The following is a 277,270-nucleotide window of genomic DNA, read 5'->3' on the forward strand; positions in this document are numbered from 1 at the left end:
AATTATTTACATCATTGGTGATGTGGTTTTGTCGATGAAGACCCCATAATTATGATCTTCGAAACTTTCTAAATGTAAATATTGTACGGTTGGTAACAAGATAGTTAAGCAGACCAATATAAAATATGAAATGAGAGTAGATAATACCATCGAACTGATCTGGTGAAGTATTGGTAGACATCGGAACTCTGACCGTGTTAGGACTAATGAAGTGCATTTTAATAGTGGTAAGTAAATACTTTTTGGTTTTATACTTTTCTCAATAGAACATTTGCAAGGTAATATTTTTTATGAAACTAAGGGATGAGATGAGCAGTACGTTCAGCTGATGGTGATTGATACGCCCTGCCCATTACAATGCAGCGCCACTCAAGATTATTGAAAATCCTGACCAGCACTACAACTGCACTCGTTATCTTGAGACATAAGTCTCATTTGTCCAGTAATTTCACTAGCTACGGCGCCCTTCAGACCGAAACACAGTAATGCTTAGACATTACTGCTTCACGGCAGAAATAGGCGCCGTTTTGGCACCCATAATCTAGCCGGCATCCGGTGCAAAGGAGCTATTACCAGTGGGAACTGGTAATTTATTCAAAATAAATAAATGCTTGTAACTATATCTACAATTCTATGATTATATTATATTAAAGATAGTAGATAGATCTGAGAGATATACTTTTTAATGTAAAATAATTGTAATAGTTCTGAAGTGTTAATTTTTTTATTCAATATAAATTGTCATTTTTGTGTACGAAAGCGCAATAAATGTATATTGTATTTACTTTTATACAGATAAATAAAGCAATTCGTGCGAAATTATTCCGTAACTATTGCAAAATATTCAAAAATGCACAACGTTAATGTTCAAGTTTTCCCTTCTGCCGGCACTCCCAAACATTAGTACCAGCACTCATCCCTCAAATCGGTTCAAAACAGTACAATAACACTTCTATTTTCCAGTAAATATTTGCACAACAATCCGTTATTGAGAGTATTCGGATACTGAAAATTATTCAGTTTGTCACTAATAAAATCTCGAATTGGTTAGCTTTACCCTGAAATTGTTGAACTCTGTTTCTGACCTGACAGACGATTTATTACTATCCCAATCTAGAACCAAAGTTTAAGTTCTAAATTGTTGTAGTTCCAAGTTGTACACTTGTGTTTAATTGATTAATTGGGAAAAGCAGTTAAAATTACTTGAGACAATTGCCAAGCAATAATTACTTTTCTAATTTGCAAGGCCTGTGAAGTGGTTTCTATAGTGAATGAGCACCCGCGGCTTTGTCGGCTTAGATTTTGGCAAGAGAAGCAAACAGGCAAGAGGCTCAATTATAGGGACATTGGTTCGAAGCTAGAAGTTCTTTGCTAAATGCGTAATTGTAGAATGACAGATGTAAACATGAATCGAATGGAAATTCGTATTTGGATGTAATAATTATCCTTACGGCCGATGACAATATACTATTTACAGATAGAGATAAATTACTATATTCTACTGTCAGTAATTAGCTTTCAATAATTTGAAGCTGTCCCAATACACCCTATAAGTCATTCTTATCGCCCTATATTGGGACGCGTGAATTGCAATTTCTATACAAACTTATATCGCTGGTAAGCTATACGTCGTCTCATTGACAGACAGCGTGCACGGATAAGGTGAGTTACCGTTGCTAAGTTTATTGGGACAGAAAAGTCAACGATACATAAGATTTTTATCTCAATTAAGAGATAGACTGAATAGCGCTTAGCGATAGAGTTACTGTGATTTTCGAAGTAATTTAAATGAAAGAAATACTAAATATAATATTGGTTAAGCCATTTCCGAGAATAGAGTGCAGACATACCGACAAAAATTCTAAAAATTATGTATTGAATAATTGTAATCATTGAGTAATTTATTATCATACAAACACTGACCCGGCAAACGTTCTGCCATCTACGTGTCATATGTTATGAAATTTCCATTGACTGAATTATTTGTATAGTGAATATATTCGTTTTTTTTTTAAGAAATTAAGGGATGAGGCGAGGTGGACGTTGAGCTGATGATAATTGATACGACCTGCCCATTAGAATGCAGTGCCGGTATGGATTCTTAAAAAATCCAAAAATTCTGAGCGGCACTACAGTTGCGCTCGTCACCTTGAAACATAAGATGTTAAGTCTCATTTGCCAAGTAATTTCCCTAATTACGGCGCCCCTCTGATCGACAGACAGTAATGCTTACACATTACTGCTTCATCGAAGAAATAGGCGCCACTGTGGTACCCATAATCTAGCCGGCATCCTGCAAAGGAGGCCACTGGGAAAAATGACAAAATTCGAAAGCTTTGTTTGATTTGCAAAAACAAAATGTACTAGACAATATGACTGGAAAAACTTACGTAAATAAAATTTCATTTCATTAGTACCGCTAAATCTTTTAAGATCTATCAATAAAAGGGCATTATAGTGACATAAATTATGACAAATGATTATATTATGAATAAAATAACTAGATATTCTTTCCGAATATAATAAACCTTCTTATTCAGAAAAAATGTCGTAAAATTTTATTTCTATCAGCAAATACTATCATTCATTGATATTATTTTTTGTTGATTGATGATCTACGGACAGCTGGGATCTAACTTCAACATAATTATGCTTCATAAATCAAATGTAATTACCATAGACACATTTATAACTGATATTGAAGAGATATATGTTGGTGTATATGTGATAGGCATATTGTCAAAGCTTTGATATTATAATTTCAGTAGTGATGTTATAATTTACCGGTAGACTGTCAATCGACTTCATTTCTTACAATTTAACGGCCTGGTTTTAGTGACATTGTAATGTCACGGGTACACTATAGTGATAATGTAAGTATGTATTTAATTATGTAGATTACTAGCTGACCCAGCAAACGTTGTATTGCCGATATTAAAATCGCGATACAAAAGTAGCTGTTGATCGTGATGGGTGAAAATTTGAAGTTGTTTGTATTTTTTAATGCTGACTCATAATCAAACTTAAAAAAGAATGTCAAAAAAATAATAAAATAAAATTGGCGTGGACCACCCTTAACATTTAGGGCGATGAAAAATAGGTCCGATTCTCAGACCTTCTTAATATACACTAAAAATTTCATGAGAATTGGTCAAGCCGTTTCGAAGGAGTTTAACTACAAACACCGCGACATGAGAATTTTATATATTAGATTATTTAGACATATATTTTATTGATTCATTTTAGTGACTATGAGAAAAATTACAATTACCTTTAATTCAAAAGTTACGTCACTAAGCTAACATTTTATAGTATTGCTCGTTCTATTGAATATGCGGTATATCATCATCAGCTGGAAGACGTCTACTCCTAAACAAAGGCCTCCCCCAAAGATTTCTTCGACGATCGGTCCTGCGATGCCCTCGTATTCCGGCGATCTTGACCAGAGCATCGGTCCATCTTCATCATACGTGGTCGCCATTCGAGGACTTTACTGCCCCACCGGCCATATGTCTGTCGAGCTATGTGCCCTGCCCACTTCTTTTTTTTTAATTTTATTTTAAATTAAATAAGTACACTTTTAACTTATTGATATATCTTGCCAAACTTTAACAGTTTGTTTGCAAGTTAATGCGCTTAAAAAACATTTAATTATATGTACATACTTAACTACTACTTACTTTAAACTAAACTATTAGGACTTACAACTAAACATTATTAGAATTATTAATATAAGACAAAAGAAAAGATTTACCAAATAAATATACTAAATTAGTATATAGCATTGTTTAATAACATTGAACAACATTCAGTGAGAGTTATCCAATGCTATTCAACAGCGCATTTTTCATCTTAAATTTAACTTTTGAATATCGCCACAATTTAGAACACTGCCGCTTCAATTTCGCAATCATTTGGACTATGTCGGTAGCTTTGGTTACTCTTAACTCCTACGGGTCTTCTCATTTCTGATTCGATCTCGCAGAGAAACACCGAGCATATAACCCTCTCCATTTCTCTCTGAGCGACCATGAGCTTTCTCATCAGGCATGATGATATTTTTAATATCATTTGCATTGAATGTGCGGGATTTTATGTCTGGAACCCACAAGAACTATAGAATTTTAGACTTATAGCGAAAATATCTCTTAGTTTAGTTGATGGATTATTGAAGGAATGGCGAACAGACTTTAAAACGGTTAGAAAATTGACTCACATAGCTACGGTGCGACTAGTTTACATTACTTATTTCCATAGTATTATGCCTTATGGTATATTGTTATGGGGCAACGCTGCCGCTATTAATACAATATTTGTGCTGCAGAAGAGGGCTATTTGCGCTATTTATAACCTAGATCCTAAAGAATCATTGAGAGCAAAATTCAAAGAAATTAACATCTTGACTGTTGCTTCTCAATATATTCTTGATAATGTTATGTATGTTCATAGGAAGTCGAGTTAAAAAGTGTTTTGTGGGGCGATGTATATGCTTCTACAACAAGATCCCAGAAAATGTTGAAAAAAAAAAAAGTATTACGATATTTAAAAGAATTGTTCAAAAACGTCTGTGTGGTAAAGGTTACTGTAACATAAATGAATTTCTCAATGATACCACAGATTAGGAATGGAGTGACCGTCCTTAATTAAATAATAACCTTAATTGTACAATATTAGTTTGTCAACATTTTTTCGATGAAAAATAAAAGCCCGCTGAGTTTGTTGCGCCCGTTCTTCTCAGGTCTGAAGCCATTCATTTTAGAATGGGTGGTAATTTTTGACTTTCAATAAGTGATCTCACATCCTATTTTGATTAAAAATATTTGAATTTGAATTTGATTCTTAGAATGACAATAATAAGGGGTTGTAGCTAACGTTCAATCAATTAATTGTAAGCTTATGCTCCTCGCCTAAAATAACTCAGTTATTGATAAGGATGTTTGGGTATCAAGTGATCCGGAAAGCGTGGAATGTTATAATAATATTATATCGTATTATCATAAATCATAATAATTACGTTATGATAGTATTAATTTGATATTCGCAATGGAACCAGTGATGATTGGATGGGCTAGAGACCATTCACATATAAATCGTAAATGTAAATTTTTTTGTAGATACTTTTTTTTTATATAAGAGGGGGCAAACGGGCAAGAGGCTCACGGGATGGGGAGAGGTGAGGCAACCGCCCATGGACATCCGATACATCAGGTGTGTAAAGAGATGCGCTGCCGGCCTTTAAGGGAGTATGCATTTTTCTTGAAGGTCCCTAAGTCGTATCTGTTCGGAAAAACCTCAGCCGGTAATTGATTCCACAAAGTAGCTGTATTTTACCAGTGGGAGGCTCCTTTGCACAGGATGCCGGCTAGATTATGGATACCACAACGGCGCCTATTTCTGTCGTGAAGCAGTATGTGTAAACATTACTGTATTTCGGTCTGAAGGGCGCTGTAGCTAGTGAAATTACTGGGCAAATGAGACTTATCAATTACCTTCAGCTGAACGTCTTGCTCGTCTCGGCCTTTATTGTCATAAAAAATATTTCCGACTATTTTTAATCAAAATTATTTATTATCTAAGGCTTGTTGTGTCATTATTTGGATACACATACCAAAATAGCCAGGCCGCGATTTGAATTTTGAATATTTTGGAATAGTAAGGGAAAAAATTTTCTCGATTTATCAGTATAAAAGTACTATCATTTATGTGGTTTACACAAAAATGACAGTTTATATTACATAAAAAAATTAACACTTCATAATTACTACTTATTACAATTATTTTACATTTAAAAAAAATTATCTCTCAGAAAAATCAACTTTCATCTATAATTTAACGACTGTCTTACGAATTTTCGATCAGGTCACGTGTCCTGACGCGAGTTGAACATTTTATACCCGTTCCAAAAAAAGTGCTCAAGGCCGCTAAAGAAGTTTTCACTTCAAAAAAAGCTTATTCGATTCTGTATACGCGACAATAATTGTCAACCCACTAAGTACGTCTTTGTGGTGTGCATTCAGATACACATTAAGTAGGGAATGATAATAATATGATGTCATGTTGCTTAGTTCATTTGTATGCCTGGTGTGGGACCTGACTAAGATAAACAGTACTAGCCTGAGTTTGACAACTGAAAGCCACAACACATGGGCTTTTCCCACACCCACATGACGTCATCAGTATTAATATTAGGGGTTTAAGTATTACAGTTGCTGTTTTAATAGGTTACGTTAGAATAGAAAAAGGTGATCTTTTGGAGGTCTTTATTTACATTAGAAAATAGAAATTAATTACTGGGGGCTAGGTGGGTGGTTAATTTCTTCAAACCCTGTTTAATCTAGGCAAGCATTGCAACTCGCGCTGAGTTAAATAAGGCATAAAAAACAGGAAACCACTTAACGCACTTTTGTCAGCTATGCGGCATAAAAATTCCCATTCATCGTAGTTTTTTAGGAATGTAATCGACAAGCAAAATCGCTTCACAATACCAAAAAACAGTGGCCATGAGCTTGGATACCAATTTTTCGACTTTTTTAACAACCGTGGCGGTTTTTCCATTCCATCCGGATCATATTGTGGGATCCATGTTTTATTAACATTGACAATACGAGTAAAAATATTATCAGAATTATCGCCACAGATGTCCAAAAAATCCTGCGAAGTTGCGCTCGACGCTATTTATGCAGTGGCGTTAGCATTTTTGGCATCTAGTGCGTGCACACCTTCTGCATGTGCAAATGATTTTACGTAATTCCGCCGATGCGTTCCATATAGCTTCAGCTTTCTGCCACAACTTAGTTGAGTGAATAATTTAGTTATTTATTAATATATAGTTTAGTTGAATTAACTGACCCACTACCAAGCGAATCGGCTGGTCGAAGCAGCCCACCCCGCACATTATCATCCGTTGCACTTATCCCACCCCGCACATTATCCTCCGATGCACTTTCCCACCCCGCGCGATATCCTCCGTTGCACTTATTCAACCCCGCGCGTTATCCACCGTTGCACTAATCCCACCCCGCACATTATCCTCCGATGCACTTTCCCACCCCGCGCGTTAACCTCCGTTGCACTTATTCCACCCCGCGCGTTATCCACCGTTGCACTTATTCCACCCCGCGCGTTATCCACCGTTGCACTTATCCCACCCCGCACATTATCCTCCGATGCCAATTCCTGAGCTGTAACACCAATATTTATCTATTGGTCTTAAGATAACAAAATTCACTAAATAATAATAGAGGAATAATGAATTCCATCATAAGGTACTAACTGATTTAATCGATATGAAAATGAATTTAGACTTTCATTATAAGAGCAATGATAAATCATAAAAAACAAATAATTATTTTTTGATAATCCAAGTTTAATATGATTGTCATCACTTGATTTGATAAGAATCGATTAAAGTTGTTTAATATATTGTATTATTATAACATTGGGCGAAACTTTGCGGGGCGAAACAGGAACAAATCATAATTGTTTATAATAAGTAATTAAGAGCAATTAATGACTTTTAACCAAGTTTCGTTCTAAATTGATTCTCGTATGTCATATTTTAAATAAATCACTAAATAACATAAGTGAGTTTTGTAATTGTTCATTATTTCACTACTTTAGCTTTTTTTAAAGTTTACGAAGTGATCCAATGATTATAATAGAACCAATCGTCCCAAAATTGTAATTTTCAACTTTATGCATACGTAATAACTTCCAAATTAGCTTATTTATTCGCGCAGTTATTAACTGCACTTAGTGATTTCTTGCAGTTAGTGAGTTCTTGCAGTAAACCGACGATTTGATCATAGTGCTTACAACAAATACGTTCCCACATTCCCTTTGCGGTAGAGCTCTGGGCACCCCGAAACAACCAACTTAGACAATCTATTTTGTATTGCTTATTAAGAAGAAAATTTACCTAGTCTTGCCATAAATACTGCAACAAAGAAAAAATAATCTATTGCAAATAACATTTATAACTTTATAGTGTGTTTAATATAAAACAATTTAAAATATAAAAAGCTTATTCGAAGTGGTCTCAAACCATCCCAAACCAAACCATCACTGAAGTAGGATAGTGCCCACATTGCACTCTGTCGACTAATTGGTAAGCTTTCTTAGAGCTTTGAGCATAAATACGGTCGTTTTGTTCGTTAAAATGTTGCTCAATTGTAAAAAAAAATCTCGCCCGTAAACAAAATTTTTCTGTGACCTCCCTTTGCGTACCGCATCAGTAGTTATTTCTATTTTACCATCCTATTCTTTTTTAAATTATCAGTTAAGATATTACTAGTACATACTTATTTGCAATCACAGCGATTTGGTTCTCTTTATCACACCACTCCATTTTATTATCGCAAAATATTGAAAAATTATTAGCGCCAAAATGCGTCATATAAAAATGACAGATTGAAAACTCAAATGTGTAATTTTATTTATTTTTAATTGTAACAGTATCAATGGCCAGACTATTATTTTTATTATTTGAAGAGGGTGGCTATTTCCTAGTCCTAAAGATTCCTAGTAACATCGCGCCCAAAATTGAACTATTGTGTTCGCCACTCATACTAAAGCTCGTCGTCAAGCTCTGCCGCCTTTACGAACCGCAGTATCTCCTTGACACGAGTGTTCCAAACACCATCTGGTAGCACGAAGTAGTCGCCAAAGATTGTGTTACGCTTATGCATTAGTGGGCAGCAGTCGCAGAGTAGATGAATAGGCGTTTCATCATCCTGAAGGCAGAATCTGCAAGTTTTGTCGTTTTTGATGCCGACCACACTGAGGTGCTGGATTAGGCGACAGTGCCCGGTTAGCATCCTAGTGAGTATGCATAGATTTTTCCTGTTCAAAGATAGGGCTTCATTCGCATAACTACTGTTGAATGCCCTTATCAGACTTTAGAGTGGTTTACATTGGTTACTCAGGGTGTGTCGGATGGCGCTCTTAGATATTCCACAAATGGGTTCCGGACCATATTGGACTGCTTTAGCCCCAGCTCTTGCGAGCTCATCGGCCATTTCATTGCCTATGATTCCAGCATGCCCTGGGACCCATCTGAGAATCACTCTGTTATTACAATATATTCCCAGACTAAGTATATTGTAATAAATTGTGGCAATCGCAGAAATTATGGTAGTCAGTTGTAGCCACTTATGGCGAGAAACTCAAAAGTAACGAACCTTGATAAATGTATATCTTTTTATATCAAAGTTATGTTATCTTTTATCATTAGTGAATTAGGATACAACAAGTAAAATTGATTTGCGACAAAATCCTTTCACATGCAAACTCGTGCACAAGAGCTTCCTGAAATCTTTTTTCCGCCATTCGATCAAATAAAGTATCCCAAGTGACGCATCGCGGGTAGATTTATATTCCCGCAGGATGTTTCAGATTTCCAACATAAATCTTATCCCGGTTTGTAACACGAGTTAAAACCTTGTTATCGTGATGTTTTTAATCTTTTCCGTTCCCTTAAATCTGAAGCCAGTGAATAGAAACATGGAAAAGAAAGGGAGAAAACAATGAGGACTCCTGCCAAATAATATAAATATTATGTAATTAGATCATTCTTGGTTCTTCCATAAAATAAAGAAGAGTAGTTCTTCATCGAAATAATTTAACAACTATATACTAGTAACGAGATTCTGAGTACATTGGTGGAGGATTTGAACTGTTCCATTTTCAGGCACTGGTACTCAGTGCACCGGGAGGCGAACAAAAATAGACCTGATACGACAGGTACCAAACAGGTACGACCAATTTGCATTAAGAGTGACGACAAAATGTTAATTATGATAAGCTTATTACCATCGACAAATTTTATTATTGGTTTTTATTTTTATTAAATTTTTAAGTTAAATACATTGTATTGGGTATATACCTTTTAATAAAGACTATTATTATTATTATACGTAAGACGTATCTATATAATACTTACTCTCTGCTGATAGTACGAAAAAATATTGACATAAAGTGGGGCGCCTGGCGGACAGCCTACCGAAATCGGCTGTTTTCAATAAACTATCTATCCTTAGTTTAACTTACTAGACGTAGACAAATCTATCCTTTTACGCTTACTTACATTTCAATAACCTATCACCATAACTATAATATGACATAATTATGTAACATGACATTAATATGGATAGATAAGATCTTGTCATTAAACTAGAGATACGTTATTGAAAACGGCCGTTTGCGATTCACTCGATTGTATGAAACGTGCAGACATTGATAAATTGACAGATGATGGCTATAATCTTGTAAAAAACGGAGATTATGATAATGAAAGCAGAAATTACCTACGTTTTAAGCAACAGTTCGCTTTCTAACTTAGCCGGATTATAATTCGTGGCGCGATCGCTATACTGTAATTACTACTATTTCAAACTTATGTCAAATGATTGCACATTTCCTACTAAAATAAATTTCAATTTTTACTTAGTCAGTTCCGCCTCTTATTACGTAGTATTTACATCCTCTTTGCTGGCGGATGCGGACCTTGGCGAAACTATTTTGTGCCTTATTTTATGCATTATGGTTGACAAAATATTGTATATTTAAATAAGATAATTTTTAAGTAAGTATATAATGTAATCTTAATATAAGTGTTTGCGTGTTTTGAAAAATTAATTAAGAATATATATCTTTCGGGATTTCAAAACTATTTTCCTAACAACATAATTATTTTTTGTACGAAGCTAATAGAAAAGTTATTTCGAGTATTTTGTCCATTTTGGTGCTGTTTGAACTATAATTGCGAAATTAATTTAACCTCTTAAATTAACGCATTGATTGCTTGAAAAATTTTTATGGAAAAGAAGGGGAACCGAGTGTACGGGTCACCTAGTGTTAAGTGATCACCGCCGCCCACATTCTCTTGCAACACCAGGGGAATCACAGGAGCGTTGCCGGCTTTTAAGCAAGGTGTACGCGCTTTTTAATATTCCGATATTTTTTATTATTATTACTTCAGGAACTATTGTTGTTTAATCGACGCTATATTTGGGCTCGATTTGGGCGTTACATTCGACCGAAAACTAACTTTTGATGACCACTCTGTGTTGGCAAAGGAATCATTTCGATGATTGGGATTTATACGAAATTGTGATGATACACGAAGTGAGCTTGCTCAGAAATTGCTTTACAACGCTCTGGTGCGCAGTAAAATGGAATCCACCGATTGCGTCTAGAAGCCCCATGAAGCATGCTACTCATTACTCCTAGAGAAATTGATAAAAACCTTTGTATTATCGAGTGCGTAGGAAAACATATTATGATATTAAAAATGAAAATAAGTTATGGCAAAATATTGCCAGATATACCCGAGGTTTGAGGAAGAGATGGTCTGCCGCTTGGGGCGCCCGCGTATCTTCTAGAAACTCCTGGAGCTAAAGGTTTGCTTTGTGTCCTCTCGGCGTTTGGTGGATGAAATAATGAATTGCGATAACATCGAGTACTTTGATGGGATGCGATTAGCCCGTTGACCACTGATTATTAATGCTTGCTAATTTTGCCGGTGCTCGGTAACAATTGGTTATTAACCGACGCGAGAGTCAATTGGCATAAGATTAGCCAATCAGATACCAATGCGTCTGTTGTCTATAGGTACCTCTCTATTTCTATAGGAACTATCTGCACTATAGTTTGTCATTACAAAAATTACAAAAACAGAGTATATAATTGCGGCGCAACCAACCTTCTTCATGTAGTTAAATGAAAGACGCTACAATTATTATTTTTTTCTTTATCCCATAGCTTTTCTTCTCGGTTGTCTGAGATACAATTACTATTTCCTGGAAGTAAGATGGACTCTAGATCAGTTACTCACAGCCTATAAAAAAATTCTCAGACGTATCGATTTTTTTTTATGGAATAGGAGGACAAACGAGCGTACGGGTCACCTGTTGTTAAGTGATCACCGCCGCCCACAATCTCTTGCAACACCAGAGGAATCACAGGAGCGGTGCCGGCCTTTAAGGAAGGTGTACGCGCTTTTTTTGAAGGTACCCATGTCCTATCGTCCCTGAAACACCGCACAAGGAAGCTCATTCCACAGCTTTGTAGTACGTGGAAGAAAGCTCCTTGAAAACCGCACTGTGGAGGACCGCCACACATCCAGATGGTGAGGATGATATCCTAACTTGTGGCGTGTCGTGCGAAGGTGGAATTCGCCGGCAGGAATCAGGATAAACAGCTCTTCGGAACACTCTCCGAGATAAATGCGGTAGAATACACACAATGAAGCGACGTCTCTACGCAACGCCAAGTGATCCAGCCGTTCACAGAGCACTCGGTCACAGCGGTCAAATGGATCGAGCTGATACTGGGGTGCGCCAGACCAGAGATGACAGCAATAATCCATGTGTGGCCGGACCTGCGCTTTGTAGAGCGCTAGTATGTGGGCCGGCTTGAAGTACTGCCGTGCTCTATTAATGACGCCCAGTTTCTTTGAAGCCAATTTGGCTTTGCCTTCCAGATGACCACGAAATTGGCTATTGCTCGAGATTTCGAGACCCAGTTTTCCAATACTAGGCGAGGCTTTGAGGGAAGTGTTGTCGAAGAGCGGTGATACGGCAAATGGGGTTTTTTTTGTGGTAAACGTGCCAACTTGAGTCTTCTGGGGGTTATTGGACAAGGTTCAATTTTCCCCATTCCGCGACCTTCTCAAGAGAGGACTCAATAGAAGACACAAGTTTCTCCCGGCACTGGTCGACGATTTCCCGAGAGAGATTTACATGGCCCGTGTATATGGCATCACCAGTGCTGTCGTCTGCATAGCAATGGATGTTGGAGATGTCCAACATATCTTTGATATGCAGAAGAAACAGCGTGGGAGACAGCACACAGCCTTGGGGCACTCCAGCATTCACGGGCTTCGGGTTCAAGCAATATCCGTCGACAACGACCTGTATGCTACGCCCAGTGAGGAAGCTGGAGGTCCACTTGCACAAGCTCTCGGGAAGCCCAAATGATGGAAGTTTGGAGAGGAGCGCCTTGTGCCATACACGATCAAAGGCCTTCGCTATATCCAGGCTAACTGCCAGGTCTTCCCCCTTGCTTTCAATAGCCGCAGCCCATCTATGTGTCAGGTATGCCAGAAGATCACCTGCCGACCGACCATGGCGAAACCCGTATTGTCGGTCGTTGATCAACTGGTGACCCTCTAGGTATACCAAGAGCTGACGGCTAATTATGCTCTCCATGATTTTGGAGAGCAGGGAGGTAATAGCAATAGGCCTGAAGTTTGCCGAATCCGAACTGTCTCCTTTTTTTTGGATCGGATGGACAAGGGCAGACTTCCATGAGTCAGGGACTACGCCTTTAGAATAAGAGTGCCGGAATAAACGCGTTAGCACCGGCGTCAACTCAGGGGCACACGTTCTAATCACGAATGCCATCCGGCCCGCTCGACTTCCTGACGTCCAACGAAAACAGAGCTCGCCTAACAGTTTTCTGTCTGAACAGTACTTCAGGCATAGAGCTCTGACACCGCGGGATGGTCGGCGGTGTTTTTCCGTTGTCGTCAAGAGTCGAGTTGGAGGCGAAAAGAGTGCACAAGAGATCGGCTTTCTCTTTTGCCGTATGGGCCAGGGTGTCATTCCTCATGTGCAACGGCGGCATGGACGGCTGGCTGAAGTTACCAAGAGCAGCTTTCGACAACGACCAGAACTTGCGTGTTCCGGTCGGGTAACTGGAAAGCTGCTCGCCGATTTTGACGACGTGTTTTGACTTTGCACGGGCGATTTGCCGCTTAAAAAATCTGGAGGCACGGTTGTTTTTCCTCTTAAAAACTGTGCAGTCCGGATCCTTTTTGCCCAGCGCCGCAACCCAAGTTCGATACGCCTGTTTTTTGCAGTCAGATGCTGCTTTAACAGACGCTTCGAACCAGGGCTGTGATCTACCACCGATGGGTACTACAGAGTTTGGTATAAAAATATCCATACCCTGTTCGTTGACAAAGACCTGATAACCATCGGGATGTGTAGTCAGCAGAAGATCCAATAAGGACGGGAGCCGCGTTGGCGACTCAACCAATTGGGGCAGACCATACGCTAATGCAAAATTATGCACAGATCGCCCTGCGTAGTCTGTGGTACGTGATCCAAGCCATTCGGCATTGTGCCCGTTGAAATCACCCAAGACTACGATTTCAGCGGAGGGGATCTGTGCAAGTACGTCGTCAATTGCCGCTTGAACGCAGCCCATGAGATGATCGGTTTCTGCGTTACCACTATGGGACCTGTAGACACACGCATAGATGCGGACGCGGTCCTCTAAATCGACGCGGAGTGGACAGGTCCCTACCCTCAAAATTGCCGAGGCAAAAAATTGTGCTCAATTTTGTACCCGGGGTACGTTAAATATGACGTATCGCTAGGTCGAGATATCTGCGCCTCAGTAAGGAAACACAAGGCCGGCTGCGCCGTCTCAAGGTGGTGGTGGACGGCGTTTAAATTGGAGTAAATTCCCCTGATATTGCAAAAGTCCACGTTGAGTGTGGAGCGGGGTGCCGTGGTGATACTGCCTCGTTTGTCCTTGGTCATGCGCGGTTCTGTGCCCTCCCCAGAATACGAAGGGCAGCCCGAGCTAGAGTGCCCGGGGAGGGATTCTCCAACTCTGGTAGAGCCGGTACCCTCGTGGGGTAAAATCTTTTTTAGTACCGCTGTCATATTCGTGTAGAGGGGGGGGGGGGAATGGCCACCGGTCTTCGACACTAACCTATGCGAAACATAGCGGCACTAAGCCGCTACTTCACGCCGGTATTCTGTGCGAGTGTGGTAATTAACCCGGACGAGTCTGGCCCGATTGTGCTGACGTCAAAAGACGGCAGCGTGACTCTCCCACTTTTAAAAAGCCCTTAGTCGCCTCTTACGACACCCATGGGCCTGGGACTCCCCTATTCTTTTTACGCCCCGGGAAAAGTACAGGGCATACAGCAAATTCGATGCATCTGATCTCCACAACGATCTGTTACGGTTATCATAAATCATAAACTTTTTGTTGTCCCTTTGTCTCGTACTGTTGCGCGAAGTAAGTCGCTATGTTAAATGCATTATTTGTTATCAATCTTCTTTTAATGTATTTTTTTGGGTTTCTGTGAAATAATGTTGTATATTAGTTTAATTTATATGTACCTAGTCTTGCCATAAATAGGTACTATTATATGGTATTAAATTAAGATAAGTGCCATTTTATTACTTTTTCACGTAAAAGCAGTAACATAGCGTACAATTATGGCATTAATGGTACTTCTATTCATAAGTTAAAGATCTGGGCATTGTTTTTGATGCTAAGTTAACTTTCGTTCCCCATACAGATAGAGTATGTTACCTCTCGGGCATCTAAAATGTTAGGATTTTTAATTAGAAACATAAAAGTATTTCGTAATAACAAATAAAAAAATTCACTTAACAACTCATTGGTACGGGGCATATTGGAATATGGATCGGTAGTTTGGAGACCTCACTATGCGACACACATATTAAGAATAGAGCCAATTCAAAAAAGATTTATTTGGCATTCAATTTATTCGAACGGACTTTCAAGAAAAAGTCTGTCTACCTATTCTAATAGACTCGTATTTTTCAAAATGATTTCCTTAGAAGACAGGCGAACTCTAATCGATCTTATCTTTATATTAACTTTTAAATGACAAGATTGACTGTCCTCAACTTCTCAATAAAATTAATTTTCGTATAGTATTAGTAGGTATCCCCGGAAGCAAATTGTTCCGCTAGTTCCACCGGTTCGAAGATGTATGTTGGGAGCGAACTCTCCTATTCCTAGGCTGTGCAAGATGGTAAACAGTAGTGATTACATCGATATTAATTTCACGACTTCTGTCCATACAATATGTAAATTATTTGTATGTAAGTTTCGTGAGTAAAATTTAGTCATAATAATTATATTTCTTAGTCTTATATAATGATAGTTAATTAACAAATAATTTAACCATTATTACTTGTTAGCATATAAGTTTTTTTTCTCTTAAATTAATATTAACTTTGTGAAAATTATTAAAGCATGTGGTAGATACCTGAAATTGTTTGTTACATTAAGTACATTATAATATGTAGTCTGTATTATAAATATTTAATGCATCAATGTAAACAAATGTTGGTATTTCTAGATAAATAAATAAATACTGAAACAAAGAAAAAGAATTTCTATCGCAAATAACATTAATTTATTTTACAGTGTGTTAGTTATAATATAAAACAATTTAAAATATAAAAAGACAGACAAAAGACATTGAGGCCCGTTATCAATAGAAGGACGCACTCTTTCCATTGGAAAATTCTTCCGAAGTAGTTCGAAACGTTCGTTTCCAACCAAGACTGCGTAGACCGAGCTTTATGACCGGGCGCCGAGTCTTGCTGCAAAGACCATTATTGGTTGAGAACATGGGGCTTCATTACCTCCTCAAAAATGGTATTTTAATACACTTGTGCTGATGTTTTTATACCTTTTTCACAAAAGTATGGCTCAGTCACTCCTTCATAGCTAATACCCCACTAAACCATCACTGAAGTCGGACAGTGCCCACGACGCACTCTGTTGACTAATTGGGAAGCTTCCTTAGAGCTTAGAGCAGTTACAAAAATGTTCTCATCCGTATACAATTTTTATCTGTGACCTCGCTTTGCGGTCCAGTTTTCGGGCGTTCACTCCATTCCCAATCTGTGGCATCATTAAGAACGTCATTTATATTTTATATGTTATAGTAACTTTTAGCACACGTTTTTTAACAATTCTTTTGAATATTTTTATAGGTACTTTTGTTTTGAACATTTTCTGGGATCTTGTTTTAAAAGCATATAGCCGAGTACTATGCATTATAAGGTTATGTCTGTTCCTGGTGTTAACATAATGGTTACAAATTCATTTATTGGGAAGCAACAGTCAGTTCATTTCTCTAAATTTTTCTCTCAATGATTCTTTAGTACCTAGGTTATAAATAGCGCGAATAGCCCTGTTCTGCAGCACAAATATTGCATTAATATTGATAGCGTTGCCCCATAGCAATATACCATACCAACTAAAAAAGCACCGTATATTATTCTCTTAAACCTTTTCCTATATTACTAAACTTGGAAGGGCTGTGCCAGTGCCTGATTAGGAAAAGTTGTAAACTTTCACGTTTTTTAACGACTTCAAAAAAGGAGTTTCTCAATTCGACGGTATTTTTTTATGAACTTAGGGCTGGGTGAACCCATTTTGATGATCTTTTTTATTTGAAAGCTGGTGCTTCAAAAATAATAATGATTGTAACTATAAATAAATAAATAAATAATGTAGCCTTTTATTCAGATCTCATAGTACAATGATTTTTTAAACTTATGTAAAGGACTATCATTAAAATCTCAAACTTAATAAAATAAAATAAATTAAAGATATGAATAAATTTAAACTAGTATTGCTTGGTTATCTTTCCTAGATCTGTTTGCCAGTCGGCAAAGGCCTCCTCCAACCTTTTCCATTCCTTTCTTTCTTGAGCCACTCTGTTCCATGTGACTCCGGCCACTTGTCTTAAGTCATCGTCCCACCTTTTCTGTGGTCGGCCTCTTTTCCTTTTGCCTTAGATTATTATGCCTATTATATTGTATAAAGTTACACAATATTTTTTTTACTTTTTAGAGTATTTATCTTGATTTTATCTATCGTGTTTTGGATTTTTTTTAAGTCCGTTGTTTTTTTGTTAAAATTTGGAATACTTAAATACCTTTTTCGCGGGGCCTGTACCAATTGCGACGTGGTTAATCCGGTCCTCGTGTACAGGTCACCTGATGGTATGTAATCATGCAACACCAGATTAATCACAAGAGCGTTGCCGACCTTATTTTATTTATTTATTTATTTATTTTTAATTGTAGATATACTTAGTCTGGTCATAAATACTGTTACAATTAAAGATAAAATATTACATTTGAATTTGGAATCTGTCATATTTAAATGAGTGATGTTCATTGAGTTTCTCATTTTCGCGCCAATACATTGTACAATTTTTTGCGATATTAAAATGGAGTGGGGTGATAAAGAGAATCAAATCGCTGAGATTGCAATACACAAAGTAGGTATGGAGCCAAATGCAATTTTTAAAACTCTCAATACTTTTGGTATTAGTAAAATGTTTGTGTTCCAGGCTATTAATAGGTACAATGAGACCTCCTCTGTTTGTGACATTCTTTTTGGAATGGGTTTAAATAAGTGATGTCACATTCTATTTTGAATAAAACTATTTAAATTTAAGTACATACTTTAGAAATTGTATGACCATAATATAGTCAGCGAGATATTTTTTTATATTACTACCCACCTATTTCATTATCTTGTTTATTAAGTTTATATTGTTTTATATCTAAATAATGTAGAAAGACGTACTCGTAATTAGTCTAAGTAAAATAATTGTCCTTAAGTGATTACATTCATCCATTGTATTCGATTTTAAGCTCATGGTAAATAAAGACCTTCATAAACTAACAATTTGAATTTGAATTTGAAAAACATGGTATAGTCAGTCAGTCCACCGGTAAACGTGGAAGCGCTGTCTGAGAATATATGTCAGTAACCGACTATGGGGTGTTATATGATGGACCTTCCAAATCCACAGCTTTTATTACGACTTGTGGAACGAGATACAGCTTCATAATATTGGGCTGTAATAAATTTTTGTTACACTGCCATATGGCGGAGTTAATGGAATTTCGTCATGCTGTGACTTTTATTATTATACTCTCCCTTAAGCTGGGTTTTCGCCAGTGGCAGTATAAGACAGTCATCAAAGGAATATTCTCAGATTCTAGTATAAATAATTATTATGAAGATTTGTGCTGCGAGGTAACATAGGTTATTAGATGAAGTATGAAATTATAATACAGAAAACAGATATAGTTTTATTGAGACATTTTTAAATTGCTACAATTAATGTCATCCCAAAAAAATTACCCGATGTTGGCGCAACTAGAACACCTCCATGGCCGGTTCTCGCGTCAAGCCTATGTGGCGATCCCCGCTCCGGTACTAGTAGTACCTAGCAGACTGCACCGTACAATCCCGAGATTTTATAATTAATAGAAATAGTATATTATATTACTTACATTTTAGTAGTAGAAGTTAATAATAAATTCAGTTCGAGTACTATCCTGAAGTTTTAATATCAAGAGAGCATAGTTGGGGAGTACACCGAACACCCGGCTTTTATTGTTCAACTCCAGCAAATTTAATAATAAACATGGAATAACAACATTAATTTATTTCGTTACTGCCAATAGTTTCATGCCCTATGCATTTACCTCTAAAATACTCCATATGTCGGACGGATAAGTCAAGAAATAAAAATATTTAAGAAAGTATTTGCCCTAATGTAAATCAACAGGATCTACATCATCCTCTTGATTTGTCAGTAAACTTCATTCAATTTGTTGCCCGGTATGATATTTTACATAATATGGGTTTGCAGGTAGATAGTATCTACCAGAAATCCTTTGGAAAATCTAAATTGTATACCATACCTACTGATATTAAAATTAATTTTCTTTTTTATTATAACAACTTCATTTAGAGTACATATTTTCAGTAAATGCATCATTTATATGCTTATCGTCCCTCACTTAAGAGGACCCAAAGATCGCCAAAATCAAATTTATAGACATTTGTATTCAGGCGCAGCAATGTCCCATTTACGTGTTGACTTAGAGAATATACGATTATTTAAAAATGCATTAAACTTAAGCCTGCATAATATATTTGATTTTTACATCGCTACATGTTATAGAACAAAGGCCTCCGCCGCGTCTGTCTCTACGCGATAAACTCAAAACTAAACCGATTTTCATGCTGTTTTCACCATTGGAAAGCATGGTTCTTGAGAAAGGTTTAAAGATATAATTTGATAAGTTTTTGTGTACATACAAAGCCTTCTGGAAGCTTCAACGAAAACGCTGTCTAATCCCTTTGAGTGATAGCAAAACCGAGAAAAATAATGTATGGAGGAATTATATATCTTATACAGGTCTATAGAAAAGTCTGCGGGGGTACTACTACTATATCCATGTTAATACTTCAATAAATTGGGTATTATAAAGCGGTAATGTAAAAGCCGCCTTCATTCAACGTATTCCGGCGATCCATTGGGGGGGGCCTACCAACTATGTGCCCTACCCACTGCCACTTCAGATTCGCAATCATTTGGTCTATGTCAGTGACTTTGGTTCTCCTACGGATCTCCTCATTTCTGATTCGACCTCGTAGAGAAACTCCGAGTTTAGCTCTCTCCATTGCCCTCTGAGCGACCAGGAGCTTTCTCATATGGTCCAAAGTTAGGGACCATGTCTGCGTACCGTAAGTCATCACCGGCAACACACACTGGTTGAAAACATACGTCTTCAGACACTGTGGTATTTGATTGCTAAGAGCATACTACATAAGGCTGGAATGCTTCTCTAGTACTCTGGTGTTTTGGAATGTCCATGGGCGGTTGCTTCATCACATCCTCTCTTGCCCGTTTGCCAATTTAAAAAAAATTCCATTCGCAAATTAAAATATCATCCTTACCAACTAGATGTGTAGCTTCCTTCACAATATTAAGACGCATCTTCAACGTACAACCAATCTGTGGAATATGCTTGCTTGCGAGGTATTCCCAGCTCAATATGACATGGGTAACATTCAAATAAAAGGCATAAAAGGCATTTATTTTCTCAAAATTGATTCCTTTAGAATTCTTTTTGATGTAATTTCTAATATACTAAATACTTCTACCGCTTCGGATAGAAATAGCGCTCTGAGAGAGAAGATGCGGCGCAAGAAACTCTCCCCGCATTCTTTCTTTGTGCTCTTTGTAATAAAAATATACAATATTGTACAATCTAGTCCCAGGCTATCCGATCACTTAGATATTCAGCTGTGGAGTAGAAGGAGTTACGACGGAGACATTTTTATTAAAACATTTAAATTTATTTATAGATAATGCCTGAACAGTGGCTGGGACTTTATTATAAAAGTGTAGGTATACATTTACCCTTAAAGCTATTATGTATCTTATGAAGCCTACTAGAATTAGATACAAGCAATCCCATATTTCTAGTGTTATAATAATTAACACCCTCTAAAACAGCCAATCAAAAACCACAAAATTTCGACTTTCAGTATCTAAACGAGTTTTAGCCGTAAATGCGTCCAGATTTTCAAAGCGAATTGCCACTAGAATCTGTAAGCACATTAACTCGTGGAAAATGAATATCAAAAGTGACATCTAGGCTTAAAGTTATGTTTCTATCCAGTTTAGACCCTGCGATACGTGTAACCGGATGCATGACGTCACAGATAATTGCATACTCGAGGTGGTTTATTAGCTTATGGCTTAACGCCGATAGTATCTGTTCATCTCATGAATGTGAGCTTATAATGGACATTATTTGGCATGGATATCATCATTCCGATAGTTTTTCCGGTAGTATATTAGGCATGAAAGGCATTTATTTTCTCAAAATTGATTCCTTTAGAATTCTTTTTGATGTCATTTCTAATAACTTCTAGATACTACTACCGCTTCGGAAACAAATAGCGCTCTGAGAGAGAAGAAGCGGCGCAAGAAACTCTCCCAGCATTCTTTTTTTGCGCTCTTTTCAATAAAAATATACAATATTGTACAATCATTTCTATCGCCATAAAATAATCACAATCTAGTCTCAGGCTGTCCGATCATTTAGATATTCAGCAGTGGAGTAATATGATTTACGACATAGCCATTTTTTTATAAATATTACATAATATTCTATAAATTGTGTCAAACTGTTATTGGGTTATAAAAGTATCTATATTTACATGAAAAAAACCTTTTAAGGCTTAGAAAGAGTAGAGCCTCCTGGCACAATACAAACAACACAACACAAAAAACATTATTTTTAAGCTTAAAAGAAGGTTTTTTGCTTTTATTATTGTCTACCTGCTTAGCTGAAAATATTGTGCTTATAACTTAGATTAAGGATTGGCCTCCGCTGCGCTTCAACTAGATACCGCACTACCTAAAAAAATTGCTATTCTATTACGGCAAATGCTTGTGTGCGTGGTATCTTGACACTCAATGGCATCTTTAGTATTTTGTAACATACGCTTCCTGTTATTTTACATTGAAATTAATAAAATAAAATATTATTGATGATATGTGATCCCAGTGTCTTTCTTATTTCTTACAGTATTATTTTAACAGAGTTTAACTACGCAACCCGGTATTTTAATTTCAATTATTAGCAAAGTTTAACAGAACATGTGGCACGACAATTATTCGAGACTGGCTTGAGTACATCCACAGCGGAGACCAATCCTTACTCTTAGATTATACATTACTGTTTTAATGTCACAATAACAGATCTTTTGTAAATAGAAATGCTCAAATGTTACTGGTTAGGTATTTAAAAAAAATATATCTGTCCGTTTTTTTCAGGCCAGTCTCTGAAACGGCTATATCGAATCTTATGGGACTTTCTCTGGCAGGTACCTCATCCTACCAGTAAAAACAAATTTATTCAATTCTCAAAACCTCTCACTTCTAGGATTAATCCTATGTATATTTAAATATACAAATTCAAGGTGTACCAAAATTATTGATAATGAAATATAATAATTATCATGAATATTCAGACGTTGGGCTTCGAGCGCTGGGGCGTATCCCGAGAGTTGTGGGTTCAAATCCTGGATCGTCTATAAATTTTGGTATAAATTAATTTTTGAAGTCAAAACTTATTTAGCATCGTTGTGATTTGAAAGTCGACGAAACGAAAAAGCGAGACGAAAAAGAAACAAACACATAAAAATTCATAAGATTTAACGTGGGAAAAATTGTGATATTCGCATTATACATTGTTTTGGTACCAGGCGATCATAGTTAAAGAAGTTGTCTTATGTATGACGCGAGTAAACCTTAATATATACCCACGACCTATTACCACACAGACACCAGGAAAACAAAAATAATATAGTAGCGGTGATAGTGCGCTCCAACCAGATACCGCATGTCTTTCATAGCGGCTGAAATCGTGTGCCATCCTAGCAACATGTACCAGGACTTCATACTCGTATGCAGTTTAGAGGGTCGTGCACAATGCACATCATAAAATTATTACAGAAGTGCTGACGCGGCAAACGTTGCTCTGCAATAATATAAATTAAGTAAGTACCCGCACCCACACATTGTATAAATACATATGTAATGAAATGTCATTGACTGAATTATTTGTATTGTGTATATATAGGTATTAAAAGTTTTGACTTGAAAACTTCCTTAGTCTCGATGTGTGAAATATAATTTTAAATTTTTCGTTCATTATCTTAATGCCAATATTTTATAAAATAAAAAAAAAATTAAAGGCTTCACTTCTGCCACGTGTGAATTGCATTGCACACATGTTTTTTTTTATTACTAATTTACCTATTATAAGCTGAATGGGAGTTCAGCAGCAAAACAACAACAATTGAATAGTCAATTGCTACCTTAACTTATGCATTTGATTGAATATTACAATGGTTGATGCGTACGTGCCTTTACTAAGGCCTTTATGTCACTGTCATACACATTCGCTCACGTCTGCTGCATTGTTGAACTAATTGTTCATATCACATACAGCTTTAGCCTTGTTACTACAAATGCTACTAATTATGTAACATACTGTATGTTCAAACTCAGAATAGGATATGAAATCACTTAATTAAATCAATCAATCACGAAAAGAAGGGTCGCATGAAACTCAATGGCCTTCTTAATTTTTTGAAGGGGAAACGTGCTAAGCGCCGTTGAGCACTTTGCTTGGGATGGGTATAAAATGTTAAACTCGCGTCAGGACACGTGGTCTGATTGAAAATTCGTGAGATAGTCGTTGAAATTATGGATGAATGTTGATTTTTTTGAGATATGAACTTTTTAATGTAAAATAATTGTAATAATTGTGATGTATTAAATTTTTTATGTAATATAAAATGTCATTTTTGTGTACGGTAGCGCAATAAATGAATATTGTATTTAACTTTTTTAGAAGTGGGAGAGTCACGCTGCCGTCTTATGACGTCAGCACAATCGGGCCAGACTCGTCCGGGTTAATTACCACACTCGCACAGAATACCGGCGTGAAGTAGCGGCCTAGTGCCGCTATGTTTCGCATAGGTTAGTGTCGAGGACCGGAGGCCATTCTTCCCCCCCCCCCCCCAAACAAAATATGAGAGAGAGAGAGAGAAAGCAGAGCCGGAAAATCCCTCCCCGAGCACTCTCGCTCAGCACTGGGCACAGAACCGCGCATGACCGAGGACAAACGAGGCAGTAACATCACGACACCCCGCTCCACACTCAACGTGGACTTTTGCAATATCAGGGGAATTCACTCCAATTTAAACGCCGTCAACCACCACCTTGAGACGGCGCAGCCGGCCTTGTGTTTCCTTACGGAGACGCAGATATCTCGACCTAGCGATACGTCATATTTAACGTACCCCGGGTACAAAATTGAGCACAACTTTTTGCCTCATGCTGGGGTATGTGTGTACGTTAGGGAGGATATCTGCTGTCGCGGTCTCGGCAATTTTGAGGGTAGGGACCTGTCTACTCTCTGGCTCCGCGTAGATTTAGACGACCGCGTACGTATCTATGCGTGTGTCTACAGGTCCCATAGTGGTAACGCAGAAACCGATCATCTCATGGGCTGCGTTCAGGCGGCAATTGACGACGTGCTTGCACAGACCCCCTCCGCTGAAATCGTAGTCTTGGGTGATTTCAACGGGCACAATGCCGAATGGCTTGGATCACGTACCACAGACTACGCAGGGCGATCCGTGCATAATTTTGCATTGGCGTATGGTCTGTCCCAATTGGTTGAGTCGCCATCGCGGCTCCCGGATGTGGATAGCCACGTGCCGTCCTTATTAGACCTTCTGCTGACTACACATCCCGATGGTTACCAGGTCTTTGTCGACGCCCCTCTCGGAACGTCCAACCATTGCCTGGTCAAGAGTGTAGTGCCTATCCGACGCCAACGTCGCAGACCACCAGCGACCCGCCGCGTTTGGCACTACAAGTCAGCAGATTGGGATCGTGATGACACCTCCAACATGCATTGCTATGCAGATGACAGCACTGGTGATGCCGTATACACGGGCCATGCAGGTCTCTCTCGGGAAATCGTCGACCAGTGCCGGGAGAAACTTGTGTCTTCTATCGAGTCCTCTCTCGAGAAGGTCACGGAATGGAGTAAATGAACCTTGTCCAATTTAACCCCCAGAAGACTCAAGTTTGCGCGTTTACCACTAAAAAAAAACCATTTGTCGTATCACCGCTCTTCGAGAACACTTCTTTTAAAGCCGCGCCTAGTAACGGAATACTGGGTCTCGAAATCTCGAGCGATTGCCAATTCCGTGGCCATCTGGAGAGCAAAGCCAAACTGACTTCGAAGAAGCTGGGCGTCATCAATAGAGCACGGCAATACTTCAAGCCGGCCCACATTCTAGCGCTCTACAAAGCGCAGGTCCGGCCACACATGGAGTATTGCTGTCATCTCTGGTCTGGTGCTCCCCAGTATCCGCTCTATCCATTTGACCACGTGCACCGTAGAGCAGCTCGAACTGTCGGGGACTCAGTGCTCTGTGAACGGCTGGATCACTTGGCGTTGCGTAGAGACGTCGCTTCATTGTGTGTCTTCTACCGCATTTATCACGGGGAGTGTTCCGAAGAGCTGTTTAACCTGATTCCTGCCGCCGAATTTCACCTTCGCACGACACGCCACAAGTTAGGATATCATCCCCACCACAGTGCGGATGTGTGGCGGTCCTCCACAGTGCGGTTTTCAAGAAGCTTTCTCCCTCGTACTACAAAGCTGTGGAATGAGCTTCCTTGTGCGGTGTTTCCGGGACGATACGACATGGGTACCTTCAAAAAAAGCGCGTACACCTTCCTTAAAGGCTGGCAACGCTCTTGTGATTCCTCTGGTGTTGCAAGAGAATGTTGGCGGCGGTGATCACTTAACACCAGGTGACCCGTACGCTCGTTTGTCAAAAAAAAAACTACATAAATGCCAGTACCTTAATACTGATAAATAAAGCAGTTAGACGGAATTATTCCCTAATCGTTCCAAAATATTAAAAAATGCACAAAGTTAATGTTCAAGTTCTCACTTCTGCCGGCAATCCCGGAGTGAAACCCGTTTTTTTTTTAAATTTTGTTATAAGTAATCGTATTTATTATTTAAAAGCCTGAGCGCGGTCACTCCATTCCCAATCTGCGGTATCATTAAGAAAGTAAATTTTCTAAGTACTTTCTACCACATAAACGTATCTTAACAAATCTTTTGTATTTCTTAATACACCTGTTTTGAATTTTTTGGTATCATGTTGTAAAAGCATATACGAGTACATCACCCCACAAAAGATATACATAGGTATTGAAATACGCTGATAACAAGATGGCGGTTTGCAATAACGTAATAATAATTTTATATTTGTATTAGAACTGGTCACTCGCCCAAAACTTAACAGCATAGCAATGATATTATAGTATACTTTTAAATATCATTGCAGCATAAGAAGTAAATAATTTAACCCCTTGTTAATTTTAAGAGCAAAGTACTGCAATCTAACATATGCTACGGTGTTTCCCATTTTTACATAATTTCAATTTACAAAGTTTAATGCTTTGTTAAACTGTTTTACATCAGCTTGCTCTATTTGTTCTTGGGTCAAATTAAGGTCCTTTCCTGGTAACAGATTGGTCTGATATTCGGTATGCGCGTTTAGTTCTGAAAACAATACAATTGAATATTTTCAGTATCATGGTAAATCCAATATGGCCGCCAACAGATAAATATGAATATTAAATTATAGGATTTGTCTAGGAGAGTATATTGATGTAATAAACAAACTTAATAGAGTGACAAACATTAAGAAAAAAACTGAGAAATATTCATTTTAAAGTATTGAAAATAAAATACTTGATTGTAGCGATATTAAATCTAAGTCCGTTGAAGCTATAAGCTTTAGTAAATTTGAATATTACATCGAGTGTGTATACAAATGTTTTCAATTAATCGTAAAAAATTATTAGAAACCAAACAGAAGACTTACTTACTCGATTTAGCCGAGTAGTAGGCATTATAAGCTTATATCTGTTCCTGGTGTTAACATTATGGTTATGACAGTTTCTAGCAAATTCACTTATGTGCCTACGAACATACATAACATTATTAAGAATATATTCAGAGGCACCTTTTTTTTTTTGAGAGGAGGAAATACTGTTACGTATTTACGCCCCGGAACGGGGCGTAATATGTCGGACTCGAGTGTCCGCGTAAGCGGACGCCCCATACCGACTAAAACCTCCTCTGTGCTGTTAGCAGCCCTGGCTTTCACAGCGAAGTAGGACGTGGGCCGTGGAGGCCGCAAAGACTACGCAACAACAGTCGCGGGGCGTCTCCTAAGGAGACTCGAACCTCAGACCGGCTGTGTGCTTGTGGGAAGTTTTCAGAGGCACCATTCAAGATGTTAATTTCTCTAAATTTTTCTCTCAATGATTCTTTAGGACCTAGGTTTAAAATAGCCCTCTTCTGCAGCACAAATATTGTATTAATATCGTTAGCATTACCCCATAGCGATATATGTGAGGCCATAGTGAATGGCCTCCGGTCCTCGACACTAAGCTATGCGAAACATAGCGGCACTAGGCCGCTACTTCACGCCGGTATTCTGTGCGAGTGTGGTAATTAACCCGGACGAGTCTGGCCCGATTGTGCTGACGTCAAAAGACGATAGCGTGACTCTCCCACTTTCAACAAGCCCGTAGTCGCCTCTTACGACACCCTAGGGCCTGGGACTACCCTATTCTTTTTACGCCCCGGGGAAGCACAGTCTCTCTTAGTCCAGTTCTTTCATTGGGTAAAGCGCCCGTAAAACTGAAACATATGGTTGCACATTACTGCTTCACATCGGAAAAGGGCGCCGCTGACCTTACCGGACCAGCCTAGCTAGAATAGAATTGGGAATTACTATTATAGCAACTATAAAAATTATTATTTTGAATAAATATTTATTTACAAAGTCATAGGCTTTAATTAAGCGCTTTTGTATCGTCAATATTAATATTTCTTTTAAATTACTGAATTTAACATAATATTATGTTCGTAAATAGTTGAGCTCGTAAGTTGAACATATAAGAAACTCAGCGGCCACTCTTTTCAATCAAATAGAGTGTTTTTTAATGGCTGTAATATACATAGAATATTAGTTTGTAAGGCGCTGCATCCAATATATGAATCGTGTTTAAATAATATCAAATATTTCATAAATAGGTACCTCTATTGAGGATGAATACTGTACATTCATTATATTTTATTCTTTTCTAATCCACTACTTTTATCTATCATTTATGCAGCCATGATCACTAATATCACTTTATTCAGTATTTAGAGAGAATCTATACTCTAAAGTCTAAGGCTTAGATTAAGGATTAATATTTGCTTCAACTAGATACTGCACTGGCAACAATAGCTTTTTTATTACAGCAACTATTAGATACTTGTGTGCGTGGCATCGTGGTATCATTTCCTCACAACACAACCCACACCACTCACGTTATTTGAACCTTCTTACAAACTGTTGCATAATATACTATTTTGGAATTGAATGTCATGTCACGTAGTAGTTCCACGAACGAGAGAGAGAGAAGACTAATAAGCTAATAATGTAATATCTTAATTTTAATATATATAAATTACGTGGCACGTTGTTTGTCCGCGATGGACTCCTAAACTAATGAACGGATTTTAATGGGGATTACTTAATGGAGTGTAGTTTAGTCCAACTTAAGAGATAGAATAGTTTTTATTTCGATTTGGGACCCATAATTATTTTTATTTCTATTATTTTTTTTTGTATATACATATTTTCTATGAGAAAATTTATTGACGCACGGTTTTACAGTTTTGTGAAACAATTTTGTTATAACAACAGGGAGTATATTTTACGAAATAATTCTTAATGTTATGAAATACTATTGACGAATTCATACAAAACCAGTATTTTATTTATTATGAACAGAACAATGTCTGTCGGGTCACCTAGTTTATTAATGTTTCAAATTTATAATATTCCACTCAGTGGACAATTTCAAACTTTGGATGATATTAATAAATGATACTCAGACGGACAAACTTAAATGGAAGTTAATAATAATAATGACAGCAAACATTTTCAATGATAAAGTATTTATTATGATATATACATAATAAAATCTATTCTACAAAGTTGAATCGAAAAGTATCTAGTGATTAATTTCGTAATCCCTACTAATATTATATATGTGATTGTAAGTTTGTTTGTTACACTTTTACGCCGTAGCTACTAAACCGATTTTGATGAAATTTGGTACAACGATAGACTAGAGCTTGGTGTCCTTTTACATAGGCAAATTTTATCCCGGCAAAATCCATGGCTCCTGCGGGATTTGTGAAAAACTGAAATTCACGTCGATGAGCTATAACTATACCAATAGTAGGTTTAGTTTGCAATAGCAATATTCCTTGAAATAAGATTCATATAATATGTTGGGAACGGGAGTGATAATGGGAACCGGAACTGGAATAGGACATGAGATAATCTTCAATTCCAAACTTGAATATTATTTTTTTTAAAACCATTTATCTACACGGACGAAGTCGGGGGCATCAGCTAGTTATACCTATATTTTTTTTTTAATTAGGGACGAGGTAAGCAGGACGTTCAGCTGATAGTATTTGATACGCCCTGCACATTACAATGCAGTGCCGCTCAGAATTTTTGAAAGAACCAAAATTCTGAGCGGCACTACAACTTCGCTCGTTACATTGAGACATAAAATGTTAAGTCTCATTCGCCCAGTAATTTCACTAGCTACGGCGCCCTTCAGACCGAAACAAAGTAATGCTTAGACATTCCTGCTTCACGGCAGAAATAGGCGCCGTTGTGGTACTCATAACTAGCCTGCATCCTGTGGAAAAAGCCACTGGTAATATTTATTATATTATTATTATTTGGCAAAACTTCTCTTAAAAGCCTATTATTATTGCAGATTTAACAAAATATCAGGAAAATGAAATGAGGAAAATCATTTCACAGGCTCTTATAGTCTTATAGAACGACATAAATCATAATTCGTGTCAAAAAACGTAACGAAACACCGCATTCAGCAAACCATAAAATTACGTTTCACAGATAAAGAGTTCTTCTACATGAAATTGTGAAATACCATTATTGTTGTAAAATAATTGCTTTTTATCGACAAGATACGCGCCGAATCCAGATAAGTATCAACAAGATGTTTCTGTGTAATTCTAAAGTGCTGAACGTTTCAGTCGCATTTCAACCGCCGATCTGAACGGACGTATGTCGCTCGCTTATTTTCCGCAACGAAACTTCTCCGTTTAATCGTAATTTTGTAAGCGTGACGTGTGTTTTTATTGGTTATTGTGTATTTTCAAAATAGGTGGATCGGATAGGTTGGTTTTGAGTCAGAACTATAATGTGTCAAATGTGCCAGTTTGTAACGGCATTCAATTGAACTGGACATTATGCCACCATATAAAGAGGATATTAACCATCCTAATGCCTTTTTATGATGATATGGTAAGTAAATATTTTTAATAAGATTTAATCTTGTAGTTTTTACTTAACACTTAAAAGGCATAAAAAAACATTTATTTTCTAAAAATTTATTCCTTTAGAATTATTTTTGATGTCATTTCTAATATACTAGATACTACTACCGCTTCGGAAACAAATGGCGTTCTAAGAGAGAAGAAGCGACTCAAGAAACTCTCCCAGCATTCTTTTTTTTGCGCTCTTTTTAACAAAAATATACAACAGTGTACAGTCATTTTTATCGCTATAAAACAATCTAATCTAGTCCCAGGCTGTCCGATCACTTAGATATTCAGCTGTGGAGTAGAAGAACTTAAAACAGAGCCTTTTTTTAATAAAACATTTAAACTTATTTAGTTATAGACTAGCTGACCCAGTAAACGTGGTTTGGCCATATAAATTATTTTTAGAGTTAAACCGTTACTTGGACATTGCAACATTACTTTATTTTTCCAAAATAAACACACGTAAATTACATCAGCTACCTGCCAATAAAAGTCCCGTCAAAATCGGTCCAGCCATTTCAGAGATTACCCAGAACAAACAGACAGAACAGACAGACAAAAATTGTAAAAAATGTTATTTTGGTGTATGTACCGTATATATATTCAGATACATGTAGTAATAAACGGTTATTTCAATATTACAAACAGACACTCCAATTTTATTTATATGTATAGATGATGCCTGAATAGTGACTGGGACTTTTTTATAAAAGTGTATTACGTAAGTGTACATTTACTTACCCTTAAAGCTATTATGTATCTTATGAAGCCTACTAGAATTAGTTACAAGCAATCCTTTATTTCTAGTGTTATAATAATGAAAATCGCTATTAAGAGCATAAATATGACGATTTTCGTGAACGTATATTAATTTTTTATAACGTTTAAAAAATTACTAATGTTACCTTCACCCATATATAATTTGTGTTAGGAAATTTTCACCAAGACGATTATTACACAATAAATTCAAAATCCTAGTCTTATAGGCATAGGACAATGCCTTTTATGCGCATTTTAATCAGGAGTACCTAATTTTACTGCTGTTTTGAAACTTTAAAAAGTCGTACACAAAAAAAAAAAACAATCATATCATGCACGTAGACAAAAATTTCCATAAAAAATGTTCATAAAATGAACACTACTGTGCCAAACTATGTAAAATTTTTATAGAACCAAATGGCATCTATTCTGCTTCGAACTACGTAAATCGGATCATAAATCTCAGCATAATCGGTATAAAAAAAATCCGATCGAATTGAGAACCTCCTCCTTTTTGAAGTCGGTTAAAAATAATAATACTTACGTAAGTAATTAAGTTAAATAAAAAGTAAGGCTTAATAAAAATCAAGACGAGAGATTTTTTTTAAATATGACCAGTAATTTCTATAGCGATGTAAAAGTAATATTTTAACTGTTATTTTAAAAATAATACTTAAGCTTTGTTTGAGCATATTTATCTTACAACTCAAATTATATTGAAACTTTTAATATCCGATAATAGGCGATAAATAGATCATCTCTTTTTATTACACGCTTTTTATTAGCTTCAACTGTATGCATGTTTGTTTGTAACTGACTCATTTGGGCGCGATTTTGACCCACTTTAAACAGCCAGATTTTGTTCAAACTTCATAGATTTATCGAGGACCGATGATAATACATTAATTTGATTATTCATCATTATTAAATTTATTATTATTATTAAATTAAATTATTCCATTTTTCATTTCGCAAAATAAGAAATGTTGTTAATTAATATAATTTTCATCTATCGTCTATAAGGCAGGAATTGATGTTAATTTTAAATTTCAACCATTATCTTCAATTGACTTATCTAATATTTAACAATTTTCGAATACAAAAAGAATTTTTAATTCAACAATGCTTAAGAATAATACTTAAAAAAAAAAACACATAAATAAACCAAATTAAAAGCGGGTTTTTAGTTTTATTTTATTTATCCGTCACCTACTCCGATAAAAAACAGACTAGACCCGCTGGCCACGTGTTTATGCGTTTTCGATTTTCGAATTCATAATATAAAATCGATAAAATTTAATCTTTACCCACCTTAAGGCCTTGCCAGATACTTTAATGAATAATCATTGATGACAAAACAAACTAAGACAACCACTCGATGTTATTTTCTTTTGTGCATTTTTGGAAACAAACATAATATTAACCGGACGTTTATTTAGGTTTAAACTGAAAATTCGAAAAATCGAGGTCGATTTATAACTTTTAGTTACGTTACGCGATTCTAGAAATTAAAAAGTACAACAATAATTCGACGTATTATTACATCATACACTATCTAATATATAAAATTCTCATGTCGCGGTGTTTGTAGTCAAGCCGTTTCTCCTTTGAAACGGCTTGACCGATTCTCACGAAATTTTGAGTGCATATTGGGTAGGTCTGAGAATCCGACAACATCTATTTTTTATCCCCCTAAATGTTAAGCGTCCACGCCATTTTTTTTTTTTAATTTTTTTTACATTAAAAATATATACAAATTCAAGTAACTTTTGTATCGCGATTTTAATATTGGCAATACAACGTTTTCTGGGTCAGCTAGTAATATATATTTTTTTAAGAACTGCTAGATATATTAATTTGGAGAAAAACGGTTATAACTAGAGTGAATTTTCGCCATTCAACGTTGGTATTCAATGTCAATTCAGGCCTTAATGTCATTTTCCTACAAGTAGGTCGAAATTTTCTTGAACATACAGATCCTAAGTAACTGTTATTATTTTATTACGCAATAACAGTCCACTAATTGTCATACAATACTTTTCGTGCAAATATAAACCTAACTGTTTTTATGATTTTAAAAGGATTATCAGTAAAGTGGGTCATTAATCAGTCTTGTTGATGGGACGTTTTTTGACACTTTATGAGGAAGGCAACGCTCTTGTGATTCCTCTGGTGTTACAAGAGATAGGCTGCGGTGATCACTTAAAATCGGATTATACTCATCTTCCGTAAAAAAGCAGAAAAAAAAGTGAAAACTTCATTATAGCGAGGTTGGTATCATGAAATTTTCACTTCATTTTTTTTTTTTCAATAAAAGGTAGCCTGTCCTTCCTTGTCCTGTATGTCCTTTTCAAAGCTCTATTTTATCTTTTATTAAATTTCATCGAAATCGGTTGAATAGTTCAGGCGTGTAAGCATAACAAACAAATTTATGTTCACATTTATAATATTAGAAGGTATTTGTTTTGTATGTACATATTTTCTATGAGAGAATCGATTGACACACGGTTTGACTGCTGTGAAACAATCATTTAATAATAACAACAGGGAGCTTATTTTACGAAATAATTCTTGATGTTATGAAATATTATTGAAAGATTCATAAAAACAGTATTTTATTTATTATGTACAGAACAACGTCTGTCGGGTCACCTAGTAATAATATAATATAAAACTGCTTCATATTATATTACTGCATATAACAATATAATATAAAATTGGCCGGTGGTCATCTTTTTGGATTCCTCCATCCACTCAGGATCCAGATCCACTCCAAGTTATTCCGTAGCCAAGATTTTCTTCTTCATCCAGCCTCTATTCCTAAACGTTGCCTATCGTGATTAAATGAAGCAGCTTCTTCAAATGTTGTAAGACGTCCACTGCTAGGCAAAGGCCTCCCCCAAAGATTTGGCCTCATCCAACGTATTCCAGCAATCTTGATCGTCGGTTCATCTTGTGGGGGGCCTACCAACTGCTTGCTACGTCTTCCGGTACGTGGTCACCATTCGAGGAATTTACTGCCCCACCGGCCATCTGTCCATCGAGCTCAGGCTAGCAAACACTCTCTGAAAATAGCAATTCACCTGATTGTATGACACGCGCAGTCATTGATAGATTGACAGATGACGGCTATAATCCACATCATTTTATGCAACTGTTCGCTTTCAAACTAAGCTGGAACTTCCTGGCCAATCGCGATACTGTAATTACTACTATTTCAAACGTATATTAAATCACTGCACGTTTCATACTAAACTAACTTTCAGTTTTTACTTAGGCAGTCCCGTCTCTTATTACGTATTATTTACATCCTCTTTGATCGAGCTATGTGCCCAAATGATTGCGAAACTGAAGTGGTAGTGGCGCAGTGGGGTACATATATGGGTAATATACACAATTTGAATATTTCTTAATATATTAAGAATATTAAGAATATCTGAAGAAAGTTATAACTGTCTTCAGTCACTATAAAATCGATTTGTTTGTTAGAGAAGTGTTAGAAATCTGAAGCTTGTATCCAGGAAAATTCAGTTTGAATATTTAAAATAGTTTCCCATAAAATTGTTTGTTTCAAAGTTTTCTGCATATGAGATGAACCATCGTTTATCGGATGCTTTCAAGGAAGCGATAAAATTTATAATATTGCTTTGATAAATTAGCTGTTTTGAATGAATTATTATCATATATATACAATCATATTATCAGTGGGATTCTTATTTGCACAGGATGCCGGCTAGATTATGGGGTACCACAACGACGCCTTTGCTTTTCTTTCCTACATTTTTGAAAACAAAAATTGTCATTTATTGTAATATTAACCGAACTTTTATGCTTCAACTGAATGTGGTCAATTTATCATTCTTTAATAATTACAACATGTCATTAATTGATAAAATAAAAACTACATAAACAATGCAACGTATTTTATCATAAACTTTTATACGTCATTTTTAAAGGACTGTTAATAGTATTTGGTAGAAAACCTGATTAACCCCCTTATCCATAAACGTCCGCTAACTTTAAACAACCGCTAAGGACTGTTTTTTCTCATTCTGACTTAGGTCAATAGAAGACAGAGTGAGAATTAGCAATGCTTTAAGTTAGCAGACTATTATGAATAAGGGGGTAAATGATTGTGGAATTTAAATGGGCTGTTTATGGCAGGATAAGATGGCGTGAACAAAAGGATTGAATAAAAAGACAAGCGCACTAACAAAGTAAAATGCATCATCATCATGCCTTTTCCATGCAAACTAAAAGTTTGGTATTATATAGGTATATAGGTATCTTAACTTAGATAATTTATGCGTCTAGATACACTGTGACAGCTGTGAAAAAAATTGCGGTGAACTATTAACCTCTATTTTCAGCAACGCACGCACATTGAAACGGAGTGACATACGTATCGCGAGTGTAAGACGTAGCTTGTTACGCACACTAACAGCAGTTGCTCTTTCATTCTAGACGTAGAAAATTATCTAACAAATTTACCAGTGCGAGGCTGCTTCGCACAGGATGCCGGCTAGATTATTGGTACCACAACGGCGCCTATTTCTGCAGTGAAGCAGTAATATGAAAGCATTACTGTTTTGGTTTGAAGGGCGCAGTAGATAGTGAAATTACTGGGAAAAATGAGACTTAATAACTTATGTCTCAAGTTGCCGAACGCAACTGTAATGCCGCTCAGAAATTTTGAGTTTTTCAAGATTCCTCAGCGGCACTGCATTGTAATGGGCAGGGCGTATTGGCATAAAAAATCTAAGGTATTGTATCCAATAGCAAGATTTACAAGTTTTATAAATACTTGTATCGTATGAAATATTAAATCTTCGTTCTGTAAACCAGCTCTCGTAAACAGTTCAAGTGCTATCAAATGAACACACCTGTTTTCTATTAAGTGTTCCACTTATTTTTCCCCATTTTCATGGCCGGAGCAATAAATAATTTCTATAGAAATTCATGTTCTAAATTATAAGGAATTTTCGGGTTGTTTGTTGTAGTTGCTACTAAGAGCTTTATTCTCCACTGAATAATATTTAGTTTGTCAATTAATTGAGAACTTGTAATATTAATTGAGAATGGGCGCGTGATGAAATATAATGTTTACTGTAAACACCTCTCGTCGTAAAATTATAACTGGACACTCTTGGAAAATAATGACAATGTAATTATAATAATAGTAATTGTTGGTATAAAAATACCTAAGGCTGGATTTAGTGTTCGACCGATGGTGAGCGCTGTCGTCGGTCGAGCTTAGCGCGTACAGTTACACGCCGACCGACGGCAAACTTGATTGCGCATGTACAATTGAAGAAATAAATAGGAGTTAAAAAAAAGTGTGTGTGTCAGCTCCGACTCACGAATGGAGTTTACTCCTCAAGAATGATTGTCTTTGAACAGGTACTAAACAAAATCAAGTCCAATGGAGTCGGTTACAAACAGACATACAGCAGAAGCTAATCAAAGCGTATTAATTAAAAAAGATCGACATCATATGTTAGTGAAAATAAACGCATTAATGAAAATTCTTGAAGAATATAAATATTTTAATGTTATTTACATTTTTTACGACTATTCGGGGAAATATTATTACTCAATGGGACTTTACTCAAACGAGTTACCCAGTACAAATATCTAGGTCATTATGTTACGGAGGAGCTAAGGGACCAGGTGGACATAGAACGAGATTGAAGAGCCTAAGCCGTAAGGCGTAATATGTTGGCCCGAGGTTCACGTAGCAAGGAAGCAAAAATTACGCTGTTTAAAGCCTACTGTCAAACCTTCTACTACGACACGCTAAGGGTGCAGTATAACAACAGTTTCAGGATGCTGCTGGGCTTGCCGCGGTTTTGTTTGGCATCAGGCATGTTTGCTGAAACACGAATGGACGATTTCTATGCCATCATAAGGAAAAGGACGTCATCCGTCCTGGCAGGGCTGCGTTCGAGCTCAAACATTATCCTGAATATGATAGCGGGAAAACTGAATTCGCCGATACTGCAACGATTCGTTCAAGTTCTTGTCCGATAAAAACATGCTGTCTCAGATTGTTATCAAAGTTATCCTATGTTTTAATTATGTTTTAAGAATAAATTATATTGAATTATATATTAAGTATAAATTATATTATATTATGCAAATCGTAGAAATTGTAATATACTAACATAGTTTTATAAGCCTGTTACTAACAAAATACGGGCCTCTGTTGCCCCAATAAAGAAATTTATTATTATTATTATTATGTATCAAATATTTTATATTTAAGTAGATCTTACATGATAATCAAATCATTAATTATCATAACTGAAACCACAAAAATAGTTAATGGAAAATAAATCATAATAACTTAAAAAAAATATATAGATATTACAAAAATAAAATAAAAGGTTAGGTTAAAAATTGCCTATTAGGCGTGAAATGCGCTCATCAAAATCAAACATTTAATTATGTGCATAGCTTATATAAATTTTCATACAAATTCAATGTTTAATAAATACAAAGCACACATGTTTATATATACAATACATGTCATATAAAAGTATGAATTGTAACTTACTTAGTACCCACGTGCTTATCAGATTTTCCGACACTATTATTTGCACCACTTTCTTCCATAATTTATAGAATTTTCACATAACTTTATGAAAGTATAATAATAAATCAATTTCAATAATATAATAAAGCTTCAAAATACAAGAAAGTGAAAGGTGCGCGAGAAATGATGCGCATCAAAACAAACATACATACAGGTGAAGCTTATAAAGAGCGTATAAAAAATTAATTCATTTATAACCACTTTCATATGTGCGTACTACTTACGCAAACGATCACTAAATAAAAGATGGAGAAGATATAAAGTTCCCCCAATTATTATAGAGCGCCTAATTGAAATAGAATTTTGTTCAATATATTTGAAATTGCGAAAACATGAATTTTTGTTTACGATTTTTGACCGAACGGTCGCTTTCTCATTCGGCGTTGCACTGAACGCTCTTATTTATTGCAATAGCGCGTCGGCAGACCGTCGTACGTCGGACCGAAGAGCTCGACCGACCATTTACGTCATCGCAACGTAGCTGTACGCGCGTAGCAATTCTTCAGCGCTAGACTGTACGCGTTCATATGTGTTTATTTTTATAGCTACGCTTGACCGACGTCAGCGCGCACTAAATGCAGCCTTAAGTAAAATTCTAGACAGCGTTTGTAAGTGATCAGAATTTGCATGGCGTAGACGTGTTACTTGACATTTGCTAGCCAACTTTGACGAAGTGCATGGAGTTAGCTTGGGCGATATACCGTTAAACCGTTAACTGGACACACGGTTGTGTACGTGTTGGTTGTCGTACGTCCTGACCAAAACTTATGCTCATATTGGGAATCAAAACAGGGATCGCTAGCTTCGTAATCTATATTATTATACTGTAGCCCAAGAGGATATCAGATTGTTACATGAGTGTTAACAATTTGAGCTAAATGTCGAAGTGTAACTATCGTGTAAAAAAGAATGAATTGTGAATCCTCAATTATTAGCTGCTGGCCGACCTTCCACATATTTTTTTATTTTTATTTATTAGGTTTAATTACAATCACTTACAATAATACACACAAATAGAAAAAGTTGAATTAAAAACCAGGAACTAAATGTAGTGATTACTTACAATTAAACACAGCATGAACAGAAATAATTAATTTTAGGTATTATATAGAATAAGTAACTTATTAAATTAAACATTCTTTTTAAATTAATGGATGAGTAGGTTACATAGTTATACGCAGTTACATTAATTTTCCAATTATAACATTATTAAAGATTACCATTGATGCTGCAAATGGTCTTGCGGAATTTGGCTAAGGTATCAGCAAATATGTCAATATCAGCTACGCTATAAGTATTTAAAATTTTACATAATCGTGGGACTGATGAATTGGTACCTAGGATCGTTCGATGAAGTGGAGGACAAAGTGGAGTAATAGGCTTACATGTAATTCTTACTGGTACTCTAAGACTAAATTATTTAGCAATTCGGGGCAGTCGATAAAGGCGTTCAATAGTTTATGAGCAAACAGTAGATCCAGAAATTCTCTACGTTCATCCAAAGTAGTCATTTTAAAGATGGCCAGCCTTTCTTTGTAAGAAGAAATTTTCTTGCCTTCTCGGCACTAATTCCATAGAAATCGCTTCTGAATACGTTCCAGTCTAAGGATAGGCGTAGCATAGTGACGACACCAGACAACTGAACCATATTCCAAGATACTCCTAACCAGACTGAAATAAAGGAGCTTTTTTATTTTTAAGCTTTTAAAATTTTTTGTACACATATATATTACATTATCTTTAACAGACAGTAATTAGGCATAGACATAAGATACAAATTATTGATTAAATAATACAGGGTGGGCCAAAAGTCCGTTTATAATTGGAGTGATGATTAAAAAAAAACTAATTACAGTAGATAAAAATTGTTTATTGTTTTCGATAGTAAACAAAAGGGGAATTTATATCTTAAAAATCACTTCATCCATATGCAATCCTTCATTATTCTGGCATTGCTGCAATCTAGAGCGGAAATTTAACATAATATTTAACATAGTTTAATAACAGCTTTACATGTTTCTGTTGAGATGTTTTGGATTTCTGTGCGAATACGATCCTTTAATTCGTCAAGAGTTACTGGGTTGGTTGGCTGGAATGCCGGGGTTTTTTATCGCCATGACATAGTGTCACTTCAATAACGACAATTTTGTCTATTAACATGCCCATTTAGGTGGAAGTGTGCCTCGTTGAGAAAAAAATTTTTGTAAAACTGGTGAATCCCTCTACCATTTTTATCATCGCAAACTGCAACCTAGTGGCATGGTCCTGAGGCCTTAACTCCTGCACCATTTGGATTTTATAGGAATGTAGACTTAAATCTTTCTTGAGAATGCGGTTTAATACATCATTATCTTGGCACGTTAAGGACAGCAGACCGCTTTCGAGTTGAAAGTCCAGGTTGGTCACGAACAGACGATTTTACTCGCTCCACGTTTTCGGGGTCCCTGGACGTTCTAGGCCGGCCAGATCGAGGTAAATCCATTGTTGAACCCGACTTCTCAAACTTGAGCACCCATTTTTTAATAAACACTATAGAGCACGATGGAGCTTGATTTTTGTGTCGTATCTTGTAATGATTGCAAAACTTTCGTTGAGCTAAGGTCGCAGAATCGTTGTTTCGATAGTACTCGCGTACACAAAACGCACGTTGACTACTGCTGAACGACGCCATGGTACTAAATTCCCATTGGCCGCTCTTGCAATGCGTAACTCCTCCACTCCCCTCCGCCGCCGTTGCTAGACGCGGCAACCGATTCAAATATTAACGGACTTTTGGACCACTATGTAGATATTGATTAATAATGTTAGGTTATATTTTACTTTTACGATTTGCTTTTTTCTTTTGTAGCGTTCTACAGTTATTTATAAGTTTCCATAATGTACGCCACTTCTTTAAGTGGGTCCCAAAATACATGCATTCTCGCCATCCTCCTTACCCAAATAATTATAAAAGAAAAAATTACTGTTTCTGTTTCGAATAAAAGTCACTACACTCCAGTACGTTGTTTATTCAAAGGACGCCTCCATATCACCGATATAGAAGCGTCCGTAATGGACATTGCTATCAGTTCTTTGACCGTTGGAGTGCGAGCTATTCACCCTGCTGACCGTCCATTCACTCAAAACAAACACAGTGCTAAATGCACAACTGTTTGCGAGTGTACTTAGTTGATTGTAGTAGCAATAATTAAAAAGACTTACGTTAAGAGTTTTTTTATTGAAAATAGTCTTTCTTCCTGTTGAATATCTGATTTTACAGTAAAATATTAACGTGTATATTTAGAAAAAATATTTTTAGGATTTTTTTTCTCTTTTTTATGGAAAAGTAGGATAAACGAGTGTTAGGGTCACCCTGTGTTAAGTGATCACCGCCACACACATTATCTTGCAACACCAGAGGAATCATAGGAGCGTTGCCGGCCTTTAAGGAAGGTGTACGCGCTTATTTTGAAGGTACCCATGTCGTATCATCCCGGAAACACCGCACAAGGAAGCTTATTCCACAGCTATGTAGTACATGGAAGAAAGCTCCTTAAAAACCGCACTATGGAGGATCGCCACACATCCAGATGGCGGAGATGATATCCTATCCATGTGGCGTGTCGTGCGAAGGTGGAATTCGGCCGCAAGAATCAGGTGAAACTGCTCTTCAGAACACTCCACGTGATAAATGCGGTATAAGACACAATAAAGCGACGTGTCTACGCAACTTTCACAGAGAACTGGGTCCCAAAAATACAAGCTGCACGCGGTCAAATGGATCGAGCTGATACTGGGGTGCGCCAGACCAGAGATGACAGCAATACTCCATGTGTGGCCGGACCTGTGCATTGTAGGCCGGCTTGAAGTATTGCCGTTTTATTTATTACTAGTGACGACTCGTTCGTCCCTCGCGTATCTCCTCCTATTTTTGTTACGTTCTAGTGAGTAAATCTCATTTTCAATGTAACTCTATCCATGTGAAATGATTTGACATAAATATCTTTTGATCCCGACCATCTAGTAACCCATGCTCGCTTGATTTAAAACTCTTCCCATCGTCACCTATTGTGGTTACTGATGAATACAATTTGTAAGACTTCTTTGTGATTTATATATATTCTTCTTCTTCGTCGGATTACTCTTGTTAGAGCAGTCGTGGTCACGTCGAACGACGAACGATTCAACGCCAGTTATCCGTGGGTGTTGCTTCTCTGGCACATGTGTTGAGGGGAGTGTTGATTAGGGCTTTGCTCTAGTCTGTCCAGCGCATAGGGGAGCGTCATCTTGACCTACTGCCGTTGACGCCGTCTATATATGTATGATTCCAAATATTGTATAGAGAGAATTCTAGTTTTGTTCTTTTTCAAGTTTGTAATGTTTGATATGATCATGCACTGAAGCGAGAATCTTTATATAAATACGGGGCCTGCATCATCAGGGTTTCTATAGCCAATGTGTAAATGCATGATAGCAGCATAGTTATGAACGTTTTTTTATATAAGAGGAGGCAAACGGGCAAGAGGCTCATGGCATGGAGAGTGGTGAGACAACCGCCCATGGACATCCGTAACAACTGTTGTCAAGAAAAACGTTGTCGGCGTTCTTGAAGGTTCCTAAGTCGTATCTGTTCGGGAAAACAGCAGCCGTTAATTGATTCCATTAAGTTGCCGTGCGAGGGAAGATTTTTTATGCAAATCGCGCGATTGTGGTAAACCAGACGTCAACGTGATGCGGGTGGTATTAAGCATTTTGACGTAATATCCGGTGGTAGAATTAAGCCACTGGCACAAATATTCGCTATGAAGAAGTGGTCTATAGAATAGCAGTAGTAATAGTGGAAAAACTGGACACTGCTTTTTAAAGACACAATGTCCACCAATCTGCAGATAAATTTTAATTATGATATCGAAATAAGTATTTCAATACTTACTGTTGTTACGCAAATATCCAAGAATAAACATCAGTTGGACAGACTTGTTTCTTGTACTCGTAGCAACATATCCAGCTAGCTATGAATGCTGTGCATAATATGATCTCAAATATAAAACTTCTTGATTTATAAAATGTTTTTTCCACCTGACTCATACCAATGCATTGACTATATATACACTACATTCACATACTATATTATTTAGGAAAATAGGTCTTATAAAAATCCCCAGTAGTCAGTATTGATTATAATATAGTATAGATAAAATTTATAGATAGAGTTTCATGCGCCGCTTCTTCTCTCTCGGAGCGCCATTTGTTTCCGAAGCGGTAGTAGTATCTAGTATATAAGGAATGACAACAAAAATAATTCTAATGGAATCAATTTTGTGATATTAAATGCCTTTTTGAAGAGAAGATAGATTCGAAGATGCGAAGCCCATTTCAGGACTCACACTAAGTATGCGTGAATCAACGCAAGTAGGAAAGATGCTGTACTTAGTCGGGCCCGTCCACTCCATCTCGTTAGTTTTAATTTATAAGATACATAATAGCTTTATGGGTAACTGTATTCACTTTTTTAATAAAGTCCCAGCCACGGTTCAGGCATTATCTATAAATAAGTTTGAATATTTTATTAAATAATGGGTCTGTCGTAAATCCTACTACTCCACAGATGAATATCTAAGTGATCGGTCAACCTGGGACAACTAGATTATGATTATTTTATAGTAATAAGAATAATAATAATATATATTTATTTATCCAAACCAAAGTGAAACAGTTCAATATCCTATATTTTATTTAAAAAAAGCGCAAAAAAGAATGCTGGGAGAGTTTCTTGCGCCGCTTCTTCTATCTCAGAGCGCCATTTGTTTCCGAAGCGTTTAGTGTTTAAAATGACATTAAAAAGAATTCTAAAGGAATCAATTAAAAAAAAATGCCTTTTTACTCATTTCAAATCACCACTCGCCCTATTTCATGGCATTTACCTTAAGAAGATACATAATTTTCGACAGGAAATTTATTAAAGTATATATTCAATGCACTCTCCTTAACCAAAACACATTCTTATTCAAACCACAAGAAAACTACAGGAAACAGCGAATCAGAGCAATCGATACTCACTCGAGTTCTACCAATCAAATTTATTCTCTATATCACAGATTATAGAGTTTATGATCGCATACACCTTTTGTATAATTGTATCTCAATGAACACGATAAAATGGTAATAAGAAGTGTAGTTCGATAAAATCTAAGATACACCGGAGATATTGTATGCAATATAAGATACGATAAGTCTCTTACACAATTTAGCAAATGTTAAACTGAGTTTTAAGAACAATAACGCTATAAATTAGGATATCATTTGATTTATTATAACAATATGATCAATTATTCTTCCTGATGGAATGACCCTGGTGGTTTGGGCACGGGGAAGGGCGTTGGTGTGGGACGCGACTTGCGTCGACACTCCGGCTCCTTCTCGTGTCCAAGTTACGTCAGTTGGTGATAGGGCTGCTGCTTTGACTGCCGAAGACAGTAAGCGTCTCAAATATGTCGGTCTTAGTGCGTCATATAATTTTGTGCCATTTGATCGAGACGCTTGGCTCGTGGGGCCCAGAGGCGCGGATAATGTACAAAGTACTATCTCCGCGCCTAAATAGGGTCCTTACTGGAAACCCAAGTCAACAGATCAGCCTTGCTATCCAACGCGGTAATGCTGCCAGTATTCTTGGTACGCTTCCACATAATGATAGTTTTAATTTAATGTATACATAGATAATGTATATATATGTATACATATATAATATACATAGCATTTAAATATAGTTTTAATGTAAATTAGTTAATATGAACGATTAGGATATCATCACTATGTAATCATAGTATTGTAAATATAGTTATAAGATTTGTTTTGTTTAAATAATTTTTAATTAGGATATCATCTTCATCTGGATGTGTGGCGTTCCTCCACAGTGCGGTTTGCAAGGAGCTTTCTTCCACTTACTACGAGGCTGTGGAACAAACTTCCTTGTGCGTTGTTTCCGGGACGATACGACCTGGGTACCTTCAAAAATAGCGTGTACACTTTTATAAAGGGAAGAATGTGGGCGGCGGCGATCACCTGTTACGGTGGTGACCCGTGCGCTCGTTGTGCCTCGTTTCCAAAAAAAATAACAATATGATTATTTTCTTATATTTTACAAAGTCAATTGACGTAATAGTAGTAGAAACGAGCATGCACACAGATTTACTGATAGTAAGTGATCACCGTTGTCACACCAACAAAGTGTCGAATAAACGCATAATATGAATTGGAAAAATCAACCACCAAACGAAAACTTGTAACAAAATAAATAATAAAAAACATTAAAATTATCATAATGAAGGAGGTTAATTTTATACTTAATTAAATCAAGGAATCAAAATAACTTATTTTCTTAGATTAAGGGTCGGTCTCCGCTGCGCTCCAACAAGATACCGCACTACCTAAGAACAATACCTTTTTTATTACGGTAACTATTAGATGCTTGAGTGCGTGGCAACTTGACACACAATGGCATGTTTTAAATTTTGTAACATACGCTTCGAGTTATTTTACAATGAAATTAATAAAATACTTACTGATGATATGTGATCCCATTGTCTTTCTTTCTTGTAGCATTATTTTTACAAAGTTTTACTACACAACCCGGCATTTTAGTTTCAATTATAAGCAATGTTTAAGAGAACATGTTGCACGTCAACGTCATGCTTTGTTCGAGAGTCGAGACTGGAGTACGACCACTTTGTCGCTGCATAAAGTGCTTACCGCACTTTGGGACTACTCGTGCGGTATCTAGCTGGAGCGTAGCGGTGACTAATCCATAATCTAAGCTTCTTTTATTTATGTCAAGGAAATGACACTTATGAATGGTAAAAGTTATAAGTATGGACCTTTTTTACACCACGATCCTAAAAATGTACGAAACAAATGTATTACGAAATTCAAAAGAATTGTTTAAAACATTTGTGTGGTAAAAGTTACTATAACCTAAATGACTTTATTAATGATACCACAAATTGGGAATGGAGCGACCACTCTCAGGCTATTAAGTAATAAGTTTAATTGTACAATATTACTTTGTAAACATATTTTTTCGATGAAAAAAAAGAAGCCCGTTGAGTTTGTTGCGCCCATTCTTCTCTGGTTTGAGGCATTAGTTTCGGGAATGAGTGGTTGTTTTTGACTTTCAATAAGTGATGTCACATCCTATTTTGAATAAAGATATTTGAATTTGAATTTTACAGACAGTTGAGTTCTTTTAATACGTAATAGGACTCGTTATGCTAATTCAAAAAGGGACAGAGTCTGGTAAATTTGTAACTCATTTTCAAACTAACGAAAAAGCCGACAACTTTGTGACACATTGTACTTGTTTGGACATTTTGAATGTTATTGCTTCTATTTGCATGTTTTAGAAGAGACTAATACATTTTCAATATAGCTTGATTAAAGTGACTGCTAAGACTGGAATATACTACGTGGAGTGTCCTATTAACTGTTACTGTGCTAATGAGCGGTAGAAACCGCCAATTTTATCTGTTTTCAACACACTTGCTCGTAAAGTGAGCCTTATTACATCGTTCTTAGGGCCATAAACCGAACTATATACACACATGCAAAATAATATTACACACTAGTGCATAAAAGAATTATCCCTACAAAGTTAAATCAGCTACTAACTGCAAATTATATGAAAGTAAATAGACCATTTTCAATTCAACCGGGTAATACATTTTTATTTGTAACGACAAAGAGGTTTTATGACGCTGGAAATACATTTACATTTTTGGAATAAATAAATGTGTCCCTAATAAAACATTTATAATTATCAATAATTTGAACGATGTAATATTGTATCGATATTTTAAAAAAAAGCCGGTTCTGTTTATTGCGCCCGTTCGTCTCAGGTCTAAGGCATACTTTTTTGCATGGGTGTTAGTTTTTGGCGTTCCTTTTTTGAATGAAAATATTTGAATTTGAATTCTTACACAATGTCTTGAATAAAGCTGCATAATCAGTTTTTGTTACTAGATATTAAAAATAATAATATTTTGGATATAGTTATTCAAAGAAAACAAATCTTATAACTATTGTTACATTACTATGACTACATAAAATTAAAACTACCATTACGTGGAAGTGTACCAAGAATACTGGCAGCATTTCCGCGTTGGATAGCTAGGCTGATTCGTAAACCAAAATCCAGTATCCTTATTGAGGCGCGAAGACAGTACTTTGCACATTCTCCGCGCCTCTGGGCTCCACGGGCCAAGAGTCTCGACACCAAACAGCACAAAGATGTAAGAATCACTGAGACCGACATATTTGCGATGCTTGCTGTTTTCGGCAGTCGAAACAGCAGCCCCAGCACCAACTGACGTAACTTGGACATAAGAAGGAGGCAGAGAGTCGACGCAAGTCGCATCCCACACCAGGGGGTCTAATCTCTTTGTCCGAATAGAAACTTCGTAAACGAACGAAATTTAAACGAAGCTTCGGTAGTGACCCTACTCTATTTTGTTTTAGGACACATCGACGAAGTTCGGAACAATAGACAATATTCGTGAACGAATGGTGAACGATTGAAATGAACATTATTTTAATCCAACTAATTTAAAGAGTTCGCGTCGGATTCTTCTACGTTCTTAATGTTCTTCAAGTAGAGCAGCCTCGATTAATAGCATTCTTGAAACATACAATCACAAGAAAATACACACAAATGAAAATCAGAATTTAACATCTTTGGCTTCGTCAAATTGACGTTAAAATTCCGAACAAACAGCTGTCATCTTCATATTTTCGTTCGCAACGTAAATGAATTAGAGTAGGTTTAGAAATTCGAAATGTCAAACAATGACGTTGGGGACGCAACTTCGAAACGAATGGAACCGTAGTAGGAAGGCTCCTTTGCACAGGATGCCGGCTAGATTATGGGTACCACATCGGCGCCTATTTCTGCCGTGAAGCAGTAATGTGTAAGCATTACTGTGTTTCGGTCTGAAGTCCGCCGTAGCTAGTGAAATTACTGGGCAAATGAGACTTAACATCTTGTCTCAAGGTGACGAGCGCAGTTGTAGTGCCACTCAGAATTTTTGGGGGTTTCAAGAATCCTGAGCGGCACTGCATTGTAATGGGCAGGGCGTATCAATTATCATCAGCTGAACGTCCTGCTCGTCTTGTCCCTTATTTTCATAAAAAAAAAAGGAAACATCCGAAACTTCAATCGAAACTTCGTTTTTCGTTGAATTAGAGTAGACCTACGGCGCCCTTCCCTGTGCCCAAGCCACCAGCGTCATATAGGATATAGCTGTTATACAAAATATAAATTGCAATGAGACACAAACTTATCCGGGATATATAACATTTATTACGGCCTAACGAATAACTTTTATTATTCGTAGTTACTACCCTAGTGGTAATGTAAGACAAAAAGCACGTCTGTTTAATATCTTGCATTATGAGCGTAAAAGCGATGTTATAATACATATTACGGGAAAACGTTATTTAATATGTGTAAATAAGATATTATTATTATTAAATTGACCGAAATAGGCTGTGGTGGTGGAAATATTGGACTTCGCGGCATTCGAGGGGTATTTTTTTAGAAAGGAAACCATCTTTAGTTTTCAATCTTTTTTAAGATATATACAAATTAAATTTATAACCAAAATTATTAATAATGCTTGATTAGAACCCTCTAGCTAATCTCTCGGGTACCGTCCGAGCGCTCTTCCCAATTCACGTCACTCGAACGGTTGGCTCAGTTGGTAAAAGCGCTCGGACGGACCCCGAAAATTCGCGGGCTTGTCCCAGTTATAAATTAAATTTGTATAACTAGTCCCACAACAATTTGCTTTTTATAGATTTCAAAAATCTTTATAAATATTTGAGTTATTTGCAAAAAACCAAATCCCCTTTTTATTTAAATTATTTACGACTTGCAAATTTTTCGAGCGAATCTTTATCAAAATTTCATCGAGGCGGTTATCCAAATCGAATTGTTTTATGATTAATATTTTTCCATTAATTCTAAAAAATTAACAATAATGCTATTATTTCACTACTACGACAACTAATAGATATTATGTACTTTGATAAAAACACCAGCCTAGCGAAACTCTCTAAGAAAAAAGCGATTGTATGAAACGGTTAATCATTGATAGATGACAGAAGCCGAACTCCACTAAGTTTAAAGCAACTGTTCGCTTTCAAACTTAGCCGGATTATACTTTGTCGCCATATTGTAATTACTATTTCAAACTGATGTGAATATACTGTTTCATACTAAACTAAATTTCAATTTTTACTCAGGCAGTCCTGGCTTTTTATTAGATGTATCAGAAATTAACAAGGAGATCTGCTTATAATTATCGACTTATTCCATACATCATGATGTATATATACAACGTATGACCACGTTCTAGATAAAACAGATCTGTATGCGGGAAAACTTTGTAATTTACGACAGTAGTTACATGAAGTTTGACGTAACTTTTTAGAAGTTCCGTGCAAAAACATGGTGTTTTTATGACAACTTCATTGTCGCCTCTTCCGAGCAAAGTGAAAAATAATTGTTTTTTTTTTTTTAATGAAATTAAAGGACGAGACTAGTAGGACATTCAGCTGATAGTAATTTATACGGCCTACCCATTACAATGCAGTGCCGCTCAGGATTCTTGAAAAACCCAAAAAATTACAACACGGTACTACAATTGCACTAGTCACTTTGACACATAATAAGTCTCATTTGCCCAGTAATTTCACTAGCTACTAATGCAGTAATGTTTTCACATTACTGCTTCACGGCAGAAATAGGCGTCGTTGTGGTACCCATAATCTAGCCAGCTTCCTGTGCAAAGGAGCCTCCCACTGTTTACTTAGTTTATGGTTATAGAATTATAAATTTAATCTTGCCAAATGCAAAAAATGTTAATATCTATGACGATTGTAAAGAAGAATGTTATGAAAACACAAATTCACATTCGCCGAGCGCTCGCGCCCAAGGCGATTGCCAAACCTGAAAAGAGCCACGTTTCGTTCCGGGAAACTGAACACGCGGCGTGATTTTGGGGCTCAGGCAGCGTTCTGTCAATGTGTATTATTTAACGTGTAGCAAAAGATTGCATATAATTAGGTTGATTTGAGTGAATGTATCAAAAAGATATTGAAACAAGTTATAAGACCATGTAAAATAAACCATCTTATAAACAAAATAAGTGTCACAACTTGGTGAGGGAATAGTGTGCCGTACGGCACTTTCGATTTTGGTGTATCTGAAAAACATCTCGAACTATACTAAGCTTTTGTAAATATTTATTAAATACTCTGTAATAAAAGAATTCAATATAATTTTATCTCTACAATATTTAAGAAACAAATCAATTTTGATAAACTCAAAAAAAATTTACTACCGTCCAGTGTTTCATCTCTTTTTTGTTTATATTATTTATTGTAACATAATTATTTTAAAAAAATTGGAAAACTAAATTGGCAGTGGGCAGGGCACATAGTTCGACGGACAGATGGTCGTAGGGGCAGTAAAATTCTCGAATGGTGACCACTTACCAGAAGACGTAGTGGCGGTAGGTCCCCGTCAAGATGGACCGACGATCTGGCCAAGATCACCGGAATAGATGGATGAGGGCAGCGCAGGACTGATCGTCATTGGGATCTTTAGGGGAGGCCTTTGCAAAGCAGTGGCAGTCTTCCGGCTGAAATGATGATGAATTTAGATAAAGTTGTACAACGTTAGCCCAATGTGTATTGATAGCAATGGCAACCATCAATACTTGACTAATATACAGCTACAGCATTTACATGTTTCGGTCATGGTTCATATAACCCTTCGGTATTCAAAGTCAAAATAAAAACACATTCTTAAGGCGAAGGGTAAGCCAAAAACAGGCAAACAAGGTGTTTTTAGACAAGTTTTGTGGTGAAAATTAACAAATTATTTAAACGTTTAAGTGTTCGTTTAGGGAAGTACTACCACCAAAATACACTAGAAATCGAAATAATAATTAATCCCAGGAGTGTCTCCTTAAAAACATAACAAGTTCAATTTTATGTTCATGACGTTTTTAAGTCTTTTAAAATATTTTCACTGTGTTCATTTAATTTATAGCATAAGTTGTGAGTTGTGACGTATTATTAAGTGTTATTAGCATTAGTTGCTAACCTTTGTGGTTTTTTTAGATGCTAATTTGACCTAGTTTTATATCGGTATATGTAATATGATATATAAATTAAAAAATATATATATATATATTTGTTTTGATATAACTACAAGGCAACCTCACTTCACTCACTTCTACGATCAAATAAAATTTGAAAACAAAATTTTACCTTTCCACGATGAAGCCACAACCTGAGTGTTGAACAAAGCACACAAGATTTTAAGACGATACGTCACTCGAACGGTTAGCTCAGTTGGCAGAGCACCGGCATGGAACTCGAGAGGTCGTGGGTTCGAGTTCCGCATCGTTCATAAAATTTTGTTTTCAAATTTTATTTGTGAATTACAATCATTATTAAATATAAAAGGCGCTGATGTTCAGCTTGTGCTGTAACTGTTTGGGTACGATTTCGGAAAATACAACTCAGGATGCAGTCAGAGTCATTCAAATAAGTAATACCAAGTTCAAGAATCTTTTAAGGGATCATTTGATAGTGTATTCATAACTAACTTTGTGTCATTCCACCAGCGTCGCTGTACTATTAAGACCAGTGCAGAATTTTTATTGGCTCATTATGTCTCATAACTTCAACTGTGACCGAGCCAAGAGCGTTGGTATGTAATTAATTTCGAACTTTGTTATAATTTAATTACTTACTTGAGGAAAGACAGTTTATTAATACTTGTATAATTAAGTATATAATGATAGAATTTTTGAGCTAAGTGACTCATTATACTCGAGGCTGTGGATTGCAGCCCGAGCCGCAGGCGAGGGCGTAAATCAGCCGAGTGAGCAAGTTGCTCACGAGTTTCATACGCACTATTTCAACACATTTGCGAGAAACAATAAAAAAAAGACATGTTTTGACAGACATAAATCGTGCAATATTTTTTTTATACGCAAAATGTAAGGTGATTTATGACATACAGCCTCCTTCAAAATCGTAATTTTAGTGATAAAACGTTTTAAATATTTAATAAATTATGGTGGATTATTTATAATTTTGTTAATAGTTAATAAATGTTTTTTCGTCTTAATTAGGGACAAATTCGTTTATTCAATAAATGTAAATGGATTTTCAGAGGTATAAAACCTCTTTGTTGTTACAAAAAAACTGTGTTACCCGGTTAAATTGAAAATGCTCTGTTTACTGTCATATAATTTGCAGTTGGGTACTAACTTACCTTTGTAGGGATCATTTTATTAAGCACTAGTGTGTAATATTATTTGTACGTGTATGTAACGTTTTGGTTTATAGCCCTACGAACGATGTTATAAGGCTCACTTTACAAGCATGTTGAAAAATTAATATCTTTACTAGTGGAAGGCTTCTTAGGACAGGATGCCAGCTAGGTAGGTACCACAGTCACGCCTTTTCTTACCGTAAAACAGTAATTTGCAAGCCGTATTGTGTTGAGGGTTAGAAGGGCGCCATATCTAGTAAAATTAATATTGTAATGAGACTCAAACTCTATATCTTATGTTTCAAAGTGACGAGTTTGTCGAGTGATAGACAAATTTACTTATTGAAGTGAAAACTTATCGAGCACTTTTCTTGAAAAGGGTTTAAACGTTAAACTTGTGTCATGAGACGTGACCCTGATCGAGAATTCGTTGAAATTGTGGAAAATAAACTTTCGGAGAAAAGTTATAAGATTCAAAAAAGATTCTCAAACTCTTACTTCAGTTGATATATTATTAATATCAGCATTGACTATAAACATTCAGAGACGGACCTCTGTACCATTTCTCTGTATTTAGCAGCTTATTGAAGTGAAAACTTCTCTAGAGGCATTGAGCACTTATCTTGGCATGCGTTAAAATGTTATACTCGCGTCAGGACACGTGTCCTGATCGAAAATTCGTAAGACAGTCATTGAAATTATGGATGAAAGTTGATTTTTCTGAGAGATAAACTTTCTAATGTAAAATAATTGTAATAGTTCTGAAGTGTTAATTTTTTTTATCTAATATAAATTGCCATTTTTGTCTAAGATAGCGCAATAAATGAATATTGTATTTACTCACATAAATGCTAGTACTTTTGTTATGATAAATAAAGCAATTCGTGCGAAATTATGAATAATGCACAACGATAATGTTCAAGTTTTCACATCTGCTGGCACTCCCGGAGTGCAACCCGCTATTTTTACTTTTTAACTTATGTGCCGAAGTTTAATCTTCTGAATATCTTTGTTGCATCCCTTTGCGTAAACTGAATTGAAAATATTTGTAAAATGATGATGAAGCCATATAGATTTAAAAGAGTGGCAATGAGTTATTTGCCACTTCTTGTCTTTAAGGCTCAATTTTCCAACTTTGACATTCACAAGTGGGTTTATATGACCTACAAAATTATCTTCTTGAATTTGAGTTATTGCGATTGATACTATCAATTTTTTTCTAGAGTGAACGTATCATGCGAAGTTTTAGTGCCTACAAAATATTGATAGAAAAATTGTCTTTCTGCGTTACTCATCATTGTAATATACAAATTATTTAACTTTTTATAAATTACGAGCAGGACGTTCAGCTGATGATAATTGATACGCCCTGCCATTACAATGCAGTGCCGCTCAGGATTATTGAAAAACCCAAAAGTTCTGAGCGGCACTACAATTGCGCTCGTCACCTCGAGACATAAGATGTTAAGTCTCATTTGAAATTTCACTAGCTACGGCGCCCTTTAGACCGAAACACAATAATGTTTACACATTACTACTTCACGGCAGAAAAAGGCACCGTTGTGGTCCTGTGCAATGAAGCCTCCCACTGGCTTACACCTTTTCAAAATGTAAAGATAATCTGTACTACCTTCTGAATCTAAAAAAGACATTCTATTTTCTGCTCTCGTTATCTTCCTAGTACTGTCCGCTATAAAAGCAAATTAGATTGAAATGCAAAGCATTAACTGCAACAAACTGCACTCATTATACGAAACCAGAATTGTGTAGTTGTTTCTGTTGCCAAATAGAGACAGTTTAACAGGCTAAAATATATTTTTAATGTTATGTATTTAGATTAAGGATTCGTCTCCGGTACAACTAGATACCGCACTATCTAAGAACAATAGCTTTTTTATTACGACAACTATTAGATGCTTGTGTGCGTGACATCTTGACACTCAATGACATCTTTCAAATTTTGTTACATACGCTTCTTGTTATTTTAGATTGAAATTAATAAAATACAAAATATGTACTGATGATATGTGATTGCAGTGTCTTTCTTATTTCTTGTAGTATTATTTTCACAAAGTTTTACCACGCAACGTTTAACAGAGCATGTGGCACGTTAACGTCACACATTGTTCGACTGTCTTGATTACGCCCACTTGGGCCCACTGGCCAATCCTTAATCGAAGGTCAATAGCATTTCCTCATAAAATATATGAAATTTCATAATGCTAAATGCTTTGAAAGCAAATAAAATTTAACAATCTTGCAGTTTCAATGTCTGATAACGATCGGACTTACTGCGTATGCAGCAGATATGTCTGCTCGATAAGTTATCTATTTGAGGGCCCCAATGAAGTTAATCATCTAATGTTATTCCTAAAAAAACAGGCGTTTCCACTTTATCTAGTCTCCCGTTATTATGTTTGTAATATATGAACACTTCACTTGAGTAAATTTAATGCACTTAAATTTTTTTTCATTAAACAATAGATGGATTGTTTTAAACTTTTATACTACTCTTGTTAGAGTTTTTTTTAAATAATTTATTTAGCAAACAATACGGTTTCGGTATTACAACCTCTATATTCCTGTGGTTAGTGACCCTGCCTTCTGAGCTAGGGTCCCGGGTTCGAATCCCGGTAGGTGCAATCATTTATATGATGAATGTGGATGTTTGTTTCTGAGTTATGGATGTTTATTTGTATTTATGTATGTTTAATTAAGTATATTGTGTTAAATATATCGTTGTCTTGCACCCATAGTACAGGCTATGCCTAGTTTGGGGCAAGATAATTTGTGTAAGAGTGTGTCAGTATAAATATGTATATATTTATTATATATTATATATTATTTTATATTAGATTGGACGTAAAAAAGGACAACATATTTTGGAGTTACATTCAGTTGAATAAAGTGACTTTGTATAGTATGTATATTGTAGTAATGATATACAAGGAATATCTCATTAATGTCCAAAGTCAATTTAAATAATAAAAAATCAAGCACATCTCACCTATAACTACATAGTTACAAACCTATCTTCGATGACACCGACAGTAATCGTAACTAGAATTAGATTAATTAAATTAAATTTTTATACTTTTTAGTGCATATTATATCTATTGTTTTGGAATAGTGTTTTTGAAGTCGGTTGTTTTTTTGTTAAAATATTTTTGATTTTTTGATTTTTAGTGAACTTGAAGTACACTAACTAACAATTTATCTAAATATGTGTAGATATACCAAATTTTTCAATGCAGCAATGAACGTAAGCGCTTCCGTTACTTTGTCATGGATTCCGTAATCAGAACCTCCTTCCAAACCAAACTCTCACCATACTATCTTTGAAGTATCCTTTCCAATAAAAATCATCGAAATCGGTTGGCGCGATATTGAGTTATTCGTTAATTTATCATCCACTTTGCTATACGTATGTACAGCAAATTTAATACTTTAACGGTTTTCTCATGGATGCCACTGTCAGATCTGGACTAAATTACAATGGGACCACACGGGAAGCACCAGCTTTCAAATAAAAAAAGTTATGTAATTTCATGTAATTTCACTAGCTACGGCACCCTTCAGACCGAAACAAAGTAATGCTTAGACATTCCTGCTTCACGGCAGAAATAGGCGCCGTTGTGGTACTCATAACTAGCCTGCATCCTGTGGAAAAAGCCACTGGTAATATTTATTATATTATTATTATTTGGTAAAACTACTCTTAAAAGCCTATTATTATTGCAGATTTAACAAAATATCAGGAAAATGAAATGAGGAAAATCATTTCACAGGCTCTTATAGTCTTATAGAACGACATAAATCATAATTCGTGTCAAAAAGCGACGTAACACCGCAATGAGTAAACCATAAAATTACGTTTCACAGATAAAGAGTTCTTCTACATGAAATTGTGAAATACCATTATTGTTGTAAAATAATTGCTTTTTATCGACAAGATACGCGCCGAATCCAGATAAGTATCAACAAGATGTTTCTGTGTAATTCTAAAGTGCTGAACGTTTCAGTCGCATTTCAACCGCCGATCTGAACGGACGTATGTCTCTCGCTTATTTTCCGCAACGAAACTTCTCCGTTTAATCGTAATTTTGTAAGCGTGACGTGTGTTTTTATTGGTTATTGTGTATTTTCAAAATAGGTGGATCGGATAGGTTGGTTTTGAGTCAGAACTATAATGTGTCAAATGTGCCAGTTTGTAACGGCATTCAATTGAACTGGACATTATGCCACCATATAAAGAGGATATTAACCATCCTAATGCCTTTTTATGATGATATGGTAAGTAAATGTGTTTAATAAGATTTAATCTTGTAGTTTTTACTTAACACTTAAAAGGCATAAAAAAACATTTATTTTCTCAAAATTTATTCCTTTATAATTATTTTTGATGTCATTTCTAATATACTAGATACTACTACCGCTTCGGAAACAAATGGCGTTCTAAGAGAGAAGAAGCGACTCAAGAAACTCTCCCAGCATTCTTTTTTTTTGCGCTCTTTTTAACAAAAATATACAATAGTGTACAGTCATTTTTATCGCTATAAAACTATCTAATCTAGTCCCAGGCTGTCCGATCACTTAGATATTCAGCTATGGAGTAGTAGGATTTAAGACAGAGCCTTTTTTAAATAAAACATTTAAACTTATTTCGTTATAGACTAGCTGACCCAGTAAACGTTGTTTTGCCATATAAATTATTATTTTTGAGTTAAACCGTTGCTTTGACATTGCAACATTACTTTATTTTTCCAAAATAAACCTACGTAAATTACATCAGCTACCTGCCAATAAAAGTCCCGTCAAAATCAGTCCAGCCATTTCAGAGATTAGCCGGAACAAACAGATTAACAGACAGCCAAAAATTTTAAAAAAGGTTATTTTGGTAAACAGCCGCTAAGGAGTCTTTTTTCTCATTCTGACTTAGGTCAATAGAAGAAGACAGAGTGAGAATTAGCAATGCCTTAAGTTAGCAGACTATTATGAATAAGGGGGGGGTAGTAATATACGGTTATTTCACTATTACAAACAGACACTCCAATTTTATTTGTATGTATAGATAATGCCTGAATAATGGCTGGGACTTTATTATAAAATTGTATACATTCACCCTTAAAGCTATCATGTATCTTATGAAGCCTAATAGAATTTGTTACAAGCAATCCTTTATTTCTAGTCATATAATAATGAAAATCACTATTAAGAGCAAAAATATGACGATTTTCGTGAACGTATATTACTAATTTTTTTATAACGTTTAAAAATTTCCTAATGTTACCTTCACCTATATTTAATTTGTGTTAGGAAATTTTCACCCCGACAATTTTAACACAATACATTCAAAACCCTAGTCTTATAGGCATAGGACAATGCCTTTTATGCGCGTTTTAGTCATAAGTACCTAATTTTACTGCTGTTTTGAAACTTTAAAAAGTCGTACATAAAAAACAATCATATCATGCACGTAGACAAAAATTTTCATAAAAAATGTTCATAAAATGAAAACTACTATGCCAAACTATGTAAGAATTTTATGGAACGAAATGGCATCTATTCCACATCGAACTAAAGAAAAATTACGTAAATCGGATCATAAATCTCAGCGTAATCGGTGTACTTACATAAAAAAAACCGATCGAATTGGTAACCTCCTCCTTTTTGAAGTCGGGTAAAAATAATAATACTTAGTCAAGTACTTTAATTAAAAAAAAAGTTATGCTTGATAAAAATCAAGAGAGATTTTTTTAAATATGAACAGTAATTTCTATAGCGATGTAAAAGTAATATTTTAACTGTTATTTTAAAAATAATACTTAAGCTGTGTTTGAGCATATTTTTCAAATTATATTGAAACTTTTAATATCAGATAATAGGCGATAGATCATCTCTTTTTATTACACGTTTTTTATTAGCATAACTGTGTGTATGTTTGTTTGTAACTGATTTTGACACACTTTAAACGGCCAGATTTTGTTCAAACTTCATAGATTTATCGAGGACCGATGACAATACATTAATTTGATTATTCTTCATTATTAAATTAATTATTATTATTAAATTAAATTATTCCATTTTTATTTATATACATTTCATAAGAAATGTTTTTAACTAATATAATTTTCATCTATCGTCTATAAGGCAGGAATTGATGTTAATTTTAAATTTCAAGCAGTATCTTTAATTGATTTATCTAATATTTAGCAATTTTCGAATTCAAATTCAAATTCAAATATTTTTATTCAAAATAGGATTTATAATCACTTATTGAACGTCAAAATCTACCACCCATTCAAAAGAGACTGCCTCAGACCTGAGAAGAATGGGCGCAAGAAACTCAGCGGGCTTTTTTTTTACCATGAATACCAAAAAGAATTTTTAATTCAACAATGCTTAAGAATAATACTTAAAAAAAACACGATTTTATAAATAAACCAAATTAAAAGCGGGTTTTAAGTTTTATTTTATTTATCTGTCACCTACTCCAATAAAAAACAGACTATACTCGCTGGCCACGTGTTTATGCGTTTTCGATTTTCAAATTCATAATGTACAATCGACAAAATTTAATCGTTACCCACCTTAAGGCCTTAATACATGCCAGATACTCATTAATTAATAATCATTGATGACAAAACAAACTAAGACAACCACTCGATGTTGTTTTCTTTTCTGCCTTTTTGGAAACAAAAATAATTATACAAATGATTTAAGTTTTCTTTAGTGTTAATTCCGCCAATATTTGTTTTTAAATAATTCGACACGTGTTTCGCCTTTACACGAGGCATCCTCAGTACGTGCTGTCTCGCCAAAATCTGGCACGAGTTCGTGCCAGTATAATTATGGATTTCGGCAAAGTAACGCCTACCTCAATAATTTTTTTTTAAACAAAAATAAAATAAACCGGACATTTATTTAGGTTTAAACTGAAAATTTCGAAGTCGATAAATTTTAGTTACGTCACACGATTCTAGAAATTAAAAAGTACAACAATAATTCGACGTACTATTACATCATACACTATCTAATATATAAAATTCTCATGTCGCGGTGTTTGTAGTTAAACTCCTTCGAAACGGCTTGACCGATTCTCACGAAATTTTGAGTGCATATTGGGTAAGTCTGAGAATCCGAAAACATCTATTTTTTATCCCCCTAAATGTTAAGCGTGGTCCACGCCAATTTGTTTTTTTTAATTTTTTTGACATATTTTTTTTTAAATTTGTTTGATTATGAGTCAGCATTATAAATACACATTCAAATTACTTTTGTATCGCGATTTTCATATCGGCAATACAACGTTTTCTGGGTGAGCTAGTAATACTTATATTTTATAAGAACTGCTAAATATATTAATTTGGAGAAAAACGGTTATAACTAGAGTGAGTTTTCGGTATTGAACGTTGGTATTCAAAGTCTATTCAGGCCATAATGTCATTTTCCTACAAGTAGGTCGAAATTCTCTTGAACATACAGATACTAAGTTACTGTTATCATTTTATTAGGCAATAACAGCCCACTAATTGTCATACAATATTTTTCGTGCAAATATAAACCTAACTGTTTTTATGATTTTAAAAGGATTATCAGTGAAGTGGGTCATTAATCAGTTTTGTTGATGGGACGTTTTTTTTACGCTTTATGGCAACGCTCTTGTTGGCTGCGGTGATCACTTAAAATCGGATTAGGGTTGGACTTAATATCCCTCAGCACGAATTTGGATGTAAAAAATAATTGTAGTTGATAGAGCTTTAGTCCACAATTATAATGATACCACTCTTATTACAAGGTAAATCAAACGTTTTCAAGAAAATCACAAAAAAAAATCTTACCTAAAACAGGTAAATCACGTAAATAAACGTGAAAATGAGCGCTGCCATCACGGCGGGAGGCTAAAAACTGTCATAAAATGATTTTGGTTTCTTAGTAAAATATAAGTACAGGCAAAGGGTTCAAGCTCATACAGCCATAAATTGTATGAAAAACAGTGAAATGAAACGTAAAAAAAGTCTGTGCTGTTTATTTACGTGATTTATCTGTTTTAGGTTAGAATTTTTTTCGTTATTTTCTTGAAAACGGTGCATTACCTTGTAATAAGAGTGGTATCATTGTAATCGTGGACTAAAGCTCTATCAACTACAATATTTTTTTACATCCAAATTCGTGCTAAGAGATACTAAGTTTTAACCTCGGGTTATCCTCATCTTCCATAAAAAAGCAGGAAATAAGTGAAAACTTCATTATAGCGAGGTTGGTATCATGAAGTTTTCACTTAATTTTTTTTTTTTCAATAAAGGTAACCTGTCCTTCCTTATCCTGTATGTCCTTTTCAAAGCTGTATTTTATATTTGTATTAAATTTCATCGAAATCAGTTGAATAGTTCAGGCGTGTAAGCATAACAAACAAATTTATGTTCCCATTTATAATATTAGAAGGTATTTATTTTGTACGAGTATGTACATATTTTCTATGAGAGAATCGATTGACGCACGGTTTGATTGCTGTGAAACAATCATTTAATAATAACAACAGGGAGCTTATTTTACGAAATAATTCTTGATGATATGAAATATTATTGAAAAATTCATAAAAACAGTATTATTTTACTATGATTAAGCAAAGGCCTCCCCCAAAGATCTCCTCGACGATCGGTCCTGCCCCATCCAACGTATTCCGGCAATGTTGATCGTCGGTCCATCTTGTGGGGGGCCTACCAACTGCTACGTTTTCCGGTACGTGGTCACCACTCGAGGAATTTACTGCCCCACCGGCCATCTGTCCATCGAGCTCAGGCTAGCAAACACTCTCTGAAAATAGTTCACCTCTCAATTCACCTGATTGTATGACACGCGCAGTCATTGATAGATTGACAGATGACGGCTATAATCCACATCATTTTAAGCAACTGTTCGCTTTCAAACTAAGCTGGAACTTCCTGGCCAATCGCGATACTGTAATTACTACTATTTCAAACGTATATTAAATCACTGCACGTTTCATACTAAACTAACTTTCAATTTTTACTTAGGCAGTCCCGTCTCTTATTACGTATTATTTACATCCTCTTTGATCGAGCTATGTGCCCAAATGATTGCGAAGCTGAAGTGGCAGTGGCGCAGTGGGTCACTATAAAATCGATTTGTTTGTTAAAGCAGTGTTAGAAATCTGATGCTTGTATCCAGGAAAATTCAGTTTGAATATTTAAAATAGTTTGCCATAAAATTGTTTGTTTCGAAGTTTCCTGCATATGAGATGAACCATCGTTTATCGGATGCTTTCAAGGAAGCGATAAAATTTATAATATTGCTTTGATAAATTAGCTGTTTTGAATGAATTATTACCATATATATACAATCATATATATATTACCATTGGGAGGCTTCTTTGCACAGGATGCCGGCTAGATTATGGGTACCACAACGACGCCTATTTCTGCCGTAAAGCAGTAATATGATTACTGTTTTGGTTTGAAGGGCGCAGTAGATAGTGAAATTACTGGGAAAAATGAGACTTAATAACTTATGTCTCAAGTTGACGAGCGCAACTGTAATGCCGCTCAGAAATTTTGAGTTTTTCAAGATTCCTCAGCGGCACTGCATTGTAATGGGCAGGGCGTATTGGCATAAAAAATCTAAGGTATTGTATCCAATAGCAAGATTTACAAGTTTTATAAATACTTGTATCGTATGAAATATTAAATCTTCGTTCTGTAAACCAGCTCTCGTAAACAGTTCAAGTGCTATCAAATGAACACACCTGTTTTCTATTAAGTGTTCCACTTATTTTTCCCCATTTTCATGGCCGGAGCAATAAATAATTTCTATAGAAATTCCTGTTCTAAATTATAAGGAATTTTCGGGTTGTTTGTTGTAGTTGCTACTAAGAGCTTTATTCTCCACTGAATAATATTTAGTTTGTCAATTAATTGAGAACTTGTAATATTAATTGAGAATGGGCGCGTGATGAAATATAATGTTTACTGTAAACACCTCTCGTCGTAAAATTATAACTGGACACTCTTGGAAAATAATGACAATGTAATTATAATAATAGTAATTGTTGGTATAAAAATACCTAAGGCTGGATTTAGTGTTCGACCGATGGTGAGCGCTGTCGTCGGTCGAGCTTAGCGCGTACAGTTACACGCCGACCGACGGCAAACTTGATTGCGCATGTACAATTGCAGAAATAAATAGGAGTTAAAAAAAAGTGTGTGTGTCAGCTCCGACTCACGAATGGAGTTTACTCCTCAAGAATGATTGTCTTTGAACAGGTACTAAACAAAATCAAGTCCAATGGAGTCGGTTACAAACAGACATACAGCAGAAGCTAATCAAAGCGTATTAATTAAAAAAGATCGATATCATATGTTAGTGAAAATAAACGCATTAATGAAAATTCTTGAAGAATATAAATATTTTAACGTTATTTATATTTTTTACGACTATTCGGGGAAATATTATTACTCAATGGGACTTTACTCAAACGAGTGACCCAGCACAAATATCTAGGTCATTATGTTACGGAGGAGCTAAGGGACCAGGTGGACATAGAACGAGAACGAAGAGCCTTAGCCGTAAGGTGTAATATGTTGGCCCGAGGTTCACGTAGCAAGGAAGCAAAAAATACGCTGTTTAAAGCCTACTGTCAAATCTTCTATTACGACATGCTATGGGTGCAGTATAACAACAGTTTCAGGATGCTGCTGGGCTTGCCGCGGTTTTGTTCGGCATCAGGCATGTTTGCTGAAACACGCTCGTGTGATTCCTCTGGTGTTGCAAGATAATGTGTGTGGCGGTGATCACTTAATACAGGCTGACCCTAACACTCGTTTATCCTCCTTTTCTATAAAAAAGAGAAAATAAATCCTAAAAATATTTTTTCAAAATATACACGTTAATATTTTACTGTAAAATCAGATATTAAATAGGAAGAAAGACAAATTTCATTGAAAAACTCTAACGTAAGTCTTTTTAATTATGGTCACTACAATCAACTAAGTATACTCGCAAACAGTTGTGCATTTATCACTGTGTTTGTTTTGAGTGAATGGACGGTCAGCAGGGTGAATAGCTCGCACTCCAACGGTCAAAGAACTGATACCAATGTCCATTACGGACGCTTCTATATCGGTGATATGGACGCGTCCTTTGAGTAAACAACGTACTGGAGTATGTAGTGACTTTTATTCGAAACAGAAACAGTAACAATTTTTTTTATTTTTTTTTATAATTATTTGGGAAAGAAGGATGGCGAGAATGCATGTATTTTGGGACCCACTGAAAGAAGTGGCGTACATCATGGAAACTTATAAATAACTGTATAACGCAACAAAACTAAGAAAAAGCAAATCGTAAAAGTAAAATATAACCTAAAATTATTAATCAATATTCAATTCTATTATTCAATCAATAATTTGTATCTTATGTCTATGCCTAATTATTGTCTGCTAAAAGATAATGTAATATATATGTGTACAAAAATTTTTAAAAGCTTAAAAATAAAAAAGCTCCTTTATTTCAGTCTGGTTAGAAGTATCTTGGAGTGTGGTTCTGTTGTTTGGCGTCCTCACTAAGCTACGCATATCCTAAGACTAGAACCTATTCAGAAGCGATTTCTGTGGCATGTGGTATTTAGTGCCGAAAAGCCAAGAAATTTTTTTCTTACAAAGAAAGGCTGGCCATCTTTAAAATGACTACTTTGGATGAACGTAGAGAACTTCTGGATCTTCTGGAACGGCTTTATCGACTGCCCCAAATTACTAAATAAATTTAGTCTAAGAGTACCAGTAAGAATTCCACGTAAGCCTTTTACTCCACTTTGTCCTCCACTTCGTCGAACGATCCTAGGTACCAATTCCCCAGTCCCACAATTATGTAAAATTTTAAATTCTTATATCGTAGCTGATATTGGCATATTTGCTGATACCTTAGCCAAATTCCGCAAGACCATTTGCAGCATCATTGGTAATCTTTAATAATGTTATAATTGGAAAATTAATGGAACTGCGTATAACTATGTAACCTACTCATCCATTAATTTAAAAAGAATGTTTAATTTAATAAGTTACTTATTCTCACTACTTATCTTGCAACACCAGAGGAATCATACGAGCGTTTCCGGCCTTTAAGGAAGGTAAGGTATACGCGCTTATTTTGAAGGTACCCACGTCGTATCACCCCGGAAACACCGCACAAGGAAGCTTTTCCCACAGCAATGTAGTACGTGGAAGAAAACTCCTTAAAAACCGCACTATGGAGGACCACCACACATCCAGATGGTGTAGATGATATCCTAATTTGTGGCGTGTCGTGCGAAGGTGGAATTCAGCGGCAGGAGTCAGGTGAAACAGCTCTTCGGAGCACTCCCCGTGATAAATGCGGTAGAAGACACAATGAAGCGCAACTTTCACAGAGAACTGGGTCCCAAAAATACAAGCTGCACGCGGTCAAATGGATCGAGCTGATACTGGGGTGCGCCAGACCAGAGATGACAGCAATACTCCATGTATAGCCGGACCTGTGCTTTGTAGAGCGCTAGAATGTGGGCCGGCTTGAAGTATTACCGTTTTATTTATTACTAGTGACGACTTGTTCGGCCCTCGCGAATCTCCTCCTATTTTTGTTACGTTGCGAAATGATTTGACCTAAATATCTTTTGATCCCGACCATCTAGTAACCCAAGCTCGCTTGATTTAAAACTCTCCCCATCGTCACCTATTGTGGTTACTGATGAATACAATTTCTAAGCCTTCTTTGTGATTTATATATATTCTTCTTCTTCGTCGGATTACTCTTGTTAGAGCAGTCGTGGTCACGTCGAACGACGAACGATTCAACGCCAGTTATCCGTGGGTGTTGCTTCTCTGGCACATGTGTTGAGGGGAGTGTTGATTAGGGCTTTTCTCTAGTCTGTCCAGCGCATAGGAGAGCGTCATCTTGACCTACTGCCGTTGACGCCGTCTATATATGTATGATTCCAAATATTGTATAGAGAGAAATCTAGTTTTGTTCTTTTTCAAGTTTGTAATGTTTGATGTGATCATGCACTGAAGCGAGAATCTTTATATAAGTACGGGGCCTGCATCATCAGGGTTTCTATAGCCAATGTGTAAATGCATGATAGCAGCATAGTTAAGAACGTTTTTTTTATATAAGTGGAGGCAAACGGGCAAGAGGCTCATGGCATGGAGAGTGGTGAGACAACCGCCCATGGACATCCGTAACAACTGTTGTCAAGAGAAACGTTGCCGGCGTTCTTGAAGGTTCCTAAGTCGTATCTGTTCGGGAAAACAGCAGCCGGTAATTGATTCCATTAAGTGGCCGTGCGAGGGAAGATTTTTCATGCAAATCGCGCGATTGTGGAAAACCAGACGTCAACGTGATGCGGGTGGTATTAAGCATTTTGACGTAATATCCGGTGGTAGAATTAAGCCACTGGCACAAATATTCGCTATGAAGAAGTGGTCTATAGAATAGCAGTAGCAATAGTGGAAAAACTGGACACTGCTTTTTAAAGACACAATGTCCACCAATCTGCAGATAAATTTTAATTATGATATCGAAATAAGTATTTCAATACTTACTGTTGTTACGCAAATATCCAAGAATAAACATTATTTGGACAGACTGACACGGTTCAGGCATTATCTATAAATAAGTTTGAATATTTTATTAAATAATGGGTCTGTCGTAAATCCTACTACTCCACAGATGAATATCTAAGTGATCGGTCAACCTGGGATAACTAGATTATGATTATTTTATAGTAATAAGAATAATAATATATATATTTATTTATCCAAACCAAAGTGAAACAGTTCAATATCCTATATTTTATTTAAAAAAAGCGCAAAAAAGAATGCTGGGAGAGTTTCTTGCGCCGCTTCTTCTCTCTCAGAGCGCCATTTGTTTCCGAAGCGTTTAGTGTTTAAAATGACATTAAAAAGAATTCTAAAGGAATCAATTAAAAAAAAAATGCCTTTTTACTCATTTACTTGAACCGACCGGTAATTTTACATACTTTAGGAATTTATTTAAAATCACCACTCGCCCTATTTCATGGCATTTACCTTAAGAAGATACATAATTTTCGACAGGAAATTTATTAAAGTATATATTCAATGCACTCTCCTTAACCAAAACACATTCTTATTCAAACCACAAGAAAACTACAGGAAACAGCGAATCAGAGCAATCGATACTCACTCGAGTTCTACCAATCAAATTTATTCTCTATATCACAGATTATAAAGTTTATGATCGCATACACCTTTTGTATAATTGTATCTCAATGAACACGATAAAATGGTAATAAGAAGTGTAGTTCGATAAAATCTAAGATACACCGGAGATATTGTATGCAATATAAGATACGATAAGTCTCTTACACAATTTAGCAAATGTTAAACTGAGTTTTAAGAACAATAACGCTATAAATTAGGATATCATTTGATTTATTATAACAATATGATCAATTATTCTTCCTGATGGAATGACCCTGGTGGTTTGGGCACGGGGAAGGGCGTTGGTGTGGGACGCGACTTGCGTCGACACTCCGGCTCCTTCTCGTGTCCAAGTTACGTCAGTTGGTGATAGGGCTGCTGCTTTGACTGCCGAAGACAGTAAGCGTCTCAAATATGTCGGTCTTCGTGCGTCATATAATTTTGTGCCATTTGATCGAGACGCTTGGCCCGTGGGGCCCAGAGGCGCGGAAAATGTACAAAGTACTATCTCCGCGCCTAAATAGGGTCCTTACTGGAAACCCAAGTCAACAGATCAGCCTTGCTATCCAACGCGGTAATGCTGCCAGTATTCTTGGTACGCTTCCACGTAATGATAGTTTTAATTTAATGTATAAATAGTATTTAAATATAGTTTTAATGTAAATTAGTTAATATGATCGATTAGGATATCATCACTATGATTACATAGTATTGTAAATATAGTTATAAGATTTGATTTGTTTAAATAATTTTTAATTAGGATATCATCTTCATCTGGATGTGTGGCGTTCCTCCACAGTGCGGTTTGCAAGGAGCTTTCTTCCACTTATTACGAGGCTGTGGAACAAACTTCCTTGTGCGTTGTTTCCGGGACGATACGACCTGGGTACCTTCAAAAATAGCGTGTACACTTTTATAAAGGGAAGAATGTGGGCGGCGGCGATCACCTGTTACGGTGGTGACCCGTGCGCTCGTTGCCTCGTTTCCAAAAAAAATAACAATATGATTATTTTCTTATATTTTACAAAGTCAATTGACGTAATAGTAGTAGAAACGAGCATGCACACAGATTTACTGATAGTAAGTGATCACCGTTGTCACACCAACAAAGTGTCGAATAAACGCATAATATGAATTGGAAAAATCAACCACCAAACGAAAACTTGTAACAAAATAAATAATAAATAACATTAAAATTATCATAATGAAGGAGGTTAATTTTATACTTAATTAAATCAAGGAATCAAAATAACTTATTTTCTTAGATTAAGGGTCGGTCTCCGCTGCGCTCCAACAAGATACCGCACTACCTAAGAACAATACCTTTTTTATTACGGTAACTATTAGATGCTTGAGTGCGTGGCAACTTGACACACAATGGCATGTTTTAAATTTTGTAACATACGCTTCGAGTTATTTTACAATGAAATTAATAAAATACTTACTGATGATATGTGATCCCATTGTCTTTCTTTCTTGTAGCATTATTTTTACAAAGTTTTACTACACAACCCGGCATTTTAGTTTCAATTATAAGCAATGTTTAAGAGAACATGTTGCACGTCAACGTCATGCTTTGTTCGAGAGTCGAGACTGGAGTACGACCACTTTGTCGCTGCATAAAGTGCTTACCGCACTTTGGGACTACTCGTGCGGTATCTAGCTGGAGCGTAGCGGTGACTAATCCATAATCTAAGCTTCTTTTATTTATGTCAAGGAAATGACACTTATGAATGGTAAAAGTTATAAGTATGGACCTTTTTTACACCACGATCCTAAAAATGTACGAAACAAATGTATTACGAAATTCAAAAGAATTGTTTAAAACATTTGTGTGGTAAAAGTTACTATAACCTAAATGACTTTATTAATGATACCACAGATTGGGAATGGAGCGACCACTCTCAGGCTATTAAGTAATAAGTTTAATTGTACAATATTACTTTGTAAACATATTTTTTCGATGAAAAAAAAGAAGCCCGTTGAGTTTGTTGCGCCCATTCTTCTCTGGTTTGAGGCATTAGTTTCGGGAATGAGTGGTTGTTTTTGACTTTCAATAAGTGATGTCACATCCTATTTTGAATAAAGATATTTGAATTTGAATTTTACAGACAGTTGAGTTCTTTTAATACGTAATAGGACTCGTTATGCTAATTCAAAAAGGGACAGAGTCTGGTAAATTTGTAACTCATTTTCAAACTAACGAAAAAGCCGACAACTTTGTGACACATTGTACTTGTTTGGACATTTTGAATGTTATTGCTTCTATTTGCATGTTTTAGAAGAGACTAATACATTTTCAATATAGCTTGATTAAAGTGACTGCTAAGACTGGAATATACTACGTGGAGTGTCCTATTAACTGTTACTGTGCTAATGAGCGGTAGAAACCGCCAATTTTATCTGTTTTCAACACACTTGCTCGTAAAGTGAGCCTTATTACATCGTTCTTAGGGCCATAAACCGAACTATATACACACATGCAAAATAATATTACACACTAGTGCATAAAAGAATTATCCCTACAAAGTTAAATCAGCTACTAACTGCAAATTATATGAAAGTAAATAGACCATTTTCAATTCAACCGGGTAATACATTTTTATTTGTAACGACAAAGAGGTTTTATGACGCTGGAAATACATTTACATTTTTGGAATAAATAAATGTGTCCCTAATAAAACATTTATAATTATCAATAATTTGAACGATGTAATATTGTATCGATATTTTAAAAAAAAGCCGGTTCTGTTTATTGCGCCCGTTCGTCTCAGGTCTAAGGCATACTTTTTTGCATGGGTGTTAGTTTTTGGCGTTCCTTTTTTGAATGAAAATATTTGAATTTGAATTCTTACGCAATGTCTTGAATAAAGCTGCATAATCAGTTTTTGTTACTAGATATTAAAAATAATAATATTTTGGATATAGTTATTCAAAGAAAACAAATCTTATAACTATTGTTACATTACTATGACTACATAAAATTAAAACTACCATTACGTGGAAGTGTACCAAGAATACTGGCAGCATTTCCGCGTTGGATAGCTAGGCTGATTCGTAAACCAAAATCCAGTATCCTTATTGAGGCGCGAAGACAGTACTTTGCACATTCTCCGCGCCTCTGGGCTCCACGGGCCAAGAGTCTCGACACCAAACGGCACAAAGATGTAAGAATCACTGAGACCGACATATGTGCGATGCTTGCTGTCTTCGGCAGTCGAAACAGTAGCCCCATCACCAACTGACGTAACTTGGACATAAGAAGGAGGCAGAGAGTCGACGCAAGTCGCATCCCACACCAGGGGGTCTAATCTCTTTGTCCGAATAGAAACTTCGTAAACGAACGAAATTTAAACGAAGCTTCGGTAGTGACCCTACTCTATTTTGTTTTAGGACACATCGACGAAGTTCGGAACAATAGACAATATTCGTGAACGAATGGTGAACGATTGAAATGAACATTATTTTAATCCAACTAATTTAAAAAGTTCGCGTCGGATTCTTCTACGTTCTTAATGTTCTTCAAGTAGAGCAGCCTCGATTAATAGCATTCTTGAAACATACAATCACAAGAAAATACACACAAATGAAAATTAAAATTTAACATCTTTGGCTTCGTCAAATTGACGTTAAAATTCCGAACAAACAGCTGTCATCTTCATATTTTCGTTCGGAACGTAAATGAATTAGAGAAGGTTTAGAAATTCGAAATGTCAAACAATGACGTTCGGGACGCAACTTCGAAACGAATAGAACCGTAGTAGGAAGGCTCCTTTGCACAGGATGCCGGCTAGATTATGGGTACCACAACGGCGCCTATTTCTGCCGTGAAGCAGTAATGTGTAAGCATTACTGTGTTTCGGTCTGAAGTCCGCCGTAGCTAGTGAAATTACTGGGCAAATGAGACTTAACATCTTGTCTCAAGGTGACGAGCGCAGTTGTAGTGCCGCTCAGAATTTTTGGGGGTTTCAAGAATCCTGAGCGGCACTGCATTGTAATGGGCAGGGCGTATCAATTATCATCAGCTGAACGTCCTGCTCGTCTTGTCCCTTATTTTCATAAAAAAAAAAGGAAACATCCGAAACTTCAATCGAAACTTCGTTTTTCGTTGAATTAGAGTAGACCTACGGCGCCCTTCCCTGTGCCCAAGCCACCAGCGTCATATAGGATATACCTGTTATACAAAATATAAATTGCAATGAGACACAAACTTATCCGGGATATATAACATTTATTACGGCCTAACGAATAACTTTTATTATTCGTAGTTACTACCCTAGTGGTAATGTAAGACAAAAAGCACGTCTGTTTAATATCTTGCATTATGAGCGTAAAAGCGATGTTATAATACATATTACGGGAAAACGTTATTTAATATGTGTAAATAAGATATTATTATTATTAAATTGACCGAAATAGGCTGTGGTGGTGGAAATATTGGACTTCGAGGCATTCGAGGGGTATTTTTTTAGAAAGGAAACCATCTTTAGTTTTCAATCTTTTTTAAGATATATACAAATTAAATTTATAACCAAAATTATTAATAATGCTTGATTAGAACCCTCTAGCTAATCTCTCGGGTACCGTCCGAGCGCTCTTCCCAATTCACGTCACTCGAACGGTTGGCTCAGTTGGTAACAGCGCTCGGACGGACCCCGAAAATTCGCGGGCTTTTCCCAGTTATAAATTAAATTTGTATAACTAGTCCCACAACAATTTGCTTTTTATAGATTTCAAAAATCTTTATAAATATTTGAGTTATTTGCAAAAAACCAAATCCCCTTTTTATTTAAATTATTTACGACTTGCAAATTTTTCGAGCGAATCTTTATCAAAATTTCATCGAGGCGGTTATCCAAATCGAATTGTTTTATGATTAATATTTTTCCATTAATTCTAAAAAATGAACAATAATGCTATTATTTCACTACTACGACAACTAATAGATATTATGTACTTTGATAAAAACACCAGCCTAGCGAAACTCTCTGAGAAAAAAGCGATTGTATGAAACGGTTAATCATTGATAGATGACAGAAGCCGAACTCCACTAAGTTTAAAGCAACTGTTCGCTTTCAAACTTAGCCGGATTATACTTTGTCGCCATATTGTAATTACTATTTCAAACTGATGTGAATATACTGTTTCATACTAAACTAAATTTCAATTTTTACTCAGGCAGTCCTGGCTTTTTATTAGATATATCAGAAATTAACAAGGAGATCTGCTTATAATTATCGACTTATTCCATACATCATGATGTATATATACAACGTATGACCACGTTCTAGATAAAACAGATCTGTATGCGGGAAAACTTTGTAATTTACGACAGTAGTTACATGAAGTTTGACGTAACTTTTTAGAAGTTCCGTGCAAAAACATGGTGTTTTTATGACAACTTCATTGTCGCCTCTTCCGAGCAAAGTGAAAAATAATTGTTTTTTTTTTTTTAATGAAATTAAAGGACGAGACTAGTAGGACATTCAGCTGATAGTAATTTATACGGCCTACCCATTACAATGCAGTGCCGCTCAGGATTCTTGAAAAACCCAAAAAATTACAACACGGTACTACAATTGCACTAGTCACTTTGACACATAATAAGTCTCATTTGCCCAGTAATTTCACTAGCTACTAATGCAGTAATGTTTTCACATTACTGCTTCACGGCAGAAATAGGCGTCGTTGTGGTAGCCATAATCTAGCCAGCTTCCTGTGCAAAGGAGCCTCCCACTGGTTACTTAGTTTATGGTTATAGAATTATAAATTTAATCTTGCCAAATGCAAAAAATGTTAATATCTATGACGATTGTAAAGAAGAATGTTATGAAAACACAAATTCGCATTCGCCGAGCGCTCGCGCCCAAGGCGATTGCCGAACCTGAAAAGAGCCACCTTTTCGTTCCGGGAAACTGAACACGCGGCGTGATTTTGGCGCTCAGGCAGCGTTCTATCAATGTGTATTATTTAACGTGTAGCAAAAGATTGCATATAATTAGGTTGATTTGAGTGAATGTATCAGAAAGCTATTGAAACAAGTTATAAGACCATGTAAAATAAACCATCTTATAAACAAAATAAGGGTCACAACTTGGTGAGGGAATAGTGTGCCGTACGGCACATTCGATTTTGGTGTATCTGAAAAACATCTCGTACTATACTAAGCTTTTGTAAATATTTATTAAATACTCTGTAATAAAATAATTCAATATAATTTTATCTCTACAATATTTAAGAAACAAATGAATTTTGATAAACTCAAAAAAAATTTACTACCGTCCAGTGTTTCATCTCTTTTTTGTTTATATTATTTATTGTAACATAATTATTTTAAAAAAATTGGAAAACTAAATTGGCAGTGGGCAGGGCACATAGTTCGACGGACAGATGGTCGTAGGGGCAGTAAAATTCTCGAATGGTGACCACTTACCAGAAGACGTAGTGGCGGTAGGTCCCCGTCAAGATGGACCGACGATCTGGCCAAGATCACCGGAATAGATGGATGAGGGCAGCGCAGGACTGATCGTAATTGGGATCTTTAGGGGAGGCCTTTGCAAAGCAGTGGCAGTCTTCCGGCTGAAATGATGATGAATTTAGATAAAGTTGTACAACGTTAGCCCAATGTGTATTGATAGCAATGGCAACCATCAATACTTGACTAATATACAGCTACAGCATTTACATGTTTCGGTCATGGTTCATATAACCCTTCGGTATTCAAAGTCAAAATAAAAACACATTCTTAAGGCGAAGGGTAAGCCAAAAACAGGCAAACAAGGTGTTTTTAGACAAGTTTTGTGGTGAAAATATAGCATTTGGAGCTATAAACATTACTTAATCCTGTTACATCCCCTTAAGTCTTATATGTAGGTTGGCAATGCTTGCTGTGGGTTATAGTTACCAATCCAGAGCTGTTTTAAACTACCATATTTCCTCGAAACAATAAGTTATAATTTATTAATTAAATAAAATGCAGGTGGGCGTGGAAATAAAATACATACAACGCAAAGGAAAACAAAGCAGTTATTTAAAGCAGATGTTGAATGAAAACATAATAAAATTTACGATTCTATCAAATGAAGACATACTGATAGTGAGCAATAAAGTTTATTTTAGTTACCGACTGACATTTGCGAGGTAACTGTTATATAGACCTTATTGTTGGCCAAAAAATTTAGTACCGATTTTAGGCCGAAAAATAACAAATTGCTTAGATTTGAAAGAGCGACATCTTACGTCAATTTCCTTATTTGCAAATATTGGGGTTGAGCAGGTTATCAACTGTAAAGTAGATCCTGTAGATGAAGCCACAAGCTGAGAGTTGATCAAGACATACAAGATTTATCAACGATGAGTCACTCAAACGGTTGGCTCAGAGGAAAGATCGCTCGCACGGAACGCTAGAGGTCGCGGGTTTGAATCCCGCATCGTTAGTAAAATTTGTTTTCAAATTTAATTTGTGTAATTAATCCCGGAAGCGAAGGTTATTATCACGTTAAAAAAATTAACAAATTATTTAAACGTTTAAGTGTTCGTTTAGGGAAGTACTACCACCAAAATACACTAGAAATCGAAATAATAATTAATCCCAGTAGTGTCTCCTTAAAAACATAACAAGTTCAATTTTATGTTCATGACGTTTTTAAGTCTTTTAAAATATTTTCATTGTGTTCATTTAATTTATAGCATAAGTTGTGAGTTGTGACGTATTATTAAGTGTTATTAGCATTAGTTGCTAACCTTTGTGGTTTTTTTAGATGCTAATTTGACCTAGTTTTATATCGGTATATGTAATATGATATATAAATTAAAAAATATATATATATTTGTTTTGATATAACTACAAGGCAACCTCACTTCACTCACTTCTACGATCAAATAAAATTTGAAAACAAAATTTTACCTTTCCACGATGAAGCCACAACCTGAGTGTTGAACAAAGCACACAAGATTTTAAGACGATACGTCACTCGAACGGTTAGCTCAGTTGGCAGAGCACCGGCATGGAACTCGAGAGGTCGTGGGTTCGAGTTCCGCATCGTTCATAAAATTTTGTTTTCAAATTTTATTTGTGAATTACAATCATTATTAAATATAAAAGGCGCTGATGTTCAGCTTGTGCTGTAACTGTTTGGGTACGATTTCGGAAAATACAACTCAGGATGCAGTCAGAGTCATTCAAATAAGTAATACCAAGTTCAAGAATCTTTTAAGGGATCATTTGATAGTGTATTCATAACTAACTTTGTGTCACCACCAGCGTCGCTGTACTATTAAGACCAGTGCAGAATTTTTATTGGCTCATTATGTCTCATAACTTCAACTGTGACCGAGCCAAGAGCGTTGGTATGTAATTAATTTCGAACTTTGTTATAATTTAATTACTTACTTGAGGAAAGACAGTTTATTAATACTTGTATAATTAAGTATATAATGATAGAATTTTTGAGCTAAGTGACTCATTATACTCGAGGCTGTGGATTGCAGCACGAGCCGCAGGCGAGGGCGTAAATCAGCCGAGTGAGCAAGTTGCTCACGAGTTTCATACGCACTATTTCAACACATTTGCGAGAAACAATAAAAAAAAGACATGTTTTGACAGACATAAATCGTGCAATATTTTTTTATACGCAAAATGTAAGGTGATTTATGACATACAGCCTCCTTCAAAATCGTAATTTTAGTGATAAAACGTTTTAAATATTTAATAAATTATGGTGGATTATTTATAATTTTGTTAATAGTTAATAAATGTTTTTTCGTCTTAATTAGGGACAAATTCGTTTATTCAATAAATGTAAATGGATTTTCAGAGGTATAAAACCTCTTTGTTGTTACAAAAAAACTGTGTTACCCGGTTAAATTGAAAATGCTCTGTTTACTGTCATATAATTTGCAGTTGGGTACTAACTTACCTTTGTAGGGATCATTTTATTAAGCACTAGTGTGTAATATTATTTGTACGTGTATGTAACGTTTTGGTTTATAGCCCTACGAACGATGTTATAAGGCTCACTTTACAAGCATGTTGAAAAATTAATATCTTTACTAGTGGAAGGCTTCTTAGGACAGGATGCCAGCTAGGTAGGTACCACAGTCACGCCTTTTCTTACCGTAAAACAGTAATTTGCAAGCCGTATTGTGTTGAGGGTTAGAAGGGCGCCATATCTAGTAAAATTAATATTGTAATGAGACTCAAACTCTATATCTTATGTTTCAAAGTGACGAGTTTGTCGAGTGAGAGACAAATTTACTTATTGAAGTGAAAACTTATCGAGCACTTTTCTTGAAAAGGGTTTAAACGTTAAACTTGTGTCATGAGACGTGACCCTGATCGAGAATTCGTTGAAATTGTGGAAAATAAACTTTCGGAGAAAAGTTATAAGATTCAAAAAAGATTCTCAAACTCTTACTTCAGTTGATATATTATTAATATCAGCATTGACTATAAACATTCAGAGACGGACCTCTGTACCATTTCTCTGTATTTAGCAGCTTATTGAAGTGAAAACTTCTCTAGAGGCATTGAGCACTTATCTTGGCATGCGTTAAAATGTTATACTCGCGTCAGGACACGTGTCCTGATCGAAAATTCGTAAGACAGTCATTGAAATTATGGATGAAAGTTGATTTTTCTGAGAGATAAACTTTCTAATGTAAAATAATTGTAATAGTTCTGAAGTGTTAATTTTTTTTATCTAATATTAATTGCCATTTTTGTCTAAGATAGCGCAATAAATGAATATTGTATTTACTCACATAAATGCTAGTACTTTTGTTATGATAAATAAAGCAATTCGTGCGAAATTATGAATAATGCACAACGATAATGTTCAAGTTTTCACATCTGCTGGCACTCCCGGAGTGCAACCCGCTATTTTTACTTTTTAACTTATGTGCCGAAGTTTAATCTTCTGAATATCTTTGTTGCATCCCTTTGCGTAAACTGAATTGAAAATATTTGTAAAATGATGATGAAGCCATATAGATTTAAAAGAGTGGCAATGAGTTATTTGCCACTTCTTGTCTTTAAGGCTCAATTTTCCAACTTTGACATTCACAAGTGGGTTTATATGACCTACAAAATTATCTTCTTGAATTTGAGTTATTGCGATTGATACTATCAATTTTTTTCTAGAGTGAACGCATCATGCGAAGTTTTAGTGCCTACAAAATATTGATAGAAAAATTGTCTTTCTGTGTTACTCATCATTGTAATATACAAATTATTTAACTTTTTATAAATTACGAGCAGGACGTTCAGCTGATGATAATTGATACGCCCTGCCATTACAATGCAGTGCCGCTCAGGATTATTGAAAAACCCAAAAGTTCTGAGCGGCACTACAATTGCGCTCGTCACCTCGAGACATAAGATGTTAAGTCTCATTTGAAATTTCACTAGCTACGGCGCCCTTTAGACCGAAACACAATAATGTTTACACATTACTACTTCACGGCAGAAAAAGGCACCGTTGTGGTCCTGTGCAATGAAGCCTCCCACTGGCTTACACCTTTTCAAAATGTAAAGATAATCTGTACTACCTTCTGAATCTAAAAAAGACATTCTATTTTCTGCTCTCGTTATCTTCCTAGTACTGTCCGCTATAAAAGCAAATTAGATTGAAATGCAAAGCATTAACTGCAACAAACTGCACTCATTATACGAAACCAGAATTGTGTAGTTGTTTCTGTTGCCAAATAGAGACAGTTTAACAGGCTAAAATATATTTTTAATGTTATGTATTTAGATTAAGGATTCGTCTCCGGTACAACTAGATACCGCACTATCTAAGAACAATAGCTTTTTTATTACGACAACTATTAGATGCTTGTGTGCGTGACATCTTGACACTCAATGACATCTTTCAAATTTTGTTACATACGCTTCGTGTTATTTTAGATTGAAATTAATAAAATACAAAATATGTACTGATGATATGTGATTGCAGTGTCTTTCTTATTTCTTGTAGTATTATTTTCACAAAGTTCTACCACGCAACGTTTAACAGAGCATGTGGCACGTTAACGTCACACATTGTTCGACTGTCTTGATTACGCCCACTTGGGCCCACTGGCCAATCCTTAATCGAAGGTCAATAGCATTTCCTCATAAAATATATGAAATTTCATAATGCTCAATGCTTAGAAAGCAAATAAAATTTAACAATCTTGCAGTTTCAATGTCTGATAACGATCGGACTTACTGCGTATGCAGCAGATATGTCTGCTCGATAAGTTATCTATTTGAGGGCCCCAATGAAGTTAATCATCTAATGTTATTCCTAAAAAAACAGGCGTTTCCACTTTATCTAGTCTCCCGTTATTATGTTTGTAATATATGAACACTTCACTTGAGTAAATTTAATGCACTTAAATTTTTTTTCATTAAATAATAGATGGATGGTTTTAAATTTTTATACTAATCTTGTTAGAGTATTTTTTTAATTAATTTATTTAGCAAACAATACGGTTTCGGTATTACAACCTCTATATTCCTGTGGTTAGTGACCCTGCCTTCTGAGCTAGGGTCCCGGGTTCGAATCCCGGTAGGTGCAATCATTTATATGATGAATGTGGATGTTTGTTTCTGAGTTATGGATGTTTATTTGTATTTATGTATGTTTAATTAAGTATATTGTGTTAAATATATCGTTGTCTTGTACCCATAGTACAGGCTATGCCTAGTTTGGGGCAAGATAATTTGTGTAAGAGTGTGTCAGTATAAATATGTATATATTTATTATATATTATATATTATTTTATATTAGATTGGACGTAAAAAAGGACAACATATTTTGGAGTTACATTCAGTTGAATAAAGTGACTTTGTAAAGTATGTATATTGTAGTAATGATATACAAGGAATATCTCATTAATGTCCAAAGTCAATTTAAATAATAAAAAATCAAGCACATCTCACCTATAACTACATAGTTACAAACCTATCTTCGATGACACCGACAGTAATCGTAACTAGAATTAGATTAATTAAATTAAATTTTTATACTTTTTAGTGCATATTATATCTATTGTTTTGGAATAGTGTTTTTGAAGTCGGTTGTTTTTTTGTTAAAATATTTTTTATTTTTTGATTTTTAGTGAACTTGAAGTACACTAACTAACAATTTATCTAAATATGTGTACATATACCAAATTTTTCAATGCAGCAATGAACGTAAGCGCTTCCGTTACTTTGTCATGGATTCCGTAATCAGAACCTAACCAAACCCTCACGAAACTATCTTTGAAGTATCCTTTCCAATAAAAATCATCGAAATCGGTTGGCGCGATATTGAGTTATTCGTTAATTTATCATCCACTTTGCTATACGTATGTACAGCAAATTTAATACTTTAACGGTTTTCTCATGGATGCCACTGTCAGATCTGGACTAAATTACAATGGGACCACACGGGAAGCACCAGCTTTCAAATAAAAAAAGAATTATCAAAATCGGTTCACGCAGTTAAAAGTTTTTCATTATTCAGCTATTTTCAACCTCGAGTTTCTGCAACTTGTAATGGTTTTCAATCAAAATAATAAAAAGTGTACAGTTTCCGGATAGCTTATGCTTTTTTTTATGAAAATAAGGGACAAGACGAGCAGGACGTCCAGCTGATGGTAATTGATACACCCTGCCGATAACAATGCAGTGCCGCTCAGGATCCTTGAAAATCCCGAAAATTCTGAGCGGCACTACACTACGCTTGTCACTTTGAAACATAAGATAAGATGTTAAGTCTCATTTGCCCAGTAATTTCACTAGCTACGGTGCCCTTCAAACCGAAACACAGTAATGCCTACACATTTTTGCTTCACGGCAAAAATAGACGCCGTTATAGGTTGTTACCCATAAGCTTGCCGGCAACTTGTACAAAGGAGTCTCTCACTGGTTGTTACGTTATGATGATAAAAATGGGGACACATAAATTTTTTTCATAATATATCAGTTTAGTACCATGCTACCTATATAACTAATGGTGATAGCAGAGATCATATTGTGAAGTATGGCTTAAAATAAAGTCATATATATTGTAATCCAATTATATTCAGACCGCGTATTTCGTCCGCGGAAATTGAAATTTTTTCAGCCAGAACTTAAAAGGAGTTTCGGTTTAAAAATCATATTATAAACGTATTTTATTAAGCTTTTATTTCTGTCGCCGTTAGTAGTGTTCTGACCAGGATTTCACGAATTTATTTATTTATTTATTTGGCCAACTAACAAATTACAATATTTACATGCTTAAACTTAGAATATAATAATAATGTGGATAAGAGTTAATTCACTTATAAGCTACCACAGCATTCATAATTTTTACTACGTTTATAAGACAGTAATTTTAACAATTTAAAAACTAAAATCAATAGTAATATATAATAGAAAAATTAAAATGAAATATGAAAACAAGGTGTTTATGTCACGCGTGTAAATTAAGTATTTGTGAGTATATAATGTATAATAGTGACTTATATGACCTACAGAGCCTAGAAATAGGCTTAACTATAAAACTCAAAAATACAAACAACGAATAGGCATTATTTCTTATTAATTTTGGAGGAACGTTTATTTTGAATTTAGATAGCAATTATGGAGAATCTATTTTACCGCTAAAATATTGTGTAAAAAAAAATGTTACTATTTATAGTTTAATAAATCTCAGTCTTACTTATTATTGCTCAAAAGGCTAGTGTTGAACTCAATTAAAGACAAAGATCGAAAACCGAGTTTAAATGTTAAAAATATATTGGATCGCGTTTTACTTTGATGGTGAAGTCAGCCCTTAGCATGTGTGCGTCATATCTTACATCTGAATTGTACAAATATTGTAGGAAACAAAATTTTTCTTACCTGATTTTGTTAGCCACCTACTCATTTTGTACATTTATTTTATGGAAGAGGATGTTAAGTTACGGTCACCGCCTAAATTCTCTTGCAATACGAGAGGAAATACAGGAGCGTTGACACAAGCATCTAATAGTACATACATACATAAAATCACGCCTCTTTCCCGTAGGGGTAGGCAGAGACTATTTCTTTCCACTTGCTACGATCCTTGCATACTTGTTTTGCTTCGTCCACTTTCATTATTCCTTTCATACATGCTCTCCGGTTTAGGGTACTCTTGACCTGGCCTTTTTTCAAGACATCCCTGATTTGACCTTGAAACATCCGCCTAGGTCCCCTTCGCCCTTCCAACACTTTCATTCACACTGGTCTTATACACTTTCTTCGTCAATCGTTCTTCATTCATTCTCTCGACATATCCAAACCATCTCAGCATACCTTTCTCAATTTTTGTCACAACATCTTCTTTCAGGCCAGAACGTTTCCTTATCTCACTATTTCTTATCCTGTCACTCAGTTTCACTCCTATCATACTTCTCAACGCTCTCATCTCAACTGTATTAATTCTACTTTCATGTTTCTTCTGCCATACCCAACTTTCACTTCCGTACATGAGTGTTGGAACCAACACCCCCTCATGTACAGCCAAACGAGCCTTATTAGACACCTTCTGCCAGTTCATAAAGGAGTAATAGTCTAGTCATCTAATAGTTGCCGTAATAAAAAAGCTTTTGTTCTTAGATAGTGCGGTATCTAGTTGGAGCGCAGCGGAGACCAATCCTTAGCCTAAGTAAAACAGATTAAGCTTCACAATATTGCTAACAAGGTTTAGCTTTTGCTCACAATTTTGTTTTGTATCGAACGTTTTTGTAATGAATTAACGTACTTTTTTGGTACATGGCTTAAATTGTATTAACCTAATTTGTAACAATTTCACAAAACAATACGATAAAAGTCCCAAAGTCTTATTTCCAGCCCAAATCTAAATGCTTGATTGGAAACTCATTCGTCCTTTTCATTCATGAATTCGTTTGGGTTTTGCAAACATTTACAATTACATTACATCAAAAGCAAAATATGTAATTTAATTTTTAATATAATATTTTCTTTGTTTTCAACCGGAGGTATGCCTGAATAAATATTGCCTTTCTACGCAGTTTTCCCTCGATTTGTAAAATAAATCTGCGGTTAGATTTACGGCAATACTCAACGAGAAACATGTCAAAAAATATATCTAATATTTTGCTTGTTTGAAAATGACAACGATCCAAGAAAAGCAGATTGCCAGTTTAAAATATCATATTATTGTAATTTAATGTTATACCTAGGTCACACTAAATGTTTTGCGTAACTTATTCAAAATAGTTTCCTTCACATGTTAAGCCTATTTTCATGAGATCGAACCATTTTTTAAAACAGGAGGACCACAGATCTGAAGACATGTTTTCTACGTGCTAATTGAACGCTATCACTGCCTCTTCGGATTGGTAAAAGTGAAATCTCTCATCAAATCTTTGATTTTGGGGAATATACAGAAATCCCAGGGTCGCGGCTGGTGCAGGATGGGTGACGAGTTGTACTTTTCGGGAGCTAAAAATGACTTAGTTTTGTTGGCCGTGTGTGAAGAAGCGTTGTCATGATGTAGGAGAACGCGGCTTTTTGGCGAACTTTTTCTAACACTCTGGGTAAACAAATGGTAGAATACCACTCGGCATTAACACTCTTTTGATCTTCAAGTGGAATTATGCAGTTTAAACCAACGTTTCTCGCCTGCCTCACTTTTGTTGGGATGTTCTCATTCTCAAACACCCATTCACAAGATTGTTGTATTTTACGGGTTCACAACAATAAATCCATGTTTCGTCTCCTGTGACAATGTCATAAACAGCATTAAAATGTCCATGGTCGTACTTCATTAGCATCTGTGAGCACGATTCCACGAGAGCCCGCCTCTGCTCCGGTGTCAGTTCATGGATGGGGATCCAACGACAACAAAGTTTCCGAACTTTCAATTTTTCGTGTAAAATTTTCTGAATTTGGCTCATACCAATTACCATTAGTTCACGAATTGTCTCATAGGTAATCGGCGGGTTTTCTTCAACTAGCCGCTTAACAGTAGCCACATTATTTTCTTTGACGGCAGCTGAAGGCCTCCCTTCACGAAATTCATCATGTAAAGAAACCCGACCTCTCTCAAATTCAGCAACCTCACGGTGCTCAAGCAAGGTGCTTCTCTCCCAAAAGCATTTAGAAAACTAGCGGCACAGTTTTGCGGAGAGAACTTTTAAAATCATAAAAAATCATCGCTCTAAAATCTTTTCGGCTTAATTCCATTTCCGTTGCGTACATAGAACTTTGACGTGGTATAAAAAACAATTGACGATTGATTTCGCAACAATTGTTTTTTTTTATTACTAAGAAAGAAAAAAATCATAAATCAAAAAATATAAAATTCGAAACACAAATAGTTAGCTGTGCTAGTGCAAAATTTTAGTGTGCCACATGTATATGGAATCTATCGAATAATTTTTTTTTGATACATTTAGCGATTACTAAGATTAATCTATATTCATAAAAATATCTATATTCAATTGTAATTTTTTTTGTGAATTTCTTAACCATTTGGATACGCAATTACAAAGAAATAATAATATATTAAATATCTTATTGTACCGCTGATTGGGAATAAAGTGACCGCCCACAGGCTATTAAATAATAAATGTTGTATGAATTTACATTGTAACCATATTTTATATAAAAAAAGAAGCCCGCTGAGTTTGTTGCGCCCCTTCTTCTCAGGTCTGAGGCATACCTTTCGGAATGGGTAGTTTTTGACTTCCAATAAGTGATATTGTATCCCAATATGAATAAAAATATTTGAATTTGCAGCGAAATTGTCGTGATAAATTGTTGTCATAACACCACTGGACAAGGAATTCGTTATATCGTTAATATGTTACATAATAAATATATTTTTTTTTTTTTTTTTTTTTTTTTTTATTTATCATATAACATATACCGATATAAAACTAGGTCAAATTAGCATCTAAAAAAACCACAAAGGTTAACAACTAATGCTAATAACACTTAATAATACGTCACAACTCAACAACAACTTATGCTATAAATTAAATGAACACAGTGAAAATATTTTAAAAGACTTAAAAACGAATAAATATAACTAATAAATATGACTTAGCAGGTTCAAATTCTCTTAGCTGCTATAATTTATGTAATAGGTAATCCTTTATTCTATAATTAATGTTTTTAGTATTTAAATTTTGCCGCTCACTGGAGGGCAGCTCATTTAGCAAGCGAGGTATTAGGTAATCGGCAGTTCGTTCGCCGTACACGTTGCAGGCCCGGGTTCATATATATATTCATATATATATATATAGTTCATATTCAGGGTTCTTGATAATTGGACGATTTTTTTCACTGAATTGACTTGAATAAATTAAAATGTTATGAAACTTGGCTTGTACATTATTATAAAAAACCGTTTTCTTAGCTCTCCTACAAGCCATAAAGACTAGAAAATTATTTCCAATGTACTAAAAAAATTATCAAACAGGACTTATCTGAACAAATTTATAGGTTATTCTATAAAATTTCGATAAAAATAATTAAAACATTACCAAATGCAAATTTAATATGAAATACAAATTTAAAATTAAATTAAGAACCAGTAACAGTTTAGTAGTTATAACAGTTAACAATAAATATTAAGAAACAATTATAAATATTGGCACCAAGAGTAATGCCATTTATGAAAGTATGTCATATCTACTTCCACAGCTCAACCAAATTACAAAAAAAATGACACTGGTAGGTATACTATACAATGCCTAAGCGATATATGAAAATATAATGATTTGTTTCTTTCTTTTAGCTGGCAATTTGTATAACAGTCGAGAAAATAAGAAAATTATCAAAATTATCATTTTAATATTGCAAAGACCTATTTTTTTTTTGGTGATTGATTTTCTCTCTCCGAAAAATTTAATATGAGACAATACTTAATTAATAAAATATAGGATAAAATAAAATATAATTTATAACTTTTATAACATCTATAAATATTATCAAACACGTCATGGATGTTCTTAAAAATATCTTCAATATTTTGCTACTCTATAAGTAAGTGGTTCTTATGAAAAGCGGATTTCCATTTAAGTGTCATCTTAAGAAAAGCTGGCTTTCACTTTATTTCCTGATTTCTTTGCAGTAATATTATATCTATAGATAAAGTAATGTGCAATATATTTTAATTTGTTAATTCTGCAATCGTTTTCGAAAATAATTTGTATGTGAATTGTAAAATTTGTATGTGACTTGGTGTATAAAATCGAAATATTGCTAGCTAAAATCGAAATTTAGCCGTGGAATGAACTCAATTGACTTTTTTCTGCCGGAAGTACTAACGTTACTTCCGTCAGAAAAATATTCTGAGTTACCTCCAAGTCATGCCTAAAGAAGTTTTAACCTGGTAAAAACAACTGCGATAGGACTTTGAGTAAACATCACCACTGTAGAAGGTTTTTTTTCTATTTGTAATATTATAAGCCCATAAAGGGAAAATTCTAAGTAATTTTGTCAACTTTGGATACAAAGCGGTACGTACCGGTTTTGTACCGAACTAAATTATTATGCGCCGGATGGTGGGGTATCCTATAATCCTATCTTTATGCAACCGAACAAAATTGCGACTATGTCTTCATGGCTGTGCTAGACTGTGTGTAGCATAGTCGCCATTTTGTTCCGTTGGAATACAGTCTAGGGACCGATGTTGTTGTTGACAAAATTATCACTGCCTTGCTATTTCCACTTTTATATACTGTTAAATTTAGATTTGATAGTATTTGAATTTATAGGTTAAAATAAATTCTACAAGTACACAAAATCACCGAGCCGAGAATCACCGTAGAGAGCGAGAGCGCCGGTTTCAGTTCCTTTGGGCAGTGACAACGTAAAAAGCTCCGAGCCTAAAATCTTTAAATCAGCTGTATAGCTACAGATACACTGCTATAAGCACTTCGGAGAAGCGAACTCACGACATTACACCTGTCCGAAAATCCCCTACCAAAAAGAGCCCAACGTAGCTAAAAAAGTTTTCACTTCAAAAATTCGCCTATTACTTACTTGGGAACACTTGCTTGATGAATATACGCAATATATATGTATAAATGTTGAGTTAATTTCTAAGCCAGACTATGGAATATTTTGTTACACGTATCCACAGCTGATGTCGTCATCGCTATAATATTATATATCTGAGTATCTATCTAGTGTGAAAACGAGATATATGCATCGAAAGCAATGAAATGAAAAAAAATTATATCGTAAAATTTGCTGTTTGAAAATGATAATTTAATTAAAACCATAATATTTCTCACAAATACTATAGCTATAAAAGGTTTAGAATTATATACTTACCTAAATTCAGATAAAGATAAACAAAAACGAATTATCTAAAGCAACAAACTTATTGTCTTAATAGAGGCAGTAAAAGCTTCACTTACTTAATTAGGTTTAAGAGGTCTACATAATACAATATATTTAGGTGTCTAGTTCTATATCTAGGCGTTTTATCAAAGGATTTTTATGTATGAAAATAAGGGACGAGACATGCAAGACGTTCAACTGATGGTAATTGATACGCCCTGCCCATTACAATGCAGTGCCGCTCAGGATTAATGAAGCACTCCAAAAACTCTGAGCGGCACTACAACTGCACTCGTCACCTTGAGACATAAGATGCTAAGTCTCATTTGCCCAGTATTTTCACTAGCTGCGGCGCCCTTCAGACCGAAACACAGTAATGCCTACACATTACTGTTTCACAGTAGAAATAAGCGCCGTTGTGGTACCCATAATCTAGCCGGCATCCTGTGCAAAGGAGCCTCCGACTGGTAGGTTGAAATGGAACAACTTCTCTGAATGTTTGGGTTATACAAACGTTAAAGCACATTATTCAGTTTCTCTTAGTTGGGTATCAAGAGCGATTATGACAAACTAGTGGCTATCTGAATACTCGATATCAGACCTGAGATCTAAGAAGAGATATATATATACTCTTTCCTTTTCTCTTTGGGCTTGTCCGCACCACATCTTTCATTACTTACATATCTATCAAATTCAAATTCAAAAAAATCATTATTCAAAAGTTACAATACTATTCAAATGAGTATAACAATATTCATTAACAAAATTTAGAACATTAATTCAAATTATATTCCATCTCATACCTAGGCCTTATCCCTCTACACGACCTACTTAATCTAGTGGAAGGCTGGCCAGAGAACAGCCTCAGGTGTAAGCGCAAAGACAGTTCGTCCGTGGCACCACGCGAGTGAACACACAACCAGTCTGTTTGCGTTGACACATATTGACGACGCTACTTATTGGTTGTTTGCTAGTGAATTACGCCGGTAGTGAATTACAGAGGAATGCAATGTAGGTCATTCTATACATATCCCCGTCCTTTAATTCCCTTCTTAGCTCAAAACTGCTCCGCCATCACGTGGTAATTGCCACACCCCCAAGCACGCGCATACATGTCTAACATGCTCCCCCAGCCGTTTTGTTCACAATTATAAAAAAAAAAAAATCCACATTTTATAATTTTTGTGACATCTTTTAGATTTACTTAGAATCAACAACTTTGAAGAAAATTGTATATACTTATCACTATAACGCCGGTGCATTTGGATATTGCTATTTATTTTGACTTACTTTACATAAATTAAATCTAAGATTAGATGGGGTATAAAATAATGCTTCCGTAGCCTATATTTTTATAATTGTACTAGTTGACCCAGCAAACGTTGAATTGCCATATAAAGTAATAAGAAAATTAATAATTAAAATTTAAAAAGTAGATGACGACTGATTCTCAGACTATATAATATTTAGGTTATATAGTTATTTTATAATTATCTAGGCTAATCATTTACGGGTGTGCAAAATAGATGTCATCGGGAAACAGCTGTTATATTTCTGAATGTTGGCCAAGAAGTGCTTAGTATCATTTAGAAAGAATGATATATAAAATCTAACTAGTTATATATTTTAAATTATTCTTTCAATTTGATTTCTGAACGACGGGGGACACATCAAAGGAAAAACATTTTAATTTTTAACCGAGAATTTTCATAAATTTACTCACCTTTAAAACCTTCCCTGGATTTCCACAAATAATTGAAAACCAAAATCAGCCAAATTGGTCCAGCCGTTCTCGAGTTTTAGCGAGACTAACGACGTATTCCGGCTGATGATAATGATGATTGTATTGAATTGTATACAAATATAGATTAAAATATAGTATAATTCATGAATCTGGCTATTGTAAATACAAAGAATTATTCAAACCCGTTTGGTAAAATCACAGATCTTTGTAAATATTGAAGCTGATTTGTACTGGCTTGAATTTTTTGCTCTAGTAAAAAACTACACTTTAGGTAATCAGCAAAAAATTGAGTTCAACCTGCTTTCTCGTAAATCACTAATTATACTGACCTAAATAAGTTAAGCACGTTGCGCATTTATTTTTATTTTCTGTAAAATTTAAACTTTCATCACTCTTGTAGGTAAGCTAAACGATTAGCAAATCTTTACACATTATTTTGGTTTAAAAAAAAAATCAAATTCAAAATTTCTGTATTTGGTATTAAATTATATATATAAGCCTTATATATGTAGGTATCAGAAAACTTATTTCTACAACCCTATCTACGTATTGAGGGATAAAACTTTATCATGCTTAAAAAACGAATACATGAGGTTTGTGGGGGGGGGGAATCCAGGAAACTGGGAAAACCTGGCTATTTGCTATTGATATAACGTAATATTAACCTATCACTTAACCTAACTTAAGACTAATGACTAGAACTTAAAAACTAAGGTAAATAAATACATAGATATGTATACATACATATATAATATATAAATATAAGAGGGGTGTGGGGTGGGGGGATCTTGGGAAAGGGAAGGAGGGAGAGGGAATAGGAGGCCAGTTTTCGCCGTTATTTAATTCTTATACCTAAACCAATTTACAATATATTGGTTTTACATTTATTCAGACCTAGCTAGAACTCTGTGCGCGTGAGTGTGTGTTTGTGTATACGCTAGTGTTCTGTGAGCTCTAACCAGTTGTGATGTGGTAATGCATGTTTATAACGTTTTATGCTGAGGCAGTACTCTGTGAGTGACTTACGACTACAAGTCGACCGGAGGGCGGGGTTTATCCCGTCCTTCAGTCGGCGTAGCCCTCTGTAGAAGCTATGAGATATCTCTTGTATGTGTTGTTCTAGTGTTGGGATGTTTTTCTTTACATGAAGTCGTTTAAGATTTGTACGCGGGTGGGTCCGGTAGATGGTTTTAAGGGATCTATTTTGCACAGTTTGTAGTTTACGATAATTGTTTTGATTTGTGTTAATCCATACCGGACTTGCGTATGTCATGACCGGGCGTATGTACGACTGGTATAGTAGACGCTTGTTACTAGTTGAGAGAGTGGAATTCCTATAGAAAATGGGTCTCAACAGGCTCAAGGCAGTAAGTGCCTTAGAGCGGGCGTAATTAATATGAGGCGTGAAGGAAAGTTTCCGGTCGAGTATAAGTCCTAGGTATTTAGCCTGTGACTGCCATTCGACCGGGTTATTAATATGTGGCTTTAAAGAGATATTGAGTTTACGGGAAGTTTTGTATGAGAAAAGAACCGCCTCGGTCTTTGTGTCATTGATTTTAAGCTTCCACTTAGAGAAGTAGGTGCTTACACAATGTAGGGCTGTATTAAGGTGGGAGACTATAGATTTGATGTTCTTACTGCTGCACAAATAAGCTGTGTCATCAGCGTACAGGGCGAGGACCGTGTTCGGAGGTTTTGGGATGTCTCTCATATAGAGTAAAAATGCCCTCGGTGAGATGATGGAGCCCTGTGGAACACCTGCTACTACTGGATGTGGGGGGGATAAACTATTTTTGACTCTAACTCTAAGAAATCTATTCGTAAGGAATGATTTTATTATTCTACAATATTCAAAGGGGACTTGTGCTTCGAATAATTTGTGAACTAAGGCATCATGCCAGACGGTATCGAAGGCTTTCTCAAGGTCGAGTAGAACCATACCAGTCTGGTGTCTCAAGTTAAATTGGTGTGTTATATGTTCGACTACGTGCGCCAGTTGGTGAGTAGTCGCGTGTGACCTTCGGAAACCGAATTGTTCGTCAGGTAGGTTTGATTCTATAAGTGAGTTTATTCTATTATTAATTAAAATTTCTAATATTTTACTTTGTGTGCAAAGTAAACTAATTGGTCTGTAGTTCGCGGGGGAGGTGGGATCTTTTCCCGGTTTGTGTATCGCGGTGATTACTGCTATTTTCCAGGATGAGGGAAAATAGGTAAGACGAAGGCACGCATTAAATATATTAACTAAGGTGTCTATTGCTTTTGAAGGGAGGTGTTTTAGAAGTATGTTCTGTATGTCGTCGTGCCCGGGGGCTTTTCGCGGTTTACAGGTTTTTAAAATTAATTTGACTTCGCGAGGTACAACTGGCGTAGGTGCGGTCGGTCCGTTTATTTTGTAAAGGTGGTCTAGAGACCGCGACACCTCGCGTTTGGTGTCGGGGTCGCTCAGATCCACGGTGAGTCTATGCTGTCGCTCGAAGTGTGTACCTAGGGCCTCGGCCTTTTCAGCGTCCGACCGGGCGGGGCCCGAGGGGGTGCTGAAGCAGGGTAGAGGGGTGTGTACGTTTTTAAGGCGTCTCGCGAACTGCCAGAGGAAATTGTCGCGGGTGTCAAGCGATTCGAGCTTTTTGTTCCATTCGTTGAAAGTGAGAGATTTTATTTTAAAAGATATTTGGTTTTGAAGTGAATTAATAATCGTGTTAAACCGACGCGTATGAAGTCTCTGTGCGTGATGTCGGTATTGGTTTTTTAGTTTGATAAGTCTTGTTATGTCGTGTGGAAGTTTGTTTGTTTGTTTCGGTGTGAACGTCGGGATGTTCGCGTTACGGGCTTTGATTATAGCGTCAGTCAGTGTTTGTATGGCGTTGTCCACTAATTCGGGTCGGTGTAATTTTAAGGAGCCGGGGGAGGGGAGGGCTTCGTTAATATGTTTTTTATAAGTGTCCCATTTAGCATTACCGTATTTAAAGATAGGTCGCGAGATGCGCGGGATGAGGCTATTAATTTCGAAAATAATGGGACAACGGTCCGAGATAACGTCATAAGTCAGTGGGTCTGTAACGTTTGTGATATTTTTGGCAAGGGTGAGTTGTAATTTAGCGGCAGAGTGGGTTGGAGGGGAGGTGGGTCGCTTTGTCCGGAATTAAAATATTATATTCATGACCTGCAAAGTGATTAAAAAGACGCGATCCATTGGAATTTGCTCGATTGCAATCCCAGTGTCTATGGCGCGCGTTAAAATCTCCGGATCAGATGACGGTGTTGCCGAGAGAGAGAGCTTTTGCGATGGCTGTCGTGATTCTACTGTCTTGCTTAGGGCAATAAAAGTTAACTATTGTGATGGGTGTCTGTCCGCGGTGAGACTCTAATCTAATTGCAATCATATCGCATATATCATGCTCCACCGGTGGAAGTAAATGATGCGATATATTTGACTTGACAAAAATTGCGACGCCACCTCGGGCGCGGTTTTCTGTCTGTCCGTCACGTCTGTAGCAGGCGTAACCGGGAATTGAAAAACGTCGTGCGGGAACGAGGTGTGTTTCTTGTATGAGTGTAATGTCGATGTTGTGTGTACCTAGGAAATGTATGAGTTCTCTTTTCCTACTCCCAATACCGATTATGTTAAGCGACGCTACTCGTAGAGGACGAGTAGTGCCAGTCGGGGGAGGGGTCGCCGTCTCTTCATCCATGGATGCTCAGGAACTCAAATACTGTGATGATTTGCTCCTCGTAGTTCATGCTGCGGCGGAGCAGAGGCTTCAGCTGACCTGCGATTTTTATTAATTTTATAATTTCATGGGTTGACATTTCCTCAGAGTCTGGCTCTTCGGTTATTTTAAAGGGGGCTGAGTCTGTCTCGACTCTTTTAAAGCCACCTGGCATAGGGCCAGTGGGCCTAAGGCCTGGGAAGATTTGTCTTCCGGACTGGGTGCCCGTGAGGGGCGGCGGTCCGGCAGTGGACCGCGTTGTGGGTGGCTGAAGGCCCTGTGGCTGAAGGCCGGACGGTGACGGGGCGTTCCCTGTCATTACTGAGTTCCACCCGCGGCCGTTCGCCATGTTCGATTTGAACAGGCGGGGCTGGGGTGGTGCGCTTTGGCGGGTCTGGAAGCGCTCCTGGCGCTCCTTGACGGCCGCAAGGTAGATGCGGCGTTGGGGGCACTGGCGGTACGAGGCCGCGTGCTCTCCGCCGCAGTTGCAGCACCGGACTGGAGCCTCCTCCTTCCGGTCGCACTCCGCTGTGAGGTGGGCTCCCGTGCACTTGACGCAGCGGGCGGCCCGGTTGCAGTTCCGTTCTGCATGTCCGAATGTCTGGCACCTGGAACACATGGTGCCGTATTTATTATTGGGTTTATATTTATAGATTCGCACCGATTGGTGACAAATATATTTAATTTTCCTGAAGGCACCGATATCAGTGCTCTTCGGGAGCGTCACTTGGTACCTTGGTACCAGTGCATCGCCCTTGAAGGCGACAACTTTCGTGGGTTTGAACCCCAGTTCCAGGAGTGCACTACCTAGCTCCTCTGCGAAGCTGTAGTACAGACCTTGGACGACAGAGATGTGAGCTCTGTCGTCCTTATCAGTGTATGTGTGGAACTGCAAACGTTCCACACCTTTGAGCGCTGCAAGGGCCGATACTTTATCGGCCTTAGTCTTGCAGGACAGCTGTGCCATATGTGGCTGGATATTGAAATTAAAATTTTTAATGCCCGCGGCGATAAGCGCCGCTCGGCACCTTTCAAAATCAAAGTTCTCCTTAGACATAATAATTGGAGTCGGCCTCGCCTGTGAGGGCTTGGCCGTTACCTTGGCTCCCGGTGTCTCCTGTACCGGGAGCGGCTTAAATACGTTGGCCGTCGCCAACGGCTTGGGGCGTCCGTTGTCCGGGCGCGGCTTGGCCGCACGCGGCCGCGTCAAGGCGATCCAGTCCGGCAGGCCGCCGTGCAGCCGCTGGCCGGACTCCTGCTCCGGCGGCGAGGCCGGGCTGTCCATATCCATCTCGGCGATCACCTTCGCCGCGGGTTGCTCACCGGGGCTAGGGCAGCCCCTCTTCATGTCCTGCGACACAGAGTTCAACACACTAATTAATCAACTGCTTCGAAACCGTTAAAAAGCGCGCCAAAGGGGCGCGTGTAATTAATAATACTCGGAATTGCGATAATAAGTTCAGCAAAAACCAGCGCGCAAACACGTCTCGTCCGTTCAAGCGCAGGTAGCGGAATCCATTATTTTGGTCTAAGCTAGTCTGCATTTTATAGGTACTGTATAAGCGCGTGCACGTGGGTGGGAAAACATATTATATTAAAAATTAAAATTAGTTATGGCAAAACAATAGACAGACATACGTGAGGTTACGAGGAGAGATTACAAAAAGACATTTTTCATATGAAAGGCATAAAAGGCATTTATTAGAATTATTTTTGATGTAATTTCTAATACTACTACCGCTTCGGAAGCATATGGAGCTCTGAGAGAGAAGAAGCGGCTCAAGAAACTCTCCCAGCATTCTTTTTTTGTGCTGTTTTTAATTTAATACAATATTCTACTGTCATTGTTATTGCTATAAAAAAAATGATAATCTAGTCCCAGGCTGTCTGATCACTTAGATATTCAGCTGTGGAGTAGTAGGATTTACGATAGAGACATTGTTGAATAAAACATTGAAATTTATTTATAGGTAATATATTTATATAATGTATATCAGGCAATCCCTTATTTGTAGTGATATAATAATAATAAAACACTTTTAAGAGCATTATTATGGTTGGATTATTCGGACTTATAACGTTTCCCGCGTTTATTTGCAAGGCTGCCAGATATTCGGTAAGCTTCAGAATTATCATTGCATTGACAGTGTTGTCAGCGATATACTCAACATTTTGCGTATTCTTGGTTTCATTACAGCTATAACTTTATACCAAGTTTATTTTTAAGGCTGTTATGGGCACATGATCACATACGTCCTTACTAATATTATAAATGTGAATGTAAGTTAGTTTGTTACGGTTTCACGCTAAACCACCGAACCAAATTTGATGAAAAGGACAGAGATAGACTAGAGCTTGAAAAAGGACATAGGCTACCTTTTATTTTGCAAAAATAAATGGGGTCGAAATAGGTGATGGCAGTTTGTATGGAAATTCGTCATTATCGAAGACCATGAAACTTTGTATTTTGGGCACGTGATAAGAAATAATTTATAAAACATTTGTTTGAGCATTTTTGAAACTTTGACATACATGGGGATGAAATAGAAGATTAAAGTTCACAGGGAAATACTATTAAAGAGACTGTCCACAATGACTAGGGATATCCGCTGTACCAGAGAAGAGCGCTGCCAGCGGAAGGAGAGTTGTATGTGTATTATTTTTAAAACTTTCCTAAAAAATTTAAAAAATGCCCAAGGTAACATCAACATAAAGATAAAATCCAGTGTACCAATAAAAAATCTTCTGAAAGTAAAATCGAAATGTAGTACAAGAAACACGCAGCCTAAAAAAATATAAACTTATTCTCAAGATAAGTTAGAACAGACACACTAATAAAAACACGAGTAAAGAGTTTGTTGAGACACGACAGGGACACATTATGCTAATAAGAAAAGGGACAAAGACTGGCGAATGCGTATTTCGTTCACGAACTTACGTGACAACTGGCGGTTTCTTGTCAAAGAAGCACATCAGTTATACTGAATATATTTTCATAAATAGTGAAACAAAAGCTCCAGCAAGCCACGTTCTACTGTGGCTCAATCGGTTTGGGAACTAACAAATCAAAGAAGCTAACGCAAGTAAAATTTAGTAAAACACACGGACTAGTAAAAAAATAAGGACTCCGTGTCACCTTACATAACAGTGTAGCACCAAAACAAGCCGATTAACGTGTATATACATAGCCCCACGCACACACTTACACTACTACAGGCCGATAGGCGGCCATTATGAGAATTGTCATCGTCTGTGACAGATCAGTTTGAGTCTCAATAAAATACTTTAAAAATGCCGTTGTGCGTTGTGAATAAGTGTATAAACGATACTATATAAGTATTTTTGGCCATATTTATTTAAGGGAGAAAAAATTGTGTAACTAGTATCCCCCATAACCGCACACACACTAGCATAACAGTGCTTCACTTGTTAATATCAGGGCGCGGAGTCCTTCTTTTTTACTCGTTTTATTTTTGTATTAGGCATTATTTAAATCCATTATTATCTTAATATTATGAGTTATCTCAAATTTTAATTCACTATATCCTTTCGTACTATACTAGCCTTTCCGTTCTGGGAAACTCTAATCGCGCGGTATATCTCAGATTGGCGTGGTTTTGTCAATGCGTATTATTTTACGTGTAGCAATAGATTGTTTATAATTAGGATGATTTGTGTGAAAGTATCTGAAAAGTATTGAAACAAGCTATAAGAACATGCAAAAAACACTTTATTTTAAACAAAATAAGGGTCAAAACTTGGTGAGGGGGTAGTGTGCCGTACGGCACTCTCGGTTTTGGTGTATATGAAAAGTCAATTGGGCCGATTTCGGAAGGCTGGTAAATAGAAAGATAGACAATGCATAGTGGTCGCTGGCTATGTTCAAATTTAATCTAGTATGTCTTATTTACTTAATTATGAGTTTATGACAATAATTATAATGTACGTGAAAGCAAACAAAAACACCACAGCGTCTGAAGACGAAGGTTTTTAACGAGTGTGTGTTGCCAGTGATGATTTGCGGAAGGCACTTGTGGTCGCTAACTATGGGCCTTATGAGGAAGCTCAAGGTCGCTCAGAGGGCTTTGCTCAGAGTTTCCCTGCCAGATCGAATCCAAAATTGAGGGAGATCCGTAGGAGAACCAAAGTTACCCAGATGTTTGGGAATCTGAAGTGACTGTAGGCAAAAGGCATAAAAGGTTGGTAGGCCCCCCACAAGATAGACCGACGATCTGGTCAAGAACCCCGGACTACGTTGGATGAGGGCAGCTCAGGACTGATCGTTATGGCGATCTGTGGGGGAGGCCTTTGTCCAGCAGTGGACGTCTTCTGGCTTAAATAGTGAATGTTTGCGTATGATGGGAGTTTGAGTTTATTGGTTATCACAAATAATTTATAAAATTGCGCATAAAATCCATATAAAATTTGAGACTATCTTATTAAACATAAGAAAATTTCTAAAGAAATATATTTTTGGACACGCAAAGATTTAGGTGAACGTGGGCTGCGAAAGAAAATTTACATAACACCGTGTAGCCTTTGTGACTTAGTTAGTGAAATTGTTAGTGTATCCTTTTGTAAGATATAATGTGGGAATTTGTTCCTTTGAAATTCGTTCCTAAGATGATAAAAATATAAATTTTATTCTTCTTTTGAATGAAAACTGTTTTAACTTTTTTTTATTTATCTAAATAAATAAAAAAAAGTTAAAACAGTTTAAAGTCGCGGTAAAGTACTTTGTCCGCGTAAACACATGCTAAACACGTAGTATTTATAAAAATCTTTATCTTTCATTTCATTTCATTTCATTTCATCTATTATTTCTTAAAACTTTATTAACTTCATATTAAATGAAGATATCACCATATTTTATAATAAAAATAATCTAATAGATAGTTAACAACTGTAAGTAATCTACCAACTATAGTTAGCTAAAATTAGGTTTCTTTTTTCCTCCTGAGAGAAGGAAAGATATAAAAATTCTAATTAGTTATTAATTTTAAACTATTCTTTCAATTCGAATTCTGAACGACGGGGGCTGCATCAAAGGAATAATGAAATTTTTGTTTTATTTAACTCCGAGCATTTTCATATTTATTCACCTTTTAAACCTTCTCTGGACTTCCCCAAATAATTCAAGACCAAAATTAGCCAAATCGGTCTAGCTGTTCTCCAGTTTTAGCGAGACTAACGAACAGCAATTCATTTATATATATATATACTAGCTGACCCGATAGACTTTTTCTGTATATAATAAATAAAATTATGTTTTTATATGAATTTGTCAATAATATATCATAACATCAAAAATTACTTCGTAAAATATGCACCCTGCTGTCGTAATGAAATTGTTTCATTCAAATATAAACAAATTTGTTGTTTTTATTTAATTTAGCAGCATTTTCCTTTTTATTCACCTTTTAAACCTTCCCTGGACTTCCACGAATAATTCAAGGCCAAAATTAGCCAAATCGGTCCGGCCGTTTTCGAATTTTAGCGAGACTAACGAACACCAATTCATTTTTATATATGTAAGATATAAGATATAGATTTAACACCAACAAGACAAGCACTTACAAAAGTATAATAATATTACTACAAAAAATAATAAATTCTATGTGTTGGCTTAATTATAGCTGTTACACAAATGAATGCAAACATTATCGGAATATTTACAAATTGAATTAATCGTAAATGAATAAGAAATCAATAATATTTTATAACAATAGAGACAGGCATTATTTCACAATTATATAAAACAGACTTAAACTTATCAGTATTTATAAATTATGTGAATATAATATACTTTTTGCCTATAATTTACAAAAACAATTGATTTTATGAATATAAATGAAATAAATTCCGTTTAAATAACGAAATATTGTCTGAGAAAAATATCAATATTAACTTTTTATCATTTTCTTTATCCTTTTCTTTATTAACACTAGTTGTTATGGCACCAATACATTTATTGGTCGTTTGTTATAAATTTATTAATTGTTGTGGAATCATTTATATTAAAACTATCTCGTTATAACTTTCACTACAACGTTATATAAAAACTTAAATTAAGGATTGGTCTCCACTGCGCTCCAACTAGATAACGTAGGCGTATTCGCAAAGTGCAGCAACTAATACTACGCCCAAGTGGGCGTACTCGAGCTAGTCTCGAACAATGTGTGACGTTGACGTGCCACATATTTTGTTAAACTTTACTAATAATCGAAACTAAAATGCCATGTTGCGTAGTAAAACTGTTAAAAATAAAACTAAAAGAAATATGAAACACAGTGAGATCACTTTTTTTTTATGGAGTAGGAGGACAAACGAGCGTACGGGTCACCTGGTGTTAAGTGATCACCGCCGCCCACACTCTCCTGCAACACCAGAGGAATCACAAGAGCGTTGCCGGCCTTTAAGGAAGGTGTACGCGCTTTTCTTGAAGGTACCCATGTCGTATCGTCCCAGAAACACCGCACAAGGAAGCTCATTCCACAGCTTCGTGGTACGAGGAAGAAAGCTCCTTGAAAACCGCACTGTGGAGGACCGCCACACATCCAGATGGTGGGGATGATATCGTAACTTTTGGCGTGTCGTGCGAAGGTGAAATTCGGCGGCAGGAATCAGGTTGAACAGCTCTTCGGAACACTCCCCGTGATAAATGCGGTAGAAGACACACAATGAAGCGACGTCTCTACGCAACGCCAAGTGATCCAGCCGTTCACAGAGTACTGGGTCCCCGACAATTCGACTTTTCACTAGTTATTATTATTTTGTATTTTATTGATTTAAATGCAAAATAACACGAAGCGTATGTTACAAAATTTGAAAGACGCCATTGAGTGTCAAGATGCCACGCACACAAGCATCTAATAGTTGCCGTAATAAAAAATCTACTGTTCTTAGGGAGTGCGGTATCTAATTGGAGTCTATAGTTATCTAAGTAACTATCAATGGTAGCATGTCAACATTGGTTACACTTTGACAATTCAATTGTTATGACAACGTGGCATAACGTATTAATCCCGTCACGCGAAGCAATCAAATTCGTAAATAAACAGAACTATTACTTAGTTGCGTAGCAACAATTCAATCAACAATAAATAATCCCAAATTAAATCAAATCAAAGTAATACGAAACTATCGTGCAATTTCATTTGGTCGGGTTATGAATGTCCTCGTCTCGAGAAGCCATAAGAAGAATGTATTGGAACTATACTTTGTTCAATACATTTGCAAAGTTTCGAGATTACTTCTTGCTTACGAATAGGCATGCACTATAGCTTTTAATAGCAGTTGTTAGAGATGGACCAAGTTTGAAATAACTGAGCTAGGAGTTATATTTGAAACTGTGGTTTTAGTAATATTAGAAATTCAAATATTTTTATTAAAATTGGATGTGACATAACTTATTGAAAGTAAAAAACTACCATCACCCATTACAAAAAGAATGACTCAGACCTGAGAAGAACGGTTGCAACAAATTCAGCGGGCTTTTTTTCATAAAAAAATATGTTTACATATATAATTAAACTTATTATTTAATAGCCTAATAGGTGGTCGTTCCATTCCAAATCTGTGGCATCATTAAGAAAGCGATTTTTGTTAGAGTAACCTTTAACACATAAACGTTTTTTAAAAATAATTTTGAATATCGTTATACTTTTGTTTTGAACATTTTTCTGGGATCTTGTTGTAAAAGCATATACATCACCCCACAAAAGACTTACTTACTCGACTTAGCCGAGTAGAAGCCGTTATAAGTTTATGTCTGTTTCTGGTGTTAACATTATCGTTATGACAGTTTCTAGCAAATTCACTTATGTGCCTATGTACAGGCATAACACTATCAAGAATATATTGAGAAGCAGCAGTCAAGATGTTAGAATGTATAGAAATCAAACGTTAGTAAATCTTTATTGAGATAGTCTAGATTAGATTCACAATCCCGTACTGAATTGAACAGAATTTCTGTGCAAAAAATGGTGAAAATTCAAAGTTAAATTGGTTTGAAATAATGGGTGTCTGGTTGGTTGAGCTGCAGTAATCAAAAGTTGCGAACAATTTGCTTGGATACGACCCCAATTAGTCATTTTTACTTTTTTACGGGTGTACTAACATTATGACTAGCAAATATACTTTATGACCTGTCTCTAATTGTACTTAAATTTATATCGTTACTAGCTGACCCAGCAAACGTTGTGTTGCCATATAAAGTAATTAAAAAAATTTAATAATTAAAATTTTTGGGGTATAAAAACTAGATGACAACCGCTTCTCAGACCTACCAAATATATATATCGTACTACAATTATTGTATTCGATTGCCAACTTGCAACCCTATAGCGGTTTTGTGGATGGAACAGAATAATATAAAAGTCGCGATACAACAATAGTTGTAGGGCGAAAATTTGACGTTGTGTGTATTTTTAATGCTAAATCATAATAAAATATTGTCAAAAAAATAAAAAAGTTTACTTAGGTGTGGGTGACCCTTATCATTTAGGGGTATGAAAAATAGATGTTGGCCGATTCTCAGACCTACCCGATATGTACATAGAATTTCATACAAATCGGTTCAGCCGTTCCGGAGGAGTTTGGTAACAAACACCGGGACACGAGATTTTATATATTAGACTAGCTGACCTGGCAAACGCTGTTTTTCCATATAAATTATTTTTAAAGTTAGTTAGTTTTCTTGGACAATGCAAAGTACCTTTATTTTTCTAAAATATTTTTTTTTTTCTAAAATAAACGTAGCCTAAGTTACTCCTTATTACATCAGCTAGCTGCCAATCAAAGTCCCGTCGAAATCGGTCCTGCCATTTCAGAGAATATCTGGAACAAACAGACAGACAAACAAAAATTGTAAAATATGTTATATATATGGTGTAAATATTATATTTGTCCGAATATATCATAAATATATACATGTAGTGAAAAACGATTATTTCAAAATTACAAACAGACACTCCAATTTTATTTATATTTAATATGTATAGATTAGCGATTTGAATGAAACTCTGAATATATAAACGAGTGACTACTTCTTTTTGAATCTTTAAGGATAAAGATTTTACTTCATGTATCTTTTCAAGCGCATTTATCTCGGAGAATATTCCTAAGAACAGATTAACTTGAATCCTGCTGTAGTTTTCAACCATTGAAGAAAGCATAAATCATTATTTGAATGTGAAACATTTCTTCACCATCTAGATATGTCGTGTTTCCTCCCTAGTGCGGTTTTGATTAGTTTGCCACGTTGCTCAAACTAACTTCATCTATACCAGAGACTGAGCATTTTTGTGGGATGTTTCCACAAAAAAAAATATTGAAGTTGATGTTATTTTGCGGAAATCCATAATTATCCAAATGTTTTGGATTTTCTTGAGTGATAATTCCGCCAATATTCGTCTTCAAACAATTCGACACGTTTTTCGCCTCTACATGAGGCATCCTCAAGCAATATTGACTCACCAAACTCTGGCACGAGACTCCACGAGGATGTTTCAACGAGAACCAGACAGGATACTAATAAAATACTCTTTCTTCTACCTTAAAGGCCTCTAACTCTTCTGTTCTAGAGTTGTTAGAGTGTGGACGGCAGTAATCTCTAACTATCTAGTGACACGTACGTTAAAAAAGCAGACATGAAAGTCATTTAATTTCTCGAAATTGATTTCTTTACAACTCTTTTTGATGTCATTTCTTATATACTAGACACTACTACCGCTTCGGAAACAAATGGCTCTCTGAGAGAGAAGAAGCGGCATATGAAACTCTCAAAGCATTTTTTTTTGTGCTCTTTTTAATCAAATATATTACAATCAATACAAATACAAATCGAATAAACGTTGGTTTGTATTCTTATTTGTATTATTGTTACTTAATTGTAATTTTGTGAAACCTAGCGATAATTATTATAAAGTTTAATTTATAATTGTAATTTTTTTTATGACAATAAGGAATGAGACGAACAGGACTTTCAGCTAGTGGTAATTGATACGCCCTGCCCAAGACGAAACGGTCGCTCACGTAACCCTGGAATGTGCGGGGGTGGCCACCGAACGGGCAAAAACCTTAACCAATACGAGGTCGCTCCAGGAAGTCTGCGAACACCCCAGGAATGTTCTCAACTTCTGGAAGGAGCTGGGCTGGTTGGAGTAACTGGCCATTACTGCACGCAAAATGGACCCATGCTAGTGGTTTAATTGCGGAAACAAGAGCCCCTATACCATACCATACCATACGCCCTGCCCATTGCAGTGCAGTGCTGCTCAGGATTATTAAAAAACCTAAAAATTCTGAGCGGCACTACAACTACGCTCGTCACCTTGAGACATAAGAGGTTAAGTCTCGTTTGCCCAGTTATTTCACTAGCTACGGCACCCTTCAGACCGAAACACAATAATGCCTACACATATTACTTCACGGCAGAAATAGGCGCCGTCGTGGTACCCATAATCTAGCCGGCATCCTGTGCAAAGAAGCCTCCCACTGGTAAAATATTTCAGCCGTTCAGCTTTTTTGCACAGGATGCCGACCAAAATACCAAATCATGGTACAAGATACACGTGACCTGAAGCACTATTGTGCAAATATTATTGCATTTTGGATTAAAAGGGGCCATATCTTATGTTTTATAATAACTAGTACAAATGCCAAGCCGCTCAGAATATTGGATGGGTTGAATGAATCAAGAATTCTGAAGAAGAATTACCAGGTATTTTTATTTCAATAAAATATCTACATCTAAATACCACGAAAATCCCCAAATCAATTAGAAATTATCGGTATGTTGTCACTCTCGAATTCAGCGTTACATTACTATAATTACAATAACTAAATAATGGTATATTAATATCCACATTAACCTACACATAAATATCGTTGTTGTTCTAAATATGTAGTAAGCCTATATATTTTCCTTAAATCTTTATATAAATAATTCTTCTGTACGTGTGTTGACAGTGAACTCCTCCTAAACTTTTTTGTGTGTGTTTAAGTGGATTCGAGGATGGTTTAGATTCACAATTCAACTTCCTCCGAAATGGCTGCACTGAATTTGATGATTTTTTCAGAGTGTTCCAGTGAATTCGAAATAGCTTTAGATTCTCAACACAGTCACCTCCTAACGGCTGGACTGATTTTTCAAATTTAACACGTATGTGCAGGACAACGTCTATCGGGTCCGCTAGTTTAATATAAATTTTGTAGTTTATCTGGCAAATAGTTTAAAATATTAAGTTGAATTATATTAAGTCATCTAACGCAAATTACAATGTTGTATTTTGGGGCTTACCAACGAAATTATGCTGTATAAACAAATTTATTTGAGGCTTTTGTTTTTGATTGATAATTTACGATCTCTTTTGTTAGACGCGAGGGACGACTCATCATCAATCATTGCTCAACTCGGAGACCTGTGGACGATTAGAAATATGATAAGCGAAACGCTACAGCTCAGACAATTCTAATAAGAAACATTTTAAATGATTAAAACGATTGTTATTCACCAGAGGTAGTGGGTTCGAGACCCGCATGGTTCATAAAATTTTGTTTTCAAATTTGATTTGTGTATTAATCCTTGAAGTGAAGGTTTTCACTTTAATAACATAACAAATTGTTTAGATTTACAATAGCGACATCTCAAGTAAATTTCCTAATATGCAGATATTGGGGTTGAGCAGGTTATCAACTGTAAAGTAGATCCTGTAGATGAAGCCACAACCTGAGAGTTGAACAAAGCATACAAGATTTTATGTCGATACGTCTCTCGAACGGTGTAATCAGTTTGCAGAGCACTGGCACGGAACGCCAGAGGTTGTTGGTTTTAGTTATTTGTGATTGTTATTCAAACCTATTTCTTTTGCCTTTGAACAAAATATCTTATTTCATGCTCATCTTCTAGAGCTAAGCAAAGAAATACTAAATCAAACCAAAGAATCAAAAATTGCCGGTAAATATTCTGAAATCCTTTACTCTCTTCACTGCTTTTATTGTCAAGAATAAAAAAAAGAGGCCAAGTGCAATTCGGACTCGCCCATGAAGGGTTCCGTAACAGTAAGTAACATAATATAAAAGTTATTGTAGTTCGTTGTAACTTTGATCGATGTTTTAATAATAGTGTTTTTTTAACTAAAAAGAAACTACTTACTAGATCTTGTTCAAACCTTTTTCGGTGAAAGTTTTCATGGTAATGTACATCATATTTTTTTTTAGTTTTATCATTCTCCTATTTTAGAAGTTACAGGGAGGGGGGGGGGGACACAGTTTACCACTTTGGACATGTCTCTCGCGCAAACTAGCGCAAACTAATCAGTTTATAAAAAAATATATTAGGAACCTCAATATCAATACAATATATATGGGTTTGATCAAATAAAAACTTTTGAATTTCAGTTCCATTCTTATCCCCAAAATTTATTGTTTTTTTTTTCTATTTTTATGTGATCTTTTTAATCATAGTGCAGTTCACAGAATACATCGTAGATTACATTACATCGTTGATACTTACCCATTTTCAACAGTATAGTTCTTATAGTTTCATAAGGATTCCGTTTTTTTACCATTTGGCTACAGAACCCTAAAAACAACAGAGTAAGGGTATGTTTTATCTATAGTTTTAGTATGTTGAAGTCTATTTGTCTTGTTAAAATTTAAAACGAAACGAATTAATATCGTGTTAGGTTCCTTGGGAATGAGAAAACAGGATTTCCTTAAGTGATATAAGTAAGAACATATTTTCTATATAGATATTACGGAACGCAGGATTTGAATCGTTGGCTGCGTATTAAAGAAAATTTACATATTACCCTGGAGCTCACTCGAGCATTAACTTTACTTGAAATGTTCGCAGATTTCTTTTGTATTCTTACGTATTACGTGGAACATAAGAATAGCTGTAATCGAGGGATTTCTCTGTATTACGTTTTAAATGAGAATAAATACAAAATCTAAAGAAAGATTAATAATTTTTTGTTTTAAAATAAAGAGAACTCTATTACTAAGACTCGTAATCTGCAATAGTTGAACATTTGTTAACATTTGACAGTGACTATAACTATTGCTGCTGGTAAAAAAAACTACTTTTTAAACTGACTTCAAAAACTGGAAACTATAAAATAACTTAAATATATTTAATTAAATACACCTCTTCTGCAAACCTAATATCCTTAATATTAATAAATTACTACCTATTGATAGGGTTTAAGTAAAAAGTTTATGTTTAAAAAGTGAAAAGTACGATTATAACTTTTCAGTTTTTGAAATCGGTTTCTTTAAACATAGTATTTTTTTTTCTTTTTAGTGTCTACAAAAGGTTGTTATGTAAACTACAGTAGGATTTTCTAGATAACATCAGTTAAACTATAAGATTTCATTGCTTTTTACTATCATAATATATTAAATATATTTTTTAAGTAACTATGTGTAGGCCTACTAAAGGAAAAAAGGAAGTCCGATAAAATGCTGTTCGAAACTCTATTTCACGTTCTTGTGAGGCACGAAAATATCATGAAGAACGTTTGTTAGCTTTGAATGACAGATAGAGTAAGACCCACTTATCGAGACTCGGGTTAATAGTAATATATAATCAACCTTAATAAAAATTCCTAAAAAAGCCGTACACAAACTATACTTATATCATCCAAGTAATGAATGATGTTCATAAAATGAAAAATACTGGGCCAAAGTATCTCAAATTATTATGGGACCAAATGCATAAAAAGGCATAAAAGGCATTTAATTTCTCAAAATTGATTCATTTAGAATTCTTTTTGATGTCATTTCTAATATTAAAAACAGTAATAATAAAGTAAAAGCGACTTGGAGTGTAATTAACAATGAAACTGGTAGATCGAATTGCCGTAACACCTCTATCTGTTTAAATATTAATAATCGCGTTATAAATTCGGAAATAGAAATTGCAAATGAATTTGATAAATACTTCTCCGATATCCCGATTGTCACGACCAAAGACCTTAACTCTTCGCCAAAAGCAGCATATGGTATGCTTAAATTACACGTACCAGTATCTTCCACTGAGTTGAAATTTAAGTATGTTACAGGTAGCAATATAATAAAAATCTTCAAATTAATTAACCTAAAAAATACAAAAGACCTATGGGGCTATTCGACTTATGTTGTAAAATACATACTTGACACTTTAGCACCTGAATTAGCAATAATATTTAATGAATGCATAGATGAGGGTGTGTTCCCTGACCTCATGAAATACAGCAAAGTTATAGCTTTGTTTAAATCGGGCAGTTCTTTTGACCGTGCTAATTTCAGACCTATTTCAGTGCTGCCTGTTTTTAGTAAAATTTTTGAAAAACTTTTGCTTCAACAGCTACAAATGCATTTTTGTAAATTAATGAACAAAAATCAGTTTGGTTTCACTGGGGGCTTATCAACAATTAATGCGGGTACTAGACTCATTGAGCACATGTTTGACGCCTGGGAAGAGTCATTGAAGAAGAAGAGATGAATTGGGCATGTTTTGTGATTTGTCAAAAGCATTTAACTGCGTTCACCATGAAACTTTACTCCTAAAACTAAAACATTATGGAGTGAAAAATAGAGCCCTAAATCTGTTAAAATCATATTTAAGCGAAAGAGTTCAGATAGTCGATGTAAATGGCAAACGGTCTTCGGGTAAACCTGTGGGAATAGGTGTTCCACAGGGTTCTATTCTCGGTCCTTTCTTGTTTCTTATATATATTAACGATCTACGTTTGTGGTAGATGATAGCCATGGGATTGTATTGTTTGCTGATGATACTTCACTTATTTTTAAAGTGAAGCGACGTGCGGATATTGATGACGAGGTAAACAATGCACTCTCAAAGATAGTGCGTTGGTTTGAGACGAATAATCTGCACTTAAACAGAAAAAAAACAAAGTGTTTACGGTTCATTACACCAAACACGGAGGTAAAAACCAACGTACTTATAAATGACCAGAGATTGGAACTTGTGGACACTACGGTCTTGTTGGGTATCACGTTAGATAAAAAGCTTCAGTGGGGTGCACATATTGCCCATCTAGCAGATAGACTCAGCTCTGCGGCATATGCAGTTAGAAAGATTAGAGAGTACACGAATGTTGCGACCGCTAGATTAGTGTACTTTAGTTATTTTCACAGCATCATGACGTACGGTATATTACTATGGGGTCATGCTGCTGATATTGATACAGTGTTTGCACTGCAAAAGAGAGCTGTTCGTGCTATATATCAGCTTGGTTAAAGACAGTCTCTCAAAGAAAAATTATAGAAATAAATATTATGACTGTTCATTGTCAGTACATTTATGAAAATTTAATATATGTTCACAAAAATCGTCACCTTTTTGCTCTTAATAGTGATTTTCATTATTATAACACTAGAAATAAGGATTGCTTGTTACTAATTCTAGTAGGCTTCATAAGATACATAATAGCTTTAAGGGTAAATGTATACACTTCTACAATAAAGTCCCAGCCACTGTTCAGGCATTATCTATAAATAAATTTAAATGTTTTATAAAAAAATGGCTCTGTCGTAAATCCTATTACTCCACTGCTGAATATCTAAATGATCGGACAGCCTGGGACTAGATTGTGATTATTTTATAGCGATAGAAATGACTGTACAATATTGTATATTTTTATTGAAAAGAGCGCAAAAAAAAAGAATGCTGGGAGAGTTTCTTGCGCCGCTTCTTCTCTCTCAGAGCGCCATTTGTTTCCGAATCGGTAGTAGTATCTAGTAGTATAAGAAATGACATCAAAAAGAATTCTAAAGGAATCAATTTTGAGAAAATAAATGCCTTTTATGCCTTTTAATAACTACTAGATACTACTACCGACACTCGCGAGCGTCCAGTAAACTAATTTTGACGTACAATAAAAATGGCTGCGAGAGAAGCGTACAGTGCTCTGAAGTATTTTTGCATTTTGAATTAATTTCGTTCGTTTCCGTGCACAAGTATACTTCAGTAATCAACGTTATAAAGTAAACAATTATTTTTATAAATGGTTTCCTTCCATCTTTTTTTTTATTTCGTCAAGCTGATGTCGTCATCACTAGTTTTAGTCCAAAATGGCGAATATAAAACAGGCACAAAGTATTTTGAGAGCCGCCAGTCCAGTGGTATACAGTGGAGGTCAGTGTATCAGTGCGATAAGTATAAATGCAATTCCCATTTAAATCTCGAGTAAAAAAGAACTCCGTGTTTCATCTCAACTATTTATTACTACAAAAGTTAACACATCCTTAAGAAATTTCGAAAACTAAACTTGAAGAATGTCATCTGTGTGTGTTTTACTTTTTCCGCTTATTATTGTCGGATTTGTATACTTTGTTTGCGGCCTGCATGATTAAGCCGTTTTAAGCACTTTTTAAACACGCAACACTAGGACTTAAAGAAACATTATTCTTCTCCGGCTTACACTATTGTCAGAGTGGTCGTGGTCGTCACGTCGAGGCTAGAGGCCTGTTTCACAATGCGACGCCACTCGTCGCGAACTGCCGCTCTTTTCGCGCATTCATGCAGAGTACCGTCGACAGCTTGCTTCCCTTGATCCGTCCACCTCATCGGGGACCTGCCTCTTGGTCTAGTGCCCTCGACTTTACCCTGCGCTATTAAGAGTTCTATGGAGTCGCTTCCACGTCGCGATATACATGCCCGAAGAAAGTGAGAATGGGAGCTTGTACGGTTGTAGACAGTCTCTGTTTGATGCCGAGCTCCCGAAGAATGGACTCATTGGTTCGGAATTCCGTCCACGATATACCAAGCTTTTTTCTCCAGCACCACATCTCAAGAGCATTGATCTTTTTCTTCTCACTTTCTCGTAGGGTCCATGTCTCAGCAGCGTAGAGGAATATGGGGAATATGAGAGCCCTTACAAGTCGTATTAAATTAAAGCAACATAGAGAGCCACAAGTAATGATATTGATCAAATATTTTGATAAAAATATTGATATAGTCTTAAGGACCAAGAAGACAACAGTCGAGAACGTTTGTATGGAAATACGGGTTTCACTGAGAGTGCCGGCAGAAATGAAAACTTGAACATTAACGTTGTGCATTTTTGAATATTATAGAATGGTTAGGGAATGATTTCGCACGAATTGCTTTATTTATCAGTAAAACTACTAGCATTTATGTGTTTAAATATTCATTTATTGCGGTATCGTACAAAAAAAATATAATTTATGTAACATTAAAAAATTAACACTTCAGAACTATTACAATTAAAAGTTTATCTCTCAGAAAAATCAACTTTCATCCATAATATACTGTAAAAATATATAAAACAATGCCTTGCAGCCCAAATGAATTAAAATGACTCGTAATTCGTTTTGTAATGTTATAAATATTGCAGAGTTTCAGCGCTCAAATAATATTTATAACAACGTGTACATTTTGCTGAATAATTACTTCCTCTATTAGTTAATTCTTTTCATTTGCTTGTTTTAGTTATTTTTATACTCAGTACCGAATCTTTGGTGCGAAAATTAGTCTTTGTGATTTTATATCAGAGCTCCTCGAATTCTCGAGGACCCCACTGTGAACCTTCACTCCTAGTATTGCGTAAAGACTTCGCTTCATTATGTGTCTTCTACCGCATTCATCACGGGGAGTGTTCCGAAGAGCTATTTCACCTGATTCCTGCCGCCTCCTTCGCACGACACGCCACAAATTAGGATATCTTCCCCACCATCTTGATGTGTGGCGTTCCTCCACAGTGCGGTTCAAGAAATTTCCTACCACGCACAACAAAGCTGTGGAATGAGCTTATTTGTGCGGTGTTTCCGGGAGGATACGATATGGGTACCTTCAAAAAAAAGCGCGTACACCTTCCTTAATAGCCGGCAACGCTCCTGTGAATCCTCTGGTCTCTCTCTGTTGCAAGAGAATGTGGGCGGCGGATCACTTAACACGTGATATTGACCGTTGAGTGAACCGTACTCTCGTTTGTCCTCCTTCTCCATAAAGAACATATATTTTATTTATTTGTTTGTCTCATTTTATACGTTTCTATCCCGTTCTAGTTTCTATAATACATTTCATTATTGAAAAGTTTCCGATATTTACAGAAATAAACATGTGTTCCGTATAATCTATTTTCGTCTCGCCGTGAGATTACAAGAACTGTGTGAAAAATTTATCACTTATTTTGATCTTTACTTTGAACACGGAATCAAACGAATTCGTTTATGTATATGTTTAGTTAAAGAGAAATAGTTTTGTGTTTTATTCTCAAATTGTTTTTGTAACTTTACCCGTAGTACTTCAAGTTAATTTTAACATCGGTTACACTAATATTTTACTTTAAAGTCCACGTATAAATATTGCAAATTATTTTCTAAGTATTATAATACTTAATAAGTGACCAAAGTAACCGATATAGCCCACTGTAGAAACAAGTGAACTGGCAGTGAGCATATAGATCGACGGACAGATGGCCGTTGGGACAGTAAAGTCCTCGAATGGCGACCACGTACCGGAAGACGTAGTGTTGGAAAGCCCCCCACAAGATAGACCGAGGATCTGGTCAAGATCGCCGGAATAGGTTGGATTAGGACAGCGTATAACCGATCGTCGTAGAAATCATTGGGGGAGGCCTTTGTCCAGCTGTGGACGTCTTCCGGCTGATGATGATGATAATATAAGTGACCGCAGAAGTATACGTTAAATTATTATTTTTTAAAGAAAAAATATGTAAGAAATTAAAACAAAAGTAATCATATTATAAAATTAATATCGTTTTCAGGGTTCTATACCCGAATTCTACTATTATGGCTCCACTGTCAGTCCGTCTGTCAACGGGCTGCATCTCATAGGTAAAACAAAAACCAAGATGTCTCATCCCAAATTAATATCTGTGAACAGGTAGCACATACAAATAATAGTATTTTATTAATATTAAAGGTATAAGATTTCCATTAGACGTGTATTAAATTAAATCTGTTTTAAGTTATTTTATACTTTTTAGTTTTTGAACTCAGTTTTTTTAAAGTACCAACTTCTTTCTTCTTCCAACACCTCTTTTCCCAGCAATTTTCCCCATCAAAATAGTTTGCTGCAGGCGTTACCTATCGTTGGGAACTATATGACGGAGGTACAAGATCTTACGCTGTTCGATGGTTAGCACTAACTTCTGCGGAGCATCCTACGATACGTCTCCGTCTCTAAGGCTAGGTAACGCTTCCCTTGCCCTATTTTAGGGAGGGGAATGACCCACCATATGACGTCGTTTCAAGCGTGTAATCAGCCACGAGGCTTTATGAATAAAAAACTTCACTATTTAAGGTAGATATATAGATAAAAAGGCTCCACGTTATCCGACGGCGAAAATAGTTTTTCAAATAAAACGGTACCCATTCAATTTTTCATTTCATTCGACCCTTAAGTGCCTTAACGATCTCTTTTTGTCAATTGTTTTCACGTTTGTACACGTGAAAATGAAACCTTCACACTGGATATAATTTTAAAAACTCTCTGCAGCATTTCAAATGAAAAAGGAATACCGAACTGCCAGTATCACTCTGAAATATTCGAGATAAAATTGTGAATTGTTCGTCCAATAGGTCGGTTACGAAACACAATGGAGTAGGTTGGCGAGTGGGTATCACTAATCAAAAGTTTCACACAGTTCGATTGAGTTGAAAGCAAATTGACTTCTTTATTTCACGCTTTCATGCATACCAACTGAATGTTTTTGAATACGTTATTTTATAGAGTTCACTAAGAAAAATCTTTATAGGATCACTATATACGAGACCATAGATAAGAAGGATCTATTTTTTTTATGAAAATAAGGGACGCGACGAGCAGGATGTTAAGCTGATGGTAATTGATAAGCCCTGCCCACTACAATGCAGTGTCACTCAGGATTCTAAAAAAACCTCAAAACTTCTATGCGGCACTAGAATTGCGCTCGTCACCTTGAGGCATAAAATGTTAAGTCTCATTTGCCCAGTAATCACGCCCTTCAGACCGAAACACAGTAATGCTTACACATCACTGCTTCACGGCAGAAATAGGCGTCGTTGTGGTATTCATAATCTAGCAGGCATCCTGTGCAAAGGAGACTCCCACTGGTCTCTTAGAATATCAAAGTTGTGTATCTAGTATAGATTCTACTTTTTCGAAGGGCTGCAAATTATAGAGATAGTAAACTATTTATTATTTACAGCAAAATTATTGTACTTACATTTTTAAATATATTTAGAAATACAACTATATTTATGTGTAGAATAAAATGTAAATATTAATACACCATTATTAAATTATTGTAATTATTTTAATGCAACGTTGAAATCGCGAGTGACAACTTACCCGCATAAACCCTTTAGGGGTTTTCGAGGTATTTAGATGTCGAATTTTTATTGTGTGCTTTATTTTGAACAATAAAGGAATAAGAAATTGTAAAATAAATATCATTTTTTACTATATATAAAGAAGAGCTAAATATATATTTGTTGAAAGTCAGATAACCTCAAAAATATCGAGTTGCTCCCCGAAAGTGGAGGTAGAAGTGAAAAGCATTTTGCGTAGTGATTTTTTGAATATTTTGAAATGCTTAGGGAATAATTTCACACACATTGCTTTATTTATCAGCATAAAAGTACTAGCATTTATATGATTAAATACAATATTCATTTATTGCACTATCGTACACAAAAATGACAATTTATATTACATAAAAAATATTTTAACACATTAGAACTATTAAAATTAACGTACATTACAAAGTTTATCGCTCAAGCAAAATCAACTTTCGTCCATAATAAGCTGTAAAAATACTTCACGGCTGAGATTCGATCCCTCGACCTCGGGGGTGTTTCAGCTTCGCAATTACAATGATTCAACCACTGGTCCAATGACCGTGTGATTATAAAGTTGAAATAGCCGGACTATAATTAGTTAGAAGTTAAATCTTACATCCACAAGTTCAACGACTGTCTTGTGAATTTTCGATCAGGCCATGTGTCCTGACGCGAGTTTAACGAAATGAAGTCATATGCATCTGACCATAAATTAACTAAATACGGGGTCCCTCAGGGAAGTGTTCTTGGCCCGTTTCTATTTTTAATTTATATTAATGACATTATAAACGTAATAAAATACAAATGTGTCCTCTTTGCGGACGATATTTCCATTATTGTGGCTTCAGACAAAAATGCCTCTGTACGTGATCATGAAGCTGACATAAACATGACGATGAATTCAATTAGTCAATGGATTGGACATAATAACCTTAAGATAAATCTGACAAAGACGAATTATGTTCAATGTAACGCAACTAAACGCGAAATCCAAGTTATAAATGTTGATTAAAATACCACCACTGTTAACACAGCAAATCAAACTAAGTTTTTGGGATTGCTCCTGGATGACACCATTAGGTGTGAATCACATATTTCTGTGAGTGTGTGTGTGTTCTGTGTTCGTTTGTAGCAAGACTAACAAATTTGTTAACGCTCTTCGGCAAATAAAAAAAGTTACTTGTTTACAAACAACATTATTAGCTTATCACACTTACGTTGAATCTGTTTTACATTACGGACTGCTCTCGTGGGGTAACTGTACAAATATTTCTAGAGTTTTTATATCGCAAAAAAAATGGGTGAGAGCTATTTACGTGCCACCTAATGAGTCTTGCAGACCTCTGTTTGGAAAACTTGGACTATTACCACTAGCTTGTCTTTATATCTATGAACTTTGGGTATTTGTGAAATTCAATAGTTATTTATTCAAGAATGTTTGTGACACTAACCCTCAAAGAAACCGCCGGGCTCCAAATAGACTAATTTTCGACAAAATCCCTCTGACCTTGCAAAAGCTGTCTTGCTATGAGTATACAATAAACTGCCCATTAATTTAAAATTATTAAATAAAAGACTTTTTAAGAAAAAACTTAAACGCTGGTAAAGTGAGCGATTATTTTATACGACTAATGAATTTCTGAATGCGAGTAATGTGATGACATGTAATGTAAAACTTTTTACTAACAATTAACTAAGCAATATTTATTAATTATTTTATTATGATGTTTGTCTGTAATTTTTATTTTAAATTTGTATTATTATGTTAATTAAATTTTATTGCTCCTGATGCAGACATATTTCATCATTTAACTTTGTTATGTGTTTAATAACTTATACCATTTACTGTGTTAAATTAATTTGCATGCCTAGTTAAACCTAGCGAAACATGTGAAACTTTAAGATTGTGCCATCGTAACATACCATGTTTTTTACGCAAATAAAGAATTTGATTGATGGATTGATTGATTGATTTAACATTTTATGCCCATCCCAATTTTTGAATAATTCTAGTTCTTTCACATTAGATTGATAATTCATCCAAAAACACAAATAAGATAAAAATGTACACATAAAATGAACTGTCTTATAATAAAAATTATCGCATGGCAGCATCAACCGTTAGAGACGGATTGACATAAGTTATTTACGAGAAATAAATAAAGATCTTATGAAAAATGTAATACATTTAATAAAATAGTGCGAAAAGAGCTTTATGAAACATTACTTTCATATAAAATGATCGAGGTTTGGGTCGTTTGAAGAAAGTTGAGTGAAGTTATATCAGATATTAAATGTGCTATACACTTTTGATATTGGTGAAACACTAAAAAGTTTTATGAGTTATTTTACAAATTTTAATGGCAAATATTCGTAATAGATTATAATGGTAATCATCGTAAAAAGGTCACCAAATACACAAAGGCGTCAATAACTAATCTACGTTAACGCCATTAATTACGGGAAGCCGATGACAGAGTCCCCTGTCTTTCGGTGCTGTTAAAACCGCAATAGCAAAGAATATAAATAATAGTACAATTACGGAAGTCTCACTCCGCAGAATCAATTAAAGAAATAGGGACTCATGCGGTCATACAATAAGGTGTAATTCAGATTGCACAACGCTACCAACCTACATTTTTAATCACCTACAAGTTGCCTCTCTTTCTATCGCGTGACTCTTACCTCTTCTGACGACGTTAGGGTTGCCTTCTTTACCTAAAATTGTACCTACCTAGTAAGATAATATTATATATATATTTCAGTTTTTTCTATAAAATAATTAGTTATGTAATCGTTATTTTAAAGCAATATTCTTTCGTTGTCAAACCTACATTAGGTGCAGATAGTAATGTATGCGTTGGAAGACCACGGCATAGTCAAACCTACTTAGTATATAGGGAATAAATAGGTAGCTATCATGAATGGTAATTTCTTTATAGTAATTTTTATTTATTTATTTAATTAAAAAAAAAAAATTTTTAAGAAAATACGGGATGAGACGAGACGTTCACCTGATAGTAATTCATACGCCCTGCCCATTACAATGCAGTAGCGCTCCTGAGCGGTTTGCTTGAAAAAGCCCACAAATTCTGACCGGCACTACAATTGCGCTCGTCACATTGAGAGATAAGATGTTAAGTCTCATTTGTCCTGTAATTTAGTGAAGCTAGTGAGCTACGGCGCCCTTCAGACCGAAACACACTAATGTTTACACATTTCTGCTTCACGGCAGAAATAGGCGCCATTGTGGTATTAGTAATAATCACTTTAAATAAGATTGTTCGACGTCTTTAGGGAGTTACAAAAAAAAATTGGATTGCAACGACCTTTAATATGCTTTACTTTTCTTATCTTTCTCCAATTTTAAAATATGGGTCGGATTTGTGAAGTAGGTGACAACAAAACTCACTGCTCACTCGTGAGTCCCTACTGGCTGGCCTCCTCTGTAGAGGCCGCCACACGTACTTACGATTTCGATACCTACACGGGGAGTGAGACAGGCCTGGCTATAGTTATGGCCGCAAAGCAACAAAGAAGTTTCTTTTTACAAAATTATTGTCGGCCAAGCAACAAATATGTTTCTTCTACAAAATATACTTACGACAAATGCACCTACCGGCGTAAAGGAACTTTGAACTGTAAGGTTGTTTACAAAAACAAGTTCTTGTTATAATGAACGTGCATATGAATTTGAAAACTTTATACACATTGAACTTAAACTTCATATAGAGTATTTAAGTATTATTCTGGTAATTTTTGGCTATTCGAAATGAATAAAACTGAATTTAATTTTTTTCCGTATCGTATCGATTCGAAGAATATACTAGAGTATTTTTCATTGTCCCTGGATAGACCGTTGCGTTTATCATATTTCTTGCCGTCGACACGTCTGTGAGCTTAGCAATGATGAATGATACCGTCTAACAAAATAGATCGTAAAATGTCAATCTCAAATGTCATAATTTCTTTGGTAAGCTCCAAAATTCTACATTATAATTTGTGATAGATGAGCAAGAAGTCCACCTGATACAGCCTAAGATACCACTGCTTGATTCTGCAGGAACGTGTTTTAAAGTGAAACTTTTATTACATCGTCTCAAACTTTTTTGTCTGTGTGTTGCATGTCACGTGACGTTCGGGCGGTGCCTATAGTTTGCAGCAGTGTATAGACTATTGAATGAAACTCTTATATATATCTCTGCCCATATTAACACATATTATTAATACCTCGTTTCAGTCTAGTACCTTTGCTGATCTCTGGCGCCACGCACTAGTGCGACCCTTACCCAAAAAAGATATCTCAGAACTCTACACAGACCTTCGCCCAATTAGCATACTTCCCTGCGCATCCAAAATAATTGAAAAAATTGTACACAAACAATTAATGCGTTTTTTAGAAACAAATAATATATTACCGGACCATCAATCAGGTTTCACAAAAAAAAGAAGTACTACCACTGCATTACTAGATGTTGTTGACAACATCTTGGAGGCCCAGGAGGAGGGTAAGGCCACAATGCTAGTACTCCTTGATTATTCCCGGGCATTCGATACCGTTGATATATCATTATTAATTTCGAAATTAGTGTACTACGGATTGAGTCCGGAGGCTATACAATGGTTCAGTAGCTATTTAAATAACAGAACCCAAACAGTTGGAGTCAATAATGATGCCGGCAGTTATAAATTATCTAGTTGTGCTACTATTAACAGAGGAATTCCCCAGGGATCAATTCTAGGACCTCTGCTGTTTAATTTGTATAGTGCAGATATAATCTGCAACATAAAAAATACGCGCTATCATATGTATGCTGACGATATCCAATTGTATATCTCTGTTAAACCCAATGACACATTACATGCAACAAATCTGTTAAATTCCGACCTGGATCAAATTTGCAGTTGGTCAGATCGACACTCTCTAATTTTAAATCCTTCGAAAACAAAATTTATGATAATTGGCACCCCTATGTCTGTGAAAACGACTGAGCAGTACAATCCGAAGGTCATGATCAACAACACGGACATTGAGCGGGACCACGAGGCGCGTAACTTAGGTCTCATAATTGACGAAAACATGCGCTTTGAAAAATATATAAGCCAAGTAATAGCAAATTGTTTTTATAGACTTAAAGTAATATATAAGATTCGAAAATATTTAAGTACAGAACTTCGAGTTAGATTATGTGAAGCACTTGTACTATCAAAGCTCAATTACTGTGACGTGGTGTATGGGCCAATATTACTATACAAAACAAAATGTTCCATCCAACGAGTGCAAAATGCGTGCGCTCGATTCTGTTGGAATATACCACCCAGGCAGCATATCACTCCATATTTAAAAGAAGCCATATTACTTAATATGGAGGGTCAGAGACGTCTGCACTTAGCAACGTTACTATTCGGTATCGTAAATAATAAAACACCTCTTTACTTATTTAAAAAACTTGAATGGCTAGGGCAACGCAGTGCAAGTAATATAAAAACTAGATCTGCCTCGCAGATATTAGCAGTGCCCCGGCATCACTCAACAGCGTTCAGGGGTAGTTTTCGATACAATGCTACTAAGTGCTGGAACAATTTACCGCCACCAATCAGACAACTGAAAAATATTCAAAATTTTAGATTTAAATATAAAAAAACTATTTTAGATTCTTTATATAATAATTAATCTTAATATGCAATGTATCTTATAGTAAATTTTGTATCCTTATTATGTGTATTTAATGTTTACCAATATATTATCTATATCTTATTTTTTATACTAATGTACCTTGTGCCACCTTTAATATAAGTATTATGTATATTTGCTTAAAAACTATAATATGATTTAATATTAATTATAAATATTTATTTATAACTCTATTTTATAACTCTATAAATTTACATGTACATGAAAAAAATTACAATGGGAAAGCTACAACAGCTGTTTACTCCAAATGTCACGAGGGGCTGCTGAAAACCAGTGTTGTGTTGGTGTCTTCTGCACTGACCAACAATATACTGAGACAGATCCTTTTAGCAGGGAATCACGCGCTGCACAGTTATTTAATATTTTGTTTTTGTTTATTTTTTAATAATTTTTGTTACATCTAATTTAATTATTTATTTCTTTAAGATTTTTACTGTAAATTGAAGGTGTGTGTTTTACTGTTAATAAAGTGTTTCTATTCTATTCTATTCTAAAATATTGTTTTCAGTTTTTTAATATATGTATATAATTGTTAAGTATTATGTATGTCGTACTCTCCCTGATTATAAATATTTGTTGTAAAGTATTGGGAATCAGTCACCCCATGTAAACTGTATATCTATATATATATACATGAAAAAGAAGTATTCAAATTTCATCATTTTAAATACTTTTGAATCAATATTTTTAACCAGGGCGCAACACAGAGTTCACTAAAAATATTAGTTAGAGACTTAGTCCACTGTTATTATTTCCCATTATCATTAAAATTTTCCAAGTATAAAATTATGATTACTAAAGCGATTTTTATATCCCTTATGGAATATTATTCCAAAAATTTTTAGTTAAATGTCTATAATGTGAAAAAAAGTTTCACTTTTACCGTAACTTCATAAAACTACACAATCCATTTTTTTAAATAAACGTTGAGGGAGAAAGCAATGTATTAGCCAAAGGTTGCCTATAAAGTATTGGCCGCATTTACTTGTATAAATTTTAGTATATTTAATTTCCTTATATAAATTGTATCCATATGTTTTTTTAATAAATAATATGTCGTTTTAAAAGAAATTATGCAAGATTTGGAAAAAATATTATGGTTTCCAGCTTTCAGTCAATTGCAGCATTATTGTTGAAAGATTACAGAAACCTGTCTTAATTTTAATACAAAATTGAAGTTCTGTATTTACTATATTTACGATAGACCATGGTTGCCAGTTAAAAAATGGCCGCAAGCAAAGGTTGCCATGATAAATTGATGAGTCTGCAGGTATCACATATCTGCAGAATCGAGCAGTGGCTTCTTGTACTAAATAATAGTAAGTGATACGCCGTACTCATAACAAGCCAGCGTTACTCAAGGATCAAAAGATCCAAATTCTGAGTGGAAGTAGGATAACGCTCGCTAACTTAAGATCAGCGGCGTTGAGCACTTTTCTTGGGGTGGGTAGAAAATGTTAAATTCGCGTCATGACACATGTCCTATAATAATTATTATAATGAAATCACCATTCATGATAGTTAAACTCGCGTCAGGACACCTGCCCTGATCGTAAGCCAATTTTGCACAGTATTTTTGTACCAGGCAATCATAATTAAAGAAGAGATTGTCCTATGTATGACGCGAGTATACCTTAATATATTCTGACGTTATTCGCACGAAGTATTACTAAATAGACACCAGGAGAACATAAATATGCTCTGTGGTAATGTCTTTCATAGCGGTTGAAAACGTGTGTCCTCCTAGCAACATGTACCAGGAATTCATATTCAGTTTAGAGCATGTTCATTCACAATGCACATATTAAAATTATTATATAGTTGTTGACCCGTTGTTGTTGTTTATTGATTGAGAGATAAACTTTTAAATGTTAAATAATTGTATGAATATTATTAAATATAAATTGTCATTTTTGTGTATGAGAGAGCAATACATGAATATTGTATTTTAAACATAGATGCTAGTACTGATAAATAAAGCAATTCGTGCGAAATTATTCCCTAACCATTTCAAAATATTCAAAAATGCACAACGTTAATGTTATAGTTATCACTTCTGCCGGCACTCCGGAATGAATGTCTTTTTCTTTGTTATTTCATTAGAAACCAGGTGCGTATCAGCACCTTAAAACCTTAAAGCCAACGCAAAGTTTAAAATCCAATGCTGAGTATGTTAATTGGAAAGGGTTTCAAACTCATTACCAACATGAACATAAACTTGGTTCTCAACTTAATTCGAAATTGGAAATCTGAAGTCCGAATTTTGGAATAAATTAACTTGGAGTGGCAAACAAAATTGATTAGTAGTTGTGATTGTAAATTGTTTGGGCATTGGTACAGGAAATTATCGATTCATATTATTATTATAGTGAATTTCCCGGGGAAATCCTGGCTTGTCATTGCTTGTGGCGGCGCAATGGGTTTTCACTTCATCGGGCGTTTCTTGAGACTATTTTTAAATATACCAGTAGGAGCCTTCCTTTGCACAGGATGCCGGCTAGATTATAGGTTGGTACCTATATATAGGCGACGTTGTGGTCAACGTCGCCTATATCTGCCGTGAAACAGTAATGTGTAAGCAAGTGCGCCGTAGCTCATAGTCATATGAGACTTAACATCCGATGTCTCAAGGTGACTAGCGCAATTGTGGTGCCGCTCACAAATTTTGCTTTTCTCAATAATCCTGAGTGGCACTGCATTGTAATGGGCAGGGCGTATCAATAACCATTAGCTGAACGTCCTGCTCGTCTCTTCCGTACTGTCATATAAAAGTAGACTATTAAATTACACTCATGCACAAATTTAAAGGAAGGAATTTTAACAAAATATTACCGATAATTGTAATTTAAATTAAGTTTATTAATTTGGTTTTGACTTATTATATTTTGCTTATTTTAAATTACAAAGGTCGAGAAGGTTATTGACCAATTAAGTAAATCAACCAGATTAAGGTAAAAAGAAAAAATAATAGGAAACAAACTGTCTGTATCCAACATTTTATCATTTTTTTAACCGACTTCAAAAAAGAAGGAGGTTTTTCAAGTCATCGGTATGTTTGTTACCGCAGAACTTTTGAAAGCTGATGGTTCCCGTGTGGTCCCATTCAGATCGCACCCTTACTGTAAGTCGTTAAGGAGTTCCATTGATCATCATATTCGACTACGACAATTATTTGACCATAACGACGTTACGGTAGGTGACTCAAATATCTGGATACCATATAAAAGGTATCGTTAATTTGCTCCTAAGAATTGAAGAGTTCCGTTACTTTCTCATGGATCCCATAGTAAGAACCTAACCAAACTCTCACCAAAGTACCTTTGAAGTATATCCTTTCCAATAAAAAAAAAATCATCGAAATCGGTTAGCGCGATATATTCGTAAATTTTGACGACCACATACTTGTAGCAAATTTAAGATTATTATTTTTTTCTCATGGTTGCCACTGCCAGATCTGGACCAAATTGCAATGGGACTAAACGGGAACCACCATATTTCAAATAAAAAAATAATTATCAAAATCGGTTCACACAGTCAAAAGTTCTGAGGTAACAAACTTAAAAAAAAACACACCGACGAATTGAGAACCTCCTCCTTTTTTGAAGTCAGTTAATAAAGTCAGTTGTGTAACATATGCCACTGTTAAAAAGGAAATGGAGTGGAATTCTCAGAGACTCCGTGAAAAAATCTCCACACTTACAATCTTCTATTATCATTTGATGTACAAAAAACACTAGATATACAATACTTACTTAAATAACTAATGGATTTCAAAAAATTAACATATTAAAACTCTTTTTTTCTTATAGAATTTATGTATGTTTGTGTGTTACAATAAAAAAAGTCAAACTTTTTTCATTCGTTGTCCCTATAAGTGTATTATCAAACAATTTCCCTCATCAATCACTCCGTCTATACAAGCAGAAGGTAATTTGCTTCTTTATATAGACAAATATGTAGTGATTTTCAAACCACTGCTGTTCAAATTTTTAGATTTTTTAGCCGTTTCAAATCAATCACTTCTGTCGTGTCAATGGACTTGTATCGAAATATCGTCTTAAGGTTTTAAATAAATCGTAGGGTACCTAACCCGTAATACTAAAAACATTTTAAATTATTTGTCTCATAGAATTTGCTAACCTGTACTACAGTGTACTGTGCTGTGAATGTACCTGACAGCCCGTTAATTCAAATTCTAACTCAAATTCAAATATTTTTATTCAAAATAGGATGTGACATCCACTTATTGAAAGTCAAAAACCACCACCCATTACCAAACTAATGCCTCAAACCAGAGAAGAACGGGTGCAACAAATTCAGCGGACTTCTTTTTTTTTCATAAGCATAATGGTTGCAAAGTAAGATCGTACACTAAAATTCATTATTTAATAGCCTGTGGGTGGTCGCTCCATTCTCAATCAGTGGCATCATTAAGAAAGTCATTTATGTTATAGTATAACCTTTACTACAAAAACGTTTTTTAACAATTCATTTGAATTTTGTAATACATTGCTTGACTGATTTGGTTTTCTCAATGTGCGTGTTAGCTAGTGGTTTAATTGTTTTATAGCTGATGTGCTTTTCTCTCGCATGCAATGTTTGTGTTTACGCATAAATGTATGGTATCAATATATCGTTTCGGTAAAAGCTGTCACAAGGCAACCGTCAAGAAAATCGTCACAGAGAGCTACCAGATGGAGCTTCATCACCAAATGCCAATTGAAGTCTCTGACAACTTCTTATGACTTAAGCCACGGCGAAAATCATAAAAGATTATAAGTGCGAATATTTTCTTCAATGAAATTCATTACCACACTGTAAAAATAAATAACAAATACACAAACTAAAATGTTATCTGTACTGGGAGTGTTCCGTTTTCAAATAACGTAATAGTTTTTGAAGTAAAACTTCTTTAGAATCTTCTTTCAATACATTATGCGTTAAATTAAAATTAATAATAAACAGTGTTTTGGTACCAGGCGATCATAGTTGAAGAAAATATTGTCTTATGTATGACGTAAGTATACCTTAATATATTCTAACGTCATGCGCACGAAGAATTACTACATAGACACAGAGGAGAACATAAATATGGTAGCGTCGATAGTAATGTCTTTCATAGCGGTTGAAACCATGTGTCATCCTAGCAACATGTACCAGGACTTCATATTATGCTGTTTAGAGGTTTAGTGAGGTTCATTGAAATTTTGGATGCCAAATTTAATTTGAAAATGCCAAAGATATATTGACCATCTTAGGACCAAAATATTTATTTCATACTTTAGTTTCACATAAGCACCTTGTATTGTTTATTGAATGTAAGCTCTGAGTGAATTAATCTATGTAATATTATATATACGAATAAAATGTAACATAATTATCAAACTTTGTATCACTATGATCATTACTAAAATCTGTTCCCGAAATTTAACTTTCGTCTCATTATCTTGAAGCCAAAATTTTTGAAGGTTTTACTTCTACCATGTCGTATGAATTGCACATATATTTTTTTTAACAAATGTATAATTAATTATAAATTACCAGTCCACTCCAGAAACTTTCATTAAGGCTTACGTATTCTCGCTTATTAATTATTTTCCTTTCCCTTAGTTGGATTACTTGACATCTGACTTAAGAATAATTAATCAAGTATTGGCGAAAATAGATGCGGTCAATAACAAAATTTATTGAAGTAAGTTGCGGAAATACAAAATTATTATCGAAATGTTTTGAGAGGTCGAACGGATAGAAATTTAGAAATGAGATTAAGAAACATATTGCCGCATTTAGAAATAATCATCCCGAAATATTATTTTGACACCGGTTACTCAATCGGAAACAATAATAATTTTAATATTTTACATACATTTGAAAAAGGGTTTCGCTTGAATGTGTTAGAGTAATTAGAAATAATAAAACAAAAATAATATGTTTACATTGTTGAATGAACAAACAAATGTTGTCTCTTCACCATTGTTTCGTATCTCTTCCGAGGGTAATACGTCACAACAGCCGACCAATCACAGCGCGGCATTTCATGGGACGAGGGTATAAAAATGAGTCTCGATTTTTACGAGTCAACATCTCCTAAGGATACCTCGTGTAGAGGCGAAACTCGTGTTGAATTGTTTAAAGACAAATATTGGCGGAACTAACACTAAAGAAAACTCGAAACATTTGCTGTCAATAACAATTCGTTTGATGTACTGACAATTAGAGTTTAAACAATTGGATTTTCTAACTGATTCCTTTTCTGCAAGCGAGTTTACTAAAGAAAGTTAAATAAGGTTGCCCGCACAAATATTAAACTTTGTTTAAATTTTACAATTTGGAAGGTTTGGTTGAAACTTCTACAGTTTATTTAGGCACTGAGTAAGCAGGTACGAGGGTGACATTGAAAGTTTTAGAACTTGAAATCAATATAATAAAAAGTAATCTTAATTTTTTTTTTTGAAAATAGAACTCTTTGCTAATCATATTATTAACTTGGCGATCGCTGTTGCGGTTGAAAAATTCCCGTAAGCCCATTTTAAAATTACGCCTGAGTTTTTCGTAATTGAAACTTTTTTTTTTATCAAAATAAAGGACTAGATGAGCACGACGTTCAGCTGATGGCCAATGCCCAATGCAGTGCCGCTGATGATTCTTGAAAAACCCAAAATTTCTGAGCGGCACTACAATTGCACTTACCTTGTGACATAAGATGTTAAGTCTCATTTGCCCTGTAGTTTCACTAGCTACGGCGCCCTTCAGACCGAAACACAACAATGTTTCCACATTATTGTTTCACAGTCTGCTTGTTCTGTCAAAGTCAAATGCGCCTATTTCTGAATAGGCGCCTTTGTGGCACTCATAATCCAGCCGGCATCCTATGCAAAGGTGCCTCCCACTGGTAAAAACAGTTGTTTAAGTGAAAAAGTCTACTCGTCACACGCAAATTTAGATAAAATTACTACAATAAATAAAATAATAACAAAAACAAAACACAATTTAAATATCAACACTAAATTGAGGTTGACACGTCTGTTAGTTTAATTTAATAAATAAAATTATAATTTTAGTTACAAAAGTTTAAAAACGAATATGGAGTCGGAAGTGATACATAAATCGTCGCATTTTTAATACGAAATAGTATGTGCAACTCTTGCACAATATACAATATACTAATCACCACCTAACATCCATCAATTTCAAATTTACCATACAAATACTGAGGCTACAATAACGTAAGCATTAATTATTATCAATTACAATCCCGCATCAAAGTAGTGAACGGTAGGGCTTAATGCCTTAATAAAAAGTTATATTATTGATTAGTATCAATAAGCTGAAATATTATTTAAAAAAAATATGGACCATTTTATGCCCTGATGAACTATTTCAAGAAGCTCTTAAATGTACGTAATTCCAGAAAAACGTTCCAAGCCACTGTTATGGCGAAATTGAGTTACGAACACAAAACTGGTCATGTTATTCATATTAACAGACTGACAAAAAATGGCAGCCCTACTGCCACTCTTTCAATGACATCATGACTTAGTAGCCCAATCCACATGTATGAAATACACTAATCTATACTAATATTATAAAGATGCAGTGTTTGTTTGTTTGTTTGAACGCGCTAATCTCTGGTACTACTGGTCCGATTTGAATGATTCTTTCAGTGTTGGGTAGTCCATTTATCGAGGAAGGCTATAGGCTGTTTTTTTTTCAAAATTAGGGATCCGTAATAAAATTGCTATTTTGTAACACAAGGTGTAAAATCGAAAAGCTATTTTTGCGTGCGCTGCAAAAACTATTGACAATAGAACAAAATGATGTACAGGCTATATTTTATTACTTATAAAACTATCGCGTGAATTATACTTTATATGGCAAAACAACGTTTGTCGGGTCAGCTAGTATTTAATAAACTTTAAACATGAATTCCGTAAAATGTGATATTTGTGGCTTAGAACGTTTTTCAGGAACTACGTCCAAATGATCTTCTTATAAGCAGATTGTTTTTACTAGATTTTTGATCGCATTTTAATTTTTACAATACACCGGCTAGGATTTCTTTTAGCACTATAAAAAATGTACTCTAACAGTCATTTTTAAAAGCATAGAGTAATAAATAAGATATATGTTCACTTTCCATTTGAACAAACACTATGAATTCTCACTTTTATTTTATTCTGTGATTTATCTTTACAAAGAGGCCATATATAGGGCGTCCCACGGCTATGCCACATGGAAGGGAAGAATCTTAAATATTGTAGATGTAACATTTTACTGAAATACTTTATATTAATTTAAAATATTAGTTTAAAAGAAATCACGCTATAAAATTCAACTAAAAAATAGAAAATAAATTTTAATAAATTTAAATTCAAAAATAGTGTACAAAAAAATAAATTTCATTATAAAAAAAAGCGTGGGGTAAATTTAAATTTAAAAATATAACGAGGATTGTAAGCATATAAACTGTTTTCCACGCAAGAATTTTGAAAATATTGGCCTTGTTACATAGATGGCTTGCCGGCAGCCGTGAACTCATATCGTTCAAGGTCGCTGGCATTTAGTGTCGTCTTAATATCGGCAGCGTTGCCCCATAGCAATATATAGCAACAGCTAACTCCACGTGGTATATTCCAATCCTCGCTATCACTTTCATCAAGCTTCATTGAAAATGTATTAGTCTCTTGTAAAACATGCAAATAGAAGCAATAACATCCAAAATGACCAAACAAGTACAATGTGTCACAAAGTTGTCGGCTTTTTCGTTAGTTTTAAAATGCCAATTTTGCCAGACTCTGTCCCTTTTTGTGTTAGCATAACGAGTCCTGTTACGTTTTAAAAGAACTTTACTTGTGTTTTGTTGTTTATTTTAACTCATATTTAGACATTTAGCTTTCAGACTAACTCAGCTGACCGATAAATTCAAATATTTTTATTCAAAATAGGATGTGACATCACTTATTGAAAGTCAAAAACTACCACCCATTCATAAATAGAATACCTCAGACCTGAGAAGAATGGGCGCAACAAACTCAGCGAGCTTTTTTTTCATCAAAGAAATATGTTTACAAAGTAATATTATACAATGAAACTTATTATTAAATAGCCTGATGCCCAATCTGTGGCATCATTAAGAAAGTCATTTATGTTATGGCAACCTTTACCACACAAACGTTTTTTAAAAATTTCTTTTGAGTATCGTAATACTTGTTTTGAACATTTTTTGGGATCTTGTTGTAAAAGCATATACAACGCCCCACAAAAGACTGGGGAGTTCACAGAGTTTAGACCAGAAACAGTCTATTTTGTATGTCGGTCACAATATGCGGTTCTTGCAAGCATTACGAAGGGTTTATGATATTTGTGTATAGAAATAATATAATATAAATAGGAAATGACAAATATATCATGTGGCGGTAATCGTCCTGTTTTAAACTGTCAACTGCGTACAAGGGTGCGGCTTTAATACCGATTTTCGACCATGGCAGACGGGCGATAATCGCTTTATTATGAACACGGCTGCTTGATAAGACTATGGACTGAAATAGTAATCCATTTTCTAGTATAACGTAGTACGTAATTTCTTTCTAACTGTGCATAAAACACAACAATACACTTTATCATTGATTAAGTATTGAGACATCATTTGAAATACAAAACTAAGCCCACACGGTTAAAGTCAAAATCAAATAAACTTTTCAAATTCAAATTCAAATATTTTTATTCATAATAGGATGTGACATCACTTATTGAAAGTCAAAAAACTACCACCCATTCCAAAATGAATGCCTCAGGCCTGAGAAGAATGGGCGCAACAAACTCAGCGGGCTTTTTTTTTTCCATCAAAAATATGTTACAAAGCAACAGAATCAGAATCAGAATCCGAATCACAAATGCATAGCAATATACCATAGGACGTAATACTATGGAAGTAACTAAAGTAAAGTAGTCGCGCCGTATCTATGTCAGTTAATTGTCTAATCTCTTTAACCGCGTATGCTGCAGAACTAAGTTTGTTCGCAAATCCTTCAATATGGGGGCCCCATTGTAATTTGGAATCCAGAGTAATGCCAAGAAATTTAGCAGATTCCATCGTTTTTATAACCTCTCCTTTATTGAATCAGGCTTAAGCTAAGCAATTTTGAATCGTCACTATAAATATTTCTTTTAAATACTGATTTACCATAAATGTTCACAAAGAGTTAGTAGTTGTGAGAAGAACAAACCAGAAACTCGACGGCCACTCCTTTCAATCAAATAGAGTATTTTACAATGGCTGTACATAACATATACTTAACATATTAGTTTTTACGGTGCTGCATCCAATAATACATACACATTCTTGAACTATGCAATAACCGACCGATACACGGGGAGTACTAATATCATAGACACAGGGAAACTTAGTTAGGAGTTAGAGCTCAACCATGTACAAGTAGATTGTTGTCATAATGTAAACTACATACCTAATCTCCAGCAAAATAGCTATTTTGTGGAAAAAGGCACAAGCTTTTATGTCTGTTTTACATAAACCGACTATCTGTATGTACCTAGTTTATTTAAGATCTACTAGCAGTAACAACTACTTGTCTAGATGCATTTACCAAACTTAAGTACCTATGTAAACTTCTTCTTAATGTATGTACCTAATGGTTGTGATGTATAATGTTGTGTAGTAGGTATTATCAGTATGTAACTTTGTATTAACTTGCACATGGCTTTCTGTATAATACGTTTTCTTTTGAGACAAAATAAGATATTTGCATTTGTATTGTTTTAAATTTAAATTATTTCATAAAAAGTAATAAAGAATAACCTGTATAAATATAAAAAATCGTATATTGAATGCATGAACATTTAGAGCTTGAATTCATAGTTTGTGTAAAGTTGCTTCGTGAACATGATGATTGTGATAATGTCATAATAATCGCATCCATAAATACAATGATTTTTTAACTATAACAGGTCACCCTGGCACCATAAGCAGAACCCATGGTCTTGAAGATTTAAAAATATTTATGGTGGATATATTATGTTGCCAATCTTTGATGTGAGAATAAAGGTATATTAATACCATTTTGTGTTTCAGATGCGTTCTATTCATGCTATTTATAACCTAGGTGGTTGTGGATTCTCTCTTCATTTTCTATCGCAATTATCACAGTGCTCAGTCAATCATAACAAAATTTTAATTGATTCCTTAAGATATTTCAGGAAATAATTAATAATATTCTCCTTTAGTACTAAACCAATAAGGCGAAGAACTCGATATTATGTAAATCGAAAAGGGTTTCAAACTCATTATCAATACAAGCATTAACTTTGTCCCAAACTAAACACAGTTTGAATTTGGAGATCTTAAGTACTGATTCTGAGACTTCGGTTTGAACGGAATCAAAACTGATTAAAAGTCTTGTCATTGATAATCTAAAATAACGGTTTATACTTGCATTCATTATGATTTTGCTATAGTAAAGTAAGCATTTATTTATAACAAATTCAAAATACCAAATATTTATATTCAAAACAGGATGTGCCATCACTTATTGAAATTCAATAACTACCACCCATTCCAAAAAGAATGCCTCAGACCTGAGAAGAACGGGTGCAACAAACTCAGCGGGCTTTATTTCATCGAAAAAACAATTTAAACGTATTAATACCCTGAGGGCGTCCACTCCAATCCCAATCTATGGTATCATTAAGAAAGTCATTTATGTTATAGTAACCTTTACCACACAAACGTTTTTTAACAATTAATTTGAATTTATGATACATTTGTTTTGAACATTATCTGGGATCTTGTTGTAAAAGCATATATACATCACCCCACAAAATACTTACTCACTCGACTAAGCCGAGTAATAGGCATTATTAGTTTATGTCTGTTCCTGGTGTAAACATTATGGCTATGACAGTTTCTAACAAATTCACTTATGTGCCTGCGAACATACATAACATTATCAAGAATATATTGAAAAGAAACAGTCAACATGTTAATTTCTTTACATATTCACTTTACAAGACATATATGATAGTAAAATTAACCAATTAAAAATTATGGTGTCATGAAATGGACGCTCAGCATTTTTGGAATTCAGATTAGGATAACCCCAAATCCAACACAAGTCAACCTGTTGACAGCAGTCGTAGACAATAAGGTTTTTGTAGGTCTTAGAAATAGCAGAAAAAGAAGAAAAATTGTAATTGGAGTATTTTTTAATTATAAATTAATTGAAGTACATAATATGTTTGTTGCTTACTGTTGTTACAAAGCAATTAGGTATGCCATTTTAGATTTTTTCTCTATTATCTTGTCTAAAGGTCTGTTTACCTATCACAAAAGAACCGTGCCAGAGACGTGGCAGGAGTTTGGCTATGGCGAGGCCGTCATCCATGATCCTAGAGGGTTTGTCTGTTGACATACGTGAAGGATGTAATCAGGCCGTGAATAGACCAAGGAATGTCCTTCTATGATTTTATTTCGTTTGATTAACGTCATTACTTTCTGTAACACTGAGGATTTAATCTGCTCCCATGTGCTACTGTGTACAAGTGGACACGACAAGACAGCTGTCAAGAAACCGACAGTATCTACGTATCCCTAGACAAAAATACCAGAGAGATTTTTTTACCGGGTGTATTATTAATTGATCTTGGTTCTAAAAGCCATAAAAGAGCAATGCTTTTGCAGACAAAATATATTTATTTGAATTTAGCTGGCGGCGGCCATTTTTGCTAAGCATACAGAACATTATTTTGTGATTTTTTTTAGAAAATTTTGAAAGAAATCATAGGATCATATGATAACGTGTCCACTATAGTAAATATAATACAAAGAATTCAATTGCAATATTTTTATTTTGACGCGTTTACCAAAATAGTCACAATTTCTCGTACAACTCTGAAAGTGCGGCGATATCACTATCATTATTTGTCTCAAGTGGCCATGCCGGGTTTGGTGCCAAAACAGCTGAGCAGGTGCCGTCTGGCGGCGTGGACGTGAGAGAATAGCTCAGGTTAAGGTGGCAATAGCTTTGAAAGGAAAATAGAAGCGAAACAAGAGTGACAAATACAAGAACTGTCTGAGTGTATAAAATTTAATTATACAATTGCAAGATTAAAATCATTTAACTCGTGTCTATGATACCACATAGTTGACACTGACATTGATGATTGTAATCTAGTTGATGTACAATCTATGGATATCAATAACAAAGTTCCCGGGGCGTCACGGGTTATCCTGCTTAAAATCGGCAGGCCGTATCAGTCGTCACGCCAGGTTTAATGAAGTCATCCGCAGCGTATTTGTCACTCATACTATACCAGCTATTTTAGAGCTAAATGGTATTACCCACCGCGATGGCAAGGGTCCTGATAGAATGACGCTGGTGCCTTGGACACGGGGAAGGGCGCTGGTGTAGCACGCGACTTTCGTCGACACTCTGGCTCCTTCTCATGTCCAAGTCACGTCAGCTGGTGCTGGGGCTGCTGCTTCGACTGCCGAAGACAACAAGCGTCGCAAATATGTTGGTCTCAATGAGTCATACATCTTTGTGCCGTTTGGTGTCGAGACACTTATTGGCCCGTGGGGCCCAGAGGCGCCGAGAGTGTAACAAGCTGAGGCAATCGTGCAGCAGACTGCAATAGCCCGTGAAATGCAGATGTTTCACGCACATTTTTTCGTATATTACCATTCTTTGCCCCACCAGAATTCAAGTAAATTGTATTAGCGAGTGCGTAGAAAAATATATATTATTAAAATTGCAATTAGTTATGGCTAAGTAATAGGCGTACCTGAGATTCCTAGGTGCGATGGTCTGCAGCTGGGAGCCCCCGCTAATCCTCTAAGAACTCCTGGTGGTAAGGTAAGGTGCGTGCATGTTACTTCTTCTCGGCGTGAGTAGAAAAAGGAATTTTGGTTGGCGTTTTACCGAGAACTTAACGATTAGATCGTTGATCACTGGTGAAGTCTTCTGACGAATTTGCTTATTATATTAAGCTTATAATTATGCTTATGTGGCGATTTGCGTGAGAACTATGTTGCTCAGTGACAATTTCGTTATATTATTACTGACTATTCCATATGTTTGACAGCAAATGTTTTGTGCTTATTTGAAGCGCCACTCGCGAGGGTTCAGAGAACTGATTTTGACGTATAATACACAGTAAATGGCTGCTAAGGATCATACAATACTCTGAAGTATTTTGGCATTTTGAATTAATTTTGTGCGATTTCCTTGTTATTTATACTTCAAGGATGAACGTAATAAACTATACAATTTTTTTTTATGTAAATAGTTCCCACCATCTATCGATGTTTGCTGAGGTTGTCATCACTAGTTTAGTACCGCAGACTCTCGCTACATGGCTAACAGTGCCAAGATGGCTTATATCAAACAGGCACAAAAGCACTTTGATAGCCACAGGTCCACTGGTATATGGTAGAGGTCAGTTGGTGCAAGAGACAACTGTCATAAGTTTCGCCTCTCAGATGACAATGCGTCTGTTGTCTATGGTATTTCTCTATCTACAGGAAATTATCGGCGCTATAAATTGCCATAGCCAAAAAAAAATTGCAGCGTATCTGTAAACATTCCTATTAACTGAAGAATATCCATCAAGTCTATTAATAACGATTCTGATGACGACGCGTTTGTTAACAGAATCTATTTATGAAAACAGGCAGTTAATTATGATGTTTTGATCTGCCGTCGTCGACAAAGTCCAGACGCCGGTCTGTTTGGACGTTCGTACACATGCTTCTTGAATTGATTTTTGCATTTCATCATATTTTTTATGTGATCCATTTTTAGAATCACTCGTGTAGATTTTGCCTGTTCACTTTTTCATAGATTTTCATTTTATGTTCGAAACTCTATTCCATTTTCAGAAATATTTTTTTTGTGTTACCTCAGGGCTTAGACTTTACTTCTAAAATCATAAGTTTTTTTACGTTTGTTTAAATGTTTAAATTACCAGTGGGAGGCTTCTTTCCACCGGATGCCGGCTAGATGATGGGTACCACAACGGCGCCTATTTCTGCCGTGAAACAGTTACGCAAAAGCAGAGAGAGCGCCGTAGCGCTCTTCAGTTATATTGTAGTCAGTATCTAGATATTGGGTTAGTCTTATAATTGCTCTATTTAGTACTCTAGTCCGGTATATATATATTTCAAGATAGCACTATTCATTACGGTGTGGTTACTTTAGTTATTGTCGAAGTATTGCTTCACGGTGTTTATAAAGATATGTAAATATTAACTGTTGTTGCCTCTCAATATTTCCTTAATAATGTAATTGCGAATAAAATTTTAAAACAAAATCTTATGAACGATGCGGGACTCGAACCCACGGCCTCTCGCGTTCCGTGCGAGTTCTCTTCCAACTGAGCTAACTGTTCGAGTGATGTATCATCATAAAATCTTGTATGCTTTGTTCAACTCTCAGGTTGTGGCTTCATCTACAGGATCTACTTTACAGATGAGGTCCTGCTCAACCCCAATATTTGCATTTTAGGAAATTGACTTGAGATGTCGCTCTTGCAAATCTAAACAATTTGTTACGTTTTAAAATTACAAAACATAACAAAATGTCATTGCAAAAATGAGGTTGATTTTGTTTCAGAAAATAATAAGGGTTCCATGCAAAAATCATCAAAATTTATGAAACATATAAAGAAATTCATCTCAACTTTACGTAGACAAAGGCGCATAAGTTCGCTAGCATTATTTTTACATGTAAGCAACCTCGAGTTTCATCAAATAATAATATTACTTTTACAACGTTGTACTCAACACAGTCTGAAGTACACTTAAAACTTTCCCTGTCGTCATTTGCCTATCCTAATGACCACTCCTACGTATATTCTAGAAACACGAAACTTATGTCCCTTCGCGAAACAAAATTACTCAAATAGTATAACGGCAGTATAACTTGAATTACCGAGTTGTTTTATGTGAGGTATTTGTTTATGTCTTATCTGAAAGATACTCAATGTACATACATAATCATGACATATTAAACAGCTTAAAACAGAATTAGAAACCACCAGTGGGAGGCTCCTTTGTACAGGATGCCGGCTAGATGGGTACTTATGGGTACTACAACGGCGCCTACCGTAAAGCAGTTATATGTAAACACTTTTATATTTCGGTCTGAAGGAAGTCGTAGCTAAAGAAATTACTGAGCAAATGAGACTTAACATCTTATGTCTCAAGGTGACGATTTTTGAAAAACCCAAAAATTCTGAGCATTGTAATGGGCAGGGCGTATCAATTACCATCAACTGAACGTCCTGCTCGTCTTGTCCCTTCATAAAAAAACATCGTCATTATAATGTAACCCTAATAGTAAAATAAATAGATAAATCCCTATGAATTCCGTCTATCCATGGTTTATAGACGTATTTCGCCATCGATACTTCAACAATCACATAAGTTTGTGTGAAGCCTTTTCATTTCTTGACTTAATAATTTTTATAGCAATGAATGATGAATCAGCGAAATCCAATAATTCCTTAGATAATTTTATAAAGCTTATTTTAGCTCCATTCAAAATTAGCTAATATGTTCGTTGAATGAGCTGGCGTACTAACCCCAGAAAAAATACGTAACAACGGCAAAGAGACCAAATTTGCTTAAGAGGCATTTATTTTTTCAAAATTGATTCCTTTAGACACTGCTACCGCTTTGGGAACAAGCAGGAGAGAGCAGAAAACGGCGCAAGAAACTCTCCATACTCGTTTACTTTTATTTCTAAAAACAGAGTTTTGAGTTTATCGCGAACAGGCAGACAGACAGACGCGATGGAGGACTTTGTTTTTTAATACATAGTGATTTTAACGTTAGAATAGTAATTTATAATATTAGGTACTCTTTGAACTAAAGTCTCTCTTAAGACATGAGGAATGTTAATTTAACCAATATTGTCGAAAATACGTTATAAACTGTCTACTATTAAAGCTTAAGTTGGAAACGCTCAAAATATTTGCCTTTACAACATTTGATTTTGGAATAGTTTATCAAATATCTTATGGAATAATAGTTACCTGCTTAGAATGTTATCTAGCACTTTGTGATGCCGTTACTGCTTCTTTATACAAGGCATATTAGAAGTTATCTTCAGTAGTGTATTGGGCTTATTTAAATGCTATGAATTCATATCTTTAGTGTTGATTCAGCTAGGTTTTCTTAGTTAAGCGTTAAGGCTGGGGTCCGAGCGAATGGCCTTGAGGAATCCAGCGGAGCTAGGTTACCTCTCTCGTACAAGATTGCCATAGTCTTAATTCAAAATTAGAAGCATTTTGAATTAATTTCTTTATTTTTTATTCTTATTTATTTTTAATTATTTAAAAACATAATATAATTTTCATTACAAATCTAACAAAACTATGTCATGTTAAATAGTATTTTTGTACAATTTAATTAAAAATTCAATCAAATTTAATACTCAGGATTCTTGAAAAACCAAAAAAATTGTAAGCGGCACTACAATTACACTCGTCACCTTAAGTTACGTTACATAAGATGTTAAGTCTCATTGCCCAGTATTTTCATTTAGCTACGGCGCCCTTCAGACCGAAACACAATATTGTTTACACATTACTACTTCACGGCAGAAATAGGTTGTAAAACGCCGTTGTGGTACCCGTAATCTAGCCGGCTGTGCAAAGGAGCCTCTCACTGGTCAGATCAATGATGGCTTAAGCCATAACATGGGCTCATGGAAAAGTATTTTAATAAAGGCAGAAACGAGATGAGCGAAACCACAAATAGATGTGTTATGCAAAACAGTTTCCAGCGGCTATTAATTTCAGAGAAACAATTTGATAAAGTAATTCTTATGATGGAAATTATATTAAAAAACTCGCAGAATTGAAAGCATTGTATGTTTTCATGTGGAAATGTTATTTCTATTGAAATAAGGAACAAAAGAAATACGTGTAGTAAATGGAAAAATAATATCGTTATTAATATTTTGAATGTAGGAATAGACGGCTGGTTTTTTACGCGCTTTATGTAAGCTTCGCCTGTATCTGTTTAAGTAAGTATATAACTTAGATTAGATAGCATTGGTCTCCGCTGCGCTTGTTGTGAGCTAGATACCACACTACCTAAGAACAATAGCTTTTTTATTACGGCAACTATTAGATGATTGTGTGCGTGGCATCTTGACACTCAATGGCATCTTTTGATGATGATTTCGTGTTATTTTACATTGAAATTAATAAAATATAAAATACTAACTGATGATATATGATCCCAGTGTATTTCTTATTTCTTGTAGTTATTACTTTTACAAAGTCTTACTTCGCAACCCTGAATTTTAGGTTCAATTATTAGCAAAGTTTAACAGAACATGTGGCACGTCAACGTCACACATTGTTCGAGACTGACTCGAGACTTGGGCGTAGTATTAGTTGCCGCACTTTGCGATTACGCCTGCGGTATCCAGCTGGAGTGCAGCGGAGGCCAATCCTTAGTGTTAGATATCTAATAGAAAAGTACTTTTAAATAAAACACTTTTAAAGGATTAAAACGCGTGTAATTGTCACTGTTTTTACATTTGCTTTAATTTTTGCGAAAAGTTACATATTTTATTTTAGTTAACGCGACGTTTCAAGACCTTTCCACGTCTCGTTTTCAGGGGGATTGCAGATGAAATGAGTCAAAGATAGTAGTTGTCATACTTATCATTATGAAGTTTAGCGCCATTTGTGTACGTAATGTAGGTACGTGAAGTCGTCGAAATTAAAAAAAACACCCAAATTTCAATAGAGAAGACGGTCTAAAATTATCTAACACCTAGGATCCAATAATCTGTAAATAAAAACCCATAACTACACATACCAAAAAAGAAGAGGACCTTGTCAGTTAATTTTGCCAAAAACCATCATCTGTCTACAGCAAAAACCACCTCCCCGGCAATAAATGGCGCTAAACTTCATAATTACAAATATGACAAATAATAAAATTTTGATTTTCAAAATCAACATTCCCCGAAGTAAAATTCTGCAACGAACTTTGCGTTACACTAACTGACACTGCATTAGGTCCATAAACGTCACTTATTGTTTTCGCGGCTTGCGTTTTAGGCTCTGTTCAAACTGAGACGAATAACGCGCGGGGCGCAGGTCGGAAGTCGCTCCCGATTTTGTCAGCTAACTTGTATGGACGTGTTCAAATTGACGCGAGTAGTCGCTCAAGTTGAAGCGAAACAAGAGTGGGACGCCCGGCGGGATTGTTTGATCTCACAATCAATCACAAGTCTACTGTAACCTACTCACTAAGAATTACATACACACACTCATACACAAACACACACACAGACACATACATTCACATTTAATTTTAATTTTTTAATTTTGTTTCGTTTGTCATTGTCATTTGTCGAGGAATCACTGACCCCGAAGATACAGTTTTAACTAGTTTTGGGCTCAGAAGTCAACCTCTTTTAATATCACCGCAAAACCGTTTTCAATGTTCAGTGTATTATTACAATTAGCGATAAAAAGATGTAAATAATTGGTATTATGTAATAAATATTGTACATTTAGTAATTTAAGTTATTTGCATTGAGTGTAAAGGAAAATGAAATAAAGTATTATTATTATTACAATGCATGATGTTTTTCTGCTGTAGAACCAAAAATGACACGCGGGAAGTCGCGTCAATTTGAGAGGCTAAGCGAGCGAGCGGATTGCTCTAAAACGCGTCCCACGTCAGTTTGAACAGAGCTTTATATTTCCTCTTTTGTAACATAATTTTAAAATATATCGAAACTCTTTTATAGATTCACTCATTTTGACAGAAAGAAAAGCAGATAAAATATAGCAGTATAAACAACGTCTTACTAATATGTTTCTTTTACACAGATAGCCAGATAAAATAAAAGTGTGTGTGTACCTACTTATGTATGTACGCAAGAAGTTATACTTCTTTGGCCTAACGAAGCAAAACTCATTAAAATGATTTATTCCTCGTGCTATTCTACGTTTTTAGTAAGAACAATTTAGTAGAAACTCGTGCACAGAGGGCTTTGACAATTAATTACTAAATAATGAATATGGCTGTATGGGCTTGAATCCTTTGCCTGTCCTAACAATGGACGAAGAAACCAAAAAAAAAAATAACGAATGACGCAAACGTCAGAAAATTTTAGAAACCGACTTCACCCTGTTACTTTTGTATTACAGTGATGCGCGCGCATCTTAAAATTTCATTTTTTTATAACGCGCCTAAAGAAGTATAACTTTAAAAATTGCGTGCGTAAAAAGTACACATGTACAGATATGAAACCTATATTGTGCATGAACCTCTAAACTGCATATGAAGTCCTGTTACATGTTGCTAGGATGACACAGGATTTCAACCGCTATGAAAGACATTACTATCAACACTACCATATCTATGTTCTCCTGGTGTTTATGTAGTAATACGTTTTACGCATGACGTTAGAATATGTTAAGGTATACTCTTCTTCAACTATGATCGCTTGGTACCAAAACATTGCTTCCTATCACGGACGAGTAAAAAAAATAAGGACTCCGTGTCACCTTACATAACAGTAAGGCACCAAAACAAGCCGATAAACGTAAATACATAACCCCACGCATTCACTTACACTAATACAAGCCGATCGGCCGCCATTATGAGATTTGCCATCATCTTTGACAGATCAGTTTGCGTCGCAATAAAATATTTTTAAAATGCCGTTGTGCGCTGTGAAGTGTAAAACAATAATATTAAAGTATATGTGGATATATGATAATCTAAGGGAGAAAAAATTGTGTAACTGGTATACCCCGTAACCGCACACACACTAGCATAAAGGTGCTTCACTTGCTAATATCACGGCGCGGAGTCCTTCTTTTTTACTCGTCCGTGGTTAAGGTATACTCTTTTTCAACTATTATCGCCTGGTACCAAATATTGCTTCCTATCTCATTCTCTCGCCGGCTGAATCCTATACATTTTACCGGTTTGCGTCTTCATCGTCTCGCTTTTTCGTTTCGCCGAGTTTAAAATCACAACGCTTCTAAAGAGGTTTCATTACAATATAATAAAAGCCTGTCTTCAAAATCAACACTGATAATATTTTACAATCAACGTGAAGAATTATTAGATAGCTATCATTATTTCCTTAACGTAAGATATTTTACTGAATATTCTCGGTGCCTTTGCCTTTATAAATGTCATTGAAATCATAAAGAGTTGGTAAACGCGAAGCAATGTCGACAGTTTTACGTGAAACGGAGATTGAATAAATAAATGTGGTGAATGTTTACACAGGTTTGTTTTTATAAAAGTTTATTTTCGGTTATATTTGGTTTGTAGTTAAATTATTGTTTGTTTTGAATAAAAATAGGTCAAGTAACACAATACTGAAATAGAACTTCTATATTCTTCTAATATAGCTCGATTTATGTAAAGATTTTTTTAATGTGTTTGCTTCTACGTAGAAAAGTTTGACCCTGCACAGTGGAATAAATGAAGCACATGATACAAAAATACGAATTACCAAGATGAGGATAAACATATTTTCGCAGACACAAAGTCCTAAAAAATCCCCTGTAGTTATTTTCACCAAAATCAGTAGAGCAAATAAACTATATTTATATTAGGTACGAACAATATACTCTATCTCACAATTTGGTTAAGTTCTCAAGATAGCTTCGTGATACTCGCTTAAATGTCATCTTTTGGCGGCAACGTGGGACGGTATGTTACCTTCCCTAATGGCTCAATTAGTATAGGTCGTTTCGGAGGATCGGTTGCAAAATCGGATTCGGCCGCAGACCGTTTGCAATGAACACGGGTTTAATAATACCCAAAGAGGATGTAAATACCACGTAATAAGTGGTGGGGCTGCTTAAGTAAAAATTGAAATTTAGTTTAGTATGAAACGTGCAGTAATTACAATTGGGCGACGAAGTATAATCCGGCTAAGTTTGAAAGCGATCAGTTGCTTAAAACGTAGTCGATTTCGACTACCTCCGTTTTTATAAGATTATAGCGGTCATCTGTCAATCTATCAATGACTGCACGTTTCATACAATCGAGTGAATCGCTTTTTTCTTAGAGAGTTTGGCGAAACTCTCTAAGAAAAAGGCTGATAATACCCTTCTTATTCTTCATCAAAATTTCTTGTATTTTATCTTATACATTTAAAATTATTGTCGTAACATTATCTGTCCATGGTTATGTGATTCAATACAGTTCGGCTGAATGCGGTCGCCGAATACGGTAACCCTCACTCACATAGCAACCGGCCCATTTTGACCGAAATTAATCCGGCAGAACTGTTAGCGATTGCCGAATAAGCGGTTGACCGATTCCTTTCGTTACGGTCGCCGTATACGGTGAGAAAATGAGCTAATATTTAAGTCTACGCAGCAATTATTGAACCCATAGGCGTATTACTATGGGTTCAATAATTGCTGCTATTGGCAAAGTGTTTGCAACTCTGTGTCATATATTATATGGGTATGATCTCTTTCGTAAGACGGAAATGCGATTTTTTACCATAGGAAAATTTCCCCACGTACCCAAAGAAGGTTCTAGTTAACAAAACAATAAATATAAAAGTACTAGTTAATATCCACGACTTCGTCGGCATAGATAAACGGTTTTTAAAATTAATAAGCAAGTTTGGAATTGAAGATTATCTCATGTCCTATTCCATAACCAGTTCCGGTTCCCGTTTTCGCTTCCGTTCCCAACATATTATATGGATCTTATTTCGAGGAAGATTACCATGGCAAACAAAACCTGCTAATGGTATAGTTAATGATCATCGACGTAAATTTCAGTTTTTCACAAATCCCGCGGGAACCATGGATTTTTCGGGGATAAAATGTAGCATATTTCCTCTCCAGTCCTTTCTAGTCTAAATCTGTATTAAATTTCATCAAAATCGGTTCAGTAACGATCGCCGTAAAAGCGTAACAAACAAAATTACATACACATTTATAATATTAGATTAAGACTTATTTGAGATAGTTTTATCCTAATTTTAACACTTCGATTCAGTTTATGTGTGGTATTCTAAATTTGTATCTTTTTGTTTGGCTATTGATTCGATATCTTATCTTAATTTATACAATGTAAGTTTTACAGCTATAGACAATTAATAACCAATATAGATTAAATAAATCTATTAAATTATAACAATACGATAACTGTTTTAGAAGAGAAACGTGGAATACCCTACAATAAGATTACTTACATTTTTATCATTGTTATCAACCCATATCTTTCCAAATTTCATCAGTTCTTAAATATCACAAACAGCAGTGAACATCCAAACTGTAAAACCCGAGAAAAGTAAGGATAAACTAATTAATAACATAATTACACACATTTTCATAAGTGTTTTATTTAAATTACTACTTTATTTGTAATCTTACACGTATGTAAAGCGAACACAAAAAAGCCACAACAGGTGGCAGCAGAACAGTCTATCTGAAGTCTGAACCACATACGCTCCAACTCTCATACAAATTTATTCATTTTAGGCGACAGTGCGTCATTTAGTATTCACTAATATTCAGACTAATATTGTTCATATAAATTCTTGTTTTGTATTCATTTTGTATTGAATGCTTTGACAAATTTCGTAACTGATTTCTTACAACGAAAGCCAAGGGCTGTGCTTTGAGCATGAAATATTTAATATAATATTCAAATATCATAAAATAATGCGTTCAAAAACCACAGATAATGACTTGTTTAATGAATGATTTGTTAGAACAAATTTCTTATCTTATTTAAGTTATTTTTTACTTTTCAGTTTTTAAAGTCGGTTTTTTAAACGTAGTTTTTTTTTCTTTTTAGTGTCTATAATAGTTTACAGTAGGATTTTTCTGAATTACTTTTTTTAAAGTAAGTATCAACGAAAAGTAACACTTGCCTTAAACACTATAGAACCGAAGGTACGGGAACGGAAAAAGGAATCGACTCTGAAAGAAAACTGTTCGAAACTCTATTTCACGTTCTTGGGAGACATTGAAATATCGTGAAGAACGTTTGTGAGCTATGAATGACAGGTAAACTAAGACCCACTTATCAAGACACGGGTTACTACTTAATAATAATATATAATCAACCTAAATGAAAACTCCTAAAATAGCCGTACACAATGATCATCCACGTAAAAAAAATATTCATAAAATGAAAAGTACTCGACCAAATTATGTTAAATTTTTATAGGACCAAATGGAAAACATTTCGCATCAAACTAAAGAAGAACCATGTAAATCGTATCATTAAGCATAGCGTAATCAGTGTTCATTCATAAAAAATACCGATCGATTTGAGAACCTCCTCCTTTTTCAAGTCGGTTAAAAATTAAGTCTACTTTCAGTAAAACATCCCTCATATTTAAGCTACTTCACCTGTATGTGGCATAGCCGTAGAACATCCTGTAATATATAGATAAATCCTTAGATTAAGGATTGGTCTCCGCTGCTCTCCAACTAGATACCGCAGGCGTAGTTCAAAGTGCGGCAACTAATACCACGTCCAAGTAGGCGTACTCGAGCCAGTCTCGAGTCACATGTTCTGTTAAACTTTGCTAATAATTGAAACTAAAATGCCAGGTTGAGTTGTAAAACTTTGTAAAAATAATACAAGAAATAAGAAAGACACTGGGATTAATTTCAATGTAAAATAACACGAAGCGTATGTTACAAAATTTGAAAGATACCATTGAGTGTCAAAATGCCAGGCACACAAGCATCTAATAGTTGCCGTAATAAAAAAGCTATTGTTCTGAGGTAGTGCAGTATAGTTGGCGCGCAGCGGAGACCAATCCTTAACCTAAGGATATATCAAAGAATTTGGACTATTGAAAATGTGGATACGCAAATGCAGCCTGCAGGTAGATAGACTTTGAACCGCGTTTAAATGTATGGTAATGCATGGTTCATAAAACTTTCCTTTAATCCCAGAAGTGAGGGTTATCACTTTGAAAACATAACAAATTGTTTAAATTTACAAGAGCGACATCTTAAGCCAATTTCCTAATATGCAAATATTGGGGTTGAGCACTGTAAAGTATGTAGATTCTGTAGATGAAGCCACAACCTGAGAGTTGAACAAAGCATACAACATTTTATGATAATACGTCACTCGAACGGTTAGCTCAGTTGGGAGAGCACTGGCACGGAACGCCAGAGGTCGTGGGATCGCGTCCCGCATCGTTCATAAAATTTTGTTTTCAAATTTTGTTTGTGAGTGTTGATTATTTTTTTTGTTTCAGACAGTGGATCCGAGCATGAACCTCACCCTAAATGACTCGGCAAAATGGGTAATAGAAGCGTCTCTCGGAGTCCAAAATCCTAACTCACTGCTGGAAAAGTTCTCGCAGAACAGGAAGGTCGATGATCCAACGCGAGCATTACTCCTAACTTTTTATGGTATCCTGGTAGTTATTGGTGGTGTGGGCAATGCTTTGGTGGTTATTTCTGTAAGTTAATTTTTATGTTTATTTATATAATATATTATGATTTAGTTCGATAAGTAGCTTTTAAATGGAGAAGATGATTTACCATTGTTTTGAGCATAGACTAACAATATACTACTTTTCAAATATTTTTCATTTTTCATTTTCATCTAATATATAAAATTCTCCTGTGCCGGTGTTTGTTACCAAACTCCTTCGAAATGGCTGAACCGATTAGTATGTGTGTATATCGGGTAGTTCTGAGCATCGGCCAACTACTATTTTTGATACCCTAAATGATAAGGGTCACACCCCTAAATATATATTTTTTATTGTTTTGACAATTTTTTTAATTTTATTTTATTGTGATTCAGCATTGAAAAATACATTCAATATCCCTTCTACGATCTACAACTATTTATGTATCGCGATTTTAATATTATTCCGTTCCATCCACAGATCCGCAATAGGGTTGCAAGATGGCATTCGAATATAATAATTATTGAAGTACGATACATTTTATGTACCAAATATTTGGATGGATAAAAATTTTAATTATTGAATTTTATATGGCAATACTGTTTTTTATGAATTTGACGATATTTCATAACATCAAGAATTATTTCGTAAAATATTATGCTCCCTGTTGTTATAATGAAATTGTTTCACAGCAGAACTGTCAAACCGTGCGTCAATAAATTCTCTCATAGAAAAATAATTATGGGTCCCAAATACAAATTAAAACAATACTATCTCTCAAGTTGGACTAAACTGTACTCCATGAAGTATCCCATTAAAATCCGTTCATTAGTTTAGGAGTTCACTGGAAACAAACATCAGGACACTGGATCCATATTTATTAAGATAGATATAAAAAGCGGGTGAGAGAAGAAAATCTTTAACGGAGATAAAGCAAGATATAAAGATAGGCGAACCTACTGAACCGATTTTGATTGACAACTCGTAAACAGTAAGCCACTTAGCTTCTCAATATTTTGAATTATAAACCACTAAATAACGCACAAATTGACAATTAATCAAAATTGGTCACGCATTATCGAGCTGCCACGTCGTATATACGCTAGTATTTCTAAGTTTATAGTGACGAGTTTGTAAATACCAATTTTTACATCTGTAAACAAAAAACGTGATTTATGATAGATTCGTGCTGTGAATGACTTTTTTTTCAAAAATAAAATTACAAAATTGTTCCCACATTTCGTAGGTTCAAAATACAAAACAGAAGAAAAATTTATTTTGCGAAATTATATAATGTAATATTTAATAAAATGTTATGTTTATGATAAGGTCAGAGATAATGCAATGTTGATAAATTGATTTTCAATATCAAGATGAGGTCTGAAGATGTTAATCTATCTTCAGACTTCATTCAATTAACCGAAAATTTGATTTAGTAATGAAGAAGAAATTTCGCTGCATCGGATTAGTTACTAAGTTTATGAACTCCGAACCTCATTTAAGTTACACAAAGGTCTTAGCTTGAAATGACAGACACGTACCGGTATCTTATCTGGGAGATCTAATCTTGTTTAAACTTAAGTTTTATAATATCGTATACATATAAATAACAAATAACAGCCTTACAAATAAACTTGGTATAAAGTTAAACCAACCTCCAACTACATACCGCAGGCGTACTCGCAAAGTGCGGCAACATACTACGCCCAAGCGGGCGTAGTTCAACCAGTCTCGAACAATGTGTGTGACGTTGACGTACCACATGTTCTGTTAAACTTTGCTAATAATTGAAACTAAAAATGCCGGGTGGCGTAGAAAAACTTTGTAAAACTAAAGCTACAAGAAATAATAAAGACACTGAGATCACATAATATCATCTGTAAGTATTTTGTATTTTATTAATTTCAATATAAAATAAGACGAAGCGTATGTAACAAAATTTCAAAGATGTCATTGGGTGTCAAGATGCCACGTACACAAGCATCTAATAGTTGCCATAATAAAAAAGCTATTGTTCTTAGCTAGTGCGGTATCTAGCTTGAACGCAGCGGAGACCAATCCTTAAGATTAATCTATGGTATATTTGTTTATTTGTAATGATACACCTATACACCAGGATAATATTATATTACTTGCGTCTGTCTATTCTGTCTGTCTCCGAAATATGTTCATTTCTATATGATATTCACTGGTAGAGAGCTCATTCTATAGAGATAAACTTGGATGTTTTCGGATATGATTGATGTTTCTGCTCACAAATTGAAATTTCTGGAAATGGACACAAATCCAATCCAATTCTCAGAATGCCACACAAAGGTCTCATTTGCATAAGATGCTTAAAAGCGTGTGGCATTGAACAAGAAATGCAAGTACAAAGCTCGATTTTTTTTTTTTTTTTTTTTGCGCCCAAGCAAGGGAATGGGCTACCCTCCGGGATAACGACGGGAGGGAGGTGGTGAATGCTCATGCATACCAACGCAGCCTAAGTCTGCGTTGGTTATGTGGGACTCACGTGAAACCTAGGTGCCTACCCACTAAACACCACCTGCAGTTGGCTTTGGGCAGGTGCCCTCTAAGCCTTCATCGAAGGCGACCTTCTCATGGGGAGAGAGAGGCGCAAGCGGCACTCCCTATGGAGTTTCCGCTGGGATATTGCACAGAGGGTGCTATCTAATTGGGACTAGTCACATCAGAAGGATGAACACAAAATAGAGGTGAGTGCGTCTGATTGTCCCCGGATGCCAAGAGGCGTTCCAGGTCAGACGATAGTTTGTTAGGGGGATCGGAGAGGGCGTGTCTGGGCCTCCTGACTTGATGACGTGAAGGAGGGGAGGCGGTATAATCCGCTGCCTCCTTAATCAAGGGATTTGGGTGATTGTCTGAGGACTTAAAGAAAGTTTCAGACAAGCACTTAAGGTGTTGTTGGATGGTGGGGAGCTCTAAGTCCCGGTGAAGGTCTGCGTTTCTAACACACCAGTGGGCATTGACAGCCTTACGGCAGAAAATGGATTGAACTGTTTGTAATTTGTCTATAATATTGGGTTTCGCATGAGCGAAAACTGGAGCGGCGTAAGTCAAAACCGGTCGAATGCAAACCTTGAAGAGTGTTCGCTTGTTCCTAAAAGACATTTTACTGTGCCTACCTAACATACTATTTAGGCGGTACAGATAGAAGCGGGCGGTTCCGGTCACCTTCTTGACGTGAGGCCTGAAGGTGAGTTGGGAGTCGAGGGTCACACCCAAGTACTTGGTTGTGGACCTGAAGGGGATAGGGGAGCCTAATAGATGAATGGGTCGATCCCGGCAGAAGCGTCTGCGCTTAAAATCAAAACGGACTGCGGAGCTTTTATCCGGGTTGACCTCAATACGCCATTTCCTAAACCAGTCACCTAGCTCATTAACTGAGAGTTGGAGCCTGGAGAGGACTGAAGAAATGTGTTGGGACTGGACGTAGAGAGCGGTATCGTCAGCGAAAAGAGAGAGTTGGACTCCATTTCTAGGTATGGGAATATCGTTGGTATACGATATGTATAGAAGTGGTGAGAGCACTGAGCCCTGTGGTACCCCAGCCGTGAGCAGGCGAGGGGAGGAGAGGACACCTTCGTGTCTGAAACGAAAGGTACGTTTGTGAAGATAAGAAGCTACTATGCGGACTAATCGGGATGGGAGGCCTAGAGCGTGGAGTTTATATATTAGGCCTTCGTGCCAGACTTTGTCAAAAGCCTTGGCGACGTCGAAGAAGACAGCGATTGTCTTCTTACGTTTGGGATAGAACCCGCTGTAGATGTACTCTACAATGCGGTGGACTTGCTGAGGACAAGAGTGTTTAGCACGAAAGCCGAATTGTTGGTTTATTATTAAGGGAGGGCCGTCCGTTGGAAAGAGATGCTTTCTCATACGGAACAGAATAACCCGTTCAAAGACTTTCCCCATAGCCTTGAGGAGGCTGATGGGGCGATGGTTGGAGGGGATATTGAGGGGTTTTCCTGGTTTAGGGATCCCTATAACTATGGCCTCTTTCCAAGCGGTTGGAAAGAAGCAGTGGTCGAGGCAGGCGTTGAAGAGAAGGACAAGAAAGAAGATCACCTGCTCGGGGAAGTGTTTGAGCGCCAGGTTGGAAATACCGTCGGCTCCTGGAGCTTTGCGAGGTTTTAATCCACGGATGATGGATTTAACCTCCTCTACAGAAGTTGGAATGGGATCGTCGGTGAGGGGCATTGAGTTCAGACGGCTGACCTCATTCTCCACCGACGCTACGTGGAGGGGTTCGAAAGAAGAAGTGCTGGGTGAGCATTGTGAAGCAATGCTTTCAGCAAAACACTCCGCTTTATCCCTGTCCTCGAAAGCTGTACTGCCGTCGGGGCGTATCAAAGGCGGAGTGTGGAGTATTGCGTCAGTACGAAGGGCTTTCGCCACTTTGTAATACGCCTGGTGTGAAGGGGATATGTTCTCCATGAGTGAATCCCAATTGGAATTCCTCAATTCGGAGAGACGTAACCTAACTTGGCTTTGGAGGAAGTTAGCGCGTGACCGTATAGTTGGGTGTTGGGTACTTGGCGGCTCTTCTGAGAGCTGCATTCTTGGCTCTAATGAGGTTCATGACATCAAGCGGGAGCTTATGGCTGTTAACCTTAACCACCCGCTCGTTGTCATGGAGAGCGGACTGCACTGTTTGAGTAAGTGCTTTTACCGTGATGTCAATCTTATCCGTACTATCGAAATAGTTGGACGAGATTGCATACGGTGAATTGTGGGCATCAAAAGTTGATGCAAGAGACTCCCTATAACCCTCCCAGTTGGTGAGGGTTTTAGGGTGTATGGTGGTAGGAGTGGGGGCATGGGGCCCGAGCTTGAGGGAGACTGGACGATGGTCGGAGCCCAGGTCATCGAGTGGTTCAATCGCCCTTAAATTAAGAGCGACACCCTTGACCAAGGCGATGTCTAGAATATCGGGAGAGTGTGCTACGTTATCCGGGTAGTGTGTTGGAGAGATGGGACTTAGGACGTCTAAATCCATAGACCTAACTAGACGGCGGAGCTTGATGCCATTCCCGTTTGTGGATAGGCACTTCCAGTCTGTGTGTTTGGAGTTGAAGTCCCCAAACAAGATGACTGAGTCACCTAGAGAGAGGAGAGTCTCAAGGTCGCTCTGGAGAGGGATCTTGAGAGTAGGGAGGTAGATTGAGGCTATGATCAGAGACGGATGACCTGACATGCCCAACTGACAGACGGTTGCTTCCATGTTGGTAAGCACTGGAGTAGCGATTTGCGAGCAATGAAGGGATTTCTTGTAGTAAATGGCTGTACCTCCGCCACGACGGTCGTCGGCTCTGCCATTGTGTACAAGAGAGTAGGAAGGGATCGATAATCCCTTTGAAGCGTCAGGTTTAAGGAATGTTTCTTGGATAAGCAATAGGTCGATGTCCTTATTTTGAACAAATTCCTTAATCTCTGGGAGGTTGGTGCGCAGGCCGCGCGTATTGAATGAGACAAGTGATAAGCCCTGAGGCTTCACTCGCCCCATGTTCGATGATGAAGCGTTACGCGATTGGGACATTAGTACAAAGAGTTCACCAGGTCTTGGTGCTCTATCATTGCAACAAGGCGCTCAGCGGGAGACCTAGCTGATTTAAATTTGTTGGCGAGAATGTTGAATTCTTTAATATCGAATTCTCCATTCTTCAAGAAACTCAGGGGGTTTTGCACTCCTGAGTCTGGTTGCGTAGGTGTTGCCCATCTGCGGCCACTCGGGGTGACTTGCACAGGGCGTGAATTGACATTTGATGTCTGGGAGACCGGGGCTGCTTGTCTCCAAGAAGTGGAGAGTAAAGGCCCGGTTGTCCTCTTCCTCAGTTGAGGGAAGTTCGTGCCAGTGGCCGGAGGTGGCCCTGGTTTTGAAGGCTGCTTCTTAGCAGGCTTCGATGTTGAGGGACGAGGGGCGCGGGGACATCCGCGGTAGTTCGCGGGATGTCCTTCCTGCCCACAAAGGACGCAAGCTGGAGGAGTCTCCGCATCGCGGGTGCGTTTGCACTCCTTTGTTGTGTGTGGCTCTAGGCACTTGACGCACCTAGGCGGGGCTGAGCAGTTTGCAGCTGCGTGGCCATAAAGCTGGCAGCGATGGCACTGCCCTGGGAAGCCCCTTCTGTGTGGAGCTTCAACACGAATGTTTGAGAGCCCACATACGATGAGCTCTCTCTTGAAAATTTCCCTCGACTCGGGGACATTGGTGAGGATGACCAGAGCCAATGGGTATTTCCTGCCGGATCGGCTGTACATTTTGTGTACAGCCTCGGCCTTGAACCCTTGTTTGGTCAGGTCCTCTAGGATGATCTCACTGGGGAGTTCATATGGGACGCCACGTAGGATGGCTTTCACTTTGCGCTCTTCCGGGAGCGCATAGGTGTGATAAGCCACACTCTTATGAGTGAGGAGGCGAGTGAGGACTCGGAAGTCCTCCGTAGTCGGGACGACTACGCGGATGGCTTCACCCGTGTTTGTGGCTCGGGTGTATTGCACCTTTTTGTCGGCGCAGAGCTGAGCAACATAAGTCCACTTTGCCTTGTCTCGTATGAAGATAGGCGGTGGGGGCTTATTAGCAGGGAGGACAGGCGTGCAGCGCGTGGCTGGCTTCATGGAAGAGGTGACAGAGACCTCGGGCAAGCTAATGTCGAGAGACATTAGAGGGACAGGGGTTACCGCGGAGAGTACGTTGTCCGACGTGGTGGCTGAGCGCTTGGACTGGCGCTTCTTCCTGGATTGAACCAGTTTGAAAGGTTCTCCAGAGGGACAACGGGAGGTGTTGACAACGGAGCCAGTGACGGTTCCGTTGTCAGAGTCCTCAGAGGAGGACTGGACTGGCCGCTTTCGGCCGCAGGAGGCGGAGTCGGAGAACTCCATGTCCTCGGACACGGGTTTGTGAGCGGAGGGCTCATCGGGGGACGCGGGAGAGTCAGCAAGGGGCTGACTTGGAGTGTTGACCACGGTGGAGATGATGCTATCGACCAGCGACTGGTCGATATTGATATTTGCGGCTTTGATCAAAGTCGCAATCTGGACTATGAGGGCGCTGCGAGGGTCCGTTGATGGAGCCATACTGTTGAAGAAGCCTCCCCGCCGAGGGCAGGGAGCAACGGGGGTTGGAAGTGGTGGCGCGGCTATCCCTAATGGTTATAGCCGCGAACCGTCACCCTTGGGAAAGCCCAAGTGCAATGGGATCGGGTCGTCCGGTTTCTCTCAGGTCAGGAGGCCTGAGAAACGCACCGGGTCAACGTTAGCCGAGTTAGTTGTCACCGTTAGGTATCCTTCAGCTCAACCGCGATGGCACGCAACTCACTTACTACAACAAAATTTGCTGTAAGCAAGCTGCGGGCCGGAACGAATTCGACGTAACCAGTCGAACTTGCGTAGTATACGTACTCGTACCACACGTAGCGGAGCTGCGTAGCGTAGCACTGGGCGTAGCGTGGCGGCGTAGCGGAGCGTGAGCACAGGCGCGTGAAGTAGTCTGCTCGGCGCGGGGGCCGAGACGAGAATGAAAAAAAGCTCGATAGAAAGAATCACATTCTTAAAGCTATGACGTGGTTGACACAGTGTAACAATTGTTGCAAAAAGTAAGTCAACTCCATAGCTAAACAGAGCAACGACGGGCAGCGTGACAAAGGCGTTGTACCAGTGGGAGACTCCTTTGCACAGGATGCCGGCTAGATTGTGGGTACCACAACGGCGCCTATTTCTGCCGTGAAGCAGTAATGTGTAAACATTACCGTGTCTCGGTCTGAAGGGCGCCGTAGCTAGTGAAATTACTGGGCAAATCAACTTGCATCATATAAACAACTTTCAACGTAAAGTGTACAAATATGTCACGGCTGAGATTCGATCCCTCGACTTCTCGGTGTTTCAGCTTCGCAATCACAATAATTCAACCACTGCTCCAATGACAGTTTAATCATTAACGGGCGTTTTCAATAACGTATCTCTAGTTACGGATACATTGCTATCACCGTTGAATGACAAGATCTTATCTATCCATAGTTATGTCCAATATAGTCATAGTCCAATGCTTTATGTCGATTGGTTATTGAAATGTAAGTAAGCGTAAAAGGATAGATTTGTCTACCTCTAGTATGTTAAACTAAGGATAGATAGGTTATTGAATACGGCCTTAAGTTGATATAGCCGAACTATAATTAGAAGTATAAATCTTACATCCACAAGCTCAACGATTGTCTTGCGAATTTCGGATCAGGCCACGTGTCCTGACGCGAGTTTAACATTTTATCCCTACCATCCCAACAAAAGAGCTCAACGCCGCTAAAGAAGTTTCAATTAAAAAAAACAAGATTTGATTGTAAGATAAACTAAAATTGATTGTTAAAGTGACTGCTTTATATTACCAGAATTTATAAATTCCTTAAAAAAATCAGAATGTGTTTTGAGTTCGTTAACAACTCGGTCGTTCAATCGAGAGTTAAGCTGTAGCCGAATGTTCGGTGGAAGACCTGTTTAACCCCTAACTTTGTACTAACTATGTTTGCATCCTGCATATACAACTTGCAAAGCTTAGAGGAATTATCACTAACACGTGTGCTACAATCATTATTATTATATTTTATTAATATTAGACCCCAACATATTATCGTCATCGTCATAACGTTTTAAATATTTGTCTAAATAATGTAGTGTATAAGACAAATATCATCTACTTTAAACACCAGATGCGATAAAATATTACTATCAAATGTGCGTAAGAAAAAATATATTTTTTTTGTATTTATGGTTCACTTTGTAGGATTATTTAAGATAAACATTATAATGTATATTTTTGACTCCTGTGATTTTTGCGGAGCAAACATGAACAGCTTGCAGATTGCAGATTTCTTTTCTACTTACTTCACACTTCTTTTATATTTTGGATAAAGTTTCATCAAAATCCATTTAGTAGATTTTGCGTTAAAGAGGTACAAACATACATCCAGACATACAAACTTTCACATTTATAATATTATATATAAAATATAAATATATAAAATATATATTATATAAAAATATATATACTAGTAGGATTAATTATTCGACACTTAATATTGAAATCGTTTTCTTGATTATTTATATAATTATATACTAGCTGACCCAAGTCTCATTTGCCCAGTTATTTCACTAGCTACGGCGCCCTTCAGACCGAAACACAGTAATGCTTACACATTATTGCTTCACGGCAGAAATAGGCACCGTTGTGCACCGTTGTACCCATCATCTAGCCGGCAACCTGCGTAATATATATATTACATGACAATCAGTCGCCGTTGATTACGATTCAAAACACTATATTTGTACAAATTAATTCACAGCATCATAAATTGTCCTGATTTAGTTAGTCAGATAATAAAAACCACGAAGCGTGCACGAGACAAAGCCTGAAGAAATATAATGAATTATATATCTCTTTTTATGAATATATATATAAAATTCTCGTGTCATGATGTTAAACTTTGAACTCCTCCGAAACGGCTTGAGCGATTCTCATGAAATTTTGAGTGCATATTGGGTAGGTCTGAGAATCGGACAACATCTATTTTTCATCCCCCTAAATGTTAAGGGGGTCCACACGAAATTTTTTTTTTAATTTTTTTGTAATTTTTTTTAATTTCTTTGATTATGAGTCAGCATTAAAAAATACATACAACTTTAAATTTCCACCCATCTACGATCAACAGATACTTTTGTATCGCGATTTTAATATCGGCAATACAACGTTTGCTGGGTCAGCTAGTAGAAAATATAAATTCTTATGAAAGAAACCCCGCGTAGAAAACACGGAAAATAAAGTTCGGTAGAATATTTTCAAAACAAGTGATTTATTAGTGTTTCGAGTACATTCCGCGAACTAAAAGCTTTTCTGTGTCACAGTATGCAGTACGCAAACTATTCTATAAAAATATTATGATTCATAATAATATAACAATTCCTTTCGAAAACAGCAGTGGTTTGCCTTTTATTGTAAGAAAAATAGAGTATAATTAATAAAATAATTTCAATAGTAATGAATTATCTAATGATAAATTAGTTTGTCTTATTATTGAAAAATTAGACATATTAAAATGAAAATTGGACTATGGCCAAACTAAAGTTATTACTACACCATCATCATCAGTTCAGCCAGAAGACGTCCACTGCTGGATAAAGGCCTCCCAAAAAAGGCCAAAGATCGCCATGACGATCGGTCCATATATCTTGACCATATGGACGTTGGTCCATCTTGTGGGGAGCCTACCAACACTGCGTCTTCCGGTACGTGGTCGACATTTGAGGACCTTACTGCCACAGTGGCCATCTGTCCGTTGAGCTATGTGCCCTGCCCACTGCCACTTCAGTTTCGCAACCATCTGGGCTATGTCGGTAACTTTGGTTCTCCTACGGATCTTCTCATTTCTGATTCCATCTCACAGGGAAACTCGAGCATATCCCTCTCCATTGCCCGCTGAGCGTCAATGAGTTTCCTTATAAGACCCATAGTTAGCGACCACGTTTGCGTTCCATATGTCATCACTGGCAACACACATTGGTTAAAAACCTTCGTTTTCAGACACTGTGGTATTTTGGACGAGTAGATTTTACAGAGCTTCCCGAACGCTGCCCATCCGTGTTGGATTCGACGAGTGAACTCGTTCCCGAAATTGCATCTGCCTCACTGGATTATTTGTCCAAGGTAGACGTACTCGTCAACAATTTCGAGAGTTCAGTTTCCAACTGTTACGAGAGTAGGTGCGACATGGGCTTGATCTTCGTCTTGTCCACTTTAATTTTGAGACCTACTTGTCTGTACCATACCAGGATATAAAGAAAATTAAGAGTTCCAAAAAACTTGGAAGCTAATGCTATCTAAAGGCATCTTTCTAATCTTTATGCTTTTACGGCCATTTACAGGATATTTTTGATACTGTGAGTCTTATATGAGCTCTAGATCTTATATTAAAAAACACGTAAGTTTCTAAGTCATCCATATCATTTTAGAATTAATGCTATCAGACTAAACAGTCATATTAAGGTAGGCTTAATTATAGTTTATTCATAAACACGATTCGCGCCACTACCGTGTTTATATCCACGCTGAATGCAACTGATGTGTCATGTTGTTTCATGTAACGCTCACCAACTTTGTCGTCTCATGCTAACCTTAACGCTTGTTGCGGTTATCTATACGATCGAAACGGCTGACTCTGATTTAATATCATCAAAATAAACTTCCCAGCGATCTTCAAGCAGTTTTCACTTTATAAATGCGCGTACGAATGCATCACAGGAGCAGTCGCATAACAGCTATAGATTACATAATACGTACGTGGTGTTCCCGGAATGCGCGTACGACACAACCGCCTCGCTCTACAGTTCTTCCCTGAATAATTGATCGGCGCTCGCCCGGTGGCCGGTGCCCGTTCTCGTCCGAACTACATCGCATGCCCATCACACCCGAGCTATGACAAATACGGTACTCGCTTCTTGGCTCGACATTCTTGACTTCGACATAATCTAATATATAAAATTATCGTGTCACGGTATGCGGGACCGAACTCCTCCGAAACGGCTTGACCGATTCTCATGAAATTTTGGGTGCATATTGGGTAGGGCTGAGAATCGGACAACGTCTATTTTTCATCCCCCTAAATGTTAAGTATGGTCCACACGAATTTTTTTTTTAAATTTCTTTGATATTTTTTTTAAATTTGTTTGATTATGAATCAGCATTAAAAAAACATACAACTTAAAATTTTCACCCATCTACGATCAACAATTACTTTTGTACCGCGATTTTAATATCGGCAATACAACGTTTGCTGGGTCAGCTAGTATATATCTAAAACTGTCAGAGTTGTGTTTAGGCATTTCCTGACGTATTTTGAGCGTTAAGGATTTATTTGTTTTTTTTAATTAATACGCTTTTATTAGCTTCTGATGTATGTCTGTTTGTAAAAGACTCCATTGGACTTGATTTTGTTTAGTACCTTTTCTTGAGGAGTAAACTCCAGTCGTGCGTCGTGCAGACACACATTTTTTTATTATTATTTTTACTATTCTCTTTTTTTCCTATGTCCAATATAATTTGTTTCTCATAGTTTTAAGTGATTTAAATCTTTAAATTTTTCTATTGTCTCTCTCAATATTTTTTTCTTATCTAAAAATGTATTAATATTAATTTGCTAAAACACTCTGTTTATGTCCGTTACTTCCGTACTTGATCTTGATTTGCACCTATAATTGGGGTGTCACCTAAATAGATATATCTGTGTTAGTTATTAAGGAATCGTATAGGTCTTTATTTAATGAAAATAAGGTACAAGATCAGCAGGACGTACAGCTAATGGTAATTGATACGCCCAGCACATTACAATGCAGTTAATTACCGCTCAGTATTCTTGAAAAACCCCAAAAATTCTGAATGTCAGTACAACTGCGCTCGTCACCTTGACACATAAGATGTTAAGTCTCATTTGCCCAGTAATTTTACAGCGCCCTTCAGACCGAAACACAGTAATGCTTATTATGATGTTGGATGCGATTACTAATTATGAAAATAATAAGGTGAATGCATCCAATATAGGATAATTTATATTTGAACAGTTTATTCTTTATGACTTATTATGAATATTTACAACGCTTTTAACTAACACAATTCAAATATTAGATGCAGCACTTTACAAACTAATTTGTTATGTATATTACAGCCATTGTATAATACTCTATTTGATTGAAAAGAGTAGCCGTTGAGTTTTATAATATATATTATAATATTGACACACATTTACACAAGATATCTTGCCCCAAACTAGACAACAAACTGTAACAATGGGTACAAGACAATGATATGTTTAATACAATATATATCCATGGCTCGGAAACGAACATCCATATTCATCACATAAATGATTGCACCTACCGGGATTCGAACCTGGGACCTCTAACTTAGTACGTAGGGTCAATAACCATTCGGCTATATGGCTCGTCTTATAAGTTCTTCTCACGAGCTCTACTTTTTGCGAACATATGGTAGATTCAGCAATTCGGGGAAGGGCGCTGGTGTGGGACGCTACTTGCGTCGACACTCTGGCTCCTTCTCATGTCCAAGGTACGTCAGTTGGTGCTGGGGCTGCTGCTTCGACTGCCGAAGACAGCAAGCGTCGCAAATATGTTGGTCTCAGTGAGTCATACATCTTTGTGCCGTTTGGTGAGTCATACATCTTTGTGACACTTGGCCCGTGGGGCCCAGAGGCGCGGAGAATTTTCAAAATACTATCTTCGCGCCTCAATAAGGCTACTGGAAACCCAAGCGCTGGCAGCTATTTCGGTCAACGGATCAGCCTTGCTATCCAACGCGGTAATGCTGCCAGTATTCTTGGTACGCTTCCACGTAATGATAGTTTTAATTTTATGTAGTCGTAGTATTGTAAATATAGTTATAAGATTTGTTTTGATTAAATAAATATAGTAATATTCAGTAAGTAATTTAAAAGGAATATTTATAATTATGATTCAAAAGCGCTTAGTTTAAGCCTAATTGAATAAAGTTTATTTGACTTTGACAACTAACTATAAATCTTATAGCAAACTTTTTGCATAAACTCTATATAAATTAAATCTATATTATTTTTTTCAGGTTGTTCGGAAACCCGTTATGAGGACAGCCCGCAACATGTTCATCGTCAACCTTGCTGTTTCTGATGCTCTTGTCTGCTGTATTGGTACACCCTTGACCCTCATGGAGCTCCTGACGAAACATTGGCCGTTGCCGGACTGGCCGAGCCTCTGCAAGTCTTGTGGTGCCATCCAGGCTATATCTATATTCGTGTCAACAATTTCAATCACAGCTATTGCTTTGGATAGATATCAGGTTGGTTTGCTTACCAATGGAGTGGTGGTGGAGTTGAGTGGTGCTTAGAGGCACGTTTGGCGGTCCAATAGCTATTACCACATCGGCCCTGTTCATCTTCGCCTTTGTATAAACGCGTTCGCGTGTGTAGGAAAACAGATGATATTTAAAATGAACATTATTAATGGCGAAACAATAAACAGACATACTTGAGGTTCCGTGGAATTTTAGGTTATTAGTTTAAACCTTTTTTACCTGTGCTTATTTACACTGTATCCGAATTGATATTTCTACTACTCTCGTTACTCATTTAAGTTTTTTAAATGATTTATCTTCACTTTTATTTCGTTTTTATCTTAGACAAAGTCAAAACGTTTGGGTAATTTTGGTGAATCACTTTACATACATTATATTAAATATAAATTCAAATGCTGAAACTGTTAATATAGATAGTCTAAACACATAATCGGATTTAGTATGGCGGAACCATCGGACTGTCGGGTAGGGGACTATATTCTTTGGTATGTCGCATTGTTCATCGCACTAAATTATTATTATTACCGTCCGGACCAATTTGGTGAGAGGCGCTCACCGGACCGTCTTAGGTCTGGTATCTACCAAAGCGAAGAGAAGAGGAGAGAGAATAAGCCGCGAAATTACCACCAGAGCGGAGAGGAGATGTGAGCTGTGATACCTCTTAATCAGTCAAGTGATGACCAAAGAGGATATAAGAACTACGTCATAAGAGGTGGGACTGAAGTAAAAATTTAAATTTAGTTTAGTATGAAACGTGCAGTGATTTAACATAAGTTTGAAATAGTAGTTATTACAGTATGGCGATTGGCGACGAAGTATTATCCGGGTAAGTTTGCAAGCGAACAGTTGCTTAAAATGTAGTGGACTTCGGCTATCTCAGTTTTTTACAAGATTATAGTCGTCATCTGTTAATCTATCAATGACTGCACGTTTCATACAATCGAGTGAATCGCATTTTTCTTAGAGAGTTTCGCTAGTCTGGTGATGTCTAAGAAAGGAAGACTTCATCACGCCAGCCTACACGCATTTTCGTCTCTGTCGCGCCGCTTAATCGCTGGACGCGGCACAAATTCTATAGGTAAATGAGACACCTTCTCTCCTCTCCACTTGATCCATTTCCACCGCAGCTAAGCGGAGAAGAGATGTGTAAATAACGAAATCTGATTGGTTATCAAAATACACTAAAATCACAAGTGGGAGGCTCTCTTGCACAGGATGCCGGCTAGATTATGGGTACCAAAACGGCGCCTATTTCTGCCGTGAAGCAATAATGTGCAATCATTATTGTGTTTCGGTGTTAAAGGCGCCGTAGCTAGTGAAATTACTGGGCAAATGCGACTCAACATCTTACATTGTCTCAAGGTGACGAGCCCAAAAGTATTGCCACTCAGAGTTTTTGGGTTTTTTCAAGAATCCTGAGGAGCACTGCGTTGTAATGAGCAGGGCGTATCAATTACCGTCATTTGAACGTCCTGCTCGTTTCGAACCTTACTGTCATAAAAAAATACATCTCCATCTCCTCTTCGCTTTTGTGGATACCGGGCCTAATGGTCCGGCCGTACCAAATCCGACCATGTGTTTAGGCCTTAAGTGTTTTACGAACAAACCAAAGCCAATACAGTTATATATATCTTATTCAGATGTTTCCTTAGCAATTGCATTGCTTACGTTAACGGCACCTTGCCTCGATAACTGCTAACGATTTCAAAATGACGTCGGTTGAGTTTCCGAGTAAATTGTTCGAATTCAAATAAACTTCTCACCAATAAATTGCTCTTAATCAGTCGTTTAATCTATTTATATCTGAAATTTGTTTGATCAGATGTATTACCTATACACAATTTAATAAAACTTAGACTCTGATGAAATTTTCTTCACTCAATATAATAACGCATAATATATTAGTGACTCTTGGACTATTTGTGTTTGACCTTGTGTTTCTGCTGAAACTGAACTGATTTAGATGCGATTTTCAGTAATGAATTCAATTGAAGTGAAAACTTGCTAAGCGGTGTTGAGCACTTTTCTTGGGATGAGTATAAAATGTTACACTCGCGTCAGGACACGTGGCCTGATCGAAAATTTCTAAGACAGTCGTTGGAAGTTGATTTTTCTGAAGAGATAAACTCTTAAATGTAGAATAACTGTATAATTCTAAAGTGTTAAATTTATTTTTAAAATTTCATGTCATTTTTGTGTACGATAGTGCACTAAATGAATATTGTATTAAACTATTGTTGTTTTTGAGTTTATCGTGAACAGACAGACAGACAGACTCGAGGAGGACTTTGATTATAATATGAAGTGATTAACGGTGACATTTTTACATTTAAAATTTATTATAAATATATTATGTCACTTTTATTTATTTCAAAAATATACCACATTATCAAAATGTTGCCTAATCGAGGAAAACGTGTCCCGTATAATTTAGATAACAATTGTAATGTTTTATCTGAAAACACACGCAGGCTTTGACCCTTGTCATTTATGACGCAGGATGCGTGTCAAAATGTTTATTTGAATCTCTGCCAGTTGCAGATAATTGAAATATACCACAAGTTTCAATTTACTACATAGCAAAGTAAATTTCTTGTAAGTTATATTTCGAAGGCTTACTACGTTTAGACTTTATGAAGGGATTTCAACGAAATAACTAACGAACGAACTATATAACAGCTATATTTATTATTCAATTTAGTCGTTACTATTAAAATGATCACTTTTTATGAGTGATCACGTTAGTTATATTTAGAACGTTTACTACGTTTAGACTTTATGAAGGGATTTCAACGGCATAACTAACGAACGAACTATATAACAGTTATTTTCAATTATTGATAGTTATACTAATTATTATGCTTTAGTCGTTACTACTAACATGATTACGTTTTTATGAATGATTACGTTAGTTATATTTCGAACGTTTAGACTTTATGAAGGGATTTCAACGGAATAAGTAACGAATGAACTATATAACAGTTATTTTTAATTATTAACAGTTATATTTATTATTATGATTTAGTCTTCACGACTAAAATTATTATGCGACCAGTTAACTTTAGTTATTTTCATAAAATTATATCCTATGGTACACTGTTATGGGATAATGCAGACAATATTAATATCACCTTCTGCAGAAGAGGGTTATTCGCCCTTTTTAATACCTAAATCCTAAAGAATCATTTAGAAAAAAATTCAAAGAAATAAACATTTTAACTGTTATCTAAACTTGCCTAATACTGGGTTAAGTCGGTTAGTAAGTTTTTTCTTGTGCGAACATAAACCATGAACATAATAAGACAAATGTTACGAAATTTTGAAGAATTTTTTAATAGACGTATAAGTGGTATATTACTATAACATAAATTACTTTCTTAATGATACCATAATATATTGGAAATGGTGCGATATTTTCACTGAGCATGTATATATATATGTCGCAGGGATATGATAAAAACAGTGATTTGGTCAAATCTCGGAGGATGTTAAATTAACAACACGGTTTTGGTCAAATCACTAGATTTGTTTCGAGAAATGATAAAATCGTGTTGTACTTTAAACATACTCCGTGATTTGACCAAATCTCTGTTATTATCATTGCCCTGCGATATATATATATATTATGACAACTCTTGTAGCCCTGCGGTTAATAACCCTAACTACTAAGTTAGGATTAGTTAGCTGAACAAGGGTAAACGTTGGTATGATGAATAACAATTTTTTATTTCGAGTCATACATCTTTACATAATTATTATCTATTTATGTATTATCATCTACCATCCACAGTACAGGCTACGCTTAATATGCCTGTACCGATGTGTGAAGTGCGTCAATTACTACTTAGCTAATAAAACTTAAATCATTTGTATAATAATATAATACTAGTCGATTTATCCGACGACAAGCCACCTCTCATGATTTTTAAATTGTTTTTGGAAATTTTAACCATATCACTCAAGTGTATGTACATTTATAGATGTAAAATCCAGTAAAAACTTGTTCTGACCTTGAAAAATGCATTTTTAACTAACAATGGGTTAACGGCCGTTCCCAATATTCAGTCTATCTCTTACTTGAGATAAAAATCGTAACTATCGTTGACTTTTCTGTCCCTATAAAGGTATCGAAGGTAACTCAACTTATCCGTACACGCTGTCTGTCAATGCGATGACTATAGACTACGACGTATAGCTTACCAGCGATAGAAGTTCAAATGACTTATCGGGTATATTGGGGCAGCTTCAGATTCTGCTAATTACTGAAAGAAGAAGGTAGTAATTTATCTCTATCTTTAGATAGTATATTGGGAACGGCCGTTAATCTGTCACATAAACCAACAAAGATATAAATAAACAATAACATGACGCTCCCAGCAACGTTTCTCACAATTTAATTTGCAAAATCCTCGGTGAAAGTTAATAAAGTTTGGTATTGAAACAAATCTCTAGATATAAATTCCAGTTTGCAAGCGTAAGACCTGGGATATTTGCTTCACTAAGATTCAGGGGTTAGTACTTATTGGAATCAAGATTAAAGCTAGACTCTATCTAATAGTTGTACTTCTTGAAACCGAATCAATTTAAATAGCCTGACGGCGGTCGCTCCTTTCCTAATCTGTAGTATCATTAACAATTCTTTTGAATTTCGTAATCTATACATCTATACATATAAATAAAATTGGAGTATCTGTTTGTAATATTGAAATAACCGTTTTTTACTACATGTAAGTGGTACGGTACGGTACATTCACCAAAATATTTTTTTTTACAATTTTTGTCTGTCTGTCTGTTTGTTGCGGCTAATCTCTGTAATGGCTGGACCGATTTTGACGGGACTTTTATTGGCAGGTAGCTGATGTAATAAGAAGTAACGTAAGCTACGTTTATTTTAGAATAATTGTTTTACTTTAGAAAAATAAAGCAATGTTGCACGTCCAAGAAACGGTCTAACTCTAAAAATAATTTATATGGCAAAACAGCGTTTGCCGGGTCAGCTAGTAATAATAATAATATTGACACACTTTTACACAACTTATCTTGCCCCAAACTAGGCATAGCCTGTACTATGGGTACAAGACAACTATATATTTGAATATTTTGTGGGATAGTGTTGTAAAAGCGTATCTTATAAATGTGAATTTTAGTTTGAGTTTGTTTGTTACGCTTTCACGCCTAAACAATTGAACCGATTTTGATAAAATTTAGGACGGAGATAGACTAGAGCTTGAATAAATAATAGTAAAAGAAAACTAAATAAAAACGCTTTTATAGAAAATCCCACTAAAAAATAGAAAATAAATCTTAATAAATTTGAATTAAAATAGTGTAAGAAAAAATTATTTTATTGTAAAAAAAACCGCGGGGTGCATGGTATCAGTAGTTATAAATATTTTATGAACAGATATGAGTAGAAGGGTTAATTTCATAATATCCTGAAAAGCACCCCACGCTTTTTTTTCGGTAAAATCATTTTTTCTTACACTATTTTTAATATAATTTTTGAGATTGTTTTAATTTTTTTGTGGGATTTTCTATAAAAGCGTTTTATTTTTAGTTTTTTTAGCTTCATAAGTATGGCAAATTTCGAGTTATCCAACGTTTTGAAGGGGGTCAAAATCATGTTCAAAGATTCCGTTACATACAAACATACGCATGAAGCTAATAAAAGCGTATTAAAAAGCACATAGGCTACCTTTTATTGCAAAAAAATTAATGGAGGGGTTGAAATAGGCCTTTTGGGCCATGCTATTTAGTTGTTAGGTTGGTCCATCTCTTATCACGACAATCTGACAAGACAGATTATCTTAACAAGTGCTCTGCCCAGTTCCACTTATGTTTCATACTAAAAAAGATTAGCGTTATAGTTTAGTCTTCATGCGAATGTCTGCGTTTCTTTTTCTCAGTTTCAGTATGTTTTTTATGAAAATAAGGGACGAGACGAGCAGGACGTTGTTCTGATGGTAATTGATACGCCCTACCCATTACAATAATAATAATCATTTATTTCGGACACTATACATCCATAAGTATTAGTTAGTATTGTATGTTAGTTACAATTTATCTTAAAAATTATGTTAGTAAGGTAAGTTATTTTCACAAAAGGTTGCGCCTTGCTAGAGGCGCATGCAAACCTATCCAAAACTTCAGCAGTGGGGAGTCCCATCTGCATGCCAAAGCACTTAGGATAGTGTAATGACAATGCAGTGATGATCAGGATTTTTGAAAAACCCAATTAAGTATGCAGGGGATTTCGGGGGTGATAAATCGATCTAGCTAGGTTTCAATTTAAAAAAAATTGTTTTATCCATGTTTGAATGAGAAACAGCTACAATAACATTAGAATACAAAGGTAAATTTCGCCACTATATACAAGACTATTATAGCTCAGATGGGACATTGGGTGATCCGGAAAGCAGAAGACCCCGGTTCGAATCCAGATGTCCTATTAGATTTTTTTTTGTTCAAGTTTTGTACATTCTTAAAAATCCGAGCAAGGCTCGGTCGTCCGGATATTATATATAAATGTTGTAATAAAGATGTGAAAAATTTACACCTATAGCATGCCAGCCAAATGAGTTATAAAAGTCAAAGGCCACAAAAGATTTCGCAAATATCGCTCGGAGGTTAATGGCAGTCAGTATAAAAATTGTTCCTAGTAAAATACATAATACAATAAATGTCTCTTGCATTTTTCCGTAAATTCAACCGTTTTCCGAGTAGAGCGCTGAGAAATCCAGCTCACTAGGAATTTTTCCACAGATTCAGTTTTCAAATGCCTTAAATGACTGGACTACGAGGAAATTTTGCTTTTTAGTTTTTCTGTGAAGTGCATACGTATAGTAAGACGAAATTTATCTGGCCAATAGGATTAATTCCAGTTGTAAAAATGGAAAGGATTAGTATGTATCGATTCAAATTTATCAGTACATCAAATGTGGCTCAAATGAATAAAACAGCCATACACTAGAGAATTGATATCGCTACTCAATAAAGCTGATAACAAATCAGTTGTAAAACATAAAATACGTAATATAAAAGGTATTTGACATTTAGTGGCGCAACTCTGATAAAATATGCCTAAATTATTTTGTATACGTTCGTTCACTTTGATACACGAGTCTATTGAAAACAAATATATCAATTTATTGCATAGAAAGATTAGTAAAAGTACACAGGTCGCGGTACGGAGGTACGCGGTCATTAGATTTTCTAAAGCATAATTATATGAAAATAATTATTAGAACAGTTTGTGTAGTAATAAATTAATTGCCTTAATGTGGTACTTGTATGCACAAGGTTAGTTTTTAAATAAATTACTTATTAAAAAGCATTTATTTTCTCAAAATTGATTCCTTTAAAATTCTTTTTGATGTAATTTCTAATATTTTTACTGCTTCGGATACAAATGGCACTCTGTGAGAGAAGAGTTGCCGTAAGAAACTAACCCAGCATTTCTTTTTGCGCTCTTTTTAATAAAAAATATAATATTTATACCCGATTCCTGCCACCGAATTCCCCCTTCGCACTACGCGCTACAAATAAGATATCATCCCCACCATCTGGATGTGTGGCATTCCTCCACAGTGCGGTTTTCAAGTTATAAATAATATAAATGTTGTAAGGTGTTTGTGATTTTGTGTTTTGTCCAGAAAAAAAACTAATATTTGTCTAAATCCATTGTGATAGTCATAACATGTTAAATCTCAACATACTATCGTAGCTATAGTAAATAGCTGACAAGATGATAGTTGAAAGCCTTAGTTTCCAATACAATATATATAATATTAAAGAAAACATTCTTATATGCTTATATGCTTATAGATGCCTGGTAGTTTTACTCTACTTCAGATAGTTAAAGTTATTGATAAGAACATGTCATGTAGAGATGGGTAAAAGTAAATTGACTGCAGAAATCTAATCAAGGCAAATATGGAAGGAAGTTTTCGGCAAAGGTTCCATAATCAGTCTGGAGATATAATAAACAGATGTCGGATTAATGCTGTATCGACTCCAGTGCTAAATAGGTCCTAAACAAGAGTGTCTTATGAGGAATTTAAAGAAATTCATATTATGGTCAATATATTTATAGCAATCTCTTGCAGGTATATAAACATTATAATTTATACAGTTGAATAAACGACAAATATAATTTAAACACTAGAAATAACTACAAGCTTATAGTGTCCCCTACTAGGCTCTGTAAAATAAACATTTCTAATAAACTCTGTAAAGACACCGAAGTTATATTGAGCTCTAAACGTCGTCAAACAAACCTCATTACGTAATATTCACTAGAAGCATGTTTGCCGGTAGCTAAAAAAGTTGGACGAATGTTTATTCTGTTCTTGCAAGTAATTGTATTGTTATTTTGTATAACGTGTAACCAGTCACCCAAGGTGACGAGCTCAATTGTAGTGCGGAGTGCCGCTCAGAATTTTTGGGCTTCTCAAGAATCCTGAGCGGCGCTGCATTGTAATGGGCAGGGCGTATCAATCAGCTGAACGTCCTGCTCGTCTCATCCCGTATTATCATAAAAAAAACTTCGCTGCGTTCAACTAGATACCGCACTACCTAAGAACAATTACTTTTTTTTACGACAACTATTGGATGCTTGTGTGCGGTGGCATCTTGACACTCATTGGCGTCTTTCAAATTTTGTAACATACGCGTCGTGTTATTTACATTGAAATTAATAAAATACAAAATAATGATGATATGTGATCCCAGTGTCTTTCTTATTTCTTGTAGTATTATTTTTACAAGTTTTACTACGCAACCCGGAATTTTAGTTTCTATTATTAGCAAAGTTTAACAGAACATGTGGCACGTCAACGTCACACACTGTTCGAGACTAGCTCGAGTACGCCCACTTGGGCGTAGTTTTAGATGTCACATGTTGTGACTATGCCTGCGGTATCTAGTTGATAATCCTTAATCTAAGTTCAAGTATAAAAAATTCACAAACTGTAAAAAAAAACATTTAGTCAGCATTTGCACATTCCTATAAATAAATTTCTACACATTCTTTAAATTCTTTGAAACCTTTCTTAATATTTTTTTTTGTTTACAGCTCATCGTGTACCCAACAAGGCCAGGGCTGCAAACGATGGGTGCTCTCATCACCATGTTCTTCATCTGGGTCACTGCTTTTACTCTCGCATCACCCCTCTACATCTTCCGGAGTCTCAAGACCCATAAAGTTGGCCTTTTAGGCATGGACATATTGAGTTTCTGCATTGAAGACTGGCCTATTACAAATGGGCGCGCGATATACTCCCTATTTAGCCTTATTTTCCAATATCTTGTTCCAGTACTAGTTGTCGTAATGGCACACCTACAAATACACAAACGACTACGGGGAAGAAGAAGAACAACAAGAAAAACACCAGCAATTCTGATTGCGATTGCAGTAACATACGTAATTAGTTGGTTGCCTTTAAACGTGTTCAATTTGGTTGCTGATTTTAGCACAGATCCTATTCTAGATGAGAAATCTATGACAATAACGTACGCTATTTGCCACATGTTTGGTATGTCTAGTGCCGTATCGAATCCTTTACTATACGGATGGTTGAATGACAACTTCAGAAAGGAATTTGAAGAGATATTATGTTGCGGTCGAAAGAAAGGACAGAAGAATACAAACATGAGGGCAAAAAGTAGAAAAGTAGACACAGAATTGACAGCCTTAGCCCATTTGGAGCAAACTGTGACAGCAAACACTAAAACGTCTCAATGTTCGCAAGTTTTCTGACTAAAGACTTGCTTTAAATAGCGGCAAACGACTTTTGAGATCCAAAGCATTTGAACTCAGTCAATTTAAGTGACTTTTGTTGTATAGTGTAAAAAGTGTAGCCGTTATTATTGTTCTTAGATCTTATGTAATAGAAATTGTAAATATTTGATTAGTTTTAAGGTGAGTGGCGATTTACGTTTTTATGAGCCCAAAACGTGAATTGCCATGTGATGTGACTTTGAATATTGTTTAGTTTAACTAATAAAACATATTTGATTCATTTTTGTTTTTATCTTTACATCCGTTATAACAAACTTCTCGTCAAAATGATTTCAGCCGGACGATGTCCACCGCTTGACAAAGGCCTCCCCTCAAAGATCTTCACGACGATCGGTCCTGCGCTGCCCTCATCTAACCTATTCCGGCGATCTTGACCAGATCGTCGGTCCATCTTGGCCTACCAACACTACGTGGTCGCCATTCGAGGACCTTACTACCCCAACGGATCTGTCGGTCGAGGTATGTGCCATGCCAATTCAGTTGGTGACTTTGGTTCTCTTACTGATCTCCTCATTTCGGATTCGATCTCGCAGGGAAACTCCGAGCAGAGCCCTTTCCATTGCCCGCTGAGCAAGAATGAGCTTCCTCATAAGGCCCATAGTTAGCGACCACGTCTGCGTTCCGTATGGCAACACACATTGGTTAAAAACCTTCGTCTTCAGACATTGTGGTATTTAGGACGAGAAGGTTTTACGGAGCTTCCCGAATGCTGCCCATCCGTGTTTGATTCGACGAGTGACCTCTTTCCCGAAATTCGATCTGCCTTGAACTGGATTATTTATCCAAGGTAGACGGACTCATCAACAGTTTCGAGAGTAAAGTTCCCAACTGTTACGGGAATAGGTTCGACACCCTTGTCGTGTCCTATGCCCTCATTGTAATGCCCTCATTGAACATGATTGATATTTTTAATTATAATTTATAATTTTGTTCTAGTACTAGTGAAAGTTTTGTTAAATTAATTTACTTTAAACAACTTGACCCAAAACGTTTTTAATTAAAACCTTTCCGTAATCGGATCATGGAGGAATCTAATGTTCTTTGAACTTCTTAGAGGATTCTTGTATCGTAATTAAGGAAAACTGCAAATGGTTCTATAATTAAGAAAAGGCACAGTACCTACGTAGTGCGTTTTCGGTGTGTAAGTTAGTTGTAGTTATTCAATTAATTTGTGTTTGAAGTTATACTTCTTTAGGCGCGTTATGAAAAAATGATGAAAGGGACATTTTAAGATGCGCGCGCATCACTGTAACACAAAAGTAACAGGTTCAAGTTGGTTCCTAAAATTGCGTTGACGTTTGCGTCATTCGTTATTTTTTTTGGTTTCTTTGTCCATTATTAGGACACGCAAAGGGTTCAAGTCCACACAGCGGTATTCGTTATTTAATAATTGATTGCCATTGCCATCTTTTTATCACCAAATTGTTCTTTCTAAAAAGGTAGAATAGCAGAGGAATAAATCATTTTAATGATTTTTGCTTCATTAGGCCAAAGAAGTATAACTTCTTGCGTGCATACATATGTACACAAACACTTTTTCATGTGAGTCTTTCTCCGAATAAATAAAAAAAAATATACTTCCAAATTGTTAGGTACAATAAAAATAAAGTACTGTTTATTGAAATCCGAATTCTTAAGATTTATTATAATTAACAAAAACATTCGGTCTATAGCAATTAAGATATTTTCAGTGAATAATTCTATCAAAAAAGAACACTTTTGGTTGTTGGACTTTTCTATTATTACTTATAATAAGTATCACAAAAAATAAGCGAATATTTTATAAACTTTCAGATTCAACCGTTTCTTTTAAATATTCAATTCTGATAAAAGAATTAATCAGGAATAGATCCTTCCTTATTCCAATATGAAGCAGTTTTGGTGTTTTCAATATGAAGCATTTGCATATATATAGAAGATACCCAGTAAATATGTGTTGCGGCTTCAGAACAATCCTTTATACTTGTCCTAAAAATTATAAACATTCTATTTCAAACTTTCCCTCCTTATATAAAAACTCTCTTAATGGCCGCGTGCGTAACTGTATCGTCGCTTGTGAAAATGATAGAAAACTAAGGTCTAAGATCGATCAATTGCCCGGAAAACTATGTACGTACAACTTATAGTGCCGAGTCTTGAAAATTAGAAAGAAAGCTAAGAAATTATATAGGTTCTTCTAAACATCAAATGTAGTGACGTCTGACTTGGCAACAGAGGTGTGCTCCTGTCTGGTGAGTATTCCTTTTTAAAACTTCGAGTTTTGTAGCTACTACATTTATTCTTATTTGAAGCGAACTAGGTTTTGATATTTGTTGTTTCGGTGACATAGGTAATCTTAAATTTATCTAACATATGTGTTCATGTACCAACAATAAGTAAAAGGAGAATGGCGAGCTTGCATGTATTTTCGGACCCACAGATTGATATAGCGTACATGTTGAAAACTTAGTTATAGTTGTAGAACGGGATAAAAGTAATTATTAGAATAGTTTAAAAAAACACGTTTTTTTAGTATTATTTATACAAAGTTTTACTACGCAACTCGGTATTTTAGTTTTTAGAACATGTGCGCACTCCAACGTCACTTATTGACCGAAACTGGCTCAAGTACGCCTACTTGAGCGTAGTATTAGTTGCCACACTTTGCGACTACGCCATCTAGTTGGAGCGCAGCAGAGACCAATCCTTAATCTAACCCCCTTATTCATAATAGTCTGCTAACTTAAATCATTGCTAATTCTCACTCTGTCTTCTTCTATTGACCTAAGTCAGAATGAGAAAAAACACTCCTAAGCGGCTGTTTAAAGTTAGCGGACCATTATGAATAAGGGGGTAAATGTATAAAGATAAACATAGCTATTCAGTTTTTTAGTAAAATGTAGGTAAGTATTTCATTAGGTACAACAATAACGATGTAACTATAAGTTGTCATTTCAACAATATCTCCATGGCATAGCGTTTTTTTTTCACGACAACTGATTTTGTGTCCAATGTTAATATTTTCTTTCTTTCGACTCCTTCAACCTAGAATCTCAATAACTTTTATGGAAAAGGAGGACAAATGAGCGTACGGGTCACCTGGTATTAGGAGATCACCACCGTCCACATTTTCTTCAATACCAGAGGGATCACAGGAACGTTGCCGGCCTTTAAGGAAGGTATAAGCCGATTTTTTTCAAGATACCCATGGCGTATCGTCCCGAAAACACCGCACAAGGAAGCTCATTCCACAGCTTTGTAGTACGTGGAAGAAAACGTGAGGACCGGCACATAATATCCAGATGGAAATAATAGTAATAACAGTATGGTGATCGGCGACAAAGTATAATACGGATAAGTTTGAAAACTAACAGTTGCTTAAAACGTAGTGGATTTCGGCTATCTCCGTTTTTTACAAGATATTTCATATAATCGAGTGAATGGCTCTTTTCTTAGAGAGTTTCGCTAGGCTGCCAAATAGATATGAATGGACATAGACTCCCCTAATGTCTGTCTGTCAGCGAGTTAGTTTTTCTTTTTTAATTCCTCATCTCAACTTACATGCTCAATTTGCTAGTAGTTCATCAGCAATTGTTTCTATTAAACACAAGCACAGTGAGCGCTTGTGTTTAATAGAAACTTAAAAGAATCAACCTTTGGAGTCTGTTTATGCAAAAAAAACTGATATAAATTTCCTACTTTCAATATAAATGTCGGGCTTAGCTATTGACTGATAATAATATTAAGGTAATTGTAAACATAATATTCAAATTCAGATATTTTTATCAAAATAGGATATGAAATCACATATTAAAAGTCAAAAACTACAATTCCAAAAGGTATGCCTCAGACCTGAGAAGAATGGGCGGAACAAACTTAACGGGCTTTTTTATATATAATAATATGGTAACAATGTAAAATCGTACAGTAAAATTTATTATTTAATAGCCTGTGGGTTGTCGCTCAATTCCCAATCAGTGGTATCATTATGAAAGTCATTTATGTTATAGTAACCTTTACCACTCAAACGTTATTTAACAATTCTTTTGAATTTCGTAATACATTTGTTTTGAACATTATCTGGGATTCTGTTATAAAAGCATATACAATGCCCACTAAAGACTTACTAACTCGACTTAGCAGAGTAGTAGGCATTATACGTTTATTAAGGTAATAATATTATGGTTATGATATATTTAGCAAATTCACTTATGTGTCTATGTCAACACTCAAGATGTTTATTTTATTTAAATTTTTCTCTCAATGATTCTTATTATACAAAAGATAGCTAAAGCTATGCTTTTGAGTTTAAACCATAGGTAATTCAAATTAAAAATAGCAACGCCGACCATCACGCAGTGTGAGCTCTATGCCAAAAGTACAGTTCAGACAGAAACCTGTTCGGTGAGCTCTGTTTTCCTTGAACGCTAGGAAATCCAGCGAGCCGTAGTAATTCCTTCTCCCATCGTAGATACCCCAGTATCGGCTTGATCCATTTGACCGCGTGCAACGCAGAGCAGCTAGAATCGTCGAGGACCCAGTGGCTGGATCACTTTGCGTTGCGTTGTGTGTCTTCTACCGCATTGATCACGGGGAGTGTTCCGAAGAGCTGTTTTACCTGATTCCTGCCGCCGATCCCTCCTTCGCACGACACGCCACAAGTTAGGTTATCATCCCCACCATCTGGATGTGTGACGGTCCTCCACAGTACGGCTTTCTAGGAGCTTTCCTCCGTGTACTACAAAGCTGTGGAATGTGCTTCCTTGTGCGGTGTTTGCGGGACGATACGGCATTGGTTCCTTCAAAAAAGGCCGGCAGCGCTCCTGTAATTCCTCTGATGTTGCAAGAGAATGTTGGAGGCGGTGATCACTTAACACCAGGTGACCCATACGCTCACTTGTCCTCCTTTTCCATAAGAAAAATTGCCTTCAGATCGTGTGCTCGTGCTAACATCGGTGATAATACCTTTTATTGCCTTTTAATTGCTATTTATTTGGGCACTTACACAAATGCAGCCTAATGGAAGTCTGGCTAACTATAAGCATATTGCTATTATCTCCCTGCTCTCCAAAATAATGTCGATCGGCTGGCGATCTTCCCGTATAGCTTCTTTATGATAATAAGGGAAGAGACGAGCAGGATTACAATGCAGTGCCACTCAGGATTCTTAAAAAACTAAAAAAAATCTATGTAGTACTACAATTGCGTTCGTCACCTCGAGGCATAAGATGTTAAGTCTCATTTGCCCAGTAATTTCACTAGCTACGGTGCCTTTCAGACCGAAACACAATAATGTTTACACATTACTGCTTCACGGCAGATATAGGCGCCGTATAATTACGTAAATATCTACGTCACTATCTGAAGAAAAAATATTAAGACTTGGCAGAAAATTTAACTGAGTTAATAAAGTTCAATGCGTCTATTTATTCATTAAGACCTTTATTGCTAACATCATTCACTGTGTTTGGTTACTTTTATTTAATGTACGGCTACAGTAAGCCCGACAGATCATTTATCTACAATTTTTGTGTTCGATTCTATAATAACCTTCCTGAAAACATATTTCTGAAATGAAACTTCCTTAGATTCGTTGTGATTTGTAACTCGATGAAACGAAAAACCGAGACAATAGAGACAGAAATAGGTAAATGTATAGGATTCAGCCGGCGAAAGAATGAGATAAGGAGCATTATAATGCTCCTTATCAATCCTGCCAATCCTGTATAGACAAACAACTTCAAAGTCATGACTGATGATCAGTATTCGAAAAAATATGAATGGAATTCCACTTTCAAATTTGTGATAACTTTTTTTTTCTAACTGTTCTGTAAGATTTCTAACAAAAAGTTTGAATAGGATGTGAAGATTTTCTTACGTGTAAATTCTACCCACATTCTCTTGTAACACCAGAGGAATCACAGGAGCATTACGGGCTTTTGTACATGCTTTTTTAAGGTACCCATGTCGAATCGCCCCAGATTTAGATTCTACAGCTTGGCCGTTCGTGGAAGAAAGTTCCTTGAAACCGTACTTTGGTGAATCGCCCCACATCCAGATGGTGGGGATGATGTTCTCATTTGTGGCGGCAGAAACCAGGTGAAACAAGTCTTCGGAACACTTCCCGTTGCAGTTGAAGAAGAGATTGTCATATTTATAAACTTTGTATCACTATGATCATTACTAAAACTTTTATCTTGAATCTAAAATTTTTTAAGGTTTCACTTCTACCACGTGTGAATCGCAGACAATTTTGTTTTTTAAATACCATTTTCTCAAATTATCTTGCCCCAATCTAGGCTGTACTATGGGTACTTAATAACGATATATTTAATTCGATATACATACATAAAATTAAATAATACTAGCTTTTACCCGCGACTTAGTCCGCGTGGAATATTAACTTTGGGCAGTTTTTTTATGTATACTTTGTATATGCACACACAAACTGCTCTTTCCACTGCTGGCAGCGCACTTCTATGATACAGCGCATATCCCTTGTCATTGTGGACAGTCTCTTTAATAGTATTTCCCTGTGAACTTTAATCTCCTATTTCATCCCCATGTAGGTCAAAGTGTCGAACATGCTCGATCAAATACCAACTTATAAATTACTTCTTATCAAATGCCTAAATAGAAAGTTTTACAGTGTCATCTTCGATCTTGACCAACTTCCATCCCCTATCTCAAACTCTAGTTCCAAGCTCTAGTCTATCTCTGTATTAAATTTAATTAAAATCGGTGCAGTGTCTTAGGCGTGAAAGCGTAACAAACAAACATACATTCACATTTATAATATTAGTAGGTATAATATAAACTATTATGAGTCGGAAACAAACATCAATATTCCTCATATAAATGTTAATTCCTTCCGGGATTTGAATCTAGATAGGATCACTAACCACTGTGGTATTTGGGTCGTCATTTAATGGAGTTGTAATTTATCTAAAATTATAAGTAGCTCTATGTTTTTTTTATGGAATAGGAGGACAAACGAGCGTACCTGTTGTTAAGTGATCACCGCCGCCCACAATCTCTTGCAACATCAGAGGAATCACAGGAGCATTGCCGGCCTTTAAGGAAGATGTACGCGCTTTTTTTGAAGGTATCCATGTCGTATCGTTCCGGAAACACCGCACAAGGAAGTTCATTCCATAGGTTTGTAGTACGTGGAAGAAAGCTACTTGAAAACCGCACTGTGGAGGACCGCCACACATCCAAATGGTGGGGATGATATCCTAACTTGTGGCGTGTCGTGCGAAGGTGGAATGTAGTTAGAAATATATTAATATATATAACAATATCTTATAAAACTGACTGAAGCACGTCAATGTAGATGTGGCTGTGAAACAATTTCATTATAACAACAGAGAGCATATTTTACGAAATAATTCTTGATGTTATAAAATATTAATGACAAATTCGTAAAAAACAGTATTTTATTTATTATGTACAGAACAACGTCTGTCGGGTCAGCTAGTAGAAAATATAAGAATAAAAAGCAAACAACATTCAAATTTACTATATAAGGAATCCTCGGCATGAGAATTGAAGACCCGCTGAGGTTAAATAAAAGGTTCCATTAGGAAACTTGTAAACAAATGGCTGTTAATCCGTTGCTTTTAGAAAATGAAAGAATTTTCACCTTTATCTCCACAAAAAGTGTTTGTGTTATGAAGTTTTTATACGAAATGGGCAAATGTATTGAATAGAAATATAAAAAGTTAGCATTAAATTTTCTATTCATAGTTTAATGTTACATTTAATACAAAGATAATATTATTATTTTGATACACATTTTTTTGTGACGACATAAGCATTATCAGAAAGTATACTCTGCCAATCCTGTATAGACAAACAACTCCAAACTCATGACTGATGATCAGTATTCGAAAAAATATGAATGGAATTCCACTTTCAAATTTGTGATAACTTTTTTTTTCTAACTGTTCTGTAAGATTTCTAACAAAAAGTTTGAATAGGATGTGAAGATTTTCTTACGTGTAAATTCTACCCACATTCTCTTGTAACACCAGAGGAATCACAGGAGCATTACGGGCTTTTGTACATGCTTTTTTAAGGTACCCATGTCGAATCGCCCCAGATTTAGATTCTACAGCTTGGCCGTTCGTGGAAGAAAGTTCCTTGAAACCGTACTTTGGTGAATCGCCCCACATCCAGATGGTGGGGATGATGTTCTCATTTGTGGCGGCAGAAACCAGGTGAAACAGGTCTTCGGAACACTTCCCGTGAATGTGATAGAGGACACACAATGATGCGACATCTCTATGCAACGCCTGGTGATCCAGCCGTTGACACTGAGTCCCCGACAATTCGAGTGTCTGTGTTGCACGCGGTCAAATGGACTTCTCAATTTCATATCTGAACATGTCATCTCATTCATATTGAAATGATACGGATATCTCTTTTTTTTAAACTTTAGTTTTCAAAACAAAGAAACTAATTATAATGATGAAATACATATATAACGAATTGACAATCCGTCAGATTTGTAATTTTGATACTGATCAGAATTTGGCAAAGCAGGAAGATCTCTAATACAACCAAAAAGAGACTCGTGAGTTCCTTACTCTTCTCAATCTTCCTCTATGGATTTTGGAGGCGTGGACGATCTGAGCGGCAGAGAGGACAAATATTTACTCATTTGAGATGTGGTGTTGGGGAAGGATGCTTCGCGTACCGTGGACGGCGAACAGCCATTTTCAATAACGAATACTTACATTGCTGTCACCGTTTAATGACAAGATCTTATCTATCCATAGTTATGTCCAATATAATTACAGTCCAATGCTTTTTGTCGATAGGTTATTGAAATGTAAGTAAGCGTAAAAGAATAGATTTGTCTGCCTCTAGTAAGTTAAACTAAGGATAGATGGGTATTGAAAACGGACGTAAGAGTACAAACAAGTCTATCCTGGAGCAACTTCGCATTAGATTGTCCACATTCTGCTATCCAAAGATCTTGGAGTATTTTGGTCACATTGGCCGACGCCTTTCCACTAATGTAGACAAACTGATAGCCATAGGGAAGATGGAGGGCAAAAGACCACGCGGACGATCACCAGCCGCTGGTCAGACCAGATGAAGACACTCACTGGCCTACCACTTATGACCCCAATAAGGAAGGCCGAGGACCGAAAGGAGGGGAAGGCTTTAGTGACCAAAGTCACAAAAACTTTAAAGTACTGACACGACCTTCAGAAATTAAGAATGCGACCAAAAATAAGTATTCATTTTTAATCATTTATAATATTCACTTATTTTATCTAGTAATAAGGCCTTCAAAGGTGCTGATCAATGTAGGTTCATAAAGGCAGTCTTTAACATTCTTCGTCGTTATTATAATGCCAAAGTTCTGAAAATTAATAAAATTATATGAAGTTTAATGATTTATCACAATTATGTCATGAAATGAAAAGGTATTTGTTAAAAATGTTTATGTGACAAAGGTTACTATAATTTAAAATACTTTCTTAAAGATACCACAGATTGGTGGAGCAACCGCAAAAGAAAAGCCCGTTGAAATTCTTGCGAGCGCTCTTCTCAGTATAAGCATGAATTATCGAATGGTTTCAGTCTATCTCCGGTTGTGGCCTACTTGAAATAAAAATCGTAGCTAACGTTGACTTTTCTGTCCCAATAAACTTATCGACGGTAACTCACCTTATCCGTACACGTTGTCTGTCAATGGGAGGACGTATAGCTTACCAGCGATAGAAGTTTGTATGGAAATTGCAATTCACGCGTCCCAATATAAAGCGAAAAGAATGACTTATCAGGTATATTGGGACAGTCTCAGATTATTGACAGCTAATTACTGACTGTAGAGGGTAGTGATTTTACTCTATTACTAGATAGTGTATTGGGAAGGGCCGTAAAAAGTCCTAGTTTGAATTAAAGGATTTAAATTTGAAATAAATTATAAGTTCTCTATGCATTAAAAGACACCAGCTGTGAAGATTTCTAAAGTTATTTTTTATGATAAGAAGTGACGAGATGAGTCCTTTCATTCTTGATTCTCGAAAAACCAAATATTCTATACAAGATTTTAAATCTTAGTAGCCCAGTGTGTTTAGTTTAGCTAATAGCTTTTTTTTGAAAATAAGGGACGAGGCGAGCAGGACGTTCAGTTGATGGTAATTGATACGAACTGCCCATCACAATGCAGTGCCGCTCAAGATTCTTGAAAAGCACAAAAATTCTGAGCTGTAATACAATTGCGCACGTCACCTTGAGACAAAAGATGTTAGGTGTCATTTGCCCACTAATTTCACTAGCTACTATGCCCTTTAGACCGATACACAATAATATTTACTGATTCACGGCAGAAATAGGCGCCATTGTGGTACCGATAATCTAGCCGGCATTCTGTGCAACGGAGCCACTACCCACTGGTAAACAGTTATTTCCAAACCGAAACAAAATTACTACTTCGATTCTAAAGACAATGCTGAGGGACATATCTACACCATGTGTTGAGGGCCTCCTAATGGTCGTGCGATTATATAAACAACAGTTGTTACTTTTTACTCCCTTGCAATTCTCGTACTCCATCAAACACAGTGAAAGAAATACTCTTTTCTTCATTTCATCGTTGATTGCACAAATTTGTCTTTTCCTAAAAAATCGTATAACATTCGTTTTATTTGAAAATGTATCATATTATATGTTTATATTGAGTTGATGAACATAAAAAAAAATTGTCTTTAGAAATGTTTAAAATAGTAAAAATAGAATCACATTATTTTTTAAGGGATGATGATCCTACGGCAGAATCACTTGGAAATATCAAATCAAGTAAATACAATAGAAATAGTTAGGTGATGCTATACCTTACAAAATTGTAATTATTAGAATTATTGATATAAAGAGATAAAGACTCCCCAACATTACTTGCTAGTATTAACTTCAATGTACCACTAAAACGAACGAGAAATACGCCTCTCTTTTCATTATCATTTTACACTACGAACTATGGTAAAAATTCTCCCATTAACAGAATTTGTAAGCATTACAACGAAGTTTTTTCGAATGTCGACATTCATAATCGCAGTAAAAATAGCTTCAAAACAGAAATTATTAAAATATTAATGAATACACTAGATACAAAAAATGTTACTGGAGCAATATAAAACGAACAAATAGGTACATTAACACACGCACATATACACAAACACAAACTACACGCACACATACACATCCAAACATAAAATAAACACTATAATCGATTATGACATAATATAATAATAGATATAAATATTAAATTCAAATTCATACGCATAATATTATTCATTTAATGTTTAAACTATACATATTATTATGTTAAAGTAAATTAAGTTGAAATTCATTTAAGTCGAGTTTTGTGTTTATAAGTTAAAGTTATTTAAGTTGAAAACTCATTAGTTGATTTTTGTTTATATAGAGAGACCTGTAATTGGCTATTATATGTACACAAATTTTTAAGACTAATTTGTAATATTTATGCTGTTGGTCTTTTCAATAAATAAATAAATAATAAATAAATAAATAAAAAGCATTTACCTATCAGTATTAAAGCATTGCATGTATTCATCCATACATTCCTCCATATCCAGCTCAAAATCAGTCTTATTAAGATCTATGCCTTTTATATCAAATTCTATCCCAAATATATTTTGAAAAGGCTTCGAATTTTCAGTTTTTGTTTCTGTTACTGAAATGTTAGTTCAAAGCACATCGGTTAATGTTTTTCAAGTATTCCTTTATTAAAGTAATAACTTCTTTAGCGGCGTTGAGCAATTTTCTTGGAATGGGTATAAACTCGCGTCATCACACGTGGCCTGGTCGAAAATTCGTAAGACAGTCGTTGACATTATGGATTAAAGTTGATTTTTCTGAGAGTTAAACTTTTTAATGTAAAATAATTGTTATAGTTCTGAAGTGTTAGATTTTTATGAAATATAAATTGTCATTTTTATGTACGATAGTAATAAATGAATATTGTATTGAACCACATAAATGCTAGTACTTTTATACTTATAAATAATGCAATTCGTGCGAAATTATTTCTTAACCATTCCAAAATATTTAAAAATGCACAACGTTAATGATCAAGATTTCTTCTCCCGGCACTATTTATTTAATAAATTAATTTATTACCAACCAAATACTAATAGACTCGAAGTTAATATTATCTCAGCAATTTCTGATAAAAATTTCATTTTGAAAAGTTTAATTTGTTGCCTCGTAAGTATTGGCATGTGTCAGATGTTTATTTTCTTTACGAGTATTTTTACGTTCAATGATTGAGTTAACGACTGCGGTAATAAAATTTAAGTTAGTATGCTCTTAAGGACTGATTTGATTGTAATGGCTTTTTATCATTACATTTTCGTATGAAAGTTGAAGATTAGAAATAAATTAATATTAGTGGAAGTAAGGTTTTGGTCGAGTGAGAACGACATTATGTTACCAAATGAGATGAAGCTAAGTTGTGAGTTGTACAACACCAACAAAGAAGACAAAAGTGAAACATTTGATTTATTTTGTATCGAAACACATTTAAGACTTACATGAAATTATGGTTTATAAAGTACTAAATAAAGTAACAACCCCATTCGGTGTTAATACAAAGTCGCATTCTTAAGTTCTTCGGACACGTCTCCCGGTGCGAGAGTGAGTCCATTGAGCGCCTTGTCGTACAGGGCAAAGTGGAGGGTACCAGAGGGAGAGGAAGGTCGCCCATGCGACCGGCCGACCAAATTATGTCTGCTGTGGGCGGTCCATTGAACGAGTGCACCAGACTGTCGGCCAGCAGGAAAACGTGGCAAATGCTCGTGTGGCAAATCACATCTGCCCCAAAGATATCACTTCGAGATGACTATGACCGCTCTGCCAAGAGTGTAACGAAGAAGAAGAGAAGAAGAAGAAATAACGTTTAAGTATGAAACTGTCATTTTGGCATACTGGCTTACTACTTCGGATAAAAAAATCTGCCTAAGTGTAAAATTTCAGAAAAAGCTTTTTCACATGATAGCTAGAACATAGATACAGAAATGCAAATCATTTGATTGTTTGAATTTTAATTTTAATGATATATGGAAAATAAGTATTATTGGAACGATGTACCTTATGGGACGATGCGAAGGGGTACCCTAACCGAGAAAAAACGTCCGGAACGTAACTCTTTTCATGTACGTCGAAGCCTTGGTACGCGACAATCCTCCTCCTCGCATCGGTTTCCTCAGTGCTGAGAGTCGTGATCATCTCGACAGAGTACTTTGTTGCGTATTATTTGCCGCCATCTGCCCCCATCGGAAGCAGAGTGTAAAGCGTCGTGGACAGTGGTTTCAAGGGCAGTGCGAATCTGATCGGTTCATCGCATAGGGCTTCTTCCTCTTAGTCTTCTGGCATCACCTCCCCTGTTACCATCAGTCTCTCCAGGTTGCCTTCATCCCTTCTGGCGATGTGGCCGAAGTATTCTAGGACCCTACGCAAGCAGATGGTAGAGAGCCTAGTCACAATGCCCAGCCGTTTCAGGATCGACACATTAGTTCGGTGTGCTGTCCAAGGTATGCCAAACATCCTTCACCAGCACCACATTTCTAAGGCATCGATTCGTTTTCGGTCGGCTTTCTTTAAAGTCCATGTTTCAGCGCCATTTATGATAATGGAAAACACCAGTGGTCGCACAAGATTGGTCTTGGTTTTTATGCTGATGGTTTTACTCTTCCATATCTTCTCTCATTGTGAAATGGCGCCTTTTGCCATGCCGATCCTACGACGAATCTCTCCTTCGTAAGAACCATCGTTGCAGATTTCAGAGCCCAGGTATTTGAATTTGTTGACCATTTCTAATTGTAGTGTTCCGGTAAGCTCCAGCCTGCCAGACCGATCCACAACCATAACCTTAGTTTTAGACCTGTTTATAGCGAGACCCAGTGTTGAACAGGATCGGCGAAAATATACAGAATTGTTGAACTCCCTTTTCAAAATCAAAAGGACCCGAAGTCACCTGGTCAACCAACAATTCCTTGGCTGTTATAATATAATGCCTGGATCAGTGCTATTAGGTGATTAGGTACGCCAAGCTCACCAAGTACCCTCCACAAACAATCGCATTCCACGCATTCGAAAGCCTTGCTGTAGTTCACAAAACACAATTACCATTGGGGTGTCAAACGCGTAGCATTTCTCCACCAGTTCTCGCACGTTCAGGATTTGCTCCCTGGTACCTTTTCCCTTGACGAAACCAGCCTACTCCTGTGAGATCTGCCAATCAAGGTGACACCGAATCCGGCCATTGATCACATGAAGCAATACTTGGCTGGCATGAGATATTAGGGCGAAGGTGCGGTAGTTTTCACAACCTTTCCTTCTTGTGCAGTAGTAGTATTGTAGATTGTGTCCACTCTTCAGGCCATACGCCGTCTTGCCAGACCTTGTTGCAAATTCTATGCAGTGCGTCAACCCACGAATCACCCAAAGCTTTGTGAACGCTACTATACCTTGCTGAATATTTATATATAAATAATTGACATGTAACAATTATTAACATTTGACACATTTCTGACAAATTACATTGATTGTTTGATTGATTCAGTTCCGGCGTGGAACTAACGCAGCAGAAACTGCTCTCAATTTCAAAGCTACAAGATACGGCTAATGAATGTGCCATAAGTTTTTGGTTAACCGCACAGTAAACTTTGACTTGATGTATTTTACCCTCGAGATTACCAAACGCAGTTCTAAGTAATTGTTCATACTGATTATTAATCGTATAACTTGGTTAACGGTTATTGGTATGATAAGGTTGTTAGTCTTCATGAGCATGAACCCTTTCTTGGGTGAATGCTCCATCCACCTTTTCCATGTTTCTCTGTTTTCGCAGAGATCTAAATCCAGTCTATCTCAGCAATATCTGAATTTTAGTCAATCCACCATCGTTTTGATCTGCCAACCGTCCTATTTATTTAATGGTCCTTTTATTTACATTTTTACATACAAGCTTCCTTGAGTCCGTTTAAAATTTGAGTATTTTTGCAATGATTTAATTAAAAAATTTAACATGACGAAGCTGTAAAAGTCTATCTGTACGGCGATGAGGACCCACGATTCAAATTGCTATCGATAACGTGAATCTTTTTGAATAAGCTTTAAGATGTTCTTAGGGTGATACTATTTTTTTTGGTTTTGTAACCGTTTAAAGTTTAAGGAATATTATTAATGTTTGGAGAATTTTTCTAGATACTCTGTTAAACTTCTCACGAACCCATTACTTATAAGTCTTTATTCGTTTTTTAAGTTTCATATAAATTAAGTGACTTTATCCTTGAGTATATTTCTAAACAAGGAATGTTGTTATAAATATAATTAAACAAATATTTAATTATTCTTGAGCTTCTAGGAAAGTACTGCAAAAATTATAGCAAAATTGCATGATACTTTCTGAGAACTGTAAGACAAATTAGTTTTTACCCCTATCTAAATTACAATCAGTCAAAAAGTATCGTTTAAGGTTCCAATTTCAATGTTTTGTTTCTTTGTTTTCTTTAGATTGGCATATCTGTTTTTTCATTTACGTGCGGAGTTAGAGTTGCATCTGTCCTTATGATTAAACCCAATGCTGTTTTAGTTAGATTATAATATGTACCTTGTGTATATTGCGAATTTGGTAATGGAAAAAAAACACGTGTTAGTAGTGAAACCTTCAAAACTGAATTGCGGGAAGTGGATAATTGTAGGTTTTAGGAATCATCATAGTGTTACAAAGTTTGATAATTCTTCTACATTTTATTCGTATATATTACATAGATTTATTCACACTCAGAGCTTACATTTTCGATAAATACAAGAGGCTTATGTTAACTAAAGTATGTAATAAAACTTTGGTCTTAATATGGTCCATATTACTTTGGAATACTGCGTCAATTACTTTTTTTGATCTTGTTGTTAATATACTGCGCCTGCTGCACATATTCAAAGTTAATTTGGCCTCCAAAAACGCAATCCACGGAATCGCTGTATCCGATGCAAAATTTACATTAAACCTCTAACCTGCAAATGAAGTCCTTGTACATGTTGCTAGGATGACACGTCATTATTTCAACCGCTATGAAAGACATTACTATCACCGGTAGCATTATTATGTTCTCCTGGTGTCTATGCAGTAATACGTCGAGCGCATGACGTCAGAATATAGTAAGGTATACTTGCGTCATTCATAAGACAATCTCTTCTTCAACTATGATCGCCTGGTATCAAAACACTGTACAATGCTTCCTATTTCATTCTCTGGCCGGCTGAATCCTATACATCATATACCTATTTGTGTCTCTATCTTCTTACTTTTTGATTCATTGACTTTCAAAACACAACGATTCTTAAGAAGTTTCACTTCAAAAACACCTCACAAAGACGTTTTCTTTAATATTGCATTTAAACAATCCTCACTTCTAGGATTAATACACAAATAAAATTTGAAAAACATAATTTTATGAACGATGCGGGGCTCGAACCCACGACCTCCGGTGTTCCGTGCCGGTGCTCTAACCAACTGAGCTAACCTTTCGAGTAACGCCTCGTTATAAAATCTTGATTGCTTTGTTCAACTCTCAGGTTGTGGCCATCTGGTCATCTACAGGATCTACTTTACAGTTCGTAGGTTCGAGTCCCGCATCGTTCATAAAATTTTGTTTTTCAAATTTTATTTGTGTATTAATCCTAGAAGTGAGGGTTATCACTCTAAAAACATAAACTATTGTTTAGATTTACTGAGCGACATCTCAAGTCAATTTTCTAATATGCAAATATTGTATCATATATTTCATATATAACTCTATGACTGTAAAGTAGAACCTGTAAATGAACCCACAACCTGAGAGTTGAACAAAGCAAACAAGATTTTATAACGAGGCGTTACTCGAACGGTTAGCTCAGTTGGTTAGAGCACCGGCACGGAACGCCGGAGGTCGTGGGTTCGAGCCCCGCATTGTTCATAAAATTTTGTTTTTCAAATTTTATTTGTGTAATCTTGCATCGCCAATGATATTTCATGTGCAGAGATACTGAAAATGTTACAGAAGGGTTACGATGAATGGACTTTATCAAAAACACATTTTTATGAGTATACAAAATATTCAAGAGCGGTCGAGATATACTGGACGATTAACCTCGCCCTGTTAGGTCAATCAACGTCCTCATCTGAATTTATCATAGCAAAAGTGAAGGAAATAGTGACCGAAGTCTAAAGCGGAACTTTTTGTGTTCCCGAGTAATCTATCATCTATACTAATATTATAAAGCTGCAGTCTTTGTTTGTTTGTTTGTTTGAACGCGCTAATCTCTGGTATTACTGGTCCGATTTGAGTGAATCTTTCAGTGTTGGGTAGTCCATTTATCGAGGAAGGCTATAGGCTATGTTTTTTTTTCAAAATTAGGGATCCGTAATAAAATTGCTATTTTGTAACACAAGGTGTAAAATCGAAAACCTATTATTGCGTGCGCTGCAAAAACTATTGACAATAGAACAAAATGATGTACAGGCTATAATATAGGCAATATTTTATTACTTATAAAACTTTCGCGTGAATTATACTTTATATGGCAAAACAACGTTTGCCGGGTCAGCTAGTCTTAAATAATCACTTAGGTATGAAATATCTTCGCTCCGCTCGTCTAGTCCCACAAGACTAACATTTTCTCCAAAATCTGACTCATGTTGATTGTTTTCTTTGACTTTCGCGGTGTTTTTACGGAATTTCTACTGGAAACGGTAAATAAATTTAATTATTTGAGTGTGATGCAGTGTTTAAGAGAGCAAAATTCGATGAAAAAGGCCAAAGTTGTAAAAAATAATCTTGGATTTTGCACCACGATAATATGCCGTCCATTATTGATAAGAAATTTTAAGGTAGAAACTCATCAAATACCATCTATTTCACCAGATATGGCTGCAGCTGGCTTTTTTCTTTTTCTTAACTCAAATAGCCATTTGGTGGTACCCGCTTTGAAAACAAAACACAATTCCAGAAAAAGCGATTAAAAATAATTTAATATTTTATTATTCTTTATTATAAGTGAATCGTTTCTATAGGAAAATAGGTATTTTGAAAAGCGATAAAATAAACTGATCCTGGTACTGTTTTGACAGAGTTGTTATTATAAGCGATCACTATAATTTTTTTCAACTAATTTTTATTTGTTCTACAAAATAAAATTTCACAAAATAATGCTAAACAAAAATTGGCCAATTCAAATGTATGATCCAACTTGTTTTTAATGTTTGTTAATCACGTATATTCTACTGACGAGAAAATACCATCCGGGCTTTGCTCAAATAAAACAATTGGGCATTAATAGAGCTAAATGACTCGCTATAGAGAACCGCATTACCCGTTGGAACGCTGCCAATCCTCTCTGTCTAGTTGGCTGCAATTATTTGGAAATTCAACGTTACTACATGTAGTGTTAATGCATCTCAAAAACATACATTTTCGACGAAACTTTAAAAGCTTTTTGTCGTCAAAGAATACACGGTTCGAAATGTATTCGAATATCCAATGACATTGCTTTAAAATCAAATTAACTGGATACATTTGTCGTTAGCAGACGCTTATTTTGTTTGCGTTCAATTTATTAAATAAACTAGTTTTTTTTTTCGGTGATTTAGTAGTGGTACAAGATTCCTAGATAATTTTCTTGATCAAAACAGTATTAGAAACACGTGATAAAACAACCTAATGCGTACCGGAAACCAAACCACTATCAAAAGCACCATTTTCAATTTTGCGGCAGTAATAGAGGAGGTGACGGAATGTTCATGAAGAAACAATATTAATGGTTTAATGTTTATCAGAATCGATGAAAATGAATAGGAATATTTTAAGTGTGTGATAAAGTAAAAATTATAACTAACATTATAAATACAATATATCTGTGTGTAGTTCAAAGTAGGTATGGAGCCAAATTCAATTTTTAATACTCTTCATCTGCTTGTTACTTAGAAGAAATTTGGAAAAAAAAATTGCCAGTCCGCGTGAATTTGCATAAAGAATTTGTTTTAAAATGGGGATGAAAGAAGGAATTCGAAGAAAACTTATCAGAATTAATTTTCATGTTCGATTTTATCTCAAAAAATTATCATAGCAACTAAAATCATGTCTCTTTTTTGTTTTCATTTAAGAGAAGGCCCTAAAATAGGACCTAATGCCCTCAAAATAGGACCACAGGCCCACGTGTTGAGAGATGGTGAGGCAATTGACCATTGACATCGGCATCAACACGGAGCCTATGTCTTATAAGCTATGGAGCACTTCAAACAAAGGTTCGAAATGCTCCATGCTTGATCTGATCGCTATTTAGCCGATAATTAAAAATTGGATATGGAATAAGTGTGGTATAGTACAATCAAAATTTTAAAATGAGCAATCAGCTCTTTTTCTACAGCAACAGCGGGCGCCAAGATACTACTTTTCTCGCATGAGTAATACAAAATATTATTATGTAACTCATACCTCAATTTTGAAACAACTTGAATATTAATTTTACTCTTAATACACATTTCAATAATAAATTATTCATCTACCTTTTTTTACCTGATATTCATGATTATCTTCTCAACTCAAGTGAAGGAGGTCATACGAATGCTTGATCTGAATAATAAAATTGAGGTCAATATTGTAGGTTGAGTGAACTTAAGTATGCATTTGATGCCAAGTCATCGTATGAACTTTTGATTGCATTTTGTGGCCCTAATTATTATTAAAAGCAAATCTGGCTGGTCAAACTCTGCTTCGTGTATGTACATGGCGCACACTAAAAGTTTTACACTTCTAACTAATCGGAACTATTTGAATTTTGCCCTGTGCTTCCCCGGGGCGTAAAAAGAATTGGGTAGTCCCAGGCCCAAGGGTGTCATAAGAGGCGACTACGGGCTTATTGAAAGTGGGAGAGTCACACTGCCGTCTTATGACGTCAGCACAATCGGGCCAGACTCGTCCGGGTTACTTAAAACACTCGCACAGAATACCGGCGTGAAGTAGCGGCCTAGTGCCGCTATGTTTCGCATAGGTTAGTGTCGAGGACCGGAGGCCATCCCTTCCCCCCTTCCCCTCCCCATCACCCCCCAACAAAAATATGAGAGCGGTCCTAAAAAAGGCATTACCCCAGGAGGGTACCGGCTCTACCAGAGCCGGAGAATCCCTCACCGAGCATTCGCGCTCGGGCTGCCCCTCGTATTCTGGGGAGGGCACAGTACCGCGCATTTTACAGGACAAACAGGGCAGCAACACCACGGCACCCCGCTCCACGCTTAATGTGGACTTCTGTAACATCAGGGGAATTCACTCCAATTTAAACGCCGTCCACCACCACCTTGTGACGGCGCAGCCGGCCTTGTGTTTCCTTACGGATACGCAGATATCTCGACCTAGCCATACGTCATATTTAACGTACCCCGGGTACAAAATTTAGCATAATTTTTTGCCTCATGCCGTGGTATGTGTGTACGTTAGGGAGGATATCTGCTGTCGCCGTCTCGGCGATTTTGTGGGTCCTGTCCGTTCACTATGGGAATGGATTTAGAGGACCGCGTCCGCATCTATGCGTGTGTTTACAGGTCCCATAGTGGTAACGCAGAAACGGATCACCTCATGGGCTGCGTTCAAGCGGCATTTGATGACGTGCACAGATCCCCTCCGCTGAAATCGTAGTCTTGGGTGATTTCAACGGGCACAATGCCGAATGGCTTGGATCACGTACCACAGACTACGCAGGGCAATCTGTGCATAATTTTGCATTGGCGTATGGTCTGTCCCAATTGGTTGAGTCGCCAACGCGGCTCCCGGATGAGGATAGCCAAATGCCGTCCTTATTAGATCTTCTGCTGACTGCACATCCCGATAGTTACCAGGTCACCGTCGACGCCCCTTTCGGAACGTCCGACCATTGCCTGGTCAGGAGTGTAGTGCCTATCCGACGCCAACGTCGCAGTCCACCAGCGACCCGCCGCGTTTGGCACTACAAGTCAGTAGATTGGGATAGGATGCGTTCCTTTTTTGCATCCTACCCTTGGGGCAAGGTTTGTTTCCCTTCGGATGATCCTAGTGCCTGCGCCGTTGCAGTAGTTGACGCCGGTGCTAACGCGTTTATTCCGGCACTCTTATTCAAAAGGCGTAGTCCCTGACTCATGGAAGTCAGCCCTTGTCCATCCTATCCAAAAAAAAGGAGACAGTTCGGATCCGGCAAACAACAGGCCTATAGCGATTACCTCCCTGCTTTCCAAAATCATGGAGAGCATACCTTGCAGCAGCTCTCGGTATACCTTGAGGGTCACCAGTTGATCAACGACCGGCAGTACGGCTTTCACCATGGTCGGTCGACTGGTGATCTTCTGGTATACCTAACACTTAGTTGGGCGGCGGCTATTGAAAGCAAGGGGGAAGGCCTTACAGTAAGCCTGGATATAGCGAAGGCCTTTGATCGTGTATGGCACAAGGCACTCCTCTCAAAACTTCCATCATTTGGGCTTCCCTAGACCTTATGCAAGTGGACCTCCAGCTTCCTCACTGGGCGCAGCATACAGGTCGTTGTCGACGGTTATTGCTCGATTCCAAAGCCCGTGAACGCTGGAGTGCCCCAAGGCTGTGTGCTATCTCCCACGCTGTTTCTTCTGCATATCAATGATATGTTGGACACCTCCAACATACGTAGCTATGCAGACGACAGCACTGGTGATGCCGTATACACGGGCCATGCAGGTCTCTCTCGGGAAATCGTCGACCAGTGCCGGGAGAAACTTGTGTCTTCTATCGAGTCCTCTCTCGAGAAGGTTGCGGAATGGGGTAAATTGAACCTTGTCCAATTTAACCCCCAGAAGACTCAAGTTTGCGCGTTTACCACTAAAAAACCCATTTGCCGTATCAACAGCACTTCCCTTAAAGCCTCGCCTAGTATCGGAATACTGGGTCTCGAAATCTCGAGCGATTGCCAATTCCGTCACCATCTGGAAGGCAAAGCCAAATTGGCTTAGAAGAAGCTGGGGGTAAATAATAGAGCACGGCAATACTTCAAGCCGGCCCACATTCTAGCATTCAACAAAGCGCAGGTCCGGCCACACATGGAGTATTGCTGTCATCTCTGGTCTGGCACACCTCAGTATCTGCTCGATCCATTTGACCGCGTGCAACGCAGAGCAGTTCGAATTGTCGGGGACCCAGTGCTCTGTAAACGGCTGGATCACTTGGCGTTGCGTAGAGACGTCGCTTCATTGTGTATCTTTTACCGCATTTATCACGGGGAGTGTTCCGAAGAGCTGTTTAATCTGATTCCTGCCGCCGAATTCCACCTTCGCACGACACGCCACAAATTAGGATATCATCCCCACAATCTGGATGTGTGGCGGTCCTCCACAGTGCGGTTTTCAAAGAGCTTTCTTCCTCGTACTACTAAGCTGTGGAATGAGCTTCCTTGTGCGGTGTTTCCGGAACGATACGACATGGGTACCTTCAAAAAAAGCGCGTACACCTTCCTTAAAGGCCGGCAACGCTCCTGTGATTCATCTGGTGTTGCAAGAGAATGTGGGCGGCGGTGATCACTTAACACCAGGTGACCCGTCCACTCGTTTGTCCTCCTATTCCATAAAAAAAATCGAATGTAACATTTTTTGAAACGTTGCAACCTTCGTAATAAAACAAAAACAAATGGCGGGAAATCATTTGTCAATTGTTTTTTATCACACATCAAAGTTCTACGTACGCAACGAAAATTGAATAAGACGAAAATAATTTAGAGCGATGATTTTAAAAGTTCTCTATCACTCTCCGCAAGACTGTGCCGCTCGTCTTCAAAATGCTTTTAAGAGAGAATCACCTTGCTTGAGCACTGTGAGGTGATTTGAGAGAAGTCGGGTTTCTTAACACGAATTTCGTGAAGGGCGCTGTTCAACTGCCGTCAATGAAAATAATATGGCTACTGTTAAGCGGCTAATTGAAGAAAATCGTGATGATTTCAAGAATACAATAGACGTACTTACCCGGCGTAAAGGAATCTTGACCTTGGACATGTTTACAAAACAGGTTTTTTAACCGACATCAAAAAAGGAGGACCTTCTCAATTCGTTTTATGTTTGTTACCTGAGAACTTTCGACTAGGTGAACCAATTTTGATAATTCTTTTTTTATTTGTAAGCTGTTGCTTCCCATGCGGTCCCATTGCAATTTGGTCCAGATCTGACAATGGCATCCAATGAGAAGCTCATAAAAGTCGGTGTCAGCCAAGGCAGGTTTGTAACTACATACATAGTGAGTTATAGGTGAGATGAGCTTGAAAAAAACTAACTTCATTTTAAGTATATTTAAATTTATTAATTATAAACTAAACTTAAAATCTATCCACAGTTAATTTAAGATTAGGATGGTAGTGGAAATCGTGATATAAATAAGTGATTGTAATTTAGATGAATAGTTTACATTAGCATCGATCTCGCTTCACCATGCTCCATTCTGAAACGAACACATTAATTATTTCCACTTGATTAATCTTATCCTTCTCAAAGTTGGTAATGTCTCACTTTAGAAAATTGCCTACGATTACTGCACATGTTACTTTAATATATTCATCTGAATCCTTGCTCCAACTTATCGATTTTGTGACATTATATGACATTAGCTGATACCCCGCGACTTAGTAGTAGCAGTATTTCAATTAAATTACTAAAATTAACAATTTTTGTGAATAATTTCGCAGCGCACGCGATGTAAAGATTATATTAGGTAATTTTTTAACACCTTGCCTTATGTATTTTGGACGAAAAGATTTTACGAAGCTTCCAGAACGCTGCCCATCCGAGTTGGATTCGACGAGTGACCCCTTTCCCGAAATTTGACCTGCCCAACTGGATTATTTGTAAAAGGTAGATGTCCAAATACCACAGTGTCTGAAGACGAAGGTTTTTAACCAATGTGTGTTGCCAGTGACATACGGAACACAGACGTGGTCGCTAACTATGGGCCTTATGAGGTGGCTGTTCACTGTTGCTAAGAGGGCAATGGAGAGGGCTATGATCGGATTACCCCTGGAGAATTATCGAATTAGAAATGAGGAGATCCGTAGGAGAACCAAAGTCAGCGATATAGCCCAAATGATAGCGAAACTGAAGTGGCAGTGGGCAGGGCACATAGCTCGGCGGACAGATGGCCATTGGGGCAGTAAGGTCCTCGAATGGCGACCACGTAACGGAAGGCGAAGTGTTGGTAGGCCCCGCACAAGATGGACCGACGATCTGGTCAAGATCGCCGAAGTAGGTTGGATAAGGGCGGCAGCGCAGGACCGATCGTCGTGGAGATCTTTGGGGGAGGCCTTAGTCCAACAGTGGACGTCTTTCGGCTAAAATGATGATGATTAGTTTTTCCCGAGAAAATAGGTATTCACAGATGGTCATTCTGATAACTGAGTGATCATTTTAATTATCATAAGGATATGTATTTTTTATTGTATTTATTGTTTAAAAAACATGCAATAAAAGTTATGTAATTAAATACCCCGAAAACTCGTAGAGGGTTAATCCGTGTAAATTGTCACGCGAGATGTCTACGTTACAATATTTTAGATTACAGGGTTTTTTTTAATATTTTAATTATTGTTGCATAAATATGCTTGCTGTTCTAAATATAAGTAAGTAAGCTTAAATATATTCTGTTTATTTTATATAAATTGTGTAGATTATCTGGAAATTCATTTATTATAATATTAGCTATGTACATAGTTACTTTACATTCTTGTACTATTAGGAGTGTTTGGTTTTTGGAATACAAATCTCCTGGAATTCATTATTTTTCTTAAATTGCAGTGCCTTTGATAACTTCTTTCTAATACAATGAAATAGAAGGTCTCCTTAATAATTTAATATAATATTTTTCTTTACAAACTCATAAACAAGCTAATAGACTGTCCAGTCGTTCTTCAAAATATTGGCATTTGTGTACCGTCATTTAATTGTCGAATAGGTACTTATTCCCCAATATTTATTAAATTTTGTAGAAATAACTACGGATTAAACTCTCCCATTCAACTCATATGTATAAGCTATAATAAAATCATTTAAATTAGATAATAACATCGATGTATATTCAAATATTAACTTTTATAAAAAACAGGTGTCCTTGTCATTAAAAGGCTTAAATATAGATTAGTAACTATGTAGTATTAGTAGTAAATTCATTATTGTTATTTTTCTAATTTGTTTTAAGCATTAGTTTTTTAGTTAAGTAACGATGTGCATACCTTTAATTTAGATATGTAAATAGTAACACTTATTAATGTTTAACTTTTCGTATATGTAAAATTATGTATCTAGTTGGTAAGCCTTAATAAATAAAAAAATAATATAGATAGCATGATAGAGATGAAATAAACAGAATAAAAAGAAAAGTGTAGGATTTTGCGATGGACATAATGAAAACACGATGACTAGCGTTACAGCACTCCTCGTATCTATTCAGCATCATCTCATGAATATTAAAATAGGAGACAGTTATTGGTTGTTCCATTCAGATTCACGATCAAGTTGCGAGCTAGGTCGGCGGCCTAACTTTAGGTCGTTATGAAATTCAAGCGTATTTCTCTGGACTGAGTGTCAGTTTCCAGTAACTGTAACTGACTGTACGCGACGTCAAATTTGATGTGACGTTTAGCGGTGACGTTTTACGTTCTATATATAAGAAAACGGGTGGAAGAAATGCGATATTAATAATAAATCAAATCAATGAAATCAAAATCAGTTTATTCACGTAGGTCACGGAAATAACACTTATGAATATCAAAAAAAACATTTACTTATTGAGTCTACCACTACTTCGTAAACGGTTGAGCTAATGAGAAGAAGAAGCAAGAAACTCATTGCCACTCTTTTATATCAAGATTTACATTTAAGTACAACGATTTACAAATCATTTCAAATTACAATATAATATGTAAAATGATGCAACAGACACACTCAAACGTTAAATAGTCAATGTCTTACACGAGTAAGTCAAAAAAGTAAATGTAAATTAATACAAATGTTATTGAGTACAGTAGCTGCATCATCCACACACCACCACAAATAAATAAAGGTATTCTGTGAGCATTTTATAAGCGATTATAAATAAATAAATGTGTATATATCCATACATATATATACACACAATAACTTTTAAAAATCTGAAACTGAGTCTCCGGCAACAGGATCATCCTGCCACCACAAGCAGCGCCCGTTCACGGGCATGACGCATGAGCCAGCCATCGCCTCCCTCAACCATATTTCAGGGAAGGGGACGACCCGTCCCATGTCGCCGCCACTAATAATAATAATTAAATAGTTTGTTATTTTTAAGGAGATTTCCCTCACTTCTGAGATTAATAAACAAATTAAATTTGTAACCAATATTTATGAACAATGCGATACTCGAACCCGCGACCTCTCGGGTTCCGTTCGAGCGCTCGGAATTGGTTCCCTGAGCAGATAGAACATGCAATCCATGTCTCGATACAAAGTTTATCGATAAATACCATCCACATACCAGTGGAAGGCTCCTTTGCACAGAATGCCGGCTAAATTATGGGTATCATAACGGCGCCTATTTCTGCCGTGAAGCAGTAATGTGTAAGTATTATTGTGTTTCGGGCTGAAGGGCGCCGTAGCAAGTGAAATTACTGGGCGAATGAGACTTAACATCGTCTGTCTCAAGGTGACGAGAGCAATTATTTTGCCGCTCAGAATTTATGGGTCTTACAAGAATCCTGATCGATCAATTACCATCAGGTGAACGTCCTGCTCGTCTCCTCCCATACTGTCATAAAATAACATTATTCATTCAACCTATAAGACTATTTATTATACTCACGTCTCCAACTGTTACAATTTTCGTATTCGAGCTGGCAGTAGCTACTAAATGTTTTATAATACCCGTCATAATGGCGGCCACACACCATACTTCTTCTACAAATTTGTTATTAATTAAGTTACAATCGATATATTATGAAACTTGACAGTTGAGATCAATAAAGCCACAGGTATATTCTGAAGTCACTAGAATTAACCACTCTATTCTTTTTGACCAGTACGTATATTATAGGCTGCAAGATCTAAGTCATCTTTTAAAATACGCGATATAATTCTATCATCATCTCCCGAGATAAAATCTTTTGCTTACGGATGGGAATTCTTTGGAATTTCTTCGAATTCTTTCCCTTACTGCATTGACCACCTTTTTCGAACACTACGTGGACGGCCAGATCTTTTTTCTGTTACAAACAGAGGAGGTCTCATTGTACCTACTAATAGCCCGGTACATAACCATTTTACTAATACCAAGCGTATGGAGAGTTTTAAAAATTGCATTTGGCTCCATACCTACTTTGTGTATTGCAATCACAGCGATTCGGTTTGCTTTATCACCCTACTCCATTTTACTATCGCAAAATATTGTACAAAGTATTGGCGCCAAAATGAGAAAACGCAATGCACAATCATATAAAAATGACACATTGCTAATTCAAATGTAATATTTTGTTTATTTTTAACACTATTTGACGGCTATATGAAGACCCATATAGCCGAATGGTTAGTGACCCTGACTACTAAGTTAGAGGTCCCGGGTTCGAATCCGGGTAGATGCAATCATTTATATGATGAATATGAATGTATGTTTCCGAGTCATGGATGTTTATATGTATTTATGTATGTTTAAGTAAGTATATTGTTTTAAATATATAGTTGTCTTGTACCCATAGTACAGGCTATGCCTAGTTTGGGGCAAGATAATTTATGTAAAAGTGTGTCAATATTATATTATTATATTATATTATTTATGGCCAGACTAAGTATATAATATAGGAATTCTACCTGCGACGTGAACCAGTTAGTTAATGGCGTGAAACCTTGTGGATTTTAATTAATTTTAATTTAATTTTATAGTTGGTAGTCCATCTTATTGGTGGATATCAAGTCACGGGCACACACAATTTTCATCAAAAATAATACTTACTTGTAAATAGCGGGACACAACGCGACAAAAACTGAACAACCTTTATCAATGAGATCGGATTTCCTAAAGAGAGAGTCCTTTGGATAAAATCTAACTCGAGATTGTCTAGTTATAGTTCTGTTCACATAATTTGCATCCAATAGTTCAATAGCTGCAATTTAAAAATAAATGTAAATTCGATAAAATTGCTAAATTTATAGTCAAAGAGTCAAGCTATTTTTTTTTATTTATTTATTTATTTATTTTATGGATGACCAACATAAGTAATAGTAGTTACAGTTTTAATAATTACATTGCATTTACTTATAAAATTTAACTTATCCTACAATTAAAGGTAATCACAGGATGCTTTGTGTTACAAAAATTATTAGTAAGGAGAATTCAAAAAAAAAAATAATTACAATTAGTAAATTACGAGCTATTTCTATTAATTACAAATCTGTGAATGCAATATTCCAACCAATTTATTATATAAGACTACCTAAGTATTACATTCTGAGGCTGTAGATAGGTCACACTTAATAAGCGTTAATTAAAAGTTGTTAACACTATCAAAATTAATGTCGATATTTGGACTTTTCTTTGTATAGTCATTATAATATGAAAATTGTACCTTTATTTGTATCTTACTCTTAAAACTAAAATAAGATATGAAGCACAGAAGTTACAGACACAATATATATTAGTTATTTTTCACAAAGCAAAAGCGAACTCGTCCTTTCAAATAAGTCGTTTAGTTTTAAATTTAATATTATTTGAATATTAATTTAACATTTTCAATCCACTACTGTGAAGATAAGCAAACTACGTGAAACTTTAATTGAACTTTTTTTACACACACACACACACACACACACACACATACATATTTTTATTCAATGTAATTAATTAATCTAATTCTAGTTACGATTGTTGTTATTTTTGAAGTCGGTATCAGCCAAGGTAGGTTTGTAACTATATACATAGTTATAGGTTAGGCTAGGGGTAACCCTAGGGGTTCCATAGTAATATGGATGCGAGTTCTGATGAAAATTTGTTCTGACGAGTACGTCCGAAATCCACGTCAGAACAAAGCGTTACACTGTGCGCGTTTCCTGTTATTCTGATATTCAGTTCGTTTCTGCCATTCAGCGAATTTTGACGAATTTGATGAATTTGATTTTCTTGAAAGTCCATTATTTAAAGTATTATTGTTAAATGGTGGAAAGACAGAGCATGTCAACGAGTTATTTTCTATTAGAGACAACAACGGATAGTTCAAAATGTAGAGTGTTGAGTTCTGTAGCAACTTTCTCCCACTTTTCCCGAGAAATATATCTGTAATGATAATTTTTGTCTCTCATATCCCACAAACACCTGTTCACCTCGTACACAAGACAGATCAATTTATCTTTATCCATGGTGGAAACTACCAAATCACTTGCAATTCGCAGACGCAGGTCGTGCGAAAAAATCAAACTCGTTTGAACGCTCGAGTGGTTCTCACGACGTCGTGCATGTTCTGACGCGTTCGTCGTTGCCAGTGTAAACACTGTCATTGGATGCCAGGCGTTTGTTTCTTCTGACGAATCCGTCAGAACTCGTCAGAACAAATTTTCGTCAGAACTCGCATCCATAGCTAGCCTAAGATGTGCTTGAGTCGTACGCGCGACGTGAGGAGACGAGAGCGGGGCCGCGGCGGGAGGACACCGATTCCAAAAATAACAATAATCGTAACAAGAGCAAGATTAATTAATTAGATTGTATAAAAATACTCAATTATTTTTATAGTTTTTAGTGCATATTATATCTATTGCTTTGAAAGTGTTTTAGAAGTCGGATCATTTAGCTTTATTATTTTTTTTTCAAGTTTTTTGTTTCTATTCTAAAAAAATCAATATGTTCCATCCATGTTCGTATCATTTCCCTGGTCATGTAAGAGAATTTGGACGGCGAGGATATCTTCTGTCCACGTATTACAATAAAATATTCAAGAAAAAAAGAGTATGGCATTATCAAGGCCTTATAATGTATGAAATAGATTATATTTTTTATTAGCAATATATCTATGTAAGAACCCTCACCCATAAAAAGTATAACGATCAACCGTATCATGGTGCTGGTGGAAACGTTCTCCAAATCAATAATCATAAAATATTTCCACGATAAGGCAAAGTAAATTATTTCGAACGGTACTGGCATGATAGCTGTTATTTATGTTGTATTGAAATATAAATAAATGTTTTAAAAAGTTTGTTAAACTTTTAACTCAAAATAAATTGAGTCAAATGGGACCATGTATTGGTATGTTCATAGCCGTTAAAGGTTTTGTAACTAAAATTTAAATTATAATAGTTCTTTATGCAACTCTTAAAACAGGGGTATTAAAATACGAATGTTGGTGATAATAGTATCACATGAGTGTTTTAATACCTAATTATCAACAGTTGCATACAATACTTTATCTACATCCATAATATGAATCCTCTATAAAAGATTGTGAAACAGTTATCTTATTGCTAACATTAAAAATTCAACATTATTTTGACAACAGATGATATAATGTTGTACTGAATTTCATTACAACTCGTTTGTGTGATGCAATGATTATTAGGACATTGGGTGTTTTAATGTGGGCAATAAGCTAACTGTTTCAGAATCCAGTGTGGATAAAATAATATAATAACCAAATTGTGCTTGATCTAATTTCTAGCCGCCCATGTTCACTATCAAAGAAGAATAACGAGAATTATTGAAGTGATAACTTATTATGGAAGAGTAAACCGCTTCGTAACCGGCATCAGGCTGTCAGGCTTCCCTTTTTTTATGGAAAAGGAGGATAAACGAGCGTACGGGTAACCTGGTGTTAAGTGATCACCGACGCCCACATGCTCTTGCAACACCAGAGGTATCACAGGAGCGTTGCCAGCCTTGAAGGAAGGTGTATGAGCTCTTATCTCAGTATTACCAATTATTGTTACTTTTTTAGGATTTTATTTTATTAGGTTCAGAAAAGAGTGAACACTTTTAAAATATACATATAAAATAGACGACATGGCTATCATAGCGCACAAATAATGGAAATGGGATCAATTTGCTTGGATCTACAAGAGCCAAGGTCAATAAAGGTCCTCCTTGTCGTTCAAGTTGAGAGACTGAGGCATTCCCATCCCTTTGGACATTATCATCAGACCTTCCATTACCTTATTATAGCACAACACCAATAAGTAAAACACCAGCATCTATACCCATATATACCTAGAGAGTTGATGGTTTTTACTATGGGGAGAACCAAGGAGGTATTTTTTATGGAAAAGGAGGACAATAGAGCGTACGGGTCACCTGGTGTTAAGTGATCACCGCCGCCCACATTCTCTCGCAACACCAGAGGAATCAAAGGAGAGTTGCTGGCCTTTAAGGAAGGTGTCCGCTCTTTTTTGAAGGTACCCATATCGTATCGTCCCGAAAACACCGCACAAGAAAGCTCATTCCACAGCTTTGTAGTTAAGTGTGATACCAGGATTAGATGGATCATAAAACCATCTTATCATTATGTTTCTCAATCTAAGGAATATGATAAAAATAAATAAGTCCAACCGTAACTTAAAACGGTTTTTTGTATTTTTAAGCGTTTATTTACTTATTTTATCCACAGCCTTGGTCAAAATTTTAGCTGGTACACCTGCACCCTTGACTACAGGATAAGCAACATCTGCGGCATCTTCACCAGCATCGAATAGATGTAACTGTAAAAGAAATTAGAATTCAATTTATCATACATAATGGTCATTATAATAATATTTTGAATTATTTACATTTGTATGCCGAAGAAAAAGAAAGAAAGAAAATAAGGGGCAAGACGAGCATGACGTTCAGCTGATGGTAATTGATTCGCCCTGCCCATTACAATACAGTGCCGCTCAGGACTCTTGAAAATCCAAAAATTCTGAGCGGCACTCCAATTGTGCTCGTCACCTTGAGACATAAGATGTTAAGTCTCATTTGCCCAGTAATTTCACTAGCTACGCCGCCCTTCAGTGCGAAACATAGTAATGTTTACACATTACTGCTTCATGGCAGAAATAGGCGCAGTTGAGGTACCCATAATGTAGCTATCAACCTGTGCTAGGCTCCCAGTGGAGCAACAGGTGTCCCGACAGAATTGGCTTATTTCTCTTTTATTCTGCCGTAATATAGGGCACTGTTAGGGCAACGTTTGTAAGTATGTTGAAAAATGCTCATAAAAGGCCTCCAAATATACTATCAGGATTTGGATATAATTTTAACCTAAAGTTGGACATTTAATATTGGTCCTCATTATATTGGTTAGAAACATAGATTTAAGAGAGAAAACAAAAATAGCTAATGTCACTTATGAAGAAATAAGTAACTAAGAAAACTTAAAGGGCGCTAGACGAGACAAACCCTTCGGGGCATAGACAAATGCCATGATAGCAGATATATCAAAGAATTGTATCCCAGAAACTTAAAAAAGAAACGGGGGGGACAATACAGGAGGTGGTCAGACGAACTAAGGACGATAGCACGCAAGAAATGGTCTAGAATAGCAAAAGATAGAGAAGAGTGGAAGAAGTGATAAATAGTTAGTTACAGAGGGTATGTAACCATATATGTAAATGTATCTATCTAAATAAAGGCTTATATTATTATTGTTGGTTCTCATTACGCAAATCATTACTTTACTCATCAAGATGTAAAAAAACCGCAAGCAAGAATGAAAAAAGTGTAACATTTTGCCAAGGGATTTTTTTACACTTTAAACCTAAAACATGTGGCGGTGAAATTTTTTTGCACTAAAAATCATTCTGGCATTGAAGATACTAATCTTATGACGGTGTCACCACTTTTATATTTGAGGGTGGGTTTTGCAGATGGCCACTGGATCGATACGTGTGTTTCTGCATCAAATTCTGCCGATAGTACAAACTATCACCATAAAAAGGTATGATGTGGGGGCTTTTTTCCGCAATAAATCTCCTTAATTGGGTCCATTTTGCGTGCAGGTTGCTGGGTACTCCAACCAGCACAGTTCGTTCCAGGAGTTCAGAACCTTCCTGGGATGTTCAAGGCAACGGAGCTGTTGGTTAGCCTTTTCTGTATATTCGAGGATTACATAAGTGGCAATTTCATCTTAGACCAAACACCTTTCGTTACGCCGATTGGGAATAGGTCAGTCTGGGCGATAGTGCTGGTAATGTTTTTTTAAACATCATATGATGGTAGAATGACACTTGGATGAAATTGGACAACCCTGTTAACTCTATTCCTCGAAATTCATATAGAAAAATTAATGCGATAACCTATAAAAGTGAAAACAGTGACAGGTAAAACGAGATTCAGAATGTGTATGAACTTTGGAAAAGAAAATTTAACTTACGAAAAATCTTAATGGCGCTAAAAGATCAGGGTACTGATGTTTCGCTGCAGTTGCAGTGCTGACAAACAGAACACCAATGAATAAAAAAATTAAGCCTAGACGGGACATTATGATAAACTGACAATATTTTGTATTCACGCGTATTTATATGACAATTTGTGGTCGTGTTCTATTAAATAGTTTATGCGAAAGTTATTGTATACTTTTATGTACGCATCATGACTAATCTATTTTACAGTTCAAAATGATTCATAGTAAACATAATTAGGCATATGAATAAATGTTACCTATACAGCATATATGCTATGTTTGTAGTTGCCATGAAAGATATGTCTTTTAGGGTTATTATTGTTTCTTTTTAATTTTTTTCTATATCATCTATATACCAGACGAGCAAGTCGTTCAGCTGATAGTAGTTGATACGCCCTGCCTATTAGAATGCAGTGTCGCTCAGGATTATTAAAAAACCCAAAAATTCTGAGTGGCACTACAATTGCGCTAGTCAATTTGGATAGTAGTTTCACTAGCTACCGTTGTTGACCGAAATAGCTGCCAGGGCTTTCCAGTAGCCATATTGATGCGCGAAGATAGTACTTTGTACATTCTCCGCGCCTCTGGACCCCACGGACCAAGTTGAAGTTAAGTTAGGCTGTTGGTATTTGTAGCAACAGTTTCAAAGTACGTCCCGTGGATCCAATTTCTTATGCATAGTAAAACATTTGAGTTGATGTTTATAGGAACTGGGCATTACCTAATGTTTGCAAAAGATACCATGTTAATTATGTAGGGTAGAGGTAAGGAGAATCATCTCTGTATATGAAAATGTGTCCCTCAAGATGTTAAATTAGGGTGGCAGCACAGTAGCATCAGGGTAAATCTTAAAAGAAGCGCCAAATATAAAATAATACTAATCATTCTATTATACTAATAAATTCCATAACTTTATATTTACTACATTATTTTGTACACGGTAAGTTGTTTAAATTTTCACTATTTATCTATTTAACTCGACTATAATATTATTTTTTTTAACTCGTCCTACTTCAATTCGTTTACAATTGTTACATTCACCATACTTCATACCATACCCTGTGCCTACACCAGCGCCACTGTGGAAGCTTTTTGAACTTTATAACAGCTTATGCTGGAAATTTTTCCAATTTTCTCCCTTAAAAGATTATTCTTCTTGTCTTTACCCTCCAAACATGCTAATGATACAACGATGACTGGTCATACGTCACACAAAATGACAACACCATTACTTGCGAGAACTAAAGAAACAGTAGTCGAACTTTTTGAGCGATAGAGAAAACTGTCGATTTGATTTAACGTAATGAGATTTATTTAACGATATTTTCAGTATCCCTTCTTAATATTATAAATATGAATGTAACTTTGTTTGTTACGCTTTCACGCCTATGCCCCTTAAACGATTCTGATGAGTATTTTTAGTACAGAGATAGACAAGAGCTTGGAAATGGACATAGGATCGGATTCGGATCTTTTATCGCGAAAAAAAGGCTTGGCGGGGCTGAAATAGGAGTTGGAAATTTGTATGAAAATTCATCATTATTGAAGATAGCACCATGAAAATATTATGTATTTAGGCGCTTGATAAGAAATAATACAAAAAAATATTTGTACTAGCGTTTTTAAAATTTAGACCTCTGTGGTGATGAAATAGAGGGATGAAACTTTTATAGTTTAAAAATATTTGTTTACCAGTAGATTATGGGTACCACAAGGACGCCTATTTCTGCCGTGAAGCAGTAATGTGTAAGCATTACTGTGTTTCTGTCTGAAGGGCGCCGTAGCTAGTGAAATCACTGGGCAAATGAGAATTAACATCTTATGTTTCAAGGTGACGAGTGCAATTGTATAATACTGAGCGGTGCTTCATTGTAATGGGCAGAGCGTATCAATAACCATTAGTTTAACGCGCTGCTCGTCTCGTCCCGTATTGGCATAAAAAAATGTATTAACCACATCAGTTTGTAGTGAGTATTATTATTTATTTTACTAGTATTTGCAAAGTGAGTGTATAAAAAATAAAAAATGTTGCCCATAGTAACTATCGCATGCGTATAACTATAGCTCTAGTAAGATTTCTCTGTAGTTAGATTTTTGGTAATTTATATAATTTTCATCTGACGATAGATGTAAGACAGGGATTGATGTTAATTTTAATTTTCAACCGATCTTTAACCGATTTATCTAATATTAGGAAACGTTCGAATTCCTAAAAAAGAGGATGGAGGAGGGGTGGATCATGTAATTATAGTTTATGTACGGTTTTTTTATTAGTTCTCATTCAGGTTAATTATATATTGTTATCATTATAGGACCCAAAAAACAAATAATATTAGTAATTTTACCTTTACAATAAGACCACCATTGAGCCCCTACACGACGTAGAACTGAAACCGCCGTTGTTTTGTAAATTAGGGCGAACTTTGTTAAGATAAAAATAAAAGTAGATGTAGACTGGTAGAGTTTTGGAATTTACCCTCTTTATGGGGTATTTTCATCGATAAATAGATTATAGTTACTACTAAAGATTCATTACTACATGCCGATACACAATGTTTAAGATGGGGCAAACGGGCAAGAGGCTTAGGGGATGGGAGAGGTGAGGCAACCGCCCATGGACATCCGCAACAACAGGTGTTAAGAGATGAGTTGCTGGCCTTTAAGGGTAGAGTATGGCCTTTGTAAGACTCCTTGTAAAAATGAAATTATTTGTAAATTGTTAATTACTTGCCACTTTTTCTAAATAAAGCTCAACCGACTGAAGTGGCGGTAAATATAAAAAAAAAACTTTTAACATTCATAACTATCATTTATTTGACCTACATGAATAAAGTGACCCACTTGGGTTCGAGTCCCGCAGCGTTTATAAAATTTTGTTTTCAAATTTTATATGTGTATTAATTCCTAGAAGTGAGAGTTATCACTTTAAAAGCAAGACATCTCAAGTCAATTTCCTAATATGCAAATATTGGGGTTGAGCAGGTTATCAACTGTAAAGTAGATCCTGTAGATGAAAACACAACCTGAGAGTTGAACAAAGCAAACAAGAATTTGTAACGATACGCTACTCGAACGGTTGGCTCAGTTGGTTAGAGTCCTGCATCGTTCATAAAATTTTGTCTTTCAAATTTTATTTATAATAATGAAAATCACTATTAAGAGCAAAAAGGTGACGATTTTTGTGAACGTATATTAATAAATGTATACGTAAACGTATATTAATTATTATGCATATAATCAAATCTTATTCATAAGTCTTAGTCATACTTTTTATTTTTACTCACTTATTTATTTACACAATTTTTTGTGGAATTATGAGTTTATACATCTTGCTCACTTGCTAACACCTCGACGGGTATTGACGTGAACATATCGTCGAAGAAATATTGATGATGATGAACAATCACTTAAGTATCCTAAATATCAACATACGGCCGTATTCAAAAACCCATCTATCCTTAGTTTATCTTACTAGAGGTAGACAAATCTATCCATTTACGTTTTTTTTATGGAATAGGAGGACAAACGAGCGTACGGGTCATCTGGTGTTAAGTGATCACCGCCGCCCACAATCTCTTGCAACACCAGAGGAATCACAGGAGCGTTGCCGGCCTTTAAGGAAGGTGTACGTGCTTTTTTTGAAGGTACCCATGTTGTATCGTCCTGGAAACACCGCACAAGGAAGTTCATTCCACAGCTTTGTAGTACGTGGAAGAAAGCTCCTTGAAAACCGCACTGTGGAGGACCGCCACACATCCAGATGGTGGCTTACTAACATTTTAATAACCTTTCGACATACAGCATTGGACTATAACTATATTGGACATAACGATGGATCGATAAGATCTTGTCATTAAACAGTGACAGCAATGTATCCGTAACTAGAGATATGTTATTGAAAACGGCCGGTACTAAGTTTACCTTGTAAATATCGGTTAAGTGGCCACACCAACACACAACCCACATTTTCTTGCAACATCAGAGGAATCACAGGAGCATTGCCGGTCCTTAAGAAAGGTGTACGCGCTTTTTTTGATGGGATGCCATATGCCATGTCGTATCGCCCTCGAAACATAACACAAGGAAGCTCATTCCACAGCTCTGTACTTGGAAGAAAGCTCCTTGAAAACCGCAATGTGGAGGTGATATCCTAATTTGTGGCGTGTCGTGCGAATGTGGTATTCGGCGGCAAGAACCAGGTGAAACAGCTCTTCGGAATACTCCAAGTGATAAATTCGATAGAAGACAAACAATAAAGCGACGTCTCTACGCAACGCCAAGTGATCCATCCGTTCACAGAGCACTGGGTCCGCGACAATTCGAGCTGCTCTGCGTTGCACACGGTCAAATGGATCGAGCTGATACCGGGGTGAGCCAGACCAGATATGGCAGCAATACTCCATAATTATTATATGGCCGGACCTGCGCTTTGTAGAGCGCTAGAATGTAGGCTAAATAGTACTTTTGCAAGTACGTTTGAAAAAAGGATTCGGCTGCTTGCTGTGAATAGCATTGATATTCAGAATACAAATGCAAATACTCCTAGATTGAATGAAAACGACTTAAAATAAACCGGTTCATCAGATCCAATGATGCTGTTTACCGTATCTCTAGTTTTAAAAAGAATTGGAAAAAATATAAAATATATTAAGCCACAACCCGAGAGTTGAACAAAGCAAACATAATTTTATAACGAGGCGGTACTCGAACGGTTAGCTCAGTTGGTTAGAGCACCGGCACGGAACGCCGGAGGTCGTGGGATTGAATCCCGCATCGTTCATGAAATTTTGTTTTTCTAATTTTATTTGTGTATTAATCCTAGAAGTGAGGGTTATCACTTTAAAAAACATAACATATTGTTTAGAATTAGAAATTAAAAAACATTCGTAAAATAATTGATTATCATACGTTTTTTTGGGAATGTTTCGTTGATAAATGTAATAATAATGGCGGCATATTCAAATTCAAATATTTTTATTCAAAATAGGATGTGAAATCACTTATTGAAAGTCTAAAACTACCACCTAAAGAGAATGCCTCAGACCTGAGAAGAATGGGCGCAATCAACTCAGCGGGTTTTTTTTATCAAAAAAATATGTTCACAAAGTGAAATGGTACATTTAAAACTTATTATTTAAATTCCATTCCCAATCTGTGGTATCATTAAGAAAGTGATATATGCTATAGTAACCTTTACCACACAAACGTTTTTTAAGAATTCTTTTGAATAACGTAATACTAGTAACTTGTTTTGAACATTTCTGGGATCTTTGTAAAAGGATATACATTGCCCCACAAAAGACTTAAAACTTCGACTTAGCCGAGTAGTAGGCATTATAAATGTAGTAGATATTACCCCAGGAGGGTACCGGCTCTACCAGAGCCGGAGAATCCCTCCCCGAGCACTCTCGCTTCGGGCTGCCCTTCGTATTCTGGGGTGGGCACAGAACCGCGCATGACCGAGGACAAACGAGGCAGAAACACCACGGCACCCCGCTCCACACTCAACGTGGACTTTTGCAATATCAGGGGAATTCACTCTAATTTAAACGCCGTCCACCACCACCTTGAGACGGCGCAGCCGGCCTTGTGTTTCCTTACGGAGACGCAGATATCTCGACCTAGTGATACGTCATATTTAACGTACCCCGGGTACAAAATTGAGCACAATTTTTTGCCTCATGCCGGGGTATGTGTGTACGTAAGGGAGGATATCTGCTGTCGCCGTCTCGGCAATTTTGAGGGTAGGGACCTGTCTACTCTCTGGCTCCGCGTAGATTTAGAGGACCGCGTCCGTATCTATGCGTGTGTCTACAGGTCCCATAGTGGTAACGCAGAAACCGATCATCTCATGGGCTGCGTTCAAGCGGCAATTGACGACGTGCTTGCACAGATCCGCTGAAATCGTAGTCTTGGGTGATTTCAACGGGCACAATGCCGAATGGCTTGGATCACGTACCACAGACTACGCAGGGCGATCTGTTCATAATTTTGCATTGGCGTATGGTCTGTCCCAATTGGTTGAGTCGCCAACGCGGCTCCCGAATGTGGATAGCCACATGCCGTCCTTATTAGATCTTCTGCTGACTACACATCCCGATGGTTACCAGGTCTTTGTCGACGCCCCTCTCGGAACGTCCGACCATTGCCTGCTCAGGAGTGTAGTGCCTATCCGACGCCAACGTCGCAGACCACCAGCGACCCGCCGCGTTTGGCACTACAAGTCAGCAGATTGGGATAGGATGCGTTCCTTTTTTGCATCCTACTCTTGGGGCAGGGTTTGTTTCCCTTCGGATGATCCTAGTGCCTGCGCCGTTGCAGTAGCCGATACTGCAGGGCATGGATATTTTTATACCAAGCTCTGTAGTACCGATCGGTGGCAGATCACAGCCCTGGTTCGATGCGTCAGTTAAAGCAGCATCTGACTGCAAAAAACAGGCGTATCGAACTTGGGTTGCGGCGCTGGGCTCAAAGGATCCGAACTGCAAAGTTCTGAAGAGGAAATATAACCGTGCCTCCAGATTTTTTAAGCAGCAAATCGCCCGTGCGAAATCGAAGCACGTCGTCAAAATTGGCGAGCAGCTTTCCAGTTACCCGACCGGAACACGCAAGTTCTGGTCTTTGTCGAAAGCTGCTCTTGGTAACTTCAACCAGCCGTCCATGCCACCGTTGCACATGAGGAATGACTCCCTGGCCCATACGGCAAAAGAGAAAGCCGAGCTCCTGTGCGCTCTTTTCGCCTCCAACTCAAGTCTTGACGACAACGGAAAAACACCGCCGACCATCCCGCGGTGTCAGAGCTCTATGCCTGAAGTACAGTTCAGTCAGAAAACTGTTAGGCGAGCTCTGTTTTCGTTGGTTGTCAGGAAGTCGAGCGGGCCGGATGGCATTTCTCCAATCGTGCTTAGAACGTGTGCCCCTGAGTTGACGCCGGTGCTAACGCGTTTATTCCGGCACTCTTATTTCAAAGGCGTAGTCCCTGACTCATGGAAGTCAGCCCTTGTCCATCCGATCCAAAAAAAAGGAGACAGTTCGGATCCGGTGAACTACAGGTCTATTGCTATGAAAGCAAGGGGGAAGGCCTGGCAGTTAGCCTGGATATAGCGAAGGCCTTTGATCGTGTATGGCACAAGGCGCTCCTCTCAAAACTTCCATCATTTGGGCTTCCCGAGAGCTTGTGCAAGTGGACCTCCAGCTTCCTCACTGGGCGTAGCATACAGGTCGTTGTCGACGGATATTGCTCGATCCCGAAGCCCGTGAATGCTGGAGTGCCCCAAGGCTGTGTGCTATCTCCTACGCTTTTTCTTCTGCATATCAATGATAAGTTGGACACCTCGAACATACATTGCTATGCGGATGACAGCACTGGTGATGCCGTATACACCGGCCATGCAGGTCTCTCTCGGGAAATCGTCGACCAGTGCCGGGAGAAACTTGTGTCTTCTATCGAGTCCTCTCTCGAGAAGGTCGCGGAATGGGGTAAATTGAACCTTGTCTAATTTACCCCCAGAAGACTCAAGTTTGCGCGTTTAGCACTAAAAATCCCCATTTGTCGTTTCATCGCTCTTCGAGAACACTTCTCTTAAAGCCGCGCCTAGTATCGGAATACTGGTTCTCGAAATCTCTAGCGATTGCCAATTCCGTGGCCATCTGGAGGGCAAAGCCAAATTGGCTTCGAAGAAGCTGGGCGTCATCAATAGAGCACGGCAATACTTCAAGCCGGCCCACATTCTAGCGCTCTACAAAGCGCAGGTTCGGCCACACATGGAGTATTGCTGCCATCTCTGGTCTGGCGTACCCCAGTATCTGCTCGATCCATTTGACCGCGTGCAACGTAGAGCAGCTCGAATTGTCGGGGACTCAGTGCTCTGTGAACGGCTGGGTCTCTTGGCGTTGCGTAGAGACGTCGCTTCATTGTGTATCTTCTACCGCATTTATCACGGGGAGTGTTCCGAAGAGCTGTTTAACCTGATTCCTGCCGCCGAATTCCACCTTCGCACGACACGCCACAAGTTAGGATTTCATCGCCACCATCTGGATGTGTGGCGGTCCTCCACAGTGCGGTTTTCAAGGAGCTTTCTCCCTCGTACTACAAAGCTATGGAATGAGCTTCCTTGTGCGGTGTTTCCGGGACAATACGACATGAATACCTTCAAAAAAAGCGCGTACACCTTCCTTAAAGGCCGGCAACGCTCTTGTGATTCCTCTGGTGTTGCAAGAGAATGTGGGCGGCGGTGATCACTTAACACCAGGTGACCTACGTACGCTCGTTTGTCCTCCTATTCCATAAAAAAATAAAATAGTCTGTTCCTGGTGTTAACATTATGGTTATGACAGTTTCTAGCAAATTCACTTATGTGTTAAAGTTGGACATCGATTTCTGCACAATCGGAATACGGCAGACATATATAATACATAAATTATGCGTGGCTGGCAGAAAAAGTCATTTAGGCAGCAAAAAATACGGACGTCGACTGAATATGAAATTCCAACGCGGAAATGTTTTGCTGCCACGCATTACAATCATTTTCACTGACTTACCAACTGAATTCAAACGCGTTCAATTTTCTATTGATATTCGCAATTACTAAAGCCAAACTACCACACCCATTAGCCCAGATTTATGGCTAAAGAAATTTATTCTCATTAAAAGTATCCCAAAAAAATCACCAAAATAGCGGCATAATTGAAACCATTTCTTAATGGTTTATAGTTTTTATTTTTGCAAAAAATAATTATGTCTACAGAATACTTATAATAAAATATAATTAATGTCGAATGTTACTGAATTTAAGAACCTCGGAATTTGTTTTGATAAAGCATTAAAATTCTGAAACATATAGACAACATAGCCAATAAAGCATTCAGAATACTCGGTTTTATAATTAGGAATACCAAAGAATTTAAATCTCATTCAACCAAAATAAGTTAAGTTAACATTAAGTCTTTTGTACGGTCCATCTTAAAATACTGCAGCGTAGTTTGGAGTCCACACTATGATATATTTATCAAGCGTATTGAGAGTGTGCAAAGACGCTTTATGTATCATATATCTTATAATCTTTTTAGCGAAAAAGCACTCAAGCTACCAAAAAAGGCTAAAACATTACGGTGTGATCCCACTGGCGATAGAAGGATAGTGTTAGATCTTTTGTTTTTACACAATATTTTTAGCGGGAAAATAGATTCTTCATACTTGCTATCTAAATTCAAAATAAACGTTCCTCCAAAATTAATTAGAAAAAATGCCTATTCGTTATTTGTAGTACCACAATCTAGGACTAATCTGGGTCAAAACGCAACTATTTCTAGGCTCTGTAGGTCATATAACTCACTGGCCAAATCGCAGAACATTGATTTATTCATTCCGCTTGCTCAATATAAAAAGATAATACTTAATTTACACACGTGACTTAGAAACCTTGTTTTCATATTTTCATTATTATTTTAAATTATATTTTACAATATTTTTAGATTTTATTATATAAATTGTTAAAACTACTGTCCTATAAGCGTAGTAAAAATTATGAATGCTGTGGTAGCTTATAAGGGAATTAACTCTTATCCATTTTATTATTATATTTTAAGTTTAAGCATATAAAGAGTGTAATTTGTAAGTTGCCCAAATATATAATAATTAAATAAATAAATATATTTCGAACATATTATTTTTTTCAATACATTTCTATATTTTATAGACTGAAAAAAAACCCTCCAATGTAGCTTTTACAGTTGGAACCATTCTAATCATTCAATTTAGATAAAAATTGTATGAAAAATTATTTACTGTTTAACATGCTTTTTTATTTTTGTAAAGAAAATTTTAACATGTTTGTAATAAATTCAAAATGCTTCTAAGTCTGAATTCAAACTATTGCGATCTTGTAGGGGAGACGTTACCTTACTCCGCTCGAATCCTCAAGGCCCTTGGCTCGTTCCCCAGCCTTAAGAATACAGAATTCACTTATATAAGTATATATTTTATAGTACTGCGAGTGTGCGATGTAGAGATGAAAATATATCTGCGTAAACATTAATATGATCAAGTGTACGGGCCACGTGTACAAAACATGCATTAAGAGCTACTAGATACGGCATGCCACGTCAGGTTAAGTATAATATGATATATTTTATTTTATATTTTTAGTTTTCTATCTTATGAAACTAAATACGAGTATGTATTTTATGTCATGTTTTTTTATGAAAATAAGGGACGAGACTTTTCACTTTCCATCAAACTTGATCAAACAATGTTTACTGTCAATCACGTTAATGATAAAATTAATGGTTCGTATTTTGATGAAGTCAGTCCGTACCATCTCAAAGGGGTAAGTAACAGAATTTATATCTAATTGGGATAGAAGTTAGGCATTTGCATTTGTATGTGAAAATAATATTACTACTATTGTCCTAGCCTATGGAAATGCCCTTTTAATCAATACATAAGTTCCCTGAGAGGTTGAGCAGCCGAGAGCTTGGGTTTTGGTAGAATTCCCTCCAACGTGGGTAATATTCTCCTGGCGTCTAAAGTAGTCTTAGTACTTAGCTTTAGTTTAGTTTAGATATAATTAGGTGTAATTAAGCTACAGTTTGCTTAGTTCAAGAAATATAAGTTCTCATTTACCAAAGGAGTGTCATTTACATAACAAAACCCGTAACAATCATATTCGGACTCGAGAAGACCGATTTCTCACAGTACAAAGCCACACACAGTCAAACGTCAAAATCGGCGAGCAGCTTTCCAGTTACCCGACCGGAACACGCAAGTTCTGGTCGGTGTCGAAAGCTGCTCTTGGTTGCGCATGAGGAATGACACCCTGGCCCATACCTGGTCAGGCTAACCTGACAAACAGACAATAAGCTCTGAACTAATTATTTGACTTATTTTAAATGAATTGACAAGAGGTCGGTATAACATTTAGGCTTCACGGTCACCACCAGCATGTAAAATTGAATCTTATTATAATGGCATAAAATCTACAATTATTAGTAAATATTAAACGACAGCAAAATATAATTTTATGTTAGCATTTGCACAATATATACTCGAGTGTACCTTAGATTCTTCACAACATTCAAATCTCCACGCCAATTAGGCAAGTTGAAAAGAAATATATGACAATGAATCTCTTAAAGACATATTTTTCTTTTCTGCTTTTAGTATTTTTCCTCTGCAACACCTAAACGGCTTAAATCTTCAATAAAATATTGAAATTTTTTCATTATTATAAATTCATAATGGTCTTTCTGAAACTTAATAAATGTTATGAAAGTATTTTTATGTTACGGTCTCGTCAAAGGAGACATTTTTTTTGGGTTACTGGATATGATAATGTTTATTAATCGTATTATGCTAGTAAAATTGTAATTAATTTATAATTGTCAAGAGGCCATATTTTGTTGTAAAATCTAACCGGGTTCATGAAATTATAATAAAAAGGCAAACGCTTGATGCATTTCCTGTACACAATTATGGTGACCTTGGCAATAAAATGCGTACAATGAAACATTGAGAAAATAAAAATATTACTGCAAAATGTGGTGGTAACAGTGATTATCGGCTTTTGAAAAGTAACAAATATGTACTGGATCCATGAACCTCATTTCAATTATTATTTTAGAGATTATACTAATTTAGCATTAAGTACATAGTTTAATATTACCGTGCAATGGAATAAAGTAACATAGACAAAGTCTATATCTGTGAACTGTGCATCTGTCATTTTGATTTTTATGTTGTCAAAACAGATTTCCGTATTTATCGTTTCTTTCGAGTTGCGTGAAAGTTTTCTTTGCATTATTATAATTGTTTCAATTATTTCATAGATTTTAATATCGCATTTACAGCATATTATACTCCAGAGAGTCGTTGTGTAAATTGTGCAGTATGTTCATCGTAATGTGCGAAAACATTAATTAGTGTCTGAGATACCTGGAGACTTGAACTGGGCCTCTGAAGAAAACAAAATTTTGTTCAAAATAAGTACGTTCTTCACAATAACTTACATAACAACACAATACAAACACTTATCTGGTTGACCCATCGATTTCTAATACTCGAGCTGATCTTGCCGGTTACTGTTGCAATGGTTTGGTGGGTAGACATTCTGTTGGTTGCTGTGAACTGAGCCACCTGCATCGTTTCTCGATGAGATTCTAATTATAAAAGATGATTTTAAAAATGATGATGACTAATATATATTTATACTATATAAACAATGTGTTATTTCTTCCTATGATAAACAGTGTACAAAACCTTACCTCAATAGTATTTACTTATTTTATTAAGACACGACTTTGAAGTTACAATGATGGTTGTTAAGTATTTTTGGCAAGGTTTCTGGTATAGTGGTTATGGTGATTGCCCTGACTGCTAAACTGAAGTATTAGGGTGTCGGTGTACACACGCCTGGGACTATTAATATACTAGTGTGATGAATATTTTTGTTCTGTGCATCATTGTAAACCATCTTTTATCAGCTGTATCCTTACTCTCGTACAGGCTCTGTTAATTTTGATATCAGATAGTACTACTTACACTCCTACTTAATTTTGGCCGTTTCTGTTTTATGTCAAGATATTACGTAATAGCTTATTACTAACATTTATATATGATTTTTAGGTTATATTGACGTTCACATTTTGTCGTATTTCTCAGTATCCCGGTTAGACCATTTCTAGCTAAATATACTGTTGTAATCTAGAGATTATAAAGAATAAATCAATATATGTTTCATTACTATACATCACATTTCAAGGTGGGCCTATTCCTCGAACAAAAAGAAATGTCTCCTTTGCGATTTCATCTCGGGAAAATGTGGAAACACGTTATTACCTTCATTTTAGCCTGAAATTTTTGAAGTGAATACTTCTTTAGCGGCGTTGAGTACTTTTCTTGGGATGGGTATAAAATGATAAACTCAAGTCAGGACACGTGACCTGATCGAAAATTCGTAAGACAGTCGTTGAAATTATGGATGAAAGATTTACATTTCTAACTAATTATAGTTCGGCTATTTCAACTTATTGATCATACGGTCATTTAATCAGTGGTTGAATCATTGTGATTGCGAAGCAGAAACACCGCGAGTTCGAGGGGTCGAATCTCAGCCGTGACATATTCTTACAGTTTTATTATTGGGTTTTTAAGTTTTGTCATTAGCGAAGACTCTACCTAAGGCGATAGTTATACTTGTATTTCTTTGTAACTTATTATTTTGTAATTTTTTTTTATTGTTTTATTTTTTACTTCAGCTACCATCCATTGTATCAGTTTTAGAGATTGGCAATGATGATGCAGGTAATAAAGATGGTAAAAGTCGTTGAAATTATGGATACAAATTGATTTTTCTGAGAAATAGACTTTTTGAATTGTTAAATTTTTTAAGTTATACCTATAAATTGTCATTTTTGTGTTCGATACCGATACAGAAATAAATATTACATTTAACTACACATTATTAAATGCTAGTAATTTTATATTAATAAATAAAGCGATTCCTGTGAAATTATTCCCGAACCCGTATTTTTTTATTTACTGTTTCTCTCTCTATCTTATTAAATATTTGAGTTCGAAACCAAGCCCCTAAGCGTCAAAATGATATTGTTTTCATCAGATTTATTGAAAATACGTCGTACTTCACGTTTTGATTGTAAATACAGTCATGTTTACATTTAATTTCAATTACTGTGTATAGTTAAGTGTTTTTTTTTATATAAGAGGAGGCAAACGGTCAAGAGTCTCCCGTGATGAGGAGTGGTGAGACAACCGCCCATGGAAATCTACAACAACAGGTGTCAAGAGATTGTCGGACTTTAATGTAGGAGTATGCTCATTTCTTGAAGATCCCTAAGTCGTGTCGGTTTAGGAAAACAGCAGCCGGTAATTGATCCCACAAAGTGGCTGTTCGTGCCAAGAAATTATTTTGGATGAGTCTCTCGCGCAAACTATTCAATTTAGAAAAAAATTATAAAATAAACCTCAATACCATTTTTGAAGACCTATCCATAGATACTCCACCCGTATGGGTTTGATGGAAAAAAAATTCAGATTCAGTTCTAAATATGGGGAACACCAATTTTTTTAATATTTTCCTTTTTTGTGTGTTCTTAATGCGGTTCACAGAATACATCTATTTACAAAGTTTCAACAGTATAATAGTTCTTATAGTTTCGGAAAAAACATCGGACGGACATGACGAATCTATAAGTATATATAATACTAGCTGACCCCAGCAAACGTTGTATTGCCGATATTAAAATCGCGATACAAAAGTAACTGTTGATCGTAGATGGGTGAAAATTTGAAGTTGTATGTATTCTTTAATGCCGAGTCATAATCAAACAAATTTAAAAAAAAATGTCAAAAAAATTAAATAAAGAAAATTCGTGTGGACCACCCTCAATATTGAGGGGGGTGAAAAATAGATGTCCGAATCTCAGACCTAAAATTTTATATATTAGATAAAATATATATATATATTTAAAAATATCTCCTGCTATCACACTTCATAATCTAGCCAATATTCTTGAATTCAGCGCCGGCAATAAAGGGATTTAACAGTTCGAGTCCCGATCGCTCGTAATCCTACCATGTCCTACTCTCGGCAATCGCAGAATGCAAATAGATTAGAAACTTTACTACTTCCGCTGGCAATCTGTCGTTACTGTGCGAATAAAACCACATTTATTGAAATAGATTTTGTTTATCGGCGTTAAGTTTTATTGAGTTTATGTTGGTGGAGATTTTATGTTATGACTATCCAAATATTGTAAGTTTTTCTCTAGTGTACATAATAATAATAAATCAAATCAAATCAAAATCAGTTTATTCACGTAGGTTACGGAAGTGACACTTATGAATGTCAAAAAAAAATATTTTTTCTTATTGAATCTACCGCTACTTCATAAAGGGTTGAGCTAGTGAGAAGAAGTAGCAAGAAACTCATTGCCACTCTTTTATATCAAGATTTACATTTAAGTACATCGATTTACAAATCATTTCGAATTACAATATAATATGTAAAATGATGCAACAAACACACTCAAACGTCAAATAGTCAATGTCTTACACGAGTAGGTCAAAAAAGTAAATGTAAATTAATACAAAAGTTATTGAGTACAGTAGCTGCATCATCCACATACTCCATAAATATTGACACACTTTTACACAAATTATCTTGTCGCAAACTAGGCATAGCCTGTACTTTGTACTATGGGTACAAAACAACGATATATTTAATAAAATATACTTACTAAAATATACATATAAACATCCATGACTCGGAAACTAACATCTATATTCATGATATAAATGATTGCACCTACCGGGATTCGAACCCGGTGCAGTTACCATTCGTCACCCTCCGTATTCTCCAGACCTTGCTCCAAAGGACTGCCATTTTTTTCGTGATTTGGACCATTTTGTTTTTAGTTTTCTGCTCAGGGGGCAGTACAAAATGCTTTCACACAGTTTGTCGTATCACCGCAGATCTATTGCAAAGGTATAAATGAAGTTCCTATTAGATGGCAGCAATGTATATTATTATAATGGTGATTATTTTGACTAAATAAATATATTACATTACAAAACTTAGCTTAAGCTTAACATAATTTCAGTTGTTGAATGACTATTAATACAAAATCAATTACTTTACCAGTGGGAGGCTTCTTTGCATTGGATGCCGGCCAAGTTATGGGTACCACAACGGCGCCTATTTCTGCCGTGAAGCAGTAATGTGTAAGCATTACTGTGTTTCGGTCTGAACATCTTAACATCTTATGTCTCAAGGTGATGAGCGCAGTTGTAGTGCCGCTCAGAATTTTTGGGGTTTTTTCAAGAATCCTGAGCGGCACTGCATTGTAATGGGCAGGGCGTGTCAATTACCACCAGCTGAACGTCCTGCTCGTCTCGTCCCTTATTTTTATTAAAAAAAATACTTGTTATTTTTTTATTTGATTTTGATTTCGTAAAATCAGCAGGAATCTTTCAAAATTATAAATCCAAGTCCTTTACTGCCTTTTCAGCAATAACTTTCAGCATCACAATAGGTTGAACCATGGAGCCCGTTTCGATCCTCGCCCACCACGTAGCAATGTGTTTTCGGATTTTGAACTCATATCTACGTGTGGTTTACACACATTATTTTAATATATTTTATCGTATGTATATACTACACAAACAATTATTTAAATATTTTATTTCATACACCTATTAAAACATAACACAATCAAGCATTACACTAAAACACAGAAAATTCAGACATTTATTACACTCATACAAAATAATTATAATATTTATTATTTAATGACAGAGTCGCGGTATACGCGTAGTATGCGTACCGCGACCAAATAATCTGCAATTATGCGGGTAGGTAAAAATATTTTTAGTCATATGATCTTAACTAAATGCTTTAATATCATTCGGTTTTTATTTATTGAATCGCTCACACATCCCTTAATAGTTATTTGTAATGTTTAATCTTATTAATTAATTTCTTAAGTATTGTATGTAATTTATCTTATTGTCTGATTAACGGATTATATATTATCGGTGTTCATATATGTGTTTTATAGTTTATATTCCTGTTCTAAGTATGTGAAGCGTATTATAATTAGTGAAAAAGTATTCGTTTCAACAAGGCACTGTACATAAATTATTTGATTAACTATTTCATTTCATCTTTATACGCTATATACGTTTAATCGTTGTTCTAAAAGGTTGGCAAAGCTCTTGTTTTTTATGACAGTAAGGGACGAGATGAGCAGGACATTCAGTTGATGGTAATTTATACGCCCTGCCCGTTACAATGCAGCGCCTTGAAAAACCCGAATATTCTGAGCTGCACTACAATTGCGCTCGTCACTTTGAGACATAAGATGTTAAGTCTCATTTGCCCAGTAACATCACTGGCTGCGGCGGCCTTCAGACCGAAACACAATAATGCTTACACATTTACTGCTTCACTGTAGAAATAGGTACCCATAATCTAGCCGGCATCCTGTGCAACGGAGCCTCCCACTGGTATTATATAAGAATATAGGCCGTGTTGATTCAGGTGAGCTGTATTTCCATAAAAACATATTTTATCTGTTTGCCAGTTTTAACTAGGAAAAGTCACAAACAATTTATATGATACAATCTATCCATACTCTGTGCTAGCAATAACTAATTACATAATATATAACTCAGTTGATATTATCATATTAAAATGACCACATCCACTACATTAATGTCATTATTATCATGTTTCGTATTGGTTTAATAGTGCAGTAAAATATAATTACAACATTATGCTATTTTCATGTCAGAATCACAACAGAACGGATCTCGACCATCTGTTATTAGTTATTACTTACCTTTTTATGTTTATAGTTAGCTAACTCGGGAACAATGTAGTCTAAACCCATCGGTAATGCGTAATCAAGGTGAATGAGTTAAAAAAAAATACGTTTAAAAAACCGACTTCAAAAACTGATAAGTATCAAATAACTAAAAATTTTATTTAATACACCTTTACCTTTAATATTAATAAAATGCTATTATTTGTATGTGCTACCTGTTAATAGGTTTTAAGTCGGTGCCAAGCCCTAAACAAAATTAAACTTAGTATAATAAACAGCTTACTTACTGTAATTATTAAGGTCTGGCCACGCGTGTCTGTCCGCTTGGGTTGTTTTGTTCTAGACAAAGCTATCCCGCTTAATATCACGCGTGGCGAGTGTAGGTACTTACTATTACATTTGGCTTGGCACCGACTTCAAAGCTATCAATATGTAGCACATAGAATTAATAGTAATTTATTAATATTAAAGGTATGTATTAAATTATATTTTTAGTTATTTGATACTTTTCAGTTTTTGATGTCGGTTTTTTTAGCGTTGTTTTTTTTATTTAAAAAAAATAATCAGGTAATCTATAAGATTTCCTTGCTTTTTATTGTCATCTATTAAATAGTAATTTTTTTTAAGCAGCGATGGGTAGGTCTGCGAAAGGTTGCGTGTGCCTTAAACAATATACACTGGCCTTCAAAAGTAAGTATCACACTTTTAAAATTGGGATAACGTTTTAAGTTCACAAGATATACTTTCGAAATAAAAAGGACTCCAAAGAGAATTTAATTTTGTACATAAAAACTTTATAGTCGGTAACCTTCTTTTAAGAATTGGCTGAAAAAAAACTTCAAAAACAAAACCATTCCTTTTTCAAAGTGGACGTTTCCGAATTACAATTTTACCATTCACATTTTTCTTTCTGTTTTAAATTTTTTTCAAGATCGATGGGTCTTGTTTTAAAAATTTATGCTAAAAAGCACATAACATTTATTTATCATGCCTCTTTCAGTTGAAGAATGTGCTAGGATCATGGCTTTTCTGGAACTAGGCATCAGTATGCGTCGCACTACAAGAATGGTGGGTGTGACGGTACGAACGGTCCAGAAGCTAAAGCGAAGGTACGAAGAGACTGGAAACCATCTGAGGAGACCTTGTAATGGCAGATCCAGGTGTACCAGTGCCCGAGAAGATCGTTATATTATTTCCACTGTGTTAAGAAATCGCCACCACAATGCAGTTGAAGTCCAGCAACAGCTACTTCAGACCCGGAGGGACTACATTAGTGGCAGTACAGTGAGAAGACGACTTGCTGAAGCAAATTTGAAACCCCTAAGACCAGCTAATGGCCCAAAACTCGAGAGACAGCATCGAGTAGCGAGACTGTGATACGCCCGTGAACACATGCAGTGGGATGAAGAAGAATGGTCAAGAAATTTGTTTGCAGATGAGTCTCGATTCTCCCTTTACACTTCTGATGGAAGGCGAAGTGTTTACAGGCGACCTGGTGAGCGATACCTTCAAGCCTGCATCTCAGAAAGAGTCCAATACGGTGGAGGCAGTGTACATGTATGGGCTGGCATATCTTCAGAAGGTCGCACAGAGCTAGTAGCCATAGAAAATGGCACCCTCACTGGGCAAAGATATGCTCAAGAGATTCTCAATGAGTATGCAGGGCCGTATTTATCAAATATGGGTGATGGATCGATGCTGATGCATGATAATGCCCGGCCACACACGGCTCATATCGTACAAGAGTATATTCAGAAGGTCGGTATCAGCGTGATGGCTTGGCCATCAAGAAGTCCTGATCTTAACCCGATTGAACACGCCTGGGATGAGCTTGGGAGGCTAGTCAGAAATCGCAAACCACCACCTACTACCCTCAGGGCACTAAAGCAGGCCCTGGTAGAAGAATGGGAGAATATTCCCCAACATCGGCTCCGAAACCTAGTGTTCAGTATGCCAAACCAGCTCGAAGCTGTAATCAGAGCTCGAGGAGGCAATACCTGTTATTAAAAATTAAATAACATGTAATACATTTTAGTTGAATTTTTTTAAACTAAACTAAAAATGTCTATTTTCATTGTTTTATCTTTTTTAAGTTAAAAATGTTACTAATGTATAATTTTAGTTTCTAAGAATTAAAGCCTATAAAATTTGCAACAAAACCTTTTAAATCTAAAATCTCTACCTTATATTGTTAAGAAAAAAAATTAATTTGAAAAGTGTGATACTAACTTTTGCAGACCAGTGTAGATCCCTTATTTCACGTTATTGTGAAACACTGAAATATCATATCGTTAAGAATGTTTATTAGCAGCTTCAGTAGTAACTTAATAGCATACGGGTTTATAATGAAAAACCTTGGGAGAAAATGAGATAGGAAGCATTATACAGTGTTTTGGTACCTGGCGATCATAGTCGAAGAAGAGATTGCCTTATGTATGACGCGAATATACCTTAATATATTCTTACGTCATGTGTCGTATTACAACATAGACACCAGGAGAACAAAAATATGGTAGCGGTGATTGTAATGTCTTTCATAGCAGTTGAAATCATCTGTCATCCTAGCAACATGTACCAGGACTTCGAGTCCCGCATCGTTCATAAATTTAATTTGTGTAAATAGTCCCAGAATTGTGGGTTATACTTTAAAAAAAATACTTCAGGAATAAGGTTAAACAGGGTTTAGGAACGCATCCTGTGAAGATGCGGTAGAAGACACTCAATAAAGCAATATACCCGACAATTAGAGCAGCTCTGCATATTGATACTGGGGTATACAGACTACAGAGCAGGTTCTGCGCTTTGTAGAGCGCAACAATATGGATTGCTGGCCTGAAGTATTGCCGTGCTTTATTTATGACGCCCAGCTTTCTTTGATTGCAATGTTTTGAGCGGGCTGAATGCATCTAGATGTCATTATTAGAATGCCCAGCTCATTAGCTGGCAATTCCGATTTCACCATGCAAAAAGAAATAGCGCCGCGTCAAATTCCATCCGTGAATGAGAAAAGGTTGAAATGGTTCAAACGGAACGAACACTCCAACAAGCCAAAATTTGGCTTTGGTACCATAGTTCTTATTGATACTAACCATATGGGAAAAGTTGATGTAACGATGATGATGGCGCACAAATCATAAAGTTGGAACTTCATTGATAGAAAATTGATTGTGGACTAAATATAAAAATTTAGGCGGAAAAAATTTAATAGTCTACGGGCGGCAAATCTGTAAATCCGCCACTGAGCCAAATGGATTAATGGAGAACGTCCTATCTGCAAGAAAATAGAACAACGTGTAGTTAAAAGAAAAACGAGAAAATCCAGAACGTAAATTCTGAGGCACAAATGATGGTTTATGTAGATAAATCCCTACTAATATTATAAACTAGCTGACCCGACAGACGTTATTCTTCATATTAAAAAAAAAACTCTTGCGGGTGGAATTTCGTAAAATCCGTTCTTAGCTGGCCTCTACTCGGCGAAAGGAATATTCCGACCAAATTTCAAGTATCGTGATGAGTATATATACGTGGAAATCTCTAATATATATATAGATGTGAATGTAAGTTTGTTTGTTACGCTTTTATGTGGGAGCTACTAAACCGAAAAAATTTAGTACAGCGATAGACTAGAGCTTGGGAAAGGATATAGGCTATATTTTATCCCGGAAAAATCTATGGTTCCCGCGGGATTTGTGAATAATTTAAATTCACATCGATGAGCTACAACTATACCAATTGTAGGTTTAGTTTGCCACAGCAATCTTCCTCGAAATAAGATTCATATCATATGTTGCGAACGGGAGTGAAAACGGGAACCGGAACTGGAATAGAACATTATAGGATAGATAATCTTCAATTCAAAACTTGCCTATTGTTTTTAAAACCCTTTTTCTACGCGGACAAAGTCGCAGGCATAACACTTTTTTTTAATGAAGGAATAACATAAGTACATTGTAAATTAATTCCAAATATATTTTTTATATACTAATATGTTTGTTGAGACTGATCTCTAGGATGGCTGGATCGATTTTGAGTGGACTCGGAGTAGCCGACAGCATCATTAAAAGTAGCTAAGTAACCTTAAACATTATAAAGAAAATTAAGACTTAGCACATAATATTTAAATTTATTAAATTTTGATGATAATGCTATTCCACCCATTAATAATTAACCCATTAACTATGAGGGCCAAGAAAACTTTAATAACACAAAATTTATTAAACTGCTTCTGACGTATCGAACATTTTATAATTATAAATACAAGGACTGTTCTCAAAGTCTGAACAACTGTTCAAAAGTTGTTATAAAGTGTTTGTACGGGAATTTTGATTGTATATTGTGACTAAGTGGTAGCCATCTTTCATGTTGATTGAGATTCAGTTTTATTAACCGACTTCAAAAAGGAGGAGTTTCTCAATTCGATCGGTATTTTTTATGTATGTGCACTGATTATTCTGAGAATTATGATCCTATTGACGTAATTCTTCTTTAGTTCGATGCGGAATAGATGCCGTTTGGTCCCATAAAGAATTTACATAGTTTGATCTAGTAGTTTTCATTTTATGATTTTTTTTGTCAACGTGATTGATATAATTGTTTTTAGTGGAGTCACCGAGATTTAGGCACTGACATAAAACCTATCAATAGGTAGGACATATAAATAATAGTATTTTATTAATATTAAAGGTAAAGGTTTGCAGAAGAGGTGTATTAAATTAATTTTTTATTTATTTGACACTTTTCAGTTTTGGAAGTCGGTTTTTTATACGTAGTTGTTTTGTTAATGAAATAGTTGGCAAACAGGCATACTAAATGTATGCTAATATTAAGCGGTCACCGCCTCTGATTGTCTCTTGTAATACCAAAGAAATCATAGACACATGACTGAGGATCGTGGTCATTAACAAGTAGTCCACACTTGGAGTGAACTATTTGTTTCCATCGGCTTCTTTCCATCGTCTCTTACTGGGTCGGTCCATCTGGTAGGAGATCGGCCGCGGGCTCGATTGCCACTTGTGTTCGACTACTAACTACGATCAATTTGTCCAGGCTCTCATTACCCCTTCGCATTATGTGGACAAAATACGAAAGAATTCGTTGGTATATCGTTATTGAACCCATAATTGTGCAAAATACGGACTTCCTCATCTGGTATTGCCTGGAAATGTCTAGAGCTCAGTATGCCCACTATGTGGTGCGAACAGTAACAGAGTGGAGAAAAATAGGTAGTGAAATAGTGAAAATGGTATTAAATTATTTATTTATTTATTTAGGCACACAAACAAACTACAATAAATTTTGAATTAAATAATATAGTATACAAAATATATATATATGTATTTACATATCTGTATTGTAGTTCACTAATAGCGTGCACAGCATGCTTTTTACAAAGGTAACAAAATTTTAGTATCTGAATAATATTTTTTTTTTTTTTTTTTTTTTTTTTTTTTATTTATTTATGATTCCTTACAGCTAACAAAATGAAAAGAGTATATTAAAAATTATACAGAATAGATACGCCAATTAAAAGGAATACTATTAACAGTACAATAAGTATGTGACAAAGTAGTTTAAGACAAAAACTAAAAATACTAGAAAAACTTACAAGAAAAAATTACATAGAAAGAAAAGAAGAAATCGTATCCATATTGAGTAACTGAAACGGTGAGTAGGTTGTGTGGTGTGAGTAGTGTGAGTGAATGTGAGTAGTGTGAGTGAATGTGATTGGTGTGAGTGAATGTGATTGGTGTGAGTGAATGTGAGTGGTGTGAGTGAATGTGAGTGTTCGAATATAATGTTTAAATTACGATGTGAGACTAATAATTTATCCTGAATATACTGATGATTAACTCCTGCAATTTAAACAGTTTAATATCAGTTTTTTGAACCTCAGACGTGATAAGTTGAAAATGTCGACGGAAGAAAATTTCTTATTATATATGTCAGGAATTCGAAATAGAGGTGAATATTTAAGATACTTAGTAGAGGCAAAGGGAATGTTAAATAAATTAGTATGCCTAGTACGTAATGTTGGTACCTGGAATGATATTTTATTTAAGATATCTGGACAGTCAAATTTATTATGTAATATATCATAAAGGAGTAACATATCAATTACATCTCTTCTATCTTCCAAGGTATCGATTTTATGATAATTACAGGCTTCTTTGTAGTCTATAGGAATGAATTGAGATTTAAAATTCAATTTTTTTATAAATATCTTTTGTATTTTTTCAAGGCGGTCAATATAACATTGATATGTAGGCCTCCAGATAGGACTTGCGAATTCAAGGATGCTTCGCACGTAAGCATAATATAGCACTTTTAGGCACAAGATGTCATTGAAAGGTTCGCAAGTGCGAAGAATAAACCCTAGATTTTTATAAGCCTTCTGTGTTATTATTTCGATGTGGTTATTATGGGTTAGTTTGCTATCATGGATCACACCTAAATCCCTTATTTGAGTAATTTTTGGAATAATTTCGTTATTTAAAGTATAATCAAATTTTATGTTATTATGCTTTCGTGAAAATGTAATAATTTGACATTTAGCAATATTAACTGTTATTTTATTTATTTTATAATATTGTGACAGTCTATTTAAGTCATCTTGTAACATAAAGCAATCGTCTATTTGTGAAATCTTTTTATAAATCTTTTTGTCGTCAGCATACAGCAAGAAGTTTGAACTAGCAAAACAATTACTGATGTCATATAAATATATATTGTATAACAAAGGACCCAGGTGCGATCCCTGAGGTACACCAGAAGTCACCTCAACAAAGTCTGATCTAAAACCACCGAGGACGACGGCCTGACAGCGATTTCTTATATACGATTCTGTCCATCTAAGAAGGTTCCCTCTGATTCCAACTGCGTAAAGCTTCTTTAATAGTATACTGTGGTTGACTCTATCAAAAGCCTTTTCAAAATCTGTGTATATTACATCTATTTGTGATCTATCATTCATGTCGCACTTAACGGTATGAGTGAACTCAAGCAAGTTAGTAAGGACACTACGAGATTTAATAAAACCGTGTTGGTTGATAGGGATGCATTGTAGGCAATTTCTATAAATATGATCATATACAATTTTTTCTAACATTTTACCAAATATATTCAAAATGGAGATACCTCTATAGTTACTAATATTTGTTTTTGATTCCTTTTTATGTATTGGTACTATTCGGGCTTCCTTCCAACATCTAGGGAAGGTCCCTTCATTAATGGAGCGCTTAAAGAGTGTTAGTAGCGGAGGTAATAGGCCCGATTCACATTTCTTTATAAAAATAGCTGGTATACCGTCAGTACCGGCGCCCTTTCGGATATCCAATTTACTAAACAACCTCCTAAGTATTCTTTCATCGATCTCAATTGTGTGAAGATTTTCGGAAATATTTGATTCCTCGTTCAGGGTCTCATCATTTAGGTCACTAGGTTGGAATACACTTTGAAAGTATTCATTAAATGCATTGCAGATATCATGTCCATTCGTAAGTAAACTACTTCCGTAGTACATGTTGTGAGGAATACCAGAATCAGTGCGTTTATTTTTAATAAATTTCCAGAATTCTTTAGGAGAAGTTTTGATATTACTCTGACAACGATTCATAAATTTTGTATATGATTCGATTTGCAACCTCTTTACTCGGGCTCTCAGCAAGGAGAACATGGCATAGTCTCCTGGATTTTTAAACTTTTTCCACCTAGTGTGAACTTTGTACTTCTCTTTTATTGAATTAATTAGAGCTGGAGTATACCATTTCGGGTATTGATGACGTGAGGAGATTTTTATAACAGGTATATGAGATTCTATGAGCGAATGAATAATTCTGTAAAAATTATCCACGGCCTCTTCAACGGAGCCATTTAGGATGTCGGACCAGTTTGTATTTTTTAATTTTAAATTTATCGTCTCATAGTCACCCTTAAAAAATTTCTTTATCACGCAAAAATGTGGTTGTAGGGCTTTCATAAAAAGGTCTTTTACGACGATAACCAGGGGACTATGAAAGTGGTCAATATTTACAAGTGAATCGCTACATATGTTACACTGTAAGTAAATATTTGATAAGACAAGATCAAGAATGTTACCACAGCTATTTTTGTTGAAATTATATTGTTTTAATCCCATCAGATTGTAAGTATTTAGTAAACTCAATGCCGATTCTAATAATTCTGAGTTACAGTATTTTGTAATGCTGTAACTATTATCATTACCATACCATGAAATGAAAGAAAAATTAAAATCTCCTATTATGAGAAAATTATCATTCGAATGTTTATCGTAAAATGATATTAGGGTCTTATTAAAGTTACGTAATAAATTATTCGCATCCGAGTTAGGGGGGATGTATGCCGCTATAATATGTAAATCCTTGTCACTACGTAGCGAGCGATTGCTTAAATATATACCCTTCGGAATAGTTAGCCATATACATTCTACTTGCTCGCAGTTTGAGTCCTGTGAAATAAACGCAGCAAGTAATTTCTTAATACATATCAAAACGCCCCCGCCCCTTCTCTTGTGTTTCCTGTCAAATCTGAATACATCATAACGACTGTCACATATTTCCGTGTTTAAAATTCCATCACATAGCCAACTTTCTGTTAAAATTATTATATCATAATTGCTTGTTTCTATATTATTATAAAGTGAGTGTAATTTCGTGCGTAACCCGCGAGTATTTTGATAATAAATTTTGAGATTATTTAAATCCATCATAAAGAAACCTAATTATTATGAAGTAAAAATATTTAAAATATAAGGAAATGTCAAAAAGAACACGGTTACGCAATATAATGTAAATACAATTACATAATTACTAATATAAAAATTTGTTGCAATAAAAAGCAATTGATAACTTATTAAATGCATAACATGGCTAAAAACAATAACAGATAAGAGGGTAGATATAAAATCATTTACTAAAAATTGTACGGCAGTGATGTGAGTACTGAGTGTCAGAGGTTTTAAACAATTTAAGGTTTTGTTTCTTAAGATTAATAATAATGTGTAAGTGTGAATGAATATAATTAGTTTGATTTTTTTTGAGTGGTAAAAGTGTGTGTGATGAATATGTGTGTGTGTGATGAATATACGTATTTCTGGTACAATGAACTCTAATAATAAAAAATGGTAACTGAGCATTAAACCTGCGAAGTGTCTAAAAAATCGTTCAATTCCTCTTCTGACCTGATCGCCTTGGGTGGACATTTTTCATTGCGACGTAAATAAATTACGCAGTTCTTCACCCAAACAAATTTGATATTACGTTCCTTAGCTCTTAGTTTGCACTTATTAAGGAGCATCTTATTAGCAACTGTGAGGTGTTCGTTGATGAAGATTTTCATGGAATTGTCATCAAAGCCAAGATCACGTGAGGTTATCCCTTTTTGTTTATTATGCTTTTTGAAGTTAGCTAGGAGTTCATCTTTACCTCTCTTATCCTTAAGTTTAGCCACAATTTTCCTTGGGTGTCCTTGTTTCTGACGAATTGAGTGAACTCTTGTTATAAATTCAATGTCGTCTCTTCTAAGGTCGGAACCAATAGCCGTAGCTAAGAGAAGAAGTAATTCAACCAAATTTTCTTTCGATTTCTCCGGTATGCCAACTAACTCAATATTTAAGAAGCGGGATTTTTGCTGCTCACGTTTGTTTTCTAAATCAAATGCAGCAATATTTTTTTGAAGATTAGAGATAGCAGCATCTTTCTTCGCAAGTTCAGTATCATAACTTTTTAATCTATTCTCGACGTTGAGAATCTGTGACTTAACCCGGTCGAGTTCTTGACTTAGAGATTCAACAACAGAGAGTTTTGTATCAATATCTGCCAGCCTCGTGTTAATATCTTCAATTACACTCGTATTTATCTTTGAGGTTAGTTCGTACATTTCATTGCGTAATTTTTCGACATGTTCTGGGAGTGAAGTGAGAGGGGACAGCATATTCTCAATTCTGGTTAGTTGCACCTGGTATGAAGCGTCCTCCGGAATTAGATTCTTGGAAGCAGAGCTCGTTTGGATAGGACTCTTTCTACATTCAGGACAAATCCACGAGCCCTGTCTTTCAAATCCCAGTCTCCGCCACCCAACTTCCGATAAGCTAACACAGTGGAAGTGATAGGTTAATCGGCAACCCGAACACGAGGCCCCATCCAGAACTTTTTCATTGCAACGCTTGCATAAATCTTCCATGCCGAAGGTTGTTAACGCCGGTGCTCAGGAATGTATTGATACGGAACTGGTTATTAATCGCGTCACTTTGTACTGCTGTAGGCAGCGGTATGCGTAGAAATAGAAGTCACCACAACACAGAAAACTATAACACTCAATCAGATTTCTATACTATTATTATATCAAAGAAATATCAGCACTACTTAAAAAACTATAACGTTAAGACTTAATAAAAACCTACTAATACTATTATTATATACAAAAGTAAAATATTGTTTGACGAACACGTCTTTGTCACATCGAGTTCGGACCGAGAATATAGCATAAACATAAAAATGAAAAATATTAAACTATACAAAAGCCATTTAAAATGATTACAATATTATGTCTTGTAAATATAATTTCAAATATATTATTTTTTGACAATATTCTTGAATTCTGCCAAACTTTGACTAAATATGTCTAGGTTTTTATTTTTCTGAGATAATTCATTATAATATCTACACATACGCACAAGGGGATTATAATACGAGGTATTATTTTTGTACACACACAGAGAAAAAGTCCTTTGTGATCTGGAATTATGAAAAGTGTTAAAATTAAGCGATTGAACGAGATAGGGCGAGTCAATATTGGAATTTATTATTTTGTAAATAGTCAATAAGTCATGATACTTTATTCTGTCCTCCAAAGATAAAGTTTTGTATTTAGCCAGCCTCTCCCGATAGTTATGAAGAAGCCTTCCTGTGCCTTCTCTGTATGATAATATTTTCAAACACTTATTTTGAACACTTTCAAGAACACTATCAATGTGAACAGTGTAAAACGGAGACCATAGAAAGAAAGAAAAAAGTTTATTCATGACGATAGTACAATAAAACATAAAAAAAAAATTGAGAAATATTATTTTCGATACGTCACAAAGTGGTCCCAATTCAGCATATTTGCTGGTTTGAAAACCAGCGCTGGTCTCCGTTGGGCCATTTGGTGACGTCGCCTTAAAGATAATTATTATATAGTTACTAATGCGTAGACTAAGTAAACAAGTTGAGTTGATATACAACAACAATATTCTAAAGTACTTTTGATAATTGTATTAAATAAATATAATAAACAAAAATTGTTGTGAAATTCCTTTGAAACTCAACAAATGAATCCGAGAAGCTTATTACTTTTGTCTATAATATTCTCATAGTGAGGTCGAAATGTCAATTCATCGTCAAAAAGTACACCTAGATCAATTACGATTAGTTTACGATTAAGTGTTTGACCTAACAGTGTGTAATCAAAAAATGTTCTGTGCTTTTTTCTTGAAAAAGACACAACACTACATTTGGAAATATTTAATGACATTTCATTTATGTTACACTAATTTGCTAATTCAGTCAAATCCTTTTGTAAAATCGTGCAATCTTTGGTATTAACAATATTATAATAAATTTTTAAATCATCAGCATAGAGTAAACATGGACATTTAATCTTCTTGACTAGATCATTGATAAAAATTACAAAAAATAAAGGACCTAGGTGTGATCCTTGAGGAACTCCAGAAGTGACTTTAATTGGACTCGATAGAAAGCCCTTGGTCGCTACTAATTGACTACGATTTCCCAAATATGAAGAGATCCATCCGAGTAAATTACCGTGAATTCCGTAGGCTTCTAGCTTGTATAACAAGATTCCATGGTCAACCTTGTCGAAGGCCTTAGAAAAATCTGTGTATATAGAATCAACTTGTCCTCCATTTGAAAAGGCGTTACATAAGTAGTTTTTATAGACCAGTAAGTTGCTAGTGGTAGACCTATTTCTCACAAATCCATGCTGCTGTTCAGAGAGGAATGGTCGAAAGTAATTGTAAATATATTTGTATATAAGAGATTCAAAAACCTTGGCCATAGTGGATAAGATACTGATCGGTCTATAATTTTCACAGCAAGCTCTATCGCCGCTCTTTAAGATTGGGATAATGTGTGCTATCTTCCATTCATCTGGGAAGACTCCAGTAGTTAAAGATTTATTAAATAATATTGCCAATTCATTGCTAATCTCATCCACACAGTGAATTAGAAACATGGGGGGAATACCGTCGGGTCCAGCTGACTTATCCTTATTGCCTTTCGGCCTTTTATGCCTTTTAGGTTTTTAATTTTTTCTCGCACCTGCCCCTCAGTAATCACAACATTAGCCAAAGTATCGCTATTGGCAAAATCAAAGTGTATCTCAGTAGATCCTGAAGGGGTTGAATAAACAGATCCAAAATAAGAGGAAAATAAATTGCATACCCCCTCACCATCAACTGAGGTTTGATTGCCATAAGTTATATTTTGGGGAATAGCAGGTCTGCCCTTTTTGTTCTTAGTGAAGGCCCAGAACAGCTTAAAACTGTTTTCTTTTAAGGAATTTGTAATGGAAGTGATGTATTTATTGTAACAATCCTTGGTTAGAATATGACATCTTTTTCTCAAAAATGAAAAAGTATCATAGTCCCTCGGATTTTTATATTTTTTGTACAGAGTGTGATATTTAAGTTTTTCTTTTACGCAACGTTTTAAGGCTGGCCTGAACCAAACTGGAAATGCCTGGCTTTTAGATTTAACAAAAGGAGTATGTTCTTTTATTATATTAAACAGCATATTGTAAAATTTATATATACAATTATTAACATTTGTATCACATAGTATTTCATTCCAATCTACTCGGGCAAGTTTGAATTTAATTTGGACAAAATCGCATTTATGGAAATTAAGGCGTGCTTTTTCTTTATCCTGTAGAGGCTTCACAAATTTATTTCCAGTCTCTATAACCAATACAGGATGATGCAAATCCGGTCTGGTCAAGGGGTCACCTCCTGAAACCTGCATTGTTTCAGTAGAAGAGAGAACTAAATCCAAGTATCTATTATTTTTGTTAGGGATATTATTAAACTGCTTAAGGTTACAAAGGTTCATTGTATCAATTAATTGTTCTGCTCTAGAATTTTTTGGTTTAGTTGGTTGTAGTACGGATAGTGAGCTAGAGTACGTCCAAGTAACACCCGGAGTGTAAAAGTCCCCGATGATCAAGAAGTCTTCAGTGAGTGACTCCAGTAATATCTTTTGTAAACTTGAATGAAAACTAGATATATGTTGTGAATTTAAAAAAAGGTGGTAGGTAACACACTCAAAAATTTAGGTCTTTCAAATGCACTTTAATCCAAATATCCTCAAATACACTTTCAAGATGCTGAATTCTTACCGCGTTTAAAATCTTTTTGACGCCTATAAGAACACCTCCCCCTTTATTTTTATGGATAATAGTGCTGTTACGATCACGGCGAAATACATCATACCTGTCGTCCCAACAGCTCACCGTCGAAAACGCTATTATTAAGATTAGTTTCTGTAAGACATATAAGATCAAAGTTGGCATTAAGATTATTTAAGTATAGTTCTGAAATTTTAGTTCTTATTCTATTAACGTTTTGATAGTATATTAGTACCATTTTCAAATTTTTATATAATCCAAGTATGTAGACAAAAAGTCATTGAGTTTATACAAAAAAGAAAAGATAAAAACCTAATCACTCAAATTTTTTAAGAAAATCTAAATTTTTTACTCTAATGGCCTGTGAGTCATCTTTTTTCCGGAGATAGATATAGCCATGGTTTACCCAACAGTATTTATAACTTTTTCTATACGAAATTTTCTGGCCGCCGAGTGTAATAACTTTATTTTAGGTGATAAATGTTCCGAGACATATACATAGCTCTTATCACCAGGGATTCTCAGATGAGTAGTGTTCAGCTTATTTTGTGTGTGATTTTTATTGAAGCGATGCACAGCAGATAATACTGTGTCTCTTTGACGAGGCGAAGACAGTGTTATAAGAATATTGCGTGGTCGATTGGATGTAGCGTTAATTTTGGCAACGCGACGACACGCTCGAATATCACTGTCACCCAAATTTATTTGCAATTCCTTACACAATGTGAAGTAGATAGCTTGGACATTTTCGTTTTTCTTTTCAGGGACATTTTGCACTTCCAGATTATTATCGCGAGAAATTTTCTCTAAAGTAATTAAGCGATTTTGTATCTCATTACACTCAGACTTTAAGCGGCTTTGTTCAAATTCTAAGTTCTTAATAATTTCATTTTTGTCTGAAATGATTTTCTTGAGATCACATTGTGGGTGGTTCAAGAAGTCTGTCGATTCAGTAAATTCGTTCTTAAGTGTATCTAGCAACTCTTCCTTTAGTATGGGCAAGACCAGATTTATCTCACTTTTAATCATAGTCTTAACCTCTTCTCTGAGAAGACTTTTTAAATTGGGCATGAATTTTGAATCGGGTGCAAGCTTCGTATCAATCAATGAACTTATATTATTTAACAATGATTCATTTAAGGTGGTACCGCGTGGTGAACACTGTGGTGAGTTATCATAGGTGAACTCCGTTTTATTTTTATTTATGTCTCCTTCAACTACTGGAGTCTCCGAGATGTAGCTTGACCCTTTCTTACCACTCTGTTTGCAATAAGTGCAATAATGTAATAATGGAGGAAATATTGCAATAATGGAGGTGCCATTTGGCTTTATTCATAGGCAAAATCTTAAAGACACACATACCAGCACACAGGGAGTGAAAAATTCCAGAGCAAGTTTTGCATTTCAGATAATTATCTGTGTTTGTGTTTATAGGTCTAACACATTCTTTGCATTTCATATCGAAGTTAAGTTAATTGTAAAGAATAACAAACTACACTTCAAATTACACTTTTGTTGTACTACGTGTCACAAAGATGTTATGTTTGTTTGTGAAATTATGAGTAGGAAAAGAAGTCTCATCTACGTTATATTATCGACCGAACCATTCATATAGTACTATCTACCACAGTTGGAGGTTATACAGGTATGCCACCAAATCATCTTAGAGTATTTGTGTCATCTCCAGTTGAAAGGGAGGATATTATATATAATATGCTCCCTTTCAACTATTATTAAATTATGTCATCGAGCTATGAAGATTTTCAAGAGATAATGTTCGCCGCAATTTTTTTTTCGTTCACGACGTTTTTACCTGTAATATTATTTTATTTAATACTTCACAAAATCGACAGAACTTAAGTTAGGTTATGATAATACTATTGTAGAACTTACTTCTAAAAATGGATTTACAATATTTATAATAAGACCTGCTATTTGTGCGTGTGTGGTTTTGTGTGTGTGCGTTCTTTTAATTTATACCTTCCCTTTAGATTTTTATTAACAGTCCTTATAAAGCAGCGTTTACTCTTATTAAAAAATTCAGCAGTGTTAAATTTCTTATTATAGTTGCCTAGAGTGCGACAGATTACTGAATTTTCATAATAAATTGAGTGACTCAGAGGGACTTGGAATAGAGAGGTGTATCTAGTGCGAACTGACGGCACTCGTAATTGTAAGAATAGACAGTGTGGAGTGAAGCTCTATACTGTCGATTTCAAACTAAAACCTTATAGCAGAGGTGTGCAAACAATGAGTTCATTTGTCTTTACTTCTCAACCAATCATCATAAAAGATTTTATACACGCTACGAAGAGTACATCTAACAATGTAGGGTAGATTTAACATCATGAAAAACAGCTAGTTAGCACAGGAGAGCAAATGTTGACAAACAGTTCATTGCTGCTAAAACATCATTAGGCGTTTAATGACAACTTTATTTCTTATCACTTAAAGTAACGCGTAAAACTAGGTTAATTTAAAACAAGCCACTAGTTTATTTGCATTTTGTAGACATGCTTGTTTTGAATACAATTTATCTCCTTGACCCGACACACTTTGTTCTGTCAATAAAAAAAAATGATTCAGGAATAATCATCGTAAGCCATAGGAAGTGTTATAAAAATTAATGAGGTAGAAATGAAACAATCTCATATTTCTGAATGATTTTATAATATCTGTGTAGTTATAAAATCATAAGGATTAATATAACATTTGTGTAAGCAGCATTTATATAACCGTTTTATAATTGCCAATTTCTTAAGGTACTAAAATGTATATAGTATTTTATCCTCAAGAGATAGACATATACCAACGCGGACTTTTCTGTAGACCTATATATATAAGATACACAATACATTATTTTGATATATCTCCAAGACAGCGTTTTCGTTGTAAGCTCCCAGTTTTCCGACATATCCAACAAATATTGTAAATATATAAAAATTGAACAAATTATTTACGAAAGGGAGGACAAGCGAGCGTACCTGGTGTTAAAAGATCACCGCCACCCACATTCTCTTGCAAAACCAGAGGAATCCCAGGAGCGTTTCCAGCCTTTAAGGAAGGTGTAAGCGCTTTTTTTGGAGGTACCCATGTCGTATCGTCCTGGAAAGACCGCACATGGAAGCTCATTCCATAGCTTTGCAGTACGTGGAAGAAAGCTCCTTGAAAAGCGCACACTGGAGAACCGCCACACATCCAGATGGTGGGGATGATATCCTTATTTGTATCGAGTCGCGCGAAGGTGGAATTCGGCGGCAGGAATCAGTTGAAACAGTTCTTCTTAACACTCCCCGTGATAAATACGGTAGATGACGCAAAATAAAGCGACGTCTGTACGCATCGCCAAGTGACACGGCCGCTCACAGAGCACTGGGTCCCGACAATTCGAGCTGTTCTGTGTTGCACGCGGTCAAATGGATCGAGCTGGGGTGCGCTAGACCAGAGATGACAGTTTCTCGCTCGAATCTGTTATTCGCTGGGTTCGGCTTAGTGTTAACAGTGTTTCTGTAGAACTGCATCTTTTAGTAGAAATTGTTACAACATGTCTGTGAAAATATATAATAAATTGCCCATTGAATTGAAAGATTTACTTTTCAAAGTTTTTAAAAGATGACTGCATCAGTGGTTAAATAATAAGTCCTTCTATAGTTCAAATGAATTTCAATTTCAATACAAAATGAATTAGTCTATTTGATAATAATATACCTATGTAAATTAATATACTTTTATGACATTAACTTTGTTAACATTATACATAGGTACTAAATTAATTATTATATTATTTACGTCTCATATTATAATATCTTTAAATTTTAATTTTATAAATATTAATGAAAGCATTGTGAAATCCGACATGTTTCGGTATAACAGTAGTGTTTAGACAATTTTGTAACATATTTTGCATGTCAATTGACGAAACATATTGGATTATCAATAATATTATGTTAAAATTTTAAGTACAATGTTTCCTGCAAATAAAATTTCATTTCATTTCATTTCAACAGTATTTAAATACAAGAGTTCACACATACACTCAGTTTCAAAACACGGTAAAAAAAAAATGGATCTTGCTGAAGTTGACATCCGATTTGGCGACTGTGAAGCGATCTATGCAGTGGCATAGAACATTGATGTAGATTCGGTTATTTACGGGATCCGGAATCTGAATACACCAGCTATTGATCATCTTTGTACTATTGGGCTTTACCAGATATCATCCCCACCATCTGGATGTGTAGCGGTCCTCATGGAGCATTTTTCCACGTACTACAAAGCCGTGGAATGAGCAAGAATGCTTGAGGGACGATACGACATAGGTACCTTCAAAAAAAGCGTGAACACTTTCCTTAAAGGCCAGCGACGCTCCTGTGATTTTTCTGGTGTTGTATATTATGTGATGTTGTAATCGAAATGATTTAAAAGAGTGGCAATGGGTTTCTGGCTACTTCTTCTCATCAACCCTTTACGAAGTAATGACCGACAATACGGGTTTCGCCATGGTCGATCGGCAGGTGATCTTCTGGTATACCTAACACATAGATGGGCTGCGGCTATTGAAAGCAAGGGGGAAGGCCTGGCAGTTAGCCTGGATATAGCGAAGGCCTTTGATCGTGTATGGCACAAGGTGCTCCTCTCAAAACTACCATCATTTGGGCTTCCCGAGAGCTTGTGCAAGTGGACCTCCAGCTTCCTCACTGGGCGCAGCATACAGGTCGTTGTCGACGGATATTGCTCGAACCCGAAGCCCGTGAATGCTGGAGTGCCCCAAGGCTGTGTGCTGTCTCCCACGCTGTTTCTTCTATATATCAATGATATTTTGGACACCTCCAACATTCATTGCTATGCAGACGACAGCACTGGTGATGCCGTATACATGGACCATGCAGGTCTCTCTCGGGAAATCGTCGACCAGTGCCTGAAGAAACTTGTGTCTTCTATCGAGTCCTCTCTTGAGAAGGTCACGGAATGGGGAAAATTGAACCTTGTCCAATTTAACCCCCTGAAGACTCAAGTTTGCGCGTTTACCACTTAAAAAACCCCATTTGTCGTATCACCGCTCTTCGACAATACTTCCCTTAAAGCCTCGCCTAGTATCGGAATACTGGGTCTCGAAATCTCGAGCGATTGCCAATTTCGTGGTCATCTGGAAGGCAAAGCCAAATTGCCTTCAAAGAAACTGGGCGTCATTAATAGAGCACGGCAATACTTCAAGCCGGCCCACATACTAGCGCTCTACAAAGCGCAGGTCCGGCCACACATGGAGTATTGCTGTCATCTCTGGTCAGCCGCACCCCAGTATCAGCTCGGTCCATTTGACCGCGTGCAACTCAGAGCAGCTTGAATTGTCGGGGACCCAGTGCTCTGTGAACGGCTGGATCACTTGGCATTGCGTAGAGACGTCGCTTCATTGTGGGTCTTCTACGGCATTTATCACGGGGAGTGTTCCGAAGAGCTGTTTAACCTGATTACTGCCGCCGAATTCCACCTTCGCACGACACGCCACAAATTAGGATATCATCCTCACCATCTGGATGTGTGGCGGTCCTTCACAGTACGGTTTTCAAGGAGCTTTCTTCCACGTACTACAAAGCTGTGGAATGAGCTTCCTTGTGCGGTGCATCCGGGACGATACGACATGGGTACCTTCAAAAAAAGCGCATACACCTTCTTTGAAGGCCGGCAACGCTCCTGTGATTCCTCTGGTGTTGTAAGAGATTGTGGGCGGCGGTGATCACTTAACAACAGGTGACCCGTACGCTCGTTTGTCCTCCTATTCCATAAAAGTAGCAGTAAATTCAATAAGAATATTTTTTTTGACTACATGAATAAAGTGATTTTGATTTGAATGAAACAAACAAACTTTACTAAGGTTATATTCAGTACCCGTTTTTGGAGTGTACCTTTCCTCCCTCTTTGTATACTTTACTGATTTTACCAGCAGACACAACCGGAGGTCCAGCGTTCAAAACCGAATCTCGAATCTTATGTCCCCATTTCTCCTGTAAATGAAAAACTCATCAAATCTTAAATTTAAATTTTGATTCACAAGAAATCTTTTTATATTCAATTTAAAAATCTATTAGTTGCTGCCAGCGATGTCGTCCACTTGGACGCTATTAAAACCACCAGTAGGAGGCTCCTTTGCACAGAAAGCCGGCTAGATTATTAGTACCATAACGGCGCCTATTTCAGTGCCGTAAAGCAGTAATGTATAAACATTACTGTGTTTCGGTCTGAAGGGCTAGTGAAATTCCTGGGCAAATGAGACTAATGATCTTATGTCTCAAGGTGACGAGCGCGAGTTTTTTCAAGAATCCCGAGTGGCACTGTATTGTAATTGGCAGGGCGTATCAGTTACAATTCGGCCCTTATTATGATAAAAAAAAATAATATGAATTTAAACTGATTTGGAATTCTTATTGATGTCACTACCACAGCTTCATGCACACGTGGATCTCTGAGAGAGAAAATTCAGCGCAAAAAAACTCTGAGCTATATATTTTGCGCTCGCTTACAAAAAAATATAGAATTTACGTTCAAGTAATTATGTAGGCTTATAAAATTACAAATAATAATTTCCATGAGTATTGTAACAATATAAAACACTGTTTAGAGCAAAATGGTGATAATTTTTAAACGTACTTATGTACTGGCAATAAATTAAATAAATAAATATAAGAATGACCTGACCAAATGAGTGACTGTCAATAAGAATGACGCTATAGTATAACTATATGCTTAAAGTATAAGTATAAAATTTGTGTAGATGCAGTTGAACTGATTCTCTCTGCTCGTTGGACAACGTATGGTACATACTGAAGCGTTTTATATGAATAACACTTAAAATGACCGCAGTCTCCACAATTTGGAATCTCTTATCGTTTATAAGTATGTTACAAGAACTGTGTTTGGTTTGATAAACAGTAAACTATATATTGTTGAAATAAGAATATTTGTTCCAAGCCAACGTACCTTATGCATATTAATAATGATATATCAACAACCTACCCTAAAAAATAAAAAAATGCCAAAACATTAATTTCTTTTAAGGCGAGTCGAAGGCATAAACTCCATCTTTAAGAAACGTTTCAATAAAATAAGTTGGTTGTTTAATGTTTTATCTATTTGCCTGAGATTTTATTGCATTGTATGCCTACCAAAATCATTGTTTGTAAGTACCTACCGTAATTGTTAAAATGTTAGTTTCTCATGTGAGTGACAATAGGTCTTAATGAGAATAAAATTATTTAAAAGGCATAAAAAGGCATAAAAGGCATTTATTTTCTCAAAATTGATTCCTTTAGAATTCTTTTTGATGTCATTTCTTATACTACTAGATACTACTACCGCTTCGGAAACAAATGGCGCTCTGAGAGAGAAGAAGCGGCGCAAGAAACTCTCCCAGCATTCTTTTTTTTTGCGCTCTTTTCAATAAAAATATACAATATTGTACAGTTGCTATAAAATAATCACAATCTAGTCCCAGGCTGTCCTTTAAACCTATATCTCGTCTGTTTAATTATATTAAGTTTTAATGAATTACATTTTATTATAAAAATACTAAAAAACAAAAACCTGATTAATAAATACTCACAACTTCTTTGAATAATGACCATCTAGGCACTGCAGAAGAAAATGCTAAAACACAAACAAAAACGAAGAAAAACACCTGTGAACAATTCATTTTTCTTTTGGAAAATATGTGCCAGTCTTAACTTATTCGTAGTTGCTTTGCTTACAAAAGTAACATGAAATAACCACAATTGTACTAAGTAATGGTTATAGCAGACGTAATGAAAGAATAATTAGATTTGGCTTCCAAGTGGATCACAATAATTAACGTTGCACACTGAAGCAAAATTGATTGTTAATGTTACCGCTAATGTTACTGAAGAATTTTTATACAAATATCATTAAAAATCATTATTTTATTAATAAAATATATTGACATCCACAGTCACTTGTAGTAATAAAAATATTTATTTGTTCTTCTTATTTAACTAGAACCAATAGAAATAATATAATCCCGGCGAAAAGTGTTAAATCATTTGGTTTAGTTATTGCACAAAAACCTTCCACAAAATCTCAACCGTTTAGTTACCTTTGCAACGTTTATACCACTTTTTGGGCAATTTCATCATCAGCATATTGGCCTGAAGACGTTCCCTGAGGATCTCCACGATTATCGGTCCTGCGCTAGCCTCATCGCACGCATTCCGATCTTGACTAACATCGTCGGTCCATCTTGTCTACCAACACTACGTCTTCCGGTACGTGGTCGCCATTCTAGGACTTTACTGCCCCAACGGTTATCTTTGGTCTATGTGCCCTGCCTAATCCCACTTCAGTTTTGCAATCAAGGACTGTATCGGTGACTTTGGTTCTCCTACGGATCCCCTTTCTGATTCGAACTTCGCAGGGTTTAATTGTTAATTATTATTATATGTTTTTAAACTATTATCTTTAAGATTATAATTATTATGACGGGTACTCACGATATATTATGTTTTATTAATTTTAGGCCGATATTTCGATCCAAATGCAATGTATCGTGGTCGCGGCGGAACTGCGGAGGCGGCGAGAAACTCTTGACACTTGACACTAATATCTCAACGTCACCAAAGAAAATGATATACAGTAATTTCATAAGTTGACGTTTTTTTCTCCGCTCTATTCAAGAACTCTATTTCTTTGTCTAATTTTTCCACTTTTATTATTAAGATTTTTCTGTCAATAAGGAAATTAATTTCTCTTAAATTTTATTCAAGATATTTTATGTGATAGATGCCTAAACTTGTGCTGTTCGGGTAAAAATTATTTGTTGGCAGCACTGATTGCTTATACCTGACATATCCCTGAACTTTTCACTTTAGTGATGTCAGTTCGGTCTTGATTATAAAAACTTTTTTTTTATGAAATTATCCAGATGAGCAGGACGTTCATTTAATGGTATTTGATTCGCCCTGCGAACTACAATGCAGTGCCGCTCAGGATTCTTGAAAATCACAAATATTCTGAGCGGCAATACAATAGCGCTAATTAAGTTTTATTTAAAATATAATTATTTAAAAAATACTTAACACGTCTATTAAACCAATAATAAACTACTAACTAATTACATTCAATATATACTTATATCAAGCTTACAAATAAATATTCCCAACTCTTACGTATGTGGAATGGCACATAAAGCTAATTTGGGTAGGGCTGTCACTCTTAAGTCTTAACTCGCTCGTCACCTTGAGACAATAATGTTTACACATTACTGCTTCACGGCAGAAACAGGCTCCGTTGTGGTATCCATAATCTAGCCGGCATCCTGTGCAAGGATGGCACCCTCCCACGGATTGTAGTCTAAAATGTATTCAATTAGATTTAGGTCATAGCTCAGGTAAGGCTGCGCAATTTGATGGATTTATTTATCCTGTTAATACACTGACGTAATGGCTGCAACATTTGGCCTACTATAATCTTGCATTGAGTGAAAATCTGAGTCGATTCTAGGTCTAAACTTAAAATAGATTTTGAGCTCAGGCATAGTATACAAAATACCTATTCTTGATTACTAGTACGTCTCTTATAGGTCTTAAAAGAAGCGACATGGTTCTAGGTGCTATCTTCATCTCCCGAGATAAAATCTTTTTCTTTTGGACAATATTTCTTCGAATTCTCTCCTTTACTACTTTGATCAACTTTTTCGTACGAACACCACGTGGACGGCCAGATCTTTTTCTGTCACAAACAGAAGAGGTGTGGACAGTTTTAAAAATTGCATTTGGCTCCATGCCTACTTTGTGTAATGCGATTCGGTTCTCTTTATCACCCCACTCCATTTTAATATCGCAAAATATTGTACAGTGTATTGGCGCAAAAATGAGAAAGCTCAATGAATAATCATATAAAAATAACAGATTCCAAATCCAAATGTAATATTTTGTTTATTTTTAATTGTAACAGTATTTATAACCAGACTAAGTATGACATAGGCACACTCACACAAGAATCCGCAGCGACGAGGCCCCTAAGCGGTTTTCGCGGTCAAAACATGTCGAGTGTCACGTTGTTATAATATGTCTCGTCTCCATCAAAACTCCAGTTTTCGTTTTTTAAACTATAAAGTAGTATAGTATATAAGAATGATTTATTGTTATGTTATAATTATAATTAGTAGGTATTTGAATTATAAGTCCGTGAGATCGATTTAAAAAAAATTCGTGAACATAATTCACAATTTACACTAAGATGGCAGCTGCAATATTTATTATTATTTTTTATAAGTGTGGTTTAAAGGTTTTCTACAATGTTTTTTTATATTTATTTATTTTGGACAAAAATACTTACCTACATTTGTTTTGTCATGGTTTTCGTGAGTGTTGAAACTAAACCAATAACAGCTAGTGCTGTCAAAATGAAAATTCAAGATGGCGGCTGCAAAAAATTATCAAGTTTTTCCTCACGCGTGTCTTTTCATGGCTTTCGAGGGTGCTGAAATAGATAGTGGTGTCAGAATGTAAATCCAAGATGGTGCCTGCATAAAATTTACAATTTTTGCATCATGGGTGTCGTTTTCATGGTATTTGAGGGTGCTCAAACTGATAGTGCTGTCAAATTGTAAATCCAAGATGGCGGCCGCATGCTATTGACAATTTTTTCTTCATGAGTGTCATTTTCATAGATTTTGAGGGTGTTGAAACTGATAGTGTGGTCAATGTAAATCCAAGTTGGAGCTACATGGAATAATCAACTTTTTATCGTGAGTTGAGAGGGTGTTGTTTTCATGATTCTCAAGAGTATTGAAGCCAATAATGTAATATATATAATATATCTATAATGTATCGTTATCGATGTTATATATTATTATATCGATAATGTAACTTTTGAAATAAAATTGTGTGTCCACCGACACTCCCAATAATCTGAAAAATGATATCCATATTGATTTTATTGATAATTTCACATCCGCCATCATGGATATTGAAATGGGTGTCATATATGTAATTGACACTACCGAAAATCTCGAAAATGATACCCAATTTGATTTTATTGTAAAAGTCACATCCGCCATCTTGGATCCCAAAATAGATGTCATATTCGTTATTGACACTCAGAAAAACAATAATTGCTTCGTCTAGACAAATTCGTGGGATGACTGTAGAGAAGACTGTGGTAGAAGTGAAACTTCAACGGACAAAGTTTAAAAATACGTATCCCGTCAATATTTCAAATAAAATATTTCAACGAAAATTAAAAAAAATATATTCTAAAAAAATATTTCCAAGAAAAACATTCAATAAAATGTTGTTTAAAAATATCACATAACAGTCATCATGTAGACTTTATTGCATTATACACTGTATAGCTATCATACATACACTATTTATAAAAATCTTACGCTTTTTACTTTTTACGCTCCGCAACGCCCCATAAGGTACTTCGTTCCAAAACTCTTATTTTAAAGTCGGTTAGAAAAGTAACCTGAAAACCCTATCGCTTCAATACAGTGTACGCACACGTAGGTAAGTATTTTATCAACAAGGCTTAGTTTCCCTACTGATACATATGTTTACTGTGACATAGGTATAGAAATTGAGCAATTTATGTTTCTAAAGAAGTTACAAAAAATAGAAACTCATTTTCCTCAGGCATTGAGTTAAGTTTTGACTATGTTCTTTACTAATAAAACGGATCTGCACTGTACAGTGGCAAATGTTTGAATTGTGAAAATAACAAATATTATAACCACTATATTGAATACACGATGTATTAAATTTAATAAATAATTGTTATAAATAAACGTAATATTTACTTTTATTTTCTTCAATTTGGTGCATTGAGCCAACACAGGAATATCATTAATAAACATATCACTTCTAGTACATGGAGATTTATCGACTAATTTCATAGTGCAATACTACATACAATTTAAAAAAATCAATCATATATGCTTTCCCAAATTCGTTAAAGAAGTAATACTTCGCAAACTTGATCAGCCATTTTTTAGGCCAGGGTTAAACCCGATTACCAATTGAATTATTCTAAGCTATCTAACGAGACATAGAGACGAGAGGTATAAAACACATTTTCGAATACAATCAAATATAATTTATTTGAAACTAATTTTGATGTAATTAAATAAGTAACTTAAGAGATACACTATATGAAGCTTCAGGAAATTTGGTAAATTTGGTGATAATCCCAAATACTTAAAAATTCCAATGTGCCAATACTTTTAATTTAGTGTCGTCGTAAATTTAAACTCATTCCAATATATCTTCCCATACTCGTCGTATTTTTCTATCCTGAAATAAAAATGTCACACTATTAGTTAAGATCTGATTCGAAACACATCAAACACATCACTAGTGCTGTCGTCTGCATAGCAATATATGTTGGTGGTGTCCAACATATCATTGACACATTCTAGCGCTCTACAAAGCGTAGGTGCGGATTCAAATAGAGTATTGCTATCGTCTCTGGTCTGGCGCACCCCAGCATCAGCTCGATCCCATTTGGCCGCGCGCAACGCAGAGCAGCTTAAATTGTCGGGGAACTAGTGCTGTGAGAACGTTTGCATTACTTGGCGTTGCGTAGAAACGTCGCTTCATTGTGTGTCTTCTACCGCATTTATCACGGGGAGTGTTCCGAAGAGCTGTTTCACCTGATTACTGCCACCGAATTCCACCTTAGACGACATGCCAAAAGTTATGATATCATCTCCACCATCTGGATGCACTGTGCGGTTTTCAAGGAGCTTTCTTCTACGTACTACAAAGCTTTGGAATCAGCTTCCTTGTGCGGTGTTTCCGGGACGATACGAGGTAGACCTACAAAAAAAGCGCGTACACTTTCCTTATAGACTGGCAATGCTTTTGTGATTCCTCTGGTATAGCAAGAGAACCGAGCGAATCTTATTCGCAGTGTTGGCTAGCATTAAGAGTGGCGACAGAAACAGCGCGTCACCCTCCGGAAATCATTTTGTATTAAAAATAAATCTCATACACCAACATAAGAAACTCAACATAAAAATATAATTCCATTTATAAAAAATAAAAATAAACACTGCTATAAAAAGGTCACACAACATTGAGGAGCAGTGCAATCACTTTAGTGCCGCCAATCGGATGCCCACTCAGTATAGATTTGATATCATTTCATTTTATTACGTAAACAAAAACTAATGCCTTACATAGAAGTATGAATTTATTTGATTAGTTTGTTACTGTTAGAATTTAGGTACAGCTTTGTTCTAAATATTCGACTATTTTGAAGCTTTCTTATATTATTAAAATTGATTTATTATTATACTTTCATAAAGTTAAGTGAAAAAAGTGGTGTAAATAATAGTGCTCGAAAATCTTATAAGCACGTGGGTACTAAGTAAGTTACAATTCATACATTAATATGACATGTATTGTATGTATAAACATATGTGACTTGAATTTTTAAATATTGAATTATCTATATAGTTCATACAAATTTATATGAGCTATGCACATAATTAAATGTTTAATTGAATATGGAGAGTATATATAGCGCATTTCACGCCAAATAGACAATTTTTAAACTCACCTATTATTTAATTTTTTAATATCTATAATTTTTTTTTAAGTTATTATTTTCTATTAACAATTTTTTTAGTATCAGTTATAATAATTAATGATTCGGTACTATTAATGATGTAATTATGTAAGATCTACTTAAATGTAAAATATTTGATATATAATATTATATATATTAGTCGTAAAAGATGTAAAAAAAATAAAAGTATATATATTCTTTAAGAATTTTCGTTAATGCATTTATTTACCCTTACATATTATGTCGATCTTTTTTAATTAATACGCTTTTATTATCTTCTGCTGTATGTCTGTTTCTAACCGACTCCGAACCGATGTATATCATATATTTTTGTTAGTTATATCACTGTCTTATTTTAGAAGTTACAGGGGGGGGGGACACATTTTACCACTTTGGAAGTGTCTCTCGCGCAAACTATTCAGCTTAGATTTTTTTTTATTAAAAACTTCAATATTATTTTTGAAGACCTATCGATAATTACCCACACGTATGGGTTCGATGAAAAAAATTTTTGAGTTTCAGTTCTAAGCATGGGGAACCCCCAAAATTTATTGTTTGTTTTTATTTTTGTATAAAAATCTTTTTTTTTTTTTATTAGGTTCACTAAACGGGATACACTCTTTATGTTGTATAAAACAGAAAAGTATGTTACCATGTTGGGGCGAGTGCCTCCTTCTGGAAGTGAACACAGCATGCTTTTAAATGTGTTCTAGATTTTATATAAAACTAAAAACATTAACTTAAGCTAGATGAACACAATTCAACCCCACAGTCCCCAAGCCAATAATCCGCTTTTTCTAGCAGAAGTCTTCTAAACCTAGGGACTGACGGATTGAATATGTCTACCTTCTGACAGACTTCATTATACAGAGAATCTTAAAGCGGTTCACAGAAAATATCTACTTAGCAAGTCTCAACAGTATAGTTCTTATAGTTTCAGAAAAAATTTGGCTGTGACACGGACATACAGACAGACATGACGAATCTATAATGGGTTCCGTTTTTTTCCATTTGGCTACGAAACCCTAAAAATGGCTATAAGAATAATCTGAATCGTCTACAGAGCACCTATGGCAGAGAACACTTATAATCAGGTGTTACAAAATATCCTTTCCATCCTGTGCTATAAAAAAAGTTACATGCGTAATAAGATTGCATATATGGTATAAACGTGGAGTGATCGTTTAATATTTATTGCTTTAGATAAGAAACCTATGAATAACTTCATTAATATTAGTGTTTAACATCATAAACTCGTTAATGACTTGCTGTATGTTTTTATGATTATTTATAATTGTTTTAGATATGTTCAGTTTAATCAAGTTTATTTTTAAATGTTTGAAGTTATACATCTTTGGGCGCGTTATGAAAAAATTATGAGAGTGAAATTTTAAGATACGCGCGCATCACTGTAACACAAAAATAACAGCGTGAAGTTGGTTCCTCAAATTTTCAGACGTTTGCGTCATTCTTTTTTTTTTGGTTTCTTCGTCCATTATTAGGACAGGCAAAGGGTTCAAGCCCGTACAGCCGTATTCGTTATTTAATAATTAATTGTAAAAGCCATCTTTGCAAGGTTTTTATAAAATTGGTCTTTCTAAAAACGTAGAATAGCACGAGGAATAAATCATTTTAATGATTTTTGCTTCGTTAGGCCAAAGAAGTATAACTTTTTGCGTGCATACATAAGTACAGACACACTTTTCTATATTCAATTGTTAGTAATACTTTTATTAAGATAAATAATAGTTTAAATATTACTTACCCAATTGCGTCTAAAATTATTATGGCGATGAGGACCTAATCCCATACCTGGATAAGCGTTAGTTTAACCCAAAGTCATCAAAATAATAAAAAAGAAAAAGTAATACTTTAAGAAATACATTACGTTTGTAACGAAGAAACTCCCAAACACGAATACCAATTTATAATCGACTTTACAAATTTATATAACAGTTAAATAGACATCAAAATTTTATTTGTTAAATAAAATATTTATTAGTAATATTTACATTTATTTATTCCTTACGGAATCCTTGTTCTAACTGTTTAAATCACTTCAAAATATTATAAAACAAAGTCTGTCTGTTCGCAATAAACTCAAAAATTTGTGCACCGATCTGCATGCTGTTTTCACCAATAGTTTCAGCAATAGTTCTCGAGGAAGGTTTTAGCATATATCTTATTAATTTTTTGTCTAAATTGTGTATATCTAAACGGTATTTGTTGGAGAAGTCGGACAAAAATAAGCCGTCTGGGAGTTTTCAACGAAAGCTCTGTCCAAACCCTTTGAGATATAACAAAATAATGTATGGTGCAATTGTAGTCTTTTATAGTTCTTCAAAAAAGTCCGCGATGGCGTATATCCTACCTTAAGGATAACATACTATGGGTGACCCAAAATTAACAGAACATAAACAGAAAACTCAGAAAACTCCATCCCATGGAAATTATGGACATTAAATAAAAATATAGATTTTTCTCCATTTTTAACTAGTTTTTGGTTATTGTGTTTAAATTTAGATATGTTTGTCGATATCAATCGTGTCGTCATAATATCATATCTTAGTCACATTAAAAAATTATAACACGATTGCCCCAATTTATCTTAGAACAACACTTTTTACAAATTTACCAGAGTACCTTGGCAAGTGCCATTAAAATTTGGCGCCTTTTTAACAGGATTATAAAATGGTACAATACTTGTTAATGCTAAAAATATTGTTACATAATAAAAAGCTTGAAGTAATCCGATTTTATGTGATTCCAGTTTACTTACCTAAAATGTTTTTGAATCTCACAAACTCTTTGGTGCTCCTTAATACTAAACTAGCAGCCCGCTCCGGCTTAGCACGAGTATAAAATATATAGCCTATGTCATTCACTGAAAAAATTATTAAAAACGATCCAGTAGTTTTGATTTATTCATTACAGCCCGTGGCCCGCACGCGTTAAATTTAGAGTAAAACAATTCTCCTTTCGCTAAACCATGTAGATTTCCTGCTATCCTTGGAATATCTAAATTCATACACTTCATTTTTACTTATTTACCTTTTACATTTTTAACTATTTATTTATTTTTACAACAATTAATATATTACAGCGCTATTTTATAGGCACGCTAGCGCTGTCCCGGCCAGGTCGGAACCGCCGCAAACGCTACGCCCCGCAATTTTTAAATCTGTAATATCTTCGAAAATATTCATTTAAATGATATAATAATGTAAAGGGCCATATAGATCTATAGTTAATCAAAAATGCATTTCACGTATTTAATTAGATAAGGATTAATGCCGTAGGAAACACTGCATACATTAAATACGATCAACTAGTAGTAAAGGAAGGGGCCCTAATCAATGAAAAGAGAAAAAGGGACCAATTAACCTCGCCGGACAATCAAAATAAAGCTAAAAAGATGACAGTAACCAACAGTTCTATAATAAAGGAAAATAGAAAAAACACATTCGATTTGATGAGACCAAGGTCAAGCTCAATTACTAATATTTCATATAACTCTAAGTAGCAACTAAACATTAGCAACCAGAGACAGGACGACCCCAATCCGGCTGGTCACCGTGGGGTTGCACGACCCCCCCATAAAAATGCATCCTTACATCAAAATAGGAATTACAATAAGATTTACATTGCAACTTTAAATGTTCGAACGTTAATGTCAGACAGCAGACTACAAGAACTAGAAGAAGCGATAGCACATATAAAATGGGACGTTATAGGTCTTTGTGAAGTAAGAAGAAAAGGAGAAGAGATAAGAGAATATAAGAAATACATTTTTTACTATTATGGTAAAAAGAAAGGTATATATGGAATGGGATTCCTGGTAAAAAAAAAACATTTAAAAGGAAAAATAATTAGTTTCCAAGGAATATCAGAAAGAATCGCCGTACTCAACATTCGATTAACAAAATCTAAACATCCATGGTCGATTATCCAAGTACATGCACCCTGCGAAGAAGATACAGAGCTAGCGAAAGATGAATTCTACAAAGATATGACTGAGTTAATGCAAAAGAAGAACTTTATTGCCATGGGTGACTTTAACGCCAAGGTTGGTAGGAAAACAAACAAAGACGAATTTGTTTTAGGTGAGTACAGTAGTGGCTACAGAAACGACAACGGGCAAAGACTCATAGAATTTTCCTTTGCTTACAATTTAAAAATAATGAACAGATTCTTCAAAAAGCGAAAGTCGAGAAAGTGGACATGGCTTGCACCGAATGGTAGAGATACAAATGAAATTGATTTTATATTAACAAGAGAAAAACAATTATTTAATGACATTAAGTATAGACATAATGACATGAAGTAGTTAATAAGTTAAATTTCAAAACAGATCATAGAATGGTAAGAGGAGTTACACAAGACATAAACAATAAATCAAGAAAACATATTATATATTCTAACACAAAAAGTACAATAACATCACCGATACTACACATAATATTGAATGATCTAGAGACAACACTAAATGAAACAAAAGACGCTAAAAAAGTGCAGGAATAATATAATCTTCTGGAAAATAAACTTATAAACATAAACAAATTGAATACAAAAAAAGTGAAGAAAAATAAGTTAGGAGAAGAAACGTTAAAACTGATCTAAGAGAGAAATAAAATGTTAGACAAAAGAAAAGATAACAAACAAAACATAGCATGTATTAGTAAGAAAATTCAAGGAACGATTTGAAAACATAAAAAAACAGAGAGACTGAGAGTTTTGAAGGATCAAATAGAAAAACAGTTGGAATTAAGAAAGGTCTAAAACAATTAAAAGAATACACACAATGGATACCCAACATGAAAACTAAAAACAAGAAGAAAAACGAAAAAATTACAACAAAGAGACTATCAATAGCGAAAGTAGCGACAGATTTTTACAAAAACTTATATACGAAGACAGACAGAATAACACAAGAAGAAGATAAGGAAGCTTACGATGAAGAAGAAGAAACACCTTGTTTACTAGAATCTGAAGTGGTAAAAGCTATAACATCACAAAAAAGCGGAAAAGCTCCTGGAGAGGATAAAATATCTAACGAACTACTAAAACAGTCCTTACCTGCGATATCCAGATACATGACCCATCTTTTCAACGAAATAGTGGCAACTGAAAAAATACCGACTCAATGGACGAAATCAACCATTATCCTGTTACACAAAAAAAGGTGACGAAAATGAAATAAATATTTATAGACCTATAAGCCTCATTTCGAATCTATACAAGGTGTTTTCAAAAATAATACTCGGGTGAATATCAAAACACCTGGAAGAAAACCAACCGAGGGAGCAAGCTGGATTTCGTGCCGACTGTTCTACCATCGACCATATCCATGTTGTGAAGCAAGTAACTGAAAAGCTCAATGAATACGGACAACTGTATTATATGGCATTCGTCGATTACAATAAGGCTTTCGATTCGCTGAGTCACACTTATATCTGGAAAACGCTAGAAAACCAAGGTATAAAAGGAAAATATATAAAAATCATAAAAGAAATTTACAAAAACACCACAGCAACAGTCCAACTTGAGCAACAAGGTGAAGAACTTAGAGTTCAAAAAGGCGTAAGGCAAAGCGATCCACTTTCCCCAAAACTCGTCACAGCTGTGCTGGAAAATATATTCAAGAATTTAAACTGGGGAAATTTTGGAATGAACATTAATGGATTGAACCTAAATCACTTAAGATATGCCGATGATATAGTCATTTTTGCTAAGAAACCGTGCATACTACAAACTATGTTGCAACAATTAGATTTTGAAAGCAGGAAAGCAGGTTTATCCATAACTAAGACTAAATTAATGACAAATGCCGCAAAGGAAAATATAGTAATAGGACAAGAAGTTGTAGAATATGTAGATGAATAAACATAATATATATTTAGGACAAATAATTTCAATAAAAGACCAGTATTCTAAGGAAATAGAAAGAAGAATAAGCAACACTTGGAAACGCTACTGGTCTCTAAAAGAAATAGTTAAAAATGAAACAATTCCTATGGCAATAAAAAGCAAATTATATAATACATGTATTCTACCATGTCTTACTTATGGATGTCAAACTTGGCCTGCGACAAGCAAACACAACCAAATATTAGCAGTTTGTCAACGCAACATGGAAAGAAGTATGCTTAACATAAGACTACGAGATCGATGGACAACTGCAAAAGCAAGGAAAAGAACAAAAGTCAGTGACGTGTTACGAAAAATATGAAAACTTAAATGGAACTGTACTGGACATATAATGAAGATGAACAAAGAGAAATGGACTAAGGATGTAATAGAGTGGTATCCGAGGAATGGGAAAAGAAAACGAGGAGGTCAAATCAAAAGATGGGAAGATGATTTACCAAAGGGATGGAGAAGGTTAGCCAGAGATAGAGAGACGTGGGGGGAGGCCTATGTCGACAGACAACCTGACCAACTACAGAAAAATATTTTTTTAGTAAATAATATGTAACATATTTTTAAGTATAGCATATAAGTTGAAAATGTGGAAAGGTCAGTGAATAAAGGCTTTTATTATTATTATTATTATTATTATTATTATTATTATTATTATTATTATTATTATTATTATTATTATTATTATTATTATTATTATTATTATTATTATTATTATTATTATTATTATTATTATTATTATTATTATTATTATTATTATTATTATTATTATTATTATTATTATTATTATTATTATTATTATTATTATTATTATTATTATTATTATTATTATTATTATTATTATTATTATTATTATTATTATTATTATTATTATTATTATTATTATTATTATTATTATTATTATTATTATTATTATTATTATTATTATTATTATTATTATTATTATTATTATTATTATTATTATTATTATTATTATTATTATTATTATTATTATTATTATTATTATTATTATTATTATTATTATTATTATTATTATTATTATTATTATTATTATTATTATTATTATTATTATTATTATTATTATTATTATTATTATTATTATTATTATTATTATTATTATTATTATTATTATTATTATTATTATTATTATTATTATTATTATTATTATTATTATTATTATTATTATTATTATTATTATTATTATTATTATTATTATTATTATTATTATTATTATTATTATTATTATTATTATTATTATTATTATTATTATTATTATTATTATTATTATTATTATTATTATTATTATTATTATTATTATTATTATTATTATTATTATTATTATTATTATTATTATTATTATTATTATTATTATTATTATTATCATTATTATCATTATTATTATCATTATTATTATCATTATTATCATTATTATTATCATTATTATTATTATTATTATTATTATTATTATTATTATTATTATTATTATTATTATTATTATTATTATTATTATTATTATTATTATTATTATTATTATTATTATTATTATTATTATTATTATTATTATTATTATTATTATTATTATTATTATTATTATTATTATTATTATTATTATTATTATTATTATTATTATTATTATTATTATTATTATTATTATTATTATTATTATTATTATTATTATTATTATTATTATTATTATTATTATTATTATTATTATTATTATTATTATTATTATTATTATTATTATTATTATTATTATTATTATTATTGTTATTATTATTGTTATTATTATTGTTATTGTTATTGTTATTGTTATTGTTATTGTTATTGTTATTATTATTATTATTATTATTATTATTATTATTATTATTATTATTATTATTATTATTATTATTATTATTATTATTATTATTATTATTATTATTATTATTATTATTATTATTATTATTATTATTATTATTATTATTATTATTATTATTATTATTATTATTATTATAATGCTGTATTGGTAAAATCGCTTCGAAATTTAGCCATTATTTGTCGTAAAAAGCAAATGACAAAAAAATGATACACACTAGAAACCACAAAATTAACAGCATTTCTCCACTATTTAATGGATATTATTATACATATGAACCTTCAATCACTCTATCTATAAAAAAAAACCGCAACAAAATCCGTTGAGTAGTTTTAAAGATTTAAGCATACATAGGGATATAGCGACAGACTTTGTTTTATACTATGTAGTGATTATATCATTTGGTTGTTGTTTTGTTTGAGTCGGAAACAGTCGTACGCAGACAGTAACAGATATAAAGATGGTTTTCATCCATTCAAAACTCGATTCGATTCGATAGGTCAAAAATGTTCACCGGCAAAATATGGTTTTCCCCACGCCAAATTGTATTCAATGTGTGCATGTAACTTATATTTAGAAATAATATTTTCACTTCTCATGCTCTGAAACTGCTTATTTGTGCACGATAGGCTGCACAAAATTGATTTTTGTGCACAAGTGCATAAACATATTATCTACTCATAACTGTATCTATATTAAGGCAAAGAATAAGAGCCATACAGCCGAACACAATAAAAAGTTCAGAGATAGAATTTGTTATTTTATAATATTTACTTTAATTTATTTGGCTCATGTGTTTTTAAGACACAAAAGATATAAAAATTAAAATTAAAATACGGTATGTTATTTAAATAATTGAAAAAAAAAATATAAAATTAATTTAATAGTAGGCTGTATAGGTGTGGAGCCTAAGCCTGATATCAATGTCGTAAGATTTAAAAAAAATAAGGCGGGAAACTGGTCTTCTTTTTCATGCGTTTATTAATTTCTTCAAATTTGCTAAAATTGTTAAAAATGTACATGTTATACTACTGTTTCATTTCCTCGTTATCGAAATGCAAAGCAGAGTTTATAACTCGTCCACAAAACCTTTTTATCCGAGACTTTTAGACTGATAGTAATGTCGAGGATAAAAATGGTTCGTTTTGTGCACTCGTTGTAAGATCTACTATTTTCTATCTGAAATTAAGTTTTTAAGTTTTTTTTTATTGAATTTGTGCTAAATAATAAATGTTAAATATACAAAAGTGCAATAAATACGCGCGAAATATAAAACAGCGAAACGCAATGCTATTGGTTGAAGCGCAGTGTGACGTCAAAGTCTAGATAAACATAAACAATTGTATTGTTCCTAGATATTATTTTCGGTATTTAGCGATATATTAAATTATATGTTGGTTTTTTATTATTCAATGAGCTGTATAATTATTATTTACAAGTACTGAAAGTGGTTTTGTTAAAACGCAATCAGATAATCTTCTAAAAATAGATGCGTTTATGATGTTGACTGTTTGATGACGTGTTTTTGTGTTTCGAACCCAGATTTTATTTCTCAATTCATATTTTCTCACATTAATTTCTAATACTTAACAATATATTAATGTCGAAAATATAATTTAATTGGAATTACCATATCAATTGCTATTTCTGTTATTAAAGATCTCGTATAATATGATTCTCGTTGAAATCAATGTTAAGATTCTCTTTTAAGTTTTTTTATTTTTAAAGTAAAAAATAATAACTATAAACTAAATAAAGAAATTCATATTGATTGAACTCAATTCAAATTTGGTAGGTACCTTAAATATATACCACAGCAATATAAGCAAGTTGTTGATGATACTTTATCTCTTCACAATGATTTTTTGTTTGGATGTGATTCCAGAAGATGAATAAATATTGTATCTGTGATCAAGTTTGTATTATGATACATGTGTAAAAATTGACAATTTAGTCTGGCCTTAAATACTGTTATAATTATTAAAAATATTACATTTGAATTTGGAATCTGTATTTTGAAAACGTCAATTATGTTAGTTATTTATTTTCCATGTGCATTCAAGATTCTAATAAAAAATTTTTTACGCGCTCCATTAAAAACAGATCATAATTAAATTTTATCAAGTTTTTTTTGTTACCACATCATTGTGTGAGTCATAATCACGTAAAACTTCGCTGAACTATGTGCCCTTAAACACTTGAAGTCCATTTACTCGTATTTACTTGTCTGCCAAAAGCCTCCCAATAGTTATACCAGGATAAAAATATGAACCCAACGTTTGCATATTATGGGACCGATACTTTGTAATAAATAAATACCTTAAGGTCGAATTTAGGTCCCATTCAAAGATGTTATAATATAAGCAAGTTGTTGAAGGTACTTTATCTCTTCTCATTGGTTTTTTTGTTTGGATGTGAGGACAAGCGAGAGTACGGGTCATCTGATGTTAAAAGATCACCACCCACATTCTCCTGAAATACCAGAGGAATCGCAAGAGTGTTGCCGGCCCTTTAAAAAAAGCGCTTTTTTTGAAGGTACCCATGTCGTATCGTCTTGAAAACACCGCAGAAGGAAGCTCATTCCACAGCTTGGTTTTATGAAAGACGCACTGTGGAGAAACGCCACACGTATATGCCACAATCAAACAGCTCTTCGGAACACTCCCCATGATAAATGCGGTCGAAAACACACAATGAAGCGCAACGCCAAGTTATCTAGCAGTTCACAGCACTGCGTCACCGACAATTCGAGCAGCTCTGCGTTGCACTCGGTCAAATGGTTACTGTTCATACCAGTTTGCTCGAATAATTTTAGTCTCTAGGAACTCTTACTTATCTAGTGCACTTTTCGAAGTATCTTTGGCACCAGAAAATATTTTTAAGTAAGTTTTTGCCATTGGTCAATTATTTTATATATCACAAAATGTAATTAAATTTAATACATTTCACAAGAATCGTTACTTATCTGTTTACACAAGACAAGTGCCGACCCGACAATTGCGCCCGCTCATTGTATGAATTATCACTATATGTAATGAAATGTCATGGACTGAATTAAGTATTAAGTTGTATTGCGAATTTATAGGCATTTCTAGGTAAAAAATAGGTTCTAAATAAGTAATCACCAACATATTATATACTTAAATTTTCTCTGAAACACGCTGCATCTAATGGTACAATAATTATTCTGATCGGTTCAGTATTTTTCGCAGTATAACCGAACGAAAAAAACCGGCCATACATTTATTAGTACAATATAGATTCTTGGGATAGACTCTGACGTCACAGAAACCCCGCGCAAAAAATCAAATTTAAGTATTTTTAAAATTCATGCATATACCCTATTATGCATAAGTTGTTATGTACGTATATATATAAGTAAGTATAAGTTTTTAACTGTCCCGCGGGAACTCTTTAATTTTCCGGGATGAATAGTATCTAAGATGTTGACCGGGGATGTGAGGTAGTATCATGAAAAATTTTATTTAAATCGGTCCAATTGTTTCAGAGATTAGCCCGTACAAACAGATAAACAGACAATCAAACAAACAGATTAATAAACAAACAGATAGAGAAATAAAAAAAATCGTGAGTTACGACGGCCCAACACCGCTAGACCTGCATGCGTTGCCCGACGTAGTGCTGATTGTGCATCCATTGTCTTTTAGATTTCTTTAGTTTAATTATGATATTGTTTAATCAGTCTTATTCCAATTTATCTGTGAGTAACATTAAATTATATTGTTAAATAAAAGTGCTTTTTAAAAACTTAATACCCGACGCCCGATACATAACTCGTGACTTGGTGTTTTTCTCTACTTACACACCCCTGTTGTTGATATAAAAGTCATACCTTCGGTCTGATTTATCTGAATCCTCTACAGAGCATGTATGTTAGAGAAAACTTACAATCAGGTGTTCTAAATATATTATTTTCCATTCAGTGCCATAAAAAGTTTTGCATGCGTAATAAGATTGCGAATACGGTATGAACGTGGAGCGATCGTTTAATATTTATTGCTTTAGATAATAAACCTATGAAATAGTGTTTTAACAACATAAACTAATTAATGACCTGCAGTACAATAAGTAAGTTTATAGTTAGTACAATGAAATATTATTGAAATCAAGATGCCCCACGAAAGAAATTTTCGTTTACAAATCAAAACATGGTGCAGTTAAAATATAACAGCGCCCAACCTCCATCTTGGGTGTACGATTGCGTGCACGGTAGCGGTCAGTTATTCAAAGTCCAAAAATTAAACCATTAATTAAATTAAAATTAACACCAACCCAATCATTCAAAGAGACCATGTAGCGGAAGACGTACCTAGTGTTGGTAGGCCCCGAACAAGATGGACCGACAATCTGATCAAGATCGCCGGAATACGTTAGATGAGGGCAGCGCAGGACCAATCGTCGTGGAGATCTTTGGGGGAAGCCTTTGTGCAGCAGTGCACGTCTTCCGGTTGAAATGATGATGATTATTATTATTATTCAAGGAATGCGACGGTATTATGAACACTTGATGTCGCTTTGTTGTGTGTCTTGTACTACATTATCATTATCCAGAGAAATTTCGATAAAATTCGCACGACACGCCACTAATTTTGTCTTTTTTTCTTTGCCTCAATTTGCAATCATAATAACGTGAGTGATGGGATTCTCTTTTATTATGGATTAGAAGCGTACTGGTCACTTGGTGTTAAGTGATCACCGCCGCCCACATTCACTTGCGACATCAGAGGAATCACATGAGCGTTGCCGGCCCTTAAGGAAGGTGTACAAGCTTTTTTTGAAGGTACCCATGTCGTATCGGCCCGGAAGCACCGCACAAGGAAGTTCATTCCACAGCTTTGTAGTACGTGGAATAAAGCTCCTTGAAAACCGCACTGTAGAGGACAATCCCCACAAATCCAGATGGTGGGGATGATATCCTAACTTGTGTCGTGTCTTGCGAAGGCGGAATTCGGCGGCAGGAATCAGGTGAAATAGCTCTTCGATACACTCCCCATGATAAATGCGGTAGAGGACATACAATGAAGCGATGTCTCTACGCATTGCCAAGTGATCCAGCCGTTAATACAGCACTGGGTCCCCGACAATTCGAGCTGCTCTGCGTTGCACGCGGTCAAATGGATCGAACTGATATTGGGGTGTGCCAGACCAGAGATGACAGCAATATTCCATATGTGGTCGGACCTGCGCTTTGTACAGCGCTAGAATGTGGGCCGGCTTGAAGCATTGCCGTGTTCTACTAGACGCTCTGGTTCTTCGAAGCCAATTTGGCTTTGTCCGGATCCGAACTGTCTCCTTTTTTGGATCAGATGGCAAGGGCTGACTACTATGAGACAGAGACTACGCCTTTTGTATATTAGTGCCGGAAACGCGTTAACACCGGCGTCCATTCAGGGGCACACGTTCTAAGCACGATTGGAGAAATGCCAACCGGCCCGCTTGACTTCCTGATGTCGAACGACAACAGAGCGCGCCTAACAGTTTACTCTCTGAACTTTACTTCAGGCATACGTCGGCGGTGTTTTTCCGTTGTCGTCAAGAGTCGAGTTGGAGGCAAAAAGAGCGCACAGGAGATCAACTTTCTCTTTTGCCATATGGGTCATTCCTGATGTGCAACGGCGGCAGGGACGGCTGGTTGAAGTTACCAAGAACAGCTTTCGACAACGACCAGAACTTGCGTGTTCCGGTCGGGTAACTGGAAAGCTGCTTGCCGATTTTGACAACGTGCTTCGATTTCGCACGGGTGATTTGCCGATTAAAGAATCAGGAGGCACGGTTATATTTCCTCTTTAGAACTTTGTAGTTCGGATTCTTTGAGCCCAGCGCCCAACCCCAACCGCAAACCAGGGCTGTGATCTGCCACCGATCGGTACTACAGAGCTTGGTATAAAAATATCCATGCCCTGCAGTATCACATCGGCTACTGCAACGGCACAGGCACTAGAATCATCCGAAGGGAAAGAAACCTTGCCCCAAGGGTAAGATGCAAAAACGCATCCTATCCCAATCTGCTGACTTGTAGTGCCAAACGCGGTGGGTCGCTGGTGGTGTGCGACGTTGGCGTCGGATAGCCACTACACTCCTGACCAGGCAATGGGTGGACGTTCCGAGAGGGGCGTTGACAGAGACCTGGTAACTATCGGGATGTGTAACCAGCAGAAGATTAAATAAGGACGGCATGTGGCTATCCACATCCGGGAGCCGCGTTTGTGACTCAACCAATTGGGGCAGACCATACGCCAATGCAAAATTATGCACAGATACTGTGGTACGTGACCAAAGCCATTCGGCATTGAGCCCGTTGAAATCACCCAAGACTACGATTTCGGAGGGGATCTATGCAATCACGTCGTCAATTGCCGCTTGAACGCAGCCCATTAGGTGATCCGTTTCTGCGTTACCACTATGGGACCTGTAGACAGATATAGATGCGGACGCAGCCCTCTACATCTACATATATATATATATATAGCGGCACTAGGCCGCTACTTCACGCCGGTGTTCTGCACGAGTGTGGTAATTAACCCGGACGAGTCTGGCCCGATTCTGCCGATGTCATAACACGGCAGCGTGACTCTCCCACTTCTAAAAAGCCCTTAGTCGCCTCTTACGACACCCTTGGGCTGGGGCTTCCCCTATTCTTTTTACGCCCCGGGGAAGTACAGGGCATAATCCTTCCGTAATTCGGATAAATAATACTTGTTTCAATAAATTATTAAGATTAATAATAGTCTTACTTACCCAATTGCGTCTAAAATTATTATGCCGATGAGGACCTAATCCCTTAAACCCTGGATAAGCGTTACTTAAGCACAAAGTCATCAAAATAATAAATAAGAAAAAGAAACACTTATAGAAATACATTATGTTCGTAACTAAGAAACTCCCAAATACGAATGCCAATTTATTATCGTCTTTACATATTTATATAACAATGACATAGACATCAAAATTTTATTTTATCATAAAATATTTATAAGTACTATTTACATTTATTTATTCATTACGGAATCCTTGTTCTAACTGGCTAAATGACAACATATCATAAAACAAAGTCCTTCGTCGCGCCTATCTGTCTGTGTGTACGAGATAGATACAAAAATTTGTGCTCCGATCTGCATGCTACATCACCAATGGATAGCGTGATTATTGAGGAAGGTTTTAGTAATTTGTTAAGTTCTTGTATAAATTTTTACTTAAACTTACGACTTAACAGAAAAACTTATAAATGTACTGAACTAAAAAACAATAATTAAAATTATTATATCAACGTTATCAATTGTCTTTTCTTACTAAGCACACACTTAAACACATACACACACAAACACACACACATACAAACACATACACACACACAAACACATACACACACATTCATACATACACACACGCCCGAATTTCTTTTATTTTTACATTGTACTAAAATAGGGGAAGAGACTGGACCTCACGACACAGGGAATCCTAGTGTAAGGCCAGAACACTTGTGAAATTAAAGTTACAATACTTTGTAACATATATTTTTGTAACAACTATGTAACTAATATTGTACCCCAATAAATTATTCTTATTCTATATATTTCGTTGGAGGTGTCGGAAAAAAATAAGCCGTCTGGGAGCTTTCAACAAAGCCCTAAATCAAACAACCCTTTGAGACATAACCATAATTTACCAGTAGTGGGAGGCACCTTTGCACAGTATGCAGGCTATATTATGGGTACCGCAACGGCGTCTATTTCTTCCGTGAAACAGTAATGTGTAAGCATTACTGTTTTTCAGTCTCAAAGGCGCCTTTGCTAGTGAAATTACTGGGCAAATTAAACTTAACATCTTATGTCTCAACTTAAAGAGTGCAGTTGTATTGCCACTCAGAGTTTTTGGGTTTTTCAAGAATCCTGAGGGACACTGCATTCTAATGGGCAGTCCGTATCAATTACCATCAACTGAACGTCCTGCTCGTCTCGTCCCTTATTGTCTCAAAACGAAGTAATGTGTGGTGCAATGCGTATCTTCTATAGTTCGACAAAAAAGTTCGTTATGGCATATTTATGATAACATAGTATGGGTTAACCAAAATTCAACACGGGACGATGCGACGAACAGGCTAGATTCGATATCAACAGGATGGCTACCCAGCTCATTTTGTACGGCAAGTGATATATATCCTTCATCAGAAGCAGTAGACCCCTGTCCACAGGAGATGAACTCTCGTGGATATGCCCATCAAATCGCTTGATCTTATTGAAGAAGATTTAGGGCGTGTAGTGAGGTTGATGGAAAAATTTCGAACATTAATAATTGATAAAATAAAAAATTTTAATTACCTATGAGAATTTTACACATTGGGTGCTGAAACACAACAGCTGTGGTTTATCGACCAACGGTGTGGTGCGTCGTTTACACAAGTGTTCTGTTTACAAATAAATCGAGGCACTGCAGGGGCTTAACATGCAGAATACGTTGTTTGGGATAGCGAGGTCGTTATAAAGCATGTCGCAAATTATTCAACGCGGTATTTTGCAGTTTAGATATCATTAACATTTGAGAATTTTACCTATATTTTATTATGAAGTGAATACACGCAAGTAAATAACGAAAATAAATAATAACTAATAAATTTCGATTTATTATAAATACCAACAAAGATTATCAAGATTCTTAAATTTGAGTAAGAAATATAATCAACTAAAGTTATCTTTTCTTAATTTTTATTTTCCCTTTTCTTAGAACAGTAAATACAATAAGTATATCCCGGTAAGAATATTTTGACCAATAAATTTCGACACAGCAACAATATGATTTTTCAAATCTACCAAATATTTTATGTAGTCTTTTTAATTAGAAAACATAACAAGAGTTAAAAAAATAATACGTGTAAGTTTTAAATAATGTGTGCATGTTTTCATCTAAAATATTTCAATGCGGTAGCACTATAAAATTTTCAAGAGAACCTACCAAAGAAGTATCTATCAATCTTGATAGATTTGTAAGAAATATAATAAAACCTAATATTATACCTAATCAGATGTTTATTTATTACACAAAATACCTACTGCTTTTGTGCTTTGGCATAGCCCATAGAGTAACTGTTATTATACCTACTTCCAATAATAATTCAAATTGATGGAATTGGCCGCATAATTAATTATTTCTGATTTCAAATAGGCATTGTTAAGAGCATCTATTATATCACGTGTACCGCTGCAGTACCCATTTTCAGAACAAAAGATTGTTATCGGCTTATAATTGCTGTCGGCACTTTAGTGATAACGCCAAGGAGGATATTTTTGCAAAACTATAATCTTTCGCAGAAACGGTCTATTGTTTTATTGAAACATAAAATATTTTCTCAGAAATACCGAGAACAGGTGCATATGGTAAAATTATTAGCTTAGGTATGGTAATTTTTTATTTTGTGTCGCTAATTTAGTAGGTATTTGGATTTTTTGTTTATAAAATTCCGCTAACAAATCTAATACTAATAATTTTTATAAATTTTAAATGAATGTTTTGATACACGAAGAAAAAACTCATTTAGGTTATTACTTTACTGTTTATATATAAATACAAATCTTTAACTTATAACCATTTAAAACTATTAATTGCCAGCTACCGCTATAGCCTTATTTTCCCATCTTTTGTATGGTCTTTTAACGTTTTATTTTTATATCTGGGGCGACAGACTGTCATTGTGTTGCTCCGTTTTTCTTCGCCTCTAAGGTTATGAATTTGTATGTACTATAAAAAATTAGCATTTGCAACAATGAAATGCATAATTACGAACACAATGAATTTCTTAAGATTTTTCATTTTACTTATTATGAATAGCATTAGACTCTCATCACAATAATGATTTTAAGAGCCTGTGGGTAAATAACATTTTTCAATCACAAATTTTGTTATTAATTTATTGGAATAATTATTGCCTGTCCATTTGTGTTCCCTTATAATGTAAAACACGATTACCAGTTCTCTTCGTTCAACGTTATTTTGTTATTGTTATTATTTGTTTCTTATTTTATCTATCCTACAAATGTTGAACATTTTTCTATCCACATGCCTCTAGCAAGCCTCCAATTTGGTATAATGTGGTTTTGCAGCAAGCCATATTGTCTTGTACTTGTAGAAATGTACGTGACTTGTCTTTCATTTTAAAGGTTGAAATTGAATAAGAGACCTGTTTACACCACGAGGAAACAAATAAAAACACATGCCATTCGAATGTATCAACCTAGGGGTTCTCCCATTACAGTCCGTTTTGATAAGATTCTGATATTATATCATAAGACACAAAAAACAATGGAAGTAGCGAACAGGTGCGCTTTGTTGTGTGTCTTTTACAGCATTATCTTTAAGCTTTGATATCACCCTTCACACTATCTGGATTCTGAAATCTGTGGCATTCCTCCACTGTACGGTTACAATCAAACTGCGGAATGAGTGTTTCTATAACGATATGATACATTCAAAACAAAGCGCGGACAACAACCAGCCGGGAAAACTCCTGTGTTTTCTTTTTCTTTGCCTCAATTTGCAATCACGATCGATAGTTTAAGCCTTACATACCCAATTGCGTCTAAGATTGCGATAAGGGCCTAATCCCTTACCTGGATAAGCGTTAATTGAGACCAAAGTCATCAAAATAATAAAAAAGAAAATGAAACACTTTAAGAAATACATTATGTTTGTTCCGTAGCAATTCCTAAATACGAATGGCAATTTTTTTTCGTCTTTACAAATTTATATAACAGTTGAATAGACATCAAAATTTTATTTTGTCATTAAATATTTAGTAGTAATATTTACATTTATTTATTCCTTACGGAATCCTTGTTGTAACTGGCTAAATAATTAATATTTTATTTTATATTTGCAGAGCTAGCAGAACAAAAATATTACATTAAGTGAATATATATTTTTACACGCTTTTTATTAGCATCACCTGTTTGTATGTTTGTTTGTAACCGATTAATTTGGCGTGTTTTTGACCCACTTTAAACGGCCAGTTTTGGTTCAAACTTCGTAGATTTATCTAGTACCGATGACAATACATTAATTTGATAAAATTATTTCATTTTTCAATTTTGCAAAATAAGTTTTTAGTTAATTTATATAATTTTCATCTATAAGGCAGGAATTGATGTTAATATTTAATTTTATTTTGAACCAATTTATCTACTGTTAGGAAAATTTCTAATACCAAAGAGAATTTTTAATTCAACAATGCAAATAATATTTAAAAAACTCAAAAATAACGCTTTTATAAATAAACCAAACTAAAAAGTAGGAAATAATTTCTAATTTTTACCTCGGTGTTTTATAAAAGGCGTGTTTTTAGTTTCTTTTTAACTGCTATTTATTCAAGTGTGTGTTTGTGGGAACGTAACAGCTAATATAATGCTTCATCAGATCTCAGAAAACAGAGTTTGTTCTGTATTCTGAGCATCAAATTTAATAACTCCATCTTCATTTAAATGCTTATGTTTTTTCCATGAAGGCAAAACATATAATATCAAACTGTGATATTCAGACTGCATCTTTTTGACAGAACAGATTTTTTCAAAGATAATAAACATAAACATTAAACAACTGATTTGATATATTGTTAATTAATAACAATTTATTATAGACCTTTAGACGATTTATGAATGCTCCGTCTATTATTCTTTTGTTCATGGCGTGTAGAGTATTAGCACGGTTCACTTTATATTTTTAAATTTTATAGATATAAAATGTCGGGTACACATGAGCAACATGACTTCATACAACCCATTTCTTTATTAATTAATATAATATGAAGTAGCGCGATATGAGACGTCAGATTCGTTATTCAAGTTAATTTCACCAAGTCTTACGTCAAAATTCTAAATTGATTCCACATCACGTTGATGTACAATCATCGAAAGTCGGAAATGTAATTCAAGATCAAAAATGTAAACAATGGTGTTGCCAACAACAAAATAATAATAACCTTTTTCATGTTGCGTGTTGAAAAATATTAAAATATCATTTTAAAATTAAAAGTGTAGTCTATATACATATAAATAAATATTGCACAATGCTTTCGCCAGGGGGCAAACGGGCAAGAAGCTCACTGGATGGGGAGAGGTGAGGCAACCGCCCCTGGACATCATACACAACAGGTGTGTTAAGAAATGCGTTGTCGGCGTTTAAGGTGGGATTTATTGCATAAAATACATCCAAAACTTCGAATGTAAATTTATTGTGCAAACTTTGGCTCGGCAATATGATAGAAGCTGTAAACATTTGGCTCATCTACACGAGAAAAACGTAAATAATGTTACAAAAATTCTTCGCTGTAGTAACAGGTATGACAATTGCAGAGTATTTATGCTTAATTCCAAGTGGATTTTCATATAAATTCACTTGATATTCAGATGTTTTGTTTCTCAATTTCCATGTCACAAATGTAGTTTTGGCGTGGAGCCGACTCGAATCACAATCAAGATCCTTGCATTTGTGTCTAATGCTCTTCCTGTATTCGGATCAATACAAATTGTGCTATTTATAACCTATGGTCCTAACGAATTATTGAGAGAAAAATTCAAAGAAATTAATATCTTGACTGTTGCTTCTCAATATATTCCTGTAATGAAATGTATGTTCATAGGCACATAAGTAAATTTGCCGGAAACTGTCATAACCATAACGTTAACACCAGGAACAGACATAAACTTATGATGCCTTCTACTCGGCTAAGTCGAGTTAGTAAGTCTTTTGTGGAGCAATGTATATGCTTTTACAACAAGATCCCAGAAAATGTTCAAAACAAATGTATTACGTTATTCAAAAGAATTGTTAAAAAACGTTTGTGTTGTAAAGGTTACTATAACATAAGTGACTTTCTTAATGATGTCACATCCTATTTTGAATAAAAATATTGTAAATATATAACTTGAATTGTTTCATTAAATTATAAATGAAAGTTTTAGTTTTAAGTTTACTTACCACCTGGCGTCTAAACTTAATAAAGCGACGAGGGCCTGCTACTCCTGGATGAGTGTTGACTAAGCCCAAAGTCATTAAAATAATAAAAAATAAAAACAAAAACTTTAAGAAATGCATTATGTTCGTAACTAAGCAACTACTAAAAACGAATGGCAATTTATATCGTCTTTACAAATTTATATAGCAATTAAACAGGCAATTATTTTTAATCCTTGTGCTAACTAATGCTTAAAAAAGAACATAATATTATTAAATGTTTGCATAATGTCTTCGTTACCTCTGTATTTACAATTATGGGAACGCCATAATTTACATAATTCTTCATCAATTAAAATACCGTAGTTTACTTTAAGGTTTTTTTTCGAGAATTATAGGTATCAATGAAATATTATTATACAATTTATAATATAATTAAAAACAGAGCTACAAGCAACAATGAAAAAAAGTGGCCAAGTGCGAGTCGGCCTCTCCCATGAAGGGTTCCGTAGCAGTAAGAAACATAGTATACAAGATATATAGAAAGGAAAATGATATATAATTATATAAATGGAAAAAGCAATCTTTGCTCAAAATCATACGGTGCAAATGAGCTCTTATCGTTTATACGTTTAAAAAAAATTGTTACTAGATATCGTTCAAAGCAATTTTCGGTGGAAGTTTGGATAGTAATGAAAATCATATGTTTGTTTTAGTTTTATCATTCTCTTATTTTAGAAGTTACAGGGAGGGCACACATTTTACCACTTTGCAAGTGTCTCTCACTCAAACTATACAGTTTAGAAAAAAATGATATTAGAAACGTCAATATCATTTTTGTAGACCTACCCACATATCCACACTTAAGTGTTTGGTGAAGAAAAATTTTGAGTATCACAGAATACATCCACTCATCAAGTTTCAACAGTATGGTTCTTATAGTTTTGGAAAAAAGTGGCTGTGACATACACGGACAAACAGACAGACATGACGAATTTATAAGGGTTCAGTTTTTTGCCCATTTGACTACGGAACCCTAAAATGCAGTAAAATTCCAATTTGGTTATCAAACAAGAAAAGTTAATATATATAAAAATAAGCACCTCTATGGAACATTTAAATGTACTTGACTCTAACTGATTGACTCCAAATTTGTTTGATGTAAGCAGGGCCATACCCAACGATGCAATACAAAAATCACTTGTATTATTGTGTTATTTAGCACGACTTTCTCATATAACTCTGTATTGATAAGCATTTAGTACTGAATTTTATCAAATTTATAGGTTAGCCTTCGTTGCAAAAAACAAACATAAAGTATAATCAAATAAAATGCATAGTATTGGTATGTCACTTGCAAAGACAGAGGCATCTGTTGACATCAATTCATTTTACCAGATTTTCTCTTTGTAGTTGCTGACATAATATGAAGTGATTATATTCTCTTTGCGATTTGCGATTCATCCCCAGATGACTGTAACGACGTGGTACTTAGTAGTTTGCTACAGGAGCAGTCTCCTGCCCACCAAAGAGGATGCAAATACTACGTAATAAGAAGCGGCACTAGCTAAGTAAAAATTGAAATTAAATTTAATATGAAACGTGATTTGACATAAGTTTGAAATTGTTGTAATTACGGCATAACATTTACAGCGAGCACATAATGTGGATTGTTCTAGAAGACTGGGATAAAGGCATATCTGTCGGAGAGCAAATTACAAAGAAAATTTGTAATCTCAGATATTCGGTCGACACTATTTATTTATTAATTATATACAGACACTTTATCACATAATATTACATAATATTTGGTCCCTACACTAGGCGTAGCCTGTCCTGTAGGCAACCAATTAACATTAACAATATGAACCGAAAGGTCAAAAAGTGCACTCTGTATGTGTGTGTGTGTGTGTGTGTCTCTGGGTGTATTTGTGTGTGGGTGTGAGTGAGTGTGAGTATCTGAATAATCATGTTACAAAGTATTAACAATATATGAATGCTAAGCTATCACTTTAAGAATAGCTTCCAAGTCTGCATAAGTGAGTGTGTGTAACCATCTCTGTATTTTACATTTGACCTGATGGACCGAGCAATTTTTAATAGAACATATTAAATTTACCTTGTTGTATATAAATGTATGTAAGAATGGGCTAAATCTACTTGCAAATGTTGTATTTATTATTGGTGTTGGAATCTTGTAAGAACGGCTATCTAGTAGGTTTTTATAATTAGGCAAATTCACGACCTCTTTATGCATCCTTGTCACACGCAAGATAAATATACCTCGGACAGAAAGAAGTTCTAAGTCTTTATATAATTTATGTGTTGGGTATCTAATAGATTTTTTAAAAAGACAGCTATCTGTGCTCTTTCTAAGAGTATCATGTATGAAGTAGCCAAAACTACACTACTTGCCCAAACGAAGTAGGATATTAAAGAACTACCAACGTTTGGAAATAACCAGCCTTGTATTCGGACTGGCCATCAACAGAGTTAAAACCAAGATGATGATGGTAGACCACGTAAATAACAACAGTAGAATTTCAACGCATTACTGTAGTAGGTGTTGGTTGGCTGGTGCCAACTGTGAGGTGGTCCTCACAGTTCTTCTATCTCCAATACCGGGGGTTGTGAGCTGGATAGTGAAGTGATGTGCTATAACCAGGTCTGCGGTAAAGAAGCTCAATAAAATCTGAAAGGACAGAAGGATCGCCAGAATCACCAAGGTTCTTATGAGGTGCCTTGTTTTTCCAATCTTCCTCTACGGATCTTCCGTTATTTTGTGTTTTTGTATGTATGTCGGGGGCGATCGCGTCTGATTTATTGTAAGCTGTGACTGTGGTTGCGATCAACCGTATGGTGCGCGAAGTATAACTTTGGGGTTCCACAATTTTTGTACAAAAATTATAGAGGTTGAGAAACAAGCGTTCCGACGCGATGTAGTTATATATATATTTTTAGGAAATAAGATAAGGGTTTTTTTATAACAATTTACAATTTTTTATACCACCAACTAAAAATTCACAAACAAGACAACATCTCATTAATTTATCTTTTAAATGAAATCCATCGATTTGTTAAGCATCTATGAATAAATTTCAAATTGATATTTGAAATTTATCACCGTGACTAATATTCAAACAGAAATTGGCCAGAGTCGTTACTCTAACCTAACTAGTCCACGGTTGCAGCGGAAATGTGTCGACGTATACCTCGGTCTTCCGCATAGGTCCTTACGGGGCTCGAGGTAACTGTTCGGGGCGATTGCCCCTTTCAGTAGTATGAACGCCGCCTGCAACTACAGGCGGGGCACTGGGGACCGGTTGGTCCGTGGTGTCATGTCCGGTGGTATCCTGCTGCAGTGCGATCGAGCCCGCGTAGTGTCGCGAGCGATCTGCGGACTGCGGCAGGGTAGGTCCGTGATTGGCTTGCGCCCGCCACTCAGCGAGGTCGAGCCCGCCGGTAGTGTACCGGTGAGCGCCCATCAGCCAGCGGCGAGGAAACAGTCGTGTCCTAGGAGACTAGGTAACGTAGTAGTCCTCGTATGTCCGGCGGTCGTCGATGGTATGGCGCGATGCCACGCAAATGCTGGGATTGCGCTCCATCGGCACGCGCGAACACAAAGGTGCTCAGGTGACGAACGAAGTCGTCTAGGCTCTCCATGCGCAGGTCTCTGGAGATGACCTGACTCCGTACGAAGCGTGGTGCTTCGAAGTTTTTTTTTTCTCAAAATTGATTCCTTTAGAATATTTTTGATGTCATTTCTTATACTACTACTAGATACTACTACCGCTTCGGAAACAAATGGCGCTCTGAGAGAGAAGAAGCGGCGCAAGAAACTCTCCCAGCATCCTTTTTTTGCGCTCTTTTCAATAAAAATATACAATATTGTTCAGTCATTTCTATCGCTATAAAATAATCACAATCTAGTCCCAGGCTGTCAGAGCCATTTTTTTATAAAACATTTAAATTTATTTATAGATAATGCCTGAACAGTGGCTGGGACTTTATCAAAGAAGTGTATACATTTACCCTTAAAGCTATTATGTATCTTATGAAGCCTACTAGAATTAGTTACAAGCAATCCCTTAATTCTAGTGTTATAATAATGAAAATCACTATTACGCGCAAAAAGGTGACGATTTTTGTGAACATATATTAAATTTTCATAAATGTACTGACAATGAACAGTCATAATATTTATTTCTTTAAATTTTTCTTTGAGAGACTGTCTATAACCAAGCTGATATATAGCACGAACAGCTCTCTTTTGCAGAGCAAACACTATATCAATGTCAGCAGCATGACCCCATAGTAATATACCGTACGTCATGATGCTGTGAAAATAACTGAAGTACACTAATTTAGCAGTCGCAACATTCGTGTACTCTCTAATCTTTCTAACTGCATATGCCGCAGAGCTGAGTCTATCTACTAGATAGGCAATATGTGGACCCCACTGAAACTTTTTATCTAACGTGATACACAAGAAGACCGTAGTGTCCACAAGTTCCAATCTCTGGTCATTTATAAGTACGTTGGTTTGTACCTCCGCTGTGTTTGGTGTAATGGAACCGTAAACTCTTTGTTTTTTACTGTTTAAGTGCAGATTATTCGTCTCAAACCAACTCACTATCTTTGAGAGTGCATTGTTAACCTTGTCATCAATATCCGCACGTCGCTTCACTTTAAAAATAAGTGAAGTATCATCAGCAAACAATACAATCTCATGGCTATCATCTACCACAAACGGTAGATCGTTAATATATATAAGAAACAAGAAAGGACCGAGGTTAGAACCCTGTGGAACACCTATTCCCACAGGTTGACCCAAAGACCGTTTGCCATTTACATCGACTATCTGAACTCTTTCGCTTAAATATGATTTTAACTCATTTAGGGCTCTATTTTTCACTCCATAATGTTTTAGTTTTAGGAGTAAAGTTTCATGGTGGACGCTGTCAAATGCTTTGGACAAATCACAAAAAATGCCCAATGCATCCTGTGACTCTTTCCAGGCGTCAAAGATGTGCTCAATGAGTCTAGTACCCGCATTAATTGTTGATAAGCCCCTAGTGAAACCAAACTGATTTTTGTTCATTAATTTACAAAAATGCATTTGTAGCTGTTGAAGCGAAAGTTTTTCAAAAATTTTACTAAAAACAGGCAGCACTGAAATAGGTCTGAAATTAGCAGGGTCAAAAGAACTGCCCGATTTAAACAAAGGTATAACTTTGCTGTATTTCATGAGGTCAGGGAACACACCCTCATCTATGCATTCATTAAATATTATTGCTAATTCAGGTGCTATAATGTCAAGTATGTACTTTACAATATAAGTCGAATGGCCCCATAGGTCTTTTGTATTTTTTAGGTTAATTAATTTGAAGATTTTTATTATATCGCTACCTGTAACATACTTAAATTTCGTTTCTTAAATAAAATAGTTGGTGCGGAGCGTCAGCGACTGCTGCGCTCGCAGCGACTTGCGACCCGTCTCGCTTGTCAGCGCAAACCAGGCGGGGGCAGCGTAGGTGAGTCGCGTACGAACGTACGCCTTGTATACGCACAACTTCGAACGGAGAGGCAGGTGGGACGCCAGCACGGGGCGGAGAAGATTCCGAGCGGCGCGCGTCTGGGCGACCACGTTCTTCACATAGGACCGCATCGAGAGGGTCCTGTCGATGGTCACGCCGAGGTAGTTGGCCTTCGGGGTCCATTCGACGGACTCACCCATGAGTGACACCGGGGGCAGCAATAGGCGCGCCCGCCCGATGGAAATCGCTTGAGTCTTCGCCACGTTGACCTTGAGTCTCCAGTCCTTCACCCAGGTGGGAAGCGCATCCACTGCTCGCTGCATCTTCAGCGCTGCATGCGAGGCATTCAGCGAGGTGGTAATGAACACCGCTTCGTCGGAATACAGCGCTAAAATGGCACCGTCGGCGACTGGAATATCGTCCATATATCTGCTGTAGCAGACGGGCGACAAGCAGCTTCCCTGGGGCACACCAGCTCGGATTGGGCGCTCCGTGGACAGAGCGTCTTCAACCGCTACTTGAAAACGTCTGTCTTCCAAAATGGTGGCCACAGTCTTAACTACTCGTCGAGGAGTAGTAGACGTGGACAGCTTGTACACGAGGCCATCGTGCCAGACGCGATCGAACGCGTTCTCCATATCGAAGAATACTGCGACAGACTGCTCTCGCTTGTTGTAGGCGGTAGCGAGGCGGTAACGAGGCGGTAGCGAGGCGGTAGCGAGGCGGTAGCGAGGCGGTAGCGAGGTGGTGCAGTACCCTCGTCACTTGTAAACAGACAGAAGAGTGATGGGACGGTAACTCCCAGGCAGCATGATGTTCTTGCCTTGCTTGGGAATCAGGATGATTCGGCCTAGCTTCCACGATGATGGAAAGTGCCCGGTACGGATGATTCCGTTGAAGAGCCACGTTAGCGTCGCGATTGCTCGCGGAGGTAGGTGACGCGATCAGGGCCGGGGGCTTTGCGTAGCCTAGTTCGTCGAATCATCCTTTGGGCTTGTCCGGGGGAGAACACGACGGGGTCTTCTGTCGGCAGGCACTATCGGCGACTCGAAGTAGTTCTTCACATGTCGCTCGATGGTCTCTACGCGCTGCATATCTGCACGCGGTTGGGTTGGGTGTAAACTGCGTCTCCAGGTGGTCCGCAAATATCTCCGCTTGATCCTCAGCTCGGTAACGTGGGGTTCCGTCACTGGACATGAGGGGTCTCTTTGACTTTAAACAGATGAAAAACGTAGATGTGACATAATATCATATAATAGTAAAATGCCTACGATTCATTGCAGCTGTGAAGCAATTTGTGTTCTCATTTTGCCATGAAGACAAAGTTATTTTGTATGTGCATTTGCTTTAGCTGACATTGAAAATACTTCTAAATTTGTATTTACTGTAGTTATGTGTTACCCAATAAAGATTTTTTTAATTCTAATCTTATTATGAAACTATGTTATGTTAGTATTTACTCTGATTTCCGCGAGTGTTACCAATTTTAAATAAAAAACGTTTAAAAAAAAACTCGTGTAATTGTAACTGTGTTTTTACATTTTGTATTTTTTTAAATAGATAATAATAGATTAATAATAGATTAATAAATATGTCTGCATTAATACTCTTTGAATTGTGCTTTGAAACACGATATTTACTGCTCTGTGTGTGTGTAAATGTCTATTCTAAAGGCACCCTACACACTGCACCATTTTTAATTCAAGATTTGTTTATTATGTTCGAAATTAAATAAGTTCACATTTTTGATAAGTTATTACGTAAGCAGTTCAATGTAGAATTATTTGAAGTTTTCTTCAAGTTACATTGAAAATAATTTCAAACTTGTAATTGTAGATTATGGGTACCACAACGGCACCTTTTTCTGCCGTGAAGCAAAAATGTGTAAGCATTATTATAGTTTGGTCTGAATGGCACTGTAGCTGTTCTTGTTACTGGGCAAATGAGTCTTGACATTTTAATTCAAAAATGTTTTATCCAATAAAGATAATTCTAATAGACTCCTATTAAGAAATTGTTCTTCACGGTTTTTTTTTGTCAAATATGGATATCTTTGACCATCCTCGTATTAATAATATGTACTCCATTCCCGGACCGGGTTTGTACCCGGCCTGCGTATGGAATGGGGCAGTTATTGAGTTTTTCGTAGGACATTTCTCACTAGCAGCCCATAGTTCAGAAATGTAGATGCTCGCCCCCTATTACGTGGGAATTAAACATAGGGAAACGTGGGTGGAAAAAATACACCTCTAACCCTTCAGGAATACAGACGTGAAACTGTGTAATGTTATGTAATTTCTGATTTTGTTTATTTGTTTCAGTAACAGGAAGAAAAAAATGAATGAATAATAACATAGACACAAGCCACATTTCATGTAGTGTGCATACTCCTTAATCATAGATTATTGTTTATGTTTAAGTCCATAGGTGACCTCATTCTGTTTATAAACAAAGGCCCCGCCTAAAACTGGCAGTCTCTTTAAATTTAGTGTTGTCTAAGAAAAGAAATTGAAAAATAATATTTTTATTTCGTAGGCAAGTCTTTTTCTTTTTTTTTTTATTTATTTATTAAAACTTAAACATCACCATACTATTGCGAATAACGTACCATTGTAGGGATGTTATACCCTTTCTAGTTCACGTTGTATACCCGGGATGAGATCCGGAGTTCGCTGGAGTTGCGCGAACATCGAACGCTGTGTCGACGCTAGGGAGACATCGCCTATTTCTAGCAACAGCTGTGACTTCACGAACTTAATCGCAAATAAAATATTAAAAAATAATGTGATAGATCCTTATAATATATAGTATAATGTTGACGAAATGTTTTATTTTATTTATTTATTTAGATTCATCAGTAGTAATTACAATATTACATTTATAGTGATGGTAAGTTACAAAGGTCTTATTTTTAAATATATTACCTTTTAAGGTGAATGCGCAAATATATGTGAAAGTTTTATAAAACTAGCGGACCCGACAGACGTTGTCTCACGTCTTAAATTTGAAAAATTGTTCCAGACGTTGTATATGGTCGGAATGGAACCTAAGCCATTCTCTTGAACACACAAAAATCATCAAAATCGGTTCAGCCACTTAGGAGGTAGTTCAAGTTGTGAATCTAAACCATTCTGGAATCCACTTGAACACACACAATATTAATTCATTTATTTCGGTCCAGCCGTTTCGGAGGAGTTTACTGTCAACACACGTACAGACTAATTATATATATAAAGATAAGTATAAATTTTAAAACACCCATTCTATGATGTAACGAAATTATGAAATGAACAACATCTACCAAACAAGTCAAAATATAGTTACCAAACAAATCAAGAATACATATTAATTATTTTATATAAAATACTAGTCTAATATATATTTTTACATTTTTGCGAAACCTTGATAACGAATCTCTGTTGAATCGAATGTAATTATAACGAATTTTCTTAAATTAACTAATTTTAATTATAACGAGTTCTTTTAATTGATGAGTCAATAAGTCATGTAGTGAGTTACACTTGTACTTGTGGCCTAAAAAAAAACCTCAATTATAGAATATGTATGTGTGTGTATGTGTGCGTGAGTGTATGTGCGAGTGTGTGTGTATTTAACAGACCCACTCACACTTAACAATAAACAACTAAAAAATAACATTAAATAGCAGTACATTTTAGAACGGGACTGTACACTGGAAGTGCCCGGGGTGCTTCATCGGTACGGGGGACGGAATACGAATGGCGACCAATCAGCACTACGCCAGCTCGCCCTTCATCCCTCCAGTCCCCCCTAGATACCTAAAACTAGCAATTCTTGTATATATATAATCTGAATCTCGGAAACGGTACAACTAGTTTCAGAGGCGAAAAATCGATCTAGCTAGGTTTGAATTTTAAAAAATTTTAGTTTATCCGTGTTTTAATGAGAAACTGCTATAATAACATTAGAATACAAAGGTTAATTTCGCCATTTTTTTTATGGAATAGGAGGACAAACGAGCGTAGGGGTCACCTGGTGTTAAGTGGTCACCGCCGCCCACACTCTCTTGTAACACCAGAGGAATCACAAGAGCGTTGCCGGCCTTTAAGGAAGGTGTACGCGCTTTTCTTGAAGCTACCCATGTCGTATCGTCCCCGAAACACCGCACAAGGAAGCTCATTCCACAGCTTCGTAGTACGAGGAAGAAAGCTCCTTGAAAACCGCACTGTGATAGACCGCCACACATCCAGATGGTGGGGATGATATCGTAACTTGTGGCGTGTCGTGTGAAGGTGAGATTATATACAATAATGCATTGTATACAAGACTGCAATAGCTAAGATTGGGTGATGCGGAAAGCAGAAGACATCGGTTCGAATCCAGACATCCTGTTAGATTTTTTTGTTCAAGTTTTGTACATCCTTAAAAATCTGAGCAAGGCTCGGTCGTTCGGATATTTATTTTTTATATCAGCTCTTTACGCATGAACCACAGGATTACCTAGTTCAGGCAGTGTTAACTAGCTTTTAAGTAAGACTTGTATTATCATTTTCTAATTTAATAACCTTTTAAAAAATAAATTGAATTGAAATTTAAAAATTGAATAGTGTTAAATGGTAGGAGTACGATACTATTTCCGTTTAATAATGAATAATTAAAATTCAGTTTATTATTGAACCAGTCATTAAGGTGACAATATTGAAACATGACTAACAAATTATTGTAATAACCTTTGATGCTGGTAATTGCTTTTGTGCTTTGATCGTGTTTAAAATACCGTTTTAATTTGTTGACAATTATTACTATAAATTCATTGTAATCTGTATTCTAGACGCTGTTTCTCGGGGACCTACCACTTAATTATTAATAACGATAAAATGTTATTCTTTTTAAATATAGCGAATAAAATTAAAAAAAAACACAGTAGCTTCTGATTTTTTGCGCGAGATAATAATAATAATAATACTGGCACACTTTTTGAACTAATTATCTTCGTTTTTAATAAAAATTGGGCATATATAGCTTGTGTTATAGGATGCAAGACAACAGTATATTTATTACAATATACTTACTTAAAAATACATAAATACATGCATGACTCGGAAATAAACATCCATGTTCATCGTATAAATGCTTGCACCTACCGGGATTCGAATCCGGGACCTCTAGCTTAGTAGGTAGGATCGCTAACCACTCGGCTATACAGGTCGCATAAGAATATCTCGCACATTTTGGTAATGTAACTCTGTGAGACTTGCAATAAATCTATCTGTCCCCATCAACAAGCAGAAGTGTGTCCTGACTGCAAACAACGAACGAAATAGTATATTGTGCAACTCTAAACTCAAGCGAATGACCACACTCGCTTCGCTCGTGCGTTCAAATTCGCTTTCGTGGGCAATCGACAACGTCGCACGAGTTGCACATACTATTTTGTATTACACATACGACGATTTATGTATTATTTCCGACTCCATATTCGTTTTTTAACTTTTGTAACATAAATTATAATTTTATTGGAGTTTACTCCTTCAGAATCGATTTTCATACAAGGCGCGCTCGTAACGTAGATCTCCATCGCGATCTTGAGCTGCCGACCATCGCTCAACATTTCAAGGAGATATCGCGACGCTACTTTGATAAGGTGGCCGAGCACCGTAATATCTTGGTGAGGGAGGCATGTGCTTACACTCCTCTAGACCACAGTCTGAACAAACAGAGGCGACCTCGACACGTACTAGTCGACCCGGACGACTATATTACGATCGCGAACGCGACACCAGCACCATCACCAACACCGACACCAAACCAACCACACCGCCCTCGAAGACGTAGGCGCGGCCGTGTACATCAAACCGCTGCCACTCGTCACTTTGACGATTTGGAGCGGCCACAACCTAATATAATACGATTCACACACTTTGATAGAAGCCCGACGAGATAGTCCTCGTCCTGTAATCGTTTAACACCACTCACACTCACATCACAAATCACACACCTACAATAACACTACACACAAATAGTCACACACTTATATACACTCACACATACTTACATACATATATTACCGCACTTGCCGGCGAGTGCGAAGTCCCGTCAAACCGTGGTGCAAAAAGTGGACTCTAGTCCACTGGACTAACAGATATATTAGATCGTTAGTGATCTTCTTTCCATCCAGCCTAGTGAGCAGGCGGACCGAGGTTCGAGTCTCCTTCCGAGACGCCCCGCGCCTGTGAGCTACATTTTCGGCCTCCAAGGCCCCCGCCCGGCTTCGCTGTAAAAGCCTTCAGGGCTGTCAGCACAGAGGAGGTTTTTAGTCGGTAGGGGGTGTTTACACCCGAGCCCGACATATGGGCCCCGATTCGGGGTCTTCAATACGTAAATGTATTTTACTCCTGAAAAAAACAAGGCGCGCGATATGAGAAAAATATGGAGACTAAAACCCACTTATCAAATGGGGTAGTAACGTTTTTCTCATTTAAATAAAAAATTATTTAATAAATTAAAGGCAACAATTAGCATTGTATTTTCCTGTCGGCCACCTAGCAAATAAAATAATTTTCAACAGTAATGAAAATTATTTTATTTTGCAATAAGTGCTGTGGCTAATGTACGTTAGTTGGCGTTTACTTTATTAGTTGGCGTTGAACCACAGACACCCCAACTAAGTTCAAATTAAAAACAAATAATACTACATTAAACGCCATCTAGTGTCACTTTCATAAACTATATCGTATTTCCAAATCGACCACCGAATCTATCGAGTAATACGACAACATAACGGTTTTCGATAGATGGCGCTGATCAC

General features: G+C 35.8%; 1 protein-coding gene and 3 long non-coding RNA genes across 5 annotated transcripts; 1 reads left to right on the forward strand and 3 right to left on the reverse strand.

The window, feature by feature from the left end:
• Window positions 1–30,384: 30,384 nt before the first annotated feature.
• Window positions 30,385–166,675, forward strand: LOC126979768 (neuropeptide F receptor). Of its 2 annotated transcripts, none has more exons than XM_050829291.1 (4): window positions 30,385–30,636; window positions 142,598–142,804; window positions 156,408–156,641; window positions 165,730–166,675. In XM_050829291.1, exons 1-4 carry the CDS (start codon window positions 30,616–30,618, stop codon window positions 166,411–166,413), a joined length of 1,146 nt encoding a protein of 381 aa, XP_050685248.1. In that variant the 5' UTR covers window positions 30,385–30,615; the 3' UTR covers window positions 166,414–166,675. The 2 variants fall into 2 exon arrangements, with proteins under 2 accessions (XP_050685248.1, XP_050685247.1); XM_050829290.1 differs by lacking the exon at window positions 30,385–30,636 and adding an exon at window positions 56,366–56,626.
• A 9,001-nt stretch (window positions 166,676–175,676) lies between these two features.
• On the reverse strand, window positions 175,677–178,722 carry LOC126979864 (uncharacterized). Its single transcript, XR_007732903.1, has 4 exons — window positions 178,598–178,722; window positions 177,997–178,147; window positions 176,979–177,073; window positions 175,677–175,810 (listed from the first exon to the last, which is right to left on the reverse strand). It is a non-coding gene; the product is annotated as an uncharacterized LOC126979864 (long non-coding RNA).
• An 11,062-nt stretch (window positions 178,723–189,784) lies between these two features.
• LOC126979858 (uncharacterized) lies at window positions 189,785–196,663 on the reverse strand. Its single transcript, XR_007732895.1, has 4 exons — window positions 196,523–196,663; window positions 194,460–194,610; window positions 193,317–193,411; window positions 189,785–189,935 (listed from the first exon to the last, which is right to left on the reverse strand). It is a non-coding gene; the product is annotated as an uncharacterized LOC126979858 (long non-coding RNA).
• Window positions 196,664–242,727: 46,064 nt separating this feature from the next.
• Window positions 242,728–258,885, reverse strand: LOC126979866 (uncharacterized). Its single transcript, XR_007732905.1, has 3 exons — window positions 258,781–258,885; window positions 245,978–246,012; window positions 242,728–242,933 (listed from the first exon to the last, which is right to left on the reverse strand). It is a non-coding gene; the product is annotated as an uncharacterized LOC126979866 (long non-coding RNA).
• Window positions 258,886–277,270: the final 18,385 nt, after the last annotated feature.

The sequence above is a fragment of the Leptidea sinapis genome, chromosome 4, assembly GCF_905404315.1.
Source record: "Leptidea sinapis chromosome 4, ilLepSina1.1, whole genome shotgun sequence".
Taxonomy (NCBI): Eukaryota; Metazoa; Arthropoda; class Insecta; order Lepidoptera; family Pieridae; genus Leptidea; species Leptidea sinapis.

What these genes read in the sequence shown, in the direction of transcription:
- LOC126979768 (XM_050829291.1), top strand. Translation starts at nt 30,616, where the DNA reads ATGCCTTTTTATGATGATATG. An exon ending in TGCCTTTTTATGATGATATG is followed by an intron (nt 30,637 to 142,597) that starts GTAAGTAAATAT and finishes TTTTTGTTTCAG; the next exon opens with ACAGTGGATCCGAGCATGAA. An exon ending in ATGCTTTGGTGGTTATTTCT is followed by an intron (nt 142,805 to 156,407) that starts GTAAGTTAATTT and finishes TATTTTTTTCAG; the next exon opens with GTTGTTCGGAAACCCGTTAT.